Consider the following 288,358-nt stretch of genomic DNA (forward strand, 5'->3'; position numbering starts at 1 on the left):
AAATGAACGAAAGAGGCCGATCGATATAGAGCGCAAATGATTGAAAATAATTACTTTTGCAGCATATTTCTCATATCGGCTCAAAGCTTTGGATCCATATTCAGAGAGTCCATGATGAGAACTCTGGAGGTGTGAAATTCAATTATGAGCAGAATCCAGTGGAACCTGAGGACACGATACATGCACAGTCATGCATAACTCATCGATTAGACATACCATGCATGGAGTAAACAAAAGAGAATGTGCTCAAGACAGAAACACTCACCCAAAATGGTAAGGGAATAGAATTTGATTTTTGAGTTGCTGCTTTGTAAGAAAATCCCACAGGTCTTGCTCCATGTTGCGGGGGTGTCTTTCTAACACATATCCATTAACAATATGTGGGTCAATGAACCCAACATCATGGATGTTCCTTTTTTGGCATTCCCCAATCTTCATTCTGCATAATAGCGTACACAACAATATAGTTAGGAGAATATATATAGTGCAGGCAATGAACGAGATGAGGTAGAAATAAATCACTTACATAACGTAGCAACTGATGATAGATTTGTCGAGCTCGCGCAGATTGAACAGCTGGAACAATTCACTCATATGAACTGTTACATAGTAATGTTTGAAGTGATGCTCATGTCTAACTTCCGCATAAATATATTCTTTGCCGGCGTTATTTTTTATGTAACCCTTGTACCAACGTAGCAGATTTCGCATTTGTGCTGGTCGATCCTCTTCCCGCGCAGGCTCGACGAGAGGCCCATTCGGCACATATGTAATTACTACATCACTCATTGGCGCCTCCTCAAGGCCTAACACTGCACGAAGAGTCATACCGAACTCGGCCGCTTTTTCTCTGGCACCCGTTACAGTCATTCTCCGTGCTGCCGCAGCTTCTATGATAGTGATACGTCTCAAACGTATCTATAATTTCTTATGTTCCATGCTAGTTTTATGCCAATAGTTACATGTTTTATATGCACTTTATATCATATTATGGCATTTATTGGACTAACCTATTAACAAGATGCCACAGTGCCAGTTTCTGTTTATTATGTCTGTTTATTGCAGAAAAGGCCCAAAAACCAAAGTGCTCGGAAAAATCCAGAAAAATCACAAAAATTCTATTTCGCCAGAAGACTCACGGAGCCAGAAGGGCCAGGCCAGAGGAGGCCCAGGGCCTCCTCCCCATCAGCCGGCGCGGCCAGGAGGGGGGGCGGCGCCACCCTATGGGGTGGGCCCCTCGAGCGTCCCCCGACTCTGCCCCTTCGCCTATTTATTCTCTCCGTCGCGAAAACCCTACCACAGTCGACGATATTCCACGAAGAGTTCCGTAGCCGCCGCCATCGCGAAGACAAGTTTCGGGGGACAGAAGTCTCTGTTTCGGCACGCCGCCGGGACGGGGAATTGCCCCCGAAGTCATCTCCATCGACACCACCGCCATCTTCATCGCCATTGCTGTCTCCCATGATGAGGAGGGAGTAGTTCTCCCCCGAGGCTGAGGGCTCTACCGGTAGCTATGTGGTTCATCTCTCTCTCTCCCATGGTGTGATCTTTATGTGATCATAAGCTTTGTATCACTATTAATCTATGTGCTACTCTAGTGATATTATTAAAGTAGTCTATTCCTCCTCCATGATGTAAAGTTGACAGTGTGTGCATCATGTAGTACTTGGCGTAGGTTATGATTGTAATCTCTTGTAGATTATGAAGTTAACTATTACTATGATAGTATTGATGTGATCTATTCCCCCTTTCATAGCTATTGTTGACAGTGTGTATGCTATGTTAGTACTCGGTCTAAATTGCAACGGTCTATTATGCACTCTAGAGGTTACTTTAATATGAACTCCGGATTCACTCACCACGGTGTGATGGTGACAGTGTGCGCATCGTGTGTGATTCCTTTATGAAGTTGTGGAGCTTGTTTACTCCGGCTTGAGGTGTGCTTTCTAGCCCTACACAATGAATGGTGTTTGTTATCCAACAAGAGAGTGTTTAAGAGTAGCATTTATTTATTCAGTTATGTGATCATTGTTGAGAGTGTCCACTAGTGAAAGTATGATCCCTATGCCTTATTTCTAAGCATTGAAACACTGTTCCCAACAAGTTCTGCTACATGTTTGCTTGCTGCCATTTTTATTTCAGATTGCAATTACTACTTACAATCATCCATATTACTTGTATTTCACTATCTCTTCGCCGAACTAGTGCACCTATACATCTGACAAGTGTATTAGGTGTGTTAGGGACACAAGAGACTTCTTGTATCTTAATTGCAGGGTTGCTTGAGAGGGATATCGTTGACCTCTACCTCCCTGAGTTCGATAAACCTTGGGTGATTCACTTAAGGGAAACTTGCTGCTGTTCTACAAACCTCTGCTCTTGGAGGCCCAACAACATCTCTGAGGAATAGAAGCGTGCGTAGACATCAATCTATTTTCTGGCGCCGTTGCCGGGGAGGTAAGGTAAAAGGTATTCACATCCTCCGACTACTAAGCTATTTCCTAGCACTGTTGCCGGTGTGTGAGTGCTCGAAGCTATTTCCTTTAGATTCTGCAATTGCATCTTTTTGTTTCTTGTTTTTATTTTTCACTAGTTAGGCATAATGGAAAACAACAAAAAATTTAGTGAGCTTTTTAATCTTTTTCCTGAGTTAAGACATGGATTGTTTGATGCGAAAATTAAAAAACCTATGGAACCTTATTTGCATGCTAGTAGCAATGTTATTAGTATGAACGCAATTACTGCTAATGCTATGGAAAAGTCTAAGCATGGGGAAGCTAGTTTATATAAAAATAATCTTTTTTTGCTCCTCAGCTTTGGAATAAGTATTTTGCCTTGATAATGCTTTGTCTCCAATATGTGGTGATTCGAATGATGCTTGTGATATTCCAAATCCACCTACTGAAAGTATTCCCTTCAAGATACCTACGAAAATTGTTGAACTTGCTATGAACAATTGCTATTTTGGAGATGGGACTGTCCATCCTAGTGATCATTTACTCTTTATACATGAATTATGCGAGTTATTCGAGAGTGCAGGTATTTCAAAGGACCAAGTTAAGAGGAAGCTATTCTCTATATCTCTGAAGGGCAGAGCTGCGGAATGGTATAAGATGCTGAAGAATGGTCGATCTATTGGTTGGGAGGAAATTGTACCTCTTTTTTATTCTAAATTTTATCCTCCTCATGAAGTGCATGTTGATAGGAATTACATTTATAACTGTTATCCTCGTGATGGAGAGAGTATTTCCCAAGCATGGGGGAGATTGAAGTCACTAATGCTCAAATGTCCCATTCATGAGCTCCCCCGTAATGTTATTATTAATAATTTTTATGCAAGGCTTTCAGGACACCACAAGGACTATCTAGATGCCTGTTTGGAGGGATCTTTCACAAGCAGGGAGGTTGAAGCTAGATGGGATCTTCTTGAAAGAATTCAAAGCAATACTGAAGATTGGGATAACGACAAAGGTAAAGAATCAGGTATAAACTACGAGTATGATTGCATTAAGTCTTTCGCTCAAACTGCTGATTTTCAAGAGCTTAGTGCTAAATATAGTCTTGATCCTCAAATTATGGTCGATTGCTATAGAGCCTTTGCTTCTCATATTAATGTTCCTAAAGAAAATTGGTACATGTATCATGAACCTTTTAAAGACATCAGCATGAAGGATGAAACTGTTATTAATGATGCAATGAACATGCTCAAACTTCTGAAACTGCTATTTCCTATAAGCATGTTAATTTTTGTGGAGTTCATAGACCTTGTGAAAAGAATAAAATTGAAGAAGAATATTGTATCCATCACAGGAATGAAAAAACTAGAAAGTGGTCTAGGGCTCTAGATGATCTTGGTGAAAAAGTTTGTGCCCTCTATCCTTTTATTTGTGAACTTTGCCATAGAGTGGGTCATTTTAATTTTCAATGCTCCTCCAATGATAATTCGAACCTCATGAGTGCTGCAAATTTGTATTGTGATGGTGAAATCACTTCTAATCAGCATGATGAACTTACATTATTTTTGGAGTGTGAAGAGTTATTGAGAAAAACTTCTTTGGTGGATATGAGTGCTCTTGATATTAATAGTGTCCTGCATGGGTGTCTTTCTTATTGCATTGATAATTGCCACACAAATACTTACATGCAAAATATTTTAGAAGATGACACTTTGCCAAAATATGATAGGACCGCTGTGTGTTTTGAACTTATTAATGAAAAGGAGGAATCCTCCCAAGTTTCTTCTATTGTTTCTGGAAATAAATCAGGTTATGTGGAGAAGCCTCCCTTCAAGCCTCTTCCTCCTGAAGAAGGGAACGAGGAGAAGGAAAAGAAGAAGAAGAAGGAAACGAAGAAGAAGAAGAAGAAGAAGAAGAAGAAGAAGAAGAAGAAGAGGGGGAATAAAAAGAAAGAGGTAACGGCATATCCCCGCGTGTATGAGATAACGATAGGTAACCGTAAGTATCTTGCTCCTAATGATTATTATGATAATGAATCTGAGTACAATGATCTTCCTATGCCCTTTACCTACATTAGTGATCATGATTTAGAAGAGCACACTACTTTTGGTATTGAAAATCTCTGGGAAACTAATTCTGAAAATGATGATGTTAATAATTGCTATAGTATTAGTACTATCCATGCTTCTTCCCATGATGATATAGAAAGCTCTAAGCTTGGGGATGAGGTGTTTGAAAATCCTTTTGCTACTGATGATTATATGTTTGATACATCTCCTTCTAGTAAGAATGATGGTATGGTTACAGATGAACATACTGTGGAAGATAACTATTCTATTTCTTATGATGACACTATGCCTCCAATCTTTGACAATTATTATAAAGAATGCTATGACACAGGTTATAATTATCCTTATGAAACTTGTCATAGTTATGATGGGATTGCCAAAAACCATTCCCTTAGTATGCAACTTGTTTACCATGTTCAAATTCTTGATAATGATCCTGCTCCAATTACTATTAATGAGAAGAGTTTTTCTTATGCCAAAATTAATGATACTTTTATGCATATGAACCATGATAAGAATGTTTTAAGTGATGGGTATATTGTGGATTTCATCAATAATGCTACTGAAAGTTATTATGAGAGAGGGAAACATGGTTATATGCATCTTAATAATATTAAGTTTCCCTCTTTATGTTGAGAATCTTGAAGTTACGCTTGTGTTGTCTTTCTATGCTTGTTGCATTATGCGTACATGACTTGTTTATTTACAAGATTCCTTTTCATAGGAAGTGGGTTAGACTTAAAAGTGTTTCTTATTTGCTTTTGATGGTCTCTTTTGCTTCAACTCTTATTTCTTGAGAGAGCATCATTAAAATTACCGAGCCCATCTTAATGCCTATAAAGAAAGCACTTCTTGGGAGATAACCCATGTTTTTATTTTGATACTGTTTTGTTGTGTCTTGGAAGTTGTTACTACTGTAGCAACCTCTCCTTATCTTTATTTTATTGCATTGTTGTGCCAAGTAAAGTCTTTGATAGAGAGTTGATACTAGATTTGGATTTCTGTGCAGAAACAGATTTTTAGCTGTCACGAATTTGAGCTGTTCTCTCTGTAGGAGAATCTAAAAATTCTGAAAAAATTCGTGAGTAATCCAAAGATATGTACGCAACTTTCATTCAATTTGAGCTTCTTCATCTGAGCATGTTAAGTGCCTCAAAAAAATTCATCTTTACGGACTGTTCTGTTTTGATAGATTCTGCCTTTTATTTCACATTGACTCTTTTACTGTGTTGAGTGGATTTCTTTGCTCCATTAACTTTCAGTAGCTTTGGGTAATATCCAGAAGTGTTGGGAATGATTGTGTCCTCTCTGAACATGTGAATTTTTGATTATGCACTAACCCTCTAATGAGATTGTTTTGAGTTTGGTGTGAAGGAAGTTTTCAAGGGTCAAGAGAGGAGGATGATATAATATGATCAAGAAGAGTGAAAAGTCTAAGCTTGGGGATGCCCCCGTGGTTTATCCCTGCATATTCCAAGAAGACTCAAGCATCTAAGCTTGGGGATGCCCAAGGCATCCCCTTCTTCATCGACCACTTATCAGGTCACCTCTAGTGAAACTATATTTTTATTCCGTCACATCTTATGTGCTTTACTTGGAGCGTCTGTACGCTTTTATTTTTGTTTGTGTTTGAATAAATTCGGATCCTAGCATTCCTTGTGTGGGAGAAAGACACGCTCCGCTGTTTCATATAAACACTGGTGTTCTTAGCTTTACTTTTAATGTTCATGGCGAAGGTTGAAAACCGCTTCGTTTATTGCTATTTGGTTGGAAACAGAAAATGCTTCATGTGGTAATTGGTATATTATCTTGAATAATTTGATACTTGGCAATTGTTTTGAGCTCTCAAATAGATCATGTTTAAGCTCTTGCATCATGTAGTTTGAACCTATTAGTGGAGAATTACTGTAGAGCTTGTTGAAATTTGGTTTGCATGATTGGTCTCTCTAAGGTCTAGATATTTTCTGGTAAAAGTGTTTGAGCAACAAGGAAGACAGTGTAGAGTCTTATAATGCTTGCAATATGTTCTTATGTAAGTTTTGCTGTACCGGTTCATACTTGTGTTTGCTTCAACAACCTTGCTAGCCAAAGCCTTGTACTGAGAGGGAATGCTTCTCGTGCATCCAAAACCTTGAGCCAAAACCTATGCCATTTGTGTCCACCATAACTACCTACTATGTGGTATTTTTCTGCCATTCCAAAGTAAATTGCTTGCGTGCTACCTTTAAAAAATTCATTCTTTGTCTTTGCAATATATAGCTCATGGGAAAGTAGCTTAAAAACTATTGTGGTAAAGAATATGTCGCTTATGTATCTTATTTCTTATAAGTTGCTTGTTGAGCGGTAACCATGTTTCTGGGGACGCCATCAACTGTTCTTTTGTTGAATATCATGTGAGTTGCTATGCATGTTCGTCTTGTCTGAAGTAAGGGTGATTTGCCATGAGTTGAATGGTTTGAGTATGCATATTGCTAGAGAAGAACATTGGGCCGCTAACCAAAGCCATGTATCATGGTGGAAGTTTCAGCTTGGACACTAATCCTCAAATCTCTTATGAGAATATTATCTGTTGTTGAATGCTTAAGCATTAAAGAGGAGTCCATTATCTATTTTCTATGTTGTCCCGGTATGGATGTCCTCAAGTTGAGATTTATCAAAAACGAGAAATCAAATGCGATCTATCTCCTTGGACCTTTGTACAGGTGACATAGAGGTACCCCTTTGTGACACTTGGTTGAAACATATGTAATGCAATGATAATCCATGGAAATCCAAGCTAATTAGGACAAGGTGCGAGCACTATTGGTATTCGATGCATGAGGCTTGCAACTTATAGGATGTTTTATGCATAACACATATGAATTATTACTACCGTTGACAAAATTGTTTCCATGTTTTCAAAATAAAAAGCTCTAGCACATGAGTAATCCCTGCTTCCCTCTGCGAAGGGCCTTTCTTTTACTTTATGTTGAGTCAGTTTACCTACTTCTTTCTATCTTAGAAGCAAACACTTGTGTCAACTGTGTGCATTGATTCTTACATGCTTGCTTATTGCACTCATCATATTACTTTGTGTTGACAATTATCCATGAGATATACATGTTGAAAGTTGAAAGCAATTGCTGAAACTTAAATCTTCTTTTGTGTTGCTTCAAAACCTTCTATTAAGAATCTATTGCTTTATGAGTTAACTCTTATGCAAGACTTTTTGATGCTTGTCTTGAAAGTACTATTCATGAAAAGTCTTTGCTATATGATTCAGTTGTTTAGTCATTATCTATTTGTTAACAAACTATAGACCATTGCTTTGAATCACTTCATTCATCTCATATGCTTTACAATAGTATTGATCAAGATTATGATGGTAGCATGTCACTTCAGAAATTATCCTTTTTATCGTTTACCGACTCAAGGGCGAGTAGGAACTAAGCTTGGGGATGCTTGATACGTGTCAAACGTATCTATAATTTCTTATGTTCCATGCTAGTTTTATGCCAATAGTTACATGTTTTATATGCACTTTATATCATATTATGGCATTTATTGGACTAACCTATTAACAAGATGCCACAGTGCCAGTTTCTGTTTATTATGTCTGTTTATTGCAGAAAAGGCCCAAAAACCAAAGTGCTCGGAAAAATCCAGAAAAATCACAAAAATTCTATTTCGCCAGAAGACTCACGGAGCCAGAAGGGCCAGGCCAGAGGAGGCCCAGGGCCTCCTCCCCATCAGCCGGCGCGGCCAGGAGGGGGGGCGGCGCCACCCTATGGGGTGGGCCCCTCGAGCGTCCCTCGACTCTGCCCCTTCGCCTATTTATTCTCTCCGTCGCGAAAACCCTAACACAGTCGACGATATTCCACGAAGAGTTCCGTAGCCGCCGCCATCGTGAAGACAAGTTTCGGGGGACAGAAGTCTCTGTTCCGGCACGCCGCCGGGACGGGGAATTGCCCCCGGAGTCATCTCCATCGACACCACCGCCATCTTCATCGCCATTGCTGTCTCCCATGATGAGGAGGGAGTAGTTCTCCCCCGAGGCTGAGGGCTCTACCGGTAGCTATGTGGTTCATCTCTCTCTCCCATGGTGTGATCTTTATGTGATCATGAGCTTTGTATCACTATTAATCTATGTGCTACTCTAGTGATATTATTAAAGTAGTCTATTCCTCCTCCATGATGTAAAGTTGACAGTGTGTGCATCATGTAGTACTTGGCGTAGGTTATGATTGTAATCTCTTGTAGATTATGAAGTTAACTATTACTATGATAGTATTGATGTGATCTATTCCCCCTTTCATAGCTATTGTTGACAGTGTGTATGCTATGTTAGTACTCGGTCTAAATTGCAACGGTCTATTATGCACTCTAGAGGTTACTTTAATATGAACTCCGGATTCACTCTCCACGGTGTGATGGTGACAGTGTGTGCATCGTGTGTGATTCCTTTATGAAGTTGTGGAGCTTGTTTACTCCGGCTTGAGGTGTGCTTTGTAGCCCTACACAATGAATGGTGTTTGTTATCCAACAAGAGAGTGTTTAAGAGTAGCATTTATTTATTCAGTTATGTGATCATTGTTGAGAGTGTCCACTAGTGAAAGTATGATCCCTATGCCTTATTTCTAAGCATTGAAACACCGTTCCCAACAAGTTCTGCTACATGTTTGCTTGCTGCCATTTTTATTTCAGATTGCAATTACTACTTACAATCATCCATATTACTTGTATTTCACTATCTCTTCGCCGAACTAGTGCACCTATACATCTGACAAGTATATTAGGTGTGTTGGGGACACAAGAGACTTCTTGTATCTTAATTGCAGGGTTGCTTGAGAGGGATATCTTTGACCTCTACCTCCCTGAGTTCGATAAACCTTGGGTGATTCACTTAAGGGAAACTTGCTGCTGTTCTACAAACTTCTGCTCTTGGAGGCCCAACACTGTCTACAGGAATAGAAGCGTGCGTAGACATCAATAGCGGGGTCCATTAGTTCAGCATCCGGACCGGCGGCTTTCACTATGAGCGGGGGGATCGATTGTTTATTTTGTTCCCCGAGCTGGGCAACTTGTTTCCCGCTTTTTTTACTTTCTTCTTTCTCCTCCTCCAAGGCTTTCTTCTCCTTCACCGCCAAGTCTTTCTTCTTCTTCAATATGAGTGCTTGCCTATGAAGTTCACATCCATAGTCGTCAGGCATATTCTTCTCGGCTTGGGACGGTGTGCTCAAAAATGACTTAGCCCACTTCTTTTCCTTCTCAGAAAATACTGGCTTGGGCTCAGGCTCTCTTTTCGCCTTCATTTCCGCCTTCCATTTCTCATGGTGAGCAGCCGCGGCCGCGTCCATTTCCTCGACACTACGTTCCCAAGGCCTTGGGAGGAGAGGCTTCAGTGATGGCTCTGGTACCTTTGTGGTCTTAGGTACATAAGGGTCCGGGTTAATAATCCAGGACTGCTTCTGCTTCTTCGCCGGAGGTGGATTATTGGGGGGCGGCGTACCCGCCGGAGGCGGACTGGGGGGCGGCGGCTGCTTACCCGCCGGAGGTGGATTGGGGGGCGGCGTCGGCTGACGTGAAGGAGGTGTAGGTAGGAGGCTCCTTTGGATAATGCAGATCACATTCTTTCATCTCCTTTACATCGTCAACGGGGTAGCGAGGAGGCTCCGGTGCAGTAATATCGATCGTCGGTGCATTAGCACCAGCCGGGGCCAGCAAGGGTGCATTAGCATCAGCCGGCGGGGCCTCCGTGGAAGCCACGCTGCTTCTCCGCTGCTGGCTTCTGACATCCGCTGGATGATCTTCATGCGGCCGTGACGATGATCTTTCTTTTACTAGTTCACTCACAATTTTCTTCATCTCATAGAGTTTCGATGCCAAGTGCCCCACAACATCTGCATCCTGATCCGTCTTTCTCTTACGGCTTCTGTAACTGTACGGGTTATTTTCCTGGGGAAACCCTACTTTCCATGGAATGGCGCCTTTGCCTCGTACACGTCCTCCGTGTTCAGGATTCCCGAGGGCAAATGTCAGCGCATCGTTCTCTCTGTTGAACCTGATCTTCCCCTCTAGAGCTTTGGTCATTGCATCAATAAGGGCTTCGGTGGGTTTAAACTTTGTCTGTCGGTGAACACACTCCCCTGTCACTGGGTCTAGCGATCCCCCATGCCCGTACCACCAGCTTTTGGCCCTTGGGTCCCATCCCTCTGTACCTAGAGGGATTCCTCGCTGCCTCAGGTCGTCCTCCATCTTCTGCCACTTAGGCTCCGAAAGGCGGTATCCTCCTGGCCCCATAATATGATTGTACGTTTTCTTAGCCGCATTTGCCTTATTTTTTTCCGATATGGCCTTGAAATGCTCCGATTGCTTTTGCCTCACAAATTCGGGCCAATCATTTTTCAGCTTCTCATACTGTCCATTGAAATCCGGAGTCTTCCCCTTCTCGACATATTTAGCCGCTAAATTTTTCTTGTAGGTCCGGAATGCTTCGGCCATCTTCTGAAGAGCGAACTCTTTGACTAGCCTCCTCCTCTGACGTCCACCCTCCACCTCGTTACCCTCTTCATCGTATTTGTTGTATTCTGGAGGTAGAATGAAATGCTCCATAAGCTTTCTCCAGCAATCCTTTTTCGTTCTCTTGCTGACGAAACTGAAACCAACACGTGCCTTCACTGGCTCATGCCATTCCTGGGCGGTGATCGGGACGTTGTCTCTAACAACGACTCCGCATTGGTTGATGAACTTGGTATAATGCGCTTCGGGCTCCAGCGGCCTGCCGGTTGCACTGATAACATCGATGTTATATGTTACTCCTTGTTTCAGCGTCTTGGTTTTGCCACGCTTTGTATTCACCGATTTTTTCGACGATCCGGCCGAGGGCTAAAATAAGAAAGAGAGTCGAGTTAATACACATATTTATTCAAATCGGTAAATTTGTATCACCAGAGGCTCAATGTATATATATACCTCGCCGGAGGTGGTTGCTAATTGCTTATCTCCATCGTCGTTTGTCGATGGTTGACCTCCATCGACAGTGTCCGTTCCTTCACCTTCACCGTCAAGGTTCAGATAAGAAGAGACATCCTCTTCTTCATCTTCTTCGGCCGGCACATAAGGAATGTCGCCGTTTATGATGCCGAAAAGATGTGCCTCAACTTCCGCATTATAGTTTTCCCGAATCGGGTCGGCTTTATCGTCCGCCATATGTCACTCCTGAAAACATGTAGTAAAAACTAATTAATCCCGGTTAGAAGGGGGCGGTGGCGGTGGCGAAAGGGGGGCGGTGGTGAAAGGACGGTGGCGGTGGTGAAAGGGCGGTGGCGGTGGCGGTGGCGAAAGGGCGGTAGTGCACCGCCCCCTCGCCGCCCCCTCCGATCCTCTCTCTCTCGTAAAAAAAACAAAAATTTTAATTAGCAAATTTTAATTTAAGTTACAACTACACGCGGGGTCGGTGCCCTAGAACTATTTTTAATTTAAGTTACTTAGAACTATATTTTAATTAGCAAATTTTAAGTTTACAAAATTTAAAGTTACAAAATTTTAAGTTTACAAAATTTTAAGTTTACAATTTTGATTAACAAATTGTGAGTTAATGAAAAAAACCAAAAAAAACAAAAAAACAAAAAAGGGCCGGCCGGCCCCTTCTCTCCCTCTCACGCTCGATCTCTCTCTCTCTCTGTCACCGACGGGGCGGCGGGCGCGCGCGGCCGGAGGCCGGGGCGGCGGTGAAAGCGGCGGCGAGGCGGCGTGCGGCGGTCGTCAAAAAGCGCGCGAGGCGCGGCCGGTGTGAGCGGCGGCAGCGAGCGGCGCGGGCGCGCGTGTACACTATACATCGACGACGTACGGCGAGGACGGGCGGCCGAAGCGCGCGAGACGACGCAAGCGAAGCGGCGACGGCAGCGGCGTCGATAAGCGGCGGGCGGCAGCGTTGTCGAGGCGAGCGGCGACGGCGCGGCGAAGAAAAGGTGATGAACTGCGAAGAAGATGAAGTGGGCGGGCGGCGCGCGAGTTTTTATACCAATAGGCTTTTAGTCGCGGTTGGTGACACCAACCGGTCACCAACCGCGACTAAAGGCTGTTTTTCGCCAGTTTTTGCGGTTCCCGCGGAAACCACCTTTAGTCGTGGTTGGGGACACCAACCGCGACTAAAGGTGCTTTTCCAGATTTATTTCAAATAATACATTTCAAAATACAAATAATATATCAAAAAATTCAGAAAAATAAAACTAATTCATTTCAAAATCTTAAAAATAAAAATAATATATTAAAAAATTCAGAAAAATAAAACTAATACATTTCAAAATCTTAAAAATACAAATAATATATCAAAAAATTCAGAAAAATAAAACTAATTTATTTCAAAATCTTAAAAATATAAATAATATATCAAAAAATTCAGAAAAATAAAACTAATTCATTTCAAAATCTTAAAAATACAAATAATATATCAAAAAATTCAGAAAAATAAAACTAATACATTTCAAAATATTAAAAATACAAATAATATATCAAAAAATTCAGAAAAATAAAACTAATTCATTTCAAAATGTTAAAAATACAAATAATATATCTAAAAATTCAGAAAATTCCAATTTCTTCCCTCATCTGTCTTCCCGCCTCTGTCTTCCCGTTTCCTGTCTTCCCGCCCCCCGCTTCCCACAAGTTCTTTCCGGCCGCCTCTGTCTTCCCGCGCCCCTCTTCCCACCAGTTCTTTCCCGCCTCTGTCTTCTCGCCATTTCTTCCCGCCTCTGTCTTCCCGCCTCTGTCTTCCTTTAGTCCCGGTTGCACCCACCAGCCGGGACTAAAGGTTAGATGACCAGCTCTGGATTCCTCTTCTTCCCGTCATTTCTTCCCTGTCTTCCCGCCTCTTTCTTCCCGCCACTTTCTTCCCGCCTCCCGCCTCCTGTCTTCCCGCTCTCATTTTTCCCGCCATTTCTCACTACATATATGTAGCCCGGCTTGGTCAGCATTATCACATCTCTACAATCTCTCATCACTCTCTCATGGCTTCCACCGTACCCACTCTAACCTACCAGCCGGTGGAGGAGCTTTGCGCCTCGAACTACCCTTGCCCACCGGGCTACCGCGTCCCCGCCGACTGGAGCCTGAGCGCCGGAGGCGTGCCGGTCCCTCCCGTCCCTCAGGGTACTGCGCGTCGGGCGGCCATCACGAACCACTACTACCTCGACCTCACGCCGGAGCAGCGGATGAATCCCCGCTGGCATCCCGATAACCAGCATACTTGGGACGCCTTCTTCATCAATCGGCGTGAGAGGGCGCTCGCCAGGTATGAGGAGGATGGTCTGCCTCCTGGGAACTTCCACGAGGCCGGCCGTCGGCAATGGTGGTACGGCCGGACTCTACAGAGCGTCATGGACTACATCACGGCCGGCGATATCCCCCGCCTGCGCTACCCTCAGTTCGAGCCACGAGCGCCGCCCGACGACAGCGACGACGGCAGCGACGACGACGGCGGCAACTTAGAAGGCGGCGACTACCAGTACAACGGCGGCGACTATGAAGACTACGAGTGTGCATATTATACGCCTAGGCAGGAGTATGACTAAATCACTCCAAATTTCATGTATCATCAGTGGTATCTCGAATCAATCGAATCATTCGAAAATGGACACCAAACACATCACAGATAATATAATTCACATGATCCATTCAACAAAGTTTGGTACAATAAATTATTACACATCATTTCTTCCCTTGTGTCCCTGCTTGCTTACGATTGTGCCGTATCCATGGAGCATCCTCATCATTTAACTTAATGCTTGGGTCAGTGTTCACTTTGAAGGACGGAATTTCACCAAACATATTATAATATTCTGATATGTCTGTCTTGTCCTGCACTCCCACGATGTTTCTTTTCCCTGAAAGAATAATGTGGCGCTTTGGATCATCGCATGATGTACTGATCGTTTTCTTATCTTTCCGTTTCCTCGGTTTGCTACTCATGTCCTTCACATAGAAAACCTGAGCGACATCTTTGGCTAGGACGAATGGTTCGTCAAGGTAACCAAGATTGTTGAAATCCACCATTGTCATTCCGTATTGCTCGTCCACCTTTACCCCACCTCCTGTTAGCTTGAACCATTTGCACCGGAACAAAGGGACCTTAAAGGAGGGTCCATAGTCAAGTTCCCATATCTCCTCTATGTAACCATAATATGTGACCTTTTGCCCATTCTCGGTTGCTGCATCAAAGTGGACACCACTGTTTTGGTTGGTGCTCTTTTTATCTTGGGCGATTGTGTAAAATGTATTCCCATTTATCTCGTACCCTTGGAAAGTCGTTATAGTCGAAGATGGTGTCTTGGCCAACATGTATAGCTGATCTCCAACATCATTGTCATTCATTAAATATTTTCGCAACCAACTGCCGAAAGTTTCCATGTGGGCCTTTCTAATCCAGGATTCAGGCTTCCCCGGGTTGTCCGAGCGTAAAATATTCTTGTGTTCCTCGAAGTACGGAGCCACCAAGCTGGAATTGGTCAGAACTGTGTGGTGTGCTTCAGTCATAGAATGACCGTCCATACATATCGTTGATTTCCTTCCGATCGTTCCTTTTCCACTTAGTCTCCCCTCGTGCCGCGATCGAGGAAGACCAATCTGCTTAAGGTCAGGAACATAGTCAACACAAAACTCAATTACCTCCTCATTTCCATAGCCCTTGGCGATGCTTCCTTCTGGCCTAGCACGGTTACGAACATATTTCTTTAATACTCCCATGAACCTCTCAAAGGGGAACATATTGTGTAGAAATACAGGACCGAGAATGAAAATCTCTTCGACTAGGTGAACCAGGAGGTGCGTCATAATATTGAAGAAGGATGGTGGGAACACCAACTCGAAACTGACAAGACATTGGACCACATTGTTCTGTAACCGTGGTAGATCTTCTGGATTGATTACCTTCTGAGAGATTGCATTGAGGAATGCACATAGCTTCACAATGGCTACTCGAACATTTTCCGGTAGGAGCCCCCTCAAAGCAATCGGAAGCAATTGCGTCATAATTACGTGGCAGTCGTGAGACTTCAGGTTTTGGAACTTTTTGTCCGCCATGTTTATTATTCCCTTTATATTCGATGAGAAGCCAGACGGGACCTTCATATTGCTCAGGCATTCAAAAAAGATGACCTTCTCTTCTTTGGTAAGAGCGTAGCTGGCACGACCTTGAAACCATTCTGGATGCCGGTCATCTGGGTCTTTCAAACGTTGCTGGTCCTGCCGTGCTTCCTTTGTATCATTTGTCTTCCCATACACGCCCAAGAAGCTTAGCAGGTTCACGCAAATATTCTTCGTAACATGCATCACGTCGATTGCAGAGCGGACATCTAGGACTTTCCAATATTCTAGCTCCCAAAATATAGATTTCTTCTTCCACATGGGTGCGTGCCCGTCAACTCCCTGCGGAACTGATTGTCCGCCAGGACCCTTTCCAAAGATGACTTTCAAATCCTTGACCATATCAAATACCTCCGCACCAAGATCGTTCGTGTGCTTCGGCCGGTGATCTGCCTTGCCGTTGAAATGCTTGCCTTTCTTTCTTACGTTATGATGTCGGTGTAGAAATCGACGATGCCCCAGGTACACGTTCTTCTTACAATTACCCAGATATACACTTTCCGTCTCATGTAAGCAGTGCGTGCATGCATTGTATCCCTTATTTGTCTGTCCCGAAAGGTTACTAAGAGCAGGCCAACCGTTGATGGTTACGAAAAGCAACGCTCGTAGGTCAAATTCCTCTTCTTTGTGCTCATCCCACACACGTACACCAGGTCTGCCCCACAACTGTAAAAGTTCATCAACTAATGGCCTTAGGTACACATCGATGTCGTTGCCGGGTTGCTTCGGACCTTGGATGAGCACTGGCATCATAATGAACTTCCGCTTCATGCACAACCAAGGAGGAAGGTTGTAGATGCATAGAGTCACGGGCCAGGTGCTATGGCTGGAGCTCTGCTCGCCAAAAGGATTCATGCCATCTGTACTTAGACCAAATCTTATGTTCCTTGCGCCAGCTGCAAAATCTTTGAACTCTCTGTCGATCTTTCTCCATTGCGTTCCATCAGCGGGGTGTCTCAACTCCCCGTCCAACTTACGGTCCTCTTTGTGTCATCGCAACAACTTGGCATGCTCTTTGTTCCTGAACAGACGTTTCAACCGTGGTATTGTAGGAGCATACCATATCACCTTGGCGGGAACCCTCTTCCTGGGTTTCTCGCCCTCAACATCGTCACCAGGGTCATCGCCTCTGATCTTATAACGCAATGCAGTGCATACCGGGCATTCATTCAAATTCTCGTATTCACCGCGGTAGAGGATGCAGTCGTTAATGCATGCATGTATCTTCAGAACCTCTAAACCTAGAGGGCAGACAACCTTCTTTGCTTCATACGTACTGGCGGGCAACTCGTTATTCTTTGGAAACATATTCTTCAACATTTTCAGCAAATTTTCAAATCCCGAGTCAGATAGACCTTCCCGTGCCTTCCATTTCAGCAAATCCAGTGTGCAGCCCAACTTTTTCAGACCATTATCGCATCCTGGGTACAGCGACCTTTTGTGATCCTCTAACATGCGATCTAAATTCTCCCTCTCCTTTTCAGTTTCGCAGCGTCTCCGTGCATCAGCAATGGTCCAACCAAGATCATCAGCGGGCTCATCACGTGCCTCTTCTCCACCTTCCCCTTCACCTTCCCCTTCACCTTCCCCACCTTCAGCATCCTCCATGAAAGTATCACCGAAATGATCAGGATAGTTGTCATCGATGATATCATCCCCTTCTTCATCTTCTTCCATTATAACCCCACTTTCTCCATGCTTGGTCCAACAATTATAGCTTGGCATGAAACCGTGCCGAAGCAGGTGCAGGTGAACTTCTCTTGAGGAAGAGTAACCCTTCTGATTCTTACAGCCAACACATAGACAGATAACAAAACCCCCCTGCTTGTTCGCATTAGCCACTACGAGGAAATCTTTCAAACCCGTAGTGAACTCGCCGGAGAGTCGGTTACCGTACATCCATTGCCGATTCATCTGCATTATTATTATATAAAGTATATAATTAACCATCATGCATTTGTTAAACTAACTAGCTAGAAATAATAGAAATTAAACAATGAACTACACACATGCATATTTTATCAATGACACTTGAAAGGTTCAAGTTGCTAACCGCGATCGAGGAGGAAAAATAAATGAGAAAGCTCAAGTGTGGCTCGGACACTTCATATCATGTTTCTTTCATTCTCTCGGGCATTTCATCGAACACCTTGTGTGCATAAGAGGAACCAAAAGCAAACTCACCATCCACTTGTGAAGATTGTGAAGAGAAGTGGCACCAAATAGCTAAGTGAGTGTGCTGAATGGTATATATAGGGGTGGGCCTTTAGTCCCGGTTGGCCTGGCCAACCGCGACTAAAGGCCTTCGGGGGACCTTTAGTCGCGGTTGGCCTGCTCCTCCCGTACCCCAGCTGGCCACCGAGCGCGCTGGGCCCAGGCCTTTGGTCGCGGTTCGCCTCCCGAACCGCGACTAAAGACACCATTAGTCGCGGTTCGTATATTTTGGGGACTAATGGGGGTGGATGGAAGCTTCTTTTTCTACTAGTGGAAGTAGTTGAACATATGACTTTTATCTGCGTCAATTTAATTAACGGATTTGCTAATTCTCATGATTATACACGGAGATTTGTGCGAACTTTTTTCTTTATGTTTTTTTGCAAGAGCTTCATAGAGACGATTGACCGACCGATTGTAGATGGCTAATAAAGTCAGATCGATCGACCGATCGATCATGCGTTCGTACGTGCATGGGCTCCACCCATGTGTTATGTCAGGCATATATGGAAGAATTAATTTTCCTTCTTGCGATTGATATTGGTATAAAGGTACCTACAATTTAGGTCTCAGGCTACTACCATCAGGATAAAGATGTTACTCCTCCGATTTATATTATTTGACGATAATATAAATATATCTAGATATATTTTAATTATAGATACATTCATTTTACCATCAAGTATGGATCGAAGGGAGTATTTAATTTGTTAGGTAGTTGATCAAGGTTCCTTAAATATATTAAGTGTCACGCTTTTGATTGATTTTTTCATGTTTTTCTTTTTTTGTTTTTCTTTTTCATTTTGTGCATAACTAACTACTCCACTTAAGTTTGTTGTGACATACAATAATAAAAAAATTGCAATTGCAACTGAGAATTTATCTAGCTGCAGGTGTCGTTGCAAGTAAGTATTTTTCAGTTACAAGTATGGTTGCAATCAAGACTTTCTCGATTTGCAAGTGGTGGTTGCAGCTGAGATTTTTCCAGTTACGAGTGTGATTGCAACCGAGATTTTTTCTTCACTTGCAAGCAGTTGCAACTGAGAATTTCTAGTTGCAACCGTGGTTACAACTAAGACTTTCTCCAGTTGCAAATATGGTTGCAATTGAGAATTTCAGTTGCAACTGAGAATTTTTTTTTAGTTTACAAACAGGATTGCAAGTGCGAATTTTTGTAAAATTTTAAATTATAAAATGCTAAAGAATTTTTTTTTGTCCCTTGATTTTATTTTACCGAATATGAGAGAAAGAAAATTTAACTTATATGTTTTTGAAAAAATAGAATATAAAAATGGAAAATAAAAAAAAACCATTATAAAAGACCCTAATGTAATTCTAGTGACTAGTGAGCACTAAGCTTCTTTTTTTAGGAGCACTAAGAGCAAGTATAATAAGGTTCAGTTAGCTGGCTATAAGAGATAAAATATTATATGTTTACTTAGTTAGAGCCTTAGAGGAGAGAGATTAGGAGAGAGAAGGGAAATGGGCTCTTATGTAATAGCTAGCTCTAGCACGTTCTTCAAGGCACTATGCGAGACTAAGTTGTCTATAGATGATGTGACAAACTGTTATAGCCGGCTACCAGTTACACTATTATTCTCGCTCTAAGCTAATTCTTAGTAGATTAAACCCATATCATTTAATTAATGCTCATTAATGCATGTCTGACATGTGTTCTCTGGACGAATGTGGCCAAGTGGCCGAAGTTGCAGTGGTGGCTTTCTCCACGTGTGCGCCCACAAATGTCCACTCGTCGGCCACACGGTCACACCCGTCGTCCCTTCACAGCCACAGACCATTAACTTGAGACTCCCTCGTTACCATCTCATCGCAGAACCACCGTGAAGCTGGAGCAAGAACAAGATGGCCTCGTCGACCTGCTTGCTCCACTCTTCCACCCTCGCTCCAGCCTTCTCGCCTCCTGAACTCCGACGCAGACTACCCACGACGCAGCTCGACCTCCGCAGCATCCACCGTCGCGCTCCCGGCGTTTCACTCGCCGCCTCATCCTCCGCTGCGTCCCCGGAGGTCGAGAAGGAGCCCTCGCCCTCCCCTTCGCTGCCCAATGAATCCGCCCTATCGGTGAGCCCCGCGCACTGCCATATCTAGCCTCGCAAATTAAGTCGTATCTCTGGGAAAAACTGCCCCCAATTTGGCTGGTAAGAATAAAACTGTTTTCTTGGTTGATTTGGGTTTTCTAGCGTAGGCCGTGGCGGAGAGCGTGAAGGTGCTCAAGGTGGCGGCGAAGACGAGGAAGGTGCCCGCCGACGAGGTGCTGGCGGCGCTGGCCACCATCAAGAAGGCCAAGCTCGACACCTCCTCCTTCTTCGAGACGCTCGGCGGGACGGAGTCCCCCGGCAGGACGTGGATGCTCATCTTCACCGCTCAGGGAAAGCTGGAGAAAGGGAGCTACTTCCCTGTGACCGCTGTGCAGCGATTTGACGCCGCGGTGAGATTCTCGTGTTCGTTTCAGACTTTCAGTGACAGGTGGCCATGGACTGAAAAATGCCGAGCGCTGCAAGAAATGCTTGATGCATCTTCACTGATGGATGGCTGCTGAATCAAATTAATCTGTCTGTTGTGAAATTTCGGTGACCAGGGCCAGAGGATCGAGAACGGGGTGTACCTGGGCCCGGTGGGCAGCCTGACGTTCGAGGGGAGGCTGTCGTGGAAGAAGAAGATCCTGGCCTTCGTCTTCGAGCGCGTCCGCGTGAAGGTCGGGCCGCTTGGTCCTCTCGAGATCGGGCTCGGCGGAGATGCGAGCAGGGAGCCGAGCACCAAGGACCCGTTCTTCCTGTGGTTCTACGTGGACGAGGAGATCGCCGTGGCGCAGGGCAAAGGCGGGGGCACCGCATTCTGGTGCAGGTGCAAGCGTGTCCCAGCATGATGAAAACTTCAGAGTTCAGTTCGGTTCAGTTTAGCGTTTGGAAGATCGATCAGGATAGCTAATGTTTGTTCCTCGCCTTACTACTGTACACGATTATTTATGTGCACGGATGATGGATGAAATAGATGATGGTACTAGTACATGTATTGCGTGTAGATCTCTGTATGTAAATACCTGTCAAGAATCAAGCAGCCGCTCAAATTCCGATGCAGAAATGAATGGTAGGGAATATTTAGTGCATCAAACACATGTTCAGAGGTGACACGCTGCTTCCTCGAAATTTCTAATTCCAAAGTGTAGTGCATCAAACATTTGACAGAAGCGGGAATGACCGACCCAACGAGATGAACAGTTTCCTTTCTAGCACATGTAAAAATACCTGTCAGGCACATTTGACAGCTGCTCCAATTCAGATGCAGAAATGAATGGTGCTATCAAGCAGGTGAGATGCTGCTTCCTGGAATGTTTTATTTCTTTTGCAACTTAAGAGAATGTGATTACAATCACTACGAAGAAGTATTGTCACTGAAATCTGGGTTGATTTTTGTATCAATCTTCGGCGATACGTGAGTTGTAAACTTTGAACCTTCTTTTAATAAATAGCTGTGTGCACCGTCATAATGCAGAAGCCGGGGCATATCCCCATTTCGAAAAAGAACCTTTTTCTATCATACCTAGACCTAGACTGCTTAGCATAAAGATGAGCGACTTGATTAGCCTCCTGCCCAACAAAAACAATACTTTTTTTTATAATGAGCGCTTTGTTACTCATAGAAAGCAATTACACCCGATCTCTGCATAGTTAAGATGTACACGGCCGTTTAAAGAGTCTCAATATTCTGGAGAGCTAAAAATGTGAAGTACATATCAGACATGAGGAAATATAAATCGCCTAAGGTGAAGGCGGAGGACCAATCCGTAGATTATGCTGTCACCTATGTAGAGAAAAAGTATCCTTCGCCGTGTCCTCCAACCGTGTACAGACCTCCGTAAATAGGTCGTGGTTCTCCACTTTCTGCAGTGCAGACCACGAACGGAGAGTAGCGGTATATATGTAGATAACCTGCAAGAGAGAACAATTCTTATCATTAAAAACTTTGTCATTTCTACACAGCCATAGAGACCATATAATGGCAAGCGCCCCCACCCTAATAAACGTTCTAAATCTGTGATCGATCCCATGGAGCCAATTACCGAAGATGTTGGTCACACTAGTCGGGGAATACATATCAGAAGCTACTTGGATGCATGACCATATAGATCTGGCAAAGCGATATTAGAAGAACAAGTGTTTAGTCGTCTCATCGTGTTGATAAAAAACACACCGCGTACTTCCATGCCAGTTACGTTTCACAAGATTATCTTTTGTTAGGATTACTCCTCGACGCAAATACCAGCAATTTTTTTTAATTTTGAGCGGTATCTTCATCTTCCAAATCTTCTTGTTTTTGTCGACTGGTATTATCGGTTGGATAATGGCATCGTACAATGAACTTACAGAGAATTTTCCATTGGATTGTAACTTCCAACGAAATTCATCTTGCCCTCCAGACAACTGGATGGATTCCAAACGCAATAGTAAGGCATTCCATGCAAGAAATCTCGGACCGATTAAATCTCGTCTAAACATCACAGTCGGAGGTGAGGTTGACATTACTAATGCAATGGTATCACTTTTGCGACGAGCAATATTGTATAACGCTGGATATTTTTCCGAGAGAGGCCTATTCCCTAGCCATGTATCCTCCCTAAACTGTATCTGCGATCCATCCTTAATAATGAAATTACCATATCAGAAGAAAAATTTCTTCGTTGCCATTAGCCAGCCCAAAAATGCGAATCTCCCGGTTTCCAAAGAATCTGCGATAGCGCTTTGTCGCCGATGTACTTTCTTCTAACCATGGTCTACCATACGCCATCTTCGGTAAGTAAAATGCCACTTACCTAATAAGGCTGAGTTCTTGACTTCAAGATCATGAACTCCTAACCCGCCCATATCTTTAGGTCAGCACACAACAGGCCACTTGACCAGGCGATATTTCTTTTTTTCACTATCCCCTTGCCAAAAAAATCTCGATCTATAATAATCGAGCTTGTGTAATACACCTTTTGGCAATATGAAGAAGGATATCATATACAACACCATATTGGTCAGTACTGAATTAATGAGAACCAATCTTCCTCCAAGGGATATCATTTTACCTTTCCAACTTCTATTCTGAAGTATTTCCTCGACTAGTTTCCACTCAGCCATCGTTAATCTCCGATAATGAATCGGGATACCTAGATAGTTGATAGGAAACTGACCTTGCCCACAACCAAACAGTTCCGAATATTCGGCGACTGATTCCTAAGTGTCGCCAAAACAGAACAATTCATTTTTATGGAAGTTTATTTTGAGATCCGATAAATGCTGAAAAGCAGCCAAAATCAGCTTTAGATTTCGAGCTTTATCGTAATCATGTTCCATAAATAAAACTGTATCATCAGCGTATTGAAGGATTGATAAACCCCCATCTACAAGATGTGGGATCACTACTTCAATTTGACCATCAGATTTAGCTCGTTCGATCAATATAGCGAGCATATCCGCCACAATGTTGAATAAAAGTGGTGATAGAGGATCGCCTTGGCGTAAACATTTACGTGTCTGGAAGAAGCGTCCCGTATCATCGTTGATACGAATCGCAACACTTCCTCCATGCACAAAATTATCGATCAACGCTCTCCACTCTGGTGAAAAAACCTTTCATCATGTGATGGAGAAAAGACGAGTTGACTTTATTATAAGCTTTCTCAAAAGCAAGTTTTAAGATTACCCTATTCATTTTTTTGGTATGCAGTTCATGAACCGCCTCATGTAGAACCACAAACTCATCTAGGATATTGCGTCCTTGCATGAAAGCGGTTTGCAATACTTAAACTACGTAAAGCTCTATTGGTCTCCTTAATCTCCTGACATATTGGTAGCAATTCCGATCTAGTACGTTCCTCTCCGTCATAGAATTTAACTACCTTATTTGCATCACTCTCGATGATAACTCTAGTGTATCCCAATTGCATCACTAGTCTTGTTGCATCAGGTATTATCAGGGCCTCCATTAGAGATGCATTGGCAGGATGCTCTATTGAGGATGTAGAAGGACTCCTCCATGGTCACGCACCACTAAACCAGTACCACCCGATCTACTGCCTTGCATGAAGCTAGCATAATGTTTATCTTTACAAAGCATGCCTCCAGCGGCCTCCAAGGATGGCCTGTTGCATACTGTGTCTTCAATGGGAGAACTTCACACCTTTGATCTTAGTGGCCCTGTGGTAACAATCAAGGCGGTTATAAGCATACCCTGGTGTTGTGATAATGTTGTTCATGCTCCATGGGGTAGCTTGCTCCTCATTTACTGTTAGATTGTGGCCTAAACGATGATGCCAAAGATCCACCGAAACGATCATGGTAGAAGGCTAGATAGTGGCAGGAGCTCCACGAAGAGTGTAGAGGTCACCGGAACTATTGAAGCGAGCGATCTCCGCCTTGGTCAGGTAATCCTTCACAGATAAGCCAAATAGTCAAATTCGATAGAAACGAGATTAACACGAGTGAACTGACAAACAGAAATAAGGTTTTTGATGAGAGCTGGTGCAACGAGAACATCACGAAGAAAAAGTGGTTTATTAGGAGAAGGAAGTTTGGTGTGGCTGACACAGTAAATAGGAATGGAAGAACCGTCTCCTAGCGTAATAGAGGACAACGAAGAGGGAGTGCAATTTGACAGCATATTCTGATTGAGACTGGGCTGGTTGGCCAGTCACCAGAAGGTCCATGTCTGGATACTGTGTTTTTCTAGGTAACAATTTGATTTCATGGTCTTCGAAACGGCAGTTTCTCGTCCGTAGGATGAAGCAGAGTATCGTGCGGTTTCCCATGCTTGTTATCGGATCTTCACAGGACAATTGACAATCATTTATTGTGACAATATTTTTGCAGTTTACATGTTCGGGAATCTAGTGCAGCACCGACGGACCAAGCACATTGAAATTGACATTCATTTTGTTCGAGAAAAAGTGGCTTTGGGGCAAGTTCGAGTTCTTCATGTTCCCTCCTCAGCTCAGTTTGAGGACATCTTCACCAAAGGTCTACCCTCTACATCATTTAATGATATTCGATTCAGTCATTCAACCCCATATTGACACTGCAGGGGGATGTTAGATTATATTGTAGTCGGTTTATATTTCTTGTAACTCAAGTTAGGGTTAGCCGTCGGCCCTCTATACATACTTTGTAATCTGATCAATCAATCAATCAAGTATGAGACAATTGCAATCTTACATTTACAGAGTCTTCGAGGATTTTGACTTAGAACCTAAACCCGGGGCGTCTGTGTTTTGGAACACTATAGCTATCATAATATATGAACTTGAAGCTGCAGGAAGCAACCTTAAGGAAATCAAATGCTTGTCTGGCCATGTTTTGTTTCTTGGGCATAATCAATCATTTGTCTCAGTGCTGAAGAGTACCCGTCTCTCAAGGAAAATCATGCCTACTTTACTGATGATATGGACGTTGGGATCTAAGAATAATCACCGTGATATGGAAATTCTCAACTTGACTGAGGAACTTGTGTTTCCACAGCTTTGGTCCAACTTTCCGGCTCCTATTTGGATTACCCCTGATCTTAGAAAGATGAACTTGGCTTCTAGGGCTGCTTTTAAAATGGTTGCTAGGTTCAGTTAGTTAACAGTTGGGTGGTTTGATAGGTTTTTGGGGTTCCTACAGAAAGTCATGGACAAACTACTCAAAGCAATACTTGGACTGTGTGTGAGGCATCATAGTGTAAGATCAGGTAGATTGAAGACTACTCGGATAACCGAGTTTGGTTTATTTCATATGTATATATAGGAGGATTACATGGGGTATTGGAACCGGACTCTATGTCCAACACAACGTGTTGCACACACCCTCCCTTAATCACAACTCACTAAGTTGAGATTATGTCTAAACTCTAAGAAATTTCTAACAGGGAGTGGCTTTGTAAAGCCATTTGCAACCTGATCCTTAGAAGGAACAAATCTAACTTCTAGTTGCTTTTTCAACACACGTTCTCGAACAAAGTGAAAATCTATCTCAATGTGCTTGGCTCTGGCGTGAAACACTGGATTTGCTGACAGGTATGTAGCACCAAGATTGTCACACCACAATACTGGTGTCTGTCGAAGCTTCACTCCAAATTCCTTGAGAAGAGACTGTACCCGTATCATTTCTGCAGTTGCATTGGCCACTGACTTGTACTCAGCTTCTGTACTTGATCTGGAGACAGTAGCCTGTTTCTTTGCACTCCAAGAAATCAGATTAGGGCCATAGAAAACTGCAAAACCTCCAGTAGAACGGCGGTCATCAACACAGCCGGCCCAGTCAGCATCAGAGAAAGCACTAACAAGTGTGGATGAGGACCTCATAAAAGTAAGTCCAATGCGCAGAGTACTTTTAACATATCTCAGAATTCTCTTGGCAACAGTCCAATGAACAGTAGTAGGTGCATGAAGATACTGACAGACTTTATTCACTGCATAAGAAATATCTGGCCTTGTAAGAGTTAAGTACTGCAGAGCACCGACCATACTCCTGTAACTTGTAATATCTTCAGGACCAAGCAAGCTACCTTCATGTGCAGTTATTTTCTCTGATGAAGATAAGGGTGTAGGACAACCAGTGCAGTCCTTCATACCAACCCGGGCTAAAATATCCTGAGCATACTTGGCTTGATTCAAGACTATACCATCATCAACTTTGTGTACTTCCATACCCAAGAAGTAATGAAGATCACCTAGGTCTTTTAATGCAAAATCCTTGCTTAAATCTCGAAGAAGAGCATCTGTTGCTTGCTGAGAAGAACTAGCCACAATGATATCATCAACATAGATAAGCATGAAAATAGTAACCCTAGACTTGCGGTATATAAACAAAGAAGTGTCAGACTTAGATGACTGAAAACCAAGTGACACCAACTTTGAACTCAACCTGGAGTACCAAGCACGTGGAGCTTGTTTCAGTCCATACAGTGCTTTGTCAAGTTTGCAGACATAGTCTGTTTTCCCCATGTCTTCATAACCAGGTGGCTGTCTCATGTAGACTTCCTCTTCCAGAACACCATGAAGAAACGCATTCTTGACATCAAGCTGTCGCAAAGTCCAACCCCGAGAGACTGAGATGGCTAGAACAAGTCTGACAGTTGCTATCTTGACCACTGGACTGAAAGTGTCCTCATAGTCAATGCCATAACGTTGTTTGAACCCTTTGGCCACTAGACGAGCTTTGTATCGATCAATAGAGCCATCAGCTTTACGCTTGATTTTGTATATCCACCTGCAGTCAACAACATTCTTTGCAGTATGAGAGGGAACCAAGTGCCATGTCTTGTTCTTCATTAAGGCAGAATACTCCGCATCCATGGCATGATGCCAATTTGGGTCACTGAGAGCTTGCTGCAAGGTACGTGGCTCGTCAGTAACAACGGACATGCCCCAGTGAACGGTACCATCATGATATTGTTTGGGACGTTTGATGCCTCGAGACGCCCGTGTAATAGGACGAGCTGCAGGCTGAGGCACAGGAGAGGCCGGAGCAGAGGATCCGGAGGAGCCGGCAGATCCTGTCGCGGCAGAGGAGGCAGCAGAGCAGGCCCCGCCACTGGCCACAGGCGATCCAGGGACCCCCTGTGTGTCCGAAGACGCGGCTGGCGTGGAGCCACGTGCACGCCCAGGTGCAGAGGATCCCGCGGCACGGCCAGACAGGTGGGCAGGCGAGGCAGGGCGCGCTGACTCCAACGCGGCGGGAGATCCCGAGGTGCGGGCAAGAGTGTCGGGCGCCTGATCGGATGGAGGCGGGGATCCCGAGGAAGATCCGGACAGAAAATCGTCTTCGGGATTGCTGCCGCTGTCATTTTGTGAGGAGGCTTCAGGGGAGGCTGGTGGACTATTTGGAGCACCATTTTGCCTCAAATTTTCTGCAGCATGTTGATACGTCTCCGACGTATCGATAATTTCTTATGTTCCATGCCACATTATTGATGATATCTACATGTTTTATGCACACTTTATGTCATATTCGTGCATTTTCTGGAACTAACCTATTAACAAGATGCTGAAGTGCCAGTTGTTGTTTTCTGCTGTTTTTGGTTTCAGAAATCCTAGTAAAGAAATATTATCGGAATTGGACGAAATCAACGCCCAGGGTCCTATTTTGCCACGAAGCTTCCAGAAGACCGAAGAGGAGACGAAGTGGGGCCACGAGGTGGCCAGACTACAGGGCGGCGCGGCCCAAGCCCTGGCCGCGTCGGCCTGTAGTGTGGGCCCCTCGTGACGCCCCTTGACCTGCCCTTCCGCCTACAAATAGCCTTCGTCGCGAAACCCCCAGTACCGAGAGCCACGATACGGAAAACCTTATTGAGACGCCGCCGCCGCCAATCCCATCTCGGGGGATTCAGGAGATCGCCTCCGGCACCCTGCCGGAGAGGGGAATCATCTCCCGGAGGACTCTACGCCGCCATGGTCGCCTCCGGAGTGATGTGTGAGTAGTCTACCCCTGGACTATGGGTCCATAGCAGTAGCTAGATGGTTGTCTTCTCCCCATTATGCTTAATTTTCGGGTCTTGTGAGCTGCCGAACATGATCAAGATCATCTATCTGTAATTCTATATGTTGCGTTTGTTGGGATCCGATGAATAGAGAATACTATGTTATGTTGATTATCAATTTATGTATATGTGTTGTTTATGATCTTGCATGCTCTCCGTTACTAGTAGATGCTCTGACCAAGTAGATGCTTGTAACTCCAAGAGGGAGTATTTATGCTCGATAGTGGGTTCATGTCTCCGTGAATCTGGGGAAGTGACAGAAATCTCTAAGATTATGGATGTGCTGTTGCCACTAGGGATAAAACATTGGTGCTATGTTCGAGGATGTAGTTACTGATTACATTACGCGCAATACTTAATGCAATTGTCTGTTGTTAGCAACTTAATACGGAGAGGGTTCGGATGATAACCTTGAAGGTGGACTTTTTAGGCATAGATGCATCTTTGGATAGCGGTCTATGTACTTTGTCGTAATGCCCAATTAAATCTCACAATACTCATCATAATATGTATGTGCATGGTCATGCCCTCTTTATTTGTCAATTGCCCAACTGTAATTTGTTCACCCAACATGCTGTTTATCTTATGGGAGAGACACCTCTAGTGAACTGTGGACCCCGGTCCAATTCTCTATACTGAAATACAATCTACTGCAATATTGTTCTACTGTTTTCTGCAAACAATCATCATCCACACTATACATCTAATCCTTTGTTACAGCAAGCCGGTGAGATTGACAACCTCGCTGTTTCGTTGGGGCAAAGTACTTGGTTTGTGTTGTGCAGGTTCCACGTTGGCGCCGGAATCCCTGGTGTTGCGCCGCACTACATCTCGCCGCCATCAACCTTCAACGTGCTTCTTGGCTCCTACTGGTTCGATTAAACCTTGGTTTCATACTGAGGGAAAACTTGCCGCTGTACGCATCACACCTTCCTCTTGGGGTTCCCAACGGACGCGTGCTGTACGCGTATCAAGCACTTTTTCTGGCGCCGTTGCCGGGGAGATCAAGACACGCTGCAAGGGGAGTCTCCACATCCCAATCTCTTTACTTTGTTTTTGTCTTGCTTAGTTTTATTTACTACTTTGTTTGCTGCACTAAATCAAAATACAAAAAAATTAGTTGCTAGTTTTACTTTATTTGCTATCTTGTTTGCTATATCAAAAACACAAAAAAATTAGTTACTTGTATTTACTTTACTTATTGCATTATGTTTCCTTTTAATTTTACCGTAAAAAACATGCCGGTAGGACGCGGGTCTATCCTTGGGAAAGATAATATAGAAGATTTTTTCACTCATATTAGTACGGTTGAAGATTTTGAAGATAGACACTTGGTAGAACTTGTTCCTACTTATGAAATTGCTGTTGCTCCTTTAGTACACGCGTTAGAAGCTAGATTTGTTAATCTTAATCCTGTGATTCAACATATGTTTCTTACACTCAGTGATATGGAAGAAGGAGAAAAGAAAGATTTTGTATTAGAAACCCTTCTTAAAGAATTTGGGGGAATAGAGAGAGAAGCTAGAAAAGTCTTCACTAAATATAATATGCTAGGCTCTTATACCAACTTTGCCAGTACCCTTGAGAAGATGGAAAAGGATAGACAAAAGTACACTAATGAAGTTAATTATGAGGGGGATATTAAAACATCAATACCTTGCAAGCTCTTGGGAATGTGTGAGGCACTGGAAAAGAATTTTGATTGGATTGTTCCTGAAGATTTGTTTGATGAGAGTAGCAAGCCCAAGAGTAATGAAAATGGAGCCTCTGAAACTCACATAGAAAAGATAAAATGCATAGTTGAGAAAACTCCACACCCCACTGTAGATGCACCATCCTTCGATAATACTTGATACACACTTTCTGCGCCTAGCTGAAAGGCGTTAAAGAAAAGCGCTTATGGGAGACAACCCATGTGTTTTTACTACAGTACTTTGTTTTTATTTTGTGTCTTGGAAGTTGTTTAATACTGTAGCAACCTCTCCTTATCTTAGTTTAGTGTTTTGTTGTGCCAAGTAAAGTCGTTGATAGTAAAGTTCATACTAGATTTGGATTACTGCGCAGAAACAGATTTCTTTGCTGTCACGAATCTGGGCTGTTTTCTCTGTAGGTAACTCAGAAAATTATGCCAATTTACGTGAGTGATCCTCAGATATATACGCAACTTTCATTCAATTTGAGCATTTTCATTTGAGCAAGTCTGGTGCCTCGATAAAATTTGTCAATACGAACTGTTCTGTTTTGACAGATTCTGCCTTTTATTTCGCATTGCCAGTTTTGTTATGTTCGATGGATATTTCGATTCCATTGACTTTCAGTAGCTTTGTGCAATGTCCAGAAGTGTTAAGAATGATTATGTCACCTCTGAACATGTATATTTTGATTGTGCACTAACCCTCTAATGAGTTGTTCTAAGTTTGGTGTGGAGGAAGTTTTCAAGGATCAAGAGAGGGAGATGATACAACATGATCAAGGAGAGTGAAAGCTCTAAGCTTGGGGATGCCCCGGTGGTTCACCCCTGCATATATCAAGAAGACTCAAGCGTCTAAGCTTGGGGATGCCCAAGGCATCCCCTTCTTCATCGACAATATTATCAGGTTCCTCCCCTGAAACTATATTTTTATTCCATCACATCTTATGTGCTTTTCTTGGAGCGTCGGTTTGTTTTTGTTTTTGTTTTGTTTGAATAAAATGGATCCTAGCATTCACTTTGTGGGAGAGAGACACGCTCCGCTGTAGCATATGGACAAGTATGTCCTTAGGCTCTACTCATAATATTCATGGCGAAGTTTCTTCTTCGTTAAATTGTTATATGGTTGGAATTGGAAAATGATACATGTAGTAATTTGCTATAATGTCTTGGATAATGTGATACTTGGCAATTGTTGTGCTCATGTTTAAGCTCTTGCATCATATACTTTGCACCCATTAATGAAGAAATACATAGAGCATGCTAAAATTTGGTTTGCATATTTGGTCTCTCTAAAGTCTAAATAATTTCTAGTATTGAGTTTGAACAACAAGGAAGACGGTGTAGAGTCTTATAATGTTTTCAAAATGTCTTTTAGGTGAGTCTTGCTGCACCGGTTCATCCTTGTGTTTGTTTCAAATAAGCCTTGCTAGCCTAAAACCTTGTATCGAGAGGGAATACCTCTCATGCATCCAAATACTTGAGCCAACCACTATGTCATTTGTGTCCACCATACCTACCTACTACATGGTATTTCTCCGCCATTCCAAAGTAAATTGCTTGAGTGCTACCTTTAAATTTCCATTCTCCACATTTACAATATATAGCTCATGGGACAAATAGCTTAAAAACTATTGTGATATTGAATATGTACTTATGCACTTTATCTCTTATTAAGTTGCTTGTTGTGCGATAACCATGTTCACTGGGGACACCATCAACTACTCTTTGTTGAATTTCATGTGAGTTTCTATGCATGTTCGTCTTGTCTGAAGTAAGAGCGATCTACCACCTTATGGTTAGAGCATGCATACTGTTAGAGAAGAACATTGGGCCGCTAACTAAAGCCATGATCCATGGTGGAAGTTTCAGTTTTGGACAATATCCTCAATCTCATATGAGAAAATTAATTGTTGTTACATGCTTATGCATAAAAGAGGAGTCCATTATCTGTTGTCTATGTTGTCCCGGTATGGATGCCTAAGTTGAGAATAATCAATAGCGAGAAATCCAATGCGAGCTTTCTCCTTAGACCTTTGTACAGGCGGCATAGAGGTACCCCTTTGTGACACTTGGTTAAAACATGTGCATTGCGATGATCCCGGTAGTCCAAGCTAATTAGGACAAGGTGCGGGCACTATTAGTATACTATGCATGAGGCTTGCAACTTGTAAGATATAATTTACATGATACATATGCTTTATTACTACCGTTGACAAAATTGTTTATTGTTTTCAAAATCAAAGCTCTAGCACAAATATAGCAATCGATGCTTTCCTCTTTGAAGGACCTTTCTTTTACTTTTATTTTTGAGTCAGTTCACCTATCTCTCTCCACCTCAAGAAGCAAACACTTGTGTGAACTGTGCGTTGATTCCTACATACTTGCATATTGCACTTGTTATATTACTCTATGTTGACAATATCCATGAGATATACATGTTACAAGTTGAAAGCAACCGCTGAAACTTCATCTTCCTTTGTGTTGCTTCAATGCTTCTACTATGAATTATTGCTTTATGAGTTAACTCTTATGCAAGACTTATTGATGCTTGTCTTGAAGTACTATTCATGAAAAGTCTTTGCTATATGATTCACTTGTTTACTCATGTCATATACATTGTTTTGATCGCTGCATTCACTACATATGCCTTACAAATAGTATGATCAAGGTTATGATGGCATGTCACCCCAGAAATTATCTTTATTTATCGTTTACCTGCTCAGGACGAGCAGGAACTAAGCTTGGGGATGCTGATACGTCTCCGACGTATCGATAATTTCTTATGTTCCATGCCACATTATGGATGATATCTACATGTTTTATGCACACTTTATGTCATATTCGTGCATTTTCTGGAACTAACCTATTAACAAGATGCCGAAGTGCCGATTCTTTGTTTTCTGCTGTTTTTGGTTTCAGAAATCCTAGTAAAGAAATATTCTCGGAATTGGACGAAATCAACGCCCAGGGTCCTATTTTGCCACGAAGCTTCCAGAAGACCGAAGAGGAGACGAAGTGGGGCCACGAGGTGGCCAGACTACAGGGCGGCGCGGCCCAAGCCCTGGCCGCGCCGGCCTGTAGTGTGGGCCCCTCGTGACGCCCCTTGACCTGCCCTTCCGCCTACAAATAGCCTTCGTCGCGAAACCCCCAGTACCGAGAGCCACGATACGGAAAACCTTACTGAGATGCCGCCGCCGCCAATCCCATCTCGGGGGATTCAGGAGATCGCCTCCGGCACCCTGCCGGAGAGGGGAATCATCTCCCGGAGGACTCTACGCCGCCATGGTCGCCTCCGGAGTGATGTGTGAGTAGTCTACCCCTGGACTATAGGTCCATAGCAGTAGCTAGATGGTTGTCTTCTCCCCATTGTGCTTAATTGTCGGGTCTTGTGAGCTGCCGAACATGATCAAGATCATCTATCTGTAATTCTATATGTTGCGTTTGTTGGGATCCGATGAATAGAGAATACTATGTTATGTTGATTATCAATTTATGTCTATGTGTTGTTTATGATCTTGCATGCTCTCCGTTACTAGTAGATGCTCTGGCCAAGTAGATGCTTGTAACTCCAAGAGGGAGTATTTATGCTCGATAGTGGGTTCATGTCTCCGTGAATCTGGGGAAGTGACAGAAATCTCTAAGATTATGGATATGTTGTTGCCACTAGGGATAAAACATTGGTGCTATGTTCGAGGATGTAGTTACTGATTACATTACGCGCAATACTTAATGCAATTGTCTGTTGTTAGCAACTTAATACTGGAGGGGGTTCGGATGATAACCTGAAGGTGGACTTTTTAGGCATAGATGCATGCTGGATAGCGGTCTATGTACTTTGTCGTAATGCCCAATTAAATCTCACAATACTCATCATAATATGTATGTGCATGGTCATGCCCTCTTTATTTGTCAATTGCCCAACTGTAATTTGTTCACCCAACATGCTGTTTATCTTATGGGAGAGACACCTCTAGTGAATTGTGGACCCCGGTCCAATTCTCTATACTGAAATACAATCTACTGCAATACTGTTCTACTGTTTTCTGCAAAGAATCATCATCCACACTATACATCTAATCCTTTGTTACAGCAAGCCGGTGAGATTGACAACCTCGCTGTTTCGTTGGGGCAAAGTACTTGGTTTGTGTTGTGCAGGTTCCACGTTGGCGCCGGAATCCCTGGTGTTGCGCCGCACTACATCTCGCCGCCATCAACCTTCAACGTGCTTCTTGGCTCCTACTGGTTTGATTAAACCTTGGTTTCATACTGAGGGAAAACTTGCCGCTGTACGCATCACACCTTCCTCTTGGGGTTCCCAACGGACGCGTGCTGTACGCGTATCACATGTCGTGACAGATCCTGCACAACAAGAGGAGCACTAGGGGAACCATGAGTAGCAGGCAAATTAGTCACAGGTAAATCATCAATAGTAGCATCCCTAGAATCAGAATTCAAAAGAGATGAATCAAGGAGAAGAATTTCTTGTCTAAGACGGGCTCCTGCATTTGGATGAAGACTTTGGAACGGAAACACAGATTCATCGAAGACAACATCGCGAGATATGTAAACTCGTCCAGAGGAGACTTCTAGACACTTGACCCCTTTATGTTTCGGGCTATATCCCAAGAAAACACACTGAGTAGACGGAAAGCAAGCTTGCGTTTGTTGTAAGGGCGCAAGTTGGGCCAGCAAGCACAGCCAAACACACGTAAGGACTTATAGTTGGGTTTAGTGCCTAGGAGACGATGAACCGGTGTTTCATTGTTGATAGTTTTGCTGGGAAGCATGTTTATAAGATATGTGGCAGTGAGGAAAGCTTCATCCCAAAATTTGAGAGGCATATGAGCAGTGGCAAGGAGAGCAAGACCTACTTCAACAATATGCCTATGCTTTCTTTCTGCAGAGCCATTTTGCTGATGTGCATGAGGACAAGAGACATGGTGAGAGATGCCTTGTGTCTGAAAGAAGGAGTTCAATTTTTCATATTCACCCCCCAGTCAGACTGAACTGTGAGGATTTTGCGGTCTAGTTTCCTTTGTACTAATTTCTGGAGTTGACAAAAGCAGCAAGAGCATCCGATTTTTGTTTGAGCAAGTATATCCAGGTAAATTTACTGTAATCATCAATAAAGCTAATATAGTATTCATGACGACCAACAGAGGTGGGAGCATGACCCCATACATCAGAGAAAACTAATTGTAGGGGTTCAGAGGAAACACTAGTGGACACTGGATATGGTAACTGATGACTTTTTGCTTTCTGACATGAGTCACAAATCGACTCAATGTGAGAATCCCTAACAAAAGGAAGCTTATTCTGTCTAATAATAAACCTAACAGTAGTAAAAGATGGATGACCTAGTCGACTATGCCACTTGTTGTTGGATGGCTTGGAAGCAAGGAACACATGCTTGGATGATGATGGTGACACCAATGAAGAGATGAAGGGATAGAGCCCTCCAACACACCTCCCTCTATGAAGAATTGCCCTTGTGACCTGATCCTTGATCAAGAAAAAGAAAGGGTGAAACTCTATGAAGACCTTATTATCATATGTGAACCTATGAACAGAGAGGAGGTTTTTGGTGGCATTGGGAACACATAAAATATCACGAAGTTGAAAATTCTGATTAGGAGTGCTAACTACTGAATGACCAACATGTGAAATTTGCATACCTTGCCCACTGGCCGTGTTGACCCTGTCATGTCCTTTGTAGTGATCGCGGACCGTCAGGTTGTTCAGCTCGCTGGTGACGTGGTTGGTGGCACCAGTGTCGGAATACCAATTTGTGTCGACGCCGTAGGAGGCAATATGGGCCTCCTTGTCGTCATCAGAGTCGTCATCCTCATCTTGCCACCGGTACCAGCAGTCCTTGGCGTTGTGACCTTCGCGATTGCAGATTTGACACGTGACATCCACCCACGGTGTCGTGCGACGACGCCCGCGACCACGGCCCCGGCCGCCGCCAGGTGGTGCACGCCCACCGCCACGGCCATAAGAGGGGGCGCGATCATCGCGACGTTCTGGGCGCCGATCATCGCGGCGATCACTGCGGTCACCGCGGTCACCGCGGTTTTGGTTGGGACGACGGCGGCGTTGGCGTTGTGCAGCGTTGGCGGAGGTCTCAAAGTCAGGATCAGAGGACCCGCGCAACATCTCCTGGCGGTTATCGTAGGCGTCAATCTGAGCGTACAGATGGCTGAGGGAGATCGGCGAAGTCTGGACGCCGAGAGCCGCCACCAGAGCGTTGTAGGAGCCACCAAGGCCCGCAAGGACGAAGGACACATGTTCCCTTGTCGAGACGGGACAACCAGCCATAGCTAGCTCATCGACGAACCCTTGCATCTTTGTCAGGTACGTCGCGGTGGTCATGTTCAATTTCTTGGTGTTTGCCAGAGAGGTGCGCAGATTGGTAATCTTGGCTTCACTCTGTGAGACAAACATCTCTTCCAGGGCCTGCCATACACCGGCGGCATGCTCGATCCGATGGACGTGAGGAAGGACCTCATGGGAGAGCGACTGGAGAAGATAACTCAGGACAATCTGGTCCTGCGCAATCCAGTTATCATATGCAGGATTGGGCACCATCTTGGGAGCTTCATCAGCACCATCCTTGTCCGACGTGACGGCGAGTTCCTCCGGCGGGGCAGCAACCGCGCCGGTGAGATAACCGAGCAGACGGGCGCCACGGATGGCGGGCAGGACCTGGGCGCGCCAGCCCGGGAAGTTGGCCCGGGTGAGCTTGTCAGACGGCGGCGGCCCGAGAGCGATGGTGGCGCTGTTCGACGAAGTCGCCAAGGAGTCGACGAGGCGACGGAGGGCGACGGTCGAAGCGATCTAGGGTTGTTTCGGCGATCAGCGTGTCGGCAGAAGAGGTCGGCCTGATACCATGTAAGATCAGGTAGATTGAAGACTACTCGGATAACCGAGTTTGGTTTATTTCATATGTATATATAGGAGGATTACATGGGGTATTGGAACCGGACTCTATGTTCAACACAACGTGTTGCACACGTTGTTTAACACATAGTCGCTTGACCCCAAGTTCGTACACACTAGCTTCGATCCAGAAGAATAAATAGTGTGGAGTATAAGTTTATCTTTGTTTACCCATGTTATAACCATGTACTTCACACGGTTTAATGTGTCAATGAAAAACTTAGGAATGCAAAAAAATTCCCTATTTGCTATTTTTCCTGTTTCTGGCGTGCGTGTGTCTCTTATTTTTCCTTTGGAATAAGCTAATTCTCTTGAAGTAATGAAGTTTGACTGGGATCTGCATGTGAGCTGCAGTGCTAAACCTGCAATGGTGCAGGCTTCCACTCTGCAGGGCATTTATTGGAGAGATCATGACCAATTTTGGCCTTCATCTGGAACCTGGGAAAGGATACCATTTTCTTGATGGGTATGAGTATATAGTGACTACCTATTTTTCATTCTATTCTCTGTACCGCCGATTTAGTGCCTCCGTGTCCAGCTTTTATGTAAGTTTTATCCAAGAAAATTGAGTTATCTTGTGGCTTTTATGCAGGTTTTATATAAGAAAACTTAGTTGGAGAAACAAGCAACTGAACTGTTTTCGAAAGGAGACAGGGTATGACTCAAGAACTTAACATACACAAGTACATAACTTGTTACAGTTAGTTACTTACCATTGTGCAGCTTTTAGTCTCTGTTTTTCCTTATGATGAGGCTGCTAAGTTATGTGGAGGTGCTCTGCCTAGTTCTGCACTCCTTTTTGATGAATTTGTCTTCCTTGTATTAATTACCCGCTCAACCAACATCGTGAATAGTTCTTGTATATTTGGATTACTTCTCATATGTACTTCTCCCTTTTTAATCCCATTTCAAAAAATTCAGAAATACTCAGTCGGTTCCATACAACTTTTATTTAATTTGGACATCAGCGTGGTCTCTAAAATTTGACTTTGACCAATAATTTATATTTGAATTTATTTATGAATTATGACAAAAACGTATGTTGTGCAAGGATATCTTATCAAGTTCACTCACATGAATTTCAGTTATGCAGTTAAAAATATTGGCTGCCCAAGTTCTGAATGTTTGACTTCCTGGATGTGCAGAATGACAACTGCATGTTCAAAACGACAATTGTTTGGGAACAAGAGGGAGTATTATTCATATCTCTAGATTTTATTGACATGCATTTGTTTGATATACCAAAAAAACATTGTGAAAGCATGTTTGGTTGTAGAAACATATGCATACTGTTATATTTGTATTTTTAGCCCAGCTTAAATTATGAAAGAAATCAAGAATCAACAAAACGGGGTACTCATTGCCAGACGGGGTTGCGGGTGAAATTGGACCGCATATATCGCCATGAACGAGCTCCAAAGCTTCACTTGCCTCAAACGCGGTTTCACGTGGGTACGGGGCACTCCGTTGCTGCTCGACGACACCTTCGTCGCATAGCTTATCCACGTGATCCACACACGGTAGACCGTGATCCATCACAATCTCCGTAGCCGGTGATGGAGGAGGTAGCTCCTCCTCGTCTTTCTGCTCGCATACTTCGAGCATCAGCATCATCGGTTCATCATCTCCTTCCTGGGCGATGAGAGCCCTGTCCTTCGGTTTTGGTGGTTTCCGGCAATCAACCTTGAAGTGACCAAGCTCCCCGCAGTTATGACATCTTACTTTCTTTATGTCAAATTTCCTCCTCGGCGGAACGTCATCCTCATCCTCCCCTGCAATGTACTTTTTCGCTGGGCGAGAAGCTTCCTTATCACTTCTGCTTGATTCCTTACCGCCCTTCTCTTTGGCGACTACCGCCTGCCACTGGGCACGGGTAAGCATAACGTGCTCTTCCGGTACCGTATCACCGTAGGTGATCTTCATCCGCTCGTCATGAGCTTTGAACCGTCCAACTAGATCATCCATCGTGAGAGTCTTGAGATCAACGCACTGCTCGATCGCCGAAACAACGAACAAGTAACGCGGCAGCGCCGCGCGAAGGAAATGCCTTACGATCGAGATCTCCTCGAGCTTCTCGTCGAGCGCGCGAATTCCATTGACCAATGTAGCGACCCTCGAAGCGAAGGCGTCCAGCGTCTCATCTTCTCCCGTCTCCAAATTCTCATACTTCTTCTACAAGGTTTGTAGGGCCGCCTCGCGGACGCGCTCGTGACCAAGATTTAGCGTCTTGATCGTCTCCCACGCCTCCTTTGCAGATTTCTTCGAGATCAGGTGCTGCTTCACGTCCATCGGCATCACCGAGCAGATGGCCGTGAGTGTCTGTCGGTCCTTGCGGTACTTCGGCGCGTCCTTGAAGTCGTCGCCGCCTGGATCGATAGCCTCCCAGATTTCGACTTGAGCGCCCACATCATCGTGGTCGTCCACACCGTGTAGTTTTCGTGGATGTACTGCGGATACTGCGTCGACACCGGCGCCACGACGCCGGAATACTCGCCCACCTCCTTCGTCATGACCTCCCGTTACTAGGAGATCCTCCACGAGGCTCTGATACCAATTGTTGGCCCAGACCCGGCAGTACTCTCGCCGCTCTGACACCAATTGTTGGCCCAGACCCGACAGTACTCTCGCCGATCTGATATCAAACACAGCCCTGTCGTCGAGTACTTTCCGATGTAGATGATGAAGCTATTCCCGACGAGACATCACGCACGTACCAATCACCAATCTTCCTAGATGTGCACGTATAGCAAATCAGCTAAGCTAGCTAGCAGCTAGCTCGATCTGTTGCAAGCAGCAACACAACGCAGGCACACAAATATTGATTGGATTGCCAAAGGCTCGTGTCGAGCCTTCTCTTTGATTCAACTCACGGTTGTACAGCTTACAGGTCTGGCCGTGTACGCGCAGACAACACCACGATTACAAGTTCTAAACCTACTCGGTAACACCCAACTAATCTGGTTGCAAACCGGTTTAGACTTGTACGTATACCTCTCGTATACACGAACGAGTGTACGGTGTTGTGCGGCCGGAGTGCTTATTTCTAACAAGCATTGCCACGACAATTCAACAATGGCATGATTCTTTTTATGGAACATGACATAGCAAAAGCTATTAATATGAAGCTTATTCTTTCTATCTTTGAACAGCTGTCTGGCCTTAAAATAAATTTTCATAAGAGTGAAATTTTCTGCTTTGGTAAGGCTAAGGATATGGAGCATCAATATAGAAATATTTTTGGGTGTGAAGCTGGATCCTTACCTTTCAGATATTTGGGTATCCCTATACATCATAGGGCACTTCGAAATGCAGAGTGGAACCCTGTAGAGAACCGATTTGCATCTAAGCTAAGTTGTTGGCGTGGGAAAATGCTTTCATACGGCGATAGACTAGTTCTCATTAATTCGGTTCTAACAAGTTTACCTATGTTCATGTTATCCTTCCTGGAAATCCCAGTTGGGGTGAGAAAAAGATTAGATTACTATAGATCAAATTTCTTCTGGCAATCAGATGAGAATAAAAAGAAATATAGACTTTCTAGGTGGAATATATTGTGTAGACCTAAAGATCAAGGTGGGTTAGGAATCGAAGTACTTGAGTTAAAGAACAAATGTTTACTCAGTAAGTGGCTGTTTAAATTGCTCTCGGAAGAGGGTATGTGGCAGCAACTGTTGTATAATAAGTATCTCAAGAATAAAACTCTTTCACAGGTTGAAGCAAAGCCTAATGATTCACAGTTTTGGAAAGGACTTATGCATATAAAGACAGAATTCTTTAACCGGGGTTTTTTTTAAGGTGGGTAATGGAATGACTGTTAGGTTCTGGGAGGATACATGGATGGGGAATGCCCCATTGTGTCAACAGTACCCAGCATTATATAACATTGTTCAACATAAAAATGTCCTTGTTTCAACAGTTTTGGCTCATACACCCTTGAATATCACTTTTAGAAGAGGTTTAAATAATAACAAATGGGTACAATGGTTGAATCTATGTCAACGGTTAATGGCAATCTCTTTAAATAATGAACAGGATGTGTTTTGTTGGAAACTCACTGATTCCGGTCTATTTTCTGTCAAGTCTATGTATCTAGATATGATGAATGGACATGCTATTTACCTTCGTAAATATTTGTGGAAATTAAAGATCCCCTTGAAAATTAAAATTTTTATGTGGTTCCTTAGTAACAAAGTGCTCCTTACTAAGGATAACCTTGCTAAAAGAAAGTGGAAGGGATGTCAAAAATGTTGTTTTTGTGATTCAACTGAAACCGTTAACCATTTATTTATCACTTGCCCATTTGCAAAGATTGTTTGGCGTATGGCTTATTTTACTTACAACATACCTCCACCAGCTAATGTTACTAATATGTTTGGTAAATGGCTTAACGGGGTACGTAAGGACGATAAACACAAAATCCGTATGAGTGTATCTGCTTTATGCTGGTCCATTTGGAGGACGAGGAATGATATTATCTTTAATAAACAAATTGGGACTAATTTTTTGCAGGTTATCCGACGCGCTGCGCATTGGATTCAACAATGGGTTTTGCTTCTCCCTATGGAACAGCGGGAGGATATGGTTTCTGGGTGCAACCGGATGCTAGTGGTTGCTCAGGACTTTTTTTTCCGGGCTACTGGATGGCGACACATTAATAGATTAGCAAATGGATAGGCTATCTACATGTTGCATTTTTCTGTGGTTGATTCATGTATCGACCTTAGTCTCACCATGAATGTAACCTGGATTTTTTTGTAAACTACTTTGGTACGTTTGGTTTAATAAAATGAGCCGTGTGCATCTATTGATGCAGAGGCTGGGGCGATGCTCCCATATCTAAAAAAAAAGTGATAGTACTATACTGTATATTGTTCTGAGAATCAGGATGCACCCGTAACATGAAAAATACCACTCCAAAAGTATCATTTATAGGAAATGACATTGTTTACGGCCCAGAATTTCTTTCACATGAAAAAAGAAGAGCGAATCCTTTCTAGCATATCGTGTTCAGCCCGTTCTCTGTAATGAGTCACATATCCCGATAAGAGAAACTGGGCGCAGTAATCCTCAAGCTTTGAGCAGCTGTGCTGGCGTGCCAGCGTGAGCATGCTCTCTGCGTTCTCTTTCTTGATGGACCCCGCTAGCAAGGTCTCGCACTTGGCCTTCATCTTGTCAAGACTGAACCTGCATGCCGCAGCCATTATGTCTCCGACAATCAACAAGCCACCGTCCACCAAAAAACTACTAGCAAGGGTTATTTCTTTCATAGCAAAGGATATATCCTTGGTGCCACTACTGGTGGCAAGGGCTAAGTGTTCCATAGGTGGCAGCTCACCGGTGTAGATGAAGTGCAGCATGGCCTCAAAGACCGCAGCCTTCATATCGGCGACCGGTACAAAGTGGTCTGCCTTGTTGGCCACTCCCACAACCATCTCGTATAGGACGGGAGACCTCACAGCAATGAGGAGCTTGTGCGCTCGAATCTCTCTGTTTTCGACAAGGAATGTCACATCCGACCCCTTCTTGCTGGCTAGTAGCTCCTTGAGGTGCCGAGCAATGCTGGGCGGCGGCGCTCTGACACCACAAGCTGTGGGGGTGCCAGTAGCAACGCAGGAGTTGTTGGTGACTATGATGCTGCATCGTATGGTTAGAGAGCCATCATGCGCTAGGAAATGCTGCTCTGCGTCCTTGGTGGCGATGATATCATTCCCATGTGACTGTGCGTACCTTGTAAATATGTGTTGCTTATAGTCTTCTTCGGTTGGCTCATCTTGCCCATTAGGGCTATCCATCCGGAAACATACCGACGCCCTGACACCAGCAGTTCCTGGATCAGTTAACAACTCAGCGGCCACATAGACACACTCTTCATTTTCCGGATTCTTCCCGGCAGGGTCTACCACCAGCTTCCAGTCATAACCATCGATCTCGAAAGTGTTGGACTGCATTTCTCTACCAACACCATAGGTCCTTCTTTTTTTTCGATAAAGAGCACCAAAGTTGGGAATCCTCATCTCATGTGTGCCGCTGACCACCTTGGACGCATCATACGTCGAAACACTCATCTTCTTTGCCCGTGTGGGGTTTCTGGCGGTGTCGAAGGAGGAGGAGCTGTCGGCTAATCTTTGTGTGGAGACTTTGTCCATGACCTCTACTACCAAGGAGTTGCAGCTCTCTTCTAGCTTCCTGTACTCATCTGTTGCTCTGACGGAGGCGTACACGTCGGCATCGGACGCCAGGTAATCGATGCAAGAGGCCTCGAGTTGTCGACAGTTGTACCGGCCATGCGCCACCAACAGAGTCGGCATGACAGAAGCGGCATCCATGCTTTCATACAGTACCTCTTCACACATGAGCCGGAGCTTCTCCAGGTCGTAGCGATCTGCGGCCGCGAGCAGGTCGCACGCCATGGCCACGCGGCGCTTTGCTGCACACTTGTCTAATTTGCAAGCACGCTGGGTTCGTTGCATCGTTTGTGATTGCTTTGATGGGCAGCTCGTCGGTGTAGATGAAGCGGATCATGGCCCTGAAGGTGGACGCGCGCATGTCGTCGACCCTGACACGGCGCGTGGTGCTCTCTCTCATTTCGCCATGATCCGTCGGGCAACATGCATGCGTGCTCCTCCTCCTCTCGGACTCTGAGAACTTTTGATCCACGTACCGGCTCCCACGGAAGGAATAGTCGTCGTGCTCCTCCTGGAGGACCTCGACAGTGCAGAGGATGGTGAGCCGGTCGTCCTGCACGTAGCGGCTCTCATTGCCACGGAACTCGTCCGGTACCGACAACTTCCAGCTCCTGCTGCCGGTCTGCCCCGTCGTCGGATCGGACCAGATGGCTTTCCTTCCCAACGCCTGCGATGCCCGTGGAGTTGTAGCAGCTGCCCGTCGCGCTGAGGTTTGTGCACCCACGCGCGCGGAGCAGGTGCGCGTCGCGTCGCGTAGTTGGTACTTGGTGGAGTACGTCCAAGTCCGTCACGTAGGTTCGCCTGGCATCCAGCCGTGGGCCATCGATCCAGCCAGGCTGGCTCGCAAACGATGCACATCCATCGGCGTGCCCTAGTGGGGCCATTTCCTCTCGCTCCCCTTTGATTGCTTCCGACGAGGCCCGGCCGCATTAATTGTGAATATATCTTTCACGCGCGCGTTGAGTTGCGTTGGCAGCCAAGTTCACCTGGTCCAGTACGGACTGTTTTAATCGATCGGAGGAGTCCGCACGTGAGCTGCTTCTCGCGCATCCGGCCGGCCGGCCGGGACGTACTACCAAATTAAGCGATCCTCCATCGTTTAATTTGTTTGTCGCGATGAGACGACAAATCCACCTCAATTTATGACGACAAATCCAGCTCAATTTACTCGTTCAACCAAATTAATTAAGCGACCGACAAATTAAATCCTGCCGTAGTATTTCTCACGCGCGCCAGCTCAACCAACGTGTCTGCATGGCATCGATCACTTGGTTTCCTCCTCCTCTTCTTCTAATCCATCCGCCTGGATTTAATTACACACCTGGTCAACATCTAATCGATCCGCCTTCTGCGCGAGTGCATGTCGGGAGTGTCCATCGATATATATTCCCTCGCTCGCTCACCTCAATCGGCCGGGAGAGATCGATAATTTCCTTCTTCTTGAGCTAGCCATACGTTTTCAAATCAAATGTACCAAGTTTTCCTCCAAACCGCCTTTATACCAAGTCAATTCTCTAATAATCTTCACGTGATTAGATTCCACCTAGGGCAAAAAGATGTGCACGCATAGCCAATACTACTCTACCCGATCAATTAATTAATTGCATGTCACTGATTTATCCATATTATTCACATATATATCTACATATATACATGCGTGCCTACATAAATCTAAGACAAGTAATTCCACACGTACTGAGTATTAGTTGGTGAGTACTTAAGGTTAGTTGGTGAGTACGTACCACACTCTTCCATAACGTACCTAAGCCGTTTTGGCGGCGGCAAACCTATGACCGTACATAGCGTTGGTCGCTTCAAAGCCGCCTGATAGAGAACAACCTCTTACCTCTCACAACCATCTCCAATGACCAGTCCCGCATCCCCCCTTGCCACCAAGGCCGGCCGGGAGAACAAGGACAGCTTGGAGGCCACTTTTGAAACGACGACTATGCTTTTTTTTTATTTCGGGATTTCACCTCCAAGGCGAGCTCCGTCTCCTTCCTCCATGTGAGAGTGATAGATACCCTCCACGAGCACCGCCCGCTGCTACGCCATACAACCACGAAGGGAGCACATCCCCTGCCACCTCCATATTTGCACACAACCGAGCTCCCCTACTCCTTCCCCTCGACTCCACGCTCAACACCGGCACCGATGAGGAGGTCGCCGAAGACCACAAAATTGGCCTTAATTATTTGCGGAGATAAGATACATGGACCTCCGGCCGCTGAAGCTCGACGCAGGAACAACTCATCACCGAGATCCGACGAGAACCAAACTAATTTAAAAAGGGACAAGCACCGACAGGAGGAGGGGGACTCTCTAAACCATGATTCGGAAGAGCCGAGGGGGAGGCACACATAACATGGTTCCGCCTGAAATTGCTCGAAGAATAGTCGGAATTCCTTGCCTCTTGCATGGACCCCTTTTCAACTGGTATTGTTACCATGCCACATTCTATCACTAGGAAAAAAAGTAGAGCCATATAAAACCACTAATTTCGACGAAAAGTTAGCGTAGTTGATCTCGTCTCTGTAGGTCCCCCGCCATCGTTAGACAACTGCTGCTTCACTCTAGGTGTTTACGCCTACACAAGAACCTGAGTCATCATCTCATGATTTGCTGCACCTCGATGGAATTTGTTCAAGAGACCTTTCCGAGTCGGTCTACCTAAGTTGAGAGATATCTCCAACAACATGAAAAAGTTCAACGGTGTGCATAACATACATGACACGAGTGCAAGCATTGCCATATTGCAGTGTAGCCCATGTCCACTTATAAATTGTGATAGGTAGGTGCACGCTCAAATGTGGCAGATGCGTGTTGCATGTGGAGCTAGCTAGAACATCAAGCCTGTGAATAGTCTCGTGAGCTAAGAGCATTTCCACCGGCGTTCCCCAAATAGGCACCGACACGGATGCTGACACTGCCGTATGGGGGTGTCGGCAGAGCATCCTCTATTTGCGGCCCACATCGGAGCCTCCAAACCGGCGGCCCCGATAGATTTAGAAAGTCAAATTCAAATTTTGAAAACGATATTCATACGAAGTTCGAACAAAATTTGTACAAATTTAACGCGAATTCAAACTAAAAAAAAAATCTAGCGACGCTGGGAGTCAAAGGCGCTGAAGTCCAGGTCGTCGCCGTCGTCGCTGGATGACCCGAAGGACTAGCTGTCGGCCTCCTCCTCGTTGGCCTTCTCCTCTTTTAGCGCCGGCAGCTCCGATGGTCCGGCGAGGTTGACGTAGTTGCGCCATGGTCCATGGCGGATCACACCGCCGCCTGCCGCGGGTCCAGCGAAATATGCCGGTAGTCTTCGTCGACGGAGCGGCTAACCATGAACTGTAGGGCGGGGAACTCCTCGTCGTTATCGTCGCCACGGAGGGCCGCCTGCGCCTCGGCCTCCTTCTCCCCCATTTCTTCTTCGCCGGCGGAAGTGGTGGCGAGGTCGCGGCGTCCTCCTCCTTGACGCGGGAGCGGCGGCCCGACCCCGTCGTCCGATGGGCCGGAGCAGAGGACGCGCGCCTCGCCTCGTCGCGGATGACGACGCCTCCAGAAGGAGGCGCGGGCGCAGCCGAGCGCGTGCGCGCGATGGCAGCCGACGATCTGGTGCGCGAGCTTCCGGACGCCGTGGTCCTTTCCGGCACCCTCTGCAGGGTCGGCGCCGGCGCCGTGCCCACCGCCTGCGGGAAGTACATCGGGTCCTGTTGCCTGTCGCCGCGGACGGAAGCCGTACTGTCGGAGCGTGTTGTCGACGTCGCGGCCGTACCACCAGGCACGACGGCCGACGGTGTTGAAGAGGCCGCTCGAGCTGTTGGCCATCCGCGCGAGGTCGACGACGCGCTCGTCTTCGGAACGCCGTGCCCAAGCCGGGCTGTCGAGAGCATTTTCCGGCAAGCTCCTCTCCTCCGGCGTCACCAGGCTCCGCCGTTCCCTGGCGAGGGCCCGCGTGGGTAAGGTAGGTGGACGCCGCGTGGCCAGTCACCGCCCTCGCCGTTTGGGTTTCCGCGCGGGAGGCCATTAATGCCGATGACCAACCTCCCCGCGTCGTTTCCGATGCGAACTCCCGCGTACTCTCGCTGACAAGGCGCCCCACCCGCAAAAACCGTCGTTCCACGAGCTGCCGGCGCTCCCGATTCGCGGCCTTGGCCATGGGCTGGCACAGGGTTGCCGGCGCTTCTATTGCGCTCGAAAAACCACCGGCGCCGTATGGGGCGCACCGGTGTGAGCCCATTTTCTCTCCTGTCCCCCAAAATGCTATCGGGGACGCCATCGGGGCCACCGGTGGAGATGCTCTAACTTGTGCATCCGTTGCTTGTTACGGTATATGTGAGCTCATAGCTCTAGCTGTACGCCTGTACGTGAGTAAATCGTATGCGAAACCAAATTTGGAAACCCACCGAACTAGCCCGCCAAGGAAATTCGAGTTTTGAGCCAAATTTTATGGTCCGTGTCGCGCGGGAATATTTTGGCCCAAACTAAAATTGGAGCCTGAACCACCCAACACCCAAAATCCCCTCCCATCGCCGCATCCTCTCTCCTCCCGTTCCCCATTCCTCCTGCTCCATCTACGGCAGATCCCGGCCAACTCCGGCCAGCCCCCCTGCCTTGCTGGCCACCATCCCGACACTCCCTCATCCTCCTCTCTCGAATCCTCCGCGAGGAACAGCCAGGCTGCATCACCAACTCAAACCCTAGCCTCCGGCTCTACAGAGATCAAGTTTCGACCTTTGGGTCCATGGCGGCGACACGGCCGCAGGACGGGGTGACGCGGTTCGGTGGCGATCTTAACGCGCAGACCGGAATGGATTTCTCAGCTCCATGCGCGTGGCGCACCTGAATCCTCTTTTTTGCCACCCCGCTCAAACCCTAGACCCGCCGCGGCCAAATCCTATCACCGCCCCAACTCCGGCAACCGAGATCATGTTGGCCACCATGGAAGGCCAAGGACTACTACGAAGAGGGCCACGCGCCAGGAGGACAGCGGCAACGCCCCGACAAACATGCTGCTGCTACCCCCCGTGAGCGAGGTCCCTCTTCCCAACTACTCCAACAATTCTTGCAAAAATTCGTCACTTTTCACATGTTGCAATATGCACGATTTGGAACGGAATCTCTTGCGTGTGAATAGGTGGCAGTGCGTGTGTAGGACTTCAACGTGCTCACTTCTGGTGCTGCTTGTGAATCATTCAAAAGTTTGTATGATTCATTGATTTGAATGTCTGTATCAAGACACCAGACAGTGGGTGTTGTTCGTTTATTTCTGATGCTGCTTGTTAATGAATGGCATCTCTGCATACGCAGTGGATGCTGCTTGATTTCTTTTTCTGCTGCTGCTGCTTATGAATCGACAATGCTGAATGTTGTATCGTTTTTAGGTTCAAATCATATTTGGGCACCAAGCTGCTGCTTATGGAACCATACCAGGAGGTGGCGGCCAGCCAGGTGAGGAGGAGGCTGACTTCATCGGTGACATCTGCAAGTGCCGCGGGGAGGTGCTACAGTCGCTGATGATCGACGGCATCTATTGACTTGGTCTCCGGAAAGAGAAACTCACCGACGAGGAGGTAGCCACTGCCACAAACAAATCCTATGTTGCCGCGTATTTGGGTTCAACCGTATGAGTCTTGCCAATGAAGAGTTCCATAATGCGCTCTTTTTTTCCTTCCAAAACTCCACTTGTGCTTTCAGGCTCCTATTTTTCTGCATGCTTATATATAATTGTTCTGCTTTTGTTCTTAAATGTATAATCTGTTGTGCGCATAGTGTGTTGATGTCTTATAGTTAGTCCCGATGGTTTGATTAGTAATAGGTATTATGGAGGGCTTGCTTATTTTTCTTTACTCATTTTAGTCTTAAGAAAAAGATGACCAGAATATCATTTGGCTTTATTAATTAAACGATCTGATTGGTATGCTATGATTTCCTTTGTGGCTCTAGTTTAACTGTGATATTCTGTGATTTATATTGCTACCGTCTGATTTCTATTGATATGCTATTAGTTTCCTAGTATTTTTATGTTCATGCTCTGCCTGCCATGGATATATGCTCTGTCCTTCACTGTTGCACTTTATTGGCCACGAATTCTTGCTCACATGGTAACACATGCTGGCTTCCACTGATTACTCTCATTGCTCACATTGGGCAGGTGCGCCGTTGTCGTGACAAGGATGCTGAACTGCTGCTTGTTGCCTACACCATCCGCGTTGAAGGCCTCCTGAAGCTCTTGCCTGTGCTCACTGATCCGACCTGGCACAACTCCGATGGGCTGCTGTTGCCAATGACTTGCAGCTGGTGAGACCTCACTCCTTCATACATTATTACTACTAAAATTCGTTTCTTTTACCTGGCTAATTCCGCACCTGCTGCAAAGCATGCTATGTTTGGATGCGTATCTACGTCAGATTTTCTTTCCTTGGTTTGCGCTTAATTATGCATTGGATGGAGCCCATAACTTGCTGTACATTTTTCCAGGTTCAAATCATATCAGAGGATGAGAAGGAGAGACTCAATGGCGTTGCAAGAGGAAGTCTCTACGGTGGCCGCCAATCAGCTATGAGGTCTTCATCAATAGCATCTCACCTACCAGGAGGTTACCGCCGCCACCAACCGTCCATTCTTTGTGTAGGTTCAGTGCACGCTGCCATGCTTGTTTGGGTTTAACTGAATCTGTTGCATGCCCTCATGGTTATGAATGAATGAATAAAACTGAATAGCCGCTTGATGCAATCCTCTCTTTCTTGGACAACTCGCTTTTGGGCTCTGAATTTTGTCAGCACTGTCGGTTACAACTCTTATATGAAATGGCTAGAACAACATATGATCGTCAATGAGTTTCCACTATAATTTCTCCAACTGTAATTTGCCAGATTAGTAAAGTTGCATATCTATGATATCTTTTAAGTTTGTTTCTTCTTGCACTCGATAATCATGTTTAGAATTTAATTGCCACCATTGTTGAGGTCTCTCTTCACCACCTCCTCCATGTGTTGCTCTTTTTTTTTCCTGTTGAAATGTGTACGGTGTTGAATGGATGAACATGCATTGTGTGCTTAGGCAGTGGGTCTGCTGATTTTTTTGCTGCTTATGCATCGACAGTGCTGACAAATTCTATTGTTTTCAAGTTCAATGCATATCGGAGCTGAAAAAAAGGCATGAAGTTGGGGAACTGGGACGAGATGGTTTGATTACGAATTGGTATTATGGAGTGCTTGCTTATTTTTTCGTGACTCATTTATGGCATAAGAATAAGATGATAAGATATATGGATGATTTTGCTTTCTTAATTGAATGATCTGATTTTTGTCCCATTATTTGCTTTTTGGCTCTTTCCTCCGCTCTTCTACTTTGTTCTGTATTCTTTCATGTCTGATTGGTGATGGCATGCATGGCTGAGCCATTTCTTTCTTGAATTTGTCAAAATTTTGCCTGAATTCGCCTCCTTCCATTTCAGGATATTGGCCCCAAGGATTTGTTGGGTGGTGGAGGCCAAGAGGCAAGTAGTCACCTACAGCAGCCGGTTAGTCTCCACCTAGTCCCCCTTGATGCATTTTTAATGTGCTTCATTAATGTATATTGTAGTATCTGTAGAATATGGTCATCAACGATCGGTAAACGATTAGTCATGACTAATCCATATGTTCATACCCTGTTATGGAGTGGTTGCTTAATTTCATCGCTTGCTTTGTGCTTAATTGTAAGATGATAAGAACACAGTATTGTCATTCTTGTGCTGTGAGTAAATTGATATCATTAAGCCATTTCTGATTCGCTTATGCTCAAGCATTTTCTAGTTGTACAACCTCAATTACTTTCTTTCTGAATGTCATGGTCATTTTGGCTTGCTTTTGGCAGCTCCGTGTAGAAGTGTTTTAACGTCAGTTAGAAGTGTTTTAACGTCAGTTATTAGCTGTACAGCGTCAGTTTACTTTTGTTTATGAATGTCATGGTCATCTAAATCATCCTGATGCCAACTGTCGTTTTTTCTACAAGTTTGCGTGTTCTGTAGCTTTGTGGAACTTGATATCATGTTCTCTACCTTTGTAGAAGTTGACATCCATGCTTCACTCACAGGATGACGGTATAGCCCAAGGGGGTGGTGGATTCAGGGCCGACAATGATCTCAGCTTGGATGATGCCAGGCACGAGAATGGCTATGCTTGGAAGGTGCCCCCTGCTGCCTTATGCTTAGCTAAATCGCTTCATCTTTGTAAGGGTGGTACCTCAATGACTAGTCATAAATTTCTTTATTAGGTCATAATGGGCTAATAATGGATTTTCTTTTCTAGTCTTTGATATTGGAAAAAATGGATGGTCTCTCCTATTTTGCGAGGTGCTTGACTTTCCTTACATGGTCTTGTCTTCTGGTTAAGATTTTGTGTGGCCCTAAATCAGTTATGAAAATTTTGGTGCTATCTACTTGTCCTTGGAAGGTCTCTGGATGCTCCCTATTTTTGTCTTGTCTTTTATTTTGTACATGCCAAGTAGTTACTTTGGCTGGCCTGGGCCTATGGGCTGATTCCACATTGTAAGCTTGATGATTGGAACGAAAGGGCCTTATTGCCATGTGGTTGGGCTGGTGTTGGAAAATCGATACTTTTTTTTTTGCATCTTGGAATAACATGGTATAGTTGGATTCCAACATGAAAACTAAACCTCAATTCTTTTTTAAAGTGTTGCCTTTGTTGTTACTTAACTGATTATTAAGATTTCATACTTCTTGAATTCTTCCTTCATTATATATGTTTGTTACAGTGAACCCATGCTCCATCGTGCTCGACACCATGGTCTTTGGGTATGTGTTATCTTGTACATTGTGAATCCACTTACTAGCAATGTAAATTGCTGCTATTTTCTGTTTCCACCTTGTGTTCATCAAGGTGGTGTACAACTGATTAGTGGTTGTCACGTACATGGAGTAACAATATATGCATCAAACAGCAGTGTTGGCTTGTAAAGTCTCGTGCCGTTTAATTTCTTCGATATGATGTAATTGTTACCTACTGAACATTTCTTGTACCTGTGTTGATCTCTGGCCTCACCTCGTTCATCTTGTTTGTGTGTGGAGTAGTAATTTTTTGTGCGTATGTGACTCTTTCTTTGTCTGTTGTGGTTCAGTTAATCGATGGACGAGCTGAGCTTCTTTGTCTAGTGATGTGATGCTGCAGCGGTACATGGAGCCATGCTTCTTCTGTGGTGCTTCTGCAGGGGTTCCCTGATGCGGCAGCACCAGCAGCAAGAGAGAAGTAGAGTTGATGGTCCGTGATGGTTTTTTTTGTGTTTATTCAAGTGATGGTGCTCTTGTAGTGTTGTGGTCTTAAATTTTCTGCTAGCTGTGTGGTGCTCTTGTAACATTAATTATTTTTAACTTGCTTCGTTGGTTAAACTTGTGGGTCGAATTCTGTACCAGAGTGATGCTTTTGTCACTTGTTATCATATATTTGCTGTGTGATCAGAATGTCCAAAAAAATATCATGGTCATGCTATTTTTTCTCTCCAAAAACCAGGCATATATTGCCATTGCCAGGGAAGGCACACAGAAGTATTTTTCATTTTTTTTGCAAAACTTTAAAATTTTGATTTTGATTTCTCTTGCAAAAATTGTGAGAGCTGGCGGCTCAAATGAGGATATGTGCACCTGAAATTCCGGCAATGGTTAAGCTTTTGCATGCATCTTGTCAAAGTTGCCCTCCATTAGCGGGAAAAATCATTGTGGTGTGATCACATGGATTGACCAATGTACAGTTAGGATAAAATGCTGCAACTTTTACATATGAGCTCCTTTGTTGACAACTATGGGCTCGTTAAAAGATAAACGTGGTATCTACAACAGAATAAGTGAAAATGTCGGATATCCATCCCTGCTATTTCATTTGTGTCGGAACTAGCATAAAATAGCGTCGCCTTGCCGGTTTAGCGGGAAAACCCTAGAAAACCCAGCCGATGCCCTAGTTTCAGCGAGGAGGATAGTTGGGGTGATACTTTGAGCGATAGAACGGCCATCACAGATCGTGTGAAGAAACACGGTAGCTTCTCCGTCCGGACTTCGTTACCAACGCACCCGGGTCCGTTGTAAATCTAGCGACGAGATGTAAGCTGGCCAACATGATTTTATGAATACAAGCTCAGAGAGTAAGAGCTTGAATGGTGAGTGTGTTCTATTTCATGCGGGAATGCATAAAATAGTGCCACATCACCATTTGGGCCGGAAGACCGTAGAAAGTCCTTGTGGCGTTGTCGCCTCACTAGTTTCGGCGGGGTGGACAGCCGGGGCGACGATTTGAGAGGGAGAGAGAGAGAGAGAGAGAGAGCCGCCAGAGTGTAGATCATGTGGAAACACAACCTCTTTTTCATCCGGACTCCGCTGACGACACGCACGAGCATGTTGGAAAGCTAGCGACATACGCGCGCATCGGGGAGACGGTGCCATACTTTTTATCTGGGACCTTATGTTATGCTCAGAAACATATATTACCTATAATTGTATGTGCCGCTATGCTGTTTGCGCCCATATTTATGCTAGGATTTAGCTATTACCTATGTCACGCGCCATCTCATTTCATGTGTCGTCCGTTATCGTAGAGGTGTACGTGCTAGGATATATAGGCGTCCAAACATTTCACCAATATTCGAATATATGGTTATAAGAGCATCTCCAGTCGCGTCCCCCAAAGCGTCCCCCAAACCGCGCCGGATTGAGCGTTTGGGGGACGTGTTTCGTTCGTGCCGCCTTTGGGGGACGTCGCTCCCCAGCCGCGTCCCCCAAACGCCGCCCCCAAACATTTAAAATATTTTTTTTAGCTTTTTTTATTTCAATTTCCACAAACTAATACATAATTTGAAACGTGGTTTACACGAAAACATAATTGGGAACGTGGTTTTCCACAAACTAATACATAGTTTGAACCGTCGTGGACACAAATATAAAATTTTGCAAAGAAACTAAACCTAACTAGGCCGTGCATCGAAGGTTTCGTGTGTTCGCTGCTAAGAAAGAACACTCGAGGGCACACCCAGTCACCTAAACTGGAAAATCCAGCGGGAGGATGGTGCCCTTGTTGGTTCTACCGATGAGGTGAACATCCAGAAACCTCCGTGCACGTGTTCGCTGCGAAGAAAGAACACTCAGTCGTCCTCCTCGTCGGTGCTGTCGCCGTGGTAGTCCCGACGGCACCGCGTCTCGTCGAAGACCTTGACGCTCATGTCCCTGTCGCCGAAGTAGGAGAACTGGAGGATGAAGCCGGCTTGGAGGCCGTGGTGCCGCGCGAACTTCTCCCAGCCGATGTTGAGGTACATCTTGCCGCGCGCGTCGTAGATCACGTCGACGATCCACCGGTAGTAGCCGCACGCAGCCTCCCGCAGATGCATCGTGCGCGGGCGATCGTCGCCGGCGACGTAGTCGGCGAAGGAGTCACTAGTGGAAAACAGGGCTTCCGTGGGAGCCTTTTGTCGCGGGCGCGCCTGCACCCGCGACAAATGGCCTGGCCACGTCGCCCCGAAACCATGTGGAGCGCGCGGAGGCTTTTGTCGCGGCCTTTTGTCGCGGGCCGTATTACGACCCGCGACAAAAGGGGTAGGAGCGACGTGGCCACCCCTTTTGTCGCGGGTCGTAATACGGCCCGCGACAAAATGTCCCCCCTATATATATATATAGAAGCAGCCAGCCACCCCCACCTCATTTTTTCCTTGGTGGTGAAGGTGGAGGTGTATGCTAGCTCATTTTTTCTACATGTGCACAAGAGGTGTTTGATGGAATGCTTGTGAGAGGGATGCCACTTGGTTTTATTTGATAAGATTTCTCCTCTTTTGATCCAAAAGGTTAGCAACTATTTTCTCGACTATATATATATGCATAGTCCGTACAATATTAATTTTAGCAAGGTGATTGCATCTGATACATATATAATTGTGCTTATGATGCAGATGAGTCATCCATGGATGTACGGTAACCGATGTGCTCCCGCTTTCAGAGAGGGCGTGAATTCTTTCCTGCTTGTGGCCGAGGCCAACAAGTCGAAGCAAGGTTTTATGTGCTGTCCATGTCTAAAATGTAAGAACGAGAAGGATTACTCTTGCTCAAGAGATATTAAGAGCCACCTGCTTCGGTTTGGGTTCATGTCCAGTTATAATGTTTGGACCAAGCACGGAGAAGAAGGGGTTATGATGGAAGACGGCGATGAGGAAGAAGATAATGATGAGAAGTATTATTGATCTATGTTCTCTGAATGCTTTGATACCGCAATGGACGACAATGAAGAAGAAGGAGGTGAAGAACAGGCATCAGATGATCCTGTTGATGATGATCTTCGTCGGGCCATTTACGATGCAAGAAGAGACTGTGACACGGATAAGGAGAGGTTGCGGTTCGACAAGATGTTAGAGGACCACCACAAATTGTTGTACCCAGGTTGTGAAGATGGGCATAGAAAGCTGGGTAGCATATTGGAATTGCTGAAATGGAAGGCAGAGGTCGGTGTGACTGACTCGGGATTTGAGAAATTGATGATAATATTAAAGAAGCTGTTTCCAAGAAATAATGAATTGCCCGTCGGTACATATGAAGCAAAGAAGCTTGTCTGCCCTCTAGGATTAGATGTGCGAAGATACATGCATGCATTAATGATCGTATCCTCTACCGCGGTGAGAAGTACGAGAATTTGAATAAATGCCCGATATGTGGTGCATTGCGGTATAAGATCGTAAAAGATGACCCTGGTGATGTTGAGGGCGAGCCACCCAGAAGAGGGTTCCTGCGAAGGTGATGTGGTATGCTCCAATAATACCACGGTTGAAACGTTTGTTCAGAAACAAAGAGCATGCCAAGTTGTTGCGATGGCACATGGAAGAACGTAAGAAAGACGCGATGTTGAGGCACCCCGCTGATGGTCGGCAGTGGAGAAACATCGGGAGAGAGTTTCCGGAGTTTGGCAGGTGAGGCAAGGAACTTATACTTTGGTCTAAGTACGAGATGGCATGAATCCTTTTGGGGAGCAGAGCTGCAGTCACAGCACCTGGCCCGTGACTCTATGTATCTACAACCTTCCTCCTTGGTTGTGCATGAAGCGGAAGTTCATTATGATGCCGAGTGCTTATCCAAGGCCCAAAGCAACCGGGCAACGACATTGATGTGTACCTAAGGCCATTAGTCGATGAACTTTTGGAGTTGTGGGCCAAACCAGGTGTACGTGTGTGGGATGAGCACACGGAGCAAGAATTTGACCTACGAGCGTTGCTATTCGTAACCATCAATGATTGGCCTGCTCTCGGTAACATTTCGGGACAGACGAACAAAGGATACAATGCATGCACACACCGTTTAGATGAGACTGAAAGTAAATATTTGGGAAAAAGCAGAAAAGTTGTGTACCCGTTCAATCGTCGTTTCCTTCCGCGCAAGCATCCCTTAAGGAAAAAAGGCAAGCATTTCGATGGCGAGGCAGACCGCCGTCCGAAGCCTGTCCCCCGTAGTGGTGCTGATATATTTGACATGGTCAAGGATTTAAATGTTATCTTTGGAAAGGGTCCAGGCAGTCGACCTGTTCCGAAAGACGATGACGGACACGCGCCCATGTGGAAGAAGAAATCTATTTTCTGGGAGCTAGAATATTGGAAAGTCCTGGAAGTCCGCTCTGCAATCGACGTGATGCACCTGACCAAGAATCTTTGTGTGAATATTCTAGGTTTTCTGGGCGTGTATGGAAAGACAAAAGATACACCAGAAGCACGGGAGGACCAGGAACTTCATAAAGGACGAAACGGCAATCATCCAGGGCAGTTTGTAGGGCCTGCCAGCTACGCTCTTACCAAACAAGAGAAGGAGATCTTTTTTGAAGCCCTATTCAGTATCAAGGTTCCGTCTGGTTTCTCGTCGAATATAAAGGGGATAGTAAATATGAAGGAGAAAAAATTCCAGAACCTGAAGTCCCATGACTGTCACGTGCTTATGACACAATTGCTTCCGATTGCATTGAGGGGACTTCTACCAGAAAATGTTCGACTAGCCATTGTGAAGATATGTGCATTCCTGAACGCAATTTCTCAGAAGGTAATGGATCCAGAAACTTTGTCAGGATTACAGGAAGATGTGGTCCAATGTCTTGTCAGCTTCGAGTTGTTGTTCCCACCATCCTTCTTCAATATTATGACGCACCTCCTCGTTCACCTAGTTGAAGAGATTAGAATTCTCGGTCCTGTATTTCTACACAATCGACCAAGATAAAAAGAGCACCAACCAAAACAGCGGTGTCCGCTTTGATGCAACAGACGAGAATGGGCAGACCACCACATATTATGGATACATAGAGGAGATATGGGAACTTGACTATGGTCCCACTTTTAAGGTCCCTTTGTTTCGGTGCAAATGGGTGAAGCTCAGCGCTATACATATTGACGATAAGTACGGTATGATAACCGGGGATCCCATCAATCTTGCGTGCACTGACGAGCCTTTTGTCCTAGCCAGCGAGGTGGCTCAAGTTTTCTACGTGAAGGACATGTCTAGCAAATCAAGAAAAAGAAATCAACAAAAGAATACATCAATCGAGGAGCCAAAGCGCCACATAGTTCTTTCGGGGAAAAGAAACATCGTGGGAGTGGATGACAAGACAGACATGTCAGAAGATTATAATAAGTTTAAAGAAATTCCGCCCTTCACGGTGAAAATTGACCCAAGCATCTTGCTAAATGATGAAGATTCTCCATGGCTACGGCGTAGAAGATCACAACACTAGATGGCGATGTAATAATGTATTCTTCATATATAGTTCCCAAGACAATCTCTACATTTATGTAATAATGAAGATTAAACTGTGCTTGGCTTGTTGATCTGCTTGGCAAGGCGTATCGATGCTCCTTTTATAGGCACGGCACCGCTTCTACTTTGTCTTATTCCTTCGACAGGCCGTCGTGCGCTACATGCTTTATCTCATCGAGCAGTGCGTCCACCCACGCGTCCTTATCCTGCCGACACCTTTAGTCGCGGTTGCAGCCACCAACCGTGACAAAAGGTTACCGACACATCCTTATCCTGCCGACAGCTTTAGTCGCGGTTGCAGCCACCAACCGTGACAAAAGGTTACCGACACATCCTTATTATCCTGCCGACATCTTTAGTCGCGGTTGCAGCCACCAACCGTGACAAAAGGCCCTCCTAGATAAGCCTCCCCCAGTCTTTTGTCGCGGTTTGAGCCTCCACCCGGGATGAAAGTTTCGCGCCACTTCGTTCCCGCCTATTTTCTTCCCGCATTCCCGCCATTTTTCCACTATATATATGTAGGCTTGGACTCTCATATCTGCAAACCTCATCACTCTCTCCCATGGCTTCCATCGTATGTCTAACACCCGGGAGGCGGAGGCGCTTTGCGCCTCGAACTACCCCTGCCCGCCCGGCTACCGCGTCCCGACCGGCTGGTTGCCGAGCGTCGGAGGCGTACCGGTCCCTCCTATCCCTGTAGGTGTGCCACGCGAGATGGCCATCACGAACCACTACTATTTCGAGCTCACGCCTGAGCAGCGGAGGAATCCCCAGTGGCATCCCGACTACAGCCCGACTTGGGACAGCTTCTTCATCAATCAGCGTGAGAGGGCGGTTGCCAGGTACGAGGAGGACGGCCCGCCTCCTTCGAACTTCAACGAGGCCGGCCGTCGGATGTGGTGGCGCGGCCGGACTCTCCAGAGCGTCCTGGCCTATCGTGGCCCCCGCCTGCGCTACCCTCAATCCCAGCCCACGCGTGGTCATCCGCCGAGGTTCGACAACCGCGACCCCGATGCTAGCGACGATGACGTCGGCGACTTTGATGACTACAGTGGCGACGTGTATAGGACTAGGCACGACTATGATTGAATGGCTCCAACATTCGAATCTGGCCATGTATCTTATTTTTCAGTTGAGCTCTGTACTTTAATTTCAGTTCAATCGTAATAAATTTCGTGTCAACCACTTTATTGAACAAAAACAACCGACAACGACTTTATAAACTAAATTTAAACTAATAGAACCGACAACGACTTTATTGAAATTACAATAAAATAGATAAATTACTAGTCTAGTCTCTACTCGTCGTCGGAGGTTGTCTCCGTCCAAAGGTCATCCCACCGAGGGTCGTTTTCGGTCCAAGTTGTATTCGAGTTCTCGAGCTCGAAGGCGGCGACGGCCCGACGGTGGCGCCTGTTGGACCTGCGTTGTGCCCTAAGGTTAGCAAAGAACGCGTCGGGGGACCACGCCCTCCACTGGCGCATCAACTGCTCGTCACGCTCGGCGATGGCGATCCTGCGCTGCACCTGGCGATGCCGGTGACGGTCCTCGTCGGTGACGAGGCACGGCGGTGGCGCGAGGAACTCCGCCTCCTCTAGCGATTCAACATCCGGGAAGTTCATGTCGTGCCCTGGCCGCCGAAAGCGCCACGCCGCCGCGTCGTAAGCACGCGCCACCTCTTCCGGCGTGTTGTACGTGCCGAGGGTGAGGCGGAAGCCACCGGCGCGTATCTCGGCGGTGAACCTACCGCTCGGATGCACTCGAACGCCACGGAAACCGGACGCCCCTCGACGACATGGAGGCATCCCGGAGATGAATGAGCGGAGGTGGTGGCGACGTGTGGTTGCGCCCGCACTCGTCGCTCTATATAGCGCACGCGGGGCATGGCACGTGTCAGCGGTGGCTACACGTCGCACGCCGGCGTCGGCGGGGTGAGGCACGTGTCAGCGGTGGCTACACGTCGCACGCCGGCGTCGGCGGGGCGAGGCACGTGTCAGCGGTGGCTAAACGTCGCACGCCGGCGTCGGCGGGGTGAGCCACGTGTCAGCGGTGGCTACACGTCGCACGCCGGCGTCGGCGGGGCGAGGCACGTGTCAGCATTTATATATGCGAGATGCAAATAGTTCTATGGATGTCATATTCATGTTCATTGGATTTTTCTGATCAATTTTCATATATAACACTTTTCTTTTTGAGTTACCATTTAAAAGTTATTGAAATAATAGTTTTTATTAAAAAAAACAGAAAAACAAAAAACAGAAAAAAACAGAAACGGCTGTTTTAACTGCTGCAGGCCTGATCCGCGTCCAACGGCTCCAGGCCGTTGGATTCAAACGGCCGGAGCCGTTGGATGCGCTTCACGCGGATCGGCCGCCTCCCCCTCCCACCCCCTTTTGTCGCGGGTCGAGCCACGGCCCGCGATAAAGACCCCCTTTGTCGCGGGTGGGGGCTTGACCCGCGACAAAGGGGGTCTTTTGTCGCGGGTCAAGCCCCCACCCGCGACAAAAGGGGGTAGGTATAAATACCTACCGCCGCGGGCGGAGCCCCCACCCGCGACTCCGGAGGCCAGCACTTAGCAAATTTGCGCCGCCAGGCTGCCCGACCACCGCCGCCCGCCGTCGCCGCCGTCGCCGCCTCGAGCTCCTCCGGCGCCCTCTCCGCCCGCCGCGCCCGTCGAGCCGCGCGCCCGTCCGCGCCCGGCTCTCTGTGCGCGCGCGCCGCCGCCGATGGCGCTTTGCGCCGCGCGTCGTGCCGACCCCGGCGCCGCCCGCCCGTGCCGACCCCCGCGCCGCCCCGCCGCCGCGCCCTTCTCCGCTGCGCTGCGCGCAGTAGACCTCCGTGCCAACCGCGCGCCGCCGTACGGCGCCTTGCCCTTTTTTTTTTTTTTGAGTTAATTATTAGTTAGTTAGTTTAAGTTTTTTGTAAGTATTTTTTAGTTAGTTAGTTTAAGTTTTTTGTAAGTATTTTGTATTTAGTTAGTTTAAGTTTTTTGTAAGTATTTTTTTAGTTAGTTAGTTTAAGTTTTTTGTAAGTATTTTGTATTTAGTTAGTTTAAGTTTTTTAAAGTATTTTTTAGTTAGTTAGTTTAAGTTTGTTGTATCTATTTAGTTTGTTGTATCTATTTAGTTAGTATTTTGTATTTAGTTAGTTTAAGTTTTTTAAAGTATTTTTTAGTTAGTTAGTTTAAGTTTGTTGTATCTATTTAGTTAGTATTTTTTAGTTAGTACCGACGCCGACACCGACGCCGCAACTCCCTCTTTGTATATAGTTAGTAAAGTACCGACGCCGACACCGACGCCGCAACTCCCTCTTTTCTCGCCCTCTCGCGAAAACCATCGACGCCGCAACTCCCCTCTTCTCTCCCTTCTCGCGAACAACCGACGCCGACACCCTCTCTCTCTCTCTCTCTCTCTCTCTCGCAAACACGCGTCGCCGACACCATCTCCCTCTCGCAAACACGCGTCGCCGACACACTCTCCCTCTCGCAAACACGCGTCGCCGACACCCTCTCCCTCTCGCAAACACGCGTCGCCGACACCCTCTCCCTCTCGCAAACACGTGTCGCCGATTAGGGTTAGGGTTTGGTTTGTGTTTGATTAGGGTTAGGGTTTGGTTTGTGTTTGAACATTTACTTATCGATTTAATTCTTTTGCAGAAACAATGGATCAATTCGAACGGGACTTGGAACAGGAAGACATATTCGCGGACATAATCCGCGATGGTACAGAAGCCGACCGAGCCGGCTCCGGTGATGGAGAAGCCGACGGCTCCGGTCATGGAGAACCCGACGGCTCCGGTGATGGAGAAGCCGACGGCTCCGGTGACGGAGAAGCCGACGGCTCCGGTGACGGAGAAGCCGACGACGGCTCCGGTGACGAGGTATTAATGGATTTCTATATGTACATATGTATTGAGGCATTAGTATAGAGGCATTAATGCAATTCTATATGTATTCTCTTAGGCCTCCGAAGATAAGATAGAGAAACGAGGCCCGGCAAAGAAGTTGACCAAGAAAGACCACTTCACAATTGAAGCTATATCACCGGAAGGCCAACCGGTGGTACCCGAGAATGTCGGAGTGAAGTTCAAAAATCAGTGCGGAGTTGTGGTTAGAGATCGTGTCCCGATCACTGTCAGAGAATGGAACAAGACGAAGAATCTGTCCGAAAATCAGGTTGCCGACAGGTACAAAGACACACTTTTCAGAGACCTGATGGCACATTTCACTTTGCCGCATTTGGGATCGGAGTCTGAGAATGCTAAGCAGCGAGAGCTAGTGAAGAAATGGGCTCTTAAGAAGATGGGGGAACTTTTCCGGGCGTATAAGAACCGGTTATGGAAAAATTATAAGAAAGACAAGAAGCCTCCATTATTCGAGAACTACCTAGCGAAGCAGGAGCATAACTGGGAAGAATTTGTGAGGTACAAAGAATCAGAGGAGGCTGTGAACTTTGTCAGCGAAAAACAAGAAGAATGCAAGCGAGAAGAAATATCACCATCATACGGGGCGAGGGGGCTACGGAAGAGCCATGCCTAAGTGGGATGCACAAGAGGCTGAGATGGAGCTGAACGGGATCACTCCAGAACCCACGCGAGAAGGATGGGACATAAGGGCTCGAAATTGGTTCCTCGCGCATGGCTGTGAGTATGACATGAAGACAGGGAACATTGTTGAAAGTGACACCAGGGTTAGGGTACCCAGGCAAAAATGGATTGAAGTGACGACAGATATAAAGGCGGGAAAACTAAAGTTTGCTCCCGATAGAGAGAAAGACTTGTCGACGCTTGTCCTCGGTAATCCTGAGAAGGGAGGACGAACAAGAGGCTTCGGCCCTAGTGTTCCGTGGTCGCTTGGGTTTCCGGCCGACGCGGAGACTTATAGAAGCCGAGCGAGAGCTAAACAACGCCAGCTGGAGGTGCAGAATGACCGGATGGCCGAGTTCCAACGCCGACTTGACCAGCAGCAGCGGGAGCTTCAGCAGCAGCAGCGGGAGATAAATGAACTAAAAGGACAACGCCCGCCAGATAATACCGCTGAAATATCTCAGCAACGAGACAGCAGCGTGGCCGACTCGGAGGCCCCTCCTACACGGATGATGATAGATGCCGGTCCTGGCGACCCCTTGGATGGAATCAAGGAGACAACACCTTGTGATCTCCATGAGGTGTTTAGGAAGGTTTCTGTTAAGGTGGCGGTCGGCTATGTCTTACCGGCATTTGGACCTGAAGGTGAGCCGGCAACATGGCATGGCAATCCGATTCCAGCTGGCTATGCTCGTGTCGGGGTGGATTCAGTTGTCCCGCAGTGGGAGACATTGGAGCTCCATATCCCTGGAGGTGATGGGGGGCTTACACTCAGAGAGGTGCTGGGAGAAATCATTCTCTGGGAAAAGAAGAACATCAGGCTGCCAGGCTGGGTAGCACCTAGTACCGGTCGTCCCAAAGAGTCACCATCACCTCCTCCAGGTGATCGCAGGCCACCATCACCTCCTCCTACTGATCACATGTCGCCACCATCACCCCGTGGGTACGACGTCGACCACGACATCGGTAGTCCATCTCCATCTCCAGCGCCGCCGCCTCCGCCCACTAAGACTCGGAATGCACCCAGCCGGAAGCGTTTCAAGAGTCCTATCCCCAAGAGGTCGCCCCTCCCAAAATTACCAAAGGTTCCTCCCCCCCGTCCTTGGGATCTTACTGTCGAGGAAAATGCGGCCGCTGTTGCGAAACACAACTATGATCATTTCCATAAGCCAAAACCTCCAGCGCCAGAGCCATACACAGAGAAGCAAATAGAATATGCTACTAGTTTTCTGAACACACCATCGCAGTATAAGTTACACGAGAAGAAGGATGACTATACACGCACTCTTGCGAAGGTAATTGACCAAAAGAAGGATGAAAAGGATAAGGAGAAGGACATTGCTGGCACGAGCAAATCATCAGCTAGAAGTGCAGATGAGAAAAGGTCAAGTTCAACAAGTGCACCCCTCAAGGCCAAGCAAACGACAAAAGGCAAAAAGAGAAAGGAAGTTCCCCTCCTCGGTGCTCAGCCCAAACAATCGATCCCAGCACTCAAAGTGTTTAATGTTCCCAAGGTGTACGAGGAACATGGTGGTGGTGTCAATATGGACGAAGCTGCAACTCTAGCGGCTCAATGTGGAGTTACCGTGGACGAATTGTTTGGTGCCGCAGATGCTGCACTACCCACTGCTGATATAGCTCCTAAATTTGTCTACGGGGCCGACTTGGTCAGCAGAGAGCAGCTGCATAAACTGCCAACACATATGCGGAATTTGCATCAGTGGTACCTTGATGCATGCAAGGAGAAAAAAATGTACATCGTGGCGAGTATACCATGGGAATATTACTACCGAAAGGAGGAGATCCATATTGAGATGAATGAACTCTAGCAGTTATTCAATCTAGAAGCCCTCGACAAATCTCTCATGAGTTGCTATTGCTTGTAAGTTGTTAACTACATATAAGTTCATTTTCATTCAGTTCATGTTCGTTTTCATTGCATATATATACTCATTATATCTTATGGGTTCTCTTTTGCAGACTGAAGATCAGTGAGTGCAAAAGTAATAATATTATCAATGTTGGGTTTGTTGACCCAGATAAAATACATGTTGAAACGGTGAAGCATAAACGCGAAGAAACGGGGGGAAACCTACTAAGGTTTTTGGGGCAGCAATATTTCTGTGATTCAATATTGTTTCCTTACAACTACGAGTGAGAGTCTTAATGATCTTTTATATATGCACATTCAATTTTTCTTACTCGATGTTAAGTGTAATTCCTGACGTATATGCATAACATGTGCAGCTTCCACTGGATTCTACTAGACATTCAACCTGATAAGGGAATAGTTGAAGTAAAAGACCCATCGAGTAGAGGCCTGGACGGGTTCCAGGACTTGCGAGAAGTTGCTCCAAGTGTAATTTCCTTCATCGCCGCGCTTTATCTTTCGTGAGATATCAATTAATTATCCACTCATTCAATCATTCTTTTGCATGGCAGGGCTTGGCAAGCTTTGAAGAATGTTCATAAGGAGATTACCTTTGCAAAGAAGCTAACATTTAATCCTGTACCGTGCCCCACAGCCACAAGGGACGAATCTATGTGGATACTACGTTTGCGAGTCCATTCGCATGTTAACCACTGAGAAGCAGAACAGAAATAAATTCGACGTAAGCAATAACATTCACAACTTTATTTATTATCATCAATATTTCGTTATCAAGACTGATATAGTCATACTCATCTCATTTTCGTATATAGGTCGACTTCATGCGGGACAGACTCCAACCAAAGGAACACGCACTAGGAATCGCGGAGGAACTGGCGGGACTTTTGGTTAGAGAAGTCATAAACAACAAAGGCTTGTTTAGTCCAGATAGTTGTTCTACCTCCAAATAGACGGTCGTTAGTACCGTTTGTCGATCGTGAGCTCCATGTATATATGTAGGGAACCTACGAATATGTGTAAGGGGAATCGACTTCTGCTTCCAATATTTGTTTGATCGATCTATATATATATATAATGAATGAATGTGTACAACTTCTAGTAGCGTACAAATATATGCAACTTTTATTTTCGGACGAAAAAAATGAAATAACATGCGGTCGGTGGCGGGGGGGAGGGGTGCTGCACCCTCAAACCCTAAAGCGAAAGCGTTGTGCGCGCGCCACGTAGAGGGCCTTTTGTCGCGGGTGGTAATACCGCCCGCGACAAAGGGCTTTGTGCCTGCGCGCCCCGCGGCTGCCACGTGGTGGACCTTATGTCGCGGGTCGTAAGTGACCCGGGATAAAAGGCCACCCTTTTATCGCGCCTTGCTTGTCGCGGCTGGCCGCCCGCGACAAAAGGCCCTAACCACCCGGATCAAAAGGCCTGTTTTCCACTAGTGAGTCTGGCAGCCTCTGGATGCCGTGCGGGTCGCCCTTGAGGACGAGGACGAACTCGAACTGGCTGGCCGGCTCCACGTCCATCTCCGACGATGATGAAGCCGGCGGCGTGGAGGGCGACGGCGAGTGTTCAGCTCTGCCGCGGCCGCGACCGCGACCACGACCACGACCACGACCACGACCGCGAGGTCGGCCTCCGCCTCTACCGGACATAGCGTCGAGTCTTGTTGAGATGGTGGCGGCTAGGGTTTGAGAGAGAGGCGCTAGGGTTTGTGTGTGAGAGGGACGATGAGATGCGGCCCTTTTATAGGCCGGAGGGAGGCGGGGAGCGGTGGCGCGCATTAACGCCGGCACGCAGAGCTAGGCGCGACGGGACGCGTCGCTGCGTCGCTGCGGGAGCTGCATCGTCGCTGCGTCGCTGCGGGAACCGCACCGCCAATAACTTTCGTCGCGAGGTAGGCGACGGTTAGGTTAAAAATTTATTGTGCCGCTGACGAGTCGGCCCCGCCACTCCCCGCCTCGCTTTTCGTTGTGTCCGGCGTCCCCGGTGCGTCCCCTGTGGGACGGGGACGGGCTCGGGGCGCCGGACACCGAATGGGGGCGCGCCGGACAAAAAAGGGCTTTGGGGGACGCGGCTGGAACGCTTTTTTTGTCCGGCGCGCCCCAAATCCCTTTGGGGGACGCTTTGGGGGACGCGGCTGGAGATGCTCTAAAGAGGTGTTGCAGAGAAATGACCAGCCCAACAACTCATTTATTTAGTGCGCACGGCAAGCTCAACAGGACATGGCAGGGCGCCGCTCGTGGAAGAATGCAGCAAGCTAGCTAGCTCACTCGCTGCTTGTCAAGCACTACCACGGCCTTGTGCAGGAATGCCAGGAACCAATCAGGCACGCCCAACCCAGCACGCAGCAGCTAGCAAGTTAGAACAGCAAGACAATGACCTTGAGAACGACGCCGCCTGGAGCAGCTCATCAACGGATACGCCGATGAATCACAAGCCATTATAGACCAAAATATTACAAAGAGGTAGAAACTGATACATCTTGTACCGATCAAAATTTGCAACGAGCTAATACATGATGCATAGAGCTAGCAGCTGATGCTAACTATGGATTAGCAAACCATGGCCAGTCCGGGTGCACCTGGGCAGATCGCCGCCGCCGTTGACCATCCGAGCAAGGCCGCCATCGCCTAGATTCTCTTCAAGAGGTGAGCCTAGCTCAAGCTGCTCACCGTTGATCATCCGAGCAAGGCCGCCATCACCCAGCTCGAGCGCCTCGCGACAGCTAGAGACGAGATAAAATATAGGAGAGAGAACAAATCACGTGCTTTTTCTTTTGGCTGCTAGATGGCCCAGGATACCCTGAGTCTAAAACTCAAGGCGTGTGCCACAAGTGCAGCCATTTGAAAAGTTGCAAAATGCTAAGGACACATTATAAGCATGGTGACAAATAAACACGTGTGCCGGCGTCAACGAAGCCTCTCGGACACGCCGATGCATCACAAGCCGTTGCACACCAAAATATTACAAAGAGGTAGGAACTGATACATCTTGTATTAGATTAAAATTTGCAACGAGCTAGTACATGATGCATAGAGCTAGCACCTGATGTTAACGATGGATTAGCAACCATGGCCAGGGACGAGGGACGCGCACAACCGTTCCTGGCCGGTGCATCTGGGCAGATTGATGCCGCCGTCGACCATCCAAGCAAGGCCGCCATGGCCTAGATTCTCTTCAAGAGGTGAGCCTAGCTCCTCGTCCTTGATCATCCAAGCAAGACGGCCCTTACCCAGCTCGAACGCCTCGTGGCAGGCAGAGACGAGAGAAAATATAGGAGATCGAGAGAAGAGATCACGTGCTTTTTTTTACTGCCCGGACTAGACGTGTGCCACAAGTGCAGCCATTTGGAAAGTTGCAAAAGGCTAAGGACACATTGTAAACATGGGGACAAGTCAACACATGTGCCAAGAGCTGACACAAGCAGACTGCCCATGCACAAGGTAAATTTAAGGATGCGTTGATGGACTGCACGGGTGCATGCAGAGGCCCAACCGAAAAATCTGTAGCCCAATACCAAAATTATGAGCACTACATTGGCCATGACCAAACTTTAGTCCCACCTTGCTAAGGGAAGAGCCTTTGGAGCAACTTATAAGGAGCGCTCTTGGTGACATGTAAAATGGTAGAGACACATACATGGCTGCACCACACACCCGCATAGCGCGTGCGCTCGCGTGAATATTCGCGACTTAAGACTTTGGACGCTTGGCGATGGCGCGGCTAGCCTACCAAATAAAAACTTTACTTTTTCATTCGCCACTAGAAGTAGAGCTGATGGCCCGTGATTTTTTTTTTGTATTTAATCAAGCGATGGTGCTCTTTGTATTTAATCAGGATAGCTAATGTTTGTTCTTCGCCTTACTACTGTACGCGATTATTATGTGCACGGATGATGGATGAAATAGATGATGGTACGCAAGGTATAAGACGGTTTGAACTTGACGTGGTAAGATTTTAATAAATGAGATGAGAGGTTGTACGCAAGGTACATCACTAGAAAGACCAGAGCATTGCCACGACAATCCAACAATGGCATGTTTCACTATCTAAGTAATAGTAGTTCTGAGATCGTAACATGAAAAATACCACTCCAAAAGTATCATTTATAGGAAATGACATTGTTTACGGCCCAGAATTTCTTTCACATGAGAAAAGAAGAGCGAATCCTTTCTAGCATATCGTGTTCAGCCCGTTCTCTGTAATGAGTCACATATCCCGATAAGAGAAACTGGGCGCAGTAATCCTCGAGCTTTGAGCAGCTGTGCTGGCGTGCCAGCGTGAGCATGCTCTCTGCGTTCTCTTTCTTGATGGACCCCGCTAGCAAGGTCTCGCACTTGGCCTTCATCTTGTCAAGAATGAACCTGCATGCCGCAGCCATTATGTCTCCGACAATCAACAAGCTACCGTCCACGGAAGAACTACTAGCAGGGGTTATTTCTTTCATAGCAAAGGATATATCCTTGGTGCCACTACTGGTGGCAAGGGCTAAGTGTTCCATAGGTGGCAGCTCACCGGTGTAGATGAAGTGCAGCATGGCCTCAAAGACTGCAACCTTCATATCGTCGACCGGTACAAAGTGATCTGCCTTGTTGGCCACACCCACAACCATCTCGTATAGGACGGGAGACCTCACAGCAATCAGGAGCTTGTGCGCTCGAATCTCTCTGTTTTCGACAAGGAATGTCACATCCGACCCCTTCTCGCTCGCTAGTAGCTCCTTGAGGTGCCGAGCAATGCTGGGCGGCGGCGCTCCGACACCACAAGCTGTGGGGGTGCCAGTAGCAACGCAGGAGTTGTTGGTGACTATGATGGTGCATCGTATGGTTAGAGAGCCATCATGCGCTAGGAAATGCTGCTCTGCGTCCTTGGTGGCGATGACATCATTCCCATGTGACTGTGCGTACCTTGTAAATATGTGTTGCATATAGTCTTTTTCTGTTGGCTCGTCTTGCCCATTAGGGCCATCCATCCAGAAACATACAGACGCCCTGACATCGGCAGTTCCTGGATCAGTGAACAACTCAGCGGATACGTAGACACACTCTTCATTTTCCGGGTTCTTTCCTGCTGGGTCTACCACCAGCTTCCAATCATAACCATCGATCTCGAAAGTGTTGGACTGTATTTCTCTACCAACACCATAGGTCCTTCTTTTTTTTCGATAAAGAGCACCAAAGTTGGGAATCCTCATCTCATGTGTGCCGCTGACCACCTTGGACGCATCATACGTCGAAACACTCATCTTCTTTGCCCGTGTGGGGTTTCTGGCGGTGTCGAAGGAGGAGGAGCTGTCGGCTAATCTTTGTGTGGAGACTTTGTCCATGACCTCTACTACCAAGGAGTTGCAGCTCTCTTCTAGCTTCCTGTACTCATCTGTTGCTCTGACGGAGGCGTACACGTCGGCATCGGACGCCAGGTAATCGATGCAAGAGGCCTCGAGTTGTCGACAGTTGTACCGGCCATGCGCCACCAACAGAGTCGGCATGACAGAAGCGGCATCCATGCTTTCATACAGTACCTCTTCACACATGAGCCGGAGCTTCTCCAGGTCGTAGCGATCTGCGGCCGCGAGCAGGTCGCACGCCATGGCCACGCGGCGCTTTGCTGCACACTTGTCTAATTTGCAAGCACGCTGGGTTCGTTGCATCGTTTGTGATTGCTTTGATGGGCAGCTCGTCGGTGTAGATGAAGCGGATCATGGCCCTGAAGGTGGACGCGCGCATGTCGTCGACCCTGACACGGCGCGCGGTGCTCTCTCGCATTTCGCCGAGGAGCTCGGCGGCGAACACCGGCGACCGCATGGCGAGCACGAGCCTGTGCGCCGGGATCTCGGTCTGCTCCACGACGAAGGTCACGTCGGGCAACATGCATGCGTGCCTCCCCCTCTCGGACTCTGACTTTAGCGCCGGCTCCGACGGAAGTAAAAGAAGTTTGCGGATATCGTCAGCAATGGTAGAGTCGTGCTCCTCCTGGAGGACCTCCACGGTGCAGAGGATGGTGAGCCGGTCGTCCTGCACGTAGCGGCTCTCATTCCCATGGAACTCGTCCGGCACTGACAACTTCCAGCTCCTGCTGCCGGCCGTGAACGTGTGCGGTTCCTCGCTGTGCCATTCGATGGCCGGGAGCCGGCCGAGGGGGTCCTCGATCCTGAGGCCGGCCTTGGCAACGACGAGGTCCTCGGCGATGTAGGGTGTGAGCAGTTCGAGGAATACCAAGACGAGGTGCTCTCCCATGTTGAAACCGCAGTCGAGGGCCCAGGTGTGGCCGCCGATCTGGAAGGCGCCGGAGAGGATGGAGTAGTGATTCTCGCTGGCCGTGCTGTAACCGACGATGCGGAACTCGTGCTCGGCTCGGACGAACGACGACGGCGGAGGCGGCGTGGCGGCCGGCCGTCCCTTCTTCCATGGACAGCGACGAGACATCGATCGACGATGCTGGCTGTTGGGAGTGTCTGGCTTGCGTATGATCAAGTCTCGAACAATATACCGCCGTGTATATTTATATAGGCGCAGGCCCTTGCAAGGCACGCAGTTCGATTCCTTATGCGTATCAGGCGTCAATCTCGATCGGAGTCGGAAACTTGCATAATCCGATCGATCCTGTGCGTAGTTCTATGGGCAACTTGTTGATGCTTAATTCCGTTCTACATCAGATTTCTCTCTGCTCAATGTTGATCTATTTGCAAACTGCATTTTTTTCGAAATGGGGAAAATATCGTCCCAGCTTCTGCATCCAAAGGATGCACATGGTTTTTTTATTAGATTATTCACAACATCTTACAAGAGCAATACAAAAGATCAAACTGGAAGTCACCTAGCTAAACCTACAGAGGGATGAAGGGGGTGACAATTGACCAACTCACATCAACCAAAAACCAAATGCATTCCCAGGCCGCTCAATAGCAGATGAGAAGCACATCCAGTCAAGCAAACTCCCAGCATACGCCAACGCCTACGCCATAGAAGTTGCTACCACCGTCTTCCTCGACTCCATCTTCAAGAGAGATCATCGCATTGATCATGCCAGGCCTGCCATCGATGCCGCCACGGCGCCAGACAACTCCAACGTCCTGCGCCAGTCCATCACACTGCATCCGTCCCGAGACACCACTGCACCATGCCGCGGCGACTCGACGACACCGACACAGCGAAAGCACACCGCTCCACCTCAGCGCCACCGCCATCCATTGTCTGCTCCAAAAACGATGCCCCCAACAGGGAGAACGGCGTTGCGCGCCGCCATCGTCCGATCAGGGAGACCCGGGTCTAGGATTTCCCCCGGAGCAGCCCAGGCGAAGAAACGCGGGTTGCAGAGACAATGCCTTCAACAAGGTAACGACGAAGCACGCCGCCATCATCCGCCATAACCGAAGTCTGGCCGGCTTTCACCGGCAGCTACGCCTCGCCATCGGGAGCTAGGCCACGGATCGCGAGATCCGCCACGGCTAGCCACACAACTAGTCGATCTCCTCCGGCGAAAGATAAGACCACCACCGCCATGCCTAGAGTAGAAACTCCGGGCGCCCTCGTGAAGCGGAAGGGACACAAACAAAGACCGCACGCCGCTGCCCGCAGGAGCCCACCCATCCCCTCCGCCCGATCCCCAAGGGGACCGGATCAGATTGAAAGGAGGCGGTTGCATCTTGCGGCCCCCGGATCCACCGTGGCCGCCGTCCCTTCGCTGCACCGACGCCGCGGGAGAGAACAATGAGCACCATCATCGCCGCAACTCGGCGCCAGGAGGGATTCCGCCGCCGCCACCACACCGCCTAGGCTTTGCCTGGCGGTGCTCCCGGCAGCGGCGGCGGAGAGGAGAACGCTGGAGGGGGCTGGAGTGGGCGGGCGGAGGTGGGCGCCCCGGCGGCAGCGCGGCGCCGCCGCGCGGGGCGGGTTAAGAGTCGGGGGAGGGTTAGGGTTGGGAGCTATTTTGGTTTCTCCATTTGCAAACTGCATTAGATCCTACCCCTGATGTCTTGTTTGGCACTAATTATTTTGTGGGAATTAGTGGGATAATCCGCATGAGTATTGGGTGAAACCCCTACATTAATCTAATTCTCAAATAACCTCATGCTCAATCTACTAGGTAGGGGCAGAGCATTAGAAATTGAGAAAAAAATACACACATTGTTGGGATGCATAGAATTGGGGCTCCAGAACAGAATTTGAATTTTTTAGGCCCCATTTTAAACACCTTTTCTTCAAGTGCCAATTTGCGAAATCTATATGGTTAGTCATTCAAGTAGCGTCTACCCTGTTTCGCCCGACTAGTGTGGCCAATATCTTCGGCAATTGGCTACATGGTGTCGATCCAAGGTTCAAGTTGCTTCTTAGGGTGGGGGCGCTAGCAGTTATCTGGGTGCTTTGGCTAAGTAGAAATGACAAGATTTTTAATGATAAAAATTGCTCCCTTTTGCAGGTTATATACAGATGCATAGCTATTCTCCGTTCGTGGTTACCTCTTCAGCGAGTGGAGAACCAAGACCTGTTTACGGAGGCCTGTACACGGTTAGAGGCTACGGCGAGGGATACTTTTTATTAATAAGAGTCCCTAGTAAGCCTCTTGTAAAACTAGCTTGTTTATTAATAGATGATCATGGTTTCCTGATCGTGAACATTGGATGTTGTTAATAACAAGGTTATGTCATTAGGTGAATGATATAATGGACACACACCCATATAAGCGTAGCATAAGATCAAGTGATTAGGTTCATCTTGCTATAAGCTTTCGATACATAGTAACCTAGTCCTTCGACCATGAGATCTTGTAAATCACTTACACTGAAAGGGTACTTTGATTACATCAAACGCCACTGCGTAGATGGGTGGTTATAAAGATGGGATTAAGTATTCGGAAAGTATGAGTTGAGGCATATGGTTCAAGAATGAGATTTGTCCATCCCGATGGCGGATAGATATACTCTGGGCCCTCTCGGTGGAATGACATCTAATTAGCTTGCAAGCATGTGACACGGTCACAAGAGATGACATACCACGGTACGAGTAAAGAGTACTTGTCGGTTACAAGGTTGAACTAGGTATGGAGATACTGATGATCAAACCTCGGACAAGTAAAGTATCACGTGACAAAGGAAATCGGTATCATATGTAAATGGTTCAATCGATCATTGAGTTATCGCTGAATGTGTGGGAGCCATTATGGATCTCCAGGTCCCGCTATTGGTTATTGGTCGGAGAGGAGTCTCGATCATGTCTGCATAGTTCACGAACCGTAGGGTGACGCGCTTAAGGTTCGATGTTGTATAGTAGCTTCGGAATATGAGATGGAGAGCGAAGGTTTTTCGGAGTCTCGGATGGGATCCAGGACATCACGAGGACGTCCGGAATGGTCCGGAGAATAATATTCATATAAGGCAAGTTAATTTCTGGGATTTCGGAAAAGTTCGGGATTTTCCGGTGAAAGACCGGAAAGTTCTAGAAGGTTCCTGAAGGGACCCCTAGTGGGCCTACAACCCTAGGAGGGGCCATATGGGCTGAGGGGTGCTGCCTTGCCCTAATGGGCCAGGCGCACCAAGCCCACAAGGCCCAGGCCGGCCACCCTTAGGGTTTCCCTAAAACCCTAGGGGGATCAACTTGGGGGGAAGAATTCCCCTCCCCCCTCTTGGCCGCCGGCCCTAGATGGGTTTGGGGCGCAGGGGGGCCACCCCAACCGACCCTCCCCCCTATATAACGAGGGGAGGGGGCAGGGAGCGCAGCCCACCCTTACACCAAAGTCTGGCTGCCCCCCTCTCTTCCTCCACCATACATCTGCTCCGGCTTGGCGAAGCCCTGCAGTTTTTCTCCTCCACCACCACCACCACGCCGTCGTGCTGCTGGGATTCTGAGGAGAGATACCACACCTCTGCTGCCCGCTGGAACGGGGAGAGGACGGACTTCATCGACACCGTACGCACGACCGAGTACGGAAGTGCTGCCGGATTGCAGCACCGGACGATCGACTTCATCAACAACGAGATCTGTTCTCGTAAGGCTTTGGATCTTCGAGGGTTAATCTCTCATACATCTCGTTGCTTCGATCTTCATAGATTAGATCTTGCTTCTTCTTAGATTGGATCTTGGTTTTTGTTCATGTTCATGCTAGAAATTTTTTGTTTTACACTACTAGGAAAAGGCCTATAGATGGAAATAGCACTACCGGCGCACCAGCAAATCCATGCGCCGGTGGCAAATAGTGCCGGCGCACCTACATGTCGTCGCGCCGGCGATGGTGTCTTACTGCCGGCGCACAAGCAAAAAAGATGCGCCGGCGATAAAGTTCGAAGGGGACCAGACCAGATCACAAAAAATCGAGCCCTTACCGCCGGCGCACGATGATGACCCACAAGTAAAGGGGGTGTATCGTAGTACTTTTCGATAAATAAGAGTGTCGAACCCAACGAGGAGCAGAAGGTGTTGACAAGCAGTTTCGATGAAGGATTCACTGTAAATGCTCACAAACAAGTTTTCAGGAGGTTTTGATATAGCAGATAAATAAAATACAAGTAAGTAAAATGCGAGAATAATAATTGCAGCAAGTGGCCCAATCCTTTTTAGCACAAAGGACAAGCCAGTTTGTTTACTTATGATGACCAAACGTTCTTGAGGACACACGGGAATTTAGTCTAGTGCCTTCACTTCATATAGTTGATTAATCTTCATTGTTTTGATAAGTGTTGTGTGGGTGAACCTATGCTAATGCACCGCCCTTCCTAGGACTAATACACTTGTGATTAAACCCCTTGCAAGCATCCGCAAATACAAGAAAGTAATTAAGATAAATCTAACCACAGCCTTAAACTCTGAGATCCTTCTATCCCTCATGCATCGATGTACCAACGGGGGTTCAGGTTGCTGTCACTCCGGCAACCCCACAATTAGCAAACGAATACAATATGCATTCCCCTAGGCCCATAAAGGTGAAGTGTCATGTAGTCGACGTTCACATGACACAACTAGAAGAATAACACCACAACTTAAATATCAAACCATTAAATATTACTCAACATAGTTCACTACTAACATTTAGACTTCACCCATGTCCTCAAGAACTAAACGAACTACTCACAAGACATCATATGGAACATGATCAGAGGTGATATGACGATGGATAACAATCTGAACATAAACCTTGATTCAACGGTTTCACCCAATAGCATCAATAACAAGGAGTAATCAACACCGGGAGAGTTTCCCCTATGAAATACTCAAGATTCAACCCTAGATGTTACAGCGGAGACGAGGTGCAGCGGTGATGATGATCCCAATGAAGTCCAGCTCGATGACGGTGACGATGGCGACGATTTCCCCACTCCGGGAGGGAATTTCCCCGACAGATTTCGGCCTGCCGGAGAGCTCTTTTCTCTCTGGTGTTTTCCGCCTCGAAGAGGCGGCGATGACTATCCTCCATGTTCCTCCGCACCTTAGGGTTTCTGGGAGATGAAGTACGCGAAAGGGCGATGGCCGAGGGGGTCGTGGGCCCCCTCCCCACATGGCGGTGCGCCGACATTGGTGGCCGCGCCAGCCCATGGGGAGGGCCCATGGCGGCCCTCCTCGGCCTCCCCTTTTGGCTGGCTCCGTCATCTGGAAAAATAGGAGCTTCGGTATATTTTCCGTCAATTGTTGATCTTCAAAAATATTGTATCCTGACGGTGCTTTTTCCAGCAGAATTCTGACTCCGGTGAGTAATTCTCCAATAATCATGAAACATGCAAAATAGGTGAAATAACATAAGTATCATCTCTAAATATGAAATATATCAATGAATAACAGTAAATTATGATATAAAATAGTGATGCAAAATGGACGTATCAACTCCCCCCAAGCTTAGCCCTCGCTTGTCCCCAAGCGAAACTAAACTCAGTAAACAAGACCACATGTTTATGGAGTGAAGAGTCGATAAATAAAATACGGACAAGAAGCATCACATTTATTAAATCACAAAAGACATTCTAGTAAACAACTTCCTCATATAACTCAACTTGAAACAAGTAAAGGGAAATCACAAATAAAGGTGCATAGGAAATCATAATTGGTGATGGCAAACTTCGTTCTTGGTCAATGAACAATTAACAGATTGTACTTATCTTTCGAACAAAGCCTTTATATTAGAGCTTATATGGCAGAACTTATATGCTCAATCATAACAATCTCCTCATAATCATTGATAACCTTCAAAGTCATATTCATTCAGATAACATTTGTACTAAACAAGGAAGAATAAAAGACATGATTAAATAGATCACAATATAAATGGTTGGATCACAACAACTCAATTGCTTGCTTGAGATAGAGGGAAATAGGCTTAGTGACTCAACATAAAAGTAAAAGATAGGCCCTTCGCAGAGGGGAGCAGGGATTAAATCATGTGCTAGAGCTTTTCAAGTTTTCAAATCATATAGAGAGCATAAAAATAAAGTTTTAAGAGGTGTTTGTTGTTGTCAACGAATGGTAGTGGGCACTCTAACCCCCTTGTCGACTAGACTTTCAAGAGCGGCTCCCATGAAGGACGTTATCTCTACCAGCAAGGTAGATCGTCCCTCTTCTCTTTTGTTTACACATGTACTTTAGTTTTATTTATGGATGACACTCCTCCCAACCTTTGCTTTCACAAGCCATGGCTAACCGAATCCTCGGGTGCCTTCCAACATTTCACATACCATGGAGGAGTGTCTATTGCAAAATTAAGTTGCTTACTGATAAATCAGGGCAAAACATGTGAAGAGAATTATTAATGAAAGTTATTAATTGGGGCTGGGCACCCCGTTGCCAGCTCTTTTTGCAAAATTATTGGATAAACGGATGTATATGCCACTAGTCCAATGGTGAAAGTCTGTCCAACAAGATTGAAAGATAAAACACCACATACTTCCTCATGAGCTATAAAACATTGACACAAATAAGAGATAATAACTTTTGAATTGTTTAAAGGTAGCACATGAAATATTTACTTGGAGTGGCGCAAAATACCACATAATAGGTAGTTATGGTGGACACAAATGGCATGGGTTTGGTTTAAGGTTTTGGATGCACGAGAAGCATTCCCTCTCAGTACAGGTCTTTGGCTAGCAAGGTTGGTTAGCACGCATAAGAGTTGAGGGAAACAAACAAAAATACATGTGATAGAAACAATCATGCATCTTCCTTGTAAGCACAAACAATGTTAACTTCAGAATACTAAGCTCATTAGCTAACAAGAAAGAATAGATCACGTCGACGATCCACCGGTAGTATCCGCACGCAGCCTCCCGCAGATGCATCGTGCGCGGGCGATCGTCGCCGGCGACGTAGTCGGCGAAGGAGTCTGGCAGCCTCTGGATGCCGTGCGGGTCGCCCTTGAGGACGAGGACGAACTCGAACTGGCTGGCCGGCTCCACGTCCATCTCCGACGATGATGAAGCCGGCGGCGTGGAGGGCGACGGCGAGTGTTCAGCTCTGCCGCGGCCGCGACCGCGACCACGACCACGACCACGACCACGACCGCGAGGTCGGCCTCCGCCCCTACCGGACATAGCGTCGAGTCTTGTTGAGATGGTGGCGGCTAGGGTTTGAGAGAGAGGCGCTAGGGTTTGTGTGTGAGAGGGACGATGAGATGCGGCCCTTTTATAGGCCGGAGGGAGGCGGGGAGCGGTGGCGCGCATTAACGCCGGCACGCAGAGCTAGGCGCGACGGGACGCGTCGCTGCGTCGCTGCGGGAGCTGCACCGTCGCTGCGTCGCTGCGGGAACCGCACCGCCAATAACTTTCGTCGCGAGGTAGGCGACGGTTAGGTTAAAAATTTATTGTGCCGCTGACGAGTCGGCCCCGCCACTCCCCGCCTCGCTTTTCGTTGTGTCCGGCGTCCCCGGTGCGTCCCCTGTGGGACGGGGACGGGCTCGGGGCGCCGGACACCGAATGGGGGCGCGCCGGACAAAAAAGGGCTTTGGGGGACGCGGCTGGAACGCTTTTTTTGTCCGGCGCGCCACAAATCCCTTTGGGGGACGCTTTGGGGGACGCGGCTGGAGATGCTCTAAAGAGGTGTTGCAGAGAAATGACCAGCCCAACAACTCATTTATTTAGTGCGCACGGCAAGCTCAACAGGACATGGCAGGGCGCCGCTCGTGGAAGAATGCAGCAAGCTAGCTAGCTCACTCGCTGCTTGTCAAGCACTACCACGGCCTTGTGCAGGATTGCCAGGAACCAATCAGGCACGCCCAACCCAGCACGCAGCAGCTAGCAAGTTAGAACAGCAAGACGATGACCTTGAGAACGACGCCGCCTGGAGCAGCTCATCAACGGATACGCCGATGAATCACAAGCCATTATAGACCAAAATATTACAAAGAGGTAGAAACTGATACATCTTGTACCGATCAAAATTTGCAACGAGCTAATACATGATGCATAGAGCTAGCAGCTGATGCTAACTATGGATTAGCAAACCATGGCCAGTCCGGGTGCACCTGGGCAGATCGCCGCCGCCGTTGACCATCCGAGCAAGGCCGCCATCGCCTAGATTCTCTTCAAGAGGTGAGCCTAGCTCAAGCTGCTCACCGTTGATCATCCGAGCAAGGCCGCCATCACCCAGCTCGAGCGCCTCGCGACAGCTAGAGACGAGATAAAATATAGGAGAGAGAACAAATCACGTGCTTTTTTCTTTTGGCTGCTAGATGGCCCAGGATACCCTGAGTCTAAAACTCAAGGCGTGTGCCACAAGTGCAGCCATTTGAAAAGTTGCAAAATGCTAAGGACACATTATAAGCATGGGGACAAATAAACACGTGTGCCGGCGTCAACGAAGCCTCTCGGATACGCCGATGCATCACAATCCGTTGCACACCAAAATATTACAAAGAGGTAGGAACTGATACATCTTGTATTAGATTAAAATTTGCAACGAGCTAGTACATGATGCATAGAGCTAGCACCTGATGTTAACGATGGATTAGCAACCATGGCCAGGGACGAGGGACGCGCACAACCGTACCTGGCTGGTGCATCTGGGCAGATTGATGCCGCCGTCGACCATCCAAGCAAGGCCGCCATGGCCTAGATTCTCTTCAAGAGGTGAGCCTAGCTCCTCGTCCTTGATCATCCAAGCAAGACGGCCCTTACCCAGCTCGAACGCCTCGTGGCAGGCAGAGACGAGAGAAAATATAGGAGATCGAGAGAAGAGATCACGTGCTTTTTTTTACTGCCCGGACTAGACGTGTGCCACAAGTGCAGCCATTTGGAAAGTTGCAAAAGGCTAAGGACACATTGTAAACATAGGGACAAGTCAACACATGTGCCAAGAGCTGACACAAGCAGACTGCCCATGCACAAGGTAAATTTAAGGATGCGTTGATGGACTGCACGGGTGCATGCAGAGGCCCAACCGAAAAATCTGTAGCCCAATACCAAAATTATGAGCACTACATTGGCCATGACCAAACTTTAGTCCCACCTTGCTAAGGGAAGAGCCTTTGGAGCAACTTATAAGGAGCGCTCTTGGTGACATGTAAAATGGTAGAGACACATACATGGCTGCACCACACACCCGCATAGCAAGTGCGCTCGCGTGAATATTCGCGACTTAAGACTTTGGACGCTTGGCGATGGCGCGGCTAGCCTACCAAATAAAAACTTTACTTTTTCATTCGCCACTAGAAGTAGAGCTGATGGCCCGTGATTTTTTTTTTGTATTTAATCAAGCGATGGTGCTCTTTGTATTTAATCAGGATAGCTAATGTTTGTTCTTCGCCTTACTACTGTACGCGATTATTATGTGCACGGATGATGGATGAAATAGATGATGGTATGCAAGGTATAAGACGGTTTGAACTTGACGTGGTAAGATTTTAATAAATGAGATGAGAGGTTGTACGCAAGGTACATCACTAGAAAGACCAGAGCATTGCCACGACAATCCAACAATGGCATGTTTCACTATCTAAGTAATAGTAGTTCTAAGATCGTAACATGAAAAATACCACTCCAAAAGTATCATTTATAGGAAATGACATTGTTTACGGCCCAGAATTTCTTTCACATGAGAAAAGAAGAGCGAATCCTTTCTAGCATATCGTGTTCAGCCCGTTCTCTGTAATGAGTCACATATCCCGATAAGAGAAACTGGGCGCAGTAATCCTCGAGCTTTGAGCAGCTGTGCTGGCGTGCCAGCGTGAGCATGCTCTCTGCGTTCTCTTTCTTGATGGACCCCGCTAGCAAGGTCTCGCACTTGGCCTTCATCTTGTCAAGACTGAACCTGCATGCCGCAGCCATTATGTCTCCGACAATCAACAAGCTACCGTCCACGGAAGAACTACTAGCAGGGGTTATTTCTTTCATAGCAAAGGATATATCCTTGGTGCCACTACTGGTGGCAAGGGCTAAGTGTTCCATAGGTGGCAGCTCACCGGTGTAGATGAAGTGCAGCATGGCCTCAAAGACCGCAGCCTTCATATCGGCGACCGGTACAAAGTGGTGTGCCTTGTTGGCCACCCCCATCTCGAATAGGACGGGAGACCTCACAGCAATGAGGAGCTTGTGCGCTCGAATCTCTCTGTTTTCGACAAGGAATGTCACATCCGACCCCTTCTCGTTGGCTAGTAGCTCCTTGAGGTGCCGAGCAATGCTGGGCGGCGGCGCTCCGACACCACAAGCTGTGGGGGTGCCAGTAGCAACGCAGGAGTTGTTGGTGACTATGATGGTGCATCGTATGGTTAGAGAGCCATCATGCGCTAGGAAATGCTGCTCTGCGTCCTTGGTGGCGATGACATCATTCCCATGTGACTGTGCGTACCTTGTAAATATGTGTTGCATATAGTCTTTTTCTGTTGGCTCGTCTTGCCCATTAGGGCCATCCATCCAGAAACATACAGACGCCCTGACATCGGCAGTTCCTGGATCAGTGAACAACTCAGCGGATACGTAGACACACTCTTCATTTTCCGGGTTCTTTCCTGCTGGGTCTACCACCAGCTTCCAATCATAACCATCGATCTCGAAAGTGTTGGACTGTATTTCTCTACCAACACCATAGGTCCTTCTTTTTTTTCGATAAAGAGCACCAAAGTTGGGAATCCTCATCTCATGTGTGCCGCTGACCACCTTGGACGCATCATACGTCGAAACACTCATCTTCTTTGCCCGTGTGGGGGTTTTACGGCGGTGTCGAAGGAGGAGGAGCTGTCGGCTAATCTTTGTGTGGAGACTTTGTCCATGACCTCTACTACCAAGGAGTTGCAGCTCTCTTCTAGCTTCCTGTACTCATCTCGTTGCTCGACGGAGGCGTACACGTCGGCATCGGACGCTGTGTAATCGATGCAAGAGGCCTCGAGTTGTCGACGGTTGTACCGGCCATGCGCCACCAACAGAGTCGGCATGATGAAGCGGCATCCATGCTTTCATACAGTACCTCTTCACACATGAGCCGGAGCTTCTCCAGGTCGTAGCGATCTGCGGCCGCGAGCAGGTCGCACGCCATGGCCACGCGGCGCTTTGCTGCACACTTGTCTAATTTGCAAGCACGCTGGGTTCGTTGCATCGTTTGTGATTGCTTTGATGGGCAGCTCGTCGGTGTAGATGAAGCGGATCATGGCCCTGAAGGTGGACGCGCGCATGTCGTCGACCCTGACACGGCGCGTGGTGCTCTCTCTCATTTCGCCATGATCCGTCGGGCAACATGCATGCGTGCTCCTCCTCCTCTCGGACTCTGAGAACTTTTGATCCACGTACCGGCTCCCACGGAAGGAATAGTCGTCGTGCTCCTCCTGGAGGACCTCGACAGTGCAGAGGATGGTGAGCCGGTCGTCCTGCACGTAGCGGCTCTCATTGCCACGGAACTCGTCCGGTACCGACAACTTCCAGCTCCTGCTGCCGGTCTGCCCCGTCGTCGGATCGGACCAGATGGCTTTCCTTCCCAACGCCTGCGATGCCCGTGGAGTTGTAGCAGCTGCCCGTCGCGCTGAGGTTTGTGCACCCACGCGCGCGGAGCAGGTGCGCGTCGCGTCGCGTAGTTGGTACTTGGTGGAGTACGTCCAAGTCCGTCACGTAGGTTCGCCTGGCATCCAGCCGTGGGCCATCGATCCAGCCAGGCTGGCTCGCAAACGATGCACATCCATCGGCGTGCCCTAGTGGGGCCATTTCCTCTCGCTCCCCTTTGATTGCTTCCGACGAGGCCCGGCCGCATTAATTGTGAATATATCTTTCACGCGCGCGTTGAGTTGCGTTGGCAGCCAAGTTCACCTGGTCCAGTACGGACTGTTTTAATCGATCGGAGGAGTCCGCACGTGAGCTGCTTCTCGCGCATCCGGCCGGCCGGCCGGGACGTACTACCAAATTAAGCGATCCTCCATCGTTTAATTTGTTTGTCGCGATGAGACGACAAATCCACCTCAATTTATGACGACAAATCCAGCTCAATTTACTCGTTCAACCAAATTAATTAAGCGACCGACAAATTAAATCCTGCCGTAGTATTTCTCACGCGCGCCAGCTCAACCAACGTGTCTGCATGGCATCGATCACTTGGTTTCCTCCTCCTCTTCTTCTAATCCATCCGCCTGGATTTAATTACACACCTGGTCAACATCTAATCGATCCGCCTTCTGCGCGAGTGCATGTCGGGAGTGTCCATCGATATATATTCCCTCGCTCGCTCACCTCAATCGGCCGGGAGAGATCGATAATTTCCTTCTTCTTGAGCTAGCCATACGTTTTCAAATCAAATGTACCAAGTTTTCCTCCAAACCGCCTTTATACCAAGTCAATTCTCTAATAATCTTCACGTGATTAGATTCCACCTAGGGCAAAAGATGTGCACGCATAGCCAATACTACTCTACCCGATCAATTAATTAATTGCATGTCACTGATTTATCCATATTATTCACATATATATCTACATATATACATGCGTGCCTACATAAATCTAAGACAAGTAATTCCACACGTACTGAGTATTAGTTGGTGAGTACTTAAGGTTAGTTGGTGAGTACGTACCACACTCTTCCATAACGTACCTAAGCCGTTTTGGCGGCGGCAAACCTATGACCGTACATAGCGTTGGCTGTCGCTTCAAAGCCGCCGGATAGAGAACAACCTCTTACCTCTCACAACCATCTCCAATGACCAGTCCCGCATCCCCCCTTGCCACCAAGGCCGGCGGGAGAACAAGGACAGCTTGGAGGCCACTTTTGAAACGACGACTATGCTTTTTTTTTTTTTATTTCGGGATTTCACCTCCAAGGCGAGCTCCGTCTCCTTCCTCCATGTGAGAGTGATAGATACCCTCCACAGGCACCGCCCGTCGCTACGCCATACAACCACGAAGGGAGCACATCCCCTGCCACCTCCATATTTGCACACAACCGAGCTCCCCTACTCCTTCCCCTCGACTCCACGCTCAACACCGGCACCGATGAGGAGGTCGCCGAAGACCACAAAATTGGCCTTAATTATTTGCGGAGATAAGATACATGGACCTCCGGCCGCTGAAGCTCGACGCAGGAACAACTCATCACCGAGATCCGACGAGAACCAAACTAATTTAAAAAGGGACAAGCACCGACAGGAGGGGGACTCTCTAAACCATGATTCGGAAGAGCCGAGGGGGAGGCACACATAACATGGTTCCGCCTGAAATTGCTCGAAGAATAGTCGGAATTCCTTGCCTCTTGCATGGACCCCTTTTCAACTGGTATTGTTACCATGCCACATTCTATCACTAGGAAAAAAAGTAGAGCCATATAAAACCACTAATTTCGACGAAAAGTTAGCGTAGTTGATCTCGTCTCTGTAGGTCCCCCGCCATCGTTAGACAACTGCTGCTTCACTCGAGGTGTTTACGCCTACACAAGAACCTGAGTCATCATCGCATGATTTGCTGCACCTCGATGGAATTTGTTCAAGAGACCTTTCCGAGTCGGTCTACCTAAGTTGAGAGATATCTCCAACAACATGAAAAAGTTCAACGGTGTGCATAACATACATGACACGAGTGCAAGCATTGCCATATTGCAGTGTAGCCCATGTCCACTTATAAATTGTGATAGGTAGGTGCACGCTCAAATGTGGCAGATGCGTGTTGCATGTGGAGCTAGCTAGAACATCAAGCCTGTGAATAGTCTCGTGAGCTAAGAGCATTTCCACCGGCGTCCCCAAATAGGCACCGACACGGACGCGGGCACTGCCGTATGGGGGGTGTCGGCAGAGCATCCTCTATTTGCGGATGCTGCTCCCACATCGGCGCCTCCAAACCGGCGGCCCCGATAGATTTAGAAAGTCAAATTCAAATTTTGAAAACGATATTCGTACGAAGTTCGAACGAAATTTGTACAAATTTAACGCGAATTCAAACTAAAAAAAACATCTAGCGACGCTGGGAGTCAAAGGCGCTGAAGTTCAGGTCGTCGCCGTCGTCGCTGGATGACCCGAAGGACCAGCTGTCGGCCTTGTCGTCCTCCTCCTCGTTGGCCTTCTCCTCCTTTAGCGCCGGCAGCTCCGATGGTCTGGCGAGGTTAACGTAGTTGCGCCGTGGTCCCTGGCGGATCACACCGCCGCCTGCCGCGGGTCCCGGCGAAATATGCCGGTAGTCTTCGTCGACGGAGCGGCTAACCATGAACTGTAGGGCGGGGAACTCCTCGTCGTTGTCGTCGCCACGGAGGGCCGCCTGCGCCTCGGCCTCCTTCTCCCCCATTTCTTCTTCGCCGGCGGAAGTGGTGGCGAGGCCGCGGCCTCCTCCTCCTTGACGCGGGAGCGGCGGCCCGACCCCGTCGTCCGATGGGCCGGAGCAGAGGACGCGCGCCTCGCCTCGTCGCGGATGACGACGCCTCCAGAAGGAGGCGCGGGCGCAGCCGAGGGCGTGCGCGCGACGGCAGCCGATGATCCGGTGCGAGAGCTTCCGGACGTCGTGGTCCTTTCCGGCGCCCTCTGCAGGGTCGGCGCTGGCGCCGTGCCCACCGCCTGCGGGAAGTACATCGGGTCCTGTTGCCTGTCGCCGCGGACGGAAGCCGTACTGGCGGAGCGTGTTGTCGATGTCGCGGTAGTACCACCAGGCACGGCGGCTGACGGTGTTGAAGCGGCCGCTCAGCGGTTGGCCAGCCACGCGAGGTCGACGGCGCGCTCGTCTTCGAAACGCCGTGCCCAGGCCGGGCTGTCGAGAGCGTTGTCCGGCAAGCTCCTCTCCTCCGGCGTCACCAGGCTCCGCCTTTCCCTAGCGAGGGCCCGCGTGGGTAAGGTAGGTGGACGCCGCGTGGCCAGTCACCGCCCTCGCCGTTTGGGTTTCCGCGCGGGAGGCCATTAATGCCGATGACCAACCTCCCCGCGTCGTTTCCGATGCGAACTCCCGCGTACTCTCGCTGACAAGGCGCCCCACCCGCAAAAACCGTCGTTCCACGAGCTGCCGGCGCTCCCGATTCGCGGCCTTGGCCATGGGCTGGCACAGGGTTGCCGGCGCTTCTATTGCGCTCGAAAAACCACCGGCGCCGTATGGGGCGCACCGGTGTGAGCCCATTTTCTCTCCTGTCACCAAAATGCTATCGGTGACGCCATCGGCCACCGGTGGAGATGCTCTAACTTGTGCATCCGTTGCTTGTTACGGTATATGTGAGCTCATAGCTCTAGCTGTACGCTTTGTACGTGAGTAAATCGTATGCGAAACCAAATTTGGAAACCCACCGAACTAGCCCGCCAAGGAAATTCGAGTTTTGAGCCAAATTTTATGGTCCGTGTCGCGCGGGAATATTTTGGCCCAAACTGAAATTGGAGCCTGAACCACCCAACACCCAAAATCCCCTCCCATCGCCGCATCCTCTCTCCTCCCGTTCCCCATTCCTCCTGCTCCATCTACGGCAGATCCCGGCCAACTCCGGCCAGCCCCCCTGCCTTGCTGGCCACCATCCCGACACTCCCTCATCCTCCTCTCTCGAATCCTCCGCGAGGAACAGCCAGGCCGCATCACCACCTCAAACCCTAGCCTCCGGCTCTACAGAGCTCAAGTTTCGACCTTTGGGTCCATGGCGGCGACACGGCCGCAGGACGGGGTGAGGCGGTTCGGTGGCGATCTTAACGCGCAGACCGCAATGGATTTCTCAGCTCCATGCGCGTGGCGCACCTGAATCCTCTTTTTTGCCACCCCGCTCAAACCCTAGACCCGCCGCGGCCAAATCCTATCACCGCCCCAACTCCGGCATCCGAGATCATGTTGGCCACCGTGGAAGGCCAAGGACTACTACGAAGAGGGCCACGCGCCAGGAGGACAGCGGCAACGCCCCGAAAAACATGCTGCTGCTACCCCCCGTGAGCGAGGTCCCTCTTCCCAACTACTCCAACAATTCTTGCAAAAATTCGTCACTTTTCACATGTTGCAATATGCACGATTTGGAACGGAATCTCTTGCGTGTGAATAGGTGGCAGTGCGTGTGTAGGACTTCAACGTGCTCACTTCTGGTGCTGCTTGTGAATCATTCAAAAGTTTGTATGATTCATTGATTTGAATGTCTGTATCAAGACACCAGACAGTGGGTGTTGTTCGTTTATTTCTGATGCTGCTTGTTAATGAATGGCATCTCTGCATACGCAGTGGATGCTGCTTGATTTCTTTTTCTGCTGCTGCTGCTTATGAATCGACAATGCTGAATGTTGTATCGTTTTCAGGTTCAAATCATATTTGGGCACCAAGCTGCTGCTTATGGAACCATACCAGGAGGTGGCGGCCAGCCAGGTGAGGAGGAGCCTGACTTCATCGGTGACATCTGCAAGTGCCGCGGGGAGGTGCTACAGTCGCTGATGATCGACGGCATCTATTGACTTGGTCTCCGGAAAGAGAAACTCACCGACGAGGAGGTAGCCACTGCCACAAACAAATCCTATGTTGCCGCGTATTTGGGTTCAACCGTATGAGTCTTGCCAATGAAGAGTTCCATAATGCGCTCTTTTTCCTTCCAAAACTCCACTTGTGCTTTCAGGCTCCTATTTTTCTGCATGCTTATATATAATTGTTCTGCTTTTGTTCTTAAATGTATAATCTGTTGTGCGCATAGTGTGTTGATGTCTTATAGTTAGTCCCGATGGTTTGATTAGTAATAGGTATTATGGAGGGCTTGCTTATTTTTCTTTACTCATTTTAGTCTTAAGAAAAAGATGACCAGAATATCATTTGGCTTTATTAATTAAACGATCTGATTGGTATGCTATGATTTCCTTTGTGGCTCTAGTTTAACTGTGATATTCTGTGATTTATATTGCTACCGTCTGATTTCTATTGATATGCTATTAGTTTCCTAGTATTTTTATGTTCATGCTCTGCCTGCCATGGATATATGCTCTGTCCTTCACTGTTGCACTTTATTGGCCACGAATTCTTGCTCACATGGTAACACATGCTGGCTTCCACTGATTACTCTCATTGCTCACATTGGGCAGGTGCGCCGTTGTCGTGACAAGGATGCTGAACTGCTGCTTGTTGCCTACACCATCCGCGTTGAAGGCCTCCTGAAGCTCTTGCCTGTGCTCACTGATCCGACCTGGCACAACTCCGATGGGCTGCTGTTGCCAATGACTTGCAGCTGGTGAGACCTCACTCCTTCATACATTATTACTACTAAAATTCGTTTCTTTTACCTGGCTAATTCCGCACCTGCTGCAAAGCATGCTATGTTTGGATGCGTATCTACGTCAGATTTTCTTTCCTTGGTTTGCGCTTAATTATGCATTGGATGGAGCCCATAACTTGCTGTACATTTTTCCAGGTTCAAATCATATCAGAGGATGAGAAGGAGAGACTCAATGGCGTTGCAAGAGGAAGTCTCTACGGTGGCCGCCAATCAGCTATGAGGTCTTCATCAATAGCATCTCACCTACCAGGAGGTTACCGCCGCCACCAACCGTCCATTCTTTGTGTAGGTTCAGTGCACGCTGCCATGCTTGTTTGGGTTTAACTGAATCTGTTGCATGCCCTCATGGTTATGAATGAATGAATAAAACTGAATAGCCGCTTGATGCAATCCTCTCTTTCTTGGACAACTCGCTTTTGGGCTCTGAATTTTGTCAGCACTGTCGGTTACAACTCTTATATGAAATGGCTAGAACAACATATGATCGTCAATGAGTTTCCACTATAATTTCTCCAACTGTAATTTGCCAGATTAGTAAAGTTGCATATCTATGATATCTTTTTAAGTTTGTTTCTTCTTGCACTCGATAATCATGTTTAGAATTTAATTGCCACCATTGTTGAGGTCTCTCTTCACCACCTCCTCCATGTGTTGCTCTTTTTTTTTCCTGTTGAAATGTGTACGGTGTTGAATGGATGAACATGCATTGTGTGCTTAGGCAGTGGGTCTGCTGATTTTTTTGCTGCTTATGCATCGACAGTGCTGACAAATTCTATTGTTTTCAAGTTCAATGCATATCGGAGCTGAAAAAAAGGCATGAAGTTGGGGAACTGGGACGAGATGGTTTGATTACGAATTGGTATTATGGAGTGCTTGCTTATTTTTTCGTGACTCATTTATGGCATAAGAATAAGATGATAAGATATATGGATGATTTTGCTTTATTAATTGAATGATCTGATTTTTGTCCCATTATTTGCTTTTTGGCTCTTTCCTCCGCTCTTCTACTTTGTTCTGTATTCTTTCATGTCTGATTGGTGATGGCATGCATGGCTGAGCCATTTCTTTCTTGAATTTGTCAAAATTTTGCCTGAATTCGCCTCCTTCCATTTCAGGATATTGGCCCCAAGGATTTGTTGGGTGGTGGAGGCCAAGAGGCAAGTAGTCACCTACAGCAGCCGGTTAGTCTCCACCTAGTCCCCCTTGATGCATTTTTAATGTGCTTCATTAATGTATATTGTAGTATCTGTAGAATATGGTCATCAACGACTGGTAAACGATTAGTCATGACTAATCCATATGTTCATACCCTGTTATGGAGTGGTTGCTTAATTTCATTGCTTGCTTTGTGCTTAATTGTAAGATGATAAGAACACAGTATTGTCATTCTTGTGCTGTGAGTAAATTGATATCATTAAGCCATTTCTGATTCGCTTATGCTCGAGCATTTTCTAGTTGTACAACCTCAATTACTTTCTTTCTGAATGTCATGGTCATTTTGGCTTGCTTTTGGCAGCTCCGTGTAGAAGTGTTTTAACGTCAGTTATTAGCTGTACAGCGTCAGTTTACTTTTGTTTATGAATGTCATGGTCATCTAAATCATCCTGATGCCAACTCGTTTTTTCTACAAGTTTGCGTGTTCTGTAGCTTTGTGGAACTTGATATCATGTTCTCTACCTTTGTAGAAGTTGACATCCATGCTTCACTCACAGGATGACGGTATAGCCCAAGGGGTGGTGGATTCAGGGCCGACAATGATCTCAGCTTGGATGATGCCAGGCACGAGAATGGCTATGCTTGGAAGGTGCCCCCTGCTGCCTTATGCTTAGCTAAATCGCTTCATCTTTGTAAGGGTGGTACCTCAATGACTAGTCATAAATTTCTTTATTAGGTCATAATGGGCTAATAATGGATTTTCTTTTCTAGTCTTTGATATTGGAAAAAATGGATGGTCTCTCCTATTTTGCGAGGTGCTTGACTTTCCTTACATGGTCTTGTCTTCTGGTTAAGATTTTGTGTGGCCCTAAATCAGTTATGAAAATTTTGGTGCTATCTACTTGTCCTTGGAAGGTCTCTGGATGCTCCCTATTTTTGTCTTGTCTTTTATTTTGTACATGCCAAGTAGTTACTTTGGCTGGCCTGGGCCTATGGGCTGATTCCACATTGTAAGCTTGATGATTGGAACGAAAGGGCCTTATTGCCATGTGGTTGGGCTGGCGTTGGAAAATCGATACTTTTTTTTTTGCATCTTGGAATAACATGGTATAGTTGGATTCCAACATGAAAACTAAACCTCAATTCTTTTTTAAAGTGTTGCCTTTGTTGTTACTTAACTGATTATTAAGATTTCATACTTCTTGAATTCTTCCTTCATTATATATGTTTGTTACAGTGAACCCATGCTCCATCGTGCTCGACACCATGGTCTTTGGGTATGTGTTATCTTGTACATTGTGAATCCACTTACTAGCAATGTAAATTGCTGCTATTTTCTGTTTCCACCTTGTGTTCATCAAGGTGGTGTACAACTGATTAGTGGTTGTCACGTACATGGAGTAACAATATATGCATCAAACAGCAGTGTTGGCTTGTAAAGTCTCGTGCCGTTTAATTTCTTCGATATGATGTAATTGTTACCTACTGAACATTCCTTGTACCTGTGTTGATCTCTGGCCTCACCTCGTTCATCTTGTTTGTGTGTGGAGTAGTAATTTTTTGTGCGTATGTGACTCTTTCTTTGTCTGTTGTGGTTCAGTTAATCGATGGACGAGCTGAGCTTCTTTGACTAGTGATGTGATGCTGCTGCGGTACATGGAGCCATGCTTCTTCTGTGGTGCTTCTGCAGGGGTTCCCTGATGCGGCAGCACCAGCAGCAAGAGAGAAGTAGAGTTGATGGTCCGTGATGGTTTTTTTTGTGTTTATTCAAGTGATGGTGCTCTTGTAGTGTTGTGGTCTTAAATTTTCTGCTAGCTGTGTGGTGCTCTTGTAACATTAATTATTTTTAACTTGCTTCGTTGGTTAAACTTGTGGGTCGAATTCTGTACCAGAGTGATGCTTTTGTCACTTGTTATCATATACTAGATGATACCCCGCGCGTTGCTGCGGCAATTAGGTAAGCAAATACATATAAGATAGTAAAATTTGGAGGGAATAAGGATATTGAAATAATAGGGTAATATCAAAATCAAGGGCAATGAGCAAAGAGCCATGTACAAATTATTCGAGAAAAATATCCAATTGGGCCAAAAAAATTCCTTCAGCAGTAAACTATATATTAAAAACAATTGGATATTTACCTAGACAGCCAAGGTGGAGGTCTAGGTAAACTATATATTAAAAAATTTCCTTCAGTAGAATTACTCAACGAAACATTCGGTACATAACAGTGTGAGCAAAAAAATAATACAAAGTAAAAGATTACGCCCGGCAAGAACATTCTATATGTTGTCTCCTGAACCAAATACATAAATTTCTCTGCATTTTGTGCCTTTCCTACGTACAAAGTAAATAAATTTCATGTTAACTCTACATAATTGTCATTTGAGCAGTAATGTGGAACATTAGCATGCCAATTGATATACCGTACAGTTTCATAGTGGAACCATCAATAAGAATTTGTGAAATTAGTTATTGAACACTGACAAAAGTTTATATTTAGCAATCCAAAAGTTTGCGAAAGAAAGGCAAATACCAACAAAACACAGTTCGCTAAGTCTGATTTGATTGTTCAACATAAACATCAGTAGTGACATGTTTTCTTGGTTACATTCTGTGGTCGAACTAACCATTAGAAGCTTCTTCTCCAAGTGTATAACAATGACTATCATTCCTAAATAAGAAATCATATGTCATTATGGAGAAAACCACAAATAAGATGCAGCAGTTCTACCTGGGGAAAGGATTGTGGTTAAGTAGCCTCAGTATTTAAGCAATGAAGAATAAAAAGGAAAGCTCACATGAATGAACTGTACTGAATGCCTTTCCATCTCCTCATGTTAAGACTTATTAGGCTGTAGTATATCCTGAAATACAATCGAGAAAATAAATCTATTGATTTTGAAATATTTAATTTGTTGGGTTCCAAAGTCTGCAGAACAACTTACATTGTGCAAACTCTAAACACCATTCTTCTTGCATGTAATCAAATATGGGCAAAGAAGTATCAACCGCACTAAAACAGCAAGAGGAGCAGGAGAGAAACCTGCATGGTGTAATCAGCTTTATGAGAAGGAGAGAAAATCGATCAGCATGTGCAAATCCGAGTCAAGACGCCAGCGTCCCATGGAGACATCTGTTGAAGAATGAAGAGAAGATAACAGTTCACAATTGCATGTGGGTCATTGGGGGTGAATAACGTATCAACCCTCAATTCGTTCAGGGAACTTGGCTGTCTTACCTAGACAGCCAAGGTGGAGGTCTCGCATCCCAACAGGCGCGGCCGTTTTCTATCGCTCGCCACGAACATTGGCTGCTGGCGCAAGAAGTTCGTGGAAGTCGTGCTACGATACGTGCAGCATGCCGGCATGGCGCACTATCCAGCCACACCGGCAGTGATTGACGGCGCGCCGCCGAGATGGAGGTTGTCTGTGCGATATGCGGCCAGGGCGGGTGAAGCAAGAACTCCTCTGCTTAGCTCGCATAAAATGGCTGCAGCTGAGAAGATCAATCCTCTTAGAACTGGGTTGCAAGAAGATCAATGAAGAAATGGAGCACCAACTTTACAGAAACAAACTGGTAATGGCCCTTGCCGGCAAAACACAAATGTACGGAGCTGGAGTGCAATCTGAAGAATTTCAAGAATATAAGCTCGAGAATAGGAAATGTTAGGGGGGGCTGAAAATTAAGAAATAAGAACATCCAACTACCTTCCAATAAGGCCGGCGCCAAAGATGAAGATTCGAGCAGTGGATCAGGTGGCACGCTAGATGACGGTACAATCATGTATTTAAACGTCAAGGCAGAAGCGACACAACTAAATGGAGCAGTTTCTCCCGCGTTTGCAGGGTAATGGATGCTGATGAATGATAGAGTCCGTTTCATCTGCATTTGAGGCCAGGAGATGGTGGGTTACGGCAGCGAAGAAGATAGTCATAATCAGCGGCTGCCTTTTATCTTCTTGAGGATGAACGTGGGCTAGCTTGTTTGTTAATAATGGACTATTAAGTGCTCATGTATAAAGAAGAGTCAATCCACGTTTAAGAACAAATTAGCTTGAGCAGCCCACGCAAGAGGAAGCTGGGGGTGAGTCAAACGCCGTGAGGATGAATACTCGATGACGTGGCTTCAGGTGGTGCAAGGAAAATCTTGTAGTGGGGTTACTATTAAGAGATACTATAAAAGATTTGTTGGCAAGACTGCTGAGGTGGCAGTCTAGGATTGCTTGTAGATACATGATGAGGTGGATACCTTGCATGTGCAGGAAAATGGGATCACCTATTAAGAATGGAAAGATTTGCTGTGTGATCAGAATGTCCAAAAAAATATCATGGTCATGCTATTTTTTTTCTCCAAAAACCAGGCATATATTGCCATTGCCAGGGAAGGCACACAGAAGTATTTTTCATTTTTTTTGCAAAACTTTAAAATTTTGATTTTGATTTCTCTTGCAAAAATTGTGAGAGCTGGCGGCTCAAATGAGGATATGTGCACCTGAAATTCCGGCAATGGTTAAGCTTTTGCATGCATCTTGTCAAAGTTGCCCTCCATTAGCGGGAAAAATCATTGTGGTGTGATCACATGGATTGACCAATGTACAGTTAGGATAAAATGCTGCAACTTTTACATATGAGCTCCTTTGTTGACAACTATGGGCTCGTTAAAAGATAAACGTGGTATCTACAACAGAATAAGTGAAAATGTCGGATATCCATCCCTGCTATTTCATTTGTGTCGGAACTAGCATAAAATAGCGTCGCCTTGCCGGTTTAGCGGGAAAACCCTAGAAAACCCAGCCGATGCCCTAGTTTCAGCGAGGAGGATAGTTGGGGTGATACTTTGAGCGATAGAACGGCCATCACAGATCGTGTGAAACACGGTAGCTTCTCCGTCCGGACTTCGATACCAACGCACCCGGGTCCGTTGTAAATCTAGCGACGAGATGTAAGCTGGCCAACATGATTTTATGAATACAAGCTCAGAGAGTAAGAGCTTGAATGGTGAGTGTGTTCTATTTCATGCGGGAATGCATAAAATAGTGCCACATCACCATTTGGGCCGGAAGACCGTAGAAAGTCCTTGTGGCGTTGTCGCCTCACTAGTTTCGGCGGGGAGGACAGCCGGGGCGACGATTTGAGAGGGAGAGAGAGAGAGAGAGAGAGAGCCGCCAGAGTGTAGATCATGTGGAAACACAATCTCTTTTTCATCCGGACTCCGCTGACGACACGCACGAGCATGTTGGAAAGCTAGCGACATACGCGCGCATCGGGGAGACGGTGCCATACTTTTTATCTGGGACCTTATGTTATGCTCAGAAACATATATTACCTATAATTGTATGTGCCGCTATGCTGTTTGCGCCCATATTTATGCTAGGATTTAGCTATTACCTATGTCACGCGCCATCTCATTTCATGTGTCGTCCGTTATCGTGGAGGTGTACGTGCTAGGATATATAGGCGTCCAAACATTTCACCAATCTTCGAATATATGGTTATAAGAGCATCTCCAGTCGCGTCTCCCAAATCGTCCCCCAAACCGCGCCGGATTGAGCGTTTGGGGGACGTGTTTCGTTCGTGCCGCCTTTGGGGGACGTCGCTCCCCAGCCGCGTCCCCCAAACGCCGCCCCCAAACATTTAAAATACTTTTTTTGCCTTTTTTATTTCAATTTCCACAAACTAATACATAATTTGAAACGTGGTTTACACGAAAACATAATTGGGAACGTGGTTTTCCACAAACTAATACATAGTTTGAACCGTCGTGGACACAAATATAAAATTTTGCAAAGAAACTAAACCTAACTAGGCCGTGCATCGAAGGTTTCGTGTGTTCGCTGCTAAGAAAGAACACTCGAGGGCACACCCAGTCACCTAAACTGGAAAATCCAGCGGGAGGATGGTGCCCTTGTTGGTTCTACCGATGAGGCGAACATCCAGAAACCTCCGTGCACGTGTTCGCTGCGAAGAAAGAACACTCAGTCGTCCTCCTCGTCGGTGCTGTCGCCGTGGTAGTCCCGACGGCACCGCGTCTCGTCGAAGACCTTGACGCTCATGTCCCTGTCGCCGAAGTAGGAGAACTGGAGGATGAAGCCGGCTTGGAGGCCGTGGTGCCGCGCGAACTTCTCCCAGCCGATGTTGAGGTACATCTTGCCGCGCGCGTCGTAGATCACGTCGACGATCCACCGGTAGTAGCCGCACGCAGCCTCCCGCAGATGCATCGTGCGCGGGCGATCGTCGCCGGCGACATAGTCGGCGAAGGAGTCTGGCAGCCTCTGGATGCCGTGCGGGTCGCCCTTGAGGACGAGGACGAACTCGAACTGGCTGGCTGGCTCCACGTCCATCTCCGACGATGATGAAGCCGGCGGCGTGGAGGGCGACGGCGAGTGTTCAGCTCTGCCGCGGCCGCGACCGCGACCGCGACCACGACCACGACCACGACCACGACCGCGAGGTCGGCCTCCGCCTCTACCGGACATAGCGTCGAGTCTTGTTGAGATGGTGGCGGCTAGGGTTTGAGAGAGAGGCGCTAGGGTTTGTGTGTGAGAGGGACGATGAGATGCGGCCCTTTTATAGGCCGGAGGGAGGCGGGGAGCGGTGGCGCGCATTAACGCCAGCACGCAGAGCTAGGCGCGACGGGACGCGTCGCTGCGGGAGCTGCACCGTCGCTGCGTCGCTGCGGGAACCGCACCGCCAATAACTTTCGTCGCGAGGTAGGCGACGGTTAGGTTAAAAATTTATTGTGCCGCTGACGAGTCGACCCCGCCACTCCCCGCCTCGCTTTTCGTTGTGTCCGGCGTCCCCGGTGCGTCCCCTGTGGGATGGGGACGGGCTCGGGGCGCCGGACACCGAATGGGAGCGCGCCGGACAAAAAAGGGCTTTGGGGGACGCGGCTGGAACGCTTTTTTTGTCCGGCGCGCCCCAAATCCCTTTGGGGAACGCTTTGGGGGACGCGGCTGGAGATGCTCTAAAGAGGTGTTGCAGAGAAATGACCAGCCCAACAACTCATTTATTTAGTGCGCACGGCAAGCTCAACAGGACATGGCAGGGCGCCGCTCGTGGAAGAATGCAGCAAGCTAGCTAGCTCACTCGCTGCTTGTCAAGCACTACCACGGCCTTGTGCAGGAATGCCAGGAACCAATCAGGCACGCCCAACCCAGCACGCAGCAGCTAGCAAGTTAGAACAGCAAGACGATGACCTTGAGAACAACGCCGCCTGGAGCAGCTCATCAACGGATACGCCGATGAATCACAAGCCATTATAGACCAAAATATTACAAAGAGGTAGAAACTGATACATCTTGTACCGATCAAAATTTGCAACGAGCTAATACATGATGCATAGAGCTAGCAGCTGATGCTAACTATGGATTAGCAAACCATGGCCAGTCCGGGTGCACCTGGGCAGATCGCCGCCGCCGTTGACCATCCGAGCAAGGCCGCCATCGCCTAGATTCTCTTCAAGAGGTGAGCCTAGCTCAAGCTGCTCACCGTTGATCATCCGAGCAAGGCCGCCATCACCCAGCTCGAGCGCCTCGCGACAGCTAGAGACGAGATAAAATATAGGAGAGAGAACAAATCACGTGCTTTTTCTTTTGGCTGCTAGATGGCCCAGGATACCCTGAGTCTAAAACTCAAGGCGTGTGCCACAAGTGCAGCCATTTGAAAAGTTGCAAAATGCTAAGGACACATTATAAGCATGGGGACAAATAAACACGTGTGCCGGCGTCAACGAAGCCTCTCGGACACGCCGATGCATCACAAGCCGTTGCACACCAAAATATTACAAAGAGGTAGGAACTGATACATCTTGTATTAGATTAAAATTTGCAACGAGCTAGTACATGATGCATAGAGCTAGCACCTGATGTTAACGATGGATTAGCAACCATGGCCAGGGATGAGGGACGCGCACAACCGTACCTGGCCGGTGCATCTGGGCAGATTGATGCCGCCGTCGACCATCCAAGCAAGGCCGCCATGGCCTAGATTCTCTTCAAGAGGTGAGCCTAGCTCCTCGTCCTTGATCATCCAAGCAAGATGGCCCTTACCCAGCTCGAACGCCTCGTGGCAGGCAGAGACGAGAGAAAATATAGGAGATCGAGAGAAGAGATCACGTGCTTTTTTTTACTGCCCGGACTAGACGTGTGCCACAAGTGCAGCCATTTGGAAAGTTGCAAAAGGCTAAGGACACATTGTAAACATGGGGACAAGTCAACACATGTGCCAAGAGCTGACACAAGCAGACTGCCCATGCACAAGGTAAATTTAAGGATGCGTTGATGGACTGCACGGGTGCATGCAGAGGCCCAACCGAAAAATCTGTAGCCCAATACCAAAATTATGAGCACTACATTGGCCATGACCAAACTTTAGTCCCACCTTGCTAAGGGAAGAGCCTTTGGAGCAACTTATAAGGAGCGCTCTTGGTGACATGTAAAATCGTAGAGACACATACATGGCTGCACCACACACCCGCATAGCGCGTGCGCTCGCGTGAATTTCGCGACTTAAGACTTAAGACGCTTGGCGATGGCGCGGCTAGCATACCAAATAAAAACTTTACTTTTTCATTCGCCACTAGAAGTAGAGCTGATGGCCCGTGATTTTTTTTTGTATTTAATCAAGCGATGGTGCTCTTTGTATTTAATCAGGATAGCTAATGTTTGTTCTTCGCCTTACTACTGTACGCGATTATTATGTGCACGGATGATGGATGAAATAGATGATGGTACGCAAGGTATAAGACGGTTTGAACTTGACGTGGTAAGATTTTAATAAATGAGATGAGAGGTTGTACGCAAGGTACATCACTAGAAAGACCAGAGCATTGCCACGACAATCCAACAATGGCATGTTTCACTATCTAAGTAATAGTAGTTCTGAGACCGTAACATGAAAAATACCACTCCAAAAGTATCATTTATAAGAAATGACATTGTTTACGGCCCAGAATTTCTTTCACATGAGAGACTGTTGGAGATATGCCCGAGAGGCAATAATAAATTAGTTATTATTATGTCTTAATGTTCATGATAAATGTTTACATCCCATGCTATAATTGTATTAACCGGAAACCTTAATACATGTGTGTTGTGTAAACAACCAGAGTCCCTAGTAAGCCTCTCATAAAACTAGCTTGTTGATTAATAGATGATCATGGTTTCTAGATCATGAACATTGGATGATGTTAACAATAAGGTTATGTCATTGGGTGAATAATATAATGGACATACACCCAAATAAGCGTAGCATAAGATCAAGTCATAAGGGGAGCCATAGACAGTAGTGATCCTAACCACCAAATCTAAGATTTTATTCCTAGCTACAATACTAATAGAGAAATTCTTAATTTCCCAAGCTAAAACATCAAATACATCAAGGTTAATACCTACTAAATTCCACCTGCAGAGCCAACGAAAGGAAGGAGCTTCCAGGCAAAATTATTATTACCTAACAAGCACTTCAAATAAGTATTGCTAAACTGCTGCTTTTTTGTCTCTTGGAAACCAATGTAGTCCAACTGTAAAGGTACAAGATTATCATCTATATATTTTTGTCTACCCAGGGCCTAGATGCCCCTACCATTCCAAAAATCACACTTCATCTAAACATCTTCCTGAGGTCCATCGAAGTTTTGGGAGCAAGAGATCATTTGGTACATCATGAGGGCTTGCTTGATCATGCATACCATGATCATTGAGAGCGAGCGTGGTCAGAATGTGAACGGGCATCACTATGAGTTGATGGGGCATCTGGTACGGGTGCGACGACAACAAGACCCATGGTCCTAAGAATATACACGTGATGATCTTCAGAAGGATCTCATGGATAATTGGTGCACATGATGGGGGCAACAGAGGAGTGCCGGTTGTCGTTGATTTGAGTAATGAACTATGTGTTTGTGGATAAACTTTAAATGTTTGTGAGAAATTATGCGTGTTTATGAGCTGATTTGTGTGCAACTTGATGATAAGCTATTTTGTGTAATAATGATGAAGATGCATCAGTGTAGTGTGTAGCACCAAGTCACCAACTCAACCTATTGAAACACACAATGAACAATTGGCAACCCTCGGCAATTACCTATTTTTAATGTACAAAACTAATGAATATATCCTACAGTCCTCTCGAACTGGTGAATATCTATGAAAATACAATAGAAAATAGTACATGCAGAGTATATAGTAAAAACTGGGGTAATGCGATACTTTCACACACAAAAAGCTACCTCTTACGTGAATTTGTAGCTATGCGCGGTAGCCAAACTCATTTTTTACCAGCTTCATCACTAGAAGGACAAGAGCATTGCCACGACAATCCAACAAAATGATATATTTCACTATCTAAGTGATAGTGGTTCTGAGACCGTAACATGAAAAATACCACTCCAAAAGTATCATTTATAGGAAATGACATTGTTTACGGCCCAGAATTTCTTTCACATGAAAAAAGAAGAGCGAATCCTTTCTAGCATATCGTGTTCAGCCCGTTCTCTCGTAATGAGTCACATATCCCGATAAGAGAAATCGGGCGCGATAATCCTCGAGCTTTGAGCAGCTGTGCTGGCGTGCCAGCGTGAGCATGCTCTCCGCGTTCTCTTTCTTGATGGACCCCGCTAGCAAGGTCTCGCACTTGGCCTTCATCTTGTCAAGACTGAACCTGCATGCCGCAGCCATTATGTCTCCGACAATCAACAAGCCACCGTCCACCAAAAAACTACTAGCAAGGGTTATTTCTTTCATAGCAAAGGATATATCCTTGGTGCCACTACTGGTGGCAAGGGCTAAGTGTTCCATAGGTGGCAGCTCACCGGTGTAGATGAAGTGCAGCATGGCCTCAAAGACCGCAGCCTTCATATCGGCGACCGGTACAAAGTGGTCTGCCTTGTTGGCCACTCCCACAACCATCTCGTATAGGACGGGAGACCTCACAGCAATGAGGAGCTTGTGCGCTCGAATCTCTCTGTTTTCGACAAGGAATGTCACATCCGACCCCTTCTTGCTGGCTAGTAGCTCCTTGAGGTGCCGAGCAATGCTGGGCGGCGGCGCTCTGACACCACAAGCTGGGGGTGCCGTAGCAACGCAGAGTTGTTGGTGACTATGATGCTGCATCGTATGGTTAGAGAGCCATCATGCGCTAGGAAATGCTGCTCTGCGTCCTTGGTGGCGATGATATCATTCCCATGTGACTGTGCGTACCTTGTAAATATGTGTTGCTTATAGTCTTCTTCGGTTGGCTCATCTTGCCCATTAGGGCTATCCATCCCGAAACATACCGACGCCACGACACCAGCAGTTCTGGATCGCTTAACAACTCGGCGGCCACATAGACACACTCTTCATTTTCCGGATTCTTCCGGCAGGGTCTACCACCAGCTTCCAGTCATAACCATCGATCTCGAAAGTGTTGGACTGCATTTCTCTACCAACACCATAGGTCCTTCTTTTTTTTCGATAAAGAGCACCAAAGTTGGGAATCCTCATCTCATGTGTGCCGCTGACCACCTTGGACGCATCATACGTCGAAACACTCATCTTCTTTGCCCGTGTGGGGTTTCTGGCGGTGTCGAAGGAGGAGGAGCTGTCGGCTAATCTTTGTGTGGAGACTTTGTCCATGACCTCTACTACCAAGGAGTTGCAGCTCTCTTCTAGCTTCTGTACTCATCTGTTGCTCTGACGGAGGCGTACACGTCGGCATCGGACGCCAGGTAATCGATGCAAGAGGCCTCGAGTTGTCGACAGTTGTACCGGCCATGCGCCACCAACAGAGTCGGCATGACAGAAGCGGCATCCATGCTTTCATACAGTACCTCTTCACACATGAGCCGGAGCTTCTCCAGGTCGTAGCGATCTGCGGCCGCGAGCAGGTCGCACGCCATGGCCACGCGGCGCTTTGCTGCACACTTGTCTAATTTGCAAGCACGCTGGGTTCGTTGCATCGTTTGTGATTGCTTTGATGGGCAGCTCGTCGGTGTAGATGAAGCGGATCATGGCCCTGAAGGTGGACGCGCGCATGTCGTCGACCCTGACACGGCGCGTGGTGCTCTCTCTCATTTCGCCATGATCCGTCGGGCAACATGCATGCGTGCTCCTCCTCCTCTCGGACTCTGAGAACTTTTGATCCACGTACCGGCTCCCACGGAAGGAATAGTCGTCGTGCTCCTCCTGGAGGACCTCGACAGTGCAGAGGATGGTGAGCCGGTCGTCCTGCACGTAGCGGCTCTCATTGCCACGGAACTCGTCCGGTACCGACAACTTCCAGCTCCTGCTGCCGGTCTGCCCCGTCGTCGGATCGGACCAGATGGCTTTCCTTCCCAACGCCTGCGATGCCCGTGGAGTTGTAGCAGCTGCCCGTCGCGCTGAGGTTTGTGCACCCACGCGCGCGGAGCAGGTGCGCGTCGCGTCGCGTAGTTGGTACTTGGTGGAGTACGTCCAAGTCCGTCACGTAGGTTCGCCTGGCATCCAGCCGTGGGCCATCGATCCAGCCAGGCTGGCTCGCAAACGATGCACATCCATCGGCGTGCCCTAGTGGGGCCATTTCCTCTCGCTCCCCTTTGATTGCTTCCGACGAGGCCCGGCCGCATTAATTGTGAATATATCTTTCACGCGCGCGTTGAGTTGCGTTGGCAGCCAAGTTCACCTGGTCCAGTACGGACTGTTTTAATCGATCGGAGGAGTCCGCACGTGAGCTGCTTCTCGCGCATCCGGCCGGCCGGCCGGGACGTACTACCAAATTAAGCGATCCTCCATCGTTTAATTTGTTTGTCGCGATGAGACGACAAATCCACCTCAATTTATGACGACAAATCCAGCTCAATTTACTCGTTCAACCAAATTAATTAAGCGACCGACAAATTAAATCCTGCCGTAGTATTTCTCACGCGCGCCAGCTCAACCAACGTGTCTGCATGGCATCGATCACTTGGTTTCCTCCTCCTCTTCTTCTAATCCATCCGCCTGGATTTAATTACACACCTGGTCAACATCTAATCGATCCGCCTTCTGCGCGAGTGCATGTCGGGAGTGTCCATCGATATATATTCCCTCGCTCGCTCACCTCAATCGGCCGGGTGTAACACCCCAAATTTTCAATAAAAAGAAAGTTAGAGAATTCCAGAAAGCAAAATTTTCAAACCAACAAAAACTTTTTCATTTGCATATAGTACCATGCATAGGACTTGTGCATTTGAGTGAATTGCCATGATGATTGCTTTTACTTGTATTTGTTATGCTCTAAAACCCTAGTGTGATCATATTAAGATCACCAACCAAATAAATCAAAGAGGGAGAAAATCCATAAAATGCAAAACCCTAAAAACCCTCACATATGCCTTATGGCATTTTTATAAATTTTGATCCTAGACCTATTTAGTCTTCACCATTAGTTGAATAATGTTTCTAAACACTTATTACAACTTTTGGAATCAAGGATTCAAATTTCAAATGATTTTCAAACACAAAACTAGCTCACATATGATATTGGTCAATTTTGACAATTCTAGTCTGATCACCACTTTGAGCCCTTGCCATTCAATTTTCCCAAACCAACTCTTGCTAACTCTTTGCACCATTTCAAAGTCAACATCAAGGTGAACAACTTTGGTGAAGATCATCATGCCAAATTCATCTTGGATCACTAGCTATGCTCATCCAAAGTTCCAACTTTCTCACATATGCAACATTCTATACTTAGCCATTTTGGCCACCTTTTGAATTCCAATTTTTCCACCACCACCTCAAAACCTCTCTGGTCATTTACAACTTATATCAACACTCACATTTCAAAAACTTTCACCATTTGAATTATTTCAAATTTGGCTATTTTTGAATTTCACAAATTTGGGCACTATTTGCAATAGTTGCAAATAGTGAATCTACCTAACCTAAACTACTCTAACCTATCCCATTATGTTCCCTGGTCCCCTTAAGCCCTAAGTGGAGCATAGTGAGGCTAAGAGAGAGAGAGAGCAAGCTAGGGCATGGCCATGCCGGCCATGTCCCCGAGCTCGTCGACCTCCCTCTCCTCCCCTTGCTCCTCTGCCAGGACCACCTCGCCACCGTGCGCCAACGCGTCCCCTAGCAAGCCCTAGCACCGCCATGGTCGAAGGAACGGCGACCACACGCCGGACGACGCGCGCCAGCACACGCCCTGGACGCCGCTCACGTCGCACGCATGCACGACGCGGACGTCACAGTACACGCGCCGCGCCACCACCTCGCTCACTCCCTGGCCCTGCTCTCAACGCCTTGAGCACGCACTCGACACCTGGACGCCGCCAGACACGGCCAAGACCACGACCCGTGCCCACCGCCGCCGGAGAAGGAGACCCTGCTCCGCCGCGGGCGCCACAGACACGGAAGCAATGCGAGCGATTCCGACACTCCCCGACCACGCTGTCGCCGCCAGTAGCACCGCCTGGACCCGTAGAGCATCGCCATAGCCTCGCCTAGCTCGACCAGCCGCCGGAGACGCCGCGCGCATGTCGACTTCGCCTCTGCCCCGCAGCACCCTCGCCCATCTATAAATAGAGCGTTCCCTGGACCAAACCAAGCACACCATTCCACTCCCCACCTCTCACTGCTTCTCCACCACACCGCCACTCACTCGATCGTCGCCGGAGCCACCCCAATTTGGAGATCGGAGCCGCCAGTACCTGGTGGACGCCGCCGTCGATTGGAGCTGTTCCAGGAGGAGCCGCTGCTACCAGTCGACTCGCCGTCGTCCACAACTTCATCGCGCACGTTGCCAACCCTAGCTGGAGCCGCGGTGAGCTCTCCCACCCCCTACTGCCGCCGCCGCACCGTCGGGCTCTCGTCGGAGACGACGACGCACCTGCCCCGTAGATCCGCGATCTAATCCTACGCACCAGCTTCGCCCATACCGTTTCGGGATTTAAGACCCGCTGACAGGCGAGACCTCCCTGTCAGGCAGCCCGCGCGGCACTGGACCGTGGCTGGGCTGGACTGGATTGGTTTGGGCTGCGTTTAAACCTTAGGGCCCAGCTAGCTTTTCCCGCCGGCCCTTTTAATTCAAATTCGTTTTAAACAATTTCCAGACTTTTCCTCACAAAGACAAAATTGGAATTTGAATAGTTTCAATTTGGCTAAACCAAATTTAGTGAATTTGATATTGTTGGAAAGCTAGAGAAATTCTCTTTCCAATGCCACTGGTCCCATGACCAGATTCTTTGTAGAATTAATGTGATAAAAATAACAAGACAGGGACTTTTCCCTATTCAAATAATTCTTAAAAATCAACCAAAATAGGTATTAAGTTAATTCCAACTCTAATAGCTCACATTTGACTTACACTAATTGTTTATGCAATAAAATGGTGTGGTCACTTTGCTTGATCATGCCCTAGTTTAAGTAATGGATATTATGGCTAGTTTAACTAGTTGATATTGTCCAAAACTATTAAACCAAATTGTGTGGAGTCTTATACTTCATTTAAAACTTGTCTCACATGAATTCATGGGATGTTTGTACCTCAGGTCCTAAATCTCTTATATGAATTTCTTGAGATTTAAATCATATGTAGTGATATTAAATAGCATGAGGTGGCCTACCTCATTTAAATCATTTTCTCAAATGATGATGATGAACATTTGACTTAGGTCAATCTAAGTTCATCTATGATGGTTTGAGAAATTAAATCCTAAGAAGATTTTCAATGAGAGGAAATTATTCCTCACCAACCCTAAGGAAACTATCATTTACATATTAATGGTAAAGGAGTAAATTCTCCTCAAACAACACCACCCATGCACCTAGTTACTTTGTTTGTGTGCATAGAATAGTTGTGTGTTTATATGTGATGTATGGAATAGCCATTGAATTAGTGAGTAATTATACTCGTATTCAAATTTAGACGGTAGCACCGGAGAGTACGCCGAAGAAGAAGGATACTACCAAGAAGAGGAGGAGGAACAGTTTGAGAACTACCAAGGCAAGCTAATATTCTTGCAAAGTGCAAAGCCCCTTGGGGCAAGGCACCATAGTCTTTCCTTTTCTTACATAAGCCTATCCCAAGTTTATTACATTACAAGTTTTTACTTGTTTTCTTAAAGAGTTACTTTTATAGTTAACTTTGGTCAAAGTACAAGTTGGTTACTAGAGTAGTGAAGTTAGTCTCTTCCAAGCCAAGCAAGATAGCACCCCTCATGATGTAGAGCTAGTGCTAATGAAATAAAACTTGACTACTCTAGATGGGAACAAGGTGACTTTTGGAAATGAATTTGAAACCTTGGAATGATGATTCATTCCATTGAATGATTTTTTTAAGGTGAATATGACCAAGAGAAGATGGTGATTTTTGATAAAACATGATGTTGGTTTGGATGCGATACCTTTCCAATTTTTGAGTACCCCCACAATACCTGATTATGGGTAGGGCTTAGCTGGAAATTTATGCATCTTAGTATGGGTTCCCTCTAAACAAGCGTCATCGGGGTTATGCCGAAAGCTGCCTCTACAACAAAAGAAACGATACGATATGATGCGAAATGAGGTGAATGTCCGGCCCAAGCCCTGTGCAGTTCCCAGGTTGACAGTTGGTCTTCACTGGGAGGCCAAGCTCATGGGGAGAGGTGCTCATACTAGGGTATGTAAGTGAAAGGTTATGGTTGATGATCCGCGTACTGAGTTACGATGATTCGGGGAAATCCCGACGGATGAAATCAAATGTTGTGGCACAAGTGTGCAACCTCTGCAGAGTGTAAACCTATTCGAATAGCCGCGTCCACGGTTACGGACGGTTGGAAAGGCCATACAGTGGTCCAATGTCATACTTTTGAAAATGATGTTGAAAGATGATGGTGAAATGACTGGTGGTGAATTGAATTGAAATCACCCCTTGACTGGTGGGAATGACACTAATGTTCCCACTTGAGTTAGTTAGTATTTTGAATAAGCTTGCTCAAATGTTTGTGAAACAAAACTAGCTTTCTGCAAATGAACTAGAGCTTAGCAAACCGTACTAGCAATGTTTAGCACTTACTTTAGTATTAGTTTGCGAGTACCTAAAGTACTCACGGCTTTGTCCCTGGCTATTCAAATGGCCAGAATATGAAGATGAACACGGAGATGACCAGCAGGACGCCTACGACAACTAGGAGTCTTCCGACGTCAAGCGTTGGCCTGTGGACTAGAGAGTCCGTGTATCTTACGCTTCCGCTATGAACTTCTGTGTGTTCGTTGATCAATAGATCAACTATTCGTGTAATATGGATGATGTGATTCCAATTGTAAGACTTTATGGTTTGTAATGAATGATGACTGTGATACTTAACTATTATGCCTCGCAACAACAATATTCCTGGGATTGCGATGTATGACATAATAGGCATTCGGACTTAAAAATCCGGGTGTTGACAAGTTGGTATCAGAGCCATTGTTTGACCTTAGAAGACCTTAGTTAGAATGGGCGTTCTGAAAAACTTAACTTTGAAATAAAATGGAAAGAATATTTGCGAAAATTTACTTACACTCTTGTCTTGGAAACTTTTTCAAAGTTGTGACTCATGTTCTATCGTATTTGAATCAACTTAAAATTTTGCCACACTTTGCACTCTCTAACTTACTCATCCAATTCTCTTTCAGATGGAGCCGAATGAACCCATCAACACCAAGTTTTACCAGCTTGGGAACGGAGGGAGCCTGATCTTTGAGCACGACCTCCACGCCCTCTCGGACTTCCTCGAGCGCCCGCACCCTGAGTTCCACGGGATTCAGGTGGACGACACTCCTGGAGGAGAGTTGCAGTGGATTATCACCACTGACTTGAGGGGCAAGATGGAGCCTCCCACCTCGGAGAGGATTCTCTTCTCCTTCCGCGAGAGCAACTGGCTCGACGGACTCGCACGTGGCCTTCAGGAGGCACTTGCGCGTCTCTGTGGACAGAACGTGGTGCGCATCCTCGCATCGCGCTTCGCACACCTTGTGAGGCGTGATGCCATGGGAGTGCCCATGGAGCTGCAGTCCCACCCCGAGCTGAGGCACCACGCTGAGCACCTGGACTTTATGCTCTACCAGACTCAGCAGGACCTCGACGCCTCCCGCGCTTACGCGAACCAGACCCACGCTCACGTCACCGAGCAGGGTGAGGCGATCAAGCTACTCAACAACGACCGCAGGAGCCTTCGCCAGCAGCGTGCTAAGAAGGACGCTACGATTCGCCGCCTTCGCGCCCGGATCGCGTCACTTGAGGCCACTGTCAAGGCCCAGGAGGATCAGATTCGTCAGCTGGAGGATGACGACGGAGGCATCGACATTCAGGGAGGAGACGCCTTCCTGAGCGACGACGACGACTTTGAGGAGGACGAGAACACCGAGGAGGAGGACTACGAGTTTCTGGAGGCTGGACCCGACGACTACGTCCCGATCGATGTCGATGATGAGGAGTAGTTGCACTAGTTCACTTATAGTAGGTGTGAGTTGTATCCCGTCCTTTGTATCGTAGCCTGAAAATGGTTCTTAAAACCATTGGAAGTGTTAAGAGTTAGATTGTAATGTGTGTTGAATGAATGAATGAATGTTGTGTTTGTCATGAAAAGATTACAAGTTTTCAAATGTTTTGCAAACTTAACCAAAATGAACGCTGAAGAAGCCCAGGAAGCACCAGATGTGGTACTGGGTATGTTTTCTGTCAACCACATCCCTGCCAGAGTGTTGTTTGATTCCGGAGCATCTCATTCTTTTGTCACCGAAGACTTTGCATCAACAAGTAAAATCCAACCCCTCAGTTTGAAGCATGTTATGATAGTTCAAATCCCCGGATCAACCACCAAAGCCAGAAAATTTTGCAAAAATGTACCCATCAAAATCCATGATGTAGACTTCTTTGCCAATCTGATCATTCTTGGAACCAAAGGTTTGGAAGTTGTCCTAGGAATGGACTGGATGTCCAAGCACAATGGATTGATCGACTGTGCCAAGAAAGCCATAACCATGACTAGCAGCACCGGTATCGTAGTAGAGCACGTCTCTGAAAGACTACCCAGAAAATTTACCTGCAACCAAAGTGTATCCAAGCCAACTCTGGATCAAATTAGGGTCGTTTGTCGCTACCCTGATGTATTTCCGGATGATCTACCTGGTATGCCCCCGGATAGGGATATCGAGTTTATCATCGAGTTAATCCCCGGAACTGGACCCATAGCCCAGAGAGCCTACAGCATGAACGCAACCGAGCTTGTGGAGTTGAAGAAGCAGATAGATGATATGTTGGCCAAAGGTCTGATTCGACCTAGTGCATCCCCCTGGAGATCCCCCGTCTTGTTTGTGGACAAGAAGGATGGTGCAAATCGTTTGTGCACGGACTATCGTAAACTTAACGATGTCACCATCAAAAACAAATACCCCCTACCCAAGATAGAAGACTTGTTTGATCAACTCACCGGAGCCAGAGTTTTCTCCAAGATAGACCTTAGAACTGGATACCACCAACTGAAAATCCGAGCCACCGACATTCCAAAAACTGCCTTTACCACCAGATATGGGTTGTATGAGTACAACGTCATGTCGTTTGGACTGACCAATGCCCCCGCTTATTTCATGAATCTCATGAATAAGATCTTCATGGACTTTTTGGACAAGTTTGTCGTTCTGTTCATCGATGACATTCTCGTCTACTCCAAGTCCGAAGAGGAACATGAGCAGCATTTGGAGATTGTCCTGGAAACCCTTAGACAGCACCAGTTGTATGCCAAGTTCAGCAAGTGTGAGTTTTGGTTGGAAGAAGTTGGATTCCTGGGACACATCTTGTCTGCAGGAGGAATTGCTGTAGATCCCGCCAAAATCAAAACTGTTATGGAATGGCAAGCCCCAACCACCCAAACCGAGGTCCGCGCTTTTCTTGGATTAGCCGGATATTACCGCAGATTTGTAGAAGGCTTTTCGAGCATCGCCCGACCAATGACCCAACTACTGAAGAAGGACAAGAAGTTTGAGTGGACTGACAAATGTGAAGAGAGCTTTCAACAGCTCAAGAGTCGACTGACCACAGCCCCAATCCTGATCATGCCTGACATCACCAAGCCCTTTGATGTATATTGCGACGCTTCCAAGGTTGGTCTTGGATGTGTACTTATGCAAGAAGGTAAAGTTGTGTCCTACCTTTCAAGACAGCTAAAACAGCATGAGCAGAACTACCCAACCCATGACCTCGAGCTTGCAGCCGTGGTCCTAGCCTTGAAAGTTTGGCGTCATTACCTCATGGGTAATCGATGCGAGATCTACTCCGACCACAAAAGCCTCAAATATATATTCACCCAGAAGGAGCTAAACATGAGACAACGCCGATGGATCGAATTGATCAAGGATTACGACATGGAGATTCACTACCACCCCGGCAAGGCCAATGTGGTAGCGGATGCTTTGAGTCGACTGCCGTGCCAGTTGAACTCCATGCTCGCATCTGAACAGCCCAGCCTATACCAAGAGTTTGAACAGTTCAGACTTGAACTTGTTAGCGAAGGATTCCTAGCCAGCATAGAACTGCAACCCACCTTGGTTAGTCAAATCAAGGAAGCTCAGAAGGACAACGCTAGCATTGACGGAATCAAGAAGCAGATAGCCGCAGGAAAAGCCCCCGGATTCACCGTAGACGAAGCCGGAGTTCTTTGGTACAAGGAACGTCTCTGCGTACCATCGGACTCTGACTTGAAACAAGTCATCCTGCAAGAAGCCCATGACACCCTTTACTCAATCCACCCCGGAGGTCCCAAGATGTACCAAGACCTGAAGGAACAATTTTGGTGGCACGGAATGAAGAGAGAGATCGGTAGCTACATAGCCAAGTGTGATATCTGTCAGAGAGTCAAGGCAGAACATCAACGACCCGCCGGACTGTTGCAGCCACTCCAGATTCCAGAATGGAAATGGGACTCCGTAGGAATGGACTTTATCACCGGACTGCCCAAATCCAGCAAAGGCAACGATTCAATATGGGTAGTTGTCGATAGATTGACCAAAGTCGCCCATTTCATCGCCGTCAAAACCACTTACCAAGGTCCCAAGTTAGCTAAACTTTACATCTCCAGAATAGTCGCCCTGCACGGAACCCCCAAATCGATAGTGTCAGATAGAGGATCGTACTTCACCTCAAGATTCTGGCAGAAAGTGCATGAAGGACTAGGAACCCGTCTGAATTTCAGCACCGCCTATCACCCTCAGACCGACGGACAGACTGAGAGAGTAAACCAGATACTAGAGGACATGCTTAGAGCATGTGTACTGGAATACGGATCCAAGTGGGAAGACTGCCTACCTTATGCAGAATTCTCTTACAACAATAGCTACCAAGCCAGCCTACAGATGGCCCCCTTTGAAGCCTTGTACGGAAGGAAATGCCGCACACCCCTAAACTGGTCAGAAGTAGGAGAGAGCCAAGTCTTTGGCCCAGATGTTCTTCGTGAAGCCGAAGAGAAAGTCCACAAGATTCGCGAATACCTCAAGACTGCGCAATCCAGACAGAAGAGCTACGCCGACAAGAGACGTCGGGAGATGACCTTCGAGATCGGAGACTTTGTCTATCTCAAGGTATCCCCCTTGAAAGGAATGCAGAGATTCCAGCTGAAAGGAAAGCTTGCACCCCGGTATGTCGGACCTTTCCAAGTCCTCAGCCGCCGAGGTGAAGTGTCTTATCAACTGGAGTTGCCTGAGGAGATGTCGGCTGTGCACGACGTTTTCCATATCTCACTCCTCCGGAAGTGCCTTGAAGTCCCGGAGAAGACCGAAGTGTTCAAGAACATCGATCACAGATCGGTGGATATCAACCAGGATCTGACCTACCGTGAAGTGCCGATTCGCATTCTGGAAGAAGCTTACCGAACCACCCGCACCCGAAGCATCAAGTTTCTGAAGATCCAATGGAGCAATCATACCGAGGATGAAGCCACATGGGAACGCGAAGACTTCATGAGGAAGGAGTACCCAGATCTCTTTAGTACCTAACTTTCTTTTCGATCTCGGGATGAGATCTTTTGTAAGGGGGAAGGGTTTGTAACACCCCAAATTTTCAATAAAAAGAAAGTTAGAGAATTCCAGAAAGCAAAATTTTCAAACCAACAAAAACTTTTTCATTTGCATATAGTACCATGCATAGGACTTGTGCATTTGAGTGAATTGCCATGATGATTGCTTTTACTTGTATTTGTTATGCTCTAAAACCCTAGTGTGATCATATTAAGATCACCAACCAAATAAATCAAAGAGGGAGAAAATCCATAACATGCAAAACCCTAAAAACCCTCACATATGCCTTATGGCATTTTTATAAATTTTGATCCTAGACCTATTTGGTCTTCACCATTAGTTGAATAATGTTTCTAAACACTTATTACAACTTTTGGAATCAAGGATTCAAATTTCAAATGATTTTCAAACACAAAACTAGCTCACATATGATATTGGTCAATTTTGACAATTCTAGTCTGATCACCACTTTGAGCCCTTGCCATTCAATTTTCCCAAACCAACTCTTGCTAACTCTTTGCACCATTTCAAAGTCAACATCAAGGCGAACAACTTTGGTGAAGATCATCATGCCAAATTCATCTTGGATCACTAGCTATGCTCATCCAAAGTTCCAACTTTCTCACATATGCAACATTCTATACTTAGCCATTTTGGCCACCTTTTGAATTCCAATTTTTCCACCACCACCTCAAAACCTCTCTGGTCATTTACAACTTATATCAACACTCACATTTCAAAAACTTTCACCATTTGAATTATTTCAAATTTGGCTATTTTTGAATTTCACAAATTTGGGCACTATTTGCAATAGTTGCAAATAGTGAATCTACCTAACCTAAACTACTCTAACCTATCCCATTATGTTCCCTGGTCCCCTTAAGCCCTAAGTGGAGCATAGTGAGGCTAAGAGAGAGAGAGAGCAAGCTAGGGCATGGCCATGCCGGCCATGTCCCCGAGCTCGTCGACCTCCCTCTCCTCCCCTTGCTCCTCTGCCAGGACCACCTCGCCACCGTGCGCCAACGCGTCCCCTAGCAAGCCCTAGCACCGCCATGGTCAAAGGAACGGCGACCACACGCCGGACGACACGCGCCAGCACACGCCCTGGACGCCGCTCACGTCGCACGCATGCACGACACGGACGTCACAGTACACGCGCCGCGCCACCACCTCGCTCACTCCCTGGCCCTGCTCTCAACGCCTTGAGCACGCACTCGACACCTGGACGCCGCCAGACACGGCCAAGACCGCGACCCGTGCCCACCGCCGCCGGAGAAGGAGACCCTGCTCCGCCGCGGGCGCCACAGACACGGAAGCAATGCGAGCGATTCCGACACTCCCCGACCACGCTGTCGCCGCCAGTAGCACCGCCTGGACCCGTAGAGCATCGCCATAGCCTAGCCTAGCTCGACCAGCCGCCGGAGACGCCGCGCGCATGTCGACTTCGCCTCTGCCCCGCAGCACCCTCGCCCATCTATAAATAGAGCGTTCCCTGGACCAAACCAAGCACACCATTCCACTCCCCACCTCTCACTGCTTCTCCACCACACCGCCACTCACTCGATCGTCGCCGGAGCCGCCCCAATTTGGAGATCGGAGCCGCCAGTACCTGGTGGACGCCGCCGTCGATTGGAGCTGTTCCAGGAGGAGCCGCTGCTACCAGTCGACTCGCCGTCGTCCACAACTTCATCGCGCACGTTGCCAACCCTAGCTGGAGCCGCGGTGAGCTCTCCCACCCCCTACTGCCGCCGCCGCACCGTCGGGCTCTCGTCGGAGACGACGACGAACCTGAGCCGTAGATCCGCGATCTAATCCTACGCACCAGCTTCGCCCATACCGTTTCGGGATTTAAGACCCGCTGACAGGCGGGACCTCCCTGTCAGGCAGCCCGCGCGGCACTGGACCGTGGCTGGGCTGGACTGGATTGGTTTGGGCTGCGTTTAAACCTTAGGGCCCAGCTAGCTTTTCCCGCCGGCCCTTTTAATTCAAATTCGTTTTAAACAATTTCCAGACTTTTCCTCACAGTACAAAATTGGAATTTGAATAGTTTCAATTTGGCTAAACCAAATTTAGTGAATTTGATATTGTTGGAAAGCTAGAGAAATTCTCTTTCCAATGCCACTGGTCCCATGACCAGATTCTTTGTAGAATTAATGTGATAAAAATAACAAGACAGGGACTTTTCCCTATTCAAATAATTCTTAAAAATCAACCAAAATAGGTATTAAGTTAATTCCAACTCTAATAGCTCACATTTGACTTACACTAATTGTTTATGCAATAAAATGGTGTGGTCACTTTGCTTGATCATGCCCTAGTTTAAGTAATGGATATTATGGCTAGTTTAACTAGTTGATATTGTCCGAAACTATTAAACCAAATTGTGTGGAGTCTTATACTTCATTTAAAACTTGTCTCACATGAATTCATGGGATGTTTGTACCTCAGGTCCAAAATCTCTTATATGAATTTCTTGAGATTTAAATCATATGTAGTGATATTAAATAGCATGAGGTGGCCTACCTCATTTAAATCATTTTCTCAAATGATGATGATGAACATTTGACTTAGGTCAATCTAAGTTCATCTATGATGGTTTGAGAAATTAAATCCTAAGAAGATTTTCAATGAGAGGAAATTATTCCTCACCAACCCTAAGGAAACTATCATTTACATATTAATGGTAAAGGAGTAAATTCTCCTCAAACAACACAACCCATGCACCTAGTTACTTTGTTTGTGTGCATAGAATAGTTGTGTGTTTATATGTGATGTATGAAATAGCCATTGAATTAGTGAGTACTTATACTCGTATTCAAATTTAGACGGTAGCACCGGAGAGTACGCCGAAGAAGAAGGATACTACCAAGAAGAGGAGGAGGAACAGTTTGAGAACTACCAAGGCAAGCTAATATTCTTGCAAAGTGCAAAGCCCCTTGGGGCAAGGCACCATAGTCTTTCCTTTTCTTACATAAGCCTATCCCAAGTTTATTACATTACAAGTTTTTACTTGTTTTCTTAAAGAATTACTTTTATAGTTAACTTTGGTCAAAGTACAAGTTGGTTACTAGAGTAGTGAAGTTAGTCTCTTCCAAGCCAAGCAAGATAGCACCCCTCATGATGTAGAGCTAGTGCTAATGAAATAAAACTTGACTACTCTAGATGGGAACAAGGTGACTTTTGGAAATGAATTTGAAACCTTGGAATGATGATTCATTCCATTGAATGATTTTTTTAAGGTGAATATGACCAAGAGAAGATGGTGATTTTTGATAAAACATGATGTTGGTTTGGATGCGATACCTTTCCAATTTTTGAGTACCCCCACAATACCTGATTATGGGTAGGGCTTAGCTGGAAATTTATGCATCTTAGTATGGGTTCCCTCTAAACAAGCGTCATCGGGGTTATGCCGAAAGCTGCCTCTACAACAAAAGAAACGATACGATATGATGCGAAATGAGGTGAATGTCCGGCCCAAGCCCTGTGCAGTTCCCAGGTTGACAGTTGGTCTTCACTGGGAGGCCAAGCTCATGGGGAGAGGTGCTCATACCAGGGTATGTAAGTGAAAGGTTATGGTTGATGATCCGCGTACTGAGTTACGATGATTCGGGGAAATCCCGACGGATGAAATCAAATGTTGTGGCACAAGTGTGCAACCTCTGCAGAGTGTAAACCTATTCGAATAGCCGCGTCCACGGTTACGGACGGTTGGAAAGGCCATACAGTGGTCCAATGTCATACTTTTGAAAATGATGTTGAAAGATGATGGTGAAATGACTGGTGGTGAATTGAATTGAAATCACCCCTTGACTGGTGGGAATGACACTAATGTTCCCACTTGAGTTAGTTAGTATTTTGAATAAGCTTGCTCAAATGTTTGTGAAACAAAACTAGCTTTCTGCAAATGAACTAGAGCTTAGCAAACCGTACTAGCAATGTTTAGCACTTACTTTAGTATTAGTTTGCGAGTACCTAAAGTACTCACGGCTTTGTCCCTGGCTATTCAAATGGCCAGAATATGAAGATGAACACGGAGATGACCAGCAGGACGCCTACGACAACTAGGAGTCTTCCGACGTCAAGCGTTGGCCTGTGGACTAGAGAGTCCGTGTATCTTACGCTTCCGCTATGAACTTCTGTGTGTTCGTTGATCAATAGATCAACTATTCGTGTAATATGGATGATGTGATTCCAATTGTAAGACTTTATGGTTTGTAATGAATGACGACTGTGATACTTAACTATTATGCCTCGCAACAACAATATTCCTGGGATTGCGATGTATGACATAATAGGCATTCGGACTTAAAAATCCGGGTGTTGACACCGGGAGAGATCGATAATTTCCTTCTTCTTGAGCTAGCCATATGTTTTCAAATCAAATGTACCAAGTTTTCCTCCAAACCGCCTTTATACCAAGTCAATTCTCTAATAATCTTCACGTGATTAGATTCCACCTAGGGCAAAAGATGTGCACGCATAGCCAATACTACTCTACCCGATCAATTAATTAATTGCATGTCACTGATTTATCCATATTATTCACATATATATCTACATATATACATGCGTGCCTACATAAATCTAAGACAAGTAATTCCACACATACTGAGTATTAGTTGGTGAGTACTTAAGGTTAGTTGGTGAGTACGTACCACACTCTTCCATAACGTACCTAAGCCGTTTTGGCGGCGGCAAACCTATGACCGTACATAGCGTTGGCTGTCGCTTCAAAGCCGCCGGATAGAGAACAACCTCTTACCTCTCACAACCATCTCCAATGACCAGTCCCGCATCCCCCCTTGCCACCAAGGCCGGCCGGGAGAACAAGGACAGCTTGGAGGCCACTTTTGAAACGACGACTATGCTTTTTTTTATTTCGGGATTTCACCTCCAAGGCGAGCTCCGTCTCCTTCCTCCATGTGAGAGTGATAGATACCCTCCACAGGCACCGCCTGCTGCTACGCCATACAACCACGAAGGGAGCACATCCCCTGCCACCTCCATATTTGCACACAACCGAGCTCCCCTACTCCTTCCCCTCGACTCCACGCTCAACACCGGCACCAATGAGGAGGTCGCCGAAGACCACAAAATTGGCCTTAATTATTTGCGGAGATAAGATACATGGACCTCCGGCCGCTGAAGCTCGACGCAGGAACAACTCATCACCGAGATCCGACGAGAACCAAACTAATTTAAAAAGGGACAAGCACCGACAGGAGGAGGGGGACTCTCTAAACCATGATTCGGAAGAGCCGAGGGGGAGGCACACATAACATGGTTCCGCCTGAAATTGCTCGAAGAATAGTCGGAATTCCTTGCCTCTTGCATGGACCCCTTTTCAACTGGTATTGTTACCATGCCACATTCTATCACTAGGAAAAAAAGTAGAGCCATATAAAACCACTAATTTCGACGAAAAGTTAGCGTAGTTGATCTCGTCTCTGTAGGTCCCCCGCCATCGTTAGACAACTGCTGCTTCACTCGAGGTGTTTACGCCTACACAAGAACCTGAGTCATCATCGCATGATTTGCTGCACCTCGATGGAATTTGTTCAAGAGACCTTTCCGAGTCGGTCTACCTAAGTTGAGAGATATCTCCAACAACATGAAAAAGTTCAACGGTGTGCATAACATACATGACACGAGTGCAAGCATTGCCATATTGCAGTGTAGCCCATGTCCACTTATAAATTGTGATAGGTAGGTGCACGCTCAAATGTGGCAGATGCGTGTTGCATGTGGAGCTAGCTAGAACATCAAGCCTGTGAATAGTCTCGTGAGCTAAGAGCATTTCCACCGGCGTCCCCCAAATAGGCACCGACACGGACGCTGGCACTGCCGTATGGGGGGTGTCGGCAGAGCATCCTCTATTTGCGGATGCTGCTCCCACATCGGCGCCTCCAAACCGGCGGCCCCGATAGATTTAGAAAGTCAAATTCAAATTTTGAAAACGATATTCGTACGAAGTTCGAACGAAATTTGTACAAATTTAATGCGAATTCAAACTAAAAAAAACATCTAGCGACGCTGGGAGTCAAAGGCGCTGAAGTCCAGGTCGTCGCCGTCGTCGCTGGATGACCCGAAGGACCAGCTGTCGGCCTTGTCGTCCTCCTCCTCGTTGGCCTTCTCCTCCTTTAGCGCCGGCAGCTCCGATGGTCTGGCGAGGTTAACGTAGTTGCACCGTGGTCCCTGGCGGATCACACCGCCACCTGCCGCGGGTCCAGCGAAATATGCCGGTAGTCTTCGTCGACGGAGCGGCTAACCATGAACTGTAGGGCGGGGAACTCCTCGTCGTTGTCGTCGCCACGGAGGGCCGCCTGCGCCTCGGCCTCCTTCTCCCCCATTTCTTCTTCGCCGGCGGAAGTGGTGGCGAGGCCGCGGCGTCCTCCTCCTTGACGCGGGAGCGGCGGCCCGACCCCGTCGTCCGATGGGCCGGAGCAGAGGACGCGCGCCTCGCCTCGTCGCGGATGACGACGCCTCCAGAAGGAGGCGCGGGCGCAGCCGAGGGCGTGCGCGCGACGGCAGCCGACGATCCGGTGCGCGAGCTTCCGGACGTCGTGGTCCTTTCCGGCGCCCTCTGCAGGGTCGGCGCTGGCGCCGTGCCCACCGCCTGCGGGAAGTACATCGGGTCCTGTTGCCTGTCGCCGCGGATGGAAGCCGTACTGGCGGAGCGTGTTGTCGATGTCGCGGTAGTACCACCAGGCACGGCGGCTGACAGTGTTGAAGCGGCCGCTCAAGCGGTTGGCCATCCACGCGAGGTCGACGGCGCGCTCGTCTTCGAAACGCCGTGCCCAGGCCGGGCTGTCGAGAGCGTTGTCCGGCAAGCTCCTCTCCTCCGGCGTCACCAGGCTCCGCCTTTCCCTAGCGAGGGCCCGCGTGGGTAAGGTAGGTGGACGCCGCGTGGCCAGTCACCGCCCTCGCCGTTTGGGTTTCCGCGCGGGAGGCCATTAATGCCGATGACCAACCTCCCCGCGTCGTTTCCGATGCGAACTCCCGCGTACTCTCGCTGACAAGGCGCCCCACCCGCAAAAACCGTCGTTCCACGAGCTGCCGGCGCTCCCGATTCGTGGCCTTGGCCATGGGCTGGCACAGGGTTGCCGGCGCTTCTATTGCGCTCGAAAAACCACCGGCGCCGTATGGGGCGCACCGGTGTGAGCCCATTTTCTCTCCTGTCCCCCAAACTGCTACCGGGGACGCCATCGGGGCCACCGGTGGAGATGCTCTAACTTGTGCATCCGTTGCTTGTTACGGTATATGTGAGCTCATAGCTCTAGCTGTACGCCTGTACGTGAGTAAATCGTATGCGAAACCAAATTTGGAAACCCACCGAACTAGCCCGCCAAGGAAATTCGAGTTTTGAGCCAAATTTTATGGTCCGTGTCGCGCGGGAATATTTTGGCCCAAACTGAAATTGGAGCCTGAACCACCCAACACCCAAAATCCCCTCCCATCGCCGCATCCTCTCTCCTCCCGTTCCCCATTCCTCCTGCTCCATCTACGGCAGATCCCGGCCAACTCCGGCCAGCCCCCCTGCCTTGCTGGCCACCATCCCGACACTCCCTCATCCTCCTCTCTCGAATCCTCCGCGAGGAACAGCCAGGCCGCATCACCACCTCAAACCCTAGCCTCCGGCTCTACAGAGCTCAAGTTTCGACCTTTGGGTCCATGGCGGCGACACGGCCGCAGGACGGGGTGAGGCGGTTCGGTGGCGATCTTAACGCGCAGACCGCAATGGATTTCTCAGCTCCATGCGCGTGGCGCACCTGAATCCTCTTTTTTGCCACCCCGCTCAAACCCTAGACCCGCCGCGGCCAAATCCTATCACCGCCCCAACTCCGGCAACCGAGATCATGTTGGCCACCGTGGAAGGCCAAGGACTACTACGAAGAGGGCCACGCGCCAGGAGGACAGCGGCAACGCCCCGACAAACATGCTGCTGCTACCCCCCGTGAGCGAGGTCCCTCTTCCCAACTACTCCAACAATTCTTGCAAAAATTCGTCACTTTTCACATGTTGCAATATGCACGATTTGGAACGGAATCTCTTGCGTGTGAATAGGTGGCAGTGCGTGTGTAGGACTTCAACGTGCTCACTTCTGGTGCTGCTTGTGAATCATTCAAAAGTTTGTATGATTCATTGATTTGAATGTCTGTATCAAGACACCAGACAGTGGGTGTTGTTCGTTTATTTCTGATGCTGCTTGTTAATGAATGGCATCTCTGCATACGCAGTGGATGCTGCTTGATTTCTTTTTCTGCTGCTGCTGCTTATGAATCGACAATGCTGAATGTTGTATCGTTTTCAGGTTCAAATCATATTTGGGCACCAAGCTGCTGCTTATGGAACCATACCAGGAGGTGGCGGCCAGCCAGGTGAGGAGGAGGCTGACTTCATCGGTGACATCTGCAAGTGCCGCGGGGAGGTGCTACAGTCGCTGATGATCGACGGCATCTATTGACTTGGTCTCCGGAAAGAGAAACTCACCGACGAGGAGGTAGCCACTGCCACAAACAAATCTTATGTTGCCGCGTATTTGGGTTCAACCGTATGAGTCTTGCCAATGAAGAGTTCCATAATGCGCTCTTTTTTCCTTCCAAAACTCCACTTGTGCTTTCAGGCTCCTATTTTTCTGCATGCTTATATATAATTGTTCTGCTTTTGTTCTTAAATGTATAATCTGTTGTGCGCATAGTGTGTTGATGTCTTATAGTTAGTCCCGATGGTTTGATTAGTAATAGGTATTATGGAGGGCTTGCTTATTTTTCTTTACTCATTTTAGTCTTAAGAAAAAGATGACCAGAATATCATTTGGCTTTATTAATTAAACGATCTGATTGGTATGCTATGATTTCCTTTGTGGCTCTAGTTTAACTGTGATATTCTGTGATTTATATTGCTACCGTCTGATTTCTATTGATATGCTATTAGTTTCCTAGTATTTTTATGTTCATGCTCTGCCTGCCATGGATATATGCTCTGTCCTTCACTGTTGCACTTTATTGGCCACTTAATTCTTGCTCACATGGTAACACATGCTGGCTTCCACTGATTACTCTCATTGCTCACATTGGGCAGGTGCGCCGTTGTCGTGACAAGGATGCTGAACTGCTGCTTGTTGCCTACACCATCCGCGTTGAAGGCCTCCTGAAGCTCTTGCCTGTGCTCACTGATCCGACCTGGCACAACTCCGATGGGCTGCTGTTGCCAATGACTTGCAGCTGGTGAGACCTCACTCCTTCATACATTATTACTACTAAAATTCGTTTCTTTTACCTGGATAATTCCGCACCTGCTGCAAAGCATGCTATGTTTGGATGCGTATCTACGTCAGATTTTCTTTCCTTGGTTTGCGCTTAATTATGCATTGGATGGAGCCCATAACTTGCTGTACATTTTTCCAGGTTCAAATCATATCAGAGGATGAGAAGGAGAGACTCAATGCCGTTGCAAGAGGAAGTCTCTACGGTGGCCGCCAATCAGCTATGAGGTCTTCATCAATAGCATCTCACCTACCAGGAGGTTACCGCCGCCACCAACCGTCCATTCTTTGTGTAGGTTCAGTGCACGCTGCCATGCTTGTTTGGGTTTAACTGAATCTGTTGCATGCCCTCATGGTTATGAATGAATGAATAAAACTGAATAGCCGCTTGATGCAATCCTCTCTTTCTTGGACAACTCGCTTTTGGGCTCTGAATTTTGTCAGCACTGTCGGTTACAACTCTTATATGAAATGGCTAGAACAACATATGATCGTCAATGAGTTTCCACTATAATTTCTCCAACTGTAATTTGCCAGATTAGTAAAGTTGCATATCTATGATATCTTTTAAGTTTGTTTCTTCTTGCACTCGATAATCATGTTTAGAATTTAATTGCCACCATTGTTGAGGTCTCTCTTCACCACCTCCTCCATGTGTTGCTCTTTTTTTTTTCCTGTTGAAATGTGTACGGTGTTGAATGGATGAACATGCATTGTGTGCTTAGGCAGTGGGTCTGCTGATTGTTTTGCTGCTTATGCATCGACAGTGCTGACAAATTCTATTGTTTTCAAGTTCAATGCATATCGGAGCTGAAAAAAAGGCATGAAGTTGGGGAACTGGGACGAGATGGTTTGATTACGAATTGGTATTATGGAGTGCTTGCTTATTTTTTCGTGACTCATTTATGGCATAAGAATAAGATGATAAGATTATGGATGATTTTGCTTTATTAATTGAATGATCTGATTTTTGTCCCATTATTTGCTTTTTGGCTCTTTCCTCCGCTCTTCTACTTTGTTCTGTATTCTTTCATGTCTGATTGGTGATGGCATGCATGGCTGAGCCATTTCTTTCTTGAATTTGTCAAAATTTGCCTGAATTCGCCTCCTTCCATTTCAGGATATTGGCCCCAAGGATTTGTTGGGTGGTGGAGGCCAAGAGGCAAGTAGTCACCTACAGCAGCCGGTTAGTCTCCACCTAGTCCCCCTTGATGCATTTTTAATGTGCTTCATTAATGTATATTGTAGTATCTGTAGAATATGGTCATCAACGACTGGTAAACGATTAGTCATGACTAATCCATATGTTCATACCCTGTTATGGAGTGGTTGCTTAATTTCATCGCTTGCTTTGTGCTTAATTGTAAGATGATAAGAACACAGTATTGTCATTCTTGTGCTGTGAGTAAATTGATATCATTAAGCCATTTCTGATTCGCTTATGCTCGAGCATTTTCTAGTTGTACAACCTCAATTACTTTCTTTCTGAATGTCATGGTCATTTTGGCTTGCTTTTGGCAGCTCCGTGTAGAAGTGTTTTAACGTCAGTTATTAGCTGTACAGCGTCAGTTTACTTTTGTTTATGAATGTCATGGTCATCTAAATCATCCTGATGCCAACTGTCGTTTTTTCTACAAGTTTGCGTGTTCTGTAGCTTTGTGGAACTTGATATCATGTTCTCTACCTTTGTAGAAGTTGACATCCATGCTTCACTCACAGGATGACGGTATAGCCCAAGGGGGTGGTGGATTCAGGGCCGACAATGATCTCAGCTTGGATGATGCCAGGCACGAGAATGGCTATGCTTGGAAGGTGCCCCCTGCTGCCTTATGCTTAGCTAAATCGCTTCATCTTTGTAAGGGTGGTACCTCAATGACTAGTCATAAATTTCTTTATTAGGTCATAATGGGCTAATAATGGATTTTCTTTTCTAGTCTTTGATATTGGAAAAAATGGATGGTCTCTCCTATTTTGCGAGGTGCTTGACTTTCCTTACATGGTCTTGTCTTCTGGTTAAGATTTTGTGTGGCCCTAAATCAGTTATGAAAACTTTGGTGCTATCTACTTGTCCTTGGAAGGTCTCTGGATGCTCCCTATTTTTGTCTTGTCTTTTATTTTGTATATGCCAAGTAGTTACTTTGGCTGGCCTGGGCCTATGGGCTGATTCCACATTGTAAGCTTGATGATTGGAACGAAAGGGCCTTATTGCCATGTGGTTGGGCTGGCGTTGGAAAATCGATACTTTTTTTTTTTGCATCTTGGAATAACATGGTATAGTTGGATTCCAACATGAAAACTAAACCTCAATTCTTTTTTAAAGTGTTGCCTTTGTTGTTACTTAACTGATTATTAAGATTTCATACTTCTTGAATTCTTCCTTCATTATATATGTTTGTTACAGTGAACCCATGCTCCATCGTGCTCGACACCATGGTCTTTGGGTATGTGTTATCTTGTACATTGTGAATCCACTTACTAGCAATGTAAATTGCTGCTATTTTCTGTTTCCACCTTGTGTTCATCAAGGTGGTGTACAACTGATTAGTGGTTGTCACGTACATGGAGTAACAATATATGCATCAAACAGCAGTGTTGGCTTGTAAAGTCTCGTGCCGTTTAATTTCTTCGATATGATGTAATTATTACCTACTGAACATTCCTTGTACCTGTGTTGATCTCTGGCCTCACCTCGTTCATCTTGTTTGTGTGTGGAGTAGTAATTTTTTGTGCGTATGTGACTCTTTCTTTGTCTGTTGTGGTTCAGTTAATCGATGGACGAGCTGAGCTTCTTTGACTAGTGATGTGATGCTGCAGCGGTACATGGAGCCATGCTTCTTCTGTGGTGCTTCTGCAGGGGTTCCCTGATGCGGCAGCACCAGCAGCAAGAGAGAAGTAGAGTTGATGGTCCGTGATGGTTTTTTTTGTGTTTATTCAAGTGATGGTGCTCTTGCAGTGTTGTGGTCTTAAATTTTCTGCTAGCTGTGTGGTGCTCTTGTAACATTAATTATTTTTAACTTGCTTCGTTGGTTAAACTTGTGGGTCGAATTCTGTACCAGAGTGATGCTTTTGTCACTTGTTATCATATATTTGCTGTGTGATCAGAATGTCCAAAAAAATATCATGGTCATGCTATTTTTTTTCTCCAAAAACCAGGCATATATTGCCATTGCCAGGGAAGGCACACAGAAGTATTTTTCATTTTTTTTGCAAAACTTTAAAATTTTGATTTTGATTTCTCTTGCAAAAATTGTGAGAGCTGGCGGCTCAAATGAGGATATGTGCACCTGAAATTCCGGCAATGGTTAAGCTTTTGCATGCATCTTGTCAAAGTTGCCCTCCATTAGCGGGAAAAATCATTGTGGTGTGATCACATGGATTGACCAATGTACAGTTAGGATAAAATGCTGCAACTTTTACATATGAGCTCCTTTGTTGACAACTATGGGCTCGTTAAAAGATAAACGTGGTATCTACAACAGAATAAGTGAAAATGTCGGATATCCATCCCTGCTATTTCATTTGTGTCGGAACTAGCATAAAATAGCGTCGCCTTGCCGGTTTAGCGGGAAAACCCTAGAAAACCCAGCCGATGCCCTAGTTTCAGCGAGGAGGATAGTTGGGGTGATACTTTGAGCGATAGAACGGCCATCACAGATCGTGTGAAGAAACACGGTAGCTTCTCCGTCCGGACTTCGTTACCAACGCACCCGGGTCCGTTGTAAATCTAGCGACGAGATGTAAGCTGGCCAACATGATTTTATGAATACAAGCTCAGAGAGTAAGAGCTTGAATGGTGAGAGTGTTCTATTTCATGCGGGAATGCATAAAATAGTGCCACATCACCATTTGGGCCGGAAGACCGTAGAAAGTCCTTGTGGCGTTGTCGCCTCACTAGTTTCGGTGGGGAGGACAGCCGGGGCGACGATTTGAGAGGGAGAGAGAGAGAGAGAGCCGCCAGAGTGTAGATCATGTGGAAACACAATCTCTTTTTCATCCGGACTCCGCTGACGACACGCACGAGCATGTTGGAAAGCTAGCGACATACGCGCGCATCGGGGAGACGGTGCCATACTTTTTATCTGGGACCTTATGTTATTCTCAGAAACATATATTACCTATAATTGTATGTGCCGCTATGCTGTTTGCGCCCATATTTATGCTAGGATTTAGCTATTACCTATGTCACGCGCCATCTCATTTCATGTGTCGTCCGTTATCGTGGAGGTGTACGTGCTAGGATATATAGGCGTCCAAACATTTCACCAATCTTCGAATATATGGTTATAAGAGCATCTCTAGTCGCGTCCCCCAAAGCGTCCCCCAAACCGCGCCGGATTGAGCGTTTGGGGGACGTGTTTCGTTCGTGCTGCCTTTGGGGGACGTCGCTCCCTAGCCGCGTCCCCCAAACGCCGCCCCCAAACATTTAAAATAATTTTTTTGGCTTTTTTATTTCAATTTCCACAAACTAATACATAATTTGAAACGTGGTTTACACGAAAACATAATTGGGAACGTGGTTTTCCACAAACTAATACATAGTTTGAACCGTCGTGGACACAAATATAAAATTTTGCAAAGAAACTAAACCTAACTAGGCCGTGCATCGAAGGTTTCGTGTGTTCGCTGCTAAGAAAGAACACTCGAGGGCACACCCAGTCACCTAAACTGGAAAATCCAGCGGGAGGATGGTGCCCTTGTTGGTTCTACCGATGAGGCGAACATCCAGAAACCTCCGTGCACGTGTTCGCTGCGAAGAAAGAACACTCAGTCGTCCTCCTCGTCGGTGCTGTCGCCGTGGTAGTCCCGACGGCACCGCGTCTCGTCGAAGACCTTGACGCTCATGTCCCTGTCGCCGAAGTAGGAGAACTGGAGGATGAAGCCGGCTTGGAGGCCGTGGTGCCGCGCGAACTTTTCCCAGCCGATGTTGAGGTACATCTTGCCGCGCGCGTCGTAGATCACGTCGACGATCCACCGGTAGTAGCCGCACGCAGCCTCCCGTAGATGCATCGTGCGCGGGCGATCGTCGCCGGCGACGTAGTCGGCGAAGGAGTCTGGCAGCCTCTGGATGCCGTGCGGGTCGCCCTTGAGGACGAGGACGAACTCGAACTGGCTGGCCGGCTCCACGTCCATCTCCGACGATGATGAAGCCGGCGGCGTGGAGGGCGACGGCGAGTGTTCAGCTCTGCCGCGGCCGCGACCGCGACCACGACCACGACCACGACCACGACCGCGAGGTCGGCCTCCGCCTCTACCGGACATAGCGTCGAGTCTTGTTGAGATGGTGGCGGCTAGGGTTTGAGAGAGAGGCGCTAGGGTTTGTGTGTGAGAGGGACGATGAGATGCGGCCCTTTTATAGGCCGGAGGGAGGCGGGGAGCGGTGGCGCGCATTAACGCCAGCACGCAGAGCTAGGCGTGACGGGACGCGTCGCTGCGTCGCTGCGGGAGCTGAACCGTCGCTGCGTCGCTGCGGGAACCGCACCGCCAATAACTTTCGTCGCGAGGTAGGCGACGGTTAGGTTAAAAATTTATTGTGCCGCTGACGAGTCGACCCCGCCACTCCCCGCCTCGCTTTTCGTTGTGTCCGGCGTCCCCGGTGCGTCCCCTGTGGGACGGGGACGGGCTCGGGGCGCCGGACACCGAATGGGGACGCGCCGGACAAAAAAGGGCTTTGGGGGACGCGGCTGGAACGCTTTTTTTGTCCGGCGCGCCCCAAATCCCTTTGGGGAACGCTTTGGGGGACGCGGCTGGAGATGCTCTAAAGAGGTGTTGCAGAGAAATGACCAGCCCAACAACTCATTTATTTAGTGCGCACGGCAAGCTCAACAGGACATGGCAGGGCGCCGCTCGTGGAAGAATGCAGCAAGCTAGCTAGCTCACTCGCTGCTTGTCAAGCACTACCACGGCCTTGTGCAGGAATGCCAGGAACCAATCAGGCACGCCCAACCCAGCACGCAGCAGCTAGCAAGTTAGAACAGCAAGACGATGACCTTGAGAACGACGCCGCCTGGAGCAGCTCATCAACGGATACACCGATGAATCACAAGCCATTATAGACCAAAATATTACAAAGAGGTAGAAACTGATACATCTTGTACCGATCAAAATTTGCAACGAGCTAATACATGATGCATAGAGCTAGCAGCTGATGCTAACTATGGATTAGCAAACCATGGCCAGTCTGGGTGCACCTGGGCAGATCGCCGCCGCCGTTGACCATCCGAGCAAGGCCGCCATCGCCTAGATTCTCTTCAAGAGGTGAGCCTAGCTCAAGCTGCTCACCGTTGATCATCCGAGCAAGGCCGCCATCACCCAGCTCGAGCGCCTCGCGACAGCTAGAGACGAGATAAAATATAGGAGAGAGAACAAATCACGTGCTTTTTCTTTTGGCTGCTAGATGGCCCAGGATACCCTGAGTCTAAAACTCAAGGCGTGTGCCACAAGTGCAGCCATTTGAAAAGTTGCAAAATGCTAAGGACACATTATAAGCATGGGGACAAATAAACACGTGTGCCGGCGTCAACGAAGCCTCTCGGACACGCCGATGCATCACAAGCCGTTGCACACCAAAATATTACAAAGAGGTAGGAACTGATACATCTTGTATTAGATTAAAATTTGCAACGAGCTAGTACATGATGCATAGAGCTAGCACCTGATGTTAACGATGGATTAGCAACCATGGCCAGGGATGAGGGACGCGCACAACCGTACCTGGCCGGTGCATCTGGGCAGATTGATGCCGCCGTCGACCATCCAAGCAAGGCCGCCATGGCCTAGATTCTCTTCAAGAGGTGAGCCTAGCTCCTCGTCCTTGATCATCCAAGCAAGACGGCCCTTACCCAGCTCGAACGCCTCGTGGCAGGCAGAGACGAGAGAAAATATAGGAGAACGAGAGAAGAGATCACGTGCTTTTTTTACTGCCCGGACTAGACGTGTGCCACAAGTGCAGCCATTTGGAAAGTTGCAAAAGGCTAAGGACACATTGTAAACATGGGGACAAGTCAACACATGTGCCAAGAGCTGACACAAGCAGACTGCCCATGCACAAGGTAAATTTAAGGATGCGTTGATGGACTGCACGGGTGCATGCAGAGGCCCAACCGAAAAATCTGTAGCCCAATACCAAAATTATGAGCACTACATTGGCCATGACCAAACTTTAGTCCCACCTTGCTAAGGGAAGAGCCTTTGGAGCAACTTATAAGGAGCGCTCTTGGTGACATGTAAAATGGTAGAGACACATACATGGCTGCACCACACACCCGCATAGCGCGTGCGCTCGCGTGAATATTCGCGACTTAAGACTTAAAACGCTTGGCGATGGCGCGGCTAGCCTACCAAATAAAAACTTTACTTTTTCATTCGCCACTAGAAGTAGAGCTGATGGCCCGTGATTTTTTTTTGTATTTAATCAAGCGATGGTGCTCTTTGTATTTAATCAGGATAGCTAATGTTTGTTCTTCGCCTTACTACTGTACGCGATTATTATGTGCACGGATGATGGATGAAATAGATGATGGTACACAAGGTATAAGACGGTTTGAACTTGACGTGGTAAGATTTTAATAAATGAGATGAGAGGTTGTACGCAAGGTACATCACTAGAAAGACCAGAGCATTGCCACGACAATCCAACAATGGCATGTTTCACTATCTAAGTAATAGTAGTTCTGAGACCGTAACATGAAAAATACCACTCCAAAAGTATCATTTATAAGAAATGACATTGTTTACGGCCCAGAATTTCTTTCACATGAGAGACTGTTGGAGATATGCCCGAGAGGCAATAATAAATTAGTTATTATTATGTCTTAATGTTCATGATAAATGTTTACATCCCATGCTATAATTGTATTAACCGGAAACCTTAATACATGTGTGTTGTGTAAACAACCAGAGTCCCTAGTAAGCCTCTCATAAAACTAGCTTGTTGATTAATAGATGATCATGGTTTCTAGATCATGAACATTGGATGATGTTAACAATAAGGTTATGTCATTGGGTGAATAATATAATGGACATACACCCAAATAAGCGTAGCATAAGATCAAGTCATAAGGGGAGCCATAGACAGTAGTGATCCTAACCACCAAATCTAAGATTTTATTCCTAGCTACAATACTAATAGAGAAATTCTTAATTTCCCAAGCTAAAACATCAAATACATCAAGGTTAATACCTACTAAATTCCACCTGCAGAGCCAACGAAAGGAAGGAGCTTCCAGGCAAAATTATTATTACCTAACAAACACTTCAAATAAGTATTGCTAAACTGCTGTTTTTTTGTCTCTTGGAAACCAATGTAGTCCAACTGTAAAGGTACAAGATTATTATCTATATATTTTTGTCTACCCAGGGCCTAGATGCCCCTACCATTCCAAAAATCACACTTCATCTAAACATCTTCCTGAGGTCCATCGAAGTTTTGGGAGCAAGAGATCATTTGGTACATCATGAGGGCTTGCTTGATCATGCATACCATGATCATTGAGAGCGAGCGTGGTCAGAATGTGAACGGGCATCACTATGAGTTGATGGGGCATCTGGTGCGGGTGCGACGACAACAAGACCCATGGTCCTAAGAATATACACGTGATGATCTTCAGAAGGATCTCATGGAGAATTGGTGCACATGATGGGGGCAACAGAGGAGTGCCGGTTGTCGTTGATTTGAGTAATGAACTATGTGTTTGTGGATAAAGTTTAAATGTTTGTGAGAAATTATGCGTGTTTATGAGCTGATTTGTGTGCAACTTGATGATAAGCTATTTTGTGTAATAATGATGAAGATGCATCAGTGTAGTGTGTAGCACCAAGTCACCAACTCAACCTATTGAAACACACAATGAACAATTGGCAACCCTCGGCAATTACCTATTTTTAATGTACAAAACTAATGAATATATCCTACAGTCCTCTCGAACTGGTGAATATCTATGAAAATACAATAGAAAATAGTACATGCAGAGTATATAGTAAAAACTGGGGTAATGTGATACTTTCACACACAAAAAGCTACCTCTTACGTGAATTTGTAGCTATGCGCGGTAGCCAAACTCATTTTTTACCAGCTTCATCACTAGAAGGACAAGAGCATTGCCACGACAATCCAACAAAATGACATATTTCACTATCTAAGTGATAGTGGTTCTGAGACCGTAACATGAAAAATACCACTCCAAAAGTATCATTTATAGGAAATGACATTGTTTACGGCCCAGAATTTCTTTCACATGAAAAAAGAAGAGCGAATCCTTTCTAGCATATCGTGTTCAGCCCGTTCTCTGTAATGAGTCACATATCCCGATAAGAGAAACTGGGCGCAGTAATCCTCGAGCTTTGAGCAGCTGTGCTGGCGTGCCAGCGTGAGCATGCTCTCTGCGTTCTCTTTCTTGATGGACCCCGCTAGCAAGGTCTCGCACTTGGCCTTCATCTTGTCAAGACTGAACCTGCATGCCGCAGCCATTATGTCTCCGACAATCAACAAGCCACCGTCCACCAAAAAACTACTAGCAAGGGTTATTTCTTTCATAGCAAAGTATATATCCTTGGTGCCACTACTGGTGGCAAGGGCTAAGTGTTCCATAGGTGGCAGCTCACCGGTGTAGATGAAGTGCAGCATGGCCTCAAAGACCGCAGCCTTCATATCGGCGACCGGTACAAAGTGGTGTGCCTTGTTGGCCACCCCCATCTCGTATAGGACGGGAGACCTCACAGCAATGAGGAGCTTGTGCGCTCGAATCTCTCTGTTTTCGACAAGGAATGTCACATCCGACCCCTTCTCGTTGGCTAGTAGCTCCTTGAGGTGCCGAGCAATGCTGGGCGGCGGCGCTCCGACACCACAAGCTGTGGGGGTGCCAGTAGCAACGCAGGAGTTGTTGGTGACTATGATGCTGCATCGTATGGTTAGAGAGCCATCATGCGCTAGGAAATGCTGCTCTGCGTCCTTGGTGGCGATGATATCATTCCCATGTGACTGTGCGTACCTTGTAAATATGTGTTGCTTATAGTCTTCTTCGGTTGGCTCATCTTGCCCATTAGGGCTATCCATCCGGAAACATACCGACGCCCTGACACCAGCAGTTCCTGGATCAGTTAACAACTCAGCGGCCACATAGACACACTCTTCATTTTCCGGATTCTTCCCGGCAGGGTCTACCACCAGCTTCCAGTCATAACCATCGATCTCGAAAGTGTTGGACTGTATTTCTCTACCAACACCATAGGTCCTTATTTTTTTTCGATAAAGAGCACCAAAGTTGGGAATCCTCATCTCATGTGTGCCGCTGACCACCTTGGACGCATCATACGTCGAAACACTCATCTTCTTTGCCCGTCTGGGGTTTCTGGCGGTGTCGAAGGAGGAGGAGCTGTCGGCTAATCTTTGTGTGGAGACTTTGTCCATGACCTCTACCACCAAGGAGTTGCAGCTCTCTTCTAGCTTCCTGTACTCATCTGTTGCTCTGACGGAGGCGTACACGTCGGCATCGGACGCCAGGTAATCGATGCAAGAGGCCTCGAGTTGTCGACAGTTGTACCGGCCATGCGCCACCAACAGAGTCGGCATGACAGAAGCGGCATCCATGCTTTCATAGAGTACCTCTTCACACATGAGCCGGAGCTTCTCCAGGTCGTAGCGATCTGCGGCCCTGAAGGTGGACGCGCGCATGTCGTCGACCCTGACACGGCGCGTGGTGCTCTCTCTCATTTCGCCGAGGAGCTCGGCGGCGAACACCGGCGACCGCAGGGCCAGCACGAGCCTGTGCGCTGGGATCTCGGTCTGCTCCACGATGAAGGTCACGTCGGGCAACATGCATGCGTGCCTCCTCCTCTCGGACTCTGACTTTGGCTCCGGCTCCGACGGAAGTAAAAGAAGTTTGCGGATATCGTCAGCAATGGTAGAGTCGTGCTCCTCCTGGAGGACCTCCACGGTGCAGAGGATGGTGAGCCGGTCGTCCTGCACGTAGCGGCTCTCATTCCCATGGAACTCGTCCGGCACTGACAACTTCCAGCTCCTGCTTTCTCCTTAGACCTTTGTACAGGCGGCATAGAGGTACCCCTTTGTGACACTTGGTTAAAACATATGTTATGCAATGATAATCCATGTGAATCCAAGCTAATTAGGACAAGGTGCGGGCACTATTGGTAATCTATGCATGAGGCTTGCAACTTGTAGGATATAATATACATAACACATGTGCTTTATTACTACCGTTGACAAAATTGTTTCTTGTTTTCAAAATAAAAGCTCTAGCACAAAAATAGTAATCCATGCTTCCCTCTGCGAAGGACCTATCTTCTACTTTATTGTTGAGTCAGTTTACCTACTTCTTTCTATCTTAGAAGCAAACACTTGTGTTAACTGTGCATTGATTCCTACATACTTGCATATTTGCATTCATCATATTACTTTATGTTGACAACTATCCACGAGATATACATGTTACAAGTTGAAAGCGATTGCTGAAACTCATATCTTCCTTTGTATTGCTTCAATGCTTTTACTTTGAATCTATTGTCTTATGAGTTAACTCTTATGCAAGACTTATTGATGCTTGTCTTGAAAGTACTATTCATGAAAAGTCTTTGCTATATGATTCAGTTGTTTAATCATTGTCTTTATCATTGCTTTGAATCACTGCATTCATCTCATATGCTTTACAATAGTATGATTAAGATCATGTTGGTAGCATGTCACTTCAGAAATTATCTTTGTTATCGTTTACCTACTCGGGACGAGTAGGAACTAAGCTTGGGGATGCTGATACGTCTCCGACGTATCGATAATTTCTTATGTTCCATGCTTGTTTTATGACAATACTGTTGTGACCCGGCATACCACTGCATGGTGTAGTATGCAAGTCTGATATAACACCAATGAAACACCGTTCCACTAGTATTATATCGCTCAGAGTGGTACAACAGAAACATATGCGGGTCCAAGGCATGTCTATAGAATTACACACAGACTCTGTTACATAAGATCATCACAGCCTCCTACTTTACAATGAGGTAAAACTGCAGATAACTCCAGAAGAACGACTCGTAGACTAGTCTTATCACGAACTCTATTTGTAGAGTATTTAACTAGCTAAAGAGGCTAAGAATAGATTCTAGCTAAATAGGAGCTAGGTTTAGGAAACTAGTTCCCTTCTATGGCTAAACTAGGTTTTCTCCTTGATGTATGTGGTATCTGACTCCTCTGACAGGGTCTTGTCTCCTCGAGTAGTTGTTGACTCCTCGGCCTTCGAGTTGCACTGTGGATACTCCTTCGATGCCTCCATATCTAAGCAGGGGATTTAAGAGTGGTATGAGTACGAGCGTACTCAACAAGTTCATTATAGGAAAGAGGTGTTTAATGCACTAGCTACGGCATTAGACCAGAAAGTCTAATACCAATGCAGGTTTTCATAATCATTTCTTCGAAAGGTTGCTTTTATTCAGAAGAACTATGTCCGTCAGCCTTCACCGGTTTACTAGAACTTCATGGAGCTCCTTTCCGGCCGCGTTCGCAGTTCCATATCCCGGAACAGGGAGTGACAGGTCACGATTCATTACACTCTGCAGAGGTGTGTTGCTTTACCCATAAGAGATCTTAACCTTGGTGCCAACCGGGCGCGCAACCCGTCCACACTTCCTATGGTGTGAGGCCCGGTATAAGGTCTAGCCAATCATGTTCCTCCGCTACCTCGCACACCCACCCTTTGTTGCATACCCCGACCCTGGGTCCTCGTCGGTCCTCTTATACCAATTAAGGATGGACCCCGACCACGACAACAGTTTGGGACTCGTTAACCAAACTCCTTCGGCAGCATTGCAACCCATCATAGACCACTTACCGTGGGGAATTAGAATGGGATCCCCACCCCACCGCTTGCCCAACCTGGGTCAAGTGTCTACGGTAAGCGCATCCGTTGATGTACGAGAGGTGGAAACACTTTTGACTACTCCGTCCCACTCCGGATCTTATGGTTAACACGGGTATTACGGCACAAGAATCACTGGCGACATTTGTTGTTTAATCCTAGATGGATATTAACCCTTGCAATGGAACCTCCACCATATCAACACAATCCATGGTTCCATTGCCCACCACATAGTCATATTCATAGTTATGAAAGTAGTGGTTTTGGTTTTTATGCAATAGTGATAACCATAATACTTTGCAAGTAATTTGATAGAAATACTCAAATGACATGAGCAAGTGATGAACTTGCCTTTCTTGACTGCAAGATTATGCAGGCAAGGCCTTCGATACGCAGTAACTCCAAATTCTGAAATAGCATCATCGTCCGGTAAGGACGATGTTTAAAAGATTGGCAAGGATGCAATAATGCATAAGAATGAGATGCAATCGCTCTAAGCGTGACCTAACCCCGATGATTTAGGATAAGTGAGTTGTAATGATTAGTTCAGGGTGTGTTGCACTTTTAGAGTGATTCAAACAAGGTTCTTATTCGGGTAGGATTACTTGGTATCATGGACAGGTGGATAATAAAGCATAGTAATCAGTTGAGCACACAAAGAATGATAATTGGCATAATGTTAACAAGTAAAGAATAGTGGTCAGTTTTAGTACTATATGGCATGGTTAATGATTAATTATCATATACTTCAAAAAGAATAACTTTTGAAGAACATGTTCTTTAATAAAGAACAAGTATGATAATTAGGGTTGTGGGGTTCTATGGTGTTCTATGGTTCTAATTAGTTTCTGGAGTAAGTAGTGGATGGCTCACAACCTAGTTGGATTCATCAACACCTAGGGCTTGTAAGGTTGAGTTAAGCCTAGGCATCCAAAGCAATTATTCATACAAGGTTGCTATCAGGATTGGTTCATCTTATTGGTGATAGCCAGCTAGGGTTTATAGGTCCTTATAAGTAGGGTTGATGATTATTCTTTCTTTACTTCAAAAGAATAACTTTTGAAGAACATACTTCTTAGGTAATAAGAAGTATATCAATTAGGTTGAGGTTGTTTAGGTTTTCTATTTCATTTCCTAAGTAAAGAATTATTGGATCCTAAATAGGATGGTTCATAATTATGAAGTACTTGTAGGGTTTAGCGGACTATGGTTATGTAGTGATAATTATTGGGTGTAGGTGCTACTGGAGTTCATCACAATGGTGTGATGCTAAGCATGGTTATTTAAAATTGATATCTCTAAGGATAGGAGCTAGGGTTTGCATTTGGTTGCCCTTATTTGATCATTTAGGTCTGATGAGGATGAACACATGGGATACCCATATATTAGTGATAGGTCTCCAATATTTTATGTGTTCAAGACAAGTATTTAGTTGCTACTATGGTTCTATGATTTGTAATAAGGTACCATGATCACATGATCTAACCTAGGGTTTAGGTTAGAAGCAAATTAGGGTTCACATGTAATAATGGAACTAGGGTTCCTAATTAATTTAGGGTTTTAGAGTTCAACATGAAATGATAGGGTTATAATATTATTCCATATGGAATTAGGGTTTGCTAATTACCCTATAATTATTGGGTTAATAACTTCATTGATAAAGTTGAAGTTATTAATAATTTTGAAATAAAATAATATTAGATTTGATATTTTATTATTTTTAAATAATTAATGATTAAGGTATTTATTAATCATGGTTTTAAATCCTCCTAATAAGGATTTAATAAGTTAATAGAAAAGGAAAACTAATTTGAATGTTTTCCTTAATTAGTTACTGGTTTTTATTTACTTTTGGAAATTTTTACTAATTATTGAATTTTAATTGATTTTAGAATTAAAATTAAAGGCTTAAATAACAAGTATTAAATAATTGAATTTTTATTAAAAATAAAAATTCCATTTTATATTTTTATTGGATAGAGTTTTCTTTTCTAAGAATTTTGATATCTTATTTTTATTTTTCTGACTAAAATTGAATTTTCTATAATTATTTGAAGTTGCAGTAATTATTCAATTTAAATTTTAAAACAGAAAAACGATTGAGTGCACCCGGGTGAGTTTCACCCAGGGCCACTGACGCGTGGGCCATAGGCCAGGTCACCTGCCACGGTGGCTTTGACCGAAGTCAAAATCGCCAGGGTGGCCAGGGTGCGGTGACCGGCGGCAGACCCTGATGGTCGCCGGCGATTACGGTTCCCCGCGGGGCTATGCGGGGGCTCGTTGGAGAGAGGGCGGCGTGACTAAGCGACTAGTGGTAGCGCCGCTCCGTTTTGGTCATCGGAGCGAGCTCTCCGGCGAGGTACCGCGGCGGCGCTCGCAGACGTATGGCGCCACGGCGATGCAGGGGACTAGGAAGGATGCCATGAGGTGCTAGGGAGCCAGTGACTCACCACGAGCACGCCGGGCGTGTCGGCGAGGCCAGAGGTGGACGGTATCGCCGGAATTCGTCGCTCCCGGCGTCGGGGAAGACAAGCTCGACGACGATGTTCTGGGACGCCCCACCTCGATTCCTTGTGCAGTAGTAGCAAGTAGAGCACGGCGGTTCTAATGGTGGTCAGGGCGAGGTCTGGAATGGGCTCCATCGACGGCGGCGGTCGGAGTCTGAGCATGCTAGGGTTTCGCATTGGGGAGAAATTGGACGAAGAGAGGGAAATGGAAGGGCTCCTGCGCCATTTATACGGTTTCGGCGTGTGCTGGCAGTCAGCGTCGGCGGCGGCGACCGCGGGACGTGGCTCTGGCCATCGCGGTGGCGGCCTCGTGCGCGTCCAGGACGAAGACGAAGGCGAAGACGGCTCCTTCATGTTTATCCTCGCGAAGAGGTATTAGGGCTGGTGTTGGACTGGTTTGAGCTGGGCCTGGGCTGCTTCTTGGGCCGTTTTGCTGGGCTGTGGTGGCCGAGTGAGGTCCAGGTAAGTTTTTCTTCACTCTTTTCTGTTTCTGTTTTTATTTTCTATTTTTCATTTCTGTTTTAAATTCAGATTTGAATTATTTTCTATTTGCAGGTCTTGCTCACTATAATTCATACAAATCTCAGTCCAGGGTTCTACAAAGTATTTAGTGATGTATTAACAACTTTAATAAAATACTATAACATTAGTTTATTAATTAGTATTGATATTTGGATTAAATTTCCATATGGACATGAATCTGTATATTATCATTGGAGACATTCAATTTGTTTTCTAAAATGATAGTTTTGTTACTTAGTGATAGGTAAAGTTTTGTTTAGTATTTCTTTGTAAGAAATAATTTGAAAGTAATATTTGCCTATGGATTCCTAATAAGAAGTGATTTAATGTCATGATTTCATCTGCTAAATATTTCTAAGGACTTGACTTCATATTTGATAACTTGATTACTTGCATAACATTTTATGTGAGCATCTATTTGTTAAGGTCTTGTAAGTTTTAGTATAACCCTATTTCAAAGGTAGCACTAGAGTTATATTCAATAACACCTTGAAATACCTAGGGTAATTCTACTCTCATCATGGTTTGGTCTTAACTATAATGATAGGTGGTTAATCACCACCATATAGGTTTAAGTTGTAGGGTTTAGACTAGGTTCATCTTATGCTCCATAATTAAGCATAGGATTTAATTGGGGTGCAATTCTAGAGTTCTAATTATAGTTGCTTAATGGCACTTGGTTTGAATCTTAATTATGGTCTGGTTTTATTTGTGATCACCCAAGTGATACTCAAACTAGAGTTGAGATATAGGCATAGGTTCTAGATATGAATGGATACCATAATGGATTGGCTAGGGTTTAGTATCTCTCATTATGGATAAATTATTTATCTCAAAATATTATTAAGGTCCTCACAAGTCTTGGCTAGGCAAGGTCTTAATATCATTCATGTGTTTCACTACTTAAGATGTGGAGAATAATCTAGGGTTTCTTATCTAATAGTCTCCCTATGATTTCATGTGATTGATGATATTTGTTTATTATTCTAGGTTTAACTTATGGCTTATTCTCCTATTTCTCCAAAGCATGATCATATATTATATATTATCATCTTGTTCTTAATATCTTAACTTCAAGTTCTTAGGGTTTATGATCATCACTCAATTTATAATGATCAAGGTTTGGCTTCCTAAGTTATTTCTCAAGAATTAGGTTTCTCACTCCCAAGATTAAGTATTGTCTTGATCAACTAAGTATAGCACTTCTAGTTTATCTTCTTGAATGGGACTACTATGGTTGCCTCTTAAGTTTATATCCCAGGAGAATGCCTGAGATATTATGTTAGGGTTCTACTTAATCAATGATGATATAATCATCTGGTTATATGGATAGTTCTCTCCCTTAAATTCAAATGTTGCCTCAACTAACTTGAGTGTAGCACCATAATTGATCTCTCTTATATAAGAATGGATTATTCTAGGTTATGGTGTACTCCTAATACTCTAGTTCAATGATTGTCCTTTATTCTTAAATAGGTAAAGCTATGTTTTGTATGATTGGTCTCTCTCATTTTGGAAAGGACTTTAATACTAACTTAAGGTTAGGCCCCATAGGAATTGATGTGATCATCAATATCTATGGTTAACATAAATGGGTTCTCTCTCTAGGGAAGGTCTTGAATAATATCCTAGGGTTCCTCTTGAAGATGATGTTGTGATCATATGGATATTTATATCCAAGGTTTAACTCAAGGTTTGTTAATGCTTCTCTAATAATTATAGTAGAACTCTCACCTCTCTAGGTTTGATGTAAAACTATTTGGAATAGAGAAAGATATATATATTTCTAGAGTTGATTTCCTTGTCATGTTTCCAAGAGTGAAGTAAAATGAATACCATGAGGTTCATGGTAGAATCATGGATTAGTTTAAGACATGGAAAAGATAAGTGAAGGATAGTTTCACCAATTATTGTTACTTGATTTCCCATTGAATGGATGTTCATATGTTATTACAAGAATTACCATATTATAATCTTTTATAAGATCGAGCACTTGATCATTAAGTAAAGTGTTGTTGTGTTGATTATTAGTTCCATTTGATCTAACCCCTTAGATCAAATCATCTCTACCCAAAACAAAGTTTTATCAAAGTCACATTGAGGTTTATAGCGCTTGACTTGATGAGCTACTTCAATTCCACCAAGGTCAAGTGAAACTTTAATTACTGTGACTGTTTTACTTTAAAGCGCGAAAATTCCCCAGATTTTCTATGCATGAATGCAATGCACACATCTGTTTCCTCTATTTTTGTAACCCCATTCTCCTGGGATATTACAGTCTCTACCCCTTAAACTAAACTTCGTCCTCGAAGTTTGATATCTCTCACGTTTCAGAGTGTGGATCTGACTTGTGCAGACTATATCTTTTCTCAAACTCCTTGGTGATCTCACTGGATATAATTGAATATATCCCTTGTCCAGATTCTTCCTGGAATCCATTAAGGTTTGTCTCTGAACCATGGTTCTTACTTTGATTCTTTGATTTCTTCCAACTCTATAAGCTTGTTTCCTTTCTCATTGAAGATTCAATGATTAGGACTTCTTCTTGTCCTGACAGTCTTAATTGAGGACTAATTGGATAACATTCTCCTATTTGATAAAATAGGTCTTTGTTTTCCCTTACTATCAAAATTGCAGTAATGGTGCTTAATAAGGTACTAACTATGGAATTGGTCGTGATGGTTTATTTCCCTAAGATTGGATTAGACTCATTTAGTCCATCCAATCATGGTTTATAGTTGATACCTATAACTATTTTGGGTTATTTAGGTTCCATGAAAGGAATCATTCTATTAGTCTATGATTCTGGTATGGTCAATTTCCTTCGGTCTTTGGCCTTCTTGAGCTGTATTTGGTCTCTGATATTTCCTTCGTCCAACTTCTTTATCTTTGACTTACTTGAGCTTCTATACTTCTGAGTAAATATTACTCACTTTCTCAAGTTATAGTCCACTTCTTACTTCCTCGAGGTATAATCCTCGGCTTCTGGTCTGACATCCTTCTGAAAGTAGTGTTCAATAATCTTATGAAAATAAGATTGAACTTCCTCTCAGTTCAGACCTTCTTCTCCATCTTACTCAAAGTATTGAGTCATTGTACATCCAACTCAATCTTTTACTCTACCCCTTAGAGTTTACTTATGTTCTTCGACTCCTTTTCTTCCAACTATTGAGCTTATGATTAGAATATTAGTCTGGGTCTAGCTTATGGTTTGTACTTGTTCTAAGGTCTCGCGAAGAATGTTTGTGGTGTATCCACTCAATTAATTGTGGACATCCAATGTGAATCCTTCGACTAAATGATTATAGGTCAAGCTATTTGGCTGACAAGATTTTTATTGTTCACAAACTTTTGTTACAACTAATTAAATCGTGGACTATTTGTAATACCAACTGATACCAGCTGTGGTTATTATACCAACTGTGGCTATTTGATATCTAAAAATGGATTCTATTATAGGTTCTGATCAACTGGACGAGACATCTTCTGCTTTATCTCGCAGTTTTGATCCTATACCCATTGTGGTCTTCTGATATCAACTATGATCTACTTATATCTGCTATGGTTTCATATATCACCTTCCTTCATTCAGGGTTTATTTTGCAAGAAAACCACTAGCTGACACTATGATTATAGTATCCTAAGTGATCTCCTATGCATTCCCTCTTCTATGATGACTAGGGATCTGCTTGAGCTTCACCATAATCATCATATTCTCACCTTCATGCTTCGTATGTACTAAAGTACTCCTCTGTTGAGGTAAAGCATGAGTTTTGATTGGTACTTCCTTCAGAGTATTGTGGTTACTTCCCACAACTTTGCTTCCTTTCTCTGATGAACCTTCATCTTGTTTTCGGAGTCTTCCAGAATTCGTCGCTTCCTCACACAAATACTATTACCCTCTAGATCTATAGCATCAAGTAAGGACTTGATAGTGCAACATGCATTTGCATATCAAAGTCAAACTTCATGTATGGATCTAGTCAAACAATAAAATCCAATAAAATCCAAGAAGATTCAGCTTTGTGCTTATAATACACATCATCCTAAGCCTGAATATACTAGTTGAGTAAGACATCTCTAAACATCAGGCTCTGATGTGTAGTATATAACACCACATAAGATAGGTTATATTGTGATACTTAGCACATATAGTTGGCATTCTACTATTTGTCTCAACATTTACCTTAATTGCACATTTGCTATGAGATAAACTTGAAACAAAGTGGGCTAGGATAATTAGGGTTAACCTAGTTTTGTTTGGAAGTACTACTTAACTTTCATTTTATTGAGGACCATCTCACATGATATGTCTAGGTTCTAACATTGCTACTCTAAACACATAACTATGGAGATATAGCTCCTATACTTCCAAGTGTTTCTATCATAAGACTATGGTCATGATGTGCTTGGCACACTTCTTATTGTTTTGGAACACAATTCTTGCACTGTTGTTGAACAACTGGCTTCTTATTGTACTTCTCATAATATTTATGAGGCTCTAGTACATCACATAATGATTCTCAGGTGAATCATATATGATTAGCAACTCTACCTTGTAAGTAGACATATATTATTCCTATCACTCTTCCTTATTTCCCATGATTGACTCATCATGGTCTATACTACCTCATATCACTTGTTTTTATCACTTACTATGAGTTATTGAACAAGTTTAGATAAATTTTACTTACTCATTATTTAACTTGATCTACATTTTCTATTAGGATATCTTAATTATCTTTGTCACTTAATATTACTCCTATTACAGTTCTGGATAACTCCTACTTAACGATAACATGTGTTGGTACACCTCTTCCAATAGGATATCTTCCTTATGGTTGTATCCTCTCTTTGGACTATCATGTATTGTATACCAACTGGGTCTACTCATCTATTGTTTAAGGACTTTATGGTGTACTACATGTTTGGGATTAGCTGACTAACTTTACTTTATCTTGGTAAGTTAGGTAAGAAATGCTGACTCAAGTGTGTCAGGATTATTCTCAAGTGAATATCCATCTCAAGTCATAAGAATTATTTGGTTTACCTATGACACTTCCTATAGACACTACCAATCCTATAGGTCTCCTTTAAAGGGTTTTAATCCTAGGGTCAAAGCATTTGCTCTGATACCAACTGTTGTGACCCGGCATACCACTGCATGGTGTAGTATGCAAGTCTGATATAACACCAATGAAACACCGTTCCACTAGTATTATATCGCTCAGAGTGGTACAACAGAAACATATGCGGGTCCAAGGCATGTCTATAGAATTACACACAGACTCTGTTACATAAGATCATCACAGCCTCCTACTTTACAATGAGGTAAAACTGCAGATAACTCCAGAAGAACGACTCGTAGACTAGTCTTATCACGAACTCTATTTGTAGAGTATTTAACTAGCTAAAGAGGCTAAGAATAGATTCTAGCTAAATAGGAGCTAGGTTTAGGAAACTAGTTCCCTTCTATGGCTAAACTAGGTTTTCTCCTTGATGTATGTGGTATCTGACTCCTCTGACAGGGTCTTGTCTCCTCGAGTAGTTGTTGACTCCTCGGCCTTCGAGTTGCACTGTGGATACTCCTTCGATGCCTCCATATCTAAGCAGGGGATTTAAGAGTGGTATGAGTACGAGCGTACTCAACAAGTTCATTATAGGAAAGAGGTGTTTAATGCACTAGCTACGGCATTAGACCAGAAAGTCTAATACCAATGCAGGTTTTCATAATCATTTCTTCGAAAGGTTGCTTTTATTCAGAAGAACTATGTCCGTCAGCCTTCACCGGTTTACTAGAACTTCATGGAGCTCCTTTCCGGCCGCGTTCGCAGTTCCATATCCCGGAACAGGGAGTGACAGGTCATGATTCATTACACTCTGCAGAGGTGTGTTGCTTTACCCATAAGAGATCTTAACCTTGGTGCCAACCGGGCGCGCAACCCGTCCACACTTCCTATGGTGTGAGGCCCGGTATAAGGTCTAGCCAATCATGTTCCTCCGCTACCTCGCACACCCACCCTTTGTTGCATACCCCGACCCTGGGTCCTCGTCGGTCCTCTTATACCAATTAAGGATGGACCCCGACCACGACAACAGTTTGGGACTCGTTAACCAAACTCCTTCGCCGGCAGCTGCAACCCATCATAGACCACTTACCGTGGGGAATTAGAATGGGATCCCCACCCCACCGCTTGCCCAACCTGGGTCAAGTGTCTACGGTAAGCGCATCCGTTGATGTACGAGAGGTGGAAACACTTTTGACTACTCCGTCCCACTCCGGATCTTATGGTTAACACGGGTATTACGGCACAAGAATCACTGGCGACATTTGTTGTTTAATCCTAGATGGATATTAACCCTTGCAATGGAACCTCCACCATATCAACACAATCCATGGTTCCATTGCCCACCACATAGTCATATTCATAGTTATGAAAGTAGTGGTTTTGGTTTTTATGCAATAGTGATAACCATAATACTTTGCAAGTAATTTGATAGAAATACTCAAATGACATGAGCAAGTGATGAACTTGCCTTTCTTGACTGCAAGATTATGCAGGCAAGGCCTTCGATCTGTGATAACTCCAAATTCTGAAATAGCATCATCATCCTAAGGACGATGTTTAAAAGATTGGCAAGGATGCAATAATGCATAAGAATGAGATGCAATCGCTTCTAAGCGTGACCTAACCCGATGATTTAGGATAAGTGAGTTGTAATGATTAGTTCAGGGTGTGTTGCACTTTTAGAGTGATTCAAACAAGGTTCTTATTCGGGTAGGATTACTTGGTATCATGGACAGGTGGATAATAAAGCATAGTAATCAGTTGAGCACACAAAGAATGATAATTGGCATAATGTTAACAAGTAAAGAATAGTGGTCAGTTTTAGTACTATATGGCATGGTTAATGATTAATTATCATATACTTCAAAAAGAATAACTTTTGAAGAACATGTTCTTTAATAAAGAACAAGTATGATAATTAGGGTTGTGGGGTTCTATGGTGTTCTATGGTTCTAATTAGTTTCTGGAGTAAGTAGTGGATGGCTCACAACCTAGTTGGATTCATCAACACCTAGGGCTTGTAAGGTTGAGTTAAGCCTAGGCATCCAAAGCAATTATTCATACAAGGTTGCTATCAGGATTGGTTCATCTTATTGGTGATAGCCAGCTAGGGTTTATAGGTCCTTATAAGTAGGGTTGATGATTATTCTTTCTTTACTTCAAAAGAATAACTTTTGAAGAACATACTTCTTAGGTAATAAGAAGTATATCAATTAGGTTGAGGTTGTTTAGGTTTTCTATTTCATTTCCTAAGTAAAGAATTATTGGATCCTAAATAGGATGGTTCATAATTATGAAGTACTTGTAGGGTTTAGCGGACTATGGTTATGTAGTGATAATTATTGGGTGTAGGTGCTACTGGAGTTCATCACAATGGTGTGATGCTAAGCATGGTTATTTAAAATTGATATCTCTAAGGATAGGAGCTAGGGTTTGCATTTGGTTGCCCTTATTTGATCATTTAGGTGCGATGAGGATGAACACATGGGATACCCATATATTAGTGATAGGTCTCCAATATTTTATGTGTTCAAGACAAGTATTTAGTTGCTACTATGGTTCTATGATTTGTAATAAGGTACCATGATCACATGATCTAACCTAGGGTTTAGGTTAGAAGCAAATTAGGGTTCACATGTAATAATGGAACTAGGGTTCCTAATTAATTTAGGGTTTTAGAGTTCAACATGAAATGATAGGGTTATAATATTATTCCATATGGAATTAGGGTTTGCTAATTACCCTATAATTATTGGGTTAATAACTTCATTGATAAAGTTGAAGTTATTAATAATTTTGAAATAAAATAATATTAGATTTGATATTTTATTATTTTTAAATAATTAATGATTAAGGTATTTATTAATCATGGTTTTAAATCCTCCTAATAAGGATTTAATAAGTTAATAGAAAAGGAAAACTAATTTGAATGTTTTCCTTAATTAGTTACTGGTTTTTATTTACTTTTGGAAATTTTTACTAATTATTGAATTTTAATTGATTTTAGAATTAAAATTAAAGGCTTAAATAACAAGTATTAAATAATTGAATTTTTATTAAAAATAAAAATTCCATTTTATATTTTTATTGGATAGAGTTTTCTTTTCTAAGAATTTTGATATCTTATTTTTATTTTTCTGACTAAAATTGAATTTTCTATAATTATTTGAAGTTGCAGTAATTATTCAATTTAAATTTTAAAACAGAAAAACGATTGAGTGCACCCGGGTGAGTTTCACCCAGGGCCACTGACGCGTGGGCCATAGGCCAGGTCACCTGCCACGGTGGCTTTGACCGAAGTCAAAATCGCCAGGGTGGCCAGGGTGCGGTGACCGGCGGCAGACCCTGATGGTCGCCGGCGATTACGGTTCCCCGCGGGGCTATGCGGGGGCTCGTTAGAGAGAGGGCGGCGTGACTAAGCGACTAGTGGTAGCGCCGCTCCGTTTTGGTCATCGGAGCGAGCTCTCCGGCGAGGTACCGCGGCGGCGCTCGCAGACGTATGGCGCCACGGCGATGCAGGGGACTAGGAAGGATGCCATGAGGTGCTAGGGAGCCAGTGACTCACCACGAGCACGCCGGGCGTGTCGGCGAGGCCAGAGGTGGACGGTATCGCCGGAATTCGTCGCTCCCGGCGTCGGGGAAGACGAGCTCGACGACGATGTTCTGGGACGCCCCACCTCGATTCCTTGTGCAGTAGTAGCAAGTAGAGCACGGCGGTTCTAATGGTGGTCAGGGCGAGGTCTGGAATGGGCTCCATCGACGGCGGCGGTCGGAGTCTGAGCATGCTAGGGTTTCGCATTGGGGAGAAATTGGACGAAGAGAGGGAAATGGAAGGGCTCCTGCGCCATTTATACGGTTTCGGCGTGTGCTGGCGGTCAGCGTCGGCGGCGGCGACCGCGGGACGTGGCTCTGGCCATCGCAGTGGCGGCCTCGTGCGCGTCCAGGACGAAGACGAAGGCGAAGACGGCTCCTTCATGTTTATCCTCGCGAAGAGGTATTAGGGCTGGTGTTGGACTGGTTTGAGCTGGGCCTGGGCTGCTTCTTGGGCCGTTTTGCTGGGCTGTGGTGGCCGAGTGAGGTCCAGGTAAGTTTTTCTTCACTCTTTTCTGTTTCTGTTTTTATTTTCTATTTTTCATTTCTGTTTTAAATTCAGATTTGAATTATTTTCTATTTGCAGGTCTTGCTCACTATAATTCATACAAATCTCAGTCCAGGGTTCTACAAAGTATTTAGTGATGTATTAACAACTTTAATAAAATACTATAACATTAGTTTATTAATTAGTATTGATATTTGGATTAAATTTCCATATGGACATGAATCTGAATATTATCATTGGAGACATTCAATTTGTTTTCTAAAATGATAGTTTTGTTACTTAGTGATAGGTAAAGTTTTGTTTAGTATTTCTTTGTAAGAAATAATTTGAAAGTAATATTTGCCTATGGATTCCTAATAAGAAGTGATTTAATGTCATGATTTCATCTGCTAAATATTTCTAAGGACTTGACTTCATATTTGATAACTTGATTACTTGCATAACATTTTATGTGAGCATCTATTTGTTAAGGTCTTGTAAGTTTTAGTATAACCCTATTTCAAAGGTAGCACTAGAGTTATATTCAATAACACCTTGAAATACCTAGGGTAATTCTACTCTCATCATGGTTTGGTCTTAACTATAATGATAGGTGGTTAATCACCACCATATAGGTTTAAGTTGTAGGGTTTAGACTAGGTTCATCTTATGCTCCATAATTAAGCATAGGATTTAATTGGGGTGCAATACTAGAGTTCTAATTATAGTTGCTTAATGGCACTTGGTTTGAATCTTAATTATGGTCTGGTTTTATTTGTGATCACCCAAGTGATACTCAAACTAGAGTTGAGATATAGGCATAGGTTCTAGATATGAATGGATACCATAATGGATTGGCTAGGGTTTAGTATCTCTCATTATGGATAAATTATTTATCTCAAAATATTATTAAGGTCCTCACAAGTCTTGGCTAGGCAAGGTCTTAATATCATTCATGTGTTTCACTACTTAAGATGTGGAGAATAATCTAGGGTTTCTTATCTAATAGTCTCCCTATGATTTCATGTGATTGATGATATTTGTTTATTATTCTAGGTTTAACTTATGGCTTATTCTCCTATTTCTCCAAAGCATGATCATATATTATATATTATCATCTTGTTCTTAATATCTTAACTTCAAGTTCTTAGGGTTTATGATCATCACTCAATTTATAATGATCAAGGTTTGGCTTCCTAAGTTATTTCTCAAGAATTAGGTTTCTCACTCCCAAGATTAAGTATTGTCTTGATCAACTAAGTATAGCACTTCTAGTTTATCTTCTTGAATGGGACTACTATGGTTGCCTCTTAAGTTTATATCCCAGGAGAATGCCTGAGATATTATGTTAGGGTTCTACTTAATCAATGATGATATAATCATCTGGTTATATGGATAGTTCTCTCCCTTAAATTCAAATGTTGCCTCAACTAACTTGAGTGTAGCACCATAATTGATCTCTCTTATATAAGAATGGATTATTCTAGGTTATGGTGTACTCCTAATACTCTAGTTCAATGATTGTCCTTTATTCTTAAATAGGTAAAGCTATGTTTTGTATGATTGGTCTCTCTCATTTTGGAAAGGACTTTAATACTAACTTAAGGTTAGGCCCCATAGGAATTGATGTGATCATCAATATCTATGGTTAACATAAATGGGTTCTCTCTCTAGGGAAGGTCTTGAATAATATCCTAGGGTTCCTCTTGAAGATGATGTTGTGATCATATGGATATTTATATCCAAGGTTTAACTCAAGGTTTGTTAATGCTTCTCTAATAATTATAGTAGAACTCTCACCTCTCTAGGTTTGATGTAAAACTATTTGGAATAGAGAAAGATATATATATTTCTAGAGTTGATTTCCTTGTCATGTTTCCAAGAGTGAAGTAAAATGAATACCATGAGGTTCATGGTAGAATCATGGATTAGTTTAAGACATGGAAAAGATAAGTGAAGGATAGTTTCACCAATTATTGTTACTTGATTTCCCATTGAATGGATGTTCATATGTTATTACAAGAATTACCATATTATAATCTTTTATAAGATCGAGCACTTGATCATTAAGTAAAGTGTTGTTGTGTTGATTATTAGTTCCATTTGATCTAACCATTTAGATCAAATCATCTCTACCCAAAATAAAGTTTTATCAAAGTCACATTGAGGTTTATAGCGCTTGACTTGATGAGCTACTTCAATTCCACCAAGGTCAAGTGAAACTTTAATTACTGTGACTGTTTTACTTTAAAGCGTGAAAATTCCCCAGATTTTCTATGCATGAATGCAATGCACACATCTGTTTCCTCTATTTTTGTAACCCCATTCTCCTGGGATATTACAAATACCTACATGTTTTGTTCACACTTTATGATGATTTTATGTGTTTTCCGGTACTAACCTATTAACGAGATGCCGCAGTGTCAGTTCCTGTTTTCTGTTGTTTTTGGTTTCAGAAATCCTAGTAAGGAAATATTCTTGGAATTGGACGAAATCAACGCCCAGCATCTTATAATTCCACGAAGCTTCCAGAACACCCGAGAGGGACCAGAGGGGGACCACAGGGCTACCAGACGCCAGGCTGGCGCGGCCAAGAGGGGGGCCGCGCCCCCCTATTGTGTGGCGGCCCCGTCAGCCTTCCGACTCCGCCTCTTCGCGTATTTAAAGGTCCCTGACCTAAAACTTCGATACGGAAAAGCCACGGTATGAGAAACCTTCCAGAGCCGCCGCCATCGCGAAGTCAAGATCTGGGGGATAGGAGTCTCTGTTCCGGCACGCCGCCGGGACGGGGAAGTGCCCCCGGAAGGCATCTCCATCGACACCACCGCCATCTTCATCAACGCTGTTGTCTCCCATGAGGAGGGAGTAGTTCTCCCTCGAGGCTAAGGGGCTGTACCGGTAGCTATGTGGTTAATCTCTCTCCTATGTACTTCAATACAATGAACTCATGAGCTGCCTTACATGATTGAGATTCATATGAGTTTTGTATCACTATTAATCTATGTGCTACTCTAGTGATGTTATTAAAGTACTCTATTCCTCCTCCATGATGTAATGGTGACAGTGTGTGCATCATGTAGTACTTGGCGTAGTTTATGATTATGACCTCTTGTAGATTATGAAGTTAACTATTACTATGATGGTATTGATGTGATCTATTCCTCCTTTCATAGTATGATGGTGACAGTGTGCATGCTATGTTAGTACTTGGTATAGTTGTGTTGATCTATCATGCACTCTAAGGTTATTTAAATATGAATATCGAATATTGTGGAGCTTGTTAACTCCGGCATTGAGGTGCTCTTGTAGCCCTACACATTTAGTGGTGTTCATCATCCAACAAGAGAGTGTAGAGTGGTTTTATTATGTGATCAATGTTGAGAGTGTCCACTAGTGAAAGTATGATCCCTAGGCCTTGTTTCCAAATACTGCAATCATCGCTTGTTTACTGTTCTGCTGCATGTTTACTTACTACACGCCAACAAGCACTTTTCTGGCGCCGTTACTATTGCTCATATACATTCATACCACCTGTATTTTACTATCTCTTCGCCGAACTAGTGCACCTATACAGCTGACAAGTGTATTAGGTGTGTTGGGGACACAAGAGACTTCTTGTATTGTGGTTGCAGGGTTGCTTGAGAGGGATATCTTTGACCTCTTCCTCCCTGAGTTCGATAAACCTTGGGTGATCAACTTAAGGGAAACTTGCTGCTGTTCTACAAACCTCTGCTCTTGGAGGCCCAACACTGTCTACAGGAAAAGAAGCGTGAGTAGACATCACATACTCAAACCATTTGATCATGATAAATCACCCTTACTTCAGACAAGACGAACATGCATAGCAACTCACATGATATTCAACGAAGAAATAGTTGATGGCATCCCCAGGAACATGGTTATCGCTCAACAAGCAACTTATTAAGAAATAAGATACATAAGTACATATTCAATACCACAATAGTTTTTAAGCTATTTTTCCCATGAGCTATATATTGCAAAGACATAGAATGGAATTTTTAAAGGTAGCACTTCAAGCAATTTACTTTCGAATGGCGGAAAAATACCATGTAGTAGGTAGGTATGGTGGACACAAATGGCATAGTTTTTGGCTCAAGGATTTTGGATGCACGAGAAGTATTCCCTCTCAATACAAGGCTTAGGCTAGCAAGGTTGTTTGAAGCAAACATAAGTATGAACCAGTACAACAAAACTCACATAAGAACATATTGCAAGCATTATAAGACTCTACACTGTCTTCCTTGTTGTTCAAACCCTCACTAGAAAATATCTAGACTTAGAGAGACCAATCATGTAAACCAAATTTTAACAAGCTCTACAGTATTTCTTCACTAATAGGTGCAAAGTATATGATGCAAGAGCTTAAACATGATCTATATGAGCACAACAATTGCCAAGTATCAAATTATTCAAGACATTATACCAATTACCACATGTAGCATTTTCTGTTTCCAACCATATAACAATGAACGAAGTAGTTTCAACCTTCGCCATGAACATTAAGAATAAAGCTAAGAACATACGTGTTCATATGCAACAGCGGAGTGTGTCTCTCTCCCACACAATGAATGCTAGGATCCGATTTTATTCAAACAAAACGAAAACAAGAACATAAAGACGCTCCAAGTAAAGCACATAAGATGTGACGGAATAAAAATATAGTTTCACTAGAGGTGACCTGATAATGTTGTCGATGAAGAAGGGGATGCCTTGGGCATCCCCAAGCTTAGATGCTTGAGTCTTCTTGAAATATGCAGGGATGAACCACGGGGGCATCCCCAAGCTTAGAGCTTTCACTCTCCTTGATCATATTGTATCATCCTCCTCTCTTGATCCTTGAAAACTTCCTCCACACCAAACTCAAAACAAACTCATTAGAGGGTTAGTGCATAATAAAAAAAATCACATGTTCAGAGGTGACATAATCATTCTTAACACTTCTGGACATTGCACAAAGCTACTGAAAATTAATGGAACAAAGAAATCCATCAAACATTGCAAAACAGGCAATGCGAAATAAAAGGCAGAATCTGTCAAAACAGAACAGTACGTAAAGACGAATTTTTCTGGGGCACTTAACTTGCTCAGATGAAAATGCTCAAATTGAATGAAAGTTGCGTATATATCTGAGGATCACGCACGTAAATTGGCAGATTTTTCTGAGTTACCTACAGACGGAGCTACTCAATTTCGTGACAGTAAGAATTCTGTTTCTGCGCAGTAATCCAAATCTAGTATCATCTTTACTATCAAAGACTTTACTTGGCACAACAATGCAATAAAATAAAGATAAGGAGAGGTTGCTACAGTAGTAAAAACTTCCAAGACTCAAATATAAAACAAAAGTGCAGAAGTAAAATAATGGGTTGTCTCCCATAAGCGCTTTTCTTTAACGCCTTTCAGCTAGGCGCAGAAAGTGTGTATCAAGTATTATCAAGAGATGAAGCATTAACAGCGGGGTTTGGAGTTTTCTCAACTATGCATTGTATATTATCTATGTAAGTAACTCCTCTTTTGTTACTTTTAGGCTTACTATTCTCGTCAAACAAATTTTCAGGAACAAGCCAAGCATAGTTATTTTCTAGAGCTTCATGCATTCCTAGGAGCTTACTAGGTATCGGTACTTTAATCTCTCCCCCATCATTAACATTGTTAGTGTACTTTATTCTATCCATGTCCATCTTTTCAAGTGTTTTTGTAAAGTCGGTGAACAACCCAAGCCTCTTATGCTTGATAAAAACTTTTCTAGCTTCTTTAGCTATATCTTCAAATTCTCTAACAAGGACTTTTAAAACGAAATCTCTCTTTTCTCCCATCTCCATATCAGAAAGTGTAAGAAACATATGTTGTATTATAGGATTGAGATTAAAAAATCTAGTTTCCAACATGTGTACTAAAAAGGCAGAAGCACTTTCATAAGTAGGAGCAACTTTTAATAATGGTATATCTTCAAAATCTTCATTCATACTAACATGGGTGAAAAATTCTTCTATATTATCTCTTCCAATGATAGACCCTTGTCCTACCGGTACATCTTTAAGAGTGAACTTAGGAGGAAACATGATGAAATAAGTAAAGTAAATGCATGTAACTAATTTTTTTGTGTTTTTATTATGGAGAACGCAAACAAGATAGTAAATAAAGTAAAGCAAGTAACTAATTTTTTTGTATTTTGATATAAGAAAGCAAACAAAGCAGTAAATAAAGTAAAGTAAAGCAAGACAAAATCAAAGTAAAGAGATTGGAAGTGGGAGACTCCCCTTGCAGCGTGTCTTGATCTCCCCGGCAACGGCGCCAGAAAAAGAGCTTGATGACGCATAAAGCACACGCCCGTTGGGAACCCCAAGAGGAAGGTGTGATGCGTACAGCAACAAGTTTTCCCTCAGTAAGAAACCAAGGTTATCGAACCAGTAGGAGTCAAGAAGCACGTTGAAGGTTGTTGGTGGCGGAGTGTAGTGCGGTGCAACACCAGGGATTCCGGCGCCAACGTGGAACCTGCACAACACAATCCAAGTACTTTGCCCCAACTTAACAGTGAGGTTGTCAATCTCACCGGCTTGCTGTAACAAAGGATTAGATGTATAGTGTGGAAGATGATGTTTGTAAAGAACAGTAAGAACAAGTATTGCAGTAGATTGTATTCGATGTAAAAGAATTGGACCTGGTTCCACAGTTCACTAGTGGTGTCTCTCCAATAAGAATTAGCATGTTGGGTGAACAAATTACAGTTGGGCAATTGACAAATAAAGAGGGCATGACAATGCACATACATATCATGATGAGTAGTGTGAAATTCAATCGGGAATTACGACAAAGTACATAGACCGCTATCCAGCATGCATCTATGCCTAAAAAGTCCACCTTTGGGTTAGCATCCGCACCCCTTCCAGTATTAAGTTGCAAACAACAGACAATTGCATTAAGTATGGTGCGTAATGTAATCAACACAAATATCCTTAGACAAAGCACCGGTGGGTCTTGCCTGTTAAACTCCCTGGAACCGCCTGTTCGAGCCTAGTCAACTTTGTTGCACTTGTGACGTGATTTTCTTCAGTAATTGTAGGTCTGTTTATCATTATGATGTGATTTCTTGCATACCATTCAAAGATAGAAGAGATTGAACATCTTTGCATTAATTATTCAGTAGTAACAAACTGAGAGGTAAACTTACTCAATTTCTTGACTTAGCTAAGGGTTTAAACGCGGAAAAAAGTGGCGTATTTCACAGCCATCAACCAGCCACACATTGAAAAATGTCCAGGAAGGGAGCAACCTCCAAGGGTTTCATCTTTATAGCCATCAAATCACTCTTGTGGTAATTTATTTTCATCCCAGACAATTGCTCAAAGCAAGTGAGAGTCCATTTAAGATTAATGGCATTCCTCTCATTGTTTTCTAGGAAAAGGAGAGTATCATATGCATATTGCAAGCTGGTCACACCTCCAAGAATCATATGTGGGCATAAACCACTTATCATTCCACAAGAAATCCCTTTTGTTAATATTTTAGAGAAAACATCTACCAAAATAAATTAAATAAGAAAATGGGTCTCCCTGTCTCAGTCCCTTGCCAGTCAGGAAGAAATTCCCCTCAATATCATTCACTTTCACGCCAACAGACCCCTATGGGTGTTTTGTTTGATCATAGAAATAATCTTAGGACCAAAACCTCTATGTTGTAGGATCTCACAAAGGAAACCTAAATTAACCATGTCATACGCTCTTTCTCTTTCTTCCTATGCACCTCATGGATTATTTCATGGGCAGCAACAACACTTTCCAGAATGAAACAACCCTTAATGAAGGGCGATTGCTGTTGAGAAATCAGTCTATCAATCATAAGGGAAAATCTATTCGTAATGACTTTTTTGAAAATTCAAAAAACATAATTTAATAAACTAATAGGTCTGAATTTCCTTATCTCCTTTGCATCATCCTCCTTAGGAATAAGAGTGATCATGGAAAAATTTAATCTATAAATGTCTAATCTACCATTACAATAATCTTCAAATAATTCCAACAAGTCATCTTTTATGATTTCCCAAAAGATTTGGAAAAACAAGAAGGACAAGCCATCCTGGTGCTCCTTCGGCATAATAGCCAAAGATAGCCTCTCTGACTTCACTTTCAGAAAAGTTCTTTTCTAGATCTATATTTTCAAGGGGTTACTTTCTCCTCGGGGAAAATAAATCCTCCTTCAGTCTAATATTTGGCCTATCTCTTTATTGAAGAGATCCTTGTAATAATAATTTGCCACTTTGAGCATATCCTTTTGCTCAGTTACAGGCCCATCAGGGCCCTCTAATAAATTAATCCTTTTTTTCTTTGATTCACAACAACATGAAAGTAAGCAGTATTCCTATCCCCTTCTAGAATTTGTCTATCTCTAGACCTCTATCTAGCTTTGGTTCTTCTATTATCCAATAGGAATTTAACTCCCCTAGGATATCATCTAGTTTCTTCCTACTCTCTTCATCCAGAGGGTGGGATTCTGACATAATGTCTAAAGAATCATACTCCTCCATAAGTTCTTTTTTATGTTTCCTAATATATGTTTCTAAATTTGCACTCCACCCTGTAGCTAGCTTTGTAAAATACTTAGTTTTATCATGCCAACTATCTATGGAAATTTTATTTCCTCTTCGCAAGGCCCAGGCTTTAGCAATCAAGTTACCGAACTCAGGTCTAGTAAGCCACCCATTTTTCAAATTTGAAACTACTCTTTTTTCGGATTTGACCTACACCAGATTCCCAGATAACGGGCGTGTGATCACTCCCTACTCTAGGTAGATCCCTAGCATGTGCCAGGGGGAATTTCTCCTCAAAATCAGTAGTACAAAAAATTCTATCAATCTTACTCAGAATCATATTCTCCTGGTTATTGGCCCAAGTAAAGGCCCTTCCAGAGAGTCCAATTTCTACTAGATCCCATAATTCAATCCAAGCATTGAATTTGTCAGCCCACCTATGATCTACAATGCCATTATTTTATCTAATTGAGATCTAACGAAGTTAAAGTCACCACCAATAATAGCAGGCCCTTCCAGTGCCGGAAGAGTTCATGCAATTCTGAGATGAACTCATCTTTCTTCTCCTCATAAGGGGAGCCATAGACAGTAGTGATCCTAACCACCAAATCTAAGATTTTATTCCTAGCTACAATACTAATAGAGAAATTCTTAATTTCCCAAGCTAAAACATCAAATACATCAAGGTTAATACCTACTAAATTCCACCTGCAGAGCCAACAAAAGGAAGGAGCTTCCAGGCAAAATTATTATTACCTAACAAACACTTCAAATAAGTATTGCTAAACTGCTGCTTTTTTGTCTCTTGGAAACCAATGTAGTCCAACTGTAAAGGTACAAGATTATCATCTATATATTTTTGTCTACCCAGGGCCTAGATGCCCCTACCATTCCAAAAATCACACTTCATCTAAACATCTTCCTGAGGTCCATCGAAGTTTTGGGAGCAAGAGATCATTTGGTACATCATGAGGGCTTGCTTGATCATGCATACCATGATCATTGAGAGCGAGCGTGGTCAGAATGTGAACGGGCATCACTATGAGTTGATGGGGCATCTGGTGCGGGTGCGACGACAACAAGACCCATGGTCCTAAGAATATACACGTGATGATCTTCAGAAGGATCTCATGGAGAATTGGTGCACATGATGGGGGCAACAGAGGAGTGCCGGTTGTCGTTGATTTGAGTAATGAACTATGTGTTTGTGGATAAACTTTAAATGTTTGTGAGAAATTATGCGTGTTTATGAGCTGATTTGTGTGCAACTTGATGATAAGCTATTTTGTGTAATAATGATGAAGATGCATCAGTGTAGTGTGTAGCACCAAGTCACCAACTCAACCTATTGAAACACACAATGAACAATTGGCAACCCTCGGCAATTACCTATTTTTAATGTACAAAACTAATGAATATATCCTACAGTCCTCTCGAACTGGTGAATATCTATGAAAATACAATAGAAAATAGTACATGCAGAGTATATAGTAAAAACTGGGGTAATGCGATACTTTCACACACAAAAAGCTACCTCTTACGTGAATTTGTAGCTATGCGCGGTAGCCAAACTCATTTTTTACCAGCTTCATCACTAGAAGGACAAGAGCATTGCCACGACAATCCAACAAAATGACATATTTCACTATCTAAGTGATAGTGGTTCTGAGACCGTAACATGAAAAATACCACTCCAAAAGTATCATTTATAGGAAATGACATTGTTTACGGCCCAGAATTTCTTTCACATGAAAAAAGAAGAGCGAATCCTTTCTAGCATATCGTGTTCAGCCCGTTCTCTGTAATGAGTCACATATCCCGATAAGAGAAACAGGGCGCAGTAATCCTCGAGCTTTGAGCAGCCGTGTCTTTGGCGTGCCGCCGTGAGCATGCTCTCTGCGTTCTCTTTCTTGATGGACCCCGCTAGCAAGGTCTCGCACTTGGCCTTCATCTTGTCAAGACTGAACCTGCATGCCGCAGCCATTATGTCTCCGACAATCAACAAGCCACCGTCCACCAAAAAACTACTAGCAAGGGTTATTTCTTTCATAGCAAAGGATATATCCTTGGTGCCACTACTGGTGGCAAGGGCTAAGTGTTCCATACGTGGCAGCTCACCGGTGTAGATGAAGTGCAGCATGGCCTCAAAGACCGCAGCCTTCATATCGGCGACCGGTACAAAGTGGTGTGCCTTGTTGGCCACCCCCATCTCGAATAGGACGGGAGACCTCACAGCAATGAGGAGCTTGTGCGCTCGAATCTCTCTGTTTTCGACAAGGAATGTCACATCCGACCCCTTCTCGTTGGCTAGTAGCTCCTTGAGGTGCCGAGCAATGCCGGGCGGCGGCGCTCCGACACCACAAGCTGTGGGGGTGCCGTAGCAACGCAGAGTTGTTGGTGACTATGATGGTGCATCGTATGGTTAGAGAGCCATCATGCGCTAGGAAATGCTGCTCTGCGTCCTTGGTGGCGATGACATCATTCCCATGTATTTGTGCGTACCTTGTAAATATGTGTTGCATATAGTCTTTTTCTGTTGGCTCGTCTTGCCCATTAGGGCCATCCATCCAGAAACATACAGACGCCCTGACATCGGCAGTTCCTGGATCAGTGAACAACTCAGCGGATACGTAGACACACTCTTCATTTTCCGGGTTCTTTCCTGCTGGGTCTACCACCAGCTTCCAATCATAACCATCGATCTCGAAAGTGTTGGACTGTATTTCTCTACCAACACCATAGGTCCTTCTTTTTTTTCGATAAAGAGCACCAAAGTTGGGAATCCTCATCTCATGTGTGCCGCTGACCACCTTGGACGCATCATACGTCGAAACACTCATCTTCTTTGCCCGTGTGGGGTTTCTGGCGGTGTCGAAGGAGGAGGAGCTGTCGGCTAATCTTTGTGTGGAGACTTTGTCCATGACCTCTACTACCAAGGAGTTGCAGCTCTCTTCTAGCTTCTGTACTCATCTGTTGCTCGACGGAGGCGTACACGTCGGCATCGGACGCCGGGTAATCGATGCAAGAGGCCTCGAGTTGTCGACGGTTGTACCGGCCATGCGCCACCAACAGTCGGCATGACGAAGCGGCATCCATGCTTTCATACGGTACCTCTTCACACATGAGCCGGAGCTTCTCCAGGTCGTAGCGATCTGCGGCCGCGAGCGGTGTCGCACGCCATGGCCACGCGGCGCTTTGTCGCACACTTGTCTAATTTGCAAGCACGCCGGGTTCGTTGCATCGTTTGTGATTGCTTTGATGGGCAGCTCGTCGGTGTAGATGAAGCGGATCATGGCCCTGAAGGTGGACGCGCGCATGTCGTCGACCCTGACACGGCGCGTGGTGCTCTCTCTCATTTCGCCATGATCCGTCGGGCAACATGCATGCGTGCTCCTCCTCCTCTCGGACTCTGAGAACTTTTGATCCACGTACCGGCTCCCACGGAAGGAATAGTCGTCGTGCTCCTCCTGGAGGACCTCGACAGTGCAGAGGATGGTGAGCCGGTCGTCCTGCACGTAGCGGCTCTCATTGCCACGGAACTCGTCCGGTACCGACAACTTCCAGCTCCTGCTGCCGGTCTGCCCCGTCGTCGGATCGGACCAGATGGCTTTCCTTCCCAACGCCTGCGATGCCCGTGGAGTTGTAGCAGCTGCCCGTCGCGCTGAGGTTTGTGCACCCACGCGCGCGGAGCAGGTGCGCGTCGCGTCGCGTAGTTGGTACTTGGTGGAGTACGTCCAAGTCCGTCACGTAGGTTCGCCTGGCATCCAGCCGTGGGCCATCGATCCAGCCAGGCTGGCTCGCAAACGATGCACATCCATCGGCGTGCCCTAGTGGGGCCATTTCCTCTCGCTCCCCTTTGATTGCTTCCGACGAGGCCCGGCCGCATTAATTGTGAATATATCTTTCACGCGCGCGTTGAGTTGCGTTGGCAGCCAAGTTCACCTGGTCCAGTACGGACTGTTTTAATCGATCGGAGGAGTCCGCACGTGAGCTGCTTCTCGCGCATCCGGCCGGCCGGCCGGGACGTACTACCAAATTAAGCGATCCTCCATCGTTTAATTTGTTTGTCGCGATGAGACGACAAATCCACCTCAATTTATGACGACAAATCCAGCTCAATTTACTCGTTCAACCAAATTAATTAAGCGACCGACAAATTAAATCCTGCCGTAGTATTTCTCACGCGCGCCAGCTCAACCAACGTGTCTGCATGGCATCGATCACTTGGTTTCCTCCTCCTCTTCTTCTAATCCATCCGCCTGGATTTAATTACACACCTGGTCAACATCTAATCGATCCGCCTTCTGCGCGAGTGCATGTCGGGAGTGTCCATCGATATATATTCCCTCGCTCGCTCACCTCAATCGGCCGGGAGAGATCGATAATTTCCTTCTTCTTGAGCTAGCCATACGTTTTCAAATCAAATGTACCAAGTTTTCCTCCAAACCGCCTTTATACCAAGTCAATTCTCTAATAATCTTCACGTGATTAGATTCCACCTAGGGCAAAAGATGTGCACGCATAGCCAATACTACTCTACCCGATCAATTAATTAATTGCATGTCACTGATTTATCCATATTATTCACATATATATCTACATATATACATGCGTGCCTACATAAATCTAAGACAAGTAATTCCACACGTACTGAGTATTAGTTGGTGAGTACTTAAGGTTAGTTGGTGAGTACGTACCACACTCTTCCATAACGTACCTAAGCCGTTTTGGCGGCGGCAAACCTATGACCGTACATAGCGTTGGCTGTCGCTTCAAAGCCGCCGGATAGAGAACAACCTCTTACCTCTCACAACCATCTCCAATGACCAGTCCCGCATCCCCCCTTGCCACCAAGGCCGGCCGGGAGAACAAGGACAGCTTGGAGGCCACTTTTGAAACGACGACTATGCTTTTTTTTATTTCGGGATTTCACCTCCAAGGCGAGCTCCGTCTCCTTCCTCCATGTGAGAGTGATAGATACCCTCCACAGGCACCGCCTGCTGCTACGCCATACAACCACGAAGGGAGCACATCCCCTGCCACCTCCATATTTGCACACAACCGAGCTCCCCTACTCCTTCCCCTCGACTCCACGCTCAACACCGGCACCGATGAGGAGGTCGCCGAAGACCACAAAATTGGCCTTAATTATTTGCGGAGATAAGATACATGGACCTCCGGCCGCTGAAGCTCGACGCAGGAACAACTCATCACCGAGATCCGACGAGAACCAAACTAATTTAAAAAGGGACAAGCACCGACAGGAGGAGGGGGACTCTCTAAACCATGATTCGGAAGAGCCGAGGGGGAGGCACACATAACATGGTTCCGCCTGAAATTGCTCGAAGAATAGTCGGAATTCCTTGCCTCTTGCATGGACCCCTTTTCAACTGGTATTGTTACCATGCCACATTCTATCACTAGGAAAAAAAGTAGAGCCATATAAAACCACTAATTTCGACGAAAAGTTAGCGTAGTTGATCTCGTCTCTGTAGGTCCCCCGCCATCGTTAGACAACTGCTGCTTCACTCTAGGTGTTTACGCCTACACAAGAACCTGAGTCATCATCGCATGATTTGCTGCACCTCGATGGAATTTGTTCAAGAGACCTTTCCGAGTCGGTCTACCTAAGTTGAGAGATATCTCCAACAACATGAAAAAGTTCAACGGTGTGCATAACATACATGACACGAGTGCAAGCATTGCCATATTGCAGTGTAGCCCATGTCCACTTATAAATTGTGATAGGTAGGTGCACGCTCAAATGTGGCAGATGCGTGTTGCATGTGGAGCTAGCTAGAACATCAAGCCTGTGAATAGTCTCGTGAGCTAAGAGCATTTCCACCGGCGTTCCCCAAATAGGCACCGACACGGATGCTGACACTGCCGTATGGGGGTGTCGGCAGAGCATCCTCTATTTGCGGCCCACATCGGAGCCTCCAAACCGGCGGCCCCGATAGATTTAGAAAGTCAAATTCAAATTTTGAAAACGATATTCATACGAAGTTCGAACAAAATTTGTACAAATTTAACGCGAATTCAAACTAAAAAAAAAATCTAGCGACGCTGGGAGTCAAAGGCGCTGAAGTCCAGGTCGTCGCCGTCGTCGCTGGATGACCCGAAGGACTAGCTGTCGGCCTCCTCCTCGTTGGCCTTCTCCTCTTTTAGCGCCGGCAGCTCCGATGGTCCGGCGAGGTTGACGTAGTTGCGCCATGGTCCATGGCGGATCACACCGCCGCCTGCCGCGGGTCCAGCGAAATATGCCGGTAGTCTTCGTCGACGGAGCGGCTAACCATGAACTGTAGGGCGGGGAACTCCTCGTCGTTATCGTCGCCACGGAGGGCCGCCTGCGCCTCGGCCTCCTTCTCCCCCATTTCTTCTTCGCCGGCGGAAGTGGTGGCGAGGTCGCGGCGTCCTCCTCCTTGACGCGGGAGCGGCGGCCCGACCCCGTCGTCCGATGGGCCGGAGCAGAGGACGCGCGCCTCGCCTCGTCGCGGATGACGACGCCTCCAGAAGGAGGCGCGGGCGCAGCCGAGCGCGTGCGCGCGATGGCAGCCGACGATCCGGTGCGCGAGCTTCCGGACGCCGTGGTCCTTTCCGGCACCCTCTCGCAGGGGTCGGCGCCGGCGCCGTGCCCACCGCCTGCGGGAAGTACATCGGGTCCTGTTGCCTGTCGCCGCGGACGGAAGCCGTACTGTCGGAGCGTGTTGTCGACGTCGCGGCCGTACCACCAGGCACGACGGCCGACGGTGTTGAAGAGGCCGCTCGAGCTGTTGGCCATCCGCGCGAGGTCGACGACGCGCTCGTCTTCGGAACGCCGTGCCCAAGCCGGGCTGTCGAGAGCATTTTCCGGCAAGCTCCTCTCCTCCGGCGTCACCAGGCTCCGCCGTTCCCTGGCGAGGGCCCGCGTGGGTAAGGTAGGTGGACGCCGCGTGGCCAGTCACCGCCCTCGCCGTTTGGGTTTCCGCGCGGGAGGCCATTAATGCCGATGACCAACCTCCCCGCGTCGTTTCCGATGCGAACTCCCGCGTACTCGCCGACAAGGCGCCCCACCCGCAAAAACCGTCGTTCCACGAGCTGCCGGCGCTCCCGATTCGCGGCCTTGGCCATGGGCTGGCACAGGGTTGCCGGCGCTTCTATTGCGCTCGAAAAACCACCGGCGCCGTATGGGGCGCACCGGTGTGAGCCCATTTTCTCTCCTGTCCCCAAAATGCTATCGGGGACGCCATCGGGGCCACCGGTGGAGATGCTCTAACTTGTGCATCCGTTGCTTGTTACGGTATATGTGAGCTCATAGCTCTAGCTGTACGCCTGTACGTGAGTAAATCGTATGCGAAACCAAATTTGGAAACCCACCGAACTAGCCCGCCAAGGAAATTCGAGTTTTGAGCCAAATTTTATGGTCCGTGTCGCGCGGGAATATTTTGGCCCAAACTAAAATTGGAGCCTGAACCACCCAACACCCAAAATCCCCTCCCATCGCCGCATCCTCTCTCCTCCCGTTCCCCATTCCTCCTGCTCCATCTACGGCAGATCCCGGCCAACTCCGGCCAGCCCCCCTGCCTTGCTGGCCACCATCCCGACACTCCCTCATCCTCCTCTCTCGAATCCTCCGCGAGGAACAGCCAGGCTGCATCACCAACTCAAACCCTAGCCTCCGGCTCTACAGAGATCAAGTTTCGACCTTTGGGTCCATGGCGGCGACACGGCCGCAGGACGGGGTGACGCGGTTCGGTGGCGATCTTAACGCGCAGACCGGAATGGATTTCTCAGCTCCATGCGCGTGGCGCACCTGAATCCTCTTTTTTGCCACCCCGCTCAAACCCTAGACCCGCCGCGGCCAAATCCTATCACCGCCCCAACTCCGGCAACCGAGATCATGTTGGCCACCATGGAAGGCCAAGGACTACTACGAAGAGGGCCACGCGCCAGAGGACAGCGGCAACGCCCGACAAACATGCTGCTGCTACCCCCCGTGAGCGAGGTCCCTCTTCCCAACTACTCCAACAATTCTTGCAAAAATTCGTCACTTTTCACATGTTGCAATATGCACGATTTGGAACGGAATCTCTTGCGTGTGAATAGGTGGCAGTGCGTGTGTAGGACTTCAACGTGCTCACTTCTGGTGCTGCTTGTGAATCATTCAAAAGTTTGTATGATTCATTGATTTGAATGTACTGTATCAAGACACCGCAGTGGGTGTTGTTCGTTTATTTCTGATGCTGCTTGTTAATGAATGGCATCTCTGCATACGCAGTGGATGCTGCTTGATTTCTTTTTCTGCTGCTGCTGCTTATGAATCGACAATGCTGAATGTTGTATCGTTTTTAGGTTCAAATCATATTTGGGCACCAAGCTGCTGCTTATGGAACCATACCAGGAGGTGGCGGCCAGCCAGGTGAGGAGGAGGCTGACTTCATCGGTGACATCTGCAAGTGCCGCGGGGAGGTGCTACAGTCGCTGATGATCGACGGCATCTATTGACTTGGTCTCCGGAAAGAGAAACTCACCGACGAGGAGGTAGCCACTGCCACAAACAAATCCTATGTTGCCGCGTATTTGGGTTCAACCGTATGAGTCTTGCCAATGAAGAGTTCCATAATGCGCTCTTTTTTTCCTTCCAAAACTCCACTTGTGCTTTCAGGCTCCTATTTTTCTGCATGCTTATATATAATTGTTCTGCTTTTGTTCTTAAATGTATAATCTGTTGTGCGCATAGTGTGTTGATGTCTTATAGTTAGTCCCGATGGTTTGATTAGTAATAGGTATTATGGAGGGCTTGCTTATTTTTCTTTACTCATTTTAGTCTTAAGAAAAAGATGACCAGAATATCATTTGGCTTTATTAATTAAACGATCTGATTGGTATGCTATGATTTCCTTTGTGGCTCTAGTTTAACTGTGATATTCTGTGATTTATATTGCTACCGTCTGATTTCTATTGATATGCTATTAGTTTCCTAGTATTTTTATGTTCATGCTCTGCCTGCCATGGATATATGCTCTGTCCTTCACTGTTGCACTTTATTGGCCACTTAATTCTTGCTCACATGGTAACACATGCTGGCTTCCACTGATTACTCTCATTGCTCACATTGGGCAGGTGCGCCGTTGTCGTGACAAGGATGCTGAACTGCTGCTTGTTGCCTACACCATCCGCGTTGAAGGCCTCCTGAAGCTCTTGCCTGTGCTCACTGATCCGACCTGGCACAACTCCGATGGGCTGCTGTTGCCAATGACTTGCAGCTGGTGAGACCTCACTCCTTCATACATTATTACTACTAAAATTCGTTTCTTTTACCTGGCTAATTCCGCACCTGCTGCAAAGCATGCTATGTTTGGATGCGTATCTACGTCAGATTTTCTTTCCTTGGTTTGCGCTTAATTATGCATTGGATGGAGCCCATAACTTGCTGTACATTTTTCCAGGTTCAAATCATATCAGAGGATGAGAAGGAGAGACTCAATGGCGTTGCAAGAGGAAGTCTCTACGGTGGCCGCCAATCAGCTATGAGGTCTTCATCAATAGCATCTCACCTACCAGGAGGTTACCGCCGCCACCAACCGTCCATTCTTTGTGTAGGTTCAGTGCACGCTGCCATGCTTGTTTGGGTTTAACTGAATCTGTTGCATGCCCTCATGGTTATGAATGAATGAATAAAACTGAATAGCCGCTTGATGCAATCCTCTCTTTCTTGGACAACTCGCTTTTGGGCTCTGAATTTTGTCAGCACTGTCGGTTACAACTCTTATATGAAATGGCTAGAACAACATATGATCGTCAATGAGTTTCCACTATAATTTCTCCAACTGTAATTTGCCAGATTAGTAAAGTTGCATATCTATGATATCTTTTAAGTTTGTTTCTTCTTGCACTCGATAATCATGTTTAGAATTTAATTGCCACCATTGTTGAGGTCTCTCTTCACCACCTCCTCCATGTGTTGCTCTTTTTTTTTCCTGTTGAAATGTGTACGGTGTTGAATGGATGAACATGCATTGTGTGCTTAGGCAGTGGGTCTGCTGATTTTTTTGCTGCTTATGCATCGACAGGTCTTGACAAATTCTATTGTTTTCAAGTTCAATGCATATCGGAGCTGAAAAAAGGCATGAAGTTGGGGAACTGGGACGAGATGGTTTGATTACGAATTGGTATTATGGAGTGCTTGCTTATTTTTTCGTGACTCATTTATGGCATAAGAATAAGATGATAAGATATATGGATGATTTTGCTTTCTTAATTGAATGATCTGATTTTTGTCCCATTATTTGCTTTTTGGCTCTTTCCTCCGCTCTTCTACTTTGTTCTGTATTCTTTCATGTCTGATTGGTGATGGCATGCATGGCTGAGCCATTTCTTTCTTGAATTTGTCAAAATTTTGCCTGAATTCGCCTCCTTCCATTTCAGGATATTGGCCCCAAGGATTTGTTGGGTGGTGGAGGCCAAGAGGCAAGTAGTCACCTACAGCAGCCGGTTAGTCTCCACCTAGTCCCCCTTGATGCATTTTTAATGTGCTTCATTAATGTATATTGTAGTATCTGTAGAATATGGTCATCAACGACTGGTAAACGATTAGTCATGACTAATCCATATGTTCATACCCTGTTATGGAGTGGTTGCTTAATTTCATCGCTTGCTTTGTGCTTAATTGTAAGATGATAAGAACACAGTATTGTCATTCTTGTGCTGTGAGTAAATTGATATCATTAAGCCATTTCTGATTCGCTTATGCTCAAGCATTTTCTAGTTGTACAACCTCAATTACTTTCTTTCTGAATGTCATGGTCATTTTGGCTTGCTTTTGGCAGCTCCGTGTAGAAGTGTTTTAACGTCAGTTAGAAGTGTTTTAACGTCAGTTATTAGCTGTACAGCGTCAGTTTACTTTTGTTTATGAATGTCATGGTCATCTAAATCATCCTGATGCCAACTGTCGTTTTTTCTACAAGTTTGCGTGTTCTGTAGCTTTGTGGAACTTGATATCATGTTCTCTACCTTTGTAGAAGTTGACATCCATGCTTCACTCACAGGATGACGGTATAGCCCAAGGGGGTGGTGGATTCAGGGCCGACAATGATCTCAGCTTGGATGATGCCAGGCACGAGAATGGCTATGCTTGGAAGGTGCCCCCTGCTGCCTTATGCTTAGCTAAATCGCTTCATCTTTGTAAGGGTGGTACCTCAATGACTAGTCATAAATTTCTTTATTAGGTCATAATGGGCTAATAATGGATTTTCTTTTCTAGTCTTTGATATTGGAAAAAATGGATGGTCTCTCCTATTTTGCGAGGTGCTTGACTTTCCTTACATGGTCTTGTCTTCTGGTTAAGATTTTGTGTGGCCCTAAATCAGTTATGAAAATTTTGGTGCTATCTACTTGTCCTTGGAAGGTCTCTGGATGCTCCCTATTTTTGTCTTGTCTTTTATTTTGTACATGCCAAGTAGTTACTTTGGCTGGCCTGGGCCTATGGGCTGATTCCACATTGTAAGCTTGATGATTGGAACGAAAGGGCCTTATTGCCATGTGGTTGGGCTGGCGTTGGAAAATCGATACTTTTTTTTTTTTGCATCTTGGAATAACATGGTATAGTTGGATTCCAACATGAAAACTAAACCTCAATTCTTTTTTAAAGTGTTGCCTTTGTTGTTACTTAACTGATTATTAAGATTTCATACTTCTTGAATTCTTCCTTCATTATATATGTTTGTTACGGTGAACCCATGCTCCATCGTGCTCGACACCATGGTCTTTGGGTATGTGTTATCTTGTACATTGTGAATCCACTTACTAGCAATGTAAATTGCTGCTATTTTCTGTTTCCACCTTGTGTTCATCAAGGTGGTGTACAACTGATTAGTGGTTGTCACGTACATGGAGTAACAATATATGCATCAAACAGCAGTGTTGGCTTGTAAAGTCTCGTGCCGTTTAATTTCTTCGATATGATGTAATTGTTACCTACTGAACATTTCTTGTACCTGTGTTGATCTCTGGCCTCACCTCGTTCATCTTGTTTGTGTGTGGAGTAGTAATTTTTTGTGCGTATGTGACTCTTTCTTTGTCTGTTGTGGTTCAGTTAATCGATGGACGAGCTGAGCTTCTTTGTCTAGTGATGTGATGCTGCAGCGGTACATGGAGCCATGCTTCTTACGTGGTGCTTCTGCAGGGGTTCCACGATGCGGCAGCACCAGCAGCAAGAGAGAAGTAGAGTTGATGGTCCGTGATGGTTTTTTTTGTGTTTATTCAAGTGATGGTGCTCTTGTAGTGTTGTGGTCTTAAATTTTCTGCTAGCTGTGTGGTGCTCTTGTAACATTAATTATTTTTAACTTGCTTCGTTGGTTAAACTTGTGGGTCGAATTCTGTACCAGAGTGATGCTTTTGTCACTTGTTATCATATATTTGCTGTGTGATCAGAATGTCCAAAAAAATATCATGGTCATGCTATTTTTTCTCTCCAAAAACCAGGCATATATTGCCATTGCCGGGAAGGCACAGAAGTATTTTTCATTTTTTTTGCAAAACTTTAAAATTTTGATTTTGATTTCTCTTGCAAAAATTGTGAGAGCTGGCGGCTCAAATGAGGATATGTGCACCTGAAATTCCGGCAATGGTTAAGCTTTTGCATGCATCTTGTCAAAGTTGCCCTCCATTAGCGGGAAAAATCATTGTGGTGTGATCACATGGATTGACCAATGTACAGTTAGGATAAAATGCTGCAACTTTTACATATGAGCTCCTTTGTTGACAACTATGGGCTCGTTAAAAGATAAACGTGGTATCTACAACAGAATAAGTGAAAATGTCGGATATCCATCCCTGCTATTTCATTTGTGTCGGAACTAGCATAAAATAGCGTCGCCTTGCCGGTTTAGCGGGAAAACCCTAGAAAACCCAGCCGATGCCCTAGTTTCAGCGAGGAGGATAGTTGGGGTGATACTTTGAGCGATAGAACGGCCATCACAGATCGTGTGAAGAAACACGGTAGCTTCTCCGTCCGGACTTCGTTACCAACGCACCCGGGTCCGTTGTAAATCTAGCGACGAGATGTAAGCTGGCCAACATGATTTTATGAATACAAGCTCAGAGAGTAAGAGCTTGAATGGTGAGTGTGTTCTATTTCATGCGGGAATGCATAAAATAGTGCCACATCACCATTTGGGCCGGAAGACCGTAGAAAGTCCTTGTGGCGTTGTCGCCTCACTAGTTTCGGCGGGGAGGACAGCCGGGGCGACGATTTGAGAGGGAGAGAGAGAGAGAGAGAGAGCCGCCAGAGTGTAGATCATGTGGAAACACAACCTCTTTTTCATCCGGACTCCGCTGACGACACGCACGAGCATGTTGGAAAGCTAGCGACATACGCGCGCATCGGGGAGACGGTGCCATACTTTTTATCTGGGACCCTTACCTATGTCACGCGCCATCTCATTTCATGTGTCGTCCGTTATCGTAGAGGTGTACGTGCTAGGATATATAGGCGTCCAAACATTTCACCAATATTCGAATATATGGTTATAAGAGCATCTCCAGTCGCGTCCCCCAAAGCGTCCCCCAAACCACGCCGGATTGAGCGTTTGGGGGACGTGTTTCGTTCGTGCCGCCTTTGGGGGACGTCGCTCCCCAGCCGCGTCCCCCAAACGCCGCCCCCAAACATTTAAAATACTTTTTTTGGCTTTTTTTATTTCAATTTCCACAAACTAATACATAATTTGAAACGTGGTTTACACGAAAACATAATTGGGAACGTGGTTTTCCACAAACTAATACATAGTTTGAACCGTCGTGGACACAAATATAAAATTTTGCAAAGAAACTAAACCTAACTAGGCCGTGCATCGAAGGTTTCGTGTGTTCGCTGCTAAGAAAGAACACTCGAGGGCACACCCAGTCACCTAAACTGGAAAATCCAGCGGGAGGATGGTGCCCTTGTTGGTTCTACCGATGAGGTGAACATCCAGAAACCTCCGTGCACGTGTTCGCTGCGAAGAAAGAACACTCAGTCGTCCTCCTCGTCGGTGCTGTCGCCGTGGTAGTCCCGACGGCACCGCGTCTCGTCGAAGACCTTGACGCTCATGTCCCTGTCGCCGAAGTAGGAGAACTGGAGGATGAAGCCGGCTTGGAGGCCGTGGTGCCGCGCGAACTTCTCCCAGCCGATGTTGAGGTACATCTTGCCGCGCGCGTCGTAGATCACGTCGACGATCCACCGGTAGTAGCCGCACGCAGCCTCCCGCAGATGCATCGTGCGCGGGCGATCGTCGCCGGCGACGTAGTCGGCGAAGGAGTCACTAGTGGAAAACAGGGCTTCCGTGGGAGCCTTTTGTCGCGGGCGCGCCTGCACCCGCGACAAATGGCCTGGCCACGTCGCCCCGAAACCATGTGGAGCGCGCGGAGGCTTTTGTCGTGGCCTTTTGTCGCGGGCCGTATTACGACCCGCGACCAAAGGGGGAGGAGCGACGTGGCCACCCCATTTTTCACGGGGCGTAATACCGCCCGCCCCCAAATGTCCCCCCTATATATATATATAGAAGCAGCCAGCCACCCCCACCTCATTTTTCCTTGGTGGTGAAGGTGGAGGTGTATGCTAGCTCAATTTTTCTACATGTGCACAAGAGGTGTTTGATGGAATGCTTGTGAGAGGGATGCCACTTGGTTTTATTTGATAAGATTTCTCCTCTTTTTGATCCAAAAAGGTTAGCAACTATTTTCTCGACTATATATATATGCATAGTCCGTACAATATTAATTTTAGCAAGGTGATTGCATCTGATACATATATAATTGTGCTTATGATGCAGATGAGTCATCCATGGATGTACGGTAACCGATGTGCTCCCGCTTTCAGAGAGGGCGTGAATTCTTTCCTGCTTGTGGCCGAGGCCAACAAGTCGAAGCAAGGTTTTATGTGCTGTCCATGTCTAAAATGTAAGAACGAGAAGGATTACTCTTGCTCAAGAGATATTAAGAGCCACCTGCTTCGGTTTGGGTTCATGTCCAGTTATAATGTTTGGACCAAGCACGGAGAAGAAGGGGTTATGATGGAAGACGGCGATGAGGAAGAAGATAATGATGAGAAGTATTATCGATCTATGTTCTCTGAATGCTTTGATACCGCAATGGACGACAATGAAGAAGAAGGAGGTGAAGAACAGGCATCAGATGATCCTGTTGATGATGATCTTCGTCGGGCCATTTCTGATGCAAGAAGAGACTGTGACACGGATAAGGAGAGGTTGCAGTTCGACAAGATGTTAGAGGACCACCACAAATTGTTGTACCCAGGTTGTGAAGATGGGCATAGAAAGCTGGGTAGCATATTGGAATTGCTGAAATGGAAGGCAGAGGTCGGTGTGACTGACTCGGGATTTGAGAAATTGATGATAATATTAAAGAAGCTGTTTCCAAGAAATAATGAATTGCCCGTCAAGACATATGAAGCAAAGAAGCTTGTCTGCCCTCTAGGATTAGATGTGCGAAGATACATGCATGCATTAATGACTGTATCCTCTACCGCGGTGAGAAGTACGAGAATTTGAATAAATGCCCGATATGTGGTGCATTGCGGTATAAGATCAGAAAAGATGACCCTGGTGATGTTGAGGGCGAGCCACCCAGGAAGAGGGTTCCTGCGAAGGTGATGTGGTATGCTCCAATAATACCACGGTTGAAACGTTTGTTCAGAAACAAAGAGCATGCCAAGTTGTTGCGATGGCACATGGAAGAACGTAAGAAAGACGCGATGTTGAGGCACCCCGCTGATGGTCGGCAGTGGAGAAACATCGGGAGAGAGTTTCCGGATTTTGCAGGTGAGCTAAGGAACTTATACTTTGGTCTAAGTACAGATGGCATGAATCCTTTTGGGGAGCAGAGCTGCAGTCACAGCACCTGGCCCGTGACTCTATGTATCTACAACCTTCCTCCTTGGTTGTGCATGAAGCGGAAGTTCATTATGATGCCAGTGCTTATCCAAGGCCCAAAGCAACCGGGCAACGACATTGATGTGTACCTAAGGCCATTAGTCGATGAACTTTTGGAGTTGTGGGCCAAACCAGGTGTACGTGTGTGGGATGAGCACACGGAGCAAGAATTTGACCTACGAGCGTTGCTATTCGTAACCATCAATGATTGGCCTGCTCTCGGTAACATTTCGGGACAGGACGAACAAAGGATACAATGCATGCACACACTGTTTAGATGAGACTGAAAGTAAATATTTGGGAAAAAGCAGAAAAGTTGTGTACCCGTTCAATCGTCGTTTCCTTCCGCGCAAGCATCCCTTAAGGAAAAAAGGCAAGCATTTCGATGGCGAGGCAGACCGCCGTCCGAAGCCTGTCCCCCGTAGTGGTGCTGATATATTTGACATGGTCAAGGATTTAAATGTTATCTTTGGAAAGGGTCCAGCGATCGACCTGTTCCGAAAGACGATGACGGACACGCGCCCATGTGGAAGAAGAAATCTATTTTCTGGGAGCTAGAATATTGGAAAGTCCTGGAAGTCCGCTCTGCAATCGACGTGATGCACCTGACCAAGAATCTTTGTGTGAATATTCTAGGTTTTCTGGGCGTGTATGGAAAGACAAAAGATACACCAGAAGCACGGGAGGACCAGGAACTTCATAAAGGACGAAACGGCAATCATCCAGGGCAGTTTGTAGGGCCTGCCAGCTACGCTCTTACCAAACAAGAGAAGGAGATCTTTTTTGAATCCCAATTCAGTATCAAGGTTCCGTCTGGTTTCTCGTCGAATATAAAGGGGATAGTAAATATGAAGGAGAAAAAATTCCAGAACCTGAAGTCCCATGACTGTCACGTGCTTATGACACAATTGCTTCCGATTGCATTGAGGGGACTTCTACCAGAAAATGTTCGACTAGCCATTGTGAAGATATGTGCATTCCTGAACGCAATTTCTCAGAAGGTAATGGATCCAGAAACTTTGTCAGGATTACAGGAAGATGTGGTCCAATGTCTTGTCAGCTTCGAGTTGTTGTTCCCACCATCCTTCTTCAATATTATGACGCACCTCCTCGTTCACCTAGTTGAAGAGATTAGAATTCTCGGTCCTGTATTTCTACACAATCGACCAAGATAAAAAGAGCACCAACCAAAACAGCGGTGTCCGCTTTGATGCAACAGACGAGAATGGGCAGACCACCACATATTATGGATACATAGAGGAGATATGGGAACTTGACTATGGTCCCACTTTTAAGGTCCCTTTGTTTCGGTGCAAATGGGTGAAGCTCAGCGCTATACATATTGACGATAAGTACGGTATGATAACAGTGGATCCCAACAATCTTGCGTACCTGGACGAGCCTTTTGTCCTAGCCAGCGAGGTGGCTCAAGTTTTCTACGTGAAGGACATGTCTAGCAAATCAAGAAAAAGAAATCAACAAAAGAATACATCAATCGAGGAGCCAAAGCGCCACATAGTTCTTTCGGGGAAAAGAAACATCGTGGGAGTGGATGACAAGACAGACATGTCAGAAGATTATAATAAGTTTAAAGAAATTCCGCCCTTCACGGTGAAAATTGACCCAAGCATCTTGCTAAATGATGAAGATTCTCCATGGCTACGGCGTAGAAGATCACAACACTAGATGGCGATGTAATAATGTATTCTTCATATATAGTTCCCAAGACAATCTCTACATTTATGTAATAATGAAGATTAAACTGTGCTTGGCTTGTTGATCTGCTTGGCAAGGCGTATCGATGCTCCTTTTATAGGCACGGCACCGCTTCTACTTTGTCTTATTCCTTCGACAGGTCGTCGTGCGCTACATGCTTTATCTCATCGAGCAGTGCGTCCACCCACGCGTCCTTATCCTGCCGACACCTTTAGTCGCGGTTGCAGCCACCAACCGTGACAAAAGGTTACCGACACATCCTTATCCTGCCGACAGCTTTAGTCGCGGTTGCAGCCACCAACCGTGACAAAAGGTTACCGACACATCCTTATTATCCTGCCGACATCTTTAGTCGCGGTTGCAGCCACCAACCGTGACAAAAGGCCCTCCTAGATAAGCCTCCCAGTCTTTTGTCGCGGTTTGAGCCTCCACCCGGGATGAAAGTTTCGCGCGCCACTTCGTTCCCGCCTATTTTCTTCCCGCATTCCCGCCATTTTTCCACTATATATATGTAGGCTTGGACTCTCATATCTGCAAACCTCATCACTCTCTCCCATGGCTTCCATCGTATGTCTAACACCCCGGGAGGCGGAGGCGCTTTGCGCCTCGAACTACCCCTGCCCGCCCGGCTACCGCGTCCCGACCGGCTGGTTGCTGAGCGTCGGAGGCGTACCGGTCCCTCCTATCCCTGTAGGTGTGCCACGCGAGATGGCCATCACGAACCACTACTATTTCGAGCTCACGCCCGAGCAGCGGAGGAATCCCCAGTGGCATCCCGACTACAGCCCGACTTGGGACAGCTTCTTCATCAATCAGCGTGAGAGGGCGGTTGCCAGGTACGAGGAGGACGGCCCGCCTCCTTCGAACTTCAACGAGGCCGGCCGTCGGATGTGGTGGCGCGGCCGGACTCTCCAGCGTCCTGGCCTATCGTGGCCCCCGCTGCGCTACCCTCAATCCCAGCCCACGCGTGGTCATCCGCCGAGGTTCGACAACCGCGACCCCGATGCTAGCGACGATGACGTCGGCGACTTTGATGACTACAGTGGCGACGTGTATAGGACTAGGCACGACTATGATTGAATGGCTCCAACATTCGAATCTGGCCATGTATCTTATTTTTCAGTTGAGCTCTGTACTTTAATTTCAGTTCAATCGTAATAAATTTCGTGTCAACCACTTTATTGAACAAAAACAACCGACAACGACTTTATAAACTAAATTTAAACTAATAGAACCGACAACGACTTTATTGAAATTACAATAAAATAGATAAATTACTAGTCTAGTCTCTACTCGTCGTCGGAGGTTGTCTCCGTCCAAAGGTCATCCCACCGAGGGTCGTTTTCGGTCCAAGTTGTATTCGAGTTCTCGAGCTCGAAGGCGGCGGCTGACCCGACGGTGGCGCCTGTTGGACCTGCGTTGTGCCCTAAGGTTAGCAAAGAACGCGTCGGGGGACCACGCCCTCCACTGGCGCATCAACTGCTCGTCGCGCTCGGCGATGTCTATCCTGCGCTGCACCTGGCGATGCCGGTGACGGTCCTCGTCGGTGACGAGGCACGGCGGTGGCGCGAGGAACTCCGCCTCCTCTAGCGATTCAACATCCGGGAAGTTCATGTCGTGCCCTGGCCGCCGAAAGCGCCACGCCGCCGCGTCGTAAGCACGCGCCGCCTCTTCCGGCGTGTTGTACGTGCCGAGGGTGAGGCGGAAGCCACCGGCGCGTATCTCGGCGGTGAACCTACCGCTCGGATGCACTCGAACGCCACGGAAACCGGACGCCCCTCGACGACATGGAGGCATCCCGGAGATGAATGAGCGGAGGTGGTGGCGACGTGTGGTTGCGCCCGCACTCGTCGCTCTATATAGCGCACGCGGGGCATGGCACGTGTCAGCGGTGGCTACACGTCGCACGCCGGCATCGGCGGGGTGAGGCACATGTCAGCGGTGGCTACACGTCGCACGCCGGCGTCGGCGGGGCGAGGCACGTGTCAGCGGTGGCTAAACGTCGCACGCCGGCGTCGGCGGGGTGAGCCACGTGTCAGCGGTGGCTACACGTCGCACGCCGGCGTCGGCGGGGCGAGGCACGTGTCAGCATTTATATATGCGAGATGCAAATAGTTCTATGGATGTCATATTCATGTTCATTGGATTTTTCTGATCAATTTTCATATATAACACTTTTCTTTTTGAGTTACCATTTAAAAGTTATTGAAATAATAGTTTTTATTAAAAAAAACAGAAAAACAAAAAACAGAAAAAAACAGAAACGGCTGTTTTAACTGCTGCAGGCCTGATCCGCGTCCAACGGCTCCAGGCCGTTGGATTCAAACGGCCGGAGCCGTTGGATGCGCTTCACGCGGATCGGCCGCCTCCCCCTCCCACCCCCTTTTGTCGCGGGTCGAGCCACGGCCCGCGATAAAGACCCCTTTTGTCGCGGGTGGGGGCTTGACCCGCGACAAAGGGGGTCTTTTGTCGCGGGTCAAGCCCCCACCCGCGACAAAAGGGGGTAGGTATAAATACCTACCGCCGCGGGCGGAGCCCCCACCCGCGACTCCCGGAGGCCAGCACTTAGCAAATTTGCGCCGCCAGGCTGCCCGATTTCACCGCCGCCGCCGTCGCCGCCGTCGCCGCCTCGAGCTCCTCCGGCGCCCTCTCCGCCCGCCGCGCCCGTCCGAGCCGCCGCGCCCGTCCGCGCCGGCTCTGTCGCGCGCGCCGCCGCCGATGACGCTTTGCCGCGCGCCGTGCCGACCCCGGCGCCGCCCCGCCGTGCCGACCCCGGCGCCGCCGCCGCCGCGCCTCCGCCCGCTGCGCGCAGTAGACCTCCGTGCCAACCGCGCGCCGTCAGCCGGCTGCGCTTTTTTTTTTTTTTTTTTGAGTTAATTATTAGTTAGTTAGTTTAAGTTTTTTGTAAGTATTTTTTAGTTAGTTAGTTTAAGTTTTTTGTAAGTATTTTGTATTTAGTTAGTTTAAGTTTTTTGTGAGTATTTTTTTAGTTAGTTAGTTTAAATTTTTTGTAAGTATTTTGTATTTAGTTAGTTTAAGTTTTTTAAAGTATTTTTTAGTTAGTTAGTTTAAGTTTGTTGTATCTATTTAGTTTGTTGTATCTATTTAGTTAGTATTTTGTATTTAGTTAGTTTAAGTTTTTTAAAGTATTTTTTAGTTAGTTAGTTTAAGTTTGTTGTATCTATTTAGTTAGTATTTTTTAGTTAGTACCGACGCCGACACCGACGCCGCAACTCCCTCTTTGTATATAGTTAGTATAGTACCGACGCCGACACCGACGCCGCAACTCCCTCTTTTCTCGCCCTCTCGCGAAAACCATCGACGCCGCAACTCCCCTCTTCTCTCCCTTCTCGCGAACAACCGACGCCGACACCCTCTCTCTCTCTCTCTCTCTCTCGCAAACACGCGTCGCCGACACCATCTCCCTCTCGCAAACACGCGTCGCCGACACACTCTCCCTCTCGCAAACACGCGTCGCCGACACCCTCTCCCTCTCGCAAACACGCGTCGCCGACACCCTCTCCCTCTCGCAAACACGTGTCGCCGATTAGGGTTAGGGTTTGGTTTGTGTTTGATTAGGGTTAGGGTTTGGTTTGTGTTTGAACATTTACTTATCGATTTAATTCTTTTGCAGAAACAATGGATCAATTCGAACGGGACTTGGAACAGGAAGACATATTCGCGGACATAATCCGCGATGGTGCAAGCCGACCGAGCCGGCTCCGGTGATGGAGAAGCCGACGGCTCCGGTCATGGAGAACCCGACGGCTCCGGTGATGGAGAAGCCGACGGCTCCGGTGACGGAGAAGCCGACGGCTCCGGTGACGGAGAAGCCGACGACGGCTCCGGTGACGAGGTATTAATGGATTTCTATATGTACATATGTATTGAGGCATTAGTATAGAGGCATTAATGCAATTCTATATGTATTCTCTTAGGCCTCCGAAGATAAGATAGAGAAACGAGGCCCGGCAAAGAAGTTGACCAAGAAAGACCACTTCACAATTGAAGCTATATCACCGGAAGGCCAACCGGTGGTACCCGAGAATGTCGGAGTGAAGTTCAAAAATCAGTGCGGAGTTGTGGTTAGAGATCGTGTCCCGATCACTTTGTCGGAGAATGGAACAAGACGAAGAATCTGTCCGAAAAACAGGTTGACGATAGGTAAAAAGACACAAATTTAAGAGAACAGATGGCACAATTGACATTGCCAGAGTTGGGATAGGAGTGCGAGAATGCTAAGCAGCGAGTGCTAGTGAAGATATGGGGTCTTACGATGATGGGGGAACTTTTCCGGCGTATAAGAACCGGTTATGGAAAAATTATAAGAAAGACAAGAAGCCTCCATTATTCGAGAACTACCTAGCGAAGCAGGAGCATAACTGGGAAGAATTTGTGAGGTACAAAGAATCGAGGAGGCTGTGAACCTGTCGGCGAAAAACAAGAAGAATGCAAGCGAGAAGAAATATCACCATCATACGGGGCGAGGGGGCTACGGAAGAGCCATGCCTAAGTGGGATGCACAAGAGGCTGAGATGGAGCTGAACGGGATCACTCCGAACCCACGCGAGAAGGATGGGACATAAGGGCTCGAAATTGGTTCCTCGCGCATGGCTGTGAGTATGACATGAAGACAGGGAACATTGTTGAAAGTGACACCAGGGTTAGGGTACCCAGGCAAAAATGGATTGAAGTGACGACAGATATAAAGGCGGGAAAACTAAAGTTTGCTCCCGATAGAGAGAAAGACTTGCTGACGCTTGTCCTCGGTAATCCTGAGAAGGGAGGACGAACAAGAGGCTTCGGCCCTAGTGTTCCGTGGTCGCTTGGGTTTCCGGCCGACGCGGAGACTTATAGAAGCCGAGCGAGAGCTAAACAACGCCACTGGAGGTGCGAGAATGACCGGATGGCCGAGTTCCAACGCCGACTTGACCAGCAGCAGCGGGAGCTTCAGCAGCAGCAGCGGGAGATAAATGAACTAAAAGGACAACGCCCGCCAGATAATACCGCTGAAATATCTCAGCAACGAGACAGCAGCGTGGCCGACTCGGAGGCCCCTCCTACACGGATGATGATAGATGCCGGTCCTGGCGACCCCTTGGATGGAATCAAGGAGACAACACCTTGTGATCTCCATGAGGTGTTTAGGAAGGTTTCTGTTAAGGTGGCGGTCGGCTATGTCTTCCCGGCAGTGGGACCGGACGGTGAGCCGGCACCATGGCATGGCAATCCGATTCCAGCTGGCTATGCTCGTGTCGGGGTTGGTGCGGTTGTCCCGCAGTGGGTGAAATTGTAGCTCCAGATCCGTGGAGGTGATGGGGGGCTTTCACTCGAGAGAGGTGCAGGGAGAAATCATTCTCTGGGAAAAGAAGAACATCAGGCTGCTGTGCTGGGTAGCACCTAGTACCGGTCGTCCCAACAGGTCACCATCACCTCCTCCAGGTGATTGCAGGCCACCATCACCTCCTCCTACCGATCACATGTCGCCACCATCACCCCGTGGGTACGACGTCGACCACGACATCGGTAGTCCATCTCCATCTCCAGCGCCGCCGCCTCCGCCCACTAAGACTCGGAATGCACCCAGCCGGAAGCGTTTCAAGAGTCCTATCCCCAAGAGGTCGCCCCTCCCAAAAGTACCAAAGGTTCCTCCCCCGTCCTTGGGATCTTACCGTCGAGGAAAATGCGGCCGCTGTTGCGAAACACAACTATGATCATTTCCATAAGCCAAAACCTCCAGCGCGAGCCATACACGAGAGAAGCAAATAGAATATGCTACTAGTTTTACGAACACACCATCGCAGTATGAGTTACACGAGAAGAAGGATGACTATACACGCACTCTTGCGAAGGTAATTGACCAAAAGAAGGATGAAAAGGATAAGGAGAAGGACATTGCTGGCTCGAGCAAATCATCGGCTAGAAGTGCGAGATGAGAAAAGGTCAAGTTCAACAAGTGCACCCCTCAAGGCCAAGCAAACGACAAAAGGCAAAAAGAGAAAGGAAGTTCCCCTCCTCGGTGCTCAGCCCAAACAATCGATCCCAAAGCACTCAAAGTGTTTAATGTTCCCAAGGTGTACGAGGAACATGGTGGTGGTGTCAATATGGACGAAGCTGCAACTCTAGCGGCTCAATGTGGAGTTACCGTGGACGAATTGTTTGGTGCCGCAGATGCTGCACTACCCACTGCTGATATAGCTCCTAAATTTGTCTACGGGGCCGACTTGGTCAGCAGAGAGCAGCTGCATAAACTGCCAACACATATGCGGAATTTGCATCGGTGGTACCTTGATGCATGCAAGGAGAAAAAATGTCCATCGTGGCGAGTATACCATGGGAATATTACTACCGAAAGGAGGAGATCCATATTGAGATGAATGAACTCTGGCAGTTATTCAATCTAGAAGCCCTCGACAAATCTCTCATGAGTTGCTATTGCTTGTAAGTTGTTAACTACATATAAGTTCATTTTCATTCAGTTCATGTTCGTTTTCATTGCATATATATACTCATTATATCTTATGGGTTCTCTTTTGCAGACTGAAGATCAGTGAGTGCAAAAGTAATAATATTATCAATGTTGGGTTTGTTGACCCGATAAAATACATGTTGAAACGGTGAAGCATAAACGCGAAGAAACGGGGGAAACCTACTAAGGTTTTTGGGGCAGCAATATTTCGTGATTCAATATTGTTTCCTTACAACTACGAGTGAGAGTCTTAATGATCTTTTATATATGCACATTCAATTTTTCTTACTCGATGTTAAGTGTAATTCTGACGTATATGCATAACATGTGCAGCTTCCACTGGATTCTACTAGACATTCAACCTGATAAGGGAATAGTTGAAGTAAAAGACCCACTGAGTAGAGGCCTGGACAGGTTCCAGGACTTGCAGAAGTTGCTCCAAGTGTAATTTCCTTCATCGCCGCGCTTTATCTTTCGTGAGATATCAATTAATTATCCACTCATTCAATCATTCTTTTGCATGGCAGGGCTTGGCAAGCTTTGAAGAATGTTCATAAGGAGATTACCTTTGCAAAGAAGCTAACATTTAATCTGTACCGTGCCCCGCAGCCACAAGGGACGAATCTATGTGGATACTACGTTTGCGAGTCCATTCGCATGTTAACCACCGAGAAGCGAACAGAAATAAATTCGACGTAAGCAATAACATTCACAACTTTATTTATTATCATCAATATTTCGTTATCAAGACTGATATAGTCATACTCATCTCATTTTCGTATATAGGTCGACTTCATGCGGGACAGACTCCAACCAAAGGAACACGCACTAGGAATCGCGGAGGAACTGGCGGGACTTTTGGTTAGAGAAGTCATAAACAACAAAGGCTTGTTTAGTCTAGATAGTTGTTCTACCTCCAAATAGACGGTCGTTAGTACCGTTTGTCGATCGTGAGCTCCATGTATATATGTAGGGAACCTACGAATATGTGTAAGGGGAATCGACTTCTGCTTCCAATATTTGTTTGATCGATCTATATATATATATAATGAATGAATGTGTACAACTTCTAGTAGCGTACAAATATATGCAACTTTTATTTTCGGACGGAAAAAATGAAATAACATGCGGTCGGTGGCGGGGGGGAGGGGTGCTGCACCCCTCAAACCCTAAAGCAGAAGCGTTGTGCGCGCGCCACGTAGAGGGCCTTTTGTCGCGGGTGGTAATACCGCCCGCGACAAAAGGGCCTGTGCCCTGCGCGCCCCGCGGCTGCCACGTGGTGGACCTTATGTCGCGGGTCGTAAGTGACCCGGGATAAAAGGCCACCCTTTTATCGCGCCTTGCTTGTCGCGGCTGGCCGCCCGCGACAAAAGGCCCTAACCACCCGGATCAAAAGGCCTGTTTTCCACTAGTGAGTCTGGCAGCCTCTGGATGCCGTGCGGGTCGCCCTTGAGGACGAGGACGACCTCGAACTGGCTGGCCGGCTCCACGTCCATCTCCGACGATGATGAAGCCGGCGGCGTGGAGGGCGACGGCGAGTGTTCAGCTCTGCCGCGGCCGCGACCGCGACCACGACCACGACCACGACCACGACCGCGAGGTCGGCCTCCGCCTCTACCGGACATAGCGTCGAGTCTTGTTGAGATGGTGGCGGCTAGGGTTTGAGAGAGAGGCGCTAGGGTTTGTGTGTGAGAGGGACGATGAGATGCGGCCCTTTTATAGGCCGGAGGGAGGCGGGGAGCGGTGGCGCGCATTAACGCCGGCACGCAGAGCTAGGCGCGACGGGACGCGTCGCTGCGTCGCTGCGGGAGCTGCACCGTCGCTGCGTCGCTGCGGGAACCGCACCGCCAATAACTTTCGTCGCGAGGTAGGCGACGGTTAGGTTAAAAATTTATTGTGCCGCTGACGAGTCGGCCCCGCCACTCCCCGCCTCGCTTTTCGTTGTGTCCGGCGTCCCCGGTGCGTCCCCTGTGGGACGGGGACGGGCTCGGGGCGCCGGACACCGAATGGGGGCGCGCCGGACAAAAAAGGGCTTTGGGGGACGCGGCTGGAACGCTTTTTTTGTCCGGCGCGCCCCAAATCCCTTTGGGGGACGCGGCTGGAGATGCTCTAAAGAGGTGTTGCAGAGAAATGACCAGCCCAACAACTCATTTATTTAGTGCGCACGGCAAGCTCAACAGGACATGGCAGGGCGCCGCTCGTGGAAGAATGCAGCAAGCTAGCTAGCTCACTCGCTGCTTGTCAAGCACTACCACGGCCTTGTGCAGGAATGCCAGGAACCAATCAGGCACGCCCAACCCAGCACGCAGCAGCTAGCAAGTTAGAACAGCAAGACGATGACCTTGAGAACGACGCCGCCTGGAGCAGCTCATCAACGGATACGCCGATGAATCACAAGCCATTATAGACCAAAATATTACAAAGAGGTAGAAACTGATACATCTTGTACCGATCAAAATTTGCAACGAGCTAATACATGATGCATAGAGCTAGCAGCTGATGCTAACTATGGATTAGCAAACCATGGCCAGTCCGGGTGCACCTGGGCAGATCGCCGCCGCCGTTGACCATCCGAGCAAGGCCGCCATCGCCTAGATTCTCTTCAAGAGGTGAGCCTAGCTCAAGCTGCTCACCGTTGATCATCCGAGCAAGGCCGCCATCACCCAGCTCGAGCGCCTCGCGACAGCTAGAGACGAGATAAAATATAGGAGAGAGAACAAATCACGTGCTTTTTCTTTTGGCTGCTAGATGGCCCAGGATACCCTGAGTCTAAAACTCAAGGCGTGTGCCACAAGTGCAGCCATTTGAAAAGTTGCAAAATGCTAAGGACACATTATAAGCATGGTGACAAATAAACACGTGTGCCGGCGTCAACGAAGCCTCTCGGACACGCCGATGCATCACAAGCCGTTGCACACCAAAATATTACAAAGAGGTAGGAACTGATACATCTTGTATTAGATTAAAATTTGCAACGAGCTAGTACATGATGCATAGAGCTAGCACCTGATGTTAACGATGGATTAGCAACCATGGCCAGGGACGAGGGACGCGCACAACCGTACCTGGCCGGTGCATCTGGGCAGATTGATGCCGCCGTCGACCATCCAAGCAAGGCCGCCATGGCCTAGATTCTCTTCAAGAGGTGAGCCTAGCTCCTCGTCCTTGATCATCCAAGCAAGACGGCCCTTACCCAGCTCGAACGCCTCGTGGCAGGCAGAGACGAGAGAAAATATAGGAGATCGAGAGAAGAGATCACGTGCTTTTTTTTACTGCCCGGACTAGACGTGTGCCACAAGTGCAGCCATTTGGAAAGTTGCAAAAGGCTAAGTACACATTGTAAACATGGGGACAAGTCAACACATGTGCCAAGAGCTGGCACAAGCAGACTGCCCATGCACAAGGTAAATTTAAGGATGCGTTGATGGACTGCACGGGTGCATGCAGAGGCCCAACCGAAAAATCTGTAGCCCAATACCAAAATTATGAGCACTACATTGGCCATGACCAAACTTTAGTCCCACCTTGCTAAGGGAAGAGCCTTTGGAGCAACTTATAAGGAGCGCTCTTGGTGACATGTAAAATGGTAGAGACACATACATGGCTGCACCACACACCCGCATAGCGCGTGCGCTCGCGTGAATATTCGCGACTTAAGACTTACTACTGTACGCGATTTTTTTTTGTATTTAATCAAGCGATGGTGCTCTTTGTATTTAATCAGGATAGCTAATGTTTGTTCTTCGCCTTACTACTGTACGCGATTATTATGTGCACGGATGATGGATGAAATAGATGATGGTACGCAAGGTATAAGACGGTTTGAACTTGACGTGGTAAGATTTTAATAAATGAGATGAGAGGTTGTACGCAAGGTACATCACTAGAAAGACCAGAGCATTGCCACGACAATCCAACAATGGCATGTTTCACTATCTAAGTAATAGTAGTTCTGAGATCGTAACATGAAAAATACCACTCCAAAAGTATCATTTATAGGAAATGACATTGTTTACGGCCCAGAATTTCTTTCACATGAGAAAAGAAGAGCGAATCCTTTCTAGCATATCGTGTTCAGCCCGTTCTCTGTAATGAGTCACATATCCCGATAAGAGAAACTGGGCGCAGTAATCCTCGAGCTTTGAGCAGCTGTGCTGGCGTGCCAGCGTGAGCATGCTCTCTGCGTTCTCTTTCTTGATGGACCCCGCTAGCAAGGTCTCGCACTTGGCCTTCATCTTGTCAAGACTGAACCTGCATGCCGCAGCCATTATGTCTCCGACAATCAACAAGCTACCGTCCACGGAAGAACTACTAGCAGGGGTTATTTCTTTCATAGCAAAGGATATATCCTTGGTGCCACTACTGGTGGCAAGGGCTAAGTGTTCCATAGGTGGCAGCTCACCGGTGTAGATGAAGTGCAGCATGGCCTCAAAGACTGCAACCTTCATATCGTCGACCGGTACAAAGTGATCTGCCTTGTTGGCCACACCCACAACCATCTCGTATAGGACGGGAGACCTCACAGCAATCAGGAGCTTGTGCGCTCGAATCTCTCTGTTTTCGACAAGGAATGTCACATCCGACCCCTTCTCGCTCGCTAGTAGCTCCTTGAGGTGCCGAGCAATGCTGGGCGGCGGCGCTCCGACACCACAAGCTGTGGGGGTGCCAGTAGCAACGCAGGAGTTGTTGGTGACTATGATGGTGCATCGTATGGTTAGAGAGCCATCATGCGCTAGGAAATGCTGCTCTGCGTCCTTGGTGGCGATGACATCATTCCCATGTGACTGTGCGTACCTTGTAAATATGTGTTGCATATAGTCTTTTTCTGTTGGCTCGTCTTGCCCATTAGGGCCATGCATCCAGAAACATACCGACGCCCTGACACCGGCAGTTCCTGGATCAGTTAACAACTCAGCGGACACATAGACACACTCTTCATTTTCCGGATTCTTTCCGGCTGGGTCTACCACCAGCTTCCAGTCATAACCATCGATCTTGAAAGTGTTGGACTGTATTTCTCTACCAGCACCATAGGTCCTTCTTTTCTTCCGATAAAGAGCACCAAAGTTGGGAATCCTCATCTCGTGTGTGCCGCTGACAACCTTGGACGCATCATACGTCGAAACACTCATCTTCTTTGCCCGTGTGGGGTTTCTGGCGGTGTCGAAGGAGGAGGAGGAGCTGTCGGCTAATTTTTGTGTGGCGACTTTGTCCATGACCTCTACTACCAAGGAGTTGCAGCTCTCTTCTAGCTTCCTGTACACATCTGTTGCTCTGACGGAGGTGTACACGTCCGCATCGGACGCCAGGTAACCGATGCAAGAGGCCTCGAGTTGTCGACAGTTGTACCGGCCATGCGCCACCAACAGAGTCGGCATGACAGAAGCGGCATCCATGCTTTCATAGAGTACCTCTTCGCACATGAGACGGAGCTTCTCGAGGTCGTAGCGATCCGCGGCCGCGAGCAGGTCGCACGCCATGGCCACGCGGCGCTTTGCTGCACACTTGTCTAATTTGCAAGCACGCTGGGTTCGTTGCATCGTTTGTGATTGCTTTGATGGGCAGCTCGTCGGTGTAGATGAAGCGGATCATGGCCCTGAAGGTGGACGCGCGCATGTCGTCGACCCTGACACGGCGCGTGGTGCTCTCTCTCATTTCGCCATGATCCGTCGGGCAACATGCATGCGTGCTCCTCCTCCTCTCGGACTCTGAGAACTTTTGATCCACGTACCGGCTCCCACGGAAGGAATAGTCGTCGTGCTCCTCCTGGAGGACCTCGACAGTGCAGAGGATGGTGAGCCGGTCGTCCTGCACGTAGCGGCTCTCATTGCCACGGAACTCGTCCGGTACCGACAACTTCCAGCTCCTGCTGCCGGTCTGCCCCGTCGTCGGATCGGACCAGATGGCTTTCCTTCCCAACGCCTGCGATGCCCGTGGAGTTGTAGCAGCTGCCCGTCGCGCTGAGGTTTGTGCACCCACGCGCGCGGAGCAGGTGCGCGTCGCGTCGCGTAGTTGGTACTTGGTGGAGTACGTCCAAGTCCGTCACGTAGGTTCGCCTGGCATCCAGCCGTGGGCCATCGATCCAGCCAGGCTGGCTCGCAAACGATGCACATCCATCGGCGTGCCCTAGTGGGGCCATTTCCTCTCGCTCCCCTTTGATTGCTTCCGACGAGGCCCGGCCGCATTAATTGTGAATATATCTTTCACGCGCGCGTTGAGTTGCGTTGGCAGCCAAGTTCACCTGGTCCAGTACGGACTGTTTTAATCGATCGGAGGAGTCCGCACGTGAGCTGCTTCTCGCGCATCCGGCCGGCCGGCCGGGACGTACTACCAAATTAAGCGATCCTCCATCGTTTAATTTGTTTGTCGCGATGAGACGACAAATCCACCTCAATTTATGACGACAAATCCAGCTCAATTTACTCGTTCAACCAAATTAATTAAGCGACCGACAAATTAAATCCTGCCGTAGTATTTCTCACGCGCGCCAGCTCAACCAACGTGTCTGCATGGCATCGATCACTTGGTTTCCTCCTCCTCTTCTTCTAATCCATCCGCCTGGATTTAATTACACACCTGGTCAACATCTAATCGATCCGCCTTCTGCGCGAGTGCATGTCGGGAGTGTCCATCGATATATATTCCCTCGCTCGCTCACCTCAATCGGCCGGGAGAGATCGATAATTTCCTTCTTCTTGAGCTAGCCATACGTTTTCAAATCAAATGTACCAAGTTTTCCTCCAAACCGCCTTTATACCAAGTCAATTCTCTAATAATCTTCACGTGATTAGATTCCACCTAGGGCAAAAGATGTGCACGCATAGCCAATACTACTCTACCCGATCAATTAATTAATTGCATGTCACTGATTTATCCATATTATTCACATATATATCTACATATATACATGCGTGCCTACATAAATCTAAGACAAGTAATTCCACACGTACTGAGTATTAGTTGGTGAGTACTTAAGGTTAGTTGGTGAGTACGTACCACACTCTTCCATAACGTACCTAAGCCGTTTTGGCGGCGGCAAACCTATGACCGTACATAGCGTTGGCTGTCGCTTCAAAGCCGCCGGATAGAGAACAACCTCTTACCTCTCACAACCATCTCCAATGACCAGTCCCGCATCCCCCCTTGCCACCAAGGCCGGCCGGGAGAACAAGGACAGCTTGGAGGCCACTTTTGAAACGACGACTATGCTTTTTTTTATTTCGGGATTTCACCTCCAAGGCGAGCTCCGTCTCCTTCCTCCATGTGAGAGTGATAGATACCCTCCACAGGCACCGCCTTGCTGCTACGCCATACAACCACGAAGGGAGCACATCCCTGCCACCTCCATATTTGCACACAACCGAGCTCCCTACTCCTTCCCCTCGACTCCACGCTCAACACCGGCACCGATGAGGAGGTCGCCGAAGACCACAAAATTGGCCTTAATTATTTGCGGAGATAAGATACATGGACCTCCGGCCGCTGAAGCTCGACGCAGGAACAACTCATCACCGAGATCCGACGAGAACCAAACTAATTTAAAAAGGGACAAGCACCGACAGGAGGAGGGGGACTCTCTAAACCATGATTCGGAAGAGCCGAGGGGGAGGCACACATAACATGGTTCCGCCTGAAATTGCTCGAAGAATAGTCGGAATTCCTTGCCTCTTGCATGGACCCCTTTTCAACTGGTATTGTTACCATGCCACATTCTATCACTAGGAAAAAAAGTAGAGCCATATAAAACCACTAATTTCGACGAAAAGTTAGCGTAGTTGATCTCGTCTCTGTAGGTCCCCCGCCATCGTTAGACAACTGCTGCTTCACTCGAGGTGTTTACGCCTACACAAGAACCTGAGTCATCATCGCATGATTTGCTGCACCTCGATGGAATTTGTTCAAGAGACCTTTCCGAGTCGGTCTACCTAAGTTGAGAGATATCTCCAACAACATGAAAAAGTTCAACGGTGTGCATAACATACATGACACGAGTGCAAGCATTGCCATATTGCAGTGTAGCCCATGTCCACTTATAAATTGTGATAGGTAGGTGCACGCTCAAATGTGGCAGATGCGTGTTGCATGTGGAGCTAGCTAGAACATCAAGCCTGTGAATAGTCTCGTGAGCTAAGAGCATTTCCACCGGCGTCCCCCAAATAGGCACCGACACGGACGCTGGCACTGCCGTATGGGGGGTGTCGGCAGAGCATCCTCTATTTGCGGATGCTGCTCCCACATCGGCGCCTCCAAACCGGTGGCCCCGATAGATTTAGAAAGTCAAATTCAAATTTTGAAAACGATATTCGTACGAAGTTCGAACGAAATTTGTACAAATTTAACGCGAATTCAAACTAAAAAAAACATCTAGCGACGCTGGGAGTCAAAGGCGCTGAAGTCCAGGTCGTCGCCGTCGTCGCTGGATGACCCGAAGGACCAGCTGTCGGCCTTGTCGTCCTCCTCCTCGTTGGCCTTCTCCTCCTTTAGCGCCGGCAGCTCCGATGGTCTGGCGAGGTTAACGTAGTTGCGCCGTGGTCCCTGGCGGATCACACCGCCGCCTGCCGCGGGTCCAGCGAAATATGCCGGTAGTCTTCGTCGACGGAGCGGCTAACCATGAACTGTAGGGCGGGGAACTCCTCGTCGTTGTCGTCGCCACGGAGGGCCGCCTGCGCCTCGGCCTCCTTCTCCCCCATTTCTTCTTCGCCGGCGGAAGTGGTGGCGAGGCCGCGGCGTCCTCCTCCTTGACGCGGGAGCGGCGGCCCGACCCCGTCGTCCGATGGGCCGGAGCAGAGGACGCGCGCCTTGCCTCGTCGCGGATGACGACGCCTCCAGAAGGAGGCGCGGGCGCAGCCGAGGGCGTGCGCGCGACGGCAGCCGACGATCCGGTGCGCGAGCTTCCGGACGTCGTGGTCCTTTCCGGCGCCCTCTGCAGGGTCGGCGCTGGCGCCGTGCCCACCGCCTGCGGGAAGTACATCGGGTCCTGTTGCCTGTCGCCGCGGACGGAAGCCGTACTGGCGGAGTGTGTTGTCGATGTCGCGGTAGTACCACCAGGCACGGCGGCTGACGGTGTTGACGCGGCCGCTCAGCGGTTGGCCATCCACGCGAGGTCGACGGCGCGCTCGTCTTCGAAACGCCGTGCCCAGGCCGGGCTGTCGAGAGCGTTGTCCGGCAAGCTCCTCTCCTCCGGCGTCACCAGGCTCCGCCTTTCCCTAGCGAGGGCCCGCGTGGGTAAGGTAGGTGGACGCCGCGTGGCCAGTCACCGCCCTCGCCGTTTGGGTTTCCGCGCGGGAGGCCATTAATGCCGATGACCAACCTCCCCGCGTCGTTTCCGATGCGAACTCCCGCGTACTCTCGCTGACAAGGCGCCCCACCCGCAAAAACCGTCGTTCCACGAGCTGCCGGCGCTCCCGATTCGCGGCCTTGGCCATGGGCTGGCACAGGGTTGCCGGCGCTTCTATTGCGCTCGAAAAACCACCGGCGCCGTATGGGGTGCACCGGTGTGAGCCCATTTTCTCTCCTGTCCCCCAAAATGCTATCGGGGACGCCATCGGGGCCACCGGTGGAGATGCTCTAACTTGTGCATCCGTTGCTTGTTACGGTATATGTGAGCTCATAGCTCTAGCTGTACGCCTGTACGTGAGTAAATCGTATGCGAAACCAAATTTGGAAACCCACCGAACTAGCCCGCCAAGGAAATTCGAGTTTTGAGCCAAATTTTATGGTCCGTGTCGCGCGGGAATATTTTGGCCCAAACTGAAATTGGAGCCTGAACCACCCAACACCCAAAATCCCCTCCCATCGCCGCATCCTCTCTCCTCCCGTTCCCCATTCCTCCTGCTCCATCTACGGCAGATCCCGGCCAACTCCGGCCAGCCCCCCTGCCTTGCTGGCCACCATCCCGACACTCCCTCATCCTCCTCTCTCGAATCCTCCGCGAGGAACAGCCAGGCCGCATCACCACCTCAAACCCTAGCCTCCGGCTCTACAGAGCTCAAGTTTCGACCTTTAGGTCCATGGCGGCGACACGGCCGCAGGACGGGGTGAGGCGGTTCGGTGGCGATCTTAACGCGCAGACCGCAATGGATTTCTCAGCTCCATGCGCGTGGCGCACCTGAATCCTCTTTTTTGCCACCCCGCTCAAACCCTAGACCCGCCGCGGCCAAATCCTATCACCGCCCCAACTCCGGCAACCGAGATCATGTTGGCCACCGTGGAAGGCCAAGGACTACTACGAAGAGGGCCACGCGCCAGGAGGACAGCGGCAACGCCCCGACAAACATGCTGCTGCTACCCCCCGTGAGCGAGGTCCCTCTTACCAACTACTCCAACAATTCTTGCAAAAATTCGTCACTTTTCACATGTTGCAATATGCACGATTTGGAACGGAATCTCTTGCGTGTGAATAGGTGGCAGTGCGTGTGTAGGACTTCAACGTGCTCACTTCTGGTGCTGCTTGTGAATCATTCAAAAGTTTGTATGATTCATTGATTTGAATGTCTGTATCAAGACACCAGACAGTGGGTGTTGTTCGTTTATTTCTGATGCTGCTTGTCAATGAATGGCATCTCTGCATACGCAGTGGATGCTGCTTGATTTCTTTTTCTGCTGCTGCTGCTTATGAATCGACAATGCTGAATGTTGTATCGTTTTCAGGTTCAAATCATATTTGGGCACCAAGCTGCTGCTTATGGAACCATACCAGGAGGTGGCGGCCAGCCAGGTGAGGAGGAGGCTGACTTCATCGGTGACATCTGCAAGTGCCGCGGGGAGGTGCTACAGTCGCTGATGATCGACGACATCTATTGACTTGGTCTCCGGAAAGAGAAACTCACCGACGAGGAGGTAGCCACTGCCACAAACAAATCATATGTTGCCGCGTATTTGGGTTCAACCGTATGAGTCTTGCCAATGAAGAGTTCCATAATGCGCTCTTTTTTCCTTCCAAAACTCCACTTGTGCTTTCAGGCTCCTATTTTTCTGCATGCTTATATATAATTGTTCTGCTTTTGTTCTTAAATGTATAATCTGTTGTGCGCATAGTGTGTTGATGTCTTATAGTTAGTCCCGATGGTTTGATTAGTAATAGGTATTATGGAGGGCTTGCTTATTTTTCTTTACTCATTTTAGTCTTAAGAAAAAGATGACCAGAATATCATTTGGCTTTATTAATTAAACGATCTGATTGGTATGCTATGATTTCCTTTGTGGCTCTAGTTTAACTGTGATATTCTGTGATTTTTATTGCTACCGTCTGATTTCTATTGATATGCTATTAGTTTCCTAGTATTTTTATGTTCATGCTCTGCCTGCCATGCTCTAGTATTTTTATGCGCCGTTGTCGTGACAAGGATGCTGAACTGCTGCTTGTTGCCTACACCATCCGCGTTGAAGGCCTCCTGAAGCTCTTGCCTGTGCTCACTGATCCGACCTGGCACAACTCCGATGGGCTGCTGTTGCCAATGACTTGCAGCTGGTGAGACCTCACTCCTTCATACATTATTACTACTAAAATTCGTTTCTTTTACCTGGCTAATTCCGCACCTGCTGCAAAGCATGCTATGTTTGGATGCGTATCTACGTCAGATTTTCTTTCCTTGGTTTGCGCTTAATTATGCATTGGATGGAGCCCATAACTTGCTGTACATTTTTCCAGGTTCAAATCATATCAGAGGATGAGAAGGAGAGACTCAATGGCGTTGCAAGAGGAAGTCTCTACGGTGGCCGCCAATCAGCTATGAGGTCTTCATCAATAGCATCTCACCTACCAGGAGGTTACCGCCGCCACCAACCGTCCATTCTTTGTGTAGGTTCAGTGCACGCTGCCATGCTTGTTTGGGTTTAACTGAATCTGTTGCATGCCCTCATGGTTATGAATGAATGAATAAAACTGAATAGCCGCTTGATGCAATCCTCTCTTTCTTGGACAACTCGCTTTTGGGCTCTGAATTTTGTCAGCACTGTCGGTTACAACTCTTATATGAAATGGCTAGAACAACATATGATCGTCAATGAGTTTCCACTATAATTTCTCCAACTGTAATTTGCCAGATTAGTAAAGTTGCATATCTATGATATCTTTTAAGTTTGTTTCTTCTTGCACTCGATAATCATGTTTAGAATTTAATTGCCACCATTGTTGAGGTCTCTCTTCACCACCTCCTCCATGTGTTGCTCTTTTTTCCTGTTGAAATGTGTACGGTGTTGAATGGATGAACATGCATTGTGTGCTTAGGCAGTGGGTCTGCTGATTTTTTGCTGCTTATGCATCGACAGTCTTGACAAATTCTATTGTTTTCAAGTTCAATGCATATCGGAGCTGAAAAAAAGGCATGAAGTTGGGGAACTGGGACGAGATGGTTTGATTACGAATTGGTATTATGGAGTGCTTGCTTATTTTTTCGTGACTCATTTATGGCATAAGAATAAGATGATAAGATATATGGATGATTTTGCTTTATTAATTGAATGATCTGATTTTTGTCCCATTATTTGCTTTTTGGCTCTTTCCTCCGCTCTTCTACTTTGTTCTGTATTCTTTCATGTCTGATTGGTGATGGCATGCATGGCTGAGCCATTTCTTTCTTGAATTTGTCAAAATTTTGCCTGAATTCACCTCCTTCCATTTCAGGATATTGGCCCCAAGGATTTGTTGGGTGGTGGAGGCCAAGAGGCAAGTAGTCACCTACAGCAGCCGGTTAGTCTCCACCTAGTCCCCCTTGATGCATTTTTAATGTGCTTCATTAATGTATATTGTAGTATCTGTAGAATATGGTCATCAACGATCGGTAAACGATTAGTCATGACTAATCCATATGTTCATACCCTGTTATGGAGTGGTTGCTTAATTTCATCGCTTGCTTTGTGCTTAATTGTAAGATGATAAGAACACAGTATTGTCATTCTTGTGCTGTGAGTAAATTGATATCATTAAGCCATTTCTGATTCGCTTATGCTCGAGCATTTTCTAGTTGTACAACCTCAATTACTTTCTTTCTGAATGTCATGGTCATTTTGGCTTGCTTTTGGCAGCTCCGTGTAGAAGTGTTTTAACGTCAGTTATTAGCTGTACAGCGTCAGTTTACTTTTGTTTATGAATGTCATGGTCATCTAAATCATCCTGATGCCAACTGTCGTTTTTTCTACAAGTTTGCGTGTTCTGTAGCTTTGTGGAACTTGATATCATGTTCTCTACCTTTGTAGAAGTTGACATCCATGCTTCACTCACAGGATGACGGTATAGCCCAAGGGGGTGGTGGATTCAGGGCCGACAATGATCTCAGCTTGGATGATGCCAGGCACGAGAATGGCTATGCTTGGAAGGTGCCCCCTGCTGCCTTATGCTTAGCTAAATCGCTTCATCTTTGTAAGGGTGGTACCTCAATGACTAGTCATAAATTTCTTTATTAGGTCATAATGGGCTAATAATGGATTTTCTTTTCTAGTCTTTGATATTGGAAAAAATGGATGGTCTCTCCTATTTTGCGAGGTGCTTGACTTTCCTTACATGGTCTTGTCTTCTGGTTAAGATTTTGTGTGGCCCTAAATCAGTTATGAAAATTTTGGTGCTATCTACTTGTCCTTGGAAGGTCTCTGGATGCTCTCTATTTTTGTCTTGTCTTTTATTTTGTACATGCCAAGTAGTTACTTTGGCTGGCCTGGGCCTATGGGCTGATTCCACATTGTAAGCTTGATGATTGGAACGAAAGGGCCTTATTGCCATGTGGTTGGGCTGGCGTTGGAAAATCGATACTTTTTTTTTTGCATCTTGGAATAACATGGTATAGTTGGATTCCAACATGAAAACTAAACCTCAATTCTTTTTTAAAGTGTTGCCTTTGTTGTTACTTAACTGATTATTAAGATTTCATACTTCTTGAATTCTTCCTTCATTATATATGTTTGTTACAGTGAACCCATGCTCCATCGTGCTCGACACCATGGTCTTTGGGTATGTGTTATCTTGTACATTGTGAATCCACTTACTAGCAATGTAAATTGCTGCTATTTTCTGTTTCCACCTTGTGTTCATCAAGGTGGTGTACAACTGATTAGTGGTTGTCACGTACATGGAGTAACAATATATGCATCAAACAGCAGTGTTGGCTTGTAAAGTCTCGTGCCGTTTAATTTCTTCGATATGATGTAATTGTTACCTACTGAACATTCCTTGTACCTGTGTTGATCTCTGGCCTCACCTCGTTCATCTTGTTTGTGTGTGGAGTAGTAATTTTTTGTGCGTATGTGACTCTTTCTTTGTCTGTTGTGGTTCAGTTAATCGATGGACGAGCTGAGCTTCTTTGACTAGTGATGTGATGCTGCAGCGGTACATGGAGCCATGCTTCTTCTGTGGTGCTTCTGCAGGGGTTCCCTGATGCGACAGCACCAGCAGCAAGAGAGAAGTAGAGTTGATGGTCCGTGATGGTTTTTTTTGTGTTTATTCAAGTGATGGTGCTCTTGTAGTGTTGTGGTCTTAAATTTTCTGCTAGCTGTGTGGTGCTCTTGTAACATTAATTATTTTTAACTTGCTTCGTTGGTTAAACTTGTGGGTCGAATTCTGTACCAGAGTGATGCTTTTGTCACTTGTTATCATATATTTGCTGTGTGATCAGAATGTCCAAAAAAATATCATGGTCATGCTATTTTTTTTCTCCAAAAACCAGGCATATATTGCCATTGCCAGGGAAGGCACACAGAAGTATTTTTCATTTTTTTTGCAAAACTTTAAAATTTTGATTTTGATTTCTCTTGCAAAAATTGTGAGAGCTGGCGGCTCAAATGAGGATATGTGCACCTGAAATTCCGGCAATGGTTAAGCTTTTGCATGCATCTTGTCAAAGTTGCCCTCCATTAGCGGGAAAAATCATTGTGGTGTGATCACATGGATTGACCAATGTACAGTTAGGATAAAATGCTGCAACTTTTACATATGAGCTCCTTTGTTGACAACTATGGGCTCGTTAAAAGATAAACGTGGTATCTACAACAGAATAAGTGAAAATGTCGGATATCCATCCCTGCTATTTCATTTGTGTCGGAACTAGCATAAAATAGCGTCGCCTTGCCGGTTTAGCGGGAAAACCCTAGAAAACCCAGCCGATGCCCTAGTTTCAGCGAGGAGGATAGTTGGGGTGATACTTTGAGCGATAGAACGGCCATCACAGATCGTGTGAAGAAACACGGTAGCTTCTCCGTCCGGACTTCGTTACCAACGCACCCGGGTCCGTTGTAAATCTAGCGACGAGATGTAAGCTGGCCAACATGATTTTATGAATACAAGCTCAGAGAGTAAGAGCTTGAATGGTGAGTGTGTTCTATTTCATGCGGGAATGCATAAAATAGTGCCACATCACCATTTGGGCCGGAAGACCGTAGAAAGTCCTTGTGGCGTTGTCGCCTCACTAGTTTCGGCGGGGAGGACAGCCGGGGCGACGATTTGAGAGGGAGAGAGAGAGAGAGAGAGAGAGAGCCGCCAGAGTGTAGATCATGTGGAAACACAATCTCTTTTTCATCCGGACTCCGCTGACGACACGCACGAGCATGTTGGAAAGCTAGCGACATACGCGCGCATCGGGGAGACGGTGCCATACTTTTTATCTGGGACCTTATGTTATGCTCAGAAACATATATTACCTATAATTGTATGTGCCGCTATGCTGTTTGCGCCCATATTTATGCTAGGATTTAGCTATTACCTATGTCACGCGCCATCTCATTTTATGTGTCGTCCGTTATCGTGGAGGTGTACGTGCTAGGATATATAGGCGTCCAAACATTTCACCAATCTTCGAATATATGGTTATAAGAGCATCTCCAGTCGCGTCCCCCAAAGCGTCCCCCAAACCGCGCCGGATTGAGCGTTTGGGGGACGTGTTTCGTTCGTGCCGCCTTTGGGGGACGTCGCTCCCCAGCCGCGTCCCCCAAACGCCGCCCCCAAACATTTAAAATATTTTTTTTGGCTTTTTTATTTCAATTTCCACAAACTAATACATAATTTGAAACGTGGTTTACACGAAAACATAATTGGGAACGTGGTTTTCCACAAACTAATACATAGTTTGAACCGTCGTGGACACAAATATAAAATTTTGCAAAGAAACTAAACCTAACTAGGCCGTGCATCGAAGGTTTCGTGTGTTCGCTGCTAAGAAAGAACACTCGAGGGCACACCCAGTCACCTAAACTGGAAAATCCAGCGGGAGGATGGTGCCCTTGTTGGTTCTACCGATGAGGCGAACATCCAGAAACCTCCGTGCACGTGTTCGCTGCGAAGAAAGAACACTCAGTCGTCCTCCTCGTCGGTGCTGTCGCCGTGGTAGTCCCGACGGCACCGCGTCTCGTCGAAGACCTTGACGCTCATGTCCCTGTCGCCGAAGTAGGAGAACTGGAGGATGAAGCCGGCTTGGAGGCCGTGGTGCCGCGCGAACTTCTCCCAGCCGATGTTGAGGTACATCTTGCCGCGCGCGTCGTAGATCACGTCGACGATCCACCGGTAGTAGCCGCACGCAGCCTCCCGCAGATGCATCGTGCGCGGGCGATCGTCGCCGGCGACGTAGTCGGCGAAGGAGTCTGGCAGCCTCTGGATGCCGTGCGGGTCGCCCTTGAGGACGAGGACGAACTCGAACTGGCTGGCCGGCTCCACGTCCATCTCCGACGATGATGAAGCCGGCGGCATGGAGGGCGACGACGAGTGTTCAGCTCTGCCGCGGCCGCGACCGCGACCACGACCACGACCACGACCGCGAGGTCGGCCTCCGCCTCTACCGGACATAGCGTCGAGTCTTGTTGAGATGGTGGCGGCTAGGGTTTGAGAGAGAGGCGCTAGGGTTTGTGTGTGAGAGGGACGATGAGATGCGGCCCTTTTATAGGCCGGAGGGAGGCGGGGAGCGGTGGCGCGCATTAACGCCAGCACGCAGAGCTAGGCGCGACGGGACGCGTCGCTGCGTCGCTGCGGGAGCTGCACCGTCGCTGTGTCGCTGCGGGAACCGCACCGCCAATAACTTTCGTCGCGAGGTAGGCGACGGTTAGGTTAAAAATTTATTGTGCCGCTGACGAGTCGACCCCGCCACTCCCCGCCTCGCTTTTCGTTGTGTCCGGCGTCCCCGGTGCGTCCCCTGTGGGACGGGGACGGGCTCGGGGCGCCGGACACCGAATGGGGGCGCGCCGGACAAAAAAGGGCTTTGGGGGACGCGGCTGGAACGCTTTTTTTTTTCCGGCGCGCCCCAAATCCCTTTGGGGAACGCTTTGGGGGACGCGGCTGGAGATGCTCTAAAGAGGTGTGGCAGAGAAATGACCAGCCCAACAACTCATTTATTTAGTGCGCACGGCAAGCTCAACAGGACATGGCAGGGCGCCGCTCGTGGAAGAATGCAGCAAGCTAGCTAGCTCACTCGCTGCTTGTCAAGCACTACCACGGCCTTGTGCAGGAATGCCAGGAACCAATCAGGCACGCCCAACCCAGCACGCAGCAGCTAGCAAGTTAGAACAGCAAGACGATGACCTTGAGAACGACGCCGCCTGGAGCAGCTCATCAACGGATACGCCGATGAATCACAAGCCATTATAGACCAAAATATTACAAAGAGGTAGAAACTGATACATCTTGTACCGATCAAAATTTGCAACGAGCTAATACATGATGCATAGAGCTAGCAGCTGATGCTAACTATGGATTAGCAAACCATGGCCAGTCCGGGTGCACCTGGGCAGATCGCCGCCGCCGTTGACCATCCGAGCAAGGCCGCCATCGCCTAGATTCTCTTCAAGAGGTGAGCCTAGCTCAAGCTGCTCACCGTTGATCATCCGAGCAAGGCCGCCATCACCCAGCTCGAGCGCCTCGCGACAGCTAGAGACGAGATAAAATATAGGAGAGAGAACAAATCACGTGCTTTTTCTTTTGGCTGCTAGATGGCCCAGGATACCCTGAGTCTAAAACTCAAGGCGTGTGCCACAAGTGCAGCCATTTGAAAAGTTGCAAAATGCTAAGGACACATTATAAGCATGGGGACAAATAAACACGTGTGCCGGCGTCAACGAAGCCTCTCGGACACGCCGATGCATCACAAGCCGTTGCACACCAAAATATTACAAAGAGGTAGGAACTGATACATCTTGTATTAGATTAAAATTTGCAACGAGCTAGTACATGATGCATAGAGCTAGCACCTGATGTTAACGATGGATTAGCAACCATGGCCAGGGACGAGGGACGCGCACAACCGTACCTGGCCGGTGCATCTGGGCAGATTGATGCCGCCGTCGACCATCCAAGCAAGGCCGCCATGGCCTAGATTCTCTTCAAGAGGTGAGCCTAGCTCCTCGTCCTTGATCATCCAAGCAAGACGGCCCTTACCCAGCTCGAACGCCTCGTGGCAGGCAGAGACGAGAGAAAATATAGGAGATCGAGAGAAGAGATCACGTGCTTTTTTTTACTGCCTGGACTAGACGTGTGCCACAAGTGCAGCCATTTGGAAAGTTGCAAAAGGCTAAGGACACATTGTAAACATGGGGACAAGTCAACACATGTGCCAAGAGCTGACACAAGCAGACTGCCCATGCACAAGGTAAATTTAAGGATGCGTTGATGGACTGCACGGGTGCATGCAGAGGCCCAACCGAAAAATCTGTAGCCCAATACCAAAATTATGAGCACTACATTGGCCATGACCAAACTTTAGTCCCACCTTGCTAAGGGAAGAGCCTTTGGAGCAACTTATAAGGAGCGCTCTTGGTGACATGTAAAATGGTAGAGACACATACATGGCTGCACCACACACCCGCATAGCGCGTGCGCTCGCGTGAATATTCGCGACTTAAGACTTTGGACGCTTGGCGATGGCGCGGCTAGCCTACCAAATAAAAACTTTACTTTTTCATTCGCCACTAGAAGTAGAGCTGATGGCCCGTGATTTTTTTTTGTATTTAATCAAGCGATGGTGCTCTTTGTATTTAATCAGGATAGCTAATGTTTGTTCTTCGCCTTACTACTGTACACGATTATTATGTGCACGGATGATGGATGAAATAGATGATGGTACGCAAGGTATAAGACGGTTTGAACTTGACGTGGTAAGATTTTAATAAATGAGATGAGAGGTTGTACGCAAGGTACATCACTAGAAAGACCAGAGCATTGCCACGACAATCCAACAATGGCATGTTTCACTATCTAAGTAATAGTAGTTCTGAGACCGTAACATGAAAAATACCACTCCAAAAGTATCATTTATAAGAAATGACATTGTTTACGGCCCAGAATTTCTTTCACATGAGAGACTGTTGGAGATATGCCCGAGAGGCAATAATAAATTAGTTATTATTATGTCTTAATGTTCATGATAAATGTTTACATCCCATGCTATAATTGTATTAACCGGAAACCTTAATACATGTGTGTTGTGTAAATAACCAGAGTCCCTAGTAAGCCTCTCATAAAACTAGCTTGTTGATTAATAGATGATCATGGTTTCTAGATCATGAACATTGGATGATGTTAACAATAAGGTTATGTCATTGGGTGAATAATATAATGGACATACACCCAAATAAGCGTAGCATAAGATCAAGTCATAAGGGGAGCCATAGACAGTAGTGATCCTAACCACCAAATCTAAGATTTTATTCCTAGCTACAATACTAATAGAGAAATTCTTAATTTCCCAAGCTAAAACATCAAATACATCAAGGTTAATACCTACTAAATTCCACCTGCAGAGCCAACGAAAGGAAGGAGCTTCCAGGCAAAATTATTATTACCTAACAAACACTTCAAATAAGTATTGCTAAACTGCTGCTTTTTTGTCTCTTGGAAACCAATGTAGTCCAACTGTAAAGGTACAAGATTATCATCTATATATTTTTGTCTACCCAGGGCCTAGATGCCCCTACCATTCCAAAAATCACACTTCATCTAAACATCTTCTTGAGGTCCATCGAAGTTTTTGGAGCAAGAGATCATTTGGTACATCATGAGGGCTTGCTTGATCATGCATACCATGATCATTGAGAGCGAGCGTGGTCAGAATGTGAACGGGCATCACTATGAGTTGATGGGGCATCTGGTGCGGGTGCGACGACAACAAGACCCATGGTCCTAAGAATATACACGTGATGATCTTCAGAAGGATCTCATGGAGAATTGGTGCACATGATGGGGGCAACAGAGGAGTGCCGGTTGTCGTTGATTTGAGTAATGAACTATGTGTTTGTGGATAAACTTTAAATGTTTGTGAGAAATTATGCGTGTTTATGAGCTGATTTGTGTGCAACTTGATGATAAGCTATTTTGTGTAATAATGATGAAGATGCATCAGTGTAGTGTGTAGCACCAAGTCACCAACTCAACCTATTGAAACACACAATGAACAATTGGCAACCCTCGGCAATTACCTATTTTTAATGTACAAAACTAATGAATATATCCTACAGTCCTCTCGAACTGGTGAATATCTATGAAAATACAATAGAAAATAGTACATGCAGAGTATATAGTAAAAACTGGGGTAATGCGATACTTTCACACACAAAAAGCTACCTCTTACGTGAATTTGTAGCTATGCGCGGTAGCCAAACTCATTTTTTACCAGCTTCATCACTAGAAGGACAAGAGCATTGCCACGACAATCCAACAAAATGACATATTTCACTATCTAAGTGATAGTGGTTCTGAGACCGTAACATGAAAAATACCACTCCAAAAGTATCATTTATAGGAAATGACATTGTTTACGGCCCAGAATTTCTTTCACATGAAAAAAGAAGAGCGAATCCTTTCTAGCATATCGTGTTCAGCCCGTTCTCTGTAATGAGTCACATATCCCGATAAGAGAAACTGGGCGCAGTAATCCTCGAGCTTTGAGCAGCTGTGGCCGGCGTGCCAGCGTGAGCATGCTCTCTGCGTTCTCTTTCTTGATGGACCCCGCTAGCAAGGTCTCGCACTTGGCCTTCATCTTGTCAAGACTGAACCTGCATGCCGCAGCCATTATGTCTCCGACAATCAACAAGCCACCGTCCACCAAAAAACTACTAGCAAGGGTTATTTCTTTCATAGCAAAGGATATATCCTTGGTGCCACTACTGGTGGCAAGGGCTAAGTGTTCCATAGGTGGCAGCTCACCGGTGTAGATGAAGTGCAGCATGGCCTCAAAGACCGCAGCCTTCATATCGGCGACCGGTACAAAGTGGTGTGCCTTGTTGGCCACCCCCATCTCGTATAGGACGGGAGACCTCACAGCAATGAGGAGCTTGTGCGCTCGAATCTCTCTGTTTTCGACAAGGAATGTCACATCCGACCCCTTCTCGTTGGCTAGTAGCTCCTTGAGGTGCCGAGCAATGCTGGGCGGCGGCGCTCCGACACCACAAGCTGTGGGGGTGCCAGTAGCAACGCAAGAGTTGTTGGTGACTATGATGCTGCATCGTATGGTTAGAGAGCCATCATGCGCTAGGAAATGCTGCTCTGCGTCCTTGGTGGCGATGATATCATTCCCATGTGACTGTGCGTACCTTGTAAATATGTGTTGCTTATAGTCTTCTTCGGTTGGCTCATCTTGCCCATTAGGGCTATCCATCCGGAAACATACCGACGCCCTGACACCAGCAGTTCCTGGATCAGTTAACAACTCAGCGGCCACATAGACACACTCTTCATTTTCCGGATTCTTCCCGGCAGGGTCTACCACCAGCTTCCAGTCATAACCATCGATCTCGAAAGTGTTGGACTGCATTTCTCTACCAACACCATAGGTCCTTCTTTTTTTTCGATAAAGAGCACCAAAGTTGGGAATCCTCATCTCATGTGTGCCGCTGACCACCTTGGACGCATCATACGTCGAAACACTCATCTTCTTTGCCCGTGTGGGGTTTCTGGCGGTGTCGAAGGAGGAGGAGCTGTCGGCTAATCTTTGTGTGGAGACTTTGTCCATGACCTCTACTACCAAGGAGTTGCAGCTCTCTTCTAGCTTCCTGTACTCATCTGTTGCTCTGACGGAGGCGTACACGTCGGCATCGGACGCCAGGTAATCGATGCAAGAGGCCTCGAGTTGTCGACAGTTGTACCGGCCATGCGCCACCAACAGAGTCGGCATGACAGAAGCGGCATCCATGCTTTCATACAGTACCTCTTCACACATGAGCCGGAGCTTCTCCAGGTCGTAGCGATCTGCGGCCGCGAGCAGGTCGCACGCCATGGCCACGCGGCGCTTTGCTGCACACTTGTCTAATTTGCAAGCACGCTGGGTTCGTTGCATCGTTTGTGATTGCTTTGATGGGCAGCTCGTCGGTGTAGATGAAGCGGATCATGGCCCTGAAGGTGGACGCGCGCATGTCGTCGACCCTGACACGGCGCGTGGTGCTCTCTCTCATTTCGCCATGATCCGTCGGGCAACATGCATGCGTGCTCCTCCTCCTCTCGGACTCTGAGAACTTTTGATCCACGTACCGGCTCCCACGGAAGGAATAGTCGTCGTGCTCCTCCTGGAGGACCTCGACAGTGCAGAGGATGGTGAGCCGGTCGTCCTGCACGTAGCGGCTCTCATTGCCACGGAACTCGTCCGGTACCGACAACTTCCAGCTCCTGCTGCCGGTCTGCCCCGTCGTCGGATCGGACCAGATGGCTTTCCTTCCCAACGCCTGCGATGCCCGTGGAGTTGTAGCAGCTGCCCGTCGCGCTGAGGTTTGTGCACCCACGCGCGCGGAGCAGGTGCGCGTCGCGTCGCGTAGTTGGTACTTGGTGGAGTACGTCCAAGTCCGTCACGTAGGTTCGCCTGGCATCCAGCCGTGGGCCATCGATCCAGCCAGGCTGGCTCGCAAACGATGCACATCCATCGGCGTGCCCTAGTGGGGCCATTTCCTCTCGCTCCCCTTTGATTGCTTCCGACGAGGCCCGGCCGCATTAATTGTGAATATATCTTTCACGCGCGCGTTGAGTTGCGTTGGCAGCCAAGTTCACCTGGTCCAGTACGGACTGTTTTAATCGATCGGAGGAGTCCGCACGTGAGCTGCTTCTCGCGCATCCGGCCGGCCGGCCGGGACGTACTACCAAATTAAGCGATCCTCCATCGTTTAATTTGTTTGTCGCGATGAGACGACAAATCCACCTCAATTTATGACGACAAATCCAGCTCAATTTACTCGTTCAACCAAATTAATTAAGCGACCGACAAATTAAATCCTGCCGTAGTATTTCTCACGCGCGCCAGCTCAACCAACGTGTCTGCATGGCATCGATCACTTGGTTTCCTCCTCCTCTTCTTCTAATCCATCCGCCTGGATTTAATTACACACCTGGTCAACATCTAATCGATCCGCCTTCTGCGCGAGTGCATGTCGGGAGTGTCCATCGATATATATTCCCTCGCTCGCTCACCTCAATCGGCCGGGAGAGATCGATAATTTCCTTCTTCTTGAGCTAGCCATACGTTTTCAAATCAAATGTACCAAGTTTTCCTCCAAACCGCCTTTATACCAAGTCAATTCTCTAATAATCTTCACGTGATTAGATTCCACCTAGGGCAAAAGATGTGCACGCATAGCCAATACTACTCTACCCGATCAATTAATTAATTGCATGTCACTGATTTATCCATATTATTCACATATATATCTACATATATACATGCGTGCCTACATAAATCTAAGACAAGTAATTCCACACGTACTGAGTATTAGTTGGTGAGTACTTAAGGTTAGTTGGTGAGTACGTACCACACTCTTCCATAACGTACCTAAGCCGTTTTGGCGGCGGCAAACCTATGACCGTACATAGCGTTGGCTGTCGCTTCAAAGCCGCCGGATAGAGAACAACCTCTTACCTCTCACAACCATCTCCAATGACCAGTCCCGCATCCCCCCTTGCCACCAAGGCCGGCCGGGAGAACAAGGACAGCTTGGAGGCCACTTTTGAAACGACGACTATGCTTTTTTTTATTTCGGGATTTCACCTCCAAGGCGAGCTCCGTCTCCTTCCTCCATGTGAGAGTGATAGATACCCTCCACGGGCACCGCTGCTGCTACGCCATACAACCACGAAGGGAGCACATCCCCTGCCACCTCCATATTTGCACACAACCGAGCTCCCCTACTCCTTCCCCTCGACTCCACGCTCAACACCGGCACCGATGAGGAGGTCGCCGAAGACCACAAAATTGGCCTTAATTATTTGCGGAGATAAGATACATGGACCTCCGGCCGCTGAAGCTCGACGCAGGAACAACTCATCACCGAGATCCGACGAGAACCAAACTAATTTAAAAAGGGACAAGCACCGACAGGAGGAGGGGGACTCTCTAAACCATGATTCGGAAGAGCCGAGGGGGAGGCACACATAACATGGTTCCGCCTGAAATTGCTCGAAGAATAGTCGGAATTCCTTGCCTCTTGCATGGACCCCTTTTCAACTGGTATTGTTACCATGCCACATTCTATCACTAGGAAAAAAAGTAGAGCCATATAAAACCACTAATTTCGACGAAAAGTTAGCGTAGTTGATCTCGTCTCTGTAGGTCCCCCGCCATCGTTAGACAACTGCTGCTTCACTCGAGGTGTTTACGCCTACACAAGAACCTGAGTCATCATCGCATGATTTGCTGCACCTCGATGGAATTTGTTCAAGAGACCTTTCCGAGTCGGTCTACCTAAGTTGAGAGATATCTCCAACAACATGAAAAAGTTCAACGGTGTGCATAACATACATGACACGAGTGCAAGCATTGCCATATTGCAGTGTAGCCCATGTCCACTTATAAATTGTGATAGGTAGGTGCACGCTCAAATGTGGCAGATGCGTCTTGCATGTGGAGCTAGCTAGAACATCAAGCCTGTGAATAGTCTCGTGAGCTAAGAGCATTTCCACCGGCGTTCCCCAAATAGGCACCGACACGGACGCTGGCACTGCCGTATGGGGGGTGTCGGCAGAGCATCCTCTATTTGCGGATGCTGCTCCCACATCGGCGCCTCCAAACCGGCGGCCCCGATAGATTTAGAAAGTCAAATTCAAATTTTGAAAACGATATTCGTACGAAGTTCGAACGAAATTTGTACAAATTTAACGCGAATTCAAACTAAAAAAAACATCTAGCGACGCTGGGAGTCAAAGGCGCTGAAGTCCAGGTCGTCGCCGTCTGCCGCCGGATGACCCGAAGGACCAGCTGTCGGCCTTGTCGTCCTCCTCCTCGTTGGCCTTCTCCTCCTTTAGCGCCGGCAGCTCCGATGGTCTGGCGAGGTTAACGTAGTTGCGCCGTGGTCCCTGGCGGATCACACCGCCGCCTGCCGCGGGTCCAGCGAAATATGCCGGTAGTCTTCGTCGACGGAGCGGCTAACTATGAACTGTAGGGCGGGGAACTCCTCGTCGTTTTCGTCGCCACGGAGGGCCGCCTGCGCCTCGGCCTCCTTCTCCCCCATTTCTTCTTCGCCGGCGGAAGTGGTGGCGAGGCCGCGGCGTCCTCCTCCTTGACACGGGAGCGGCGGCCCGACCCCGTCGTCCGATGGGCCGGAGCAGAGGACGCGCGCCTCGCCTCGTCGCGGATGACGACGCCTCCAGAAGGAGGCGCGGGCGCAGCCGAGGGCGTGCGCGCGACGGCAGCCGACGATCCGGTGCGCGAGCTTCCGGACGTCGTGGTCCTTTCCGGCGCCCTCTGCAGGGTCGGCGCTGGCGCCGTGCCCACCGCCTGCGGGAAGTACATCGGGTCCTGTTGCCTGTCGCCGCGGACGGAAGCCGTACTGGCGGAGCGTGTTGTCGATGTCGCGGTAGTACCACCAGGCACGGCGGCTGACGGTGTTGAAGCGGCCGCTCAAGCGGTTGGCCATCCACGCGAGGTCGACGGCGCGCTCGTCTTCGAAACGCCGTGCCCAGGCCGGGCTGTCGAGAGCGTTGTCCGGCAAGCTCCTCTCCTCCGGCGTCACCAGGCTCCGCCTTTCCCTAGCGAGGGCCCGCGTGGGTAAGGTAGGTGGACGCCGCGTGGCCAGTCACCGCCCTCGCCGTTTGGGTTTCCGCGCGGGAGGCCATTAATGCCGATGACCAACCTCCCCGCGTCGTTTCCGATGCGAACTCCCGCGTACTCTCGCTGACAAGGCGCCCCACCCGCAAAAACCGTCGTTCCACGAGCTGCCGGCGCTCCCGATTCGCGGCCTTGGCCATGGGCTGGCACAGGGTTGCCGGCGCTTCTATTGCGCTCGAAAAACAACAGGCGCCGTATGGGGCGCACCGGTGTGAGCCCATTTTCTCTCCTGTCCCCCAAAATGCTATCGGGGACGCCATCGGGGCCACCGGTGGAGATGCTCTAACTTGTGCATCCGTTGCTTGTTACGGTATATGTGAGCTCATAGCTCTAGCTGTACGCCTGTACGTGAGTAAATCGTATGCGAAACCAAATTTGGAAACCCACCGAACTAGCCCGCCAAGGAAATTCGAGTTTTGAGCCAAATTTTATGGTCCGTGTCGCGCGGTAATATTTTGGCCCAAACTGAAATTGGAGCCTGAACCACCCAACACCCAAAATCCCCTCCCATCGCCGCATCCTCTCTCCTCCCGTTCCCCATTCCTCCTGCTCCATCTACGGCAGATCCCGGCCAACTCCGGCCAGCCCCCCTGCCTTGCTGGCCACCATCCCGACACTCCCTCATCCTCCTCTCTCGAATCCTCCGCGAGGAATAGCCAGGCCGCATCACCACCTCAAACCCTAGCCTCCGGCTCTACAGAGCTCAAGTTTCGACCTTTGGGTCCATGGCGGCGACACGGCCGTAGGACGGGGTGAGGCGGTTCGGTGGCGATCTTAACGCGCAGACCGCAATGGATTTCTCAGCTCCATGCGCGTGGCGCACCTGAATCCTCTTTTTTGCCACCCCGCTCAAACCCTAGACCCGCCGCGGCCAAATCCTATCACCGCCCCAACTCCGGCAACCGAGATCATGTTGGCCACCGTGGAAGGCCAAGGACTACTACGAAGAGGGCCACGCGCCAGGAGGACAGCGGCAACGCCCCGACAAACATGCTGCTGCTACCCCCCCGTGAGCGAGGTCCCTCTTCCCAACTACTCCAACAATTCTTGCAAAAATTCGTCACTTTTCACATGTTGCAATATGCACGATTTGGAACGGAATCTCTTGCGTGTGAATAGGTGGCAGTGCGTGTGTAGGACTTCAACGTGCTCACTTCTGGTGCTGCTTGTGAATCATTCAAAAGTTTGTATGATTCATTGATTTGAATGTCTGTATCAAGACACCAGACAGTGGGTGTTGTTCGTTTATTTCTGATGCTGCTTGTTAATGAATGGCATCTCTGCATACGCAGTGGATGCTGCTTGATTTCTTTTTCTGCTGCTGCTGCTTATGAATCGACAATGCTGAATGTTGTATCGTTTTCAGGTTCAAATCATATTTGGGCACCAAGCTGCTGCTTATGGAACCATACCAGGAGGTGGCGGCCAGCCAGGTGAGGAGGAGGCTGACTTCATCGGTGACATCTGCAAGTGCCGCGGGGAGGTGCTACAGTCGCTGATGATCGACGGCATCTATTGACTTGGTCTCCGGAAAGAGAAACTCACCGACGAGGAGGTAGCCACTGCCACAAACAAATCCTATGTTGCCGCGTATTTGGGTTCAACCGTATGAGTCTTGCCAATGAAGAGTTCCATAATGCGCTCTTTTTTCCTTCCAAAACTCCACTTGTGCTTTCAGGCTCCTATTTTTCTGCATGCTTATATATAATTGTTCTGCTTTTGTTCTTAAATGTATAATCTGTTGTGCGCATAGTGTGTTGATGTCTTATAGTTAGTCCCGATGGTTTGATTAGTACTAGGTATTATGGAGGGCTTGCTTATTTTTCTTTACTCATTTTAGTCTTAAGAAAAAGATGACCAGAATATCATTTGGCTTTATTAATTAAACGATCTGATTGGTATGCTATGATTTCCTTTGTGGCTCTAGTTTAACTGTGATATTCTGTGATTTATATTGCTACCGTCTGATTTCTATTGATATGCTATTAGTTTCCTAGTATTTTTATGTTCATGCTCTGCCTGCCATGGATATATGCTCTGTCCTTCACTGTTGCACTTTATTGGCCACAAATTCTTGCTCACATGGTAACACATGCTGCCTTCCACTGATTACTCTCATTGCTCACATTGGGCAGGTGCGCCGTTGTCGTGACAAGGATGCTGAACTGCTGCTTGTTGCCTACACCATCCGCGTTGAAGGCCTCCTGAAGCTCTTGCCTGTGCTCACTGATCCGACCTGGCACAACTCCGATGGGCTGCTGTTGCCAATGACTTGCAGCTGGTGAGACCTCACTCCTTCATACATTATTACTACTAAAATTCGTTTCTTTTACCTGGCTAATTCCGCACCTGCTGCAAAGCATGCTATGTTTGGATGCGTATCTACGTCAGATTTTCTTTCCTTGGTTTGCGCTTAATTATGCATTGGATGGAGCCCATAACTTGCTGTACATTTTTCCAGGTTCAAATCATATCAGAGGATGAGAAGGAGAGACTCAATGGCGTTGCAAGAGGAAGTCTCTACGGTGGCCGCCAATCAGCTATGAGGTCTTCATCAATAGCATCTCACCTACCAGGAGGTTACCGCCGCCACCAACCGTCCATTCTTTGTGTAGGTTCAGTGCACGCTGCCATGCTTGTTTGGGTTTAACTGAATCTGTTGCATGCCTGTTGATCGCCAAAACCCACCGGCGGGCAGCGGCCTGTCAACACGGTAGAGCCGGGAAGAGCCTAGAGCTGCGGCTGGCTGAGACCCCTCCGAGCGACGGCCCGCAATGCTCTTCTGGTCACACGCGGCGATGCGAAGTGCAAGGGCGTGCCACCTGACCTATACCTGGTCAGGAAGGTGATGGGGATGCCTCGCTTAGTTCCTGCATGGCATACACGTAAACATTAAATACGAGCCTCGATCGGCTCTCAGGTTATCCTGTGAACCCATGATTCGTACGGGGTGCACGAATACTTGGTGATCCTGCTTGATCAAGATAAAGCTAATGAGATCTACGACGATTTAGGGTTTTCACCGCATAATCGGATCATCCTACTCCAGGTTGGGCCTCGCGGCCACGCACGGTGCTCATAAGCCGATCCTAAACAAGGCCAAAGAACCAACAATGATGTTGATCCGCGGAACATCCTGTTTAGGACTTGCGAACGCCACCCTACATGCCACTGGATCCTCCCCCCCTTTGTAAGGCCTAACTATTGCAGATATTAAACTAATCCTTGCATAACAAGGAGCAATCGTAACGGATCAGATCTACTAGATGATGAACAAGCAGGGTGCCGCCCCCACGCCTGAGATAGGCGTGAGGGCGGCTAGACATGCAAGGGTTGCACTACGTAAGCATGTTTATACGAAGAGCTATGCTAACCCTAACACATCTATGATAACTACGTTGCGCGCCATCAAAGACGCTTCAGTACGCGCAACGCATGAACAACGTGGAGCTTGTGCTGCCTAGATCGCAAGATGCGATCTAGGCAGCATGTCGCTTACCTGATTGAAACCCTCAAGTCGAAGGAGTTGGCGATGCGCCGAGATTGGTTTGTTTTTGGGGTGAACGTTGTGTTGTTATTTATTCCATAAACCCTAGATACATATTTATAGTCCAGCGGACTTTCTAACGTGGGAATATCCCACCGTGTGCGATACAAACTCTAAATCTTGATCTAAGATATAACCTACTACAATTAAAGATACACGGGCAAACTAGCCCAAATTCTCCGTGCAAGGCCGCTTCAGAGATCTTCCACGTGTAGTCCTCTAAGCCCATCTCTCTTACGGCCCACCTCTGGATTTGTCCAAAATCTGGTGATAACACATGCCCCCCTGGTTTTGGAAATAATTTTTCCAAAATCATTAAGCGTTCCTCCGTCGGGTCATGTCGTGGCAGAACAGAGCCATTTGCAGCCTCCGTCATCATTATGCCCTGTCCTTTCAGCTTCTCTGCAAAATTTGACAGCTCTGACATTACCCCTTCGGAAACTGTGATGGCAGTAATTCCCACCAGGTTTCTCATTATTTAACCGTGCCGACTGAATAGTCATCTTTATCCCCTTCCTCTGTTCCAGCCATCGGCACTCCAAAAAACCCTTCTGCGCACCATGTCCTCTTCTTCCTCTGCCTCGTCGGGACTTTCCTTCGAGTCCTCTTCTCCCGAGCCGATGCCAGCACTGAGCCCACAAGAAGTCCATGCGGCCAACATCCGCCGCGCCATTGAGGCCGGGGAGGAGTCAGACCATGACTTCTCCATCTGGTCCGAGGACGACCAATCCTCGACGGACGGGGAGAGCGACCTCCGCTTCCTCGCCAACGGGGAATCGGAAGAGGAGAGCGATGACGATCGCTTCTCCTGGGATGACTTTACCTCCTCCGAGGTGAAGGAAGAGGAAGAGGAAGAGGAGGACGACGACGACAGCCTCTCCGACGAGCCGCCGGCCAAGCGCCATTGCCCCTGGCCAGGGAATCTCAGTGATTATGATAGCGACGACGACGACGACGACGTGGAGGACGAGGACAACGAAGGTCCTGCCGGCGGCCGCTACAGCAGCGACGACGAGCTCGCCGGGAGCAGCGCCGACAGCGCTGACGATGGCGACGACGAGGGCAGTGACGGCCCGTAGAATAGGTCCTCTAGAATAGGATCAGCAACAGTAGACGGGGCAATGTATCCCCTTAGTACTCCCTTTTGAGAGCAATCAGCTCTTCTATGTAAGAAATCTGGTTTATCAATGAAGAACTTTTCCCCAATTTGAGTTTGCCGATTTCTTCGGAGTTTAATCGAGCCGATTCCCTCTTCCGCTGACCCTGCCGCTCGTCACTTAGCCAATGCCCAACGAGCCGATAACAACGCACCAGTATCTCAATGCCCCACCCCTTTGAGCTCTGGCGGACAACTATGCAAATCGTCGTTCTCACGAGAGCCCCAGAATTGCTGCCGAAAACGACTTGATCCTGAAGTCGATACCACTGGGTTTTCAGCCTGATGAAATCTCAATCGGCTTCTTAAGAACGGCAAACTCTGCGCCATCAGTTGCCCCCCCGAGCCTTTATCAAGGCGAACATATCAGTGGACTGACCAAATGTGTCGCCATTGGTTTCCAAGTCATGATGCGGAACCAGCCGATTTCAGCAAAATCGGCTCTCCAGAGCAGAGAACCTTCAGGGTGAGCTGCCCCCCGAGCCTTAATTAAGGCAAGAACACCGGCAAGGATGCACAGGTCGCTGACCATCTTTCTTCTACTGAACGTCGACGTTGATGCAAACCTTGAGTACATAGTCAGTAGGTCGTGATCTTGCGTAACTGTACTAAAGTCGATGGCTGCGCATCGGCTTTGCTTCTTGCGAAATTTGTTTTTGTTTGGCCGATTTTTCCTTAACCGGCCCCCAATGTTCCACTGCACGCATGTCTGCACATGTTTATCTGCATATGTTCATCTGACTATATGCCCCCCGAGCCGAATCTGCTGAATGACTGCAGATATCGGCTTTCTTGGTTAGTCGTGCACCGTATTTGCACGTCGGCTTCGCAAAGACTTATGCTGACTTTCATCTGCCGACGTGGCCACTGCCCAGTAGATCGTTGCTGACCACAAACAGAATATGTGCAGAAGATAATTTTGGCCGATTGCTGGAATCGGCCTCCACCTTGCTCGTTCGATGAAGGTTTTGTAATGTCCCTCCATAAACTTTTGGGGCCGATCACAAGGATCAGCCTCGCACGGTTTGCTCATTGGTTTAATCTTGCTACTCGGTTAGGCTGGATAAAACCAACCCAACCTCTGACTTGACGCGCCTGCTGTCGTCCACCTTAAGTGCATCGTATAATCGTGGAACACTAAGCTCCGTCGGCAAGAGAAGCACCATGTTTGTGCCAGCCGATGTTTCATCATCGGCTTTCTTTTGCTTGGGACGCCACTCCATTCTTCGTGGACGACCCTCTTCATCCAGGGCTCGCTGAACCTTTGCGGCCAGATCAGGCCGTGCCTTCCTTAGCGTATGCAGGTATAACCTTTCGGCTTCCTCCAGGCCGCGCAACCGCTGAACCCTGCGTTTTTGTGAACGGCTGAGTCCGTCAGGGCACCACCTCGGACGGTGGCACCTGTCTTCTTCTTCTTCAAGTCCTTCGTCTTCGGAATCCTCAAAATTTGCCCAACGAAGTGACTCAGCACGTTTGCTTGGTGGTGGGAGAGGCCCTAAGCGCTCAAACACAGACACGTTGGCTGCCTCCTTCTTCTTCTTGTTGCATTACGGGCAATTGCCGATTGTGGGCAATCGGCTCATTCCCGAATCCCAGCGGTTGTCCGAAGAAAGGGCAGTCCCGTGTCCGGCGTTGTCATCTTGCTCCCTTGATGTGTCCGTGGCACGGCGCTCGTGCTCCTCCTCATCGCGATCCCGCCGACGATGTCTTCTCGGCTTCTCTAGCCGGACGATCTTCTTCATCATCATAGTTGGACCGTCTGCGTTGGTCATACTTGTCTCACATATTTGTTGAGGAGGTGATCGGAGAGAGGTCGTTGATATCTTATGTTCTTCACTTCTCCCTCTCGTAACGTAGCGCTTGCCATCATGATGGAGCCGATCGCGTGGAGCGGCCTCTCGTATTCTTGCTATGAGAGCAGCTGCCCTCATCTCCATCTTTGCCAGAGTAGTTCCCAGGTCCTACCATGTTGATGCTGAACGTGGGACCTGACTGGCAACCCTCAGGGTAGATGACTTCTACCATGTTAACGGCGGGGAAGGGCTGGGTGTCTACCTTCATGGCGCACTGGTTGAAAATTAAACGCCCCTTCTCTATCGCCGCTTGGATGTGCCGACGCCACACCCTGCGGTCGTTGGTGGCATGGGAAAGCGAGTTGTGGAACTTGCGGTATGGCTTTCCGTTTAGCTCTTGCGCCGTAGGGAACTTGAGACCTTCAGGGAATCGTCAAGCTGTTTCTCCTTGAGCAGGAGGTCGAAGATTTGTTCAGTTTTGGTCACGTCAAAATCAAATCCCTCGGGCGGCCCCGGTGGCTTTACCCATTTGCAGGACACAGGGGTTCCTCCCCGAGTCCATTCAGCCACTTGCTACTTCTTGGTCTCCCGCAGCACTTCACCTTCCTCTCGTATCGACCATGACTATCGCACGCTTGAACTTGTCTTGGTACAGTGTCCGGGTGGCGCTGTTCATATGCCGATAGTTTCTGAACCATGTGCGCCGCCGAGGGATAATCTGCTTGGGAGGCCATGTCCTTGAGCTGTGTTGCAAGGCCAGCTACGCCAACTCGATCGCTTCCTTTTCAGCTTATACGAACCGAATAACATCGGTTCCTAAGATTCTGAAGCGCTGGATGTACTCTGTCACCGTTTCTCCGCGCTTCGACGTAGTTGTGCTAGATCGGCAATGCTAGACTCGGAAGCTTCGAATGATATTGCATATGGAACTGTTCTTCCAATTGCTTCCAAGATCGGATGGAGTTTGCCGGCAAAGAGGTATACCATCCAAAAGCCGATCCCGTGAGGGACCGTGAAAAGAGCCTCACACGTAGCTGATCCGACACCGAAGCCGGTCCTAGTTGCGCCAAATATCGGCCGATGTGCTCGATGGAGCTGGAGCCATCCGATCCACCGAATTTGGAGAAGTCGTGGAGCCGATATTTAGGTGGCAGCGGGATCATCTCGTACTCGTCGGGGGACGGCGGAGCATAGCCGCTTGCCCTCCGGTTCGGCATACTGCCGAACTGGTCTCTCCGTAGGGGCCTGATCGGATCCGCCGTGCTGGCTGCAGGAGATGCCCTCGGAAGATGCGCCGGGGTGGCGTACTTAGCCAACCATGTTTGCTTTTCCAGCTCGAGCCAACCTGCAGGAGCTGGGCTCGGAGTTTCGTCGGGGTGGCGTACTTAGTTAGCCACGTCTCGCTTCTCAAGCTCGTCGCCGACGTCCCTCCCGTCTGCGCCGGAGTCCTTGACGTTGTGGCCTGGTTTGAGAGTGCCCAGTTGCCACAATCTGGCACATACGTGCACGCGTATCCTTGAGGGATCTCCTTAGGCGCCTCAGCCAAGAACTGGTAGTCACTAGGGTCACCACCGATCTTGTAGACGACGAATGCCGGTAGCCGGCACTTTCAGGTGGTGCTGCCAACGCATATGGCAGCGGTGGACGGGACCGGAGAGTGGCAACTCTCCTTGGTGCGTCCCGAGAGCTGGTCCCGACGGCGAGTACCGGTGGCTCATGATCTCTCGGATCACGCGCAGAGCGAGACGCTCCAACACGTTGACCAAGTTTTCGAGTGGCGGTGTAGCGAGTGAGCCACCAAGTAGTTGATCTCCTGCCGTAGGCCCTGGTGCGTTCCTCCGACGGGGCAGAGATCTATCCCATCGAGTGCACCTTGTGGTGAGAACCCCTTCCATCTGATGCCATGGGTACGGGTTCTCTGAAAAGAGCCGATGAGGTCGGCTTCGAGGGTGGCCTTGATCTCGTCATGTTTCTTCTTGAGCTCAGCAGGCAGCTCCTCGTAGGTGACTGGCGTGCCGTCCGTCGCCATCTCAGATGTAGATGGCGATGTGGTTGATGTAGACGATCGTCCCACCGGCGTGCCGTAATGTGTTGATCGCCAAAACCCACCGGCGGGCAGCGGCCTGTCAACACGGTAGAGCCGGGAAGAGCCTAGAGCTGCGGCTGGCTGAGACCCCTCCGAGCGACGGCCCGCAATGCTCTTACTGGTCACACGCGGCGATGCGAAGTGCAGGGCGTGCCACCTGACCTATACCTGGTCAGGAAGGTGATGGGGATGCCTCGCTTAGTTCCTGCATGGCATACACGTAAACATTAAATACGAGCCTCGATCGGCTCTCAGGTTATCCTGTGAATCGGCTCAAAGAGCCGATCCACCCATGATTCGTACGGGGTGCACGAATACTTGGTGATCCTGCTTGATCAAGATAAAGCTAATGAGATCTACGACGATTTAGGGTTTTCACCGCATAATCGGATCATCCTACTCCAGGTTGGGCCTCGCGGCCACGCACGGTGCTCATAAGCCGATCCTAAACAAGGCCAAAGAACCAACAATGATGTTGATCCGCGGAACATCTTGTTTAGGACTTGCGAACGCCACCCTACATGCCACTGGATCCTCCCCCCCTTTGTCAGGCCTCACTATTGCAGATATTAAACTAATCCTTGCATAACAAGGAGCAATCGTAACGGATCAGATCTACTAGATGATGAACAAGCAGGGTGCCGCCCCCACGCCTGAGATAGGCGTGAGGGCGGCTAGACATGCAAGGGTTGCACTACGTAAGCATGTTTATACGAAGAGCTATGCTAACCCTAACACATCTATGATAACTACGTTGCGCGCCATCAAAGACGCTTCAGTACGCGCAACGCATGAACAACGTGGAGCTTGTGCTGCCTAGATCGCAAGATGCGATCTAGGCAGCATGTCGCTTACCTGATTGAAACCCTCAAGTCGAAGGAGTTGGCGATGCGCCGAGATTGGTTTGTTTTTGGGGTGAACGTTGTGTTGTTATTTATTCCATAAACCCTAGATACATATTTATAGTCCAGCGGACTTTCTAACGTGGGAATATCCCACCGTGTGCGATACAAACTCTAAATCTTGATCTAAGATATAACCTACTACAATTAAAGATACACGGGCAAACTAGCCCAAATTCTCCGTGCAAGGCCGCTTCAGAGATCTTCCACGTGTAGTCCTCTAAGCCCATCTCTCTTACGGCCCACCTCTGGATTTGTCCAAAATCTGGTGATAACAATGCCCTCATGGTTATGAATGAATGAATAAAACTGAATAGCCGCTTGATGCAATCCTCTCTTTCTTGGACAACTCGCTTTTGGGCTCTGAATTTTGTCAGCACTGTCGGTTACAACTCTTATATGAAATGGCTAGAACAACATATGATCGTCAATGAGTTTCCACTATAATTTCTCCAACTGTAATTTGCCAGATTAGTAAAGTTGCATATCTATGATATCTTTTAAGTTTGTTTCTTCTTGCACTCGATAATCATGTTTAGAATTTAATTGCCACCATTGTTGAGGTCTCTCTTCACCACCTCCTCCATGTGTTGCTCTTTTTTTTCCTGTTGAAATGTGTACGGTGTTGAATGGATGAACATGCATTGTGTGCTTAGGCAGTGGGTCTGCTGATTTTTTTGCTGCTTATGCATCGACAAGTCTTTGACAAATTCTATTGTTTTCAAGTTCAATGCATATCGGAGCTGAAAAAAAGGCATGAAGTTGGGGAACTGGGACGAGATGGTTTGATTACGAATTGGTATTATGGAGTGCTTGCTTATTTTTTCGTGACTCATTTATGGCATAAGAATAAGATGATAAGATATATGGATGATTTTGCTTTATTAATTGAATGATCTGATTTTTGTCCCATTATTTGCTTTTTGGCTCTTTCCTCCGCTCTTCTACTTTGTTCTGTATTCTTTCATGTCTGATTGGTGATGGCATGCATGGCTGAGCCATTTCTTTCTTGAATTTGTCAAAATTTTGCCTGAATTCGCCTCCTTCCATTTCAGGATATTGGCCCCAAGGATTTGTTGGGTGGTGGAGGCCAAGAGGCAAGTAGTCACCTACAGCAGCCGGTTAGTCTCCACCTAGTCCCCCTTGATGCATTTTTAATGTGCTTCATTAATGTATATTGTAGTATCTGTAGAATATGGTCATCAACGATCGGTAAACGATTAGTCATGACTAATCCATATGTTCATACCCTGTTATGGAGTGGTTGCTTAATTTCATCGCTTGCTTTGTGCTTAATTGTAAGATGATAAGAACACAGTATTGTCATTCTTGTGCTGTGAGTAAATTGATATCATTAAGCCATTTCTGATTCGCTTATGCTCGAGCATTTTCTAGTTGTACAACCTCAATTACTTTCTTTCTGAATGTCATGGTCATTTTGGCTTGCTTTTGGCAGCTCCGTGTAGAAGTGTTTTAACGTCAGTTATTAGCTGTACAGCGTCAGTTTACTTTTGTTTATGAATGTCATGGTCATCTAAATCATCCTGATGCCAACTGTCGTTTTTTCTACAAGTTTGCGTGTTCTGTAGCTTTTTGGAACTTGATATCATGTTCTCTACCTTTGTAGAAGTTGACATCCATGCTTCACTCACAGGATGACGGTATAGCCCAAGGGGTGGTGGATTCAGGGCCGACAATGATCTCAGCTTGGATGATGCCAGGCACGAGAATGGCTATGCTTGGAAGGTGCCCCCGCTGCCTTATGCTTAGCTAAATCGCTTCATCTTTGTAAGGGTGGTACCTCAATGACTAGTCATAAATTTCTTTATTAGGTCATAATGGGCTAATAATGGATTTTCTTTTCTAGTCTTTGATATTGGAAAAAATGGATGGTCTCTCCTATTTTGCGAGGTGCTTGACTTTCCTTACATGGTCTTGTCTTCTGGTTAAGATTTTGTGTGGCCCTAAATCAGTTATGAAAATTTTGGTGCTATCTACTTGTCCTTGGAAGGTCTCTGGATGCTCCCTATTTTTGTCTTGTCTTTTATTTTGTACATGCCAAGTAGTTACTTTGGCTGGCCTGGGCCTATGGGCTGATTCCACATTGTAAGCTTGATGATTGGAACGAAAGGGCCTTATTGCCATGTGGTTGGGCTGGCGTTGGAAAATCGATACTTTTTTTGCATCTTGGAATAACATGGTATAGTTGGATTCCAACATGAAAACTAAACCTCAATTCTTTTTTAAAGTGTTGCCTTTGTTGTTACTTAACTGATTATTAAGATTTCATACTTCTTGAATTCTTCCTTCATTATATATGTTTGTTACAGTGAACCCATGCTCCATCGTGCTCGACACCATGGTCTTTGGGTATGTGTTATCTTGTACATTGTGAATCCACTTACTAGCAATGTAAATTGCTGCTATTTTCTGTTTCCACCTTGTGTTCATCAAGGTGGTGTACAACTGATTAGTGGTTGTCACGTACATGGAGTAACAATATATGCATCAAACAGCAGTGTTGGCTTGTAAAGTCTCGTGCCGTTTAATTTCTTCGATATGATGTAATTGTTACCTACTGAACATTCCTTGTACCTGTGTTGATCTCTGGCCTCACCTCGTTCATCTTGTTTGTGTGTGGAGTAGTAATTTTTTGTGCGTATGTGACTCTTTCTTTGTCTGTTGTGGTTCAGTTAATCGATGGACGAGCTGAGCTTCTTTGACTAGTGATGTGATGCTGCAGCGGTACATGGAGCCATGCTTCTTCTGTGGTGCTTCTGCAGGGGTTCCCTGATGCGGCAGCACCAGCAGCAAGAGAGAAGTAGAGTTGATGGTCCGTGATGGTTTTTTTTTGTGTTTATTCAAGTGATGGTGCTCTTGTAGTGTTGTGGTCTTAAATTTTCTGCTAGCTGTGTGGTGCTCTTGTAACATTAATTATTTTTAACTTGCTTCGTTGGTTAAACTTGTGGGTCGAATTCTGTACCAGAGTGATGCTTTTGTCACTTGTTATCATATATTTGCTGTGTGATCAGAATGTCCAAAAATATATCATGGTCATGCTATTTTTTTTCTCCAAAAACCAGGCATATATTGCCATTGCCAGGGAAGGCACACAGAAGTATTTTTCATTTTTTTTGCAAAACTTTAAAATTTTGATTTTGATTTCTCTTGCAAAAATTGTGAGAGCTGGCGGCTCAAATGAGGATATGTGCACCTGAAATTCCGGCAATGGTTAAGCTTTTGCATGCATCTTGTCAAAGTTGCCCTCCATTAGCGGGAAAAATCATTGTGGTGTGATCACATGGATTGACCAATGTACAGTTAGGATAAAATGCTGCAACTTTTACATATGAGCTCCTTTGTTGACAACTATGGGCTCGTTAAAAAATAAACGTGGTATCTACAACAGAATAAGTGAAAATGTCGGATATCCATCCCTGCTATTTCATTTGTGTCGGAACTAGCATAAAATAGCGTCGCCTTGCCGGTTTAGCGGGAAAACCCTAGAAAACCCAGCCGATGCCCTAGTTTCAGCGAGGAGGATAGTTGGGGTGATACTTTGAGCGATAGAACGGCCATCACAGATCGTGTGAAGAAACACGGTAGCTTCTCCGTCCGGACTTCGTTACCAACGCACCCGGGTCCGTTGTAAATCTAGCGACGAGATGTAAGCTGGCCAACATGATTTTATGAATACAAGCTCAGAGAGTAAGAGCTTGAATGGTGAGTGTGTTCTATTTCATGCGGGAATGCATAAAATAGTGCCACATCACCATTTGGGCCGGAAGACCGTAGAAAGTCCTTGTGGCGTTGTCGCCTCACTAGTTTCGGCGGGGAGGACAGCCGGGGCGACGATTTGAGAGGGAGAGAGAGAGAGAGAGAGAGAGCCGCCAGAGTGTAGATCATGTGGAAACACAATCTCTTTTTCATCCGGACTCCGCTGACGACACGCACGAGCATGTTGGAAAGCTAGCGACATACGCGCGCATCGGGGAGACGGTGCCATACTTTTTATCTGGGACCTTATGTTATGCTCAGAAACATATATTACCTATAATTGTATGTGCCCCTATGCTGTTTGCGCCCATATTTATGCTAGGATTTAGCTATTACCTATGTCACGCGCCATCTCATTTCATGTGTCGTCCGTTATCGTGGAGGTGTACGTGCTAGGATATATAGGCGTCCAAACATTTCACCAATCTTCGAATATATGGTTATAAGAGCATCTCCAGTCGCGTCCCCCAAAGCGTCCCCCAAACCGTCCCCCAAACCGCGCCGGATTGAGCGTTTGGGGGACGTGTTTCGTTCGTGCCGCCTTTGGGGGACGTCGCTCCCCAGCCGCGTCCCCCAAACGCCGCCCCCAAACATTTAAAATACTTTTTTTGGCTTTTTTATTTCAATTTCCACAAACTAATACATAATTTGAAACGTGGTTTACACGAAAACATAATTGGGAACGTGGTTTTCCACAAACTAATACATAGTTTGAACCGTCGTGGACATAAATATAAAATTTTGCAAAGAAACTAAACCTAACTAGGCCGTGCATCGAAGGTTTCGTGTGTTCGCTGCTAAGAAAGAACACTCGAGGGCACACCCAGTCACCTAAACTGGAAAATCCAGCGGGAGGATGGTGCCCTTGTTGGTTCTACCGATGAGGCGAACATCCAGAAACCTCCGTGCACGTGTTCGCTGCGAAGAAAGAACACTCAGTCGTCCTCCTCGTCGGTGCTGTCGCCGTGGTAGTCCCGACGGCACCGCATCTCGTCAAAGACCTTGACGCTCATGTCCCTGTCGCCGAAGTAGGAGAACTGGAGGATGAAGCCGGCTTGGAGGCCGTGGTGCCGCGCGAACTTCTCCCAGCCGATGTTGAGGTACATCTTGCCGCGCGCGTCGTAGATCACGTCGACGATCCACCGGTAGTAGCCGCACGCAGCCTCCCGCAGATGCATCGTGCGCGGGCGATCGTCGCCGGCGACGTAGTCGGCGAAGGAGTCTGGCAGCCTCTGGATGCCGTGCGGGTCGCCCTTGAGGACGAGGACGAACTCGAACTGGCTGGCCGGCTCCACGTCCATCTCCGACGATGATGAAGCCGGCGGCGTGGAGGGCGACGGCGAGTGTTCAGCTCTGCCGCGGCCGCGACCGCGACCACGACCACGACCACGACCGCGAGGTCGGCCTCCGCCTCTACCGGACATAGCGTCGAGTCTTGTTGAGATGGTGGCGGCTAGGGTTTGAGAGAGAGGCGCTAGGATTTGTGTGTGAGAGGGACGATGAGATGCGGCCCTTTTATAGGCCGGAGGGAGGCGGGGAGCGGTGGCGCGCATTAACGCCAGCACGCAGAGCTAGGCGCGACGGGACGCGTCGCTGCGTCGCTGCGGGAGCTGCACCGTCGCTGCGTCGCTGCGGGAACCGCACCGCCAATAACTTTCGTCGCGAGGTAGGCGACGGTTAGGTTAAAAATTTATTGTGCCGCTGACGAGTCGACCCCGCCACTCCCCGCCTCGCTTTTCGTTGTGTCCGGCGTCCCCGGTGCGTCCCCTGTGGGACGGGGACGGGCTCGGGGCGCCGGACACCGAATGGGGGCGCGCCGGACAAAAAAGGGCTTTGGGGGACGCGGCTGGAACGCTTTTTTTGTCCGGCGCACCCCAAATCCCTTTGGGGAACGCTTTGGGGGACGCGGCTGGAGATGCTCTAAAGAGGTGTTGCAGAGAAATGACCAGCCCAACAACTCATTTATTTAGTGCGCACGGCAAGCTCAACAGGACATGGCAGGGCGCCGCTCGTGGAAGAATGCAGCAAGCTAGCTAGCTCACTCGCTGCTTGTCAAGCACTACCACGGCCTTGTGCAGGAATGCCAGGAACCAATCAGGCACGCCCAACCCAGCACGCAGCAGCTAGCAAGTTAGAACAACAAGACGATGACCTTGAGAACGACGCCGCCTGGAGCAGCTCATCAACGGATACGCCGATGAATCACAAGCCATTATAGACCAAAATATTACAAAGAGGTAGAAACTGATACATCTTGTACCGATCAAAATTTGCAACGAGCTAATACATGATGCATAGAGCTAGCAGCTGATGCTAACTATGGATTAGCAAACCATGGCCAGTCCGGGTGCACCTGGGCAGATCGCCGCCGCCGTTGACCATCCGAGCAAGGCCGCCATCGCCTAGATTCTCTTCAAGAGGTGAGCCTAGCTCAAGCTGCTCACCGTTGATCATCCGAGCAAGGCCGCCATCACCCAGCTCGAGCGCCTCGTGACAGCTAGAGACGAGATAAAATATAGGAGAGAGAACAAATCACGTGCTTTTTCTTTTGGCTGCTAGATGGCCCAGGATACCCTGAGTCTAAAACTCAAGGCGTGTGCCACAAGTGCAGCCATTTGAAAAGTTGCAAAATGCTAAGGACACATTATAAGCATGGGGACAAATAAACACGTGTGCCGACGTCAACGAAGCCTCTCGGACACGCCGATGCATCACAAGCCGTTGCACACCAAAATATTACAAAGAGGTAGGAACTGATACATCTTGTATTAGATTAAAATTTGCAACGAGCTAGTACATGATGCATAGAGCTAGCACCTGATGTTAACGATGGATTAGCAACCATGGCCAGGGACGAGGGACGCGCACAACCGTACCTGGCCGGTGCATCTGGGCAGATTGATGCCGCCGTCGACCATCCAAGCAAGGCCGCCATGGCCTAGATTCTCTTCAAGAGGTGAGCCTAGCTCCTCGTCCTTGATCATCCAAGCAAGACGGCCCTTACCCAGCTCGAACGCCTCGTGGCAGGCAGAGACGAGAGAAAATATAGGAGATCGAGAGAAGAGATCACGTGCTTTTTTTTACTGCCCGGACTAGACGTGTGCCACAAGTGCAGCCATTTGGAAAGTTGCAAAAGGCTAAGGACACATTGTAAACATGGGGACAAGTCAACACATGTGCCAAGAGCTGACACAAGCAGACTGCCCATGCACAAGGTAAATTTAAGGATGCGTTGATGGACTGCACGGGTGCATGCAGAGGCCCAACCGAAAAATCTGTAGCCCAATACCAAAATTATGAGCACTACATTGGCCATGACCAAACTTTAGTCCCACCTTGCTAAGGGAAGAGCCTTTGGAGCAACTTATAAGGAGTGCGCACGGCAAGCTCAACAGGACATGGCAGGGCGCCGCTCGTGGAAGAATGCAGCAAGCTAGCTAGCTCACTCGCTGCTTGTCAAGCACTACCACGGCCTTGTGCAGGAATGCCAGGAACCAATCAGGCACGCCCAACCCAGCACGCAGCAGCTAGCAAGTTAGAACAACAAGACGATGACCTTGAGAACGACGCCGCCTGGAGCAGCTCATCAACGGATACGCCGATGAATCACAAGCCATTATAGACCAAAATATTACAAAGAGGTAGAAACTGATACATCTTGTACCGATCAAAATTTGCAACGAGCTAATACATGATGCATAGAGCTAGCAGCTGATGCTAACTATGGATTAGCAAACCATGGCCAGTCCGGGTGCACCTGGGCAGATCGCCGCCGCCGTTGACCATCCGAGCAAGGCCGCCATCGCCTAGATTCTCTTCAAGAGGTGAGCCTAGCTCAAGCTGCTCACCGTTGATCATCCGAGCAAGGCCGCCATCACCCAGCTCGAGCGCCTCGTGACAGCTAGAGACGAGATAAAATATAGGAGAGAGAACAAATCACGTGCTTTTTCTTTTGGCTGCTAGATGGCCCAGGATACCCTGAGTCTAAAACTCAAGGCGTGTGCCACAAGTGCAGCCATTTGAAAAGTTGCAAAATGCTAAGGACACATTATAAGCATGGGGACAAATAAACACGTGTGCCGACGTCAACGAAGCCTCTCGGACACGCCGATGCATCACAAGCCGTTGCACACCAAAATATTACAAAGAGGTAGGAACTGATACATCTTGTATTAGATTAAAATTTGCAACGAGCTAGTACATGATGCATAGAGCTAGCACCTGATGTTAACGATGGATTAGCAACCATGGCCAGGGACGAGGGACGCGCACAACCGTACCTGGCCGGTGCATCTGGGCAGATTGATGCCGCCGTCGACCATCCAAGCAAGGCCGCCATGGCCTAGATTCTCTTCAAGAGGTGAGCCTAGCTCCTCGTCCTTGATCATCCAAGCAAGACGGCCCTTACCCAGCTCGAACGCCTCGTGGCAGGCAGAGACGAGAGAAAATATAGGAGATCGAGAGAAGAGATCACGTGCTTTTTTTTACTGCCCGGACTAGACGTGTGCCACAAGTGCAGCCATTTGGAAAGTTGCAAAAGGCTAAGGACACATTGTAAACATGGGGACAAGTCAACACATGTGCCAAGAGCTGACACAAGCAGACTGCCCATGCACAAGGTAAATTTAAGGATGCGTTGATGGACTGCACGGGTGCATGCAGAGGCCCAACCGAAAAATCTGTAGCCCAATACCAAAATTATGAGCACTACATTGGCCATGACCAAACTTTAGTCCCACCTTGCTAAGGGAAGAGCCTTTGGAGCAACTTATAAGGAGTGCGCACGGCAAGCTCAACAGGACATGGCAGGGCGCCGCTCGTGGAAGAATGCAGCAAGCTAGCTAGCTCACTCGCTGCTTGTCAAGCACTACCATGGCCTTGTGCAGGAATGCCAGGAACCAATCAGGCACGCCCAACCCAGCACGCAGCAGCTAGCAAGTTAGAACAACAAGACGATGACCTTGAGAACGACGCCGCCTGGAGCAGCTCATCAATGGATACGCCGATGAATCACAAGCCATTATAGACCAAAATATTACAAAGAGGTAGAAACTGATACATCTTGTACCGATCAAAATTTGCAACGAGCTAATACATGATGCATAGAGCTAGCAGCTGATGCTAACTATGGATTAGCAAACCATGGCCAGTCCGGGTGCACCTGGGCAGATCGCCGCCGCCGTTGACCATCCGAGCAAGGCCGCCATCGCCTAGATTCTCTTCAAGAGGTGAGCCTAGCTCAAGCTGCTCACCGTTGATCATCCGAGCAAGGCCGCCATCACCCAGCTCGAGCGCCTCGCGACAGCTAGAGACGAGATAAAATATAGGAGAGAGAACAAATCACGTGCTTTTTCTTTTGGCTGCTAGATGGCCCAGGATACCCTGAGTCTAAAACTCAAGGCGTGTGCCACAAGTGCAGCCATTTGAAAAGTTGCAAAATGCTAAGGACACATTATAAGCATGGGGACAAATAAACACGTGTGCCGACGTCAACGAAGCCTCTCGGACACGCCGATGCATCACAAGCCGTTGCACACCAAAATATTACAAAGAGGTAGGAACTGATACATCTTGTATTAGATTAAAATTTGCAACGAGCTAGTACATGATGCATAGAGCTAGCACCTGATGTTAACGATGGATTAGCAACCATGGCCAGGGACGAGGGACGCGCACAACCGTACCTGGCCGGTGCATCTGGGCAGATTGATGCCGCCGTCGACCATCCAAGCAAGGCCGCCATGGCCTAGATTCTCTTCAAGAGGTGAGCCTAGCTCCTCGTCCTTGATCATCCAAGCAAGACGGCCCTTACCCAGCTCGAACGCCTCGTGGCAGGCAGAGACGAGAGAAAATATAGGAGATCGAGAGAAGAGATCACGTGCTTTTTTTTACTGCCCGGACTAGACGTGTGCCACAAGTGCAGCCATTTGGAAAGTTGCAAAAGGCTAAGGACACATTGTAAACATGGGGACAAGTCAACACATGTGCCAAGAGCTGACACAAGCAGACTGCCCATGCACAAGGTAATTAAATTTAAGGATGCGTTGATGGACTGCACGGGTGCATGCAGAGGCCCAACCGAAAAATCTGTAGCCCAATACCAAAATTATGAGCACTACATTGGCCATGACCAAACTTTAGTCCCACCTTGCTAAGGGAAGAGCCTTTGGAGCAACTTATAAGGAGCGCTCTTGGTGACATGTAAAATGGTAGAGACACATACATGGCTGCACCACACACCCGCATAGCGCGTGCGCTCGCGTGAATATTCGCGACTTAAGACTTTGGACGCTTGGCGATGGCGCGGCTAGCCTACCAAATAAAAACTTTACTTTTTCATTCGCCACTAGAAGTAGAGCTGATGGCCCGTGATTTTTTTTTGTATTTAATCAAGCGATGGTGCTCTTTGTATTTAATCAGGATAGCTAATGTTTGTTCTTCGCCTTACTACTGTACACGATTATTATGTGCACGGATGATGGATGAAATAGATGATGGTACGCAAGGTATAAGACGGTTTGAACTTGACGTGGTAAGATTTTAATAAATGAGATGAGAGGTTGTACGCAAGGTACATCACTAGAAAGACCAGAGCATTGCCCCGACAATCCAACAATGGCATGTTTCACTATCTAAGTAATAGTAGTTCTGAGACCGTAACATGAAAAATACCACTCCAAAAGTATCATTTATAAGAAATGACATTGTTTACGGCCCAGAATTTCTTTCACATGAGAGACTGTTGGAGATATGCCCGAAAGGCAATAATAAATTAGTTATTATTATGTCTTAATGTTCATGATAAATGTTTACATCCCATGCTATAATTGTATTAACCGGAAACCTTAATACATGTGTGTTGTGTAAACAACCAGAGTCCCTAGTAAGCCTCTCATAAAACTAGCTTGTTGATTAATAGATGATCATGTTTTCTAGATCATGAACATTGGATGATGTTAACAATAAGGTTATGTCATTGGGTGAATAATATAATGGACATACACCCAAATAAGCGTAGCATAAGATCAAGTCATAAGGGGAGCCATAGACAGTAGTGATCCTAACCACCAAATCTAAGATTTTATTCCTAGCTACAATACTAATAGAGAAATTCTTAATTTCCCAAGCTAAAACATCAAATACATCAAGGTTAATACCTACTAAATTCCACCTGCAGAGCCAACGAAAGGAAGGAGCTTCCAGGAAAAATTATTATTACCTAACAAACACTTCAAATAAGTATTGCTAAACTGCTACTTTTTTGTCTCTTGGAAACCAATGTAGTCCAACTGTAAAGGTACAAGATTATCATCTATATATTTTTGTCTACCCAGGGCCTAGATGCCCCTACCATTCCAAAAATCACACTTCATCTAAACATCTTCCTGAGGTCCATCGAAGTTTTGGGAGCAAGAGATCATTTGGTACATCATGAGGGCTTGCTTGATCATGCATACCATGATCATTGAGAGCGAGCGTGGTCAGAATGTGAACGGGCATCACTATGAGTTGATGGGGCATCTGGTGCGGGTGCGACGACAACAAGACCCATGGTCCTAAGAATATACACGTGATGATCTTCAGAAGGATCTCATGGAGAATTGGTGCACATGATGGGGGCAACAGAGGAGTGCCGGTTGTCGTTGATTTGAGTAATGAACTATGTGTTTGTGGATAAACTTTAAATGTTTGTGAGAAATTATGCGTGTTTATGAGCTGATTTGTGTGCAACTTGATGATAAGCTATTTTGTGTAATAATGATGAAGATGCATCAGTGTAGTGTGTAGCACCAAGTCACCAACTCAACCTATTGAAACACACAATGAACAATTGGCAACCCTCGGCAATTACCTATTTTTAATGTACAAAACTAATGAATATATCCTACAGTCCTCTCGAACTGGTGAATATCTATGAAAATACAATAGAAAATAGTACATGCAGAGTATATAGTAAAAACTGGGGTAATGCGATACTTTCACACACAAAAAGCTACCTCTTACGTGAATTTGTAGCTATGCGCGGTAGCCAAACTCATTTTTTACCAGCTTCATCACTAGAAGGACAAGAGCATTGCCACGACAATCCAACAAAATGACATATTTCACTATCTAAGTGATAGTGGTTCTGAGACCGTAACATGAAAAATACCACTCCAAAAGTATCATTTATAGGAAATGACATTGTTTACGGCCCAGAATTTCTTTCACATGAAAAAAGAAGAGCGAATCCTTTCTAGCATATCGTGTTCAGCCCGTTCTCTGTAATGAGTCACATATCCCGATAAGAGAAACTGGGCGCAGTAATCCTCGAGCTTTGAGCAGCTGTGCTGGCGTGCCAGCGTGAGCATGCTCTCTGCGTTCTCTTTCTTGATGGACCCCGCTAGCAAGGTCTCGCACTTGGCCTTCATCTTGTCAAGACTGAACCTGCATGCCGCAGCCATTATGTCTCCGACAATCAACAAGCCACCGTCCACCAAAAAACTACTAGCAAGGGTTATTTCTTTCATAGCAAAGGATATATCCTTGGTGCCACTACTGGTGGCAAGGGCTAAGTGTTCCATAGGTGGCAGCTCACCGGTGTAGATGAAGTGCAGCATGGCCTCAAAGACCGCAGCCTTCATATCGGCGACCGGTACAAAGTGGTGTGCCTTGTTGGCCACCCCCATCTCATATAGGACGGGAGACCTCACAGCAATGAGGAGCTTGTGCGCTCGAATCTCTCTGTTTTCGACAAGGAATGTCACATCCGACCCCTTCTCGTTGGCTAGTAGCTCCTTGAGGTGCCGAGCAATGCTGGGCGGCGGCGCTCCGACACCACAAGCTGTGGGGGTGCCAGTAGCAACGCAGGAGTTGTTGGTGACTATGATGCTGCATCGTATGGTTAGAGAGCCATCATGCGCTAGGAAATGCTGCTCTGCGTCCTTGGTGGCGATGATATCATTCCCATGTGACTGTGCGTACCTTGTAAATATGTGTTGCTTATAGTCTTCTTCGGTTGGCTCATCTTGCCCATTAGGGCTATCCATCCGGAAACATACCGACGCCCTGACACCAGCAGTTCCTGGATCAGTTAACAACTCAGCGGCCACATAGACACACTCTTCATTTTCCGGATTCTTCCCGGCAGGGTCTACCACCAGCTTCCAGTCATAACCATCGATCTCGAAAGTGTTGGACTGTATTTCTCTACCAACACCATAGGTCCTTCTTTTTTTTCGATAAAGAGCACCAAAGTTGGGAATCCTCATCTCATGTGTGCCGCTGACCACCTTGGACGCATCATACGTCGAAACACTCATCTTCTTTGCCCGTCTGGGGTTTCTGGCAGTGTCGAAGGAGGAGGAGCTGTCGGCTAATCTTTGTGTGGAGACTTTGTCCATGACCTCTACCACCAAGGAGTTGCAGCTCTCTTCTAGCTTCCTGTACTCATCTGTTGCTCTGACGGAGGCGTACACGTCCGCATCGGACGCCAGGTAATCGATGCAAGAGGCCTCGAGTTGTCGACAGTTGTACCGGCCATGCGCCACCAACAGAGTCGGCATGACAGAAGCGGCATCCATGCTTTCATACAGTACCTCTTCACACATGAGCCGGAGCTTCTCCAGGTCGTAGCGATCTGCGGCCGCGAGCAGGTCGCACCGCCTGCTACTACGCCATACAACCACGAAGGGAGCACATCCCCTGCCACCTCCATATTTGCACACAACCGAGCTCCCCTACTCCTTCCCCTCGACTCCACGCTCAACACCGGCACCGATGAGGAGGTCGCCGAAGACCACAAAATTGGCCTTAATTATTTGCGGAGATAAGATACATGGACCTCCGGCCGCTGAAGCTCGACACAGGAACAACTCATCACCGAGATCCGACGAGAACCAAACTAATTTAAAAAGGGACAAGCACCGACAGGAGGAGGGGGACTCTCTAAACCATGATTCGGAAGAGCCGAGGGGGAGGCACACATAACATGGTTCCGCCTGAAATTGCTCGAAGAATAGTCGGAATTCCTTGCCTCTTGCATGGACCCCTTTTCAACTGGTATTGTTACCATGCCACATTCTATCACTAGGAAAAAAAGTAGAGCCATATAAAACCACTAATTTCGACGAAAAGTTAGCGTAGTTGATCTCGTCTCTTTAGGTCCCCTGCCATCGTTAGACAACTGCTGCTTCACTCGAGGTGTTTACGCCTACACAAGAACCTGAGTCATCATCGCATGATTTGCTGCACCTCGATGGAATTTGTTCAAGAGACCTTTCCGAGTCGGTCTACCTAAGTTGAGAGATATCTCCAACAACATGAAAAAGTTCAACGGTGTGCATAACATACATGACACGAGTGCAAGCATTGCCATATTGCGGTGTAGCCCATGTCCACTTATAAATTGTGATAGGTAGGTGCACGCTCAAATGTGGCAGATGCGTGTTGCATGTGGAGCTAGCTAGAACATCAAGCCTGTGAATAGTCTCGTGAGCTAAGAGCATTTCCACCGGCGTCCCCCAAATAGGCACCGACACGGACGCTGGCACTGCCGTATGGGGGGTGTCGGCAGAGCATCCTCTATTTGCGGATGCTGCTCCCACATCGGCGCCTCCAAACCGGCGGCCCCGATAGATTTAGAAAGTCAAATTCAAATTTTGAAAACGATATTCGTACGAAGTTCGAACGAAATTTGTACAAATTTAACGCGAATTCAAACTAAAAAAAACATCTAGCGACGCTGGGAGTCAAAGGCGCTGAAGTCCAGGTCGTCGCCGTCGTCGCTGGATGACCCGAAGGACCAGCTGTCGGCCTTGTCGTCCTCCTCCTCGTTGGCCTTCTCCTCCTTTAGCGCCGGCAGCTCCAATGGTCTGGCGAGGTTAACGTAGTTGCGCCGTGGTCCCTGGCGGATCACACCGCCGCCTGCCGCGGGTCCAGCGAAATATGCCGGTAGTCTTCGTCGACGGAGCGGCTAACCATGAACTGTAGGGCGGGGAACTCCTCGTCGTTGTCGTCGCCACGGAGGGCCGCCTGCGCCTCGGCCTCCTTCTCCCCCATTTCTTCTTCGCCGGCGGAAGTGGTGGCGAGGCCGCGGCGTCCTCCTCCTTGACGCGGGAGCGGCGGCCCGACCCCGTCGTCCGATGGGCCGGAGCAGAGGACGCGCGCCTCGCCTCGTCGCGGATGACGACGCCTCCAGAAGGAGGCGCGGGCGCAGCCGAGGGCGTGCGCGCGACGGCAGCCGACGATCCGGTGCGCGAGCTTCCGGACGTCGTGGTCCTTTCCGGCGCCCTCTGCAGGGTCGGCGCTGGCGCCGTGCCCACCGCCTGCGGGAAGTACATCGGGTCTTGTTGCCTGTCGCCACGGACGGAAGCCGTACTGGCGGAGCGTGTTGTCGATGTCACGGTAGTACCACCAGGCACGGCGGCTGACGGTGTTGAAGCGGCCGCTCAAGCGGTTGGCCATCCACGCGAGGTCGACGGCGCGCTCGTCTTCGAAACGCCGTGCCCAGGCCGGGCTGTCGAGAGCGTTGTCCGGCAAGCTCCTCTCCTCCGGCGTCACCAGGCTCCGCCTTTCCCTAGCGAGGGCCCGCGTGGGTAAGGTAGGTGGACGCCGCGTGGCCAGTCACCGCCCTCGCCGTTTGGGTTTCCGCGCGGGAGGCCATTAATGCCGATGACCAACCTCCCCGCGTCGTTTCCGATGCGAACTCCCGCGTACTCTCGCTGACAAGGCGCCCCACCCGCAAAAACCGTCGTTCTACGAGCTGCCGGCGCTCCCGATTCGCGGCCTTGGCCATGGGCTGGCACAGGGTTGCCGGCGCTTCTATTGCGCTCGAAAAACCACCGGCGCCGTATGGGGCGCACCGGTGTGAGCCCATTTTCTCTCCTGTCCCCCAAAATGCTATCGGGGACGCCATCGGGGCCACCGGTGGAGATGCTCTAACTTGTGCATCCGTTGCTTGTTACGGTATATGTGAGCTCATAGCTCTAGCTGTACGCCTGTACGTGAGTAAATCGTATGCGAAACCAAATTTGGAAACCCACCGAACTAGCCCGCCAAGGAAATTCGAGTTTTGAGCCAAATTTTATGGTCCGTGTCGCGCGGGAATATTTTGGCCCAAACTGAAATTGGAGCCTGAACCACCCAACACCCAAAATCCCCTCCCATCGCCGCATCCTCTCTCCTCCCGTTCCCCATTCCTCCTGCTCCATCTACGGCAGATCCCGGCCAACTCCGGCCAGCCCCCCTGCCTTGCTGGCCACCATCCCGACACTCCCTCATCCTCCTCTCTCGAATCCTCCGCGAGGAACAGCCAGGCCGCATCACCACCTCAAACCCTAGCCTCCGGCTCTACAGAGCTCAAGTTTCGACCTTTGGGTCCATGGCGGCGACACGGCCGCAGGACGGGGTGAGGCGGTTCGGTGGCGATCTTAACGCGCAGACCGCAATGGATTTCTCAGCTCCATGCGCGTGGCGCACCTGAATCCTCTTTTTTGCCACCCCGCTCAAACCCTAGACCCGCCGCGGCCAAATCCTATCACCGCCCCAACTCCGGCAACCGAGATCATGTTGGCCACCGTGGAAGGCCAAGGACTACTACGAAGAGGGCCACGCGCCAGGAGGACAGCGGCAACGCCCCGACAAACATGCTGCTGCTACCCCCCGTGAGCGAGGTCCCTCTTCCCAACTACTCCAACAATTCTTGCAAAAATTCGTCACTTTTCACATGTTGCAATATGCACGATTTGGAACGGAATCTCTTGCGTGTGAATAGGTGGCAGTGCGTGTGTAGGACTTCAACGTGCTCACTTCTGGTGCTGCTTGTGAATCATTCAAAAGTTTGTATGATTCATTGATTTGAATGTCTGTATCAAGACACCAGACAGTGGGTGTTGTTCGTTTATTTCTGATGCTGCTTGCTAATGAATGGCATCTCTGCATACGCAGTGGATGCTGCTTGATTTCTTTTTCTGCTGCTGCTGTTTATGAATCGACAATGCTGAATGTTGTATCGTTTTCAGGTTCAAATCATATTTGGGCACCAAGCTGCTGCTTATGGAACCATACCAGGAGGTGGCGGCCAGCCAGGTGAGGAGGAGGCTGACTTCATCGGTGACATCTGCAAGTGCCGCGGGGAGGTGCTACAGTCGCTGATGATCGACGGCATCTATTGACTTGGTCTCCGGAAAGAGAAACTCACCGACGAGGAGGTAGCCACTGCCACAAACAAATCCTATGTTGCCGCGTATTTGGGTTCAACCGTATGAGTCTTGCCAATGAAGAGTTCCATAATGCGCTCTTTTTTCCTTCCAAAACTCCACTTGTGCTTTCAGGCTCCTATTTTTCTGCATGCTTATATATAATTGTTCTGCTTTTGTTCTTAAATGTATAATCTGTTGTGCGCATAGTGTGTTGATGTCTTATAGTTAGTCCCGATGGTTTGATTAGTAATAGGTATTATGGAGGGCTTGCTTATTTTTCTTTACTCATTTTAGTCTTAAGAAAAAGATGACCAGAATATCATTTGGCTTTATTAATTAAACGATCTGATTGGTATGCTATGATTTCCTTTGTGGCTCTAGTTTAACTGTGATATTCTGTGATTTATATTGCTACCGTCTGATTTCTATTGATATGCTATTAGTTTCCTAGTATTTTTATGTTCATGCTCTGCCTGCCATGGATATATGCTCTGTCCTTCACTGTTGCACTTTATTGGCCACGAATTCTTGCTCACATGGTAACACATGCTGGCTTCCACTGATTACTCTCATTGCTCACATTGGGCAGGTGCGCCGTTGTCGTGACAAGGATGCTGAACTGCTGCTTGTTGCCTACACCATCCGCGTTGAAGGCCTCCTGAAGCTCTTGCCTGTGCTCACTGATCCGACCTGGCACAACTCCGATGGGCTGCTGTTGCCAATGACTTGCAGCTGGTGAGACCTCACTCCTTCATACATTATTACTACTAACATTCGTTTCTTTTACCTGGCTAATTCCGCACCTGCTGCAAAGCATGCTATGTTTGGATGCGTATCTACGTCAGATTTTCTTTCCTTGGTTTGCGCTTAATTATGCATTGGATGGAGCCCATAACTTGCTGTACATTTTTCCAGGTTCAAATCATATCAGAGGATGAGAAGGACAGACTCAATGGCGTTGCAAGAGGAAGTCTCTACGGTGGCCGCCAATCAGCTATGAGGTCTTCATCAATAGCATCTCACCTACCAGGAGGTTACCGCCGCCACCAACCGTCCATTCTTTGTGTAGGTTCAGTGCACGCTGCCATGCTTGTTTGGGTTTAACTGAATCTGTTGCATGCCCTCATGGTTATGAATGAATGAATAAAACTGAATAGCCGCTTGATGCAATCCTCTCTTTCTTGGACAACTCGCTTTTGGGCTCTGAATTTTGTCAGCACTGTCGGTTACAACTCTTATATGAAATGGCTAGAACAACATATGATCGTCAATGAGTTTCCACTATAATTTCTCCAACTGTAATTTGCCAGATTAGTAAAGTTGCATATCTATGATATCTTTTAAGTTTGTTTCTTCTTGCACTCGATAATCATGTTTAGAATTTAATTGCCACCATTGTTGAGGTCTCTCTTCACCACCTCCTCCATGTGTTGCTCTTTTTTTTCCTGTTGAAATGTGTACGGTGTTGAATGGATGAACATGCATTGTGTGCTTAGGCAGTGGGTCTGCTGATTTTTTTGCTGCTTATGCATCGACAGTGCTGACAAATTCTATTGTTTTCAAGTTCAATGCATATCGGAGCTGAAAAAAAGGCATGAAGTTGGGGAACTGGGACGAGATGGTTTGATTACGAATTGGTATTATGGAGTGCTTGCTTATTTTTTCGTGACTCATTTATGGCATAAGAATAAGATGATAAGATATATGGATGATTTTGCTTTATTAATTGAATGATCTGATTTTTGTCCCATTATTTGCTTTTTGGCTCTTTCCTCCGCTCTTCTACTTTGTTCTGTATTCTTTCATGTCTGATTGGTGATGGCATGCATGGCTGAGCCATTTCTTTCTTGAATTTGTCAAAATTTTGCCTGAATTCGCCTCCTTCCATTTCAGGATATTGGCCCCAAGGATTTGTTGGGTGGTGGAGGCCAAGAGGCAAGTAGTCACCTACAGCAGCCGGTTAGTCTCCACCTAGTCCCCCTTGATGCATTTTTAATGTGCTTCATTAATGTATATTGTAGTATCTGTAGAATATGGTCATCAACGACTGGTAAACGATTAGTCATGACTAATCCATATGTTCATACCCTGTTATGGAGTGGTTGCTTAATTTCATCGCTTGCTTTGTGCTTAATTGTAAGATGATAAGAACACAGTATTGTCATTCTTGTGCTGTGAGTAAATTGATATCATTAAGCCATTTCTGATTCGCTTATGCTCGAGCATTTTCTAGTTGTACAACCTCAATTACTTTCTTTCTGAATGTCATGGTCATTTTGGCTTGCTTTTGGCAGCTCCGTGTAGAAGTGTTTTAACGTCAGTTATTAGCTGTACAGCGTCAGTTTACTTTTGTTTATGAATGTCATGGTCATCTAAATCATCCTGATGCCAACTGTCATTTTTTCTACAAGTTTGCGTGTTCTGTAGCTTTGTGGAACTTGATATCATGTTCTCTACCTTTGTAGAAGTTGACATCCATGCTTCACTCACAGGATGACGGTATAGCCCAAGGGGGTGGTGGATTCAGGGCCGACAATGATCTCAGCTTGGATGATGCCAGGCACGAGAATGGCTATGCTTGGAAGGTGCCCCCTGCTGCCTTATGCTTAGCTAAATCGCTTCATCTTTGTAAGGGTGGTACCTCAATGACTAGTCATAAATTTCTTTATTAGGTCATAATGGGCTAATAATGGATTTTCTTTTCTAGTCTTTGATATTGGAAAAAATGGATGGTCTCTCCTATTTTGCGAGGTGCTTGACTTTCCTTACATGGTCTTGTCTTCTGGTTAAGATTTTGTGTGGCCCTAAATCAGTTATGAAAATTTTGGTGCTATCTACTTGTCCTTGGAAGGTCTCTGGATGCTCCCTATTTTTGTCTTGTGTTTTATTTTGTACATGCCAAGTAGTTACTTTGGCTGGCCTGGGCCTATGGGCTGATTCCACATTGTAAGCTTGATGATTGGAACGAAAGGGCCTTATTGCCATGTGGTTGGGCTGGCGTTGGAAAATCGATACTTTTTTTTTGCATCTTGGAATAACATGGTATAGTTGGATTCCAACATGAAAACTAAACCTCAATTCTTTTTAAAGTGTTGCCTTTGTTGTTACTTAACTGATTATTAAGATTTCATACTTCTTGAATTCTTCCTTCATTATATATGTTTGTTACAGTGAACCCATGCTCCATCGTGCTCGACACCATGGTCTTTGGGTATGTGTTATCTTGTACATTGTGAATCCACTTACTAGCAATGTAAATTGCTGCTATTTTCTGTTTCCACCTTGTGTTCATCAAGGTGGTGTACAACTGATTAGTGGTTGTCACGTACATGGAGTAACAATATATGCATCAAACAGCAGTGTTGGCTTGTAAAGTCTCGTGCCGTTTAATTTCTTCGATATGATGTAATTGTTACCTACTGAACATTCCTTGTACCTGTGTTGATCTCTGGCCTCACCTCGTTCATCTTGTTTGTGTGTGGAGTAGTAATTTTTTGTGCGTATGTGACTCTTTCTTTGTCTGTTGTGGTTCAGTTAATCGATGGACGAGCTGAGCTTCTTTGACTAGTGATGTGATGCTGCAGCGGTACATGGAGCCATGCTTCTTCTGTGGTGCTTCTGCAGGGGTTCCCTGATGCGGCAGCACCAGCAGCAAGAGAGAAGTAGAGTTGATGGTCTGTGATGGTTTTTTTTGTGTTTATTCAAGTGATGGTGCTCTTGTAGTGTTGTGGTCTTAAATTTTCTGCTAGCTGTGTGGTGCTCTTGTAACATTAATTATTTTTAACTTGCTTCGTTGGTTAAACTTGTGGGTCGAATTCTGCATCGCAGTGATGCTTTTGTCACTTGTTATCATATATTTGCTGTGTGATCAGAATGTCCAAAAAAATATCATGGTCATGCTATTTTTTTTCTCCAAAAACCAGGCATATATTGCCATTGCCAGGGAAGGCACACAGAAGTATTTTTCATTTTTTTTGCAAAACTTTAAAATTTTGATTTTGATTTCTCTTGCAAAAATTGTGAGAGCTGGCGGCTCAAATGAGGATATGTGCACCTGAAATTCCGGCAATGGTTAAGCTTTTGCATGCATCTTGTCAAAGTTGCCCTCCATTAGTGATGAGGACATCCCTACCTCACTACTACCTCCGTCATTACAAGCTGAAGATGAACCTGCTGTGAAGCTCAAGTCCGATGAAGTAAGGATTGGACCAATTACAAGGGCTCGTGCGAAGCTACTTAAACAACAGGTGAACTTGTTTCTAAACGGTACTTTGATTGATGAGAATTTTATACTGCCTAAGTCCTATTACTTATGTATCATCAGGTATCAAGAAGAGACGAGCATCGCACGAGGAGGAGAGGAGCAGCTGGACATGAAGACGGACGTCAAGATGGACGTGAAGCTGGACATGGAACTGGACATGAAGATATCTCATGAACGCGCGAGGGAGGAGCGGGAGGCATGCGCGAGAGGAGAAGAAGAAGTCCAGGCCGGTCCAGCACCCGGTCCGACCGGCCGCCAGACCGGCCGACCCGGTCCCTGGCCCGGTCGACCGGGCGCCAACCGGACGGGATTTATCGTACCGGGTGAAAACCGGAAAACCTCGCTACTTCCCGGTTGCTGCCCGGTTGACCGGACCACAGACCGGCCGAACCGGTTGCCGCCCGGTTGAACCGGACCCCAGACCGGACGACCCGGCCCACAGCCCGGTCAACCGGATTCCAGACCGGACGAGTCCGAGTCTGTCTCGACCAGATCTATTCTGGGTCGGTTTTCTTTGTATCTTTTCGACCAGAACTTGTCCCGGACGCCTATATAAGTGCCCAGGACGACCCCTAGTTGCTTTAGACCACGTTTAAGATAAACCCTAGTTCTTAGTTGTTTGCTTATGCAAAACTATTGAATCCCTACACCATATTGCTTGATATTGTGTAGATCCTGATAAAGTCTTGTGTGATCTGCTGTTCCATTGGGAATTAGAAAGTTGCAACTTACCGCTTCGTGGTCGGCGGCTACGTGCGCAAGTGTGTGGAGTTGCGAATATCTTGCAGGGTTGAGAGCTGTTGCATTGGCGACAGGGACCAATCGAGAGATCTCGTTGCGTCATACAAGTTATCATCCACTACATCGTCGTGTTCCTCCGCTGCTATCACCCCGTGATCATCATCACCACCGTTGCTTACTGAGAAGATCGGGCCTCCCCTTATCATCTTGGTATCAGATTTCCAGTTTTCCTCGGTAAGCCATCCACAATCCACCCCATAGTTGAGTTGTGAGTGTTTTCCTATCCAGAAAAAGCCAAAAAAAATTAGGGTTAGGGTTTGCCATAGCCTTAGATTGCACTAATTTCGAGTTTTAGTTGCTTTTCGTAGTTGTTTTTGCGTATCTTTGTCTTCCATCTAGTTTTAGGGTTTGAGTTTACTCTATCATCTTGTTTTTATCATCTAGTTTTTGTTTTTGTTTCTCCGAGTCCACATAGCGTACAGTGTGCTTTTCCCAACCATAGCCACAGCCTATCGATATACGTGACTAGGAACTTCCCCAGAAGAGACTAGTTTTACCGCTCGTCAGGCTGCTCATTAGGGTTTGGTGCTTTGCATATTTTGTTGGCCGTGTTATCAAGGAGTTGAGTCAAAAAAAAAAAACAGAAAATTGAAAAGAGGCAAAAAGTGCTACATAGCTGCGTGTGTTCTACAAAAAGAAAAATCCAAAACGAAGTGAAGTGATAGTTGAATCAAGTGAAGGCCTAAGTTTACTTTACTGCACCTGTAGTTGAGCAATCTTGTGCCTGTCTCGTTGAGCTTTGCTAGCGTCTCTCGTGTGCTTTGCAACCTTTCCCACATATAGTTGCATTGCCCTATTACATCGCCTTGAGTGAGTATCTTTGGTTGTCTACGGTCAGCGCTAGAGCTTGTTATTGGTGCAAATAGGTAGCCTACCTACAGCCCCACATATATCCTGCTTTGTCGTGTGATTTGTTCTTATACCCTTGATATTCGCTTCGCTACATCCGTGCACTAGTTGTTACTACAAGCGGTAAGCAACACTAATTTACTTTGGAACGGTAAGATCTCCTTTTCTTATCAGTTTTTGAGTGAGTTGTGAGGGTACCACCATATATTCTTGATTTAAGTGCACTAACCTACTAACCATGTCTGCTAGTGATGAGAAAATTGTTAACCAGGAGAACAAGAACTCCGCGGATTTGATGACATGGAGGGAGTATGAGGCTCTTCGTAATGAGATGCGACGTGAATTCCACGCTCAGGATGATGAGCTTAAAGGGAAGGTCCAAGAGATCTCCCAGAAGCTGGATGCTACAAATGTGACCGTCACAAGGATGCAAGATCAAACAACGGATATACAACGCAATCTTAATGACTTGCGCTTACTGATACGTCTCCGACGTATCGATAATTTCTTATGTTCCATGCCACATTATTGATGATTTCTACATGTTATATGCACACTTTATGTCATATTCGTGCATTTTCTGGAACTAACCTATTAACAAGATGCCGAAGTGCCAGTTCCTGTTTTCTGCTGTTTTTGGTTTCAGAAATCCTAGTAACGAAATATTCTCGGAATCGGACGAAATCAACGCCCAGGTTCCTATTTTTCCCGGAACCATCCAGAACACCCGAGAGCTGCCAGAGGGGAGCCCTGGGGGCCCCACACCACACCCTGGCGCGGACAGAGGGGGGGCCGCGCCGCCCTATGGTGTGGGCCCCCCAGAAGCCCTCCTGCGCCGCCTCTTCGCCTATATAAAGCCTCCGTCGCGAAAACCCTGAGGCGTTCGACGAAACCCACAGAAACCTTCCAGAGCCGCCGCCATCGCGAAGCCAAGATCTGGGGGACAGGATCTCTGTTCCGGCACGCTGCCTGAGCGGGGAAGTGCCCCCGGAAGGCTTCTCCATCGACACCGCTGCCATCTCCACCGCCATCTTCATCACCGCTGCTGCTCCCATGAGGAGGGAGTAGTTCTCCATCGAGGCTCGGGGCTGTACCGGTAGCTATGTGGTTCATCTCTCTTCCATGTACCTCAATACAATAATCTCATGAGCTGCTTTACATGATTGAGATTCATATGAGTTTTGTATCACTACTATCTATGTGCTACTCTAGCAAAGTTATTAAAGTAGTTCTATTCCTCCTGCACGTGTGTAAAGGTGACAGTGTGTGCACCGTGTTAGTACTTGGTTTATGCTATGATCATGATCTCTTGTAGATTGCGAAGTTAACTATTGATATGATAATATTGATGTGATCTATTCCTCCTACATATGCATGAAGGTGACAGTGTGCATGCTATGTTAGTACTTGGTTTAATCTGTTGATCTATCTTACATTATAAGGTTACTTAAATATGAACAAATTGTGGAGCTTGTTAACTCCGGCATTGAGGGTTCGTGTAATCCTACGCAATGCGTTCATCATCCAACAAAAGTGTAGAGTATGCATTTATCTATTCTGTTATGTGATCAATGTTGAGAGTGTCCACTAGTGAAAGTCTAATCCCTAGGCCTTGTTCCTAAATACTGCTGCGTTACTACTGCTTGTTTACTGTTTCACTGTGTTACTACTGCTGCAATACTACCACCATCAACTACACGCCAGCAAGCTATTTTCTGGCACCGTTGCTACTGCTACTATATATTCATACCACCTGTATTTCACTATCTCTTCGCCGAACTAGTGCACCTATTAGGTGTGTTGGGGACACAAGAGACTTCTTGCTTTGTGGTTGCAGGGTTGCATGAGAGGGATATCTTTGACCTCTTCCTCCCTGAGTTCGATAAACCTTGGGTGATCCACTTAAGGGAAAACTTGCTGCTGTTCTACAAACCTCTGCTCTTGGAGGCCCAACACTGTCTACAGGAAAGGAGGGGGAACGTAGACATCAAGCACTTTTCTGGCGCCGTTGCCGGGGAGGAAAGGTAAAAGGTACTCACACTCCGTATCTCGGCTACTAAGCTATTTTCCGGCGTTGTAAGTACTCGAAGCTATTTCCTTTAGATCCTGCAATTGCAACTTTTTGTTTCTTGTTTACACTAGTAAGGCATAATGGACAACATCTGTGAGCTTTTTATTCTATTTCCTGAGTCAAGACATGAATGGTTTAATGCGAAAATTAAAAAACCCATGGAATCTTATTTGCATGCTAGTAGCAATGATATTAGTATGAACGCTTTGAACACCATTGTTGCTAATGATATGGAAAATTCTAAGCTTGGGGAAGCTGGTTTTGATGAGCATGATCTTTTTAGTCCCCCAAGCATTGAGGAGAAAATTTTCTTTGATGATACTTTGCCTCCTATTTATGATGATTATAATGATATTGGTCTTTTAGTGCCGCCTACTATGGAGAGTAATTTTTATGATGATAATACTATGCCTCCTACACTTGATGAGAATAATAATGATAGCTACTTTGTTGAATTTGCTCCTACTACAATTAATAAGAATAACTATGCTTATGTGGAGAGTAATAATTTTATGCATGAGACTCATGATAAGAATGCTTTATGTGATAGTTATATTGTTGAGTTTGCTCATGACACTACTGAAAGTTATTATGAGGGAGGAAAATATGGTTGTAGAAATTTTCATGTTACTAAAACACCTCTCTATGTGCTGAAATTTTTGAAGCTATACTTGTTTTATCTTCCTATGCTTGTTACTTTGCTTTTCATGAACTTGTTTATTTACAAGATTCCTATGCATAGGAAGCATGTTAGACTTAAATGTGTTTTGAATTTGCCTCTTGATGCTCTCTTTTGCTTCAAATACTATTTCTTGCGAGTGCATCATTAATACTGCTGAGCCCATCTTAATGGCTATAAAGAAAGAACTTCTTGGGAGATAACCCATGTGTTATTTTGCTACAGTACTTTGTTTTATATTTGTGTCTTGGAAGTTGTTTACTACTGTAGCAACCTCTCCTTATCTTAGTTTTGTGTTTTGTTGTGCCAAGTAAAGTCTTTGATAGTAAAGTCAATACTAGATTTGGATTACTGCGCAGAAACTGTTTTCTTGCTGTCACGAATCTGGGCAAAATTCTCTGTAGGTAACTCAGAAAATTATGCCAATTTACGTGAGTTATCCTCAGATATGTACGCAACTTTCATTCAATTTGAGCATTTTCATCTGAGCAAGTCTGGTGCCATTTTAAAATTCATCTTTACGGACTGTTCTGTTTTGACAGATTCTGCCTTTTATCTCACATTGCTTCTTTCGCTGTGTTGGGTGGATTTCTTTGTTCCATTACCTTCCAGTAGCTTTGAGCAATGTCCAGAAGTGTTAAGAATGATTGTGTCACCTCTGAACATGTGAGTTTTTGATTATGCACTAACCCTCTAATGAGTTTGTTTCGAGTTTGGTGTGAAGGAAGTTTTCAAGGGTCAAGAGAGGAGGATGATATACTATGATCAAGAAGAGTGAAAAAGTCTAAGCTTGGGGATGCCCCGGTGGTTCATCCCTGCATATTTCAAGAAGACTCAAGCATCTAAGCTTGGGGATGCCCAAGGCATCCCCTTCTTCATCGACAACATTATCAGGTTCCTCCCCTGAAACTATATTTTTATTCCGTCACATCTTATGTACTTTACTTGGAGCGTCTGTTTGTTTTTGTTTTTGTTTGTGTTTGAATAAATTGGATTACATCATGCTTGTGTGGGAGAGAGATACGCTCCGCTGGTTCGTATGAACACATGTGTTCTTAGCTCATAATATTCATGGCGAAGTTTCTTCTTCGTTAAATTGTTATATGGTTGGAATTGGAAAATGATACATGTAGTAATTGCTATAAATGTCTTGGGTAATGTGATACTTGGCAATTGTTGTGCTCATGATTAAGCTCTTGCATCATATGCTTTGCACCCATTAATGAAGAAATACATAGAGCATGCTTAAATTTGGTTTGCATATTTGGTTTCTCTAAGGTCTAGATAATTTCTAGTATTGAGTTTGAACAACAAGGAAGACGGTGTAGAGTCTTATAATGTTTTCAATATGTCTTTTATGTGAGTTTTGCTGCATCGGTTCATCCTTGTGTTTGTTTCAAATAAACCTTGCTAGCATAAACCTTGTATCGAGAGGGAATACTTCTCATGCATCCAAATACTTGAGCCAACCACTATGCCATTTGTGTCCACCATACCTACCTACTACATGGTATTTTCCGCCATTCCAAAGTAAATTGCTTGAGTGCTACCTTTAAAATTCCATCATTCACCTTTGCAATATATAGCTCATGGGACAAATAGCTTAAAAACTATTGTGGTATTGAATATGTAATTATGCACTTTATCTCTTATTAAGTTGCTTGTTGTGCGATAACCATGTTTACTGGGGACGCCATCAACTATTCATTGTTGAATTTCATGTGAGTTGCTATGCATGTCCATCTTGTCTGAAGTAAGAGAGATCTACCACCTTATGGTTAAGCATGCATATGTTAGAGAAGAACATTGGGCCGCTAACTAAAGCCATGATCCATGGTGGAAGTTTCAGTTTTGGACATATATCCTCAATCTCAAATGAGAAAATTATTAATTGTTGTTACATGCTTATGCATAAAAGAGGAGTCCATTATCTGTTGTCTATGTTGTCCCGGTATGGATGTCTAAGTTGAAGAATAATCAATAGCGAGAAATCCAATGCGAGCTTTCTCCTTAGACCTTTGTACAGGCGGCATAGAGGTACCCCTTTGTGACACTTGGTAAAAACAGTGCATTGTGATGATCCGGTAGTCCAAGCTAATTAGGACAAGGTGCGGGCACTATTAGTACACTATGCATGAGGCTTGCAACTTATAAGATATAATTTACATGATGCATATGCTTTATTACTACCGTTGACAAAATTGTTTCATGTTTTCAAAATCAAAGCTCTAGCACAAATATAGCAATCGATGCTTTTCCTCTATGAAGGGCCATTCTTTTACTTTTATTGTTGAGTCAGTTCACCTATTTCTCTCCACCTCAAGAAGCAAACACTTGTGTGAACTGTGCATTGATTCCTACATACTTGCATATTGCACTTGTTATATTACTTTGCATTGACAACTATCCATGAGATATACATGTTACAAGTTGAAAGCAACCGCTGAAACTTCATCTTCCTTTGTGTTGCTTCAATACCTTTACTTTGAATTATTGCTTTATGAGTTAACTCTTATGCAAGACTTATTGATGCTTGTCTTGAAGTGCTATTCATGAAAAGTCTTTGCTTTATGATTCACTTGTTTACTCATGTCATATACATTGTTTTGATCGCTGCATTCACTACATATGCTTTACAAATAGTATGATCAAGATTATGATGGCATGTCACTCCAGAAATTATCTGTGTTATCGTTTTACCTGCTCGGGACGAGCAGAACTAAGCTTGGGGATGCTGATACGTCTCCGACGTATCGATAATTTCTTATGTTCCATGCCACATTATTGATGATTTCTACATGTTATATGCACACTTTATGTCATATTCGTGCATTTTCTGGAACTAACCTATTAACAAGATGCCGAAGTGCCAGTTCCTGTTTTCTGCTGTTTTTGGTTTCAGAAATCCTAGTAACGAAATATTCTCGGAATCGGACGAAATCAACGCCCAGGTTCCTATTTTTCCCGGAACCATCCAGAACACCCGAGAGCCGCCAGAGGGGAGCCCTGGGGGCCCCACACCACACCCTAGCGCGGCCAGAGGGGGGGCCGCGCCGCCCTATGGTGTGGGCCCCCCAGAAGCCCTCCTGCGCCGCCTCTTCGCCTATATAAAGCCTCCGTCGCGAAAACCCTGAGGCGTTCGACGAAACCCACAGAAACCTTCCAGAGCCGCCGCCATCGCGAAGCCAAGATCTGGGGGACAGGATCTCTGTTCCGGCACGCTGCCGGAGCGGGGAAGTGCCCCCGGAAGGCTTCTCCATCGACACCGCTGCCATCTCCACCGCCATCTTCATCACCGCTGCTGCTCCCATGAGGAGGGAGTAGTTCTCCATCGAGGCTCGGGGCTGTACCGGTAGCTATGTGGTTCATCTCTCTTCCATGTACCTCAATACAATAATCTCATGAGCTGCTTTACATGATTGAGATTCATATGAGTTTTGTATCACTACTATCTATGTGCTACTCTAGCAAAGTTATTAAAGTAGTTCTATTCCTCCTGCACGTGTGTAAAGGTGACAGTGTGTGCACCGTGTGTAACACCCCAAATTTCAATGAAAAGAAAGTAGAGATTTCCAGAATACAAAATTTCAAACCAACAAAAACTTTTCTTTTGCATATAGTACCATGCATAGGACTTGTGCATTTGAGTGATATGCCATGATGATTGTTATTACTTGTATCTTGATGTGCTCTAAAACCCTAGAGTGATCATAGGAAGATCACCAACCAAATAAATCAAAGAGGAAGAAAATCAAATAAAAGGGGCAAAACCCTAAAAACCCTCACTTATGCCCTATGGCATTTTTATAAATTTTGACCCTAGATCTATTTGGTCTTCACCATTAGTTGAATAATGTTGTTAAACACTTATTACAACTTTTGGAATCAAGGGTTCACAATTCAAATGAATTTCCAACACTTTTCCCCCTCACATGTGATGATGACCAAATCTGCCAATTTTAGTCTGATCACCACTTTGAGCCCCTGCAATTCAATTTTCCCAAACCAATTCTTGCTAACTCTTTGCACCATTTCAAAGTCAACATCAAGGTGAACAACTTTGATGAAGACCACCCTGCCAAATTCATCTTTGATCACTAGCTATGCTCATCCAAAGTTGCAACTTTATAATAAGTTCAACAATCTCCACTTAGCCATTTTGGCCAATTCTTGAATTCTAATTTTTCCACCACCACCTCAAATCACCTCTGGTCTTTTACAACTAATACCAACACTCACATTTCAAAAACATTCACCTTTTGAATTATTTCCCTTTTTGATATTTTTGTATTTTCCAAATTTGAACACTATGCTTACACTATAGCAAATAGTGATCTACTAGAACTAACCTACCCCAACTTGCACCAAATGGTTCCCCTGCCCCCTCTAACCCTAAATGCAACATAGTGGAGCTAAGGAGGGAGAGAGAGAGAGCATGGCATGGCCATGCCGGCCACATGCCGGCCATGCCGCACCACCCCCTCTCCCCTTGCTTCCCCAACCCTGGCCCCTGCGCCACAGCATGCCACCGCCTCTCCTACGCCACCCTAGCCCAGCCCTGGTCGAGGAGGAGCTCGACAACGCCCAGACCAGCACGCGTCCACGACGCCCTGGACGCCGCTCATGTCACGCGTGTGCCCGACGCGGACACACACTGGCCACGCGCCGCGCCACGACCTCGAGCACCCCCTGGACCCCCTGCGAGCACGTTGAGCATCACCGTGACACCGCAACGCTCCCAGACACGCCCTCGACCCCGACCCGTGCCCGCCGTCGCCGGAGACGACAACGCGATCCCGCGACCCACACGGCAGACACGGACGCAATGCCTCGCCCACAGACGCCGCCCGACCGTGCCATCGCCACCTACAAATTCGCCTGGACGAGGAGAACACCGTAGCACCCTTGCCTAGCCCAACACCTCGCCGGAACCGCCGCACCTCGGTCGACCTCTTCACGGCCACGCCGCACCCTTGGCCATCTATAAATACAGCGTTCCCTGGACGAAGTTGAGCACACCATCTCGTTCACCATCCTCCACTGCTTCTCCTCCACCCAACCACTCACTCGATTGTCGCCGGAGTTGCTCCAATTTGAAGATCGGAGCCCGCCAGTACCGCACCTCGCCGCCGTCGATTGGAGCTGATCCAGGAGTTGCCGCCGGTGCCAGGAGCTTCGCCGTCGTCCACATCGACATCACGCACACTGCCAGCCACCGCGGGAGCCCTGGTTAGCTCTCCCACCCCCTAGCGCCGCCGTGCCCGCAACCCTTTCTCGCCGGAGAAGACGATGGCTCTGAGCCGTCGATCTACCCTCTAATCCTACGCTCCACGTCGCCCCGTACCGTTTCGGGTTTAAACGCCCACTGACGGGTGGCCCCCACCCTGTCAGCAGGCCCGCGCGCACTGGATGCGCTGCTGGGCCGTTTTCTTTGTTTTAAACCATCTCGGCCCGTTAGCGTTTCCCGCCGGCCCTTTTATTCAAATTTCGTTTAAATCATTTCCATCTAAATCCAATACTGCCCAAACTTTGAAATTACATAGTTTCAAATTGGCTAAACCAAATTTAGTGAATTTGACATTGTTGGAAAGCCACGGAAATTCTCTACAAAATGCCACTGGCCCCATGGTCAGATTCTTTGTAGAATAAATGTGATAAAAATAACAAGACAGGGACTTTTACCTATTCAAATAATTCTTAAAAATCCACCAAAATAGATATTAAGTTAATTCCAACTCTAATAGCTCACATTTGACTTACACTAATTGTTTATGCAATAAAATGGTGTGGTCACTTTGCATGATCATGCCATGGTTTTGTGAATGGATATTTTTGACTAGTTTAACTAGTTGATATTATCCAAAACTATTAAAGTTAAATTGTGTGAAGTCTTATACTTCATTTAAACTTGTCTCACAGGAATTCATGGGATGTTTGGACCCCTGGCTCCAAACTCTCTTATATGAAATTCTTGAGATTTAAATCAAATGTAGTGTTATTTAAATGGTATGAGGTGTTCCACCTCATTTAAATCATTCTCCCAAATGATGATGATGATGAACATTTGACTTAGGTCAAGATGAGTTCATCCATGATTGTTGGAGAAATTAAATCTTAAGAAGAGTTCAATAAGAGGAAATTATTTCTCAAGAACCCTAAGGAAACTATCATTTACTTTTGGAATACAAATTCTATTTAAATCCCACAACCCATGCACCCTAGTTTATTTATGTGTGTGCATAGAGTAGTTTGTGTGTTTATTTGTGATTTGTGGAATAGCCATTGAATTAGTGAGTAATTATACTCGTATTCAAAATTTAGACGGTAGCACCGGAGAGTACGCCGAAGAAGAAGGTTGCTACCAGGAGGAGGAGGAGGAACAGTTTGAGAACTACCAAGGCAAGCTAAATTACTATGCAAGCTAACATTCTTGTAACGTGCAAAGCCTTTGGGCAAGGCACCATGTTCTTACCTTTTCTTATGTGAACCCCTCCCAAGTTTTACTTTACAAGTTTTTACTTGTTTTCTAAAAGAGTTACTTTTATAGTTAACTTTGGTCAAAGTACAAGTTGGTTAGTAGAGTAGTGAGTTAGTCTTTTCCAAGCAAAGCAAGGTAGCACCCCTCATGAATTAGAGCTAGTGCAAATGAACTAAACTTGACTACTCTAGATGGGAACAACATGTTTTTTGGAAGGATTTTGAAACCTTGGAATGAAGATGCATTCCATTGAATGATTTTTGAAGGTGAATATGACCAAGAGAAGATGGTGATTTTTGATAAAACATGATGTTGGTTTGAATGCGATACCTTTCCAATTCTCAAGTACCCCCACAATACCTGATTATGGGTAGGGCTTAACTGGAAGTTTATGCGTCTTAGTATGGGTTCCCTCTAAACAAGCGTCATCGGGGTTATGCCGAAAGCTGCCTCTACCACAAAAGAAACGATACGATATGATGCGAAATGAGGTGAATGTCCGGCCCAAGCCCTGTGCAGTTCCCAGGTTGACAGTTGGTCTTCACTGGGAGGCCAAGCTCATGGGGAGAGGTGCTCATACTAGGGTTCGTAAGTGAAAGGTTATGGTTGATGATCCGCGTACTGTGTTACGATTATTCGGGGAAATCCCGACGGATGAAATCAAATGTTGTGGCACAAGTGTGCAACCTCTGCAGAGTGTAAACCTATTCGAATAGCCGCGTCCACGGTTACGGACGGTTGGAAGGGCCATACAGATTCCGATGTCATATCTTTGAAAATGATGTTGAAAGGTGATGGTGAAATGACTTGTGGTGGATTGAATTGAAATCACCACTTGAATGGTGGGAATGACACTAATGTTCCCCCTTGAGTTAGTTAGCACTTGAGTAAGTTTTTTTTTTTCTCAAAACTTTGTGAACTAAAACTAGCTTTATGCAAATAAACTAGAGCTTAGCAAACCCTACTAGAATGTCTAGCACTTACCTTAGTATTAGTTTGCGAGTACTCAACGTACTCACGGCTTTGTCCCTGGCTATTCAAATGGCCAGAGTATGAAGATGAACAAGGAGATGACCAGCAGGACGCCTACGACAACTAAGCGCCTTCCGATGTCAAGCGTTGGCCTATGGACTAGAGAGTCCTTGTATCTTACGCTTCCGCTATGTTGAACTATGACTTGTGTTTGTTCGTTGATCGATAGATCAACTATTCGTGTAATATGGATCATGTGATTCCAAATTTGTAAGACTTATGGTTTGTAATGAATGATGACTGTGATACTTAACTATTATGCCTCGCAACAACAATATTCCTGGGATTGCGATGTATGACATAATAGGCATTCGGACTTAAAAATCCGGGTGTTGACACCGTGTTAGTACTTGGTTTATGCTATGATCATGATCTCTTGTAGATTGCGAAGTTAACTATTGCTATGATAATATTGATGTGATCTATTCCTCCTACATATGCATGAAGGTGACAGTGTGCATGCTATGTTAGTACTTGGTTTAATCTGTTGATCTATCTTACACTATAAGGTTACTTAAATATGAACAAATTGTGGAGCTTGTTAACTCCGGCATTGAGGGTTCGTGTAATCCTACGCAATGCGTTCATCATCCAACAAAAGTGTAGAGTATGCATTTATCTATTCTGTTATGTGATCAATGTTGAGAGTGTCCACTAGTGAAAGTCTAATCCCTAGGCCTTGTTCCTAAATACTGCTGCGTTACTACTGCTTGTTTATCGTTTCTTCACTGTGTTACTACTGCTGCAATACTACCACCATCAACTACACGCCAGCAAGCTATTTTCTGGCACCGTTGCTACTGCTACTATATATTCATACCACCTGTATTTCACTATCTCTTCGCCGAACTAGTGCACCTATTAGGTGTGTTGGGGACACAAGAGACTTCTTGCTTTGTGGTTGCAGGGTTGCATGAGAGGGATATCTTTGACCTCTTCCTCCCTAAGTTCGATAAACCTTGGGTGATCCACTTAAGGGAAAACTTGCTGCTGTTCTACAAACCTCTGCTCTTGGAGGCCCAACACTGTCTACAGGAAAGGAGGGGGAACGTAGACATCACTTACTTGTTCAGAATTTGGCTGCACAACAACAACAAGACGATGATGAAGATCCTGAGCTTCAAGATGACGCCCACAATGCTCGTGGTGCGCCTCGTGGCTATCGTGCTCGCAATTGGGCTCCACTTGGCCGCAATGGTCGTGGACAAGATGAGGAAGATGGATTGGGTAAGCCCAAATTTTCTATCCCCAAGTTTGAAGGAGGTGCTGATGTTGAAGAATACCTCACTTGGGAGCTCAAGATTGAGAAGTTGTGGAATTTACATCCGCACTACACTGAAGATAGAAAGATCAAGCTTGCTTCTTCTGAATTTGATGGCTATGCATTGCGTTGGTGGGATGCTTTTGTTCGTAATCGTGAAGAGGATGGTGAACAACCTATACGCACATGGCTTGCCATGAAGGAGGCGATGACTTCTCGCTTTGTGCCTACAAATTACTTGCGGAATATATATGATAAGCTGACTCTATTGAGACAAGGTGTGAAGACTGTCGATGAATACTACATGGAGATGGAGATGCTAATGCAGCGTGGCCGTGTCCGTGAGTCTCTTGAGATGACAATGCAGCGTTTTCTGAATGGTTTGAAGTATGATATCAAAGGCATTGTTCGTCACTACAGTTACACCAATATGAATCAATTGTTACATCATGCAAGAGAAGCTGAATCACAGTTGGCTGACGAAGCAAAGATCAAAGGACGAGCTACAGGAGCTGGGTGTTACACACCCCGCGCGGCCCCATCTACGGCGCCGGCGCCTTCGACGCGCTCTGCCCCTTACTCTACTCCGCCTAGTAAGCCGGTCTCCAATGTGTCTAACACAAAGAAGTCCGAATCTGCTGCAAGTACAAGTGGCTCTAATGTATCTACAGCGCGTAACCGTGATATGCTTTGTCACACATGTGGTGGCAAAGGTCATTTCAAGAGAGATTGTCCTAACCGTAAAGTCATGATTATCAATGAGGACAATGAGTATGAGACTGGAGATGATGTTGATCCTAATGCTCCAGACGATAATGACTATGACACTGATGGTGAAGATGCATATCCGTCTGATGCTCGCACCATTGTTGTGTCGCAGCGTGCTCTTAATGTGTTGCCTAGTGCATCTACTCAGCGCTGCAATTTGTTCCAAACAAAAGCTTTAGTTGGTCCTGACAAGGCTTGCAAGGTCATTATTGATGGCGGGAGTTGCCGCAATTTAGCAAGCAAAGAGTTGTGCACCAAGCTGAAGTTGAAGTATCTACCGCACCCGCATCCATACTATATTCAGTGGTTGAGCGACAATGGTGAGATGAAGGTAAACCACATGGTGCGTGTTGAATTTGCTATTGGACCGTATAAGGATTGCATTGACTTTGATGTCGTTCCTATGACAGTGTGTCACCTACTATTGGGTCGGCCTTGGCTCTATGACCGTTCTGTGCAACACAATGGCCGTGCTAATACATATCACTTGGAGTTCAAGGGCAAGAAAATCAACTTACAGCCTATGACACCACAGCAAATTGTCAATGAGTCTCGTCAGAAAGTTGAAGTGAACTTGGAAGATGCATCTTTAGATAGGCGAGAGAATTGTAATGTTGTGAGTGATATAACGAAAAGTGAGAGAGTGAATTCCTTAGTCTCATTAGCCACCAAAGAAGACATGAGAGAATTTAGTGAGAATCCTACAGCCATGCCTCTTGTGCTCTTGTACAGGGGTACGGTTTTGGTTTCTAACGACATGACCCCTCTTCCTCTTGGTGTTTCTAATGTTTTGCAGGAATTTAGCGACGTGTTTTCGGATGAGGTACCCGCAGGACTTCCACCATTGCGAGGTATTGAGCATCAAATCGACTTGATTCCCGGAGCTTCCCTACCCAATCGGGCACCATATAGAACGAACCCCGAAGAAACGAAGGAGATACAGAAGCAAGTACAAGCGCTACTCGACAAAGGTTATATCCGCATAAGCCTTAGTCCTTGTGCTGTTCCTGTTATTCTTGTTCCTAAGAAAGATGGTACTTGGCGTATGTGCGTAGATTGTAGAGCTATAAACAATATCACTATTCGATATCGTCACCCTATTCCCCGTTTAGAGGATATGCTAGATGAATTGAGTGGTGCTGCTGTGTTCTCTAAAATTGATTTGCGTAGTGGTTATCATCAAATTAGGATGAAAGAAGGGGATGAGTGGAAAACAGCCTTTAAAACAAAATTTGGTTTATATGAGTGGTTAGTAATGCATTTTGGCCTAACTAATGCACCTAGCACTTTCATGAGACTGATGAACCATGTTTTGCGTGAATTTATTGGCAAGTTTGTGGTTGTGTATTTTGATGACATATTAATCTACAGCCGCAATGAATCTGATCATACTATACATATTCGACATGTTTTGCAAGTTTTGCGTGATAATAAACTCTATGGTAATCTTGAGAAGTGCACATTTTGCAAAGATAAGGTCATATTTCTGGGTTATGTTGTCTCTACGCATGGAGTAGAAGTAGATGTGTCTAAAATTGAAGCTATTCAAAATTGGCCTACTCCCATGAATGTGAGTCAAGTAAGAAGTTTTCATGGTCTAGCTGGGTTTTATAGAAGGTTTGTGCCCAACTTTAGTACTATTGCTGCACCTTTGAATGACTTGACTAAAAGGGTGTTCTTTTTGAGTGGGGCGCAGCCCAAGATCATGCTTTTGATGAACTGAAACGATTGTTAACTTCTGCACCGTTGCTTGCACTTCCTGATTTCAATAAGCAATTTGAGATTGAATGTGATGCTAGTGGTATTGGAATTGGTGGTGTGTTGATGCAAGAGGGTCGCCCAATTGCATATTTTTCTGAGAAACTATCTGGTGCTAAGTTGAACTATCCTATCTATGATAAAGAATTGTATGCTTTAATTAGAGTTCTTGAGGTTTGGCAACATTACTTGTGGCCGAAAGAATTTATCATACATTCTGATCATGAAGCTTTGAAATACCTGAAAGCTCAGTCTACTTTGCATAAGCGTCTTGCTAAGTGGGTTGAGTTCATTGAGTCTTTTCCATACATTATTAAGCATAAGAAGGGAAAAGATAATATTGTTGCTGATGCTCTATCTAGGAAGAATATGCTATTAACTCAACTTGATGTTAAAATTTCTGGATTAGAGGTGCTATGTGATTTATATGCTACTGATCATGATTTTGCTGAACCATATCGCTTATGTGCTCTTGGTAAAGCATGGGACAAATATCACATACACGATGGGTTCTTATTTAGAGCTAACAAACTATGTGTTCCAGAATCGTCTGTGCGTTTGCTCTTATTGCAGGAATCACATGCTGGAGGTTTGATGGGTCACTTTGGGCGTGAGAAGACGCTACTCATGCTAGCTGACCACTTTTATTGGCCAAAGATGAGGTGGGACGTGGACAGGTATGTGAAGAGATGCATTACTTGCAACAAGTCCAAGTCCGAGCTGAAGCCTCACGGTTTGTATACTCCTTTACCGGCACCTACTACACCTTGGGAAGATATTAGTATGGATTTTGTGTTGGGTTTGCCGCGTACTAAAAGAGGCCATGATTCTATATTTGTGGTAGTGGACAGATTTTCTAAAATGTCACACTTTATTGCCTGCCACAAAAGCGACGATGCGTCGCATGTTGCTAACCTGTTTTTCAGGGAGGTTGTGCGACTACATGGAGTCCCGAAGACAATTGTTTCTGATCGTGACGTGAAGTTTATGAGCTACTTCTGGAAGACGCTGTGGGGAAAGCTAGGTACGAAGCTGCTGTTCAGTACTACTTGTCATCCCCAAACTGATGGTCAAACTGAGGTGGTGAATAGAACATTGTCACAACTATTGAGATCCATGATCAAGAAGAACCTGAAGGAGTGGGAAGATTGTTTGCCGCATGTGGAGTTTGCTTATAACAGGGCGGTACATTCTACCACAGAGCTGTGTCCTTTTGAGGTGGTGTATGGTTTCAAACCAATTACTCCACTTGACTTGTTGCCTTTGCCCATACATGAGAGAGTTAATATGGAGGCATCCAAGAGGGCAGATTTTGTGCGTAAGATCCATGTGAAGACTAAAGAGTTGATAGAGAAGAAAGGCAAGAGCAATGCTGCAAGGATGAACAAGAAGCGTAAGGAGATGTTGTTCAAGCCTGGTGATATGGTCTGGGTACATTTTCGCAAGGATAGGTTCCCGAAGCTACGGAAGTCCAAGTTGAAGCCTCGTGGTGCTGGTCCTTACAAAGTGCTTGCTAAGATCAATGATAATGCATACTCGATAGATCTTCCAGTTGATGAGTTTGCTGTCAGTAATTCTTTCAATGTGGCTGATTTGACACCATATGACGGAGAAGACCTTGGAGCGTCGGGGTCGACGCCTTTTGAAGGGGGGGGGAGATGATGAGGACATCCCTACCTCACTACTACCTCCGTCATTACAAGCTGAAGATGAACCTGCTATGAAGCTCAAGTCCGATGAAGTAAGGATTGGACCAATTACAAGGGCTCGTGCGAAGCTACTTAAACAACAGGTGAACTTGTTTCTAAACGGTACTTTGATTGATGAGAATTTTATACTGCCTAAGTCCTATTACTTATGTATCATCAGGTATCAAGAAGAGACGAGCATCGCACGAGGAGGAGAGGAGCAGCTGGACATGAAGACGGACGTCAAGATGGACGTGAAGCTGGACATGGAACTGGACATGAAGATATCTCATGAACGCGCGAGGGAGGAGCGGGAGGCATGCGCGAGAGGAGAAGAAGAAGTCCAGGCCGGTCCAGCACCCGGTCCGACCGGCCGCCAGACCGGCCGACCCGGTCCCTGGCCCGGTCGACCGGGCGCCAACCGGACGGGATTTATCGTACCGGGTGAAAACCGGAAAACCTCGCAACTTCCCGGTTGCCGCCCGGTTGACCGGACCACAGACCGGCCGATCCGGTTGCCGCCCGGTTGAACCGGACCCCAGACCGGACGACCCGGCCCACAGCCCGGTCAACCGGATTCCAGACCGGACGAGTCCGAGTCTGTCTCGACCAGATCTATTCTGGGTCGGTTTTCTTTGTATCTTTTCGACCAGAACTTGTCCCGGACGCCTATATAAGTGCCCAGGACGCCCCCCTAGTTGCTTTAGACCACGTTTAAGATAAACCCTAGTTCTTAGTTGTTTGCTTATGCAAAACTATTGAATCCCTACACCATATTGCTTGATATTGTGTAGATCCTGATAAAGTCTTGTGTGATCTGCTGTTCCATTGGGAATTAGAAGGTTGCAACTTACCGCTTCGTGGTCGGCGGCTACGTGCGCAAGTGTGTGGAGTTGCGAATATCTTGCAGGGTTGAGAGCTGTTGCATTGGCGACAGGGACCAATCGAGAGATCTCGTTGCGTCATACAAGTTATCATGCACTACATTGTCGTGTTCCTCCGCTGCTATCACCCCGTGATCATCATCACCACCGTTGCTTACTGAGAAGATCGGGCCTCCCCTTATCAATTAGCGGGAAAAATCATTGTGGTGTGATCACATGGATTGACCAATGTACAGTTAGGATAAAATGCTGCAACTTTTACATATGAGCTCCTTTGTTGACAACTATGGGCTCGTTAAAAGATAAACGTGGTATCTACAACAGAATAAGTGAAAATGTCGGATATCCATCCCTGCTATTTCATTTGTGTCGGAACTAGCATAAAATAGCGTCGCCTTGCCGGTTTAGCGGGAAAACCCTAGAAAACCTAGCCGATGCCCTAGTTTCAGCGAGGAGGATAGTTGGGGTGATACTTTGAGCGATAGAACGGCCATCACAGATCGTGTGAAGAAACACGGTAGCTTCTCCGTCCGGACTTCGTTACCAACGCACCCGGGTCCGTTGTAAATCTAGCGACGAGATGTAAGCTGGCCAACATGATTTTATGAATACAAGCTCAGAGAGTAAGAGCTTGAATGGTGAGTGTGTTCTATTTCATGCGGGAATGCATAAAATAGTGCCACATCACCATTTGGGCCGGAAGACCGTAGAAAGTCCTTGTGGCGTTGTCGCCTCACTAGTTTCGGCGGGGAGGACAGCCGGGGCGACGATTTGAGAGGGAGAGAGAGAGAGAGAGAGAGCCGCCAGAGTGTAGACCATGTGGAAACACAATCTCTTTTTCATCCGGACTCCGCTGACGACACGCACGAGCATGTTGGAAAGCTAGCGACATACGCGCGCATCGGGGAGACGGTGCCATACTTTTTATCTGGGACCTTATGTTATGCTCAGAAACATATATTACCTATAATTGTATGTGCCGCTATGCTGTTTGCGCCCATATTTATGCTAGGATTTAGCTATTACCTATGTCACGCGCCATCTCATTTCATGTGTCGTCCGTTATCGTGGAGGTGTACGTGCTAGGATATATAGGCGTCCAAACATTTCACCAATCTTCGAATATATGGTTATAAGAGCATCTCCAGTCGCGTCCCCCAAAGCGTCCCCCAAACCGCGCCGGATTGAGCGTTTGGGGGACGTGTTTCGTTCGTGCCGCCTTTGGGGGACGTCGCTCCCCAGCCGCGTCCCCCAAACGCCGCCCCCAAACATTTAAAATACTTTTTTTGGCTTTTTTATTTCAATTTCCACAAACTAATACATAATTTGAAACGTGGTTTACACGAAAACATAATTGGGAACGTGGTTTTCCACAAACTAATACATAGTTTGAACCGTCGTGGACACAAATATAAAATTTTGCAAAGAAACTAAACCTAACTAGGCCGTGCATCGAAGGTTTCGTGTGTTCGCTGCTAAGAAAGAACACTCGAGGGCACACCCAGTCACCTAAACTGGAAAATCCAGCGGGAGGATGGTGCCCTTGTTGGTTCTACCGATGAGGCGAACATCCAGAAACCTCCGTGCACGTGTTCGCTGCGAAGAAAGAACACTCAGTCGTCCTCCTCGTCGGTGCTGTCGCTGATGAGGATATCCCTACCTCACTACTACCTCCGTCATTACAAGCTGAAGATGAACCTGCTGTGAAGCTCAAGTCCGATGAAGTAAGGATTGGACCGATAACAAGAGCTCGTGCGAAGCTACTTAAACAACAGGTGAATTTGTTTCTAAACGATACTTTGATTGATGAGAACTTTATACTGCCTAAGTCCTATGATTTATGTATCATCAGGTATCAAGAGGAGACAAGCATCGCACGAGGAGGAGAGGAGCAGCTGGACTTGAAGACGGACGTCAAGATGGACGTGAAGCTGGACATGGAGCTGGACATGAAGATATCTCATGAACGCGCGAGGGAGGAGCGGGAGGCATGCGCGAGAGGAGAAGAAGAAGTCCAGGCCGGTCCAGCACCCGGTCCAACCGGCCGCCAGACCGGCCGACCCGGTCCCTGGCCCGGTCGACCGGGCGCCAACCGGACGGGATTTATCGTACCGGGTGAAAACCGGAAAACCTCGCAACTTCCCGGTTGCCGCCCGGTTGACCGGACCACAGACCGGCCGATCCGGTTGCCGCCCGGTTGAACCGGACCCCAGACCGGACGACCCGGCCCACAGCCCGGTCAACTGGATTCCAGACCGGACGAGTCCGAGTCTGTCTCGACCAGATCTATTCTGGGTCGGTTTTCTTTGTATCTTTTCGACCAGAACTTGTCCCGGACGCCTATATAAGTGCCCAGGACGCCCCCCTAGTTGCTTTAGACCACGTTTAAGATAAACCCTAGTTCTTAGTTGTTTGCTTATGCAAAACTATTGAATCCCTACACCATATTGCTTGATATTGTGTAGATCCTGAAAAAGTCTTGTGTGATCTGCTGTTCCATTGGGAATTAGAAGGTTACAACTTACCGCTTCGTGGTCGGCGGCTACGTGCGCAAGTGTGTAGAGTTGCGAATATCTTGCAGGGTTGAGAGCTGTTGCATTGACGACAGGGACCAATCGAGAGATCTCGTTGCATCATACAAGTTATCATCCACTACATCGTCGTGTTCCTCCGCTGCTATCACCCCGTGATCATCATCACCACCGTTGCTTACTGAGAAGATCGGGCCACCCCTTATCATCTTGGTATCAGATTTCCAGTTTTCCTCGGTAAGCCATCCACAATCCACCCCATAGTTGAGTTGTGAGTGTTTTCCTATCCAGAAAAAGCCAAAAAAAAAATTAGGGTTAGGGTTTGCCATAGCCTTAGATTGCACTAATTTCGAGTTTTAGTTGCTTTTCGTAGTTGTTTTTGCGTATCTTTGTCTTCCATCTAGTTTTAGGGTTTGAGTTTACTCTATCATCTAGTTTTCGTTTTGTTTCTCCGAGTCCACATAGCGTACAGTGTGCTTTTCCCAACCATAGCCACAGCCTATCGATATTCGTGACTAGGAACTTCCCCAGAAGAGACTAGTTTTACCGCTCGTTAGGCTGCTCATTAGGGTTTGGTGCTTTGCATATTTTGTTGGCCGTGTTATCAAGGAGTTGAGTCAAAAAAAAAAAAAACAGAAAATTGAAAAGAAGCAAAAAGAGCTACATAGCTGCGTGTGTTCTACAAAAAGAAAAATCCAAAAAGAAGTGAAGTGCTAGTTGAATCAAGTGAAGGCCTTAGTTTACTTTACTGCACCTGTAGTTGAGCAATCTTGTGCCTGTCTCGTTGAGCTTTGCTAGCGTCTCTCGTGTGCTTTGCAACCTTTCCCACATATAGTTGCATTGCCCTTTTGCATCGCCTTGTGTGAGTATCATTGGTTGTCTACGGTCAGCGCTAGAGCTTGTTATTGGTGCAAATAGGTAGCCTACCTACAGCCCCACATATATCCTGCTTTGTCGTGTGATTTGTTCTTATACCCTTGATATTCGCTTCGCTACATCCGTGCACTAGTTGTTCCTACAAGTGGTAAGCAACACTAATTTACTTTGGAACGGTAAGATCTCCTTTACTTATCAGTTTTTGAGTGAGTTGTGAGAGTACCACCATATATTCTTGATTTAAGTGCACTAACCTACTAACCATGTCTGCTAGTGATGAGAAAATTGTTAACCAGGAGAACAAGAACTCCGCGGATTTGATGACATGGAGGGAGTATGAGGCTCTTCGTAATGAGATGCGACGTGAATTCCACGCTCAGGATGATGAGCTTAAAGGAACGGTCCAAGAGATCTCCCAGAAGCTGAATGCTACAAATGTGACCGTCACAAGGATGCAAGATCAAACAACGGATATACAACGCAATCTTAATGACTTGCGCTTAATTGTTCAGAATTTGGCTGCACGACAACAACAAGACGATGATGAAGATCCTGAGCTTCAAGATGACGCCCACAATGCTCGTGGTGCGCCTCGTGGCGATCGTGCTCGCAATTGGGCTCCACTTGGCCGCAATGGTCGTGGACAAGATGAGGAAGATGGATTGGGTAAGCCCAAATTTTCTATCCCCAAGTTTGAAGGAGGTGCTGATGTTGAAGAATACCTCACTTGGGAGCTCAAGATTGAGAAGTTGTGGAATTTACATCCGCACTACACTGAAGATAGAAAGATCAAGCTTGCTTCTTCTGAATTTGATGGCTATGCATTGCGTTGGTGGGATGCTTTTGTTCGTAATCGTGAAGAGGATGGTGAACAACCTATACGCACATGGCTTGCCATGAAGGAGGCGATGACTTCTCGCTTTGTACCTACAAATTATTTGCGGAATATATATGATAAGCTGACTCTATTGAGACAAGGTGTGAAGACTGTCGATGAATACTACATGGAGATGGAGATGCTTATTCAGCGTGGCCGTGTCCGTGAGTCTCTTGAGATGACAATGCAGCGTTTTCTGCATGGTTTGAAGTATGATATCAAGGGCATTGTTCGTCACTACAGTTACACCAATATGAATCAATTGTTACATCATGCAAGAGAAGCTGAATCACAGTTGGCTGACGAAGCAAAGATCAAAGGACGAGCTACAGGAGCTGGGCGTTACACACCACGCGCGGCCCCATCTACGGCGCCGGCGCCTTTGACGCGCTCCGCCCCTTACTCTACTCAGCCTAGTAAGCCGGTCTCCAATGTGTCTAACACAAAGAAGTCCGAATCTGCTGCAAGTACGAGTGGCTCTAATGTGTCTACTGTGCGTAACCGTGATATGGCTTGTCATACATGTGGTGGCAAGGGTCACTTCAAGAGAGATTGTCCTAACCGCAAAGTCATGATTATCAATGAGGACAATGAGTATGAGACTGGAGATGATGTTGATCCTAATGCTCCAGAAGATGATGACTATGACACTGATGGTGAAGATGCCTATCCGTCTGATGCTCGCACCATTGTTGTGTCGCAGCGTGCTCTTAATGTGTTGCCTAGTGCATCTACTCAGCGCTGCAATTTGTTCCAAACAAAAGCTTTAGTTGGTCCTGACAAGGCTTGCAAGGTCATTATTGATGGTGGGAGTTGCCGCAATTTAGCAAGCAAAGAGTTGTGCACCAAGCTGAAGTTGAAGTATCTACCGCACCCGCATCCATACTATATTCAGTGGTTGAGCGACAATGGTGAGATGAAGGTAAACCACATGGTGCGTGTTGAATTTGCTATTGGACCGTATAAGGATTGCATTGACTTTGATGTCGTTCCTATGACGGTATGTCACCTATTATTGGGTCGGCCTTGGCTTTATGACCGTTCTGTGCAACACAATGGCCGTGCCAATACATATCACTTGGAGTTCAAGGGCAAGAAAATCAATTTACAGCCTATGACACCACAGCAAATTGTCAATGAGTCTCGTCAGAAAGTTGAAGTGAACCTGGAAGATGCATCCATTGATAGGCGAGAGAATTGTAATGTTGTGAGTGATATAACGAAAAGTGAGAGAGTGAATTCCTTAGTCTCATTAGCCACCAAAGAAGACATGAGAGAATTTAGTGAGGATCCTACAGCCATGCCTCTTGTGCTCTTGTACAGGGGTACGGTTTTGGTTTCTAACGACATGACCCCTCTTCCTCTTGGTGTTTCTAATGTTTTGCAGGAATTTGGCGACGTGTTTCCGGATGAGGCACCCGCAGGACTTCCACCATTGCGAGGTATTGAGCATCAAATTGACTTCATTCCCGGAGCTTCGCTACCCAATCGGGCACCATATAGAACAAATCCCGAAGAAACGAAGGAGATACAGAAGCAAGTACAAGCGCTACTCGACAAAGGTTATATCCGCATAAGCCTTAGTCCTTGTGTTGTTCCTGTTATTCTAGTTCCTAAGAAAGATGGTACATGGCGTATGTGCGTAGATTGTAGAGCTATAAACAATATCACTATTCGATATCGTCACCCTATTCCCCGTTTAGAGGATATGCTAGATGAATTGAGTGGTGCTGATGTGTTCTCTAAAATTGATTTGCGTAGTGGTTATCATCAAATTAGGATGAAAGAAGGGGATGAGTGGAAAACAGCCTTTAAAACAAAATTTGGTTTATATGAATGGTTAGTAATGCCTTTTGGCCTAACTAATGCACCTAGCACTTTCATGAGACTGATGAACCATGTTTTGCGTGAATTTATTGGCAAGTTTGTGGTTGTGTATTTTGATGACATATTAATCTACAGCCGCAATGAATCTGATCATACTATACATATTCGACATGTTTTGCAAGTGTTGCGTGATAATAAACTATATGGTAATCTTGAGAAGTGCACATTTTGCAAAGATAAGGTCATATTTCTGGGTTATGTTGTCTCTAAGCATGGAGTAGAAGTAGATGTGTCTAAAATTGAAGCTATTCAAAATTGGCCTACTCCCATGAATGTGAGTCAAGTAAGAAGTTTTCATGGTCTAGCTGGGTTTTATAGAAGGTTTGTGCCCAACTTTAGTACTATTGCTGCACCTTTGAATGACTTGACTAAAAAGGGTGTTCTTTTTGAGTGGGGCGCAGCTCAAGATCATGCTTTTGATGAACTTAAGAGATTGTTAACTTCTGCACCGTTACTTGCACTTCCTGATTTCAATAAGCAATTTGAGATTGAATGTGATGCTAGTGGTATTGGAATTGGTGGTGTGTTGATGCAAGAGGGTCGCCCAATTGCATATTTTTCTGAGAAACTATCTGGTGCTAAGTTGAACTATCCTATCTATGATAAAGAATTGTATGCTTTAATTAGAGTTCTTGAGGTTTGGCAACATTACTTGTGGCCAAAAGAATTTATCATACATTCTGATCATGAAGCTTTGAAATACCTGAAAGCTCAGTCTACTTTGCATAAGCGTCTTGCTAAGTGGGTTGAGTTCATTGAGTCTTTTCCATACATTATTAAGCATAAGAAGGGAAAAGATAATATTGTTGCTGATGCTTTATCTAGGAAGAATATGCTATTAACTCACCTTGATGTTAAAATTCCTGGATTAGAAGTGCTATGTGATTTATATGCTACTGATCATGATTTTGCTGAACCATATCGCTTATGTGCTCTTGGTAAAGCATGGGACAAATATCACATACACGATGGGTTCTTGTTTAGAGCTAACAAACTATGTGTTCCAGAATCGTCTGTGCGTTTGCTCTTATTGCAGGAATCACGTGCTGGAGGTTTGATGGGTCACTTTGGGCGTGAGAAGACGCTACTCATGCTAGCTGACCACTTTTATTGGCCAAAGATGAGGCGGGACGTGGACAGGTATGTGAAGAGATGCATTACTTGCAACAAGTCCAAGTCCAAGCTGAAGCCTCACGGTTTGTATACTCCTTTACCGGCACCTACTACACCTTGGGAAGATATTAGTATGGATTTTGTGTTGGGTTTGCCGCGTACTAAAAGAGGCCATGATTCTATATTTGTGGTAGTGGACAGATTTTCTAAAATGTCACACTTTATTGCCTGCCACAAAAACGACGATGCGTCGCATGTTGCTAACCTGTTTTTCAGGGAGGTTGTGCGATTACATGGAGTCCCGAAGACAATTGTTTCTGATCGTGACGTGAAGTTTATGAGCTACTTCTGGAAGACGTTGTGGGGAAAGCTAGGGACGAAGCTGCTGTTCAGTACTACTTGTCATCCCCAAACTGATGGTCAAACTGAGGTGGTGAATAGAACATTGTCACAACTATTGAGATCCATGATCAAGAAGAACCTGAAGGAGTGGGAAGATTGTTTGCCGCATGTGGAGTTTGCTTATAACAGGGCGGTACATTCTACCACGGAGCTATGTCCTTTTGAGGTGGTGTATGGTTTCAAACCCATTACTCCACTTGACTTGTTGCCTTTGCCCATACATGAGAGAGTTAATATGGAGGCATCCAAGAGGGCAGATTTTGTGCGTAAGATCCATGTGAAGACTAAAGAGTTGATAGAAAAGAAAGGCAAGAGCAATGTTGCAAGGATGAACAAGAAGCGTAAGGAGATGTTGTTCAAGCCTGGTGATATGGTCTGGGTACATTTTCGCAAGGATAGGTTCCCGAAGCTGAGGAAGTCTAAGTTGAAGCCTCGTGGTGCTGGTCCTTACAAAGTGCTGGCCAAGATCAATGATAATGCATACTCAATAGATCTTCCAATTGATGAGTTTGGTGTCAGTAATTCTTTCAATGTTGCTGATTTGACACCATATGACGGAGAAGACCTTGGAGCGTCGGGGTCGACGCCTTTTGAAGGGGGGGGGGGGGGAGATGATGAGGACATCCCTACCTCACTACTACCTCCGTCATTACAAGCTGAAGATGAACCTGCTGTGAAGCTCAAGTCCGATGAAGTAAGGATTGGACCGATAACAAGAGCTCGTGCGAAGCTACTTAAACAACAGGTGAATTTGTTTCTAAACGATACTTTGATTGATGAGAACTTTATACTGCCTAAGTCCTATGATTTATGTATCATCAGGTATCAAGAGGAGACAAGCATCGCACGAGGAGGAGAGGAGCAGCTGGACTTGAAGACGGACGTCAAGATGGACGTGAAGCTGGACATGGAGCTGGACATGAAGATATCTCATGAACGCGCGAGGGAGGAGCGGGAGGCATGCGCGAGAGGAGAAGAAGAAGTCCAGGCCGGTCCAGCACCCGGTCCAACCGGCCGCCAGACCGGCCGACCCGGTCCCTGGCCCGGTCGACCGGGCGCCAACCGGACGGGATTTATCGTACCGGGTGAAAACCGGAAAACCTCGCAACTTCCCGGTTGCCGCCCGGTTGACCGGACCACAGACCGGACGATCCGGTTGCCGCCCGGTTGAACCGGACCCCAGACCGGACGACCCGGCCCACAGCCCGGTCAACCGGATTCCAGACCGGACGAGTCCGAGTCTGTCTCGACCAGATCTATTCTGGGTCGGTTTTCTTTGTATCTTTTCGACCAGAACTTGTCCCGGACGCCTATATAAGTGCCCAGGACGCCCCCCTAGTTGCTTTAAACCACGTTTAAGATAAACCCTAGTTCTTAGTTGTTTGCTTATGCAAAACTATTGAATCCCTACACCATATTGCTTGATATTGTGTAGATCCTGAAAAAGTCTTGTGTGATCTGCTGTTCCATTGGGAATTAGAAGGTTGCAACTTACCGCTTCGTGGTCGGCGGCTACGTGCGCAAGTGTGTGGAGTTGCGAATATCTTGCAGGGTTGAGAGCTGTTGCATTGGCGACAGGGACCAATCGAGAGATCTCGTTGCGTCATACAAGTTATCATCCACTACATCGTCGTGTTCCTCCGCTGCTATCACCCCGTGATCATCATCACCACCGTTGCTTACTGAGAAGATCGGGCCACCCCTTATCAGTCGCCGTGGTAGTCCCGACGGCACCGCGTCTCGTCGAAGACCTTGACGCTCATGTCCCTGTCGCCGAAGTAGTAGAACTGGAGGATGAAGCCGGCTTGGAGGCCGTGGTGCCGCGCGAACTTCTCCCAGCCGATGTTGAGGTACATCTTGCCGCGCGCGTCGTAGATCACGTCGACGATCCACCGGTAGTAGCCGCACGCAGCCTCCCGCAGATGCATCGTGCGCGGGCGATCGTCGCCGGCGACGTAGTCGGCGAAGGAGTCTGGCAGCCTCTGGATGCCGTGCGGGTCGCCCTTGAGGACGAGGACGAACTCGAACTGGCTGGCCGGCTCCACGTCCATCTCCGACGATGATGAAGCCGGCGGCGTGGAGGGCGACGGCGAGTGTTCAGCTCTGCCGCGGCCGCGACCGCGACCACGACCACGACCACGACCGCGAGGTCGGCCTCCGCCTCTACCGGACATAGCGTCGAGTCTTGTTGAGATGGTGGTGGCTAGGGTTTGAGAGAGAGGCGCTAGGGTTTGTGTGTGAGAGGGAAGATGAGATGCGGCCCTTTTATAGGCTGGAGGGAGGCGGGGAGCGGTGGCGCGCATTAACGCCAGCACGCAGAGCTAGGCGCGACGGGACGCGTCGCTGCGTCGCTGCGGGAGCTGCACCGTCGCTGCGTCGCTGCGGGAACCGCACCGCCAATAACTTTCGTCACGAGGTAGGCGACGGTTAGGTTAAAAATTTATTGTGCCGCTGACGAGTCGACCCCGCCACTCCCCGCCTCGCTTTTCGTTGTGTCCGGCGTCCCCGGTGCGTCCCCTGTGGGACGGGGACGGGCTCGGGGCGCCGGACACCGAATGGGGGCGCGCCGGACAAAAAAGGGCTTTGGGGGACGCGGCTGGAACGCTTTTTTTGTCCGGCGCGCCCCAAATCCCTTTGGGGAACGCTTTGGGGGACGCGGCTAGAGATGCTCTAAAGAGGTGTTGCAGAGAAATGACCAGCCCAACAACTCATTTATTTAGTGCGCACGGCAAGCTCAACAGGACATGGTAGGGCGCCGCTCGTGGAAGAATGCAGCAAGCTAGCTAGCTCACTCGCTGCTTGTCAAGCACTACCACGGCCTTGTGCAGGAATGCCAGGAACCAATCAGGCACGCCCAACCCAGCACGCAGTAGCTAGCAAGTTAGAACAGCAAGACGATGACCTTGAGAACGACGCCGCCTGGAGCAGCTCATCAACGGATACGCCGATGAATCACAAGCCATTATAAACCAAAATATTACAAAGAGGTAGAAACTGATACATCTTGTACCGATCAAAATTTGCAACGAGCTAATACATGATGCATAGAGCTAGCAGCTGATGCTAACTATGGATTAGCAAACCATGGCCGATCCGGTGCACTGGGCAGAGCGCCGCCGCCGTTGACCATCCGAGCAAGGCCGCCATCGCCTAGATTCTCTTCAAGAGGTGAGCCTAGCTCAAGCTGCTCACCGTTGATCATCCGAGCAAGGCCGCCATCACCCAGCTCGAGCGCCTCGCGACAGCTAGAGACGAGATAAAATATAGGAGAGAGAACAAATCACGTGCTTTTTCTTTTGGCTGCTAGATGGCCCAGGATACCCTGAGTCTAAAACTCAAGGCGTGTGCCACAAGTGCAGCCATTTGAAAAGTTGCAAAATGCTAAGGACACATTATAAGCATGGGGACAAATAAACACGTGTGCCGGCGTCAACGAAGCCTCTCGGACACGCCGATGCATCACAAGCCGTTGCACACCAAAATATTACAAAGAGGTAGGAACTGATACATCTTGTATTAGATTAAAATTTGCAACGAGCTAGTACATGATGCATAGAGCTAGCACCTGATGTTAACGATGGATTAGCAACCATGGCCAGGGACGAGGGACGCGCACAACCGTACCTGGCCGGTGCATCTGGGCAGATTGATGCCGCCGTCGACCATCCAAGCAAGGCCGCCATGGCCTAGATTCTCTTCAAGAGGTGAGCCTAGCTCCTCGTCCTTGATCATCCAAGCAAGACGGCCCTTACCCAGCTCGAACGCCTCGTGGCAGGCAGAGACGAGAGAAAATATAGGAGAACGAGAGAAGAGATCACGTGCTTTTTTTACTGCCCGGACTAGACGTGTGCCACAAGTGCAGCCATTTGGAAAGTTGCAAAAGGCTAAGGACACATTGTAAACATGGGGACAAGTCAACACATGTGCCAAGAGCTGACACAAGCAGACTGCCCATGCACAAGGTAAATTTAAGGATGCGTTGATGGACTGCACGGGTGCATGCAGAGGCCCAACCGAAAAATCTGTAGCCCAATACCAAAATTATGAGCACTACATTGGCCATGACCAAACTTTAGTCCCACCTTGCTAAGGGAAGAGCCTTTGGAGCAACTTATAAGGAGCGCTCTTGGTGACATGTAAAATGGTAGAGACACATACATGGCTGCACCACACACCCGCATAGCGCGTGCGCTCGCGTGAATATTCGCGACTTAAGACTTTGGACGCTTGGCGATGGCGCGGCTAGCCTACCAAATAAAAACTTTACTTTTTCATTCGCCACTAGAAGTAGAGCTGATGGCCCGTGATTTTTTTTTGTATTTAATCAAGCGATGGTGCTCTTTGTATTTAATCAGGATAGCTAATGTTTGTTCTTCGCCTTACTACTGTACGCGATTATTATGTGCACGGATGATGGATGAAATAGATGATGGTACGCAAGGTATAAGACGGTTTGAACTTGACGTGGTAAGATTTTAATAAATGAGATGAGAGGTTGTACGCAAGGTACATCACTAGAAAGACCAGAGCATTGCCACGACAATCCAACAATGGCATGTTTCACTATCTAAGTAATAGTAGTTCTGAGACCGGCCGTAACATGAAAAATACCACTACAAAAGTATCATTTATAAGAAATGACATTGTTTACGGCCCAGAATTTCTTTCACATGAGAGACTGTTGGAGATATGCCCGAGAGGCAATAATAAATTAGTTATTATTATGTCTTAATGTTCATGATAAATGTTTACATCCCATGCTATAATTGTATTAACCGGAAACCTTAATACATGTGTGTTGTGTAAACAACCAGAGTCCCTAGTAAGCCTCTCATAAAACTAGCTTGTTGATTAATAGATGATCATGGTTTCTAGATCATGAACATTGGATGATGTTAACAATAAGGTTATGTCATTGGGTGAATAATATAATGGACATACACCCAAATAAGCGTAGCATAAGATCAAGTCATAAGGGGAGCCATAGACAGTAGTGATCCTAACCACCAAATCTAAGATTTTATTCCTAGCTACAATACTAATAGAGAAATTCTTAATTTCCCAAGCTAAAACATCAAATACATCAAGGTTAATACCTATTAAATTCCACCTGCAGAGCCAACGAAAGGAAGGAGCTTCTAGGCAAAATTATTATTACCTAACAAACACTTCAAATAAGTATTGCTAAACTGCTGCTTTTTTGTCTCTTGGAAACCAATGTAGTCCAACTGTAAAGGTACAAGATTATCATCTATATATTTTTGTCTACCCAGGGCCTAGATGCCCCTACCATTCCAAAAATCACACTTCATCTAAACATCTTCCTGAGGTCCATCGAAGTTTTGGGAGCAAGAGATCATTTGGTACATCATGAGGGCTTGCTTGATCATGCATACCATGATCATTGAGAGCGAGCGTGGTCAGAATGTGAACGGGCATCACTATGAGTTGATGGGGCATCTGGTGCGGGTGCGACGACAACAAGACCCATGGTCCTAAGAATATACACGTGATGATCTTCAGAAGGATCTCATGGAGAATTGGTGCACATGATGGGGGCAACAGAGGAGTGCCGGTTGTCGTTGATTTGAGTAATGAACTATGTGTTTGTGGATAAACTTTAAATGTTTGTGAGAAATTATGCGTGTTTATGAGCTGATTTGTGTGCAACTTGATGATAAGCTATTTTGTGTAATAATGATGAAGATGCATCAGTGTAGTGTGTAGCACCAAGTCACCAACTCAACCTATTGAAACACACAATGAACAATTGGCAACCCTCGGCAATTACCTATTTTTAATGTACAAAACTAATGAATATATCCTACAGTCCTCTCGAACTGGTGAATATCTATGAAAATACAATAGAAAATAGTACATGCAGAGTATATAGTAAAAACTGGGGTAATGCGATACTTTCACACACAAAAAGCTACCTCTTACGTGAATTTGTAGCTATGCGCGGTAGCCAAACTCATTTTTTACCAGCTTCATCACTAGAAGGACAAGAGCATTGCCACGACAATCCAACAAAATGACATATTTCACTATCTAAGTGATAGTGGTTCTGAGACCGTAACATGAAAAATACCACTCCAAAAGTATCATTTATAGGAAATGACATTGTTTACGGCCCAGAATTTCTTTCACATGAAAAAAGAAGAGCGAATCCTTTCTAGCATATCGTGTTCAGCCCGTTCTCTGTAATGAGTCACATATCCCGATAAGAGAAACAGGGCGCAGTAATCCTCGAGCTTTGAGCAGCTGTGCTGGCGTGCCAGCGTGAGCATGCTCTCTGCGTTCTCTTTCTTGATGGACCCCGCTAGCAAGGTCTCGCACTTGGCCTTCATCTTGTCAAGACTGAACCTGCATGCCGCAGCCATTATGTCTCCGACAATCAACAAGCCACCGTCCACCAAAAAACTACTAGCAAGGGTTATTTCTTTCATAGCAAAGGATATATCCTTGGTGCCACTACTGGTGGCAAGGGCTAAGTGTTCCATAGGTGGCAGCTCACCGGTGTAGATGAAGTGCAGCATGGCCTCAAAGACCGCAGCCTTCATATCGGCGACCGGTACAAAGTGGTGTGCCTTGTTGGCCACCCCCATCTCGAATAGGACGGGAGACCTCACAGCAATGAGGAGCTTGTGCGCTCGAATCTCTCTGTTTTCGACAAGGAATGTCACATCCGACCCCTTCTCGTTGGCTAGTAGCTCCTTGAGGTGCCGAGCAATGCTGGGCGGCGGCGCTCCGACACCACAAGCTGTGGGGGTGCCAGTAGCAACGCAGGAGTTGTTGGTGACTATGATGGTGCATCGTATGGTTAGAGAGCCATCATGCGCTAGGAAATGCTGCTCTGCGTCCTTGGTGGCGATGACATCATTCCCATGTGACTGTGCGTACCTTGTAAATATGTGTTGCATATAGTCTTTTTCTGTTGGCTCGTCTTGCCCATTAGGGCCATCCATCCAGAAACATACAGACGCCCTGACATCGGCAGTTCCTGGATCAGTGAACAACTCAGCGGATACGTAGACACACTCTTCATTTTCCGGGTTCTTTCCTGCTGGGTCTACCACCAGCTTCCAATCATAACCATCGATCTCGAAAGTGTTGGACTGTATTTCTCTACCAACACCATAGGTCCTTCTTTTTTTTCGATAAAGAGCACCAAAGTTGGGAATCCTCATCTCATGTGTGCCGCTGACCACCTTGGACGCATCATACGTCGAAACACTCATCTTCTTTGCCCGTGTGGGGTTTCTGGCGGTGTCGAAGGAGGAGGAGCTGTCGGCTAATCTTTGTGTGGAGACTTTGTCCATGACCTCTACTACCAAGGAGTTGCAGCTCTCTTCTAGCTTCCTGTACTCATCTGTTGCTCTGACGGAGGCGTACACGTCGGCATCGGACGCCAGGTAATCGATGCAAGAGGCCTCGAGTTGTCGACAGTTGTACCGGCCATGCGCCACCAACAGAGTCGGCATGACAGAAGCGGCATCCATGCTTTCATACAGTACCTCTTCACACATGAGCCGGAGCTTCTCCAGGTCGTAGCGATCTGCGGCCGCGAGCAGGTCGCACGCCATGGCCACGCGTGAGCGTGCTCTGTGCGTTCTCTTTCTTGATGGACCCCGCTAGCAAGGTCTCGCACTTGGCCTTCATCTTGTCAAGACTGAACCTGCATGCCGCAGCCATTATGTCTCCGACAATCAACAAGCTACCGTCCACGGAAGAACTACTAGCAAGGGTTATTTCTTTCATAGCAAAGGATATACCCTCAGTGCCACTACTGGTGGCAAGGGCTAAGTGTTCCATAGGAGGCAGCTCGTCGGTGTAGATGAAGTGTAGCATGGCCTCAAAGACCGTAGCCTTCATATCGTTGACCGGTACGACATGGTCCGCCTTGTTGGCCACCCCCACAACCATCTCCTATAGGACGGGAGACCTCGCGGCAATCAGGAGCTTGTGCGCACGAATCTCCCTATTTTCGACTAGGAATGTCACGTCCGACCCCTTCTCGCTCGCTAGTAGCTCCTTGAGGTGCCGAACAATGCTGGGCGGCGGCGCTCCGACACCACAAGCAGTGGGGGTGCCAGTAGCAATGCAGGAGTTGTTGGTGACTATGATGCTGCATCGTATGGTTAGAGAGCCATCATGCGCTAGGAAACGCTGCTCTGCGTCCTTGGTGGCGATGACATCATTCCCATGTGACTGTGCGTACCTTGTAAATATGTGTTGCATATAGTCTTTTTCTGTTGGCTCGTCTTGCCCATTAGGGCCATGCATCCAGAAACATACCGACGCCCTGACACCGGCAGTTCCTGGATCAGTTAACAACTCAGCGGACACATAGACACACTCTTCATTTTCCGGATTCTTTCCGGCTGGGTCTACCACCAGCTTCCAGTCATAACCATCGATCTTGAAAGTGTTGGACTGTATTTCTCTACCAGCACCATAGGTCCTTCTTTTCTTCCGATAAAGAGCACCAAAGTTGGGAATCCTCATCTCGTGTGTGCCGCTGACAACCTTGGACGCATCATACGTCGAAACACTCATCTTCTTTGCCCGTGTGGGGTTTCTGGCGGTGTCGAAGGAGGAGGAGGAGCTGTCGGCTAATTTTTGTGTGGCGACTTTGTCCATGACCTCTACTACCAAGGAGTTGCAGCTCTCTTCTAGCTTCCTGTACACATCTGTTGCTCTGACGGAGGTGTACACGTCCGCATCGGACGCCAGGTAACCGATGCAAGAGGCCTCGAGTTGTCGACAGTTGTACCGGCCATGCGCCACCAACAGAGTCGGCATGACAGAAGCGGCATCCATGCTTTCATAGAGTACCTCTTCGCACATGAGACGGAGCTTCTCGAGGTCGTAGCGATCCGCGGCCGCGAGCAGGTCGCACGCCATGGCCACGCGGCGCTTTGCTGCACACTTGTCTAATTTGCAAGCACGCTGGGTTCGTTGCATCGTTTGTGATTGCTTTGATGGGCAGCTCGTCGGTGTAGATGAAGCGGATCATGGCCCTGAAGGTGGACGCGCGCATGTCGTCGACCCTGACACGGCGCGTGGTGCTCTCTCTCATTTCGCCATGATCCGTCGGGCAACATGCATGCGTGCTCCTCCTCCTCTCGGACTCTGAGAACTTTTGATCCACGTACCGGCTCCCACGGAAGGAATAGTCGTCGTGCTCCTCCTGGAGGACCTCGACAGTGCAGAGGATGGTGAGCCGGTCGTCCTGCACGTAGCGGCTCTCATTGCCACGGAACTCGTCCGGTACCGACAACTTCCAGCTCCTGCTGCCGGTCTGCCCCGTCGTCGGATCGGACCAGATGGCTTTCCTTCCCAACGCCTGCGATGCCCGTGGAGTTGTAGCAGCTGCCCGTCGCGCTGAGGTTTGTGCACCCACGCGCGCGGAGCAGGTGCGCGTCGCGTCGCGTAGTTGGTACTTGGTGGAGTACGTCCAAGTCCGTCACGTAGGTTCGCCTGGCATCCAGCCGTGGGCCATCGATCCAGCCAGGCTGGCTCGCAAACGATGCACATCCATCGGCGTGCCCTAGTGGGGCCATTTCCTCTCGCTCCCCTTTGATTGCTTCCGACGAGGCCCGGCCGCATTAATTGTGAATATATCTTTCACGCGCGCGTTGAGTTGCGTTGGCAGCCAAGTTCACCTGGTCCAGTACGGACTGTTTTAATCGATCGGAGGAGTCCGCACGTGAGCTGCTTCTCGCGCATCCGGCCGGCCGGCCGGGACGTACTACCAAATTAAGCGATCCTCCATCGTTTAATTTGTTTGTCGCGATGAGACGACAAATCCACCTCAATTTATGACGACAAATCCAGCTCAATTTACTCGTTCAACCAAATTAATTAAGCGACCGACAAATTAAATCCTGCCGTAGTATTTCTCACGCGCGCCAGCTCAACCAACGTGTCTGCATGGCATCGATCACTTGGTTTCCTCCTCCTCTTCTTCTAATCCATCCGCCTGGATTTAATTACACACCTGGTCAACATCTAATCGATCCGCCTTCTGCGCGAGTGCATGTCGGGAGTGTCCATCGATATATATTCCCTCGCTCGCTCACCTCAATCGGCCGGGAGAGATCGATAATTTCCTTCTTCTTGAGCTAGCCATACGTTTTCAAATCAAATGTACCAAGTTTTCCTCCAAACCGCCTTTATACCAAGTCAATTCTCTAATAATCTTCACGTGATTAGATTCCACCTAGGGCAAAAGATGTGCACGCATAGCCAATACTACTCTACCCGATCAATTAATTAATTGCATGTCACTGATTTATCCATATTATTCACATATATATCTACATATATACATGCGTGCCTACATAAATCTAAGACAAGTAATTCCACACGTACTGAGTATTAGTTGGTGAGTACTTAAGGTTAGTTGGTGAGTACGTACCACACTCTTCCATAACGTACCTAAGCCGTTTTGGCGGCGGCAAACCTATGACCGTACATAGCGTTGGCTGTCGCTTCAAAGCCGCCGGATAGAGAACAACCTCTTACCTCTCACAACCATCTCCAATGACCAGTCCCGCATCCCCCCTTGCCACCAAGGCCGGCCGGGAGAACAAGGACAGCTTGGAGGCCACTTTTGAAACGACGACTATGCTTTTTTTTTATTTCGGGATTTCACCTCCAAGGCGAGCTCCGTCTCCTTCCTCCATGTGAGAGTGATAGATACCCTCCACAGGCACCGCCTGCTGCTACGCCATACAACCACGAAGGGAGCACATCCCCTGCCACCTCCATATTTGCACACAACCGAGCTCCCCTACTCCTTCCCCTCGACTCCACGCTCAACACCGGCACCGATGAGGAGGTCGCCGAAGACCACAAAATTGGCCTTAATTATTTGCGGAGATAAGATACATGGACCTCCGGCCGCTGAAGCTCGACGCAGGAACAACTCATCACCGAGATCCGACGAGAACCAAACTAATTTAAAAAGGGACAAGCACCGACAGGAGGAGGGGGACTCTCTAAACCATGATTCGGAAGAGCCGAGGGGGAGGCACACATAACATGGTTCCGCCTGAAATTGCTCGAAGAATAGTCGGAATTCCTTGCCTCTTGCATGGACCCCTTTTCAACTGGTATTGTTACCATGCCACATTCTATCACTAGGAAAAAAAGTAGAGCCATATAAAACCACTAATTTCGACGAAAAGTTAGCGTAGTTGATCTCGTCTCTGTAGGTCCCCCGCCATCGTTAGACAACTGCTGCTTCACTCGAGGTGTTTACGCCTACACAAGAACCTGAGTCATCATCGCATGATTTGCTGCACCTCGATGGAATTTGTTCAAGAGACCTTTCCGAGTCGGTCTACCTAAGTTGAGAGATATCTCCAACAACATGAAAAAGTTCAACGGTGTGCATAACATACATGACACGAGTGCAAGCATTGCCATATTGCAGTGTAGCCCATGTCCACTTATAAATTGTGATAGGTAGGTGCACGCTCAAATGTGGCAGATGCGTGTTGCATGTGGAGCTAGCTAGAACATCAAGCCTGTGAATAGTCTCGTGAGCTAAGAGCATTTCCACCGGCGTCCCCCAAATAGGCACCGACACGGACGCTGGCACTGCCGTATGGGGGGTGTCGGCAGAGCATCCTCTATTTGCGGATGCTGCTCCCACATCGGCGCCTCCAAACCGGCGGCCCCGATAGATTTAGAAAGTCAAATTCAAATTTTGAAAACGATATTCGTACGAAGTTCGAACGAAATTTGTACAAATTTAACACGAATTCAAACTAAAAAAAACATCTAGCGACGCTGGGAGTCAAAGGCGCTGAAGTCCAGGTCGTCGCCGTCGTCGCTGGATGACCCGAAGGACCAGCTGTCGGCCTTGTCGTCCTCCTCCTCGTTGGCCTTCTCCTCCTTTAGCGCCGGCAGCTCCGATGGTCTGGCGAGGTTAACGTAGTTGCGCCGTGGTCCCTGGCGGATCACACCGCCGCCTGCCGCGGGTCCAGCGAAATATGCCGGTAGTCTTCGTCGACGGAGCGGCTAACCATGAACTGTAGGGCGGGGAACTCCTCGTCGTTGTCGTCGCCACGGAGGGCCGCCTGCGCCTCGGCCTCCTTCTCCCCCATTTCTTCTTCGCCGGCGGAAGTGGTGGCGAGGCCGCGGCGTCCTCCTCCTTGACGCGGGAGCGGTGGCCCGACCCCGTCGTCCGATGGGCCGGAGCAGAGGACGCGCGCCTCGCCTCGTCGCGGATGACGACACCTGCAGAAGGTGGCGCGGGCGCAGCCGAGGGCGTGCGCGCGACGGCAGCCGACGATCCGGTGCGCGAGCTTCCGGACGTCGTGGTCCTTTCCGGCGCCCTCTGCAGGGTCGGCGCTGGCGCCGTGCCCACCGCCTGCGGGAAGTACATCGGGTCCTGTTGCCTGTCGCCGCGGACGGAAGCCGTACTGGCGGAGCGTGTTGTCGATGTCGCGGTAGTACCACCAGGCACGGCGGCTGACGGTGTTGAAGCGGCCGCTCAAGCGGTTGGCCATCCACGCGAGGTCGACGGCGCGCTCGTCTTCGAAACGCCGTGCCCAGGCCGGGCTGTCGAGAGCGTTGTCCGGCAAGCTCCTCTCCTCCGGCGTCACCAGGCTCCGCCTTTCCCTAGCGAGGGCCCGCGTGGGTAAGGTAGGTGGACGCCGTGTGGCCAGTCACCGCCCTCGCCGTTTGGGTTTCCGCGCGGGAGGCCATTAATGCCGATGACCAACCTCCCCGCGTCGTTTCCGATGCGAACTCCCGCGTACTCTCGCTGACAAGGCGCCCCACCCGCAAAAACCGTCGTTCCACGAGCTGCCGGCGCTCCCGATTCGCGGCCTTGGCCATGGGCTGGCACAGGGTTGCCGGCGCTTCTATTGCGCTCGAAAAACCACCGGCGCCGTATGGGGCGCACCGGTGTGAGCCCATTTTCTCTCCTGTCCCCCAAAATGCTATCGGGGACGCCATCGGGGCCACCGGTGGAGATGCTCTAACTTGTGCATCCGTTGCTTGTTACGGTATATGTGAGCTCATAGCTCTAGCTGTACGCCTGTACGTGAGTAAATCGTATGCGAAACCAAATTTGGAAACCCACCGAACTAGCCCGCCAAGGAAATTCTAGTTTTGAGCCAAATTTTATGGTCCGTGTCGCGCGGCAATATTTTGGCCCAAACTGAAATTGGAGCCTGAACCACCCAACACCCAAAATCCCCTCCCATCGCCGCATCCTCTCTCCTCCCGTTCCCCATTCCTCCTGCTCCATCTACGGCAGATCCCGGCCAACTCCGGCCAGCCCCCCTGCCTTGCTGGCCACCATCCCGACACTCCCTCATCCTCCTCTCTCGAATCCTCCGCGAGGAACAGCCAGGCCGCATCACCACCTCAAACCCTAGCCTCCGGCTCTCTGAGCTCAAGTTTCGACCTTTGGGTCCATGGCGGCGACACGGCCGCAGGACGGGGTGAGGCGGTTCGGTGGCGATCTTAACGCGCAGACCGCAATGGATTTCTCAGCTCCATGCGCGTGGCGCACCTGAATCCTCTTTTTTGCCACCCCGCTCAAACCCTAGACCCGCCGCGGCCAAATCCTATCACCGCCCCAACTCCGGCAACCGAGAACATGTTGGCCACCGTGGAAGGCCAAGGACTACTACGAAGAGGGCCACGCGCCAGGAGGACAGCGGCAACGCCCCGACAAACATGCTGCTGCTACCCCCCGTGAGCGAGGTCCCTCTTCCCAACTACTCCAACAATTCTTGCAAAAATTCGTCACTTTTCACATGTTGCAATATGCACGATTTGGAACGGAATCTCTTGCGTGTGAATAGGTGGCAGTGCGTGTGTAGGACTTCAACGTGCTCACTTCTGGTGCTGCTTGTGAATCATTCAAAAGTTTGTATGATTCATTGATTTGAATGTCTGTATCAAGACACCAGACAGTGGGTGTTGTTCGATTATTTCTGATGCTGCTTGTTAATGAATGGCATCTCTGCATACGCAGTGGATGCTGCTTGATTTCTTTTTCTGCTGCTGCTGCTTATGAATCGACAATGCTGAATGTTGTATCGTTTTCAGGTTCAAATCATATTTGGGCACCAAGCTGCTGCTTATGGAACCATACCAGGAGGTGGCGGCCAGCCAGGTGAGGAGGAGGCTGACTTCATCGGTGACATCTGCAAGTGCCGCGGGGAGGTGCTACAGTCGCTGATGATCGACGGCATCTATTGACTTGGTCTCCGGAAAGAGAAACTCACCGACGAGGAGGTAGCCACTGCCACAAACAAATCCTATGTTGCCGCGTATTTGGGTTCAACCGTATGAGTCTTGCCAATGAAGAGTTCCATAATGCGCTCTTTTTTCCTTCCAAAACTCCACTTGTGCTTTCAGGCTCCTATTTTTCTGCATGCTTATATATAATTGTTCTGCTTTTGTTCTTAAATGTATAATCTGTTGTGCGCATAGTGTGTTGATGTCTTATAGTTAGTCCCGATGGTTTGATTAGTAATAGGTATTATGGAGGGCTTGCTTATTTTTCTTTACTCATTTTAGTCTTAAGAAAAATATGACCAGAATATCATTTGGCTTTATTAATTAAACGATCTGATTGGTATGCTATGATTTCCTTTGTGGCTCTAGTTTAACTGTGATATTCTGTGATTTATATTGCTACCGTCTGATTTCTATTGATATGCTATTAGTTTCCTAGTATTTTTATGTTCATGCTCTGCCTGCCATGGATATATGCTCTGTCCTTCACTGTTGCACTTTATTGGCCACGAATTCTTGCTCACATGGTAACACATGCTGGCTTCCACTGATTACTCTCATTGCTCACATTGGGCAGGTGCGCCGTTGTCGTGACAAGGATGCTGAACTGCTGCTTGTTGCCTACACCATCCGCGTTGAAGGCCTCCTGAAGCTCTTGCCTGTGCTCACTGATCCGACCTGGCACAACTCCGATGGGCTGCTGTTGCCAATGACTTGCAGCTGGTGAGACCTCACTCCTTCATACATTATTACTACTAAAATTCGTTTCTTTTACCTGGCTAATTCCGCACCTGCTGCAAAGCATGCTATGTTTGGATGCGTATCTACGTCAGATTTTCTTTCCTTGGTTTGCGCTTAATTATGCATTGGATGGAGCCCATAACTTGCTGTACATTTTTCCAGGTTCAAATCATATCAGAGGATGAGAAGGAGAGACTCAATGGCGTTGCAAGAGGAAGTCTCTACGGTGGCCGCCAATCAGCTATGAGGTCTTCATCAATAGCATCTCACCTACCAGGAGGTTACCGCCGCCACCAACCGTCCATTCTTTGTGTAGGTTCAGTGCACGCTGCCATGCTTGTTTGGGTTTAACTGAATCTGTTGCATGCCCTCATGGTTATGAATGAATGAATAAAACTGAATAGCCGCTTGATGCAATCCTCTCTTTCTTGGACAACTCGCTTTTGGGCTCTGAATTTTGTCAGCACTGTCGGTTACAACTCTTATATGAAATGGCTAGAACAACATATGATCGTCAATGAGTTTCCACTATAATTTCTCCAACTGTAATTTGCCAGATTAGTAAAGTTGCATATCTATGATATCTTTTAAGTTTGTTTCTTCTTGCACTCGATAATCATGTTTAGAATTTAATTGCCACCATTGTTGAGGTCTCTCTTCACCACCTCCTCCATGTGTTGCTCTTTTTTTTTCCTGTTGAAATGTGTACGGTGTTGAATGGATGAACATGCATTGTGTGCTTAGGCAGTGGGTCTGCTGATTTTTTTGCTGCTTATGCATCGACAGTGCTGACAAATTCTATTGTTTTCAAGTTCAATGCATATCGGAGCTGAAAAAAAGGCATGAAGTTGGGGAACTGGGACGAGATGGTTTGATTACGAATTGGTATTATGGAGTGCTTGCTTATTTTTTCGTGACTCATTTATGGCATAAGAATAAGATGATAAGATATATGGATGATTTTGCTTTATTAATTGAATGATCTGATTTTTGTCCCATTATTTGCTTTTTGGCTCTTTCCTCCGCTCTTCTACTTTGTTCTGTATTCTTTCATGTCTGATTGGTGATGGCATGCATGGCTGAGCCATTTCTTTCTTGAATTTGTCAAAATTTTGCCTGAATTCGCCTCCTTCCATTTCAGGATATTGGCCCCAAGGATTTGTTGGGTGGTGGAGGCCAAGAGGCAAGTAGTCACCTACAGCAGCCGGTTAGTCTCCACCTAGTCCCCCTTGATGCATTTTTAATGTGCTTCATTAATGTATATTGTAGTATCTGTAGAATATGGTCATCAACGACTGGTAAACGATTAGTCATGACTAATCCATATGTTCATACCCTGTTATGGAGTGGTTGCTTAATTTCATCGCTTGCTTTGTGCTTAATTGTAAGATGATAAGAACACAGTATTGTCATTCTTGTGCTGTGAGTAAATTGATATCATTAAGCCATTTCTGATTCGCTTATGCTCGAGCATTTTCTAGTTGTACAACCTCAATTACTTTCTTTCTGAATGTCATGGTCATTTTGGCTTGCTTTTGGCAGCTCCGTGTAGAAGTGTTTTAACGTCAGTTATTAGCTGTACAGCGTCAGTTTACTTTTGTTTATGAATGTCATGGTCATCTAAATCATCCTGATGCCAACTGTCGTTTTTTCTACAAGTTTGCGTGTTCTGTAGCTTTGTGGAACTTGATATCATGTTCTCTACCTTTGTAGAAGTTGACATCCATGCTTCACTCACAGGATGACGGTATAGCCCAAGGGGGTGGTGGATTCAGGGCCGACAATGATCTCAGCTTGGATGATGCCAGGCACGAGAATGGCTATGCTTGGAAGGTGCCCCCTGCTGCCTTATGCTTAGCTAAATCGCTTCATCTTTGTAAGGGTGGTACCTCAATGACTAGTCATAAATTTCTTTATTAGGTCATAATGGGCTAATAATGGATTTTCTTTTCTAGTCTTTGATATTGGAAAAAATGGATGGTCTCTCCTATTTTGCGAGGTGATTGACTTTCCTTACATGGTCTTGTCTTCTGGTTAAGATTTTGTGTGGCCCTAAATCAGTTATGAAAATTTTGGTGCTATCTACTTGTCCTTGGAAGGTCTCTGGATGCTCCCTATTTTTGTCTTGTCTTTTATTTTGTACATGCCAAGTAGTTACTTTGGCTGGCCTGGGCCTATGGGCTGATTCCACATTGTAAGCTTGATGATTGGAACGAAAGGGCCTTATTGCCATGTGGTTGGGCTGGCGTTGGAAAATCGATACTTTTTTTTTGCATCTTGGAATAACATGGTATAGTTGGATTCCAACATGAAAACTAAACCTCAATTCTTTTTTAAAGTGTTGCCTTTGTTGTTACTTAACTGATTATTAAGATTTCATACTTCTTGAATTCTTCCTTCATTATATATGTTTGTTACAGTGAACCCATGCTCCATCGTGCTCGACACCATTGTCTTTGGGTATGTGTTATCTTGTACATTGTGAATCCACTTACTAGCAATGTAAATTGCTGCTATTTTCTGTTTCCACCTTGTGTTCATCAAGGTGGTGTACAACTGATTAGTGGTTGTCACGTACATGGAGTAACAATATATGCATCAAACAGCAGTGTTGGCTTGTAAAGTCTCGTGCCGTTTAATTTCTTCGATATGATGTAATTGTTACCTACTGAACATTCCTTGTACCTGTGTTGATCTCTGGCCTCACCTCGTTCATCTTGTTTGTGTGTGGAGTAGTAATTTTTTGTGCGTATGTGACTCTTTCTTTGTCTGTTGTGGTTCAGTTAATCGATGGACGAGCTGAGCTTCTTTGACTAGTGATGTGATGCTGCAGCGGTACATGGAGCCATGCTTCTTCTGTGGTGCTTCTGCAGGGGTTCCCTGATGCGGCAGCACCAGCAGCAAGAGAGAAGAAGAGTTGATGGTCCGTGATGGTTTTTTTTGTGTTTATTCAAGTGATGGTGCTCTTGTAGTGTTGTGGTCTTAAATTTTCTGCTAGCTGTGTGGTGCTCTTGTAACATTAATTATTTTTAACTTGCTTCGTTGGTTAAACTTGTGGGTCGAATTCTGTACCAGAGTGATGTTTTTGTCACTTGTTATCATATATTTGCTGTGTGATCAGAATGTCCAAAAAAAATATCATGGTCATGCTATTTTTTTTCTCCAAAAACCAGGCATATATTGCCATTGCCAGGGAAGGCACACAGAAGTATTTTTCATTTTTTTTGCAAAACTTTAAAATTTTGATTTTGATTTCTCTTGCAAAAATTGTGAGAGCTGGCGGCTCAAATGAGGATATGTGCACCTGAAATTCCGGCAATGGTTAAGCTTTTGCATGCATCTTGTCAAAGTTGCCCTCCATTAGCGGGAAAAATCATTGTGGTGTGATCACATGGATTGACCAATGTACAGTTAGGATAAAATGCTGCAACTTTTACATATGAGCTCCTTTGTTGACAACTATGGGCTCGTTAAAAGATAAACGTGGTATCTACAACAGAATAAGTGAAAATGTCGGATATCCATCCCTGCTATTTCATTTGTGTCGGAACTAGCATAAAATAGCGTCGCCTTGCCGGTTTAGCGGGAAAACCCTAGAAAACCCAGCCGATGCCCTAGTTTCAGCGAGGAGGATAGTTGGGGTGATACTTTGAGCGATAGAACGGCCATCACAGATCGTGTGAAGAAACACGGTAGCTTCTCCGTCCGGACTTCGTTACCAACGCACCCGGGTCCGTTGTAAATCTAGCGACGAGATGTAAGCTGGCCAACATGATTTTATGAATACAAGCTCAGAGAGTAAGAGCTTGAATGGTGAGTGTGTTCTATTTCATGCGGGAATGCATAAAATAGTGCCACATCACCATTTGGGCCGGAAGACCGTAGAAAGTCCTTGTGGCGTTGTCGCCTCACTAGTTTCGGCGGGGAGGACAGCCGGGGCGACGATTTGAGAGGGAGAGAGAGAGAGCCGCCAGAGTGTAGATCATGTGGAAACACAATCTCTTTTTCATCCGGACTCCGCTGACGACACGCACGAGCATGTTGGAAAGCTAGCGACATACGCGCGCATCGGGGAGACGGTGCCATACTTTTTATCTGGGACCTTATGTTATGCTCAGAAACATATATTACCTATAATTGTATGTGCCGCTATGCTGTTTGCGCCCATATTTATGCTAGGATTTAGCTATTACCTATGTCACGCGCCATCTCATTTCATGTGTCGTCCGTTATCGTGGAGGTGTACGTGCTAGGATATATAGGCGTCCAAACATTTCACCAATCTTCGAATATATGGTTATAAGAGCATCTCCAGTCGCGTCCCCCAAAGCGTCCCCCAAACCGCGCCGGATTAAGCGTTTGGGGGACGTGTTTCGTTCGTGCCGCCTTTGGGGGACGTCGCTCCCCAGCCGCGTCCCCCAAACGCCGCCCCCAAACATTTAAAATACTTTTTTTGGCTTTTTTATTTCAATTTCCACAAACTAATACATAATTTGAAACGTGGTTTACACGAAAACATAATTGGGAACGTGGTTTTCCACAAACTAATACATAGTTTGAACCGTCGTGGACACAAATATAAAATTTTGCAAAGAAACTAAACCTAACTAGGCCGTGCATCGAAGGTTTCGTGTGTTCGCTGCTAAGAAAGAACACTCGAGGGCACACCCAGTCACCTAAACTGGAAAATCCAGCGGGAGGATGGTGCCCTTGTTGGTTCTACCGATGAGGCGAACATCCAGAAACCTCCGTGCACGTGTTCGCTGCGAACAAAGAACACTCAGTCGTCCTCCTCGTCGGTGCTGTCGCCGTGGTAGTCCCGACGGCACCGCGTCTCGTCGAAGACCTTGACGCTCATGTCCCTGTCGCCGAAGTAGGAGAACTAGAGGATGAAGCCGGCTTGGAGGCCGTGGTGCCGCGCGAACTTCTCCCAGCCGATGTTGAGGTACATCTTGCCGCGCGCGTCGTAGATCACGTCGACGATCCACCGGTAGTAGCCGCACGCAGCCTCCCGCAGATGCATCGTGCGCGGGCGATCGTCACCGGCGACGTAGTCGGTGAAGGAGTCTGGCAGCCTCTGGATGCCGTGCGGGTCGCCCTTGAGGACGAGGACGAACTCGAACTGGCTGGCCGGCTCCACGTCCATCTCCGACGATGATGAAGCCGGCGGCGTGGAGGGCGACGGCGAGTGTTCAGCTCTGCCGCGGCCGCGACCGCGACCACGACCACGACCGCGACCGCGAGGTCGGCCTCCGCCTCTACCGGACATAGCGTCGAGTCTTGTTGAGATGGTGGCGGCTAGGGTTTGAGAGAGAGGCGCTAGGGTTTGTGTGTGAGAGGGACGATGAGATGTGGCCCTTTTATAGGCCGGAGGGAGGCGGGGAGCGGTGGCGCGCATTAACGCCAGCACGCAGAGCTAGGCGCGACGGGACGTGTCGCTGCGTCGCTGCGGGAGCTGCACCGTCGCTGCGTCGCTGCGGGAACCGCACCGCCAATAACTTTCGTCGCGAGGTAGGCGACGGTTAGGTTAAAAATTTATTGTGCCGCTGACGAGTCGACCCCGCCACTCCCCGCCTCGCTTTTCGTTGTGTCCGGCGTCCCCGGTGCGTCCCCTGTGGGACGGGGACGGGCTCGGGGCGCCGGACACCGAATGGGGGCGCGCCGGACAAAAAAGGGCTTTGGGGGACGCGGCTGGAACGCTTTTTTTGTCCGACGCGCCCCAAATCCCTTTGGGGAACGCTTTGGGGGACGCGGCTGGAGATGCTCTAAAGAGGTGTTGCAGAGAAATGACCAGCCCAACAACTCATTTCTTTAGTGCGCACGGCAAGCTCAACAGGACATGGCAGGGCGCCGCTCGTGGAAGAATGCAGCAAGCTAGCTAGCTCACTCGCTGCTTGTCAAGCACTACCACGGCCTTGTGCAGGAATGCCAGGAACCAATCAGGCACGCCCAACCCAGCACGCAGCAGCTAGCAAGTTAGAACAGCAAGACGATGACCTTGAGAACGACGCCGCCTGGAGCAGCTCATCAACGGATACGCCAATGAATCACAAGCCATTATAGACCAAAATATTACAAAGAGGTAGAAACTGATACATCTTGTACCGATCAAAATTTGCAACGAGCTAATACATGATGCATAGAGCTAGCAGCTGATGCTAACTATGGATTAGCAAACCATGGCCAGTCCGGGTGCACCTGGGCAGATCGCCGCCGCCGTTGACCATCCGAGCAAGGCCGCCATCGCCTAGATTCTCTTCAAGAGGTGAGCCTAGCTCAAGCTGCTCACCGTTGATCATTCGAGCAAGGCCGCCATCACCCAGCTCGAGCGCCTCGCGACAGCTAGAGACGAGATAAAATATAGGAGAGAGAACAAATCACGTGCTTTTTCTTTTGGCTGCTAGATGGCCCAGGATACCCTGAGTCTAAAACTCAAGGCGTGTGCCACAAGTGCAGCCATTTGAAAAGTTGCAAAATGCTAAGGACACATTATAAGCATGGGGACAAATAAACACGTGTGCCGGCGTCAACGAAGCCTCTCGGACACGCCGATGCATCACAAGCCGTTGCACACCAAAATATTACAAAGAGGTAGGAACTGATACATCTTGTATTAGATTAAAATTTGCAACGAGCTAGTACATGATGCATAGAGCTAGCACCTGATGTTAACGATGGATTAGCAACCATGGCCAGGGACGAGGGACGCGCACAACCGTACCTGGCCGGTGCATCTGGGCAGATTGATGCCGCCGTCGACCATCCAAGCAAGGCCGCCATGGCCTAGATTCTCTTCAAGAGGTGAGCCTAGCTCCTCGTCCTTGATCATCCAAGCAAGACGGCCCTTACCCAGCTCGAACGACACGTGGCAGTCAGAGACGAGAGAAAATATAGGAGAACGAGAGAAGAGATCACGTGCTTTTTTTACTGCCCGGACTAGACGTGTGCCACAAGTGCAGCCATTTGGAAAGTTGCAAAAGGCTAAGGACACATTGTAAACATGGGGACAAGTCAACACATGTGCCAAGAGCTGACACAAGCAGACTGCCCATGCACAAGGTAAATTTAAGGATGCGTTGATGGACTGCACGGGTGCATGCAGAGGCCCAACCGAAAAATCTGTAGCCCAATACCAAAATTATGAGCACTACATTGGCCATGACCAAACTTTAGTCCCACCTTGCTAAGGGAAGAGCCTTTGGAGCAACTTATAAGGAGCGCTCTTGGTGACATGTAAAATGGTAGAGACACATACATGGCTGCACCACACACCCGCATAGCGCGTGCGCTCGCGTGAATATTCGCGACTTAAGACTTTGGACGCTTGGCGATGGTGCGGCTAGCCTACCAAATAAAAACTTTACTTTTTCATTCGCCACTAGAAGTAGAGCTGATGGCCCGTGATTTTTTTTTGTATTTAATCAAGCGATGGTGCTCTTTGTATTTAATCAGGATAGCTAATGTTTGTTCTTCGCCTTACTACTGTACGCGATTATTATGTGCACAGATGATGGATGAAATAGATGATGGTACGCAAGGTATAAGACGGTTTGAACTTGACGTGGTAAGATTTTAATAAATGAGATGAGAGGTTGTACGCAAGGTACATCACTAGAAAGACCAGAGCATTGCCACGACAATCCAACAATGGCATGTTTCACTATCTAAGTAATAGTAGTTCTGAGACCGTAACATGAAAAATACCACTCCAAAAGTATCATTTATAAGAAATGACATTGTTTACGGCCCAGAATTTCTTTCACATGAGAGACTATTGGAGATATGCCCGAGAGGCAATAATAAATTAGTTATTATTATGTCTTAATGTTCATGATAAATGTTTACATCCCATGCTATAATTGTATTAACCGGAAACCTTAATACATGTGTGTTGTGTAAACAACCAGAGTCCCTAGTAAGCCTCTCATAAAACTAGCTTGTTGATTAATAGATGATCATGGTTTCTAGATCATGAACATTGGATGATGTTAACAATAAGGTTATGTCATTGGGTGAATAATATAATGGACATACACCCAAATAAGCGTAGCATAAGATCAAGTCATAAGGGGAGCCATAGACAGTAGTGATCCTAACCACCAAATCTAAGATTTTATTCCTAGCTACAATACTAATAGAGAAATTCTTAATTTCCCAAGCTAAAACATCAAATACATCAAGGTTAATACCTACTAAATTCCACCTGCAGAGCCAACGAAAGGAAGGAGCTTCCAGGCAAAATTATTATTACCTAACAAACACTTCAAATAAGTATTGCTAAACTGCTGCTTTTTTGTCTCTTGGAAACCAATGTAGTCCAACTGTAAAGGTACAAGATTATCATCTATATATTTTTGTCTACCCAGGGCCTAGATGCCCCTACCATTCCAAAAATCACACTTCATCTAAACATCTTCCTGAGGTCCATCGAAGTTTTGGGAGCAAGAGATCATTTGGTACATCATGCGGGCTTGCTTGATCATGCATACCATGATCATTGAGAGCGAGCGTGGTCAGAATGTGAACAGGCATCACTATGAGTTGATGGGGCATCTTGTGCGGGTGCAACGACAACAAGACCCATGGTCCTAAGAATATACACGTGATGATCTTCAGAAGGATCTCATGGAGAATTGGTGCACATGATGGGGGCAACAGAGGAGTGCCGGTTGTCGTTGATTTAATTTGGGTAATGAACTATGTGTTTGTGGATAAACTTTAAATGTTTGTGAGAAATTATGCGTGTTTATGAGCTGATTTGTGTGCAACTTGATGATAAGCTATAATGCGATACTTTCACACAAAAAAAGCTACCTCTAACGTGAATTTGTAGCTATGCGTGGTAGCCAAACTCATTTTTTACCAGCTTCATCACTAGAAGGACAAGAGCATTGCCACGACAATCCAACAATGGCATATTTCACTATCTAAGTGATAGTAGTTCTGAGACCGTAACATGAAAAATACCACTCCAAAAGTATCATTTATAGGAAATGACATTGTTTACGGCCCAGAATTTCTTTCACATGAAAAAAGAAGAGCGAATCCTTTCTAGCATATCGTGTTCAGCCCGTTCTCTGTAATTTTGGTATGCGTAGCATAAGTAAATGAGTTTACAACCAAAACCGGATGAATGTCTTTGTTGTTGTCCCAGAGAACAAATTGGGAATTCTTTCCACTATGAAGTAAAAGACAAAAGTGTTTGTTAATGTTACTTACTCATTTCTAAGAAATTGTTTTCTAGTGAAGTATTTGAGTGGAAGGATAATGGAACTTGATAAGGTGTATGAACCTGAGCATGATGATCAGAGTAGCGCAGCATCAGAAATGGTTCCGAAAGCGGCCACGACGATCATGGCTCCTATGACTACAAAGTGTTATAGTCATGGAGATCGAAATATCTATTAAACCTTGTAGGTATGGTTTAATTTGTGATCAAATAAATGATTTGTGGACAAATGATTGATTTTAAATAATAATAAACCAACTACATACAAAGAACCTATGATGCGCCATGAAATCTAAGATAGGTGAATATATTTTGAAAGTAAATAGATCTATAAAATTGATGGACTTGGATGGAATATCCTTAAAGAAGCTCGACTTGTCGAAAAGTTGTTTATGACAAAGTTCAAAGAGTTGACTACGATAAGATTAGATCTTACGTAACGATGTTTATAGTCTATGTGGATTATTCTAGTAATCGCTACATATTTCTTTTATGAGATATGATAGTAGGATGGCAGAAATACATTCCTTACCAAAAGTGTGTATAAAGGATGTATACTAGATACAAACCAAAAGATTTTGCTAGTCCGTGGAATACTAGATAGGTATACAAACTTCACTGTATGAAGTAAGTATCACGGAGTTGGAATCTTCACCGGATGAAATGATTAAAGAGTTTTGATTTCATTAGAAGGATGAAGATGCTTGCATTTGCAAGAAATTAAGTGGAGCGCTGAGACATAGTTATAATATTATATATGGATGACATATTATTGATTATAAATAATGTAATTATGTACTTGATGTGATTAAAAAAGTTTCATTGTGAATTAACTTCAATGAAAGGATATTGACTAAAACATATTTAGCGTCAACATCTATGAAGATAGATTGAATCGCATAGTAAGTTTAAGTCAATGTACATAGAATGAATATTGAAATAGTTCAATACGAAAACATTAACAAGGTGTTATTTTCCATGTGAAGGTTTAACAAAACTTGAGTGTATTTGACACTCAATGAGTAAAAACACATGAGTGATTTTAGATCACGTATAATATATACACAATCAGATGTCATGTGATCTAAAGAGTTAGGAGCAAATATCAGAATGATTTATGCAATGACCATTGGACAACAATAAGAATATCATTGAGTACTTTGGAAAATCCAAGGATATATAGTTTTGTATGAGATAATGGCAAACAAATCGATGTAAGGCGTTGCACCGATATTGGTTTGGTCACATATAAAAATAAATTTTAATCTCAATTAGGCTAAGTGTTCATAAAAGATAGCACAATGAGCTAGAAAAAGTCTATGCTAGATTTAGATGAGTTCTAAATATTGTGATGGATTCTACAAATGAAGGCAGAGTATGTCATTGTTTTGACAATGATCGAGAGTGTTTGAGTCGAGGAGTTCTTTGAGAACTTGGTGTAGTTCCGATAGTGTCAGAACTTTGAAGTTATATTGTGTGTGACAATATTAGTGACATATTTCAGACCGCGGAATTAAGGTTCTACCAGAATACTGAACATAATGCCGACACATTTGGAAAATGAGTGATGCGTGGAGACGCAAATGAATTGCAAAATACATACGTTTCTGAGCATGTCAGATTCGTTGGCTGAAACCTCTCCCGTAAGCAAAACATGATAAGCACCAGAAGGCCAAGGTGTTATATCTTTACAAATGTAAACTAGATTATTGACTCTAGTGCAAGTGGAAGACTGTTGGAGATATGCCCGAGAGGCAATAGTAAATTAGTTATTGTTATGTCTTAGTATTCATGATAAATGTTTACACCCCATGCTATAATTGTATTAACCGGAAACATTAATACAGTGTTGTGTAAACAACCAGAGTCCCTAGTAAGCCTCTCATAAAACTAGCTTGTTGATTAATAGATGATCATGGTTTCTTGATCATGAACATTGGATGTTGTTAATAACAAGGTTATGTCATTGGGTGAATAATATAATGGACATACAACCAAATAAGCGTAGCATAAGATCAAGTCATTAAGTTCATCTTGATATAATCTTTCGATACATAGTAACCTAGTCCTTTGACCATGAGATCATGTAAATCATTTATACCGGAAGGGTACTAATCAAACGCCACTGCGTAAATGGGTGGTTATAAAGATGAGATTAAGTATTCGAAAAGTATGAGTTGAGGCATATGGATCAAGAGTGGGATTTGTCCATCCCGATGACAGATAGATATACTCTGGGCCCTCTCGGTGGAATGTCGTCTAATTAGCTTGCAAGCATGTGACAAGGTTACAAGAGATGACATACCACGGTACGAGTAAAGAATACTTGTCGGTAACGAGGTTGAACTAGGTATGGAGATACCGATGATCGAACCTCAGACAAGTAAAGTATCGCGTGACAAAAGGAATCGATACCATATGTTAATGGTTCAATCGATCACTAAGTTATCGCTGAATGTGTGGGAGACATTACGGATCTCGATCTAGGTCCCGCTATTGATTATTGGTCGGAGAGGACTCTCGATCATGTCCGCATAGTTCACGAACCGTAGGGTGACGTGCTTAAGGTTCGATGTTGTATAGTAGCTTCAGAATATGAGATGGAGACCGAATGTTGTTCCGAGTCTCGGATGGGATCCAGGACATCACGAGGAGGTCTGGAATGGTCTGGAGAATAAGATTCACATAAGGGAAGTTGATTTCTAGATTTCGGAAAAGTTCGGGATTTTTTCGGTGGAAGACCGGAAAGGTTCTAGAAGGTTCCGGGGGGTCCACCAAGGGGCCCGTGATCCTAGGAGGGCCAACATGGGCAGAGGGGGTGCAACCTAGCCTTAATGGGCCAGGGGCACATGCCCCTCAAGGCCCAAGTCGGCCAACCCACTAGGGTTCCCCAAAACCATAGGGGGATCAACTTGGGGGGGGGGGGGGGGGGGGGGGGAAAAATCCCCCCCCCCACTTTGGCCGCCGGCCCTAGATGGGTTTGGGGCGTTGGGGGGCCACCCAAACCGACCTCCCCGCCTATATAAAGAGGGGAGGGGGCAGGAGCGCACCACCTTGAAACCCTAACCCTGGCCGCCCCTCTCTCCTCCACCACGACTCTGTACCGGCTTGGCGAAGCCCTGCAGTTTTTCTCCTCCGCCACCACCACCACGCCATCGTGCTGCTGGGATTCCGAGGGGATCTACGGCACCTTCGCTGCCCGCTGGAACGGGGAGAGGAAGTACTTCATCGACACCGTACGCGCGACCGAGTACGGAAGTGCTGCCGGATTGCAGCACCGGGACGATCGACTACATCAACAACGAGATCTGATCTCGTAAGGCTTTGGATCTTCGAGGGTTAGTCTCTCATATCTCTCGTTGCCTCGATCTTCATAGATTAGATCCTGCCTTCTCCTAGA

The 288,358-nt window shown here is 46.9% G+C and overlaps 4 protein-coding genes, 4 long non-coding RNA genes and 2 pseudogenes across 16 annotated transcripts; 5 read left to right on the forward strand and 5 right to left on the reverse strand.

Annotated features, from left to right (window-relative positions):
• Positions 1-19,620: 19,620 nt before the first annotated feature.
• On the forward strand, positions 19,621-197,063 carry LOC127340854 (uncharacterized). 2 transcript variants are annotated; one of them, XR_011754714.1, is made up of 4 exons: positions 19,621-19,942; positions 20,067-20,309; positions 20,460-20,823; positions 197,045-197,063. XR_011754714.1 is itself a non-coding variant. In XM_051366601.2 (3 exons), the coding sequence occupies exons 1-3, from the start codon at positions 19,724-19,726 to the stop codon at positions 20,745-20,747; spliced, it is 750 nt and encodes a 249-aa protein (XP_051222561.1). In that variant the 5' UTR covers positions 19,621-19,723; the 3' UTR covers positions 20,748-20,889. The 2 variants fall into 2 exon arrangements, 1 of the variants encoding a protein (XP_051222561.1); XM_051366601.2 differs by lacking the exon at positions 197,045-197,063 and having other exon boundaries at positions 20,460-20,889.
• On the forward strand, positions 87,110-90,064 carry LOC139837497 (uncharacterized). Of its 4 annotated transcripts, none has more exons than XR_011753979.1 (5): positions 87,110-87,219; positions 87,799-87,944; positions 88,125-88,274; positions 89,105-89,170; positions 89,702-90,064. It is a non-coding gene; the product is annotated as an uncharacterized lncRNA (long non-coding RNA). The 4 variants fall into 4 exon arrangements; XR_011753980.1 differs by having other exon boundaries at positions 88,125-88,242; XR_011753978.1 differs by lacking the exons at positions 89,105-89,170; positions 89,702-90,064 and adding an exon at positions 88,776-88,839 and having other exon boundaries at positions 88,125-88,278.
• LOC127340853 (uncharacterized) lies at positions 118,518-120,569 on the forward strand. Its single transcript, XR_007874973.2, has 4 exons — positions 118,518-119,086; positions 119,435-119,623; positions 120,205-120,350; positions 120,531-120,569. It is a non-coding gene; the product is annotated as an uncharacterized lncRNA (long non-coding RNA).
• Positions 162,293-166,098, forward strand: LOC127340849 (uncharacterized). Of its 5 annotated transcripts, XR_011754711.1 has the most exons (6): positions 162,293-162,498; positions 163,081-163,226; positions 163,407-163,556; positions 164,386-164,451; positions 165,006-165,098; positions 166,052-166,098. It is a non-coding gene; the product is annotated as an uncharacterized lncRNA (long non-coding RNA). The 5 variants fall into 5 exon arrangements; XR_011754712.1 differs by lacking the exon at positions 166,052-166,098 and having other exon boundaries at positions 164,979-165,369; XR_011754709.1 differs by lacking the exon at positions 166,052-166,098 and having other exon boundaries at positions 165,006-165,369.
• Positions 182,103-184,210, reverse strand: LOC127339113 (BTB/POZ and MATH domain-containing protein 6-like; annotated as a pseudogene).
• Positions 197,064-198,808: 1,745 nt separating the features above from the next.
• Positions 198,809-200,908, reverse strand: LOC127339112 (BTB/POZ and MATH domain-containing protein 6-like). The gene is given in 5 exon segments (XM_071827132.1): positions 198,809-198,931; positions 198,933-199,051; positions 199,088-200,297; positions 200,299-200,691; positions 200,801-200,908. Coding segments are annotated over 5 exon segments (1,953 nt in total).
• A 4,492-nt stretch (positions 200,909-205,400) lies between these two features.
• Positions 205,401-206,665, forward strand: LOC139837498 (uncharacterized). Its single transcript, XR_011753981.1, has 3 exons — positions 205,401-205,611; positions 206,192-206,337; positions 206,518-206,665. It is a non-coding gene; the product is annotated as an uncharacterized lncRNA (long non-coding RNA).
• An 18,859-nt stretch (positions 206,666-225,524) lies between these two features.
• Positions 225,525-226,880, reverse strand: LOC127339111 (BTB/POZ and MATH domain-containing protein 1-like). The gene has a single exon (XM_051365005.1). The coding sequence runs from the start codon at positions 226,878-226,880 to the stop codon at positions 225,525-225,527; it is 1,356 nt and encodes a 451-aa protein (XP_051220965.1).
• A 39,983-nt stretch (positions 226,881-266,863) lies between these two features.
• Positions 266,864-268,303, reverse strand: LOC127339110 (BTB/POZ and MATH domain-containing protein 1-like). The gene has a single exon (XM_071827133.1). It carries the CDS (start codon positions 268,301-268,303, stop codon positions 266,864-266,866), a length of 1,440 nt encoding a protein of 479 aa, XP_071683234.1.
• A 343-nt stretch (positions 268,304-268,646) lies between these two features.
• Positions 268,647-270,283, reverse strand: LOC127339109 (uncharacterized; annotated as a pseudogene).
• Between the last annotated feature and the right edge of the window lie 18,075 nt (positions 270,284-288,358).

Source organism: Lolium perenne, chromosome 3 (assembly GCF_019359855.2).
Source record: "Lolium perenne isolate Kyuss_39 chromosome 3, Kyuss_2.0, whole genome shotgun sequence".
In the NCBI taxonomy this organism is placed as follows: domain Eukaryota; kingdom Viridiplantae; phylum Streptophyta; class Magnoliopsida; order Poales; family Poaceae; genus Lolium; species Lolium perenne.

Bases quoted from the DNA above. Each gene is read 5' to 3' on its own strand.
- LOC127340854 (XM_051366601.2), top strand. From the start codon at position 19,724: ATGGCCTCGTCGACCTGCTTGCTCCACTCTTCCACCCTCGCTCCAGCC. The intron at 19,943-20,066 runs GTGAGCCCCGCG...TTTCTAGCGTAG, and splicing joins CCAATGAATCCGCCCTATCG to GCCGTGGCGGAGAGCGTGAA. The intron at 20,310-20,459 runs GTGAGATTCTCG...TTCGGTGACCAG, and splicing joins TGCAGCGATTTGACGCCGCG to GGCCAGAGGATCGAGAACGG.
- LOC127339111 (XM_051365005.1), bottom strand. From the start codon at position 226,880: ATGGATGCCGCTTCTGTCATGCCGACTCTGTTGGTGGCGCATGGCCGG.
- LOC127339110 (XM_071827133.1), bottom strand. From the start codon at position 268,303: ATGGCGTGCGACCTGCTCGCGGCCGCAGATCGCTACGACCTGGAGAAG.